This window comes from Eurosta solidaginis, chromosome 3, assembly GCF_040869045.1.
Source record: "Eurosta solidaginis isolate ZX-2024a chromosome 3, ASM4086904v1, whole genome shotgun sequence".
Lineage (NCBI taxonomy): Eukaryota > Metazoa > Arthropoda > Insecta > Diptera > Tephritidae > Eurosta > Eurosta solidaginis.
In genome coordinates, this window is record NC_090321.1 from 271,804,639 (window position 1) to 272,092,996 (window position 288,358).

The window sequence follows — 288,358 nt, forward strand, 5'->3', positions numbered from 1 at the left end:
ACAACTCGTAGGGAGTTCGAAATTTGCAGAACCTTCTATACCAGCGCTTGTTTGAAATATCAGGAAATTTTGTGAGTATGTAGCTTTGTATGTACAAATATTTAAATTCGCATTAATTTTTGGCAATTTTTTTCCAAAGAGTGATTTTCTTTCATATAAAAAAACACCATTCGCAAAAAAGCTGCGAATTTAAGAAACTTCAAATGTATACTTTGTTGAGCTAAAATTAGTTGGAATTAAAACTCGCTTTCCAAATTGGTTGATATAGACTTAGTTACAATTCATTACCATTTTTTTTTTAATTAACGATTTTTTTTAACTTGCAGGTGTGCTTACACACTAAACCAAAATGAGTTGCAACTCTAAACAACTTTTCATATGTTTCGGCATAAACCGATTCATAAAAACATCACGAGTTTGTTTTCATCAAAGATATCAGTGTTCAACTTAAGAACTGTCGTTGAGAGACTGCGCTCAGGTTCCTGGTCATAAAAGGATAGAAGGTAAAAAAGGACGACGAGTTGGCAACGGAGGGAGCAGCGCTCGCATCGTCGGTAGACGTCCCAATCCGTTTGGAAGAAATCAAAAGGAGACAGGAGTTGCTGCTAAATTTCTTAGATCATGTGCAAATCCTACGATATTAGACTCACAAAGTGGCTCAAATCTCTAAAGAGAAAAGACTTAAGGCTCACTTTGAGCATACTAACAGGACACTGGTCTGGTGTCATATAAGGTAGGCCTCTTGAGTAACAGCAGATGTAGGAAGTACGAGCTGCAAGAAGAAACGGTGGAGCACGTTCTGTGTTTGTATCCTGCCGTTGCCAGTTCAAGGCTTTAGCTATTAGGGCGGCAAAGTTTTCCAGATCTAGAGGCAGTGTTTAATAAGCTAGGCCTTAGAAATTTTCTAGTATTTGCCAAGAGGCCGGAGTTTATCTATAATATAAGTCCTGTGGTGGTATACTGTAACTTTTTTAACGACATTCGATATAGCTTATTAAAGAATCGATGAATATAACTATTTCAATTTTCAATTACAACTTTTTATCGATATTCGTTAGTTTATGATCAGCTGTTGTCGCTAAATAATATAAGCATATTTCAATTTATTTAACGGCGTTAGCTTTTAGCCTTAAGTTTAAGCTAGCCCAACCCATCTACACAATCAAAAAACGAAAACGTATTTAATTACAGCATATTAAATGCTAATTTAATACGGGGTAATTAAATTTATTACACTTGTATTTTAAAAAATATCGAGGGTTGTACTAGCTTAAACTTAAGCTAACTTAAACTTGAGCTAGCATTAAATATGCTGTAACTAAATACGGTTTCGTTTTTTGATTGTGCCAATGGGTTGGGCTAGCTTAAGAGACCTACATTCAGTCTATGTGAGATCTTTATTGACCGCCCAGTTTAAATTAACCATCGAAGTCATCAAGCTCGTTTTTGTAGAAATTTAAATATTTTTATGATGTCCAGAAGTATTAAAGTCTAATTTTTAGTTGTCAATCTTTTTGGTTTAGGGTGCGATATGTTATTTAATTTCGCTTTTCTTTTTCTTTCAACAATTTTAACAATTTGCTTTCGCCAACACTTTTTTCCCTAAGTAAAATACATATTTATTTTCGACTTATTCCAACTTTTATATTCTTACAAACTAGCATATTTTACCAGCATCCCAGCTGGCATCGCATGCTACCCCCATCTCATCCAGTGCCATACATACTCGTACTGTGTTTTATGTATCTCACTCATCCGTTTTAGAGTGTACAATATTCGGTTAAAATCGGTATTGACTTAAGCAATTCATTTATGTTATTTTCCTCTAAATGCTTCACTAATTTAGGAGAGATCCGTAAAAGATTATTAAAATTTTGTAAATTTTCCACAATTTCCTTGGTCATTGTATCCGATGATTTACGTATTAATTCAGCCAATTTTTTACCAACTTCATATTTAATATATATCTCTTCAAGATTAACATTATCCTCTTTAGCCGCTTTTCTATTCGTTAAATAGACCACAGATAATATACATAAGGCAATTAGGGCTTCATTTTGCATGACTAAATGTTGTGATGTCAACATATTTATCATTGCCTCAACTGTAGCCTCATTAGCTATAAACGCCTTTAAACTGCTGCGATCATAATCTTCTGGTGGTAATTTGTCGGCGAATTGTTCAACAGGTGCATCACCTTTACGTGGTAGCGCATACGCAATGCGACCCAAGTAAGCGTGTTTGATGAGCCAAGCCATTAGTCGTAGCGATTCGCCTGTGACTCCAGCATAATCTGAGGATTTACTCCAATGCACAAGTTGCTCCATGAGATTCGTGTTGCGTAGTAATTCTAAGGCTAGTTTTTCTACAAGAAAAAATAAAAATAATTTTCGTATTAAACTTAAAGTACATACACTAAAATATAGTTAGGAAGATAGCGGGTTTTTCTTATAGCGTTTTCTTTTCTGGCTAAAGTGTTACGCTTTTTGTACGCCGCGCAAGGGTTGTTGTTCTATTCTAAAAAAAACAGGCAACGCCTTTACGGGGTATTTCGTTCTTTAGTGAAAATTGTTGCCTGCTCGCAACGCAAAAGCGTTACCCTGTATAAAATGGCGGTGTGGCAGTGCAGCTTTGTGCAACTCTCAATTCGCTCTTAAGTTCCACATATACTCTGTTAATATGAGGGAATATGGTGAGTTGAAATGTTTTTGTATGCACTATAAATGTTGAAAATTTTCTGGGGTAGGAGTAACTCTATTAAGGCTTTACCATTTACTTAGGCAACAATTTATTTCAGAAAAGAAAACGCTATTAGTATCTGCCACACAACCGACACAGGTTACCCAGATGCGACCAGTGGCAAAATTTTACAACAGCGTTGTTGCGTTGGACGCGTTAAATATCTATTGATAGTCATAAGTAAACCTCACTGAAGTTGGCAAGATAACTTTTACGTGGAAAAAAATTACCTATTGGGAAAATTGCCGTGAATTTGCCGTAATTTATCCGTGAAACAAAAAAATTTGGCGCGGCCATATTTTAGAAAATATAGTGTGGCACGCCAACTACTCGTGAAGTTAGCGTGCCACCCTCAGAAAACCACCTTAGAGACCAGCTAGGAAAATAATTCTTGCACGCGAATTATAGTCACCCCTGGTCCACCTTTATGGCGATATCTCGAAAACGCGTCCAACTATAGAACTAAGGCCCACTCCGTTTTAAAATACTCATTAACACCTTTCATTTGATACCCATATCGTACAAACAAATTCTAGAGTCACCCCTGGTCCACCTTTATGGCGATATCTCGAAAAGGCGTCCACCTATAGAACTAAGGCCCACTCCCCTTTAAAATACGCATTAACACCTTTCATTTGATACCCATATCGTACAAACAAATTTTAGTCTCACCCCTGGTCCACCATTATTGTGATATCTCGAAAAGGCGTCCACCCATAGAGCGAAGGCCCACTCCCTTTTAAAATTCTCATCAACACCTTTCGTTTGATACCCATATTGTACAAACAAATTCTACAGTCAGCCCTGATACACCTTTATGGCGATATCCTTAAATGGCGTCCACCTATAGAACTATGGCCCACTCCCCCTTAAAATACTCTTTAATACCTTCCATTTGATACACATGTCATACAAACACATTCCAGGGTTACCCTAGTTTCATTTTCCTACATGGTGATTTTCCCTTATTTTGTCTCCATAGCTCTCAACTGAGTATGTAATGTTCGGTTACACACGAACTTAGCCTTCCTTACTTGTTACTTATCCATATATCCATATATAGGACTGCTAGTCGCTCTAATTCGAACAAGCTAACAGAAGTGTGTACTACGCAGAAGGACATCACCGTGGTGGTAGCCACGGTTATAACACACACGGACTTGGCATGGCGTAGCCCAGGGTTATTTTTTATAAGCGCGCCGAAGGCCGCCTATGCAGAAAGTTGGTATGGATTATTAGCCTTTTTTGGCCGCGGCGATTTTAAACCAAATTTGTATTTATTTGACACATAAAATGGGGATTTTGATTTTGGGGATTTTGTTTTGGGGATAACGTGGTAGACCCGCAAATTTGCCGTAGATTAGTGGCATATTTTATAATTTCGAAAAAAAATATTTAACTTTTTTATGGTGCACCATCAACTTCACGTGAAGTTAGCGTGCCACCTTTTCGAAAACCACCTTAGACACCAGTTAGGAAAATAATTCTTGCACGTGAATTTGCCGGCGCCAATTGGTCACACCAAGGGAGTTTAAATCGATTTCCACCTGTTCCTTCAACGGAGTGGGGGGCGCCCTCTACCTCTGCTTCCATAGGCGGGTTGGGATAGAAAGACTTTCTTGGCCGGAGCATCATCTTTCATTCGCATAACATGGCCTAGCCAGCGCAGCCGCTGCAATTTAATTCGCTGGACTATGTTGATGTCTGCGTATAGCTCGTACAGCTCATCATTAAATCTTCTTCGGTACTCGCCATCGCCAACGCGTAGAGGTCCATAAATCTTTCGAAGAACTTTTCTCTCGAACACTCCCAAAGCCGCTTCATCTGCTGTTGTCATGGTCCATGCTTCTGCCCCATATAGCAGGACGGGTACGATAAGTGACTTGTAGAGTGTGATTTTCGTTCGCCGAGTGAGGACTTTACTTTTTTGTTGTTGTTGATAAGTTCTCTATAGGCGTAGGCGTAAGTTGGCACTTGCGACAATTGTATAATTATGTATGTATGTACCAATGTCTCTATAAATGTTTTTCGTTTTTTTTTTTTCAGTCCTGAAGATGACTTCAGATTGAAGTCGAAATATTGGCAAGACAAACCATTCGACAAATAAATATACATTGTTTAAACACATTTGCTGTATTTTAATAAACATATGTATATATTGGCCTAGAGCTCAAACACACTTTGAATATATTAACTAAAAGGCCGGAATACAAGAAATTAATTTCGAAATTATGGCTGCCAACAGTAGCGTGGTTACCAAGGCGCATATGCGCTGACTCTTTGCTCGATGACAGCAGGTACTTCGTTTTGTCCTCATTCACCATCAAACCCATCTTTACCGCTTCTTTTTCCAGTTTGGAGTAAGCAGAAATAACAGCGCGGGTGTTTAGGCCGATGATATCAATGTCATCAGCATATGCCAGTAATTGCACACCTTTATAGTATATTGTTCCAGTGCGGTTAAGTTCTGCAGCTAGTATAATTTTCTCCAGCATCAAATTAAAGAAATCGCACGATAGGGGGTCACCCTGTCTGAAACCTCGTTTAGTTTCGAACGGCTCGGAGAGGTCCTTCCCAATTCTGACTGAGCTGATGGTGTTGCTCAACGTCATTTTGTATAGCCGTATAAGTTTTGCGGGGAAACCAAATTCAGACTGTCGTGCTGTCGAAGGCGGTTTTAAAGTCGACGAAGAGGTGATGTGTGTCGATTCTCTTTTCACGGTTTTTTTTCCAAGATTAGGCCCATTGTGAAAATCTGACCGATTGGTCCAATCTGGTCCAATTAGCCGGTTCACGGTGGGCTTCAATCTATCGCACAACACACTTGAAAGGACCTTATATGCGATATTAAGAAGGTTGATTCCACGATAGTTGGTGCATTTTGCAGTATCCCCCTTCTTGTGGACTGGGCAAAGAACACTTAGATTCCAACTGCCGGGCATGCACTCGTCCGCCCATATTTTGCTAAGATGCTGCTGCATGCGCCTTACCAACTCCTCGCCGCCGTACTTGAATAGCTCCTCAGGCAATCCATCAGCGTCCACGGCCTTGTTGTTTTTCAATCTGGTTATTGCTATTCTAACTTCGTCATAATCGGGCGGGGGGACAAATATTCCATCATCATCGATTGCGGGATCGGGTTCTTCATCTCTGCGCGGTGAATTGCTGCCTCCATTTAGGAGAGACATCAGTTACAAGGTCGCCGTTTTCGTTCCTACAGGAGTTTGCCCCGGTCTTAAAATCTTCCATCTGTCGCCGTATTTTTTGGTAAAATTTTCGGGCGTTATTCCTGGTGGCTAGCAGCTCAAGCTCTTCGCACTCACGCCTTTTATGCTTCTGCTTTATTCTTCCTGAAAAGGCGTCTCGCTTCCCTTGTCAACTCACGATAGCGATCACACACTCCTCTTGTCGCGCTCGCTTTTAACGTAGCCCTGTATGCAGCGTCTTTTCTTTCGGTTGCAACGCTGCATTTTTCATCGTACCAGTTGTTTTTTCGTGGCCGCCGGTAACCAATTTTATCCTCGGCGGCAGTACGAAGTGCTTTGGAGATATGCTCCCACTGCTCCTGTATCCCTTAGGATGAGTTGTGCTCTCAGAGAGCAGGTGTGAGAGTCGAGTTGCGAAATCATTGGCAGTCTGTTGTGATTGAAGTTTTTCGAAGGCTAGCTTTCCTTGTGTTTTTTTTTCCTTGGTTTTAGCCGCGTTGAGGCGGGTGCGTATTTTGGCTGCAACGAGATAATGGTCCGAGTCGATGTTAGGTCCTCGGATCGTGCGCACATCTAAAACACTGGAGACATGCCGTCCGTCTATCACAACGTGATCGATCTGATTGCGAGTATTTTTATCAGGAGACAACCATGTAGCTTGATGTATCTTTTTATGCATGAACCTCGTGCTGGATATGACCATGTTTCGAGCACCGGCAAGTCAATCAGCCTCAGTTCGTTAGGAGAAGTTTCATTGTGTAGGCTGAACTTTCCGACTGTAGGGCCAAAAACACCTTCTTTGCCCACCCTGGCGTTAAAGTCGCCAAGCACGACTTTTATATCATGACGTGGCAGCGCTCGTATGTGCGTTATAATTGTTCATAAAAAGTGTCTTTCACCTCAACGTCTTTCTCCTCTGTCGGCGCATGGGCGCAGATGAATGATATACTAAACAATTTTGCTTTTATTCGGATAGCGGCGAGGCGCTCGTCCACATGTCTCTCTCCCACCACGAATCCGACGCCAAAACTGCGCTTATTCGAATGACCACTCCAATAGATGTCACAATTTTTGATCTTCTTTCTTCCTTGCTTCGTCCAACGCATTTCTTGGATGGCGGTGATGTCAGATTTTGCTTTGACGAGGACATCAACCAGCCGGGCATCTGCACCAATACCATTCAGGGAGCGGACGTTCCAGGTGCATGCCCTCAATTCATTGTCCTTCAAACGTTTGCCATGGTCGTCATCAATAGAGAGTGTATTTATCCGAGGCTTGTTGTTATATTTCATTGGAGTATGGTTTTACGTGGCGGATCCCAAGCCCAGTGCACAACCCGCTCAGCGGGGGTGAAAATATTACTTGCACGTTTATATAGCGAGCCGCTTGCTCCAAGACAGACGCCCGCTTGAAAAACGTTGCAGTAAACTCACAGCCTGTAGGATCTACTTATTTCTGGGTCGACACAGTAAACAGTAGACCCAACATCTTCCATTAATTCGGAACCATCCGTATACACGTGTATAGCATGTCCTGCCATTTCTGCACTCCGGCACCAACCCTCCGGTCAATTGTGGCCCCAATATTTCTTTCTAAGCTTAGGCACGGGACCATATATTCCGTTTGGCCGATATTAGATGGCGCTATACTGCTGTGGCCATAAGACCTGCACTCAAGCTGCCCCGAGGCCTTAAGCCTTGTTGCCGTTGCTAATCCACATTAGGTTGGATTGTTTTTTTAGCTCACAATAGATTTTGAACTGTCAAATTGTTTGCAGAAAATATAAAAAATGGATCCAATTTTATTGTTTTGCTTGAGCGCGTGTGAAGGCGAGGAAAATATAGTCCGAAGGCGGTTAGGGGATCAGAATATACCCGCGGTAGGTATGCCTGTCGTAAGAAGCGGCATACATTGAATTTTGTGAATAAATAGTTCACTGCTCCCAACTATGGTTTTGTGGCCGTACACAACAGAACACATCAAACAGTTTGGAAACAAATAAAACGAATTAGGTGTATCTTGTTTTTTTTTGTATTTACTCATCAAAAGTAAAGTTGTAGGTACACGTTTGAAATTAATATCACAATTCAACTCTACGAGTACATTCATAAACAAGCAATTGCTAGGAAATTGTAATGGTCGCTATCAAAATTAATGCTAAACACTTTCATCGCATACATTTCGCGACAAACAAATGTTCGCATGCGATAAAATTAATTTCTATTTCTACTAATGGATGGCGCTGCTGTTAGTAGTTGATCTAACTTTGCGTTATATCGCCCTGAATGTACAATAAACTACAACTAACTTCTATATAGGTTTCCAAAAAAATTAGTGAGAGTCAATTTCAGAAACTATATAAAGGCCGAAAACAAATCAGTAACCCTTTTAGAGAACCACAAAGTCATCGATAAAGCTTGCGAAATAGAAGATTCTGTTGCCGCCAATTATGGACTTTAAATGTCCGACTTACTAATTTCCCAGGTGTGTAGAAATGGAAATTACCCAGAAAAGGCCAGTTTGTTGCATTTACTTATGCACATAATTTTGTTACAGTGCATTATAGAAATTTCATCGGAAAGAAAGAACCACACCCGACACCAAAATCGTACATCCAAGACAGGAGTGGGTGTGGATGCGGATGCATTTTTTTTCGAGATCGTAAGTATCCAGAAGATTAGGAAGCATCCAAGGCGGCAGCAACAGCATTTTGATTCTTTTCCACCTAAAACCACATAGAACCTGCATGACCTAAGAAATCCTAAACAGTATATGCACAATCGGCATATACATATGTACATCCACAAACGCACATATGTGTTGTACTTTTGCCCATCCATGCCTTTGCCATCCCGAAACGAGCAAAGACAAACCCCATCTCAGTAATTAGTTGAAAGCAGACGGGATAAGCGGTACCATCAAAAAATCCAGCCAAACAAGTGTAGTGATGATAAATTCCAAAAGACAAGCAAAAATAAATTTAGTGAAGATCAAGAATAAGTTGGAAAAAGTTAGGAAAATATTTGAAAATTGAACTCAAGTGAAAAGCGATATAGTTCAGAAAGTTAGAAAGAAGTATATATAGCCAAAGAGATTTTGGAAACAAAAAGAGTTAAAACAACAACAACAACCAGACATCGAGAAACATAAATCAGTTAAAAAAACAAGTACACTGAAAGAAGAAGACTGCTAAAATCAACCGAAATACGGGTCAATTCAACTGAAATTTCTGTCAATTTTTATCCATTGCAACAAGATGTTGAATCAACTGCGCACAAATCGTTGATTCGTAATTGACCGTTTTAGTAGTCAAATGAACAAAAAAAGTTGTTGCGACAGCTTGTAGGAAAGTACCTATGTTGCGGCATTTGCAAGGCAGATGAGTTTTCACTGAGATCTTTTTATGGCAGAAATACACTCGGAGCGCTTGCCGAACAGTACCGAGGGGCGACCGCTAATTGAAAAACCGTATTTCTAAAATTTTTATGTTACTTTGCCCGGGGTGTGAACCCAGGGTCTTCGGTGTGGTAGGCGGAGCACGCTACCATCACACCACGGCGGCCGCCATACATACATACGTAAATGTGTGCATACATATAGTGCAAAGCATACATAAGTACAAAGCAGAGAGCGCAGTGAGGGTAAAACTCTCTTTGAAATTTGCTCATGTATTGACTGTTGATCGCTGTTGAAATGACCAGTGAGATCAGTTGTGTTAACAAAAAAATCAGTTAGATTGATTAGGAATCTGTCAATTTTACAGAATTTTGTTAACTTAAGAGCGACAATTTCTCTTCTGTTGAAATGACTAAACTAATTTGTCCGCTTGAAAAAGAACTCGGTCGAATTAACCATAATTCGATCAATGTCACCGATTCTCCGTTAAGTCAAGAACAACAGAACCGATTTGTTGATTTTACTAGCTTCATTTGTTTCAGCGTAATAAATCGATAAATTAATTAAGGTAAAATAGTGAACTAAATGTGAATTAGATTGTTAAAATGTATACTCATTCAAGGTTCGAATCGAGCTCAAGGCCAGAACAATAATTTAATAATTGGCAGGTTGTCTGAAAAATTTTATACTTACTATTCCAAAAACAAAATACAATTTTTCAAATTTAGAAAAATTAAAAAATAACAATAATTATCATTAGAAAAAAATTATTGTTCTGGCCTTGAGCTCGATTCGAACCTTGAATGATTTATCAATAGGCCGATAAAAACAAAAACAATTGTTAATAAACCATGAGCACTTGGGAATGTCAAACAAAGTAATTGCAATAAACAAAAATCCAGCATTATCAGTGATTTGCACCAGATGGCGCAACACTGAATAAATATAGTTGGTAAAAGGGAATATAAGTAGCAAATTTGCCAGTCAAACAAACCACCGCTGTATAGCTAAATGGTTAGCGCAGCATGCCTAAAGCGTACTGATGATGAAGACTTAGCACCCTTCGAAATGGATCTATCTGCGCAGCTATGGCAGGTTGTCTGAAAAATTTTCTACTTACTATTCCAAAAACAAAATACAATTTTTCAAATTTAGAAAAATTAAAAAATAACAATAATTATCATTAGAAAAAAATTATTGTTCTGGCCTTGAGCTCGATTCGAACGTTGAATGATTTATCAATAGGCCGATAAAAACAAAAACAATTGTTAATAAACCATGAGCACTTGGGAATGTCAAACAAAGTAATTGACAATAAACAAAAATCCAGCATTATCAGTGATTTGCACCAGATGGCGCAACACTGAATAAATATAGTTGGTAAAAAGGAATAGAAGTAGCAATTTTCCAGTCAAACAAACCACCGCTATAGCTAAATGGTTAGCGCAGCATGCCTAAAGCGTACTGATGATGAAGACTTAGCACCCTTCGAAATGGATCTATCTGCGCAGCTATGGCAGGTTGTCTGAAAAATTTTCTACTTACTATTCCAAAAACAAAACACAATTTTTCAAATTTAGAAAAATTAAAAAATAACAATAATTATCATTAGAAAAAAATTATTGTTCTGGCCTTGAGCTCGATTCGAACGTTGAATGATTTATCAATAGGCCGATAAAAACAAAAACAATTGTTAATAAACCATGAGCACTTGGGAATGTCAAACAAAGTAATTGACAATAAACAAAAATCCAGCATTATCAGTGATTTGCACCAGATGGCGCAACACTGAATAAATATAGTTGGTAAAAAGGAATAGAAGTAGCAATTTTCCAGTCAAACAAACCACCGCTATAGCTAAATGGTTAGCGCAGCATGCCTAAAGCGTACTGATGATGAAGACTTAGCACCCTTCGAAATGGATCTATCTGCGCAGCTATGGCAGGTTGTCTGAAAAATTTTCTACTTACTATTCCAAAAACAAAATACAATTTTTCAAATTTAGAAAAATTAAAAAATAACAACAATTATCATTAGAAAAAAAAAAATATTGTTCTGGCCTTGAGCTCGATTCGAACCTTGAATGATTTATCAATAGGCCGATAAAAACAAAAACAATTGTAAAATGTATAATTTTAAAAGTTAAAATCATCAAAAGATGTTTAATTGCATTATTAATTCCTAACGTAAAAGTCATTTCCAGCCACATTTTTTTTTCATTGTTGTGCAAACACAAAACCAATCGCTTAAAAATGCAAAAGCAAACCTATATATTAAAAGGAACAAGTAAGGAAGGTTAAGTTCGGGTGTAACCGAACATTACATACTCAGTTGAGAGCTATGGTGACAACACAAGGGAAAATAACCATGTAGGAAAATGAACCGAGGGAAACCCTGGAATGTGTTTATATGACATGTGTATCAAATGAAAGGCATTAAAGAGTATTTTATGAGGGAGTGGGCCATAGTTCTATAGGTGGACGCCATTTAGGGATATAGCCATAAAGGTGGATCAGGGTTGACTCTAGAATGCGTTTGTACGATATGGGTATCAAATAAAAGGTGTTAATGAGTATTTTAAAAGGGAGTAATCCTTAGTTCCATAGGTGGACGCCGTTTCGAGATATTGCCACAAAGGTGGACCAGGGGTGACCCTAGAATTTGTTTGTACAATATGGGCATCAAACGAATGGTGTTAATGAGTATTTTAAAAGGGAGTGGGCCTTAGTTCTATAGGTGGATGCCGTTTCGAAATATCGCCATAAAGGTGGACCAGGGGTGACTCTAGAATGTGTTTGTACGATATGGGTATCAAATTAAAGGTATTAATGAGGGTTTTAAAAGGGAGTGGTGGTTGTTGTATAGGTGGTCGGCTTTTCGAGATATCACCATAAAGGTGGACCAGGGGTGACTCTAGAATGCGTTTGTACGATATGGGTATCAAAAGAAAGGTGTTAATGAGTATTTTAAAAGGGAGTAATCCTTAGTTCCATAGGTGGATGCCGTTTCAAGATATCGCCATAAAGGTGGGCCAGGGGTGACTCTAGAATTCGTTTGTGCAATATGGGTATCAAACGAAAGGAGTTAATGAGTATTTTAAAAGGGAGTGGGCCTTAGTTCTATAGGTGGACGCCTTTTCGAGGTATCGCAATAAAGGTGGACCAGGGGTAACTCTAGACTTTGTCTGTATGATATGGGTATCAAATGAAAGGTGCTAATGAGTATTTTTAAAAGGGAGTGGGCCTTCTTTCTATAGGTGTTCGCCTTTTCGAGATATCGGCATAAAGGTGGACCAGGGGTGACTTTAGAATATGTTTGTACGATATGGGTATCAAATGAAAGGTGTTAATGAGTATTTTAAAAGGGAGTGGGCCTTAGTTCTATAGGTGGATGCCGTTTCGAAATATCGCCATAAAGGTGGACCAGGGGTGACTCTAGAATGTGTTTGTACGATATGGGTATCAAATTAAAGGTATTAATGAGGGTTTTAAAAGGGAGTGGTGGTTGTTGTATAGGTGGTCGGCTTTTCGAGATATCGACCAAAATGTGGACCAGGGTAACCCAGAACATCATCTGTTGGATACTGCTAATTTATTTATATATGTAATATCTGCCAAGATTTTAAGGGTTTTTTATTTCGCCCTGCAGAACTTTTTCATTTTCTTCTACTTAATATGGTAGGTGCTACCATATTCTAAAGTTCTAATTCTAAAGTTATATTTCGCGTCAATAAAACAATCCAATTACCTTACCATATTTCATCCCTTTTTTCGTATTTGGTATAGAATTATGGCATTTTTTTCATTTTTCGTAATTTTCGATATCGAAAAAGTGGGCGTGGTCATAGTCGGATTTCGTTCATTTTTCATACCAAGATAAAGTGAGTTCAAGTAAGCACGTGAACTAAGTTCATTAAAGATATGTCGATTTTTGCTCAAGTTATCGTGTTAACGGCCATGCGGAAGGACAGACGAACGACTGTGTATAAAAACTGGGCGTGGCATCAACCAATTTCGCCCATTTTCACAGGAAACAGTTAACGTCATAAAATCTATGCCCCCACCAAATTTCAAAAGGATTGGTTAATTTTTGTTCGACTTATGGCCTTAAAAGTATCCTAGACAAATTAAATGAAAAAGGGCGGAGAAACGCCCATTTTGAAATTTTCTTTTATTTTTGTATTTTGTTGCACCATATCATTACTGGAGTTGAATGTTGACATAATTTACTTATATACTGTAAAGATATTAAATTTTTTGTTAAAATTTTACTTTAAAAAAAATTTTTTTTAAAAGTGGGCGTGGTCCTTCTCCGATTTTGCTAATTTTTATAAAGCGTACATATAGTAATAGGAGTAACGTTCCTGCCAAATTTCATCATGATATCTTCAACGACTGCCAAATTACAGATTGCAAAAGTTTTAAACTACCTTCTTTTAAAAGTGGGCGGTGCCACGCCCATTGTCCAAACTTTTACTAATTTTCTATTCTGTGTCATAAGTTCAACCCATCTACCAAGTTTCGTCGCTTTATCTGTCTTTTGTAATGAATTATCGCACTTTTTATGTTTTTCGAAATTTTCGATATCGAAAAAGTGGGCGCGGTTATAGTCCGATATCGTTCATTTTAAATAGCGATCTGAGATGAGTGCTCAGGAACCTACATCCCAAATTTCATCAAGATACCTCAAAATTTACTCAAGTTATCGTGCTAACGGACGGACGGACGGACGGACATGGCTCAATCAAATTTTTTTTCGATCCTGATTATTTTGATATATGGAAGTCTATATCTATTTCGATTCCTTTATATATGTACAACCAACCGTTATCCAATCAAACTTAATATACTCTGTGAGCTCTGCTCAACTGAGTATAAAAAGGCCAATAAATTTTCGTATAATTAGATGTGGATAATCGAAGAAGATATACATATATGTATATGTATATAAAAAAATATTTTTTCTTAAAGAAATGTTAAGTTAGGATTTTCCGTAACGAAAGAAAAAGAAATTTGCTGATTTTCTATCTAATTCTTTCGTTATAATCCTTTATTCAGCCGATCCATATCGCCATAAATATGTACGTATGACGGCAGATATTTTCCTTGCCAAAAGTTAATTTTCCATAATTTTGAAATTCTAAATTTTCATTAATGGGCGATTCTCCGCGAGCTCTCAGTTTTACTAACCCAAAATTTTGGAAAAAAAATATTCGGTTTTCAAATATTTTCAATCATTTTTCTATGATTTTTTTTAGCTAAAAAACATTCCCAAAGTGGACGAGCTACAGCTATTAATTTCTGTTCTTGATACTGAAACCTGCCACGGTTGTGACATTTTCGACATTAATTGCTCATTAAAAAAAGCTAGTATGACTCGCAAGGTTTTCCGTAAAATTTTAAGGTTATGTCAGCAAACTTTAAAGAAAAATGGTACAATAGACGGTAATTAACTTAAAACTAAAAAGATACAAGTGCCACGGTTGTGACACGATTTTACGTACGTTTTTCCAGTTCTTCAGTCTTTAAAAATGGATACTAGTTATTTTAAGAATGCAAACATTAACATGGAAATATGCGGGGACACTTGCTGATCAAAATTCACACTCACATGTCACAAACCAGGGTGCAATAAAGCAGTACCAACCTAACGATTTGGATAACATTTTTTACTCAAAAACCTATGGACACTTTTCAAAATCAAATTACAAAGCGAAAACCGAAATTTTATCATTAAAACAACATTTAATATTGCAGATTACGTCAAGTATTTAATATTATGACAGTTCATTACTCGTGTAATTAAAGATTAAACAAGTAAGGAAGGCTAATTTCGGGTGTAACCGAACATTACATACTCAGTTGAGAGCTATGGAGACAAAATAAGGGAAAATCACCTCGTAGTAAAATGAACCTAGGGTAACCCTGGAATGTGTTTGTATGACATGTGTATCAAATGGAAGGTATTAAAGAGTATTTTAACAGGGAGTGGGCCATAGTTCTATAGTTGGACGCCATTTAGGGATATCGCCATAACGGTGGACCAGGGCTGACTCTAGAATTTGTTTGTACGACATGGGTATCAAATGAAAGTTTTAATGAGTATTTTAAAAGGGAGTGGGCCTAAGTTCTATAGGAGGACGCCTTTTCGAGATATCGCCATAAGGGTGGACCAGGGGCGACTCTAGAATTTGTTTGTACGATATGGGTATCAAATGAAAGGTGTTAATGAGTATTTTAAAAGGGAGTGGGCCTTAGTTCTATGGGTGGACGCCTTTTCGAGATATCGCCATAAACGTGGACCAGGGCTGACTCTAGAATGCGTTTGTACAATATGGGTATCAAATGAAAGGTGTTAATGAGTATTTTAAAAGGGAGTGGGTCTTAGTTCTATATGTGGACGCCTTTTCGAGATATCGCTATAAATGTGGACCTGGGGTGACTCTAGAATTTGTTTGTACGATATGGGTATCAAATGAAAGGTGTTAATGAGTATTTTAAAAGGGAGTGGGTCTTAGTTCTATATGTGAACGCCTTTTCGAGATATCGCCAAAAAGGTGGACCAGGGGTGACTCTAGAATTTGTTTGTACGATATGGGTATCAAATGAAAGGTGTTAATGAGTATTTTAAAAGGGAGTGGGTCTTAGTTCTATATGTGGACGCCTTTTCGAGATATCGCCATAAAGGTGGACCAGGGGTGACTCTAGAATTTGTTTGTACGATATGGGTATCAAATGAAAGGTGTTAATGAGTATTTTAAAAGGGACTGGGCCTTTGGTCTATAGGTGGACGCCTTTTCGGAATATCGTTATAAAGGTGGACCAGTAGTGGAATTCACTAACTTATAACGATGCGATTTGTCGAGATTTTAATTAACGATTTTGTCGTCTGCCTTATCGATTGTACTATTCACTAACTTAGTTTTAACGACTCGAAATAAATGGCATTTAAATTTCGTTTTAATAGTAGAAAGGTGGCAGCACAGCTTAACGAAACCTAAAAAGAACGAAAAGAACAAAAGGGATGCCAAAAATAAATAAATTCCGTATACTAACTGCTTTCAAAAGCCATTATTGTTTTTACATATTTTAACAAAAGATAAGTTAATGCGGTATTAATTTCTTTTTTTCTCTGTGGATATCGCAAATTATTCTTGTACCCCTTCATCAAGTAGAGAAATAATATCATGAGCCAATTCTGGAGTTTGTCGGTACAGCTTTCGAAACTCCGTTGGATTCAAGTGGAATAGGCTATCTACTTCTATAAGAAGGTGTCTGTCCACTGGAGATGGACTTAGTGGTTCTTCATATTGTGATAACACGTACGCCAAGTACACAAATTCCATTTGATTTAAAAAAATAAAGCAACTTTTCGTGTTTGAAAGAATTTAATTAAAGCTCCGATTTTCTTTTTTAATTAAAGTTTCCAGAAATGTTAATTTCGTGATTTTTAACGCAGCCCATTTACTTGCCGTTTATTTAACAACACAGCTGATCGTCGATAAACGAATATCGATAAAAATAGTTACTGAATAAAGAAATCGTTATAGTTATCGATTCGCAAATAAAGCGATGGCAAATGTCGTTAAAAAAGTTAGTGAATTCCACTACAGGGTTGACTCTAGAATGCTTTTGTACAATATGGGTATCAAACGAAAAGTGTTAATAAGTATTTTAAAAGGGAATGGGCCTTAGTTCTATGGGTGGACGCCTTTTCGGGATATCGCCATAAACGTGGACCAGGGGTGACTCTAGAATGCTTTTGTACAATATGGGTATCAAATGAAAGGTGTTAATCAATATTTTAAAAGGTCGTGGGCCTTAGTTCTATAGGTGGACGCCTTTTCGAGATATCGCCATAAAGGTTCACCAGGGGTGACTCTAGAATGCTTTTGTACAATATGGGTATCAAACGAAAGGTGTTAATAAGTATTTTAAAAGGGAATGGGCCTTAGTTCTATTCGTGGACGCCTTTTCGGGATATCAACATAAACGTGGACCAGGGGTGACTCTAGAATGCGTTTGTACAATATGGATATCAAATGAAAAGTGTTAATGAGTATTTTAAAAGGGAATGGGCCTTAGTTCTATAGGTGGACGCCTTTTCGAGATATCCCATAAAGGTGGACCAGGGCTGACTCTAGAATTTTTTTCTACGATATGGGTATCAAATGAAAGGTGTTAATAAGTATTTTAAAAGGGAATGGGCCTTAAATCTATAAGTGGACGCCTTTTCGAGATATCGCCATAAACATGGACCAGGGGTGACTCTAGAATGCGTTTGTACAATATGGGCATCAAACGAAAGGTGTTGATGAGTATTTTAAAACGGAGTGGGCCTTAGTTCTATGAGTGGACGCCTTTTCGAGATATCGCCATAAAGGTGGACCAGGGCTGACTTTATAATGTGTTTGTACGATATGGGTATCAAATGAAAGGTGTTAATGAGTATTTTAAAAGGGAGTGGGTCTTAGTTCTAGAGGTGGACGCCTTTTCGAGATATCGGCATAAAGGTGGACCAGGGGTGACTCTAGAATTTGTTTGTACGATATGGGTATCATATGAAAGGTGTTAATGAGTATTTTAAAAGGGCGTGGGCCTTAGGTCTATGGGTGGACGCCTTTTCGGGATATCGCCATAAACGTGGACCGGGGGTGACTCTAGAATGCGTTTGTACAATATGGGTGTCAAACGAAAGGTGTTAATAAGTATTTTAAAAGGGAATGGTCCTTAGTTCTATTCGTGGACGCCTTTTCGGGATATCGCCATAAACGTGGACCAGGGGTGACTCTAGAATGCGTTTGTACAATATGGGTATCAAATGAAAGGTGTTAATGAATATTTTAAAAGGGCGGGGGCTTAGTTCTATAGGTGGACGCCTTTTCGAGATATTGCCATAAAGGTGCACCAGGGGTGACTCTAGAATGTAATATGGGTATCAAACGAAAGGTGTTAATAAGTATTTTAAAAGGGAATGGGCCTTAGTTCTATTCGTGGACGCCCTTTCGGGATATCAACATAAACGTGGACCAGGGGTGACTCTAGAATGCGTTTGTACAATATGGATATCAAATGAAAAGTGTTAATGAGTATTTTAAAAGGGAGTGGGCCTTAGTTCTATAGGTGGACGCCTTTTCGAGATATCGCCATAAAGGTGAACCAGGGGTGACTCTAGAATTTGTTTGTACGATATGGGTATCAAACGAAAGGTGATAATGAGTATTTTAAAAGGGAGTGGGCCTTAGTTCTATAGGTGGACGCCTTTTCGAGATATCGCCATAAAGGTGCACCAGTGGTGACTCTAGAATGCAAATGGGTATCAAACGAAAGGTGTTAATAAGTATTTTAAAAGGGAATGGGCCTTAGTTCTATTCGTGGACGCATTTTCGGGATATCAACATAAACCTGGACCAGGGGTGACTCTAGAATGCGTTTGTACAATATGGATATCAAATGAAAAGTGTTAATGAGTATTTTAAAAGGGAGTGGGCCCTAGTTATATAGGTGAAAGGCTTTTCGAGATATCGCCATGAAGGTGGACCAGGGGTGACTCTATAATGTGTTTGTACGATATGGGTATCAAATAAAGGTATTAATGAGGTTTTAAAAGGGAGTGGTGGTAGTTGTATATGTGAAGGCGTTTTCGAGATATCGACCAAAATATGGACCAGGGTGACCCAGAACATCATCTGTCGGGTACCGCTAATTTATTTATATATGTAATACCACGAACAGTTATCCTTCCAAGATTCCAAGGGCTTTTGATTTCGCCCTGCAAAACTTTTTCATTTTCTTCTACTTAATATGGTAGGTGTCACACCCATTTTACAAAGTTTTTTTCTAAAGTTATATTTTGCGTCAATAGACCAATCCAATTACAATGTTTCATCCCTTTTTCGTATTTGGTATATTATTATGGCATTTTTTCATTTTTAGTAATTTTCGATATCGAAAAAGTGGGCGTGGTCATAGTCGGATTTTGGCCATTTTTTACACCAATATAAAGTGAGTTCAGATAAGTACGTGAACTGACTTTAGTAAAGATATATCGATTTTTGCTCAAGTTATCGTGTTAACGGCCGAGCGTAAGGACAGACGGTCGACTGTGTATAAAAACTGGGCGTGGCTTCAACCGATTTCGCTCTTTTTCACAGAAAACAGTTATCGTCCTAGAATCTAAGCCTCTACCAAATTTCACAAGGATTGATAATGGTTTGTTCGACATATGGCATTAAAAGTATCCGAGCCACGCCCATTTTGAAAATTTCTTTTACTTTTGTATTTTGTTGCACCATATAATTACTGGAGTTGAATGTTGACATAATTTACTTATATACTGTAAATATTTAACTTTTCTTTTAAAATTTGACTTTAAAACAATTTTTTTTTTTAAAGTGGGCGTGGTCGTTCTCCGATTTTGCTAATTTTTATTAAGCATACACATAGTAATAAGAGTAACGTTCCTGCCAAATTTCATCATGATATCTTCAACGACTGCCAAATTGCAGCTTGCAAAACTTTTAAATTACCTTCTTTTAAAAGTGGGCGGTACCACGCCCATTGTCCAAAATTTTACTAGTTTTCTATTCTGCGTCATAAGTTCAAATCACCTACCAAGTTTCATCGCTTTATCCGTATTTGGTAATGAATTATCGCACTTTTTCGATTTTTCGAAATTTTCGATATCGAAAAAGTGGGCGTGGTTATAGTCCGATCTGAGATGAGTGCCCAGGAACCTACATACCAAATTTCATCAAGATACCTCAAAATTTACTCAAGTTATCGTATTAACGGACGGACGGACATGGCTCAATCGAATTTTTTTTTGACACTGATGATTTTGATATATGGAAGTCTATATCTATCACGATTCCTTTATACCTGTACAACCAACCGTTATCCAATCAAAGTTAATATACTCTGTGAGCTCTGCTCAACTGATTATAAAAAGTTACCACCTAAAATGTTATGAAGAATGTGGTTGTGGACATGCCATGGTTGTGACATTTGTAGGGTATTATGAACTATAACTTCACAAAGCTGATGATCAGTCAATAAAATTCAACATGAAACTTGAAAATAAACATAATTTTAACCCAATTACATAATTTAATTCATAGAAAATGCTTTAATATATTTCAAATTTCGTAAAGACACAAAACTGGTGTTCCCGAATCATGGTTTAGTATGCTCAAACCTTAGCTCTGGCCTGCTGGTGTGGCTGTTTGCCCTTTTCGGTTTCGCCAAAAACCAGTTCTTCGGAAATCGTAACTATTGAATCTAACTTAGTTATCCTTACACCTATTCAGTTAAAATCTAAATATACGCTTTACTATCACAATGTAAGTGGAATGCGTACGAAATCATCGCAATTATATAGTAATGCCATTTCACATGAATATGATATAATTGCTTTGACGGAGACGTGGTTGACCGAAAATGTTTCATCTAATGAGTTTTACGATAATTATTATTATCTATATCGTAATGATCGTTGCTCTAACGCAGCCGGGCTTGAAAGGGGGTGGTGTCCTAATTGCCGTTAGATCTGATCTATGTAGTAGACAAATCGATATTTATTATAATAATAGTGACGTGGGACAAATCTGTATATGCGTTACGTTTACTAATAATAAAAAAAAAAATTTTCCTTTGTTCTACATTCCACCAAGTAGTGACATTGCTATGTATCAGAAGCATATAGATAATTTAAGTCGAGTTGTCAATGATGCTAATCCGTCTGATGAAATTATATATTTAGGCGATTTCAATTTATATAATATATCTTGGTCTAATGATTGTAATACCTTCAAATATTAAATCCGACATCGATATGCTAGTTGTTAGCACCTTATTTTCATACGGTCTGAAACAATATAACTCTCACCCAAATAAGAATGGTAGGTTCTTAGATCTAGTTTTTTGGATTAGCTGATTTAAAAATATCATGCCTTGAGTGTCCATTTCCAATTTAGGAAAATAGTTTTCACCATAGTGCTTTGGCTATAAATTTTGATTTTTATGATTTTTATAAAAAACCCGCCAAATCTACATTGGAATATAATTATTTCAAGGCCGATGGTATGGCGATAAACGCGTTCTTCTTAGCTACTGATTGGACATTTCTTAACTTCTCCGGAAACCCGGATGCCTCCTATGAAATTTTTAGGAGGAAGCTTTTACTAGCCCTTTCGAGTTTCGTACCTCTAAAAAGTAAGGTCTTATTGAATAGGCCACCCTGGTTTAATCTAAAACTAAATAATCTTAAAAATAGAAAAATTAAGGCTTTTAAAAAACACAGGAAGAGCTGTAAAGAAATTGATCGACTTAGCTATATAAGACTTAAAAAGCAATTCGATTGCCTTAATAAGTGTCTTTTTAAGCAATATATGCTTAAACTCGAATCAAAACTAAAGTCAAAGCCGTCCAGTTTCTGGTCGGTTATTAACTCCAAAAGAAAAACCAATGACTTTCCAACGACCATGGAGTATGAAGGCGAAGAGTCCAGTAATCCACAGGATGCCTGCACCTTATTTGCTAAATCATTCCAAAAAGTTTATTCAAAGTTTACCTCTTCACCTAATCCTATATTTCACTATGGGTACCAAAGCCAAATTTCTAATTTCGATGTTACCACAGATGATGTTCTTCTGTTAATATCTAAATTGACAAGTAGTGCAAAATCAGATACTGAGGGGTTTTCTCCGATATTTTTCAAAATATGCCCAAACCCCATTGCAGAACCCTTAGCTCATCTGTTTCAAAATTGCTTGAACAGCGCAATTTTTTTGGACTCGTGGAAATTATGCTCCATAAATCCCATATTTAAGTCTAGTAACCGCAATGACATTTGCAACTACAGACCGATTGTTAAACAGAGTACTCTGCCAAAAATATTCCACCATATAGTTCAACGTAAATTGTTCGATTACGTAGGCAAGGCTATAGTCGAGTGCCAGCATGGATTTTTCCCAGGTAGGTCTACTTCCACAAATTTAGGTTTAGTTACTAATCAGATTGCGGGTGCTTTAGAGAACTCTAAGCAACTTGACGTCATATACACTGACTTCTCGAAAGCATTCGTCAAGGTTGATCAAACTATTCTAGTACGCAAGTTAGCCAAGTATGGAAGCAATGGAAACTTGTTGAAATTCTTCACGAATTTTCTATCGAACAGACAATTGGAGCCGACAAGTCATCCCTACATATAAACGCCTGGTCAGGTATTCCGCAGGGTACCTATTGTGGCCCTCTATTATTCTAAACTTTCATAAATGATTTGCCCCAGCAATTCAAATTCGCAAAATGTTTGATGTTTGCGGACGATGTCAAACTATTTCTGACGATCTGTAATAGCTTGCAATCTGATCTGGACTCTTTTGCCGGTTGGTGCGCAGACAATAATTTATTTTTAAATACAAACAAATGCTGTGTTGTGTCTTATTCCAAAAAGACAACTGCGACATATTTTAACTACAAACTAAATGCTAGATCTCTTAATCGTTGACAAGAGATTAAAGATTTGGATGTCATTTTTGACTCCAAACTCTCTTTTTCCAGTCATCAATGAAGTCATCACTGTTGCAAAGTCCTTTGCAATGGTTGGGTTCATTAGCCCTAACACCAGTGACTTTAAGGACCCTATGACGTTGAAGGCATTTTATATCTCCTTCGTCAGAAGTCGCCTTGAATATTGTTCAATAATATGGAATCCTTTTTATGAATCTAACTCCTGTAAAATTGAGAGAGTTCAAAAAGTTTTTACGAAAATTGCTTTACGGATGCTCCCATCGTATACGAGCAGGCGCAAATTGCTTGGTCTTCAGGCTTTGCACGACAGAAGAACTTGTATCTCACTCATGATTACCTATAATGTAATATACTTGAGCATAAATTGCTCTGATTTATCTAATTTGTTCATTCCATATATTCCACTGCGTGATCTTTGGCATAACAGATTATTTATCGAAATAACTCATAAAACGAAATATGCTATGAATGAACCTATAACTAGGACTACACATCTAGCAAATCGATTCAGTAATGTTCTTAATTTTGATAACAGCTTATATAAGTTTAAGCTTGAATTGTTTTCTATTTTTTAATTGTCTCTAAGAAAGCATGTACTTTTAGACTGAATGAATTAAATAAATAAATAAAATAAATGAATTAAAGTTTGTGTAATTGAGGTTGAGGATCGGCAAAAACCCACCCCACGCCGAAAGAGCTTAGGCACGAGAGAGCTCCATCCGCCGAGACCCCTTCAACCTTTTATAGTTGAGAATGCTAGGAGTTTAGTTCCGTCTTTTGACACTAGATTGCATTCACCTACATTAAACTAAATGCTCCTGTGATATCACATTGTCACATCACATTGTGCTACGTCCCATCGGTACATAGCCACGTCACCTTACCTACATTTTTGGCTTCCCATTAAGGGGCCAGCGAGAACAAACATCACATTGCCTTCACAATTCCATTACAAAATTTCCTTTTGCAAAAGTAAAGCAAAATATTTGTTCAAGGCTGAGCTCATTTCATTTCCCTGGTATATACATAAATGCTCCCAACTATGATTCTGTGGCAGTACACAATAGAACATATTAAGCAATTTGGAAACAAATATCACTAATTAAGCTTACTTTGTTTTTTTTTTGTATTTACTCATTCAAAATAAAGTTGTAGGCAGGCCTGACCAGAGGGAGGGAGATCCTCCCCGGGCCCGGAGTTTCTGAGGGGGCCACGATTTAGAGGTACTAAGACACTTTCTTTAATTCAGGAGTCTTTAGTTGTTCCATGTGCAATTTTTAAGCCGAATATCTGCATTTCGTTTTAATATTATAGTGAAGTGTGAAAAATAATTAGAAAAGTCCTTTTCCTTAAAATTTAAGAATAAACATTTGTTTTGGCAGCTGGCTCAAAACCATTCAGGTTCCGCATCCGATTCGACTATTGATAATGATTTTTTGCCTGGGCCTTCAAATAGTGAGGAGACAATAAAAACATCAAACAAAAATGTATGTTTACATGAATCCGAATTCGTAAAGTTCCGTGGTGACACTGATGAAGGTTCATCTTCAAAAAGTCTTCCAACAATACCACCTACTCTGTATCAAAGTCCAGATTATTTAAACGACTTCGACGTCGGTACCGTGAATAATGAGTTTTTGCGATCTGAAAAAGTCAACGAAATAATTCGTCGAGGTAATCAAAAGTGTCCTGTTATTTTTCCACGTGATCGTCATGCGAGGCATTTCCTACATCGTTGTTAAACAGAATCTTGCCAAATAGAGAGAAAGTGAAGTGTGACTGGTTGGTGTGGAATGCCAATAGCAATGCTTTTTATTGCCTACCATGTTGTCTGTTAAGCACCAATACTTTAAATCGACCTAAACTTTGTTGTGCGGATATTCGAAATTCCAGATATGGAAGAAGCTATACGATAAACTGCTATCACATAAAAATACTCAAGATCACATTAAATGTTATATTCAAGGCGATCTTTACAAAATCTAATTCAAAAGGAGGTTACAATTGATATCGCGGTGTGATGGCAGCGTGCTCCGCCTACCATACCGTATGCCCTGGGTTCCCACACCGGGCAAAGCAATATCAAAATTTTAGAAAGAAGGTTTTTCAATTAGAAGACAATTTTTCTAAGCGGGGTCGACCCTCGGCAGTGTTTGGCAACCGCTCCTTGTGTATTTCTGCCATGAAAAGCTCTCAGTGAAAACTCATCTGCCTTGCAGATGCCGTTCGGAGTCGGCATAAAACAGGTCCCGTCCGGCCAATTTGTAGGGAAAATCAAGAGGAGCACGACGCAAGTTGGAAGAGAAGCTCGGCCTTAGATCTCTTCGGAGGTTATCGCGCCTCAAATTTATTATTTTATTTACAATTGATACACTTATCAATGAACAGCCAATCACTGAAACTCAAAAGTGGAAAGAAATTTATAGAATTTTGGACACTTATTTTATTTTTGGGTGAAAGAGGCCCAGCTTTCAGAGGCGAAAGTATATACACATCTTGGTGAACGAAACAATGGAAATCTTTTGGGCATCTTAGACGTAAAAAGCCGTTATAAACCGATACTTAGAGATCATTTGGGGAAAGTTATGATTTCACAACAGCAGCACAAACTTTTACAAGTTCACTATCTTTCCCCAGACATTCAGAGCGAGTTTATAGAAAAGCAAAACACCTGATCAACGCAAGAAAGTCAAGTATTTTGCTATTATCGATGATGCTACGCCTGATGCTAGTCACGTTGAACAGACTTCGTTCATTTTGCGCTACCTCCACAGCAACAAATTTTACAATTCAACAACGGTTTTTGGCTTTCGTGGATTTAATCCCATTAAAAGGTCACTCACCTTGTGCAACCCACAGTCTGAATTTATGTGGTGTTGATGCTGCAGAATGTTGTACGGCTGCAATCACTCTTTTCGGAGTTGTACAAAAATGTTTAACTATTTTCAGCAGCAGTCCACAACAATGCGACATCCTCAAAAAAAACATGTAACGAGCTTTCCTTGCAGTCTTTCAGACACTAGGTGGTCGGCTAGAATTGAGGCAATCAGACCATTCGCAAACCATGTTCAAGGATTAACACAAGCACTAAACGCATTACTTAAGCTAAATTTGACTGCACAAGCATACGGAGATATTACCGGCATTCTCAAGTACATCAACAAGTTCTAACGTATCTTGGTGCCGCAATTTGGTTCAAAATATTGACTACCATTAATGAAAGAATCGTAGTACTCCAAGCTAGAGACGCCACCATAGATGTCCGACATCTGGTTCCCCCATAAATTCAGAAAACAAAAATTCGGAAACACATTTTTTTCAGAAAACATTAGTCAGAACCCTTTTTTCAGAAAGTCAAAATTCAGAAACAAAAATTCAGAAATCAATATTCAGAAGTCAAATTTCAGAAGTCACAATTCAGAAAGTAATCAGACAGCAAACAAACAATAAATGAGATATGCCGATATGGGTATCAAACGAAAGGTATTTCACTCCGCATTACAATAGGGACATTTTTGAGAAGGGTTGCCATTTAGGGTTGCGACCTATTCGAAATAAAAACAAGTAAGGAAGGTTAAGTTCGGGTGTAACCGAACACTACATACTCAGTTGAGAGCTATGGTGACAACATAAGGGAAAATAACCATGTAGGAAAATGAACCGAGAGAAACCCTGGAATGTGTTTGTATGACATGCGTATCGAATAAAAGGCATTAACGAGTATTTTATGAGGGAGTGGGCCATAGTTCTATAGGTGGACGCCATTTAGGGATATAGCCATAAAGGTGGATCAGGGTTGACTCTAGAATGCGTTTGTACGATATGGGTATCAAATTAAAGGTATTAATGAGGGTTTTAAAAGGGAGTGGTGGTTGTTGTATAGGTGGTCGCATTTTCGAGATATCGCCATAAAGGTGGACTAGGGGTGACTCTAGAATGCGTTTGTACGATATGGGTATCAAATGAAAAGTGTTAATGAGTATTTTAAAAGGGAGTAATCCTTAGTTCCATAGGTGGACGCCGTTTCGAGATATCGCCATAAAGGTGGACCAGGGGTGACCCTAGAATTTGTTTGTACAATATGGGTATCGAAAGAAAGGTGTTAATGAGTATTTTAAAAGGGAGTAATCCTTAGTTCCATAGGTGGACGCCGTTTCGAGATATCGCCATAAAGGTGGAGCAGGGGTGACCCTAGAATTTGTTTGTACAATATGGGTATCAAAATAAAGGTGTTAATGAGTTTTTTAAAAGGGAGCAATCCTTAGTTCCATAGGTGGACGCCGTTTCGAGATATCGCCATAAAGGTGGAGCAGGGGTGACCCTAGAATTTGTTTGTACAATATGGGTATCAAAATAAAGGTGTTAATGAGTTTTTTAAAAGGGAGTAATCCTTAGTTCCATAGGTGGACGCCGTTTCAAGATATCGCCATAAAGGTGGGCCAGGGGTGACTATAGAATTCGTTTGTGCAATATGGGTATCAAACGAAAGGAGTTAATGAGTATATTAAAAGGGAGTGGGCCTTAGTTCTATAGGTGGACGCCATTTAAGGATATCGCCATAAAGGTGTATCAGGGCTGACTGTAGAATTTGTTTGTACAATATGGGCATCAAACGAAAGGTGTTAATGAGTATTTTAAACGGGAGTGGGCCTTAGTTCTATAGGTGGACGCCGTTTCGAAATATCGCCACAAAGGTGGACCAGGGGTGACTCTAGAATGTGTTTGTACGATATGGGTATCAAATTAAAGGTATTAATGAGGGTTTTAAAAGGGAGTGGTGGTTGTTGTATAGGTGGTCGCATTTTCGAGATATCGCCATAAAGGTGGACCAGGGGTGACCCTAGAATTTATTTGTACAATATGGGTATCAAAAGAAAGGTGTTAATGAGTATTTTAAAAGGGAGTAATCCTTAGTTCCATAGGTGGACGCCGTTTCGAGATATCGCCATAAAGGTGGAGCAGGGGTGATCCTAGAATTTGTTTGTACAATATGGGTATCAAAATAAAGGTGTTAATGAGTTTTTTAAAAGGGAGTAATCCTTAGTTCCATAGGTGGACGCCGTTTCAAGATATCGCCATAAAGGTGGGCCAGGGGTGACTCTAGAATTCGTTTGTGCAATATGGGTATCAAACGAAAGGAGTTAATGAGTATATTAAAAGGGAGTGGGCCTTAGTTCTATAGATGGACGCCTTTTCGAGGTATCGCAATAAAGGTGGACCAGGGGTGACTCTAGACTTTGTTTGTGCGATATGGGTATCAAATGAAAGGTGTTAATGAGTATTTTAAAAGGGCGTGGGGCTTAGTTCTATAGGTGGACGCCTTTTCGAGATATCGCCATAAAGGTGGACTAGGGGTGACTCTAGAATGAGTTTGTACGATATGGGTATCAAATTAAAGGCATTAATGAGAGTTTTAAAAGGGAGTGGTGGTAGTGGTATATGTGAAGGCGTTTGCCAGATATCGACCAAAATGTGGACCAGGGTGACCCAGAACATTATCTGTTGGATACCGCTAATTTATTTATATACATATGTAATACCTGCCAAGATTTTAAGGGTTTTTTATTTCGCCCTGCAGGACTTTTTCATTTTCTTCTACATAATATGGTAGGTGTCACAACCATTTTATAAAGTTTTTTCTAAAGTTATATTTCGCGTCAATAAAACAATCCAATTACCTTACCATGTTTCATACCTTTTTTTGTATTTGGTATAGAATTATGGCATTTTTTTCATTTTTCGTAATTTTCGATATCGAAAAAGTGGGCGTGGTCATAGTCGGATTTCGTTCATTTTTCATACCAAGATAAAGTGAGTTCAAGTAAGCACGAGAACTAAGTTCATTAAAGATAGGTCGATTTTTGCTCAAGTTATCGTGTTAAGGGCCATGCGGAAGGACAGACGGACGACTGTGTATAAAAACTGGGCGTGGCATCAACCGATTTCGCCCTTTTTCACAGAAAACAGTTATCGTCCTAGAATCTAAGCCTGTACCAAATTTCACAAGGATTGGTAATGTTTTGTTCGACATATGGCATTAAAAGTATCCTAGACAAATTAAATGAAAAAGGGCGGAGCCACGCCCATTTTGAAATTTTCTTTTACTTTTGTATTTTGTTGCACCATATAATTACTGGAGTTCAATGTTGACATAATTTACTTATATACTGTAAATATTTAACTTTTCTTTTAAAATTTGACTTAAAAAAAAATTTTTTTTTAAAGTGGGCGTGGTCCTTCTCCGATTTTGCTAATTTTTATTAAGCGTACATATAGTAATAGGAGTAACGTTCCTGCCAAATTTCATCATGATATCTTCAACGATTGCCAAATTACAGCTTGCAAAATTTTTAAATTACCTTCTTTTAAAAGTGGGCGGTGCCACGCCCATTGTCCAAAATTTTTCTAATTTTCTATTCTGCGTCATAAGTTCAACTCATCTACCAAGTTTCGTCGCTTTATCTGTCTTTTGTAATGAATTATCGCACTTTTTCGGTTTTTCGAAATTTTCGATATCGAAAAAGTGGGCGTGGTTATAGTCCGATATCGTTCATTTTCAATAGCGATCTGAGATGAGTGCTCAGGAACCTACGTACCAAATTTCATCAAGATACCTCAAAATTTACTCAAGTTATCGTGTTAACGGACGGACGGACGGACGGACGGACATGGCTCAATCAAATTTTTTCTCGATCCTGATTATTTTGATATATGGAAGTCTATATCTATCTCGATTCCTTTATATATGTACAACCAACCGTTATCCAATCAAACTTAATATACTCTGTGAGCTCTGCTCAACTGAGTATAAAAAAATTGCATGAGATATACCGGCATGGGTATCAAACGAAAGGTATTTCACTCCGCATTACAATAGGGAGATTTTTGAGTAGGGTTGCCATTTAGGATTGCCACCTATTCGAAATAAAAAAAACGAAAGGTATTTCACTCCGCTTTACAATAGGGACATTTTTGAGTAGGGTTGCCATTTAGGGTTGTCACCAATTCGAAATTAAAAAAAAAATTGCATGAGATATGCCGATATGGGTATCAAACGAAAGGTATTTCACTCCGAATTTCAATAGGAACATTTCTGAGTAGGGATGTCATTTAGGGTTGCCGTCTTTACGAAATTAAAAAAAAATTGCATGAGATATGCCGACATGGGTATCAAACGAAAAGAAGGTATTTCACTCCGCATTACAATAGGGACATTTTTGAGTAGGGTTGCCATTTAGGGTTGCGACCTATTCGAAATTAAAAAAAAAAATGCATGAGATATGTCGACATGAGTATCAAACGAAAGGCATTTCACTCCGCATTACAATAGGGACATTTCTGAGTAGGGTTGCCATTTAGGGTTCCCACCTATTCGAAATAAAAAAAAATTGCATCAGATATGCTGATATGGATATCAAACGAAAGGGTGAAATACCTTCGCATTATAATAGGGACATTTTTGCGTAGGGTTGCCATTTAGGGTTGGGGTAGTTAGACGAAATAGTGCTCTACTTACCCATATTCTATTAAAGCTTTAAAGGAAAACATTAAAGTTAACAATCTTCGTAAAAAAATCTTACACATGATTCGACTTAATTTTCTTAATTTCACACACGCTAATAAAATTGAAATGCATATTTTTGGCAAAAATTTTAATTAATAATTGCAATTTCTCACAGATTACTATTAGAAAGTTTTCTCACCATAGCAAATAGTTATTTCACCATGGTAATTTGCTACCGTCGAACACTAGAGGCATATGTTGAATTTGAAAACGACATCTAACCATTTAATTACCTACCAACAGATGGCGCTTAGGGAAGTAAGTTGACATTTAATTAAACTAACTGATGGTTGCCATAACTGATAGTTGTCATTCGTGAAACTAACAACTTTTTGGAATGTAATAAAATTGTGAGATTTTCATAGCGTATAACTATATAACTAAATAACTTAGTTCTCTATTTCACTAATTGTCACAACAATCCCTTATACTATAGGCTGGAATTACCCATTTCAAATTTTTCATTCCAGTTCATTTTGCGGTTAGTGTTTGATATGTTTTTGAAATCTATTTTTAAGGAAATCAAATATTGGTAAGTAAAAATATATAATATGTATATGTACATTTAAAAAAAGTAGAGTTTGATTAATGATGACATGTAGAACAAAGTTTGTTATGCGGCATACTCGAAGATTGCCGAGCAAAGCTCGGTCGCCCAGGTACTATGTATAACATCACCAAATTGGGTGAAGTCCGTACAAATAATTCTATCGAAAGGTGGCGTCATTCGAAGTGCGTTTGGGACACACGCTATGTAACATATTTAATTTCATAAATAAAATAAGAAACGAACATGCAATAACAGAAACAAAACTGCAGCAATTTTCAGCTGGAGGCGAGCCATATCGGAAACGTAGATTAAAATATAAAGACTTCGTTTTTTTAATATTTTAAATTCATTTGAAAAAGATAAACGCGAAAAGATTTAATTAGTTACATGCTTGCTATTGCACACAATTTAAAATTTTAGATTTTACTACTTTTTCTTTATACATAATTCCTTCCAAATAAATGAACGTTTCTGAATTTTGAGAAAAAATTAATGTTTTTTCTGTGGTCTGATTACTTTCTGAATTTTGACTTCTACATTTTGACTTCCGAGTTTTGACCTCTAAATTGTGTCTTTCTGAAAAAGAGGGTTCTGACTAATGTTTTCTGAAAAAATGTGTTTCTGAATTTATGGGGGGCACCCCGACATCTAGATGCCTTATTAGCCGATTTGAAATTGATCAGGAACCAATGGGAAACAATTTTAAACGAATGCACAACAGTTGCTATTCAATTGAACATGTCGCCAAAGTTTCCGGACATTCGAAAGAGAAAACCCAAACGACGTTTTGAAGATAATGTAAATGAGATGATTACGGATGATCCAGAGTCTGATTTTAAATACAATACATTCTTGGGGATCGTCGATTTGGTAATCACAGGCATTACTGAGCGATTTGCAGCTATGAGAAATTTGAACGAGACGTTTTCTTTTTGTGGCAATTTGAAGACATGGATGAAACTACGGTTCGGGCGAGTGCAGCCAAATTTGTCGAAAAATACATACGGATACGGACATTTCTCAAAGCTTAGAATGCGAAATAATTCACTTGAAACACATTTACGAAGCAAATTATGATAAAGGTCTGTCACCATTGGAATTACTAAATGCCGTCTATGTTCAAAATCTGTATACAATTTTCCCCAACATTTGTGTTCTTTATGTATCTTATGCACTATACCTGTCACTGTAGCTAGTGCAGAACGTTCTTTCAGCATCCTTGCAAGAATCAAAAACTTTCATAGATCGTGTTCATCTCAAGAGAGAGTTTCAGGACTTGCCACGCTTTGTGTTGAATTTGTATTTTTTTGGCAAGATAGGTAAATTTTGATATTATTATAAAAAATTTTGCAGCGAAAAAAGCAAGAAAAGCCGCTCTTTGATATCCGAACCTTCTATATTGAATAATTAAAATTTATAATCATCATTATATTTATCAGAAATGTACTAAAATGTTACCAAATAACTAGAAAAGATTATTTGAAACAATATGTGGCTGTTAAAACAGAATTTTATTTCTACGTTACGATAAATGTAAATAGTAAATATTCTGTGTTAATTTTATTGTCAGCTTTTAGTCTAAAAATCATTTAGTTGATGTAGCAAATATTTTTTTTGATGTAATGCATCAATAATGATTCATGAATGAGACGTCATTAATTCAAGTTAAATGTTGTTGTTGTTGTAGCAATGCTCGCCCCACCTAATAGCCGCGACCGATCAGAAATTGTCATCAATATACTCTAACGGGAGTCCAAGGAAACTTGCCGTTTCAACAGGGGTGGACCATAAGGAAAGGGGTGTTAGAGGCGTTGGTTCCACATTACAATTAAAGAGATGGTTGGTGTCATGTGGGGACACATTGCAAGCGGGGCATACATTTTGTATGTCGGGGTTGATTCTGGATAGGTAAGACTTTAACCTGTTACAGTATCCAGAACGAAGTTGAGCAAGAGTGACACGCGTTTCTCTGGGGAGTATGCGTTCCTCTTCCGCGAGTTTGGATAATTTTCTTTAAGTACCGGATTCACCGGGCAATTCCCGGCATAAAGGTCCGACGCCTGTTTATGGAGTTCACCAAGGACCTGCTTGTGTTTTTCACTTCATACGGCTGGGTTCTCAGGTGCCGTATTTCCTCAAATTGCTTACGGAGATTACTCCATAAGCCCCTAGGCGGTGCTGGTTCATCAATCAGATGTCTGTTGGGATGCCCAGGTTTCTGGGTATTCAACAGGAACTGTTTGGTCAGCATCTCATTTCTCTCCCTGATGGGGAGTATTCTCGCCTCATTATGCAGATGGTGTTCTGGGGACATAAGAAGACAGCCCGTGGCGATTCTGAGAGCAATATTTTGGCAGGCCTGTAGTTTCTTCCAATGGGTAGTTTTTAGGCTTGGCGATCATAAGGGTGACGCGTAGCACGTAATCGGCTGGCTAATTGCTTTGTATGTAGTCATGAGCGTTTCTTTATCTTTTCCCCAGGCACTGCCAGCGAGGGATTTGAGGATTTTTTTACGGCTCTGAATTCTCGGAACAATTGCGGCTGCGTGCTCACCAAAATGTAGATCCTGATCAAACGTCACACCCAAGATTTTGGGGTGTAGGGCAGTCGGTAGCGTAGTGCCATCGACGTGGATGTTCAAAATTGTCGACATTTGGGACGTCCATGTTGTAAATAAGGTCGCGGAAGATTTAGTCGGTGATAATGCCAGGTTTCGCGAGGCGAAAAAACTGGAGAGATCAGGGAGGTAGCCGTTTATTTTATTGCATAGCGCATCGATCTTTGGGCCTGGGCCTGTGGCCATTATTGTGCAGTCATCGGCGTAGGAAACGATTGTGACTCCTTCCGGTGGTGAAGGTAACTTAGATATGTAGAAATTAAACAAAAGTGGGGATAGGACACCACCCTGTGGCACCCCTTGTTTAATTCTCCTTGGTTTTGGTGTTTCGTTTCTAAATTGCACCGATGCCTGCCGACCACCCAGATAATTTGCGGTCCACCTTTTAAGACATGGGGAAGGGTAGACCCTTCCAGGTCTTGCAGTAACGAGCCATGGTTGACCGTATCAAAAGCTTTTGATAGGTCTAGCGCTACGAGTACTGTTCTATGGTGGGAGTATTGCTTTAAACCGCAATTAATCTGGGTGCTAATGGCATTTAGCGCGGTGGTAGTGCTATGGAGTTTTCTGAAGCCATGCTGATGAGGGGCTAGCTGCAAATTTGCTTGGAAATAAGGGAGCAAAATGGCTTCAAGCGTCTTTGCCACTGGCAATAGGAGAGATATCGGACGATACGACTCACCTATGTTAGCTGGTTTCCCAGGCTTTAGTAGCGGGACCACCTTGGCCATTTTCCATTTCTCGGGTATGAAAAAGGTGGAGACAGGTTGAAGACATGCGCTAAATATTTGAAACCCTCTTTCCCTAGGCTTTTAAGCATCGGCATGGCTATGCCGTCTGGACCCACTGCTTTGGATGGCTTAGTACGACCAATGGCGTCCTCAACCTCTTTAGCGGTGATGGTGATTGGTGACGCGCTGAATTTGTGTTTATGTGCGTGTCTATTGGCTCTCCGTCTATATTTGTCGACCGTAGGATGCATTATATATTGTCGGCAGAAAGCGCTCGCGCATTTTTTCGCATCCGACAGCACTTTGTCGCCAAAGGCGATGGAAACTGTCTTTGTGCTTAGTCGGATTCGATAGGGACTTTACGGTGGACCAAAGTTTACCCACACCGGTAGAGAGGTACCAACCTCTTAGGTGCTCCTCCCATTTCGCCCGCTTGTGTTCATCCACAAGCAATCTGATCCGTTGGTTTATATCCCTTATTTGGGGGTCGGCTGGATCAAGCTGTCTTATAAGGTCGCGTTCTCTCGCTAAGTTTGCGGCCTCCGCCGGGAAGTGGGGCCGGATTTCGGGAATTCTCCCGGTGGGAATGAAACGTGCCGAGGCGGATTCAATGACCTTACGGAAGGCACGCTCCCCTTGGCGGGCATCAGTCGGGATAGGGAGGGCAGCAAAGCGGTTGTCTGTAAAGGATTTATATTCTTCCCACTTTATTTTTTTGAAATTTATGAAAGTGCGTTTTTCAGTGACGATGAAGTCGGCGGTACGCTCGAGCAAAATAAGTATGGAGGTGGTCGGATGCCAATGTTACCATCGGCTGCCAGTTGACGGAGTTTACGAGTTCTGCGCTCACGATTGAGATATCTGGCGAGCTGTGACAGCTTCCTACCATACGTGTGGGGGCGTCTCCGTTTATTGTGCAGAACGTCGTTTCTTCTATTTGATCCGCCAACATCTCACCCCTACTGTCCGCCCGCAAGTTTGAATGCCATAGATCATGATGGGCATTGAAATCGCCTAAGATAATGCGATTGTTGCCAGTGAGTAAGGCCCTGATATTAGGGCGGTATCCACTGGGGCAACAGGTGGCAGGAGGGATGTAGATGTTGATGATTTCTAGGTTTGCATCGCCTGACCGGACAGATAGGCCTTGACGTTCTAAGACATTGTCCCTGCGGTCGATGCCAGGATCAAATATATAATATTGCACAGAGTGGTGTATGATAAACGCGAGGCCGCCTCCATTTCCGCTCTCGCGGTCTTTCCTGTGGACATTATACCCAGAGCAGGTCTGCAATGCAGATCTTGCTGTGAGTTTAGTCTCTTGAATCGTAGCAATGCGGATGTTGTGCCGCTTCATGAAATCGACTATCTCCGTAATCTTCCCAGTTAGTCCATTACAGTTTAACTGCAGAATTCTGAAGTGCATAAGGGGAGACGCCGCCACTCTGGGGGTAACTGACGGGTGACTACACCTGGGTTGTGGAAGGCTAGGACGCAATTGCTGTTGTGGCCCTGGGACTGGGCGTCCTTGGGCAAGCATTGGGGTACCCAGATGATTTGGGTTTGCGACCTGGCAACATGGCGCGATGAAACCCGTCGGGGGGTTGCCGTCGCGGAGACCAGAACATCTAGGAAAGTGGCACCACCCAAGGCAGGAGCTGCATTAGGCGGATGTCGCAAACCTATATATTCTGTGCTGACAGACTTAGGCGTATACTACGGGACGCCCTTGGGCGTGAACAGCAAGGAGCTACAAAAGATTTATAAAAGTTACGTGGGCGTCGGGTTTTGGGATCAAGCCCAGAACAACCTGTCCGATGCACCATCCCTTGCACGAGACACACTGAACAGAGTATGACCGTCCTAAAAAGATTCTTTTCCGGCAGATGCAGCAAAACCATTTCTCAGGACCGGGGTCAGAAGACGGACCCGGATTGGATTCGATGCCTTCCCGGACTAAGAGAGTATGGAGCAGTCCTGCTGCAAGGAGCTGCTGGGAGGATGACAATTTGTGGGAGGGACGAAACAAATTAAATGGGGTCACTCTGAAATGGCAGTCCTTGGCCGGGAAAAATCCCGAGTCGCTCCGGTACATAGAACCGACTGCCTTGGGAAGCGAATTCAAGTTAATCAAATGTATTAGTGGATTTTTTATAGGCGACCCGTAATTTGTTTAGTCCCGGGCCCCGATTTTCTCTCTACCTATCTGGTTGTGGGTAAACGTTTCAAATTAATAACAAAATTCAACGCTGCGAGTCATATATAAACAAACAATTATTAGGAAATGTTCTTTGGCAAAAGTAAAGCAAAATATTTGGTTAAGGCTGTTCTCATTTCATTTCGCGGGAATATGCATGTATAAAAAGAGCAAAATCTGTTTGTTCAACTAATTAAAAAAAATATGTTCTTTGTATAGCTTTAACTTAAATTGTTTTCGTTATGTCGAATTCCTGGAATTTAGAAGAAAAAGTTTTTGCTTATTTTTTTATTCACACGACTCAATTTAGTATAAATAGCGCCCACAAAATTTATCATACTTTATATTCAAAAAGTAGTGCAAAAGGTCTTAAAGTGAAATGGATTTAGGCATTTTTTTCGTGATCCTGGCTCTCATTCTTAGTTGCCATTGTACCCATACGAATGCGCAACTTCGCCTTTTAGATGGCGAAGACATAGCAATAGAGATGGCCGCACACACGGTAGCAATTGTTTATAATAACGAGTATAAATGCGTTGGCGCCTTAGTCAGTATGGATTTAGTGGTAACATCGGCGCAATGCGTAAAATATCGAAAGCAGAAGGACTTAAGCGTTCTAGCTGGTGTAGACAATTTAATTGCAATAAAGACAGGAGGAGGAGAAACACGCAAAGTGAAGAAAATACGCTGTCATAAGAAATTTGATTATGTAAAAGCATATATGGATATAGCGGTGGTTACAGTGGATTCACCCTTTCCATCGACTGATGCAATACAATCAATATCTATTTGTCCGAAGGGTGCCTTAGTTGATGGCCGTCCTCTGAAAGTTAGTGGATGGGGTTCGATAGAACTAGATAGTAAGATGCATAGTAATCACCTCAAAACATCTGAACTGCTTATAATGAACACAGTGGAATGCAGGAATATTTGGAAACAACAAGGGAGATATTTCGCAACTACAATCATGTGTGCTGGACGGCCTGGCCGGAATCCGTATTATAGAGACCATGGAGCAGGCGGCCTTGTGGGAGGACAACTTTGTGCGCTGGTATCCCGTGGTTGTGAAGGCGGCACTATGGCGTCTATATTTACAGATTTAACAAATGAAGAGATTCGCCGGTATTTAGTATCCGAGGGTGTTGTTATAGAAAAATTAAAGAAAAAAAAATTTTTTTAAAATAAGCTTTAATTATTGATTAATAAAATTAACTAAAAAGTAAATAAATAGATGATAAAAAAATGTTAAGGACTACCTTTATATAAATGAACCAAAAAATAGAAGGCAATTTTTCCTTTAATACAGACATAATCTTGTTGAATTTTGACTGAAAAACTTTAACAATAGCTCTTGCCAAGTTTCAAGTCTCTAGGTCACCGGGAAGTTAGTTAAAAATGGATTGAAAGATTCCCAAACTAAAATTTTTTTTTCTTACTATCTCGGTCCGCGTGCCACCTAGCGAATTTTTCTGATCAAATGTTCCCTTGTCAGCGGGTTCTGACCTACAGCCCACGTTTCAAGTCTCTAGCTCACCGGCAAGTTACTCAAAAATCGAACGCAAGATTCCCCTCGCTTTTCAGGAATTTGTAGTTATCTCAATTAGCACGCCACCTAGCGGAACTTTGTTTGCTATAAATGGTATTGTCACCGGGTCTCGAACTATGTGCTAAGTTACAAGTCTCTAGGTAAGCGAGAAGTTAGTTAAAAATAGATTGAAAGATTCCCAAATTAAAATTAATTTTCCTTATATCTCGATCAATGCGCCACCTAGCGGAGTTTTTTTGATAAAATATTGCATTGTCACCGGGTTCTGACTTACGGCTCAAGTTTCATATCTCCAGCTCACCGTGAAGTTACTCAAAAATCGATCGCAAGATTCCCCTTGTTTTTCAGGAATTTGTAGTTATCTCAAATAGCACGCCACCTAGCGGAACTTTGTTTGCTATAAACGGTATTGTCACCGGGTCTCGAACTATGTGCTAAGTTACAAGTCTCTAGGTAAGCGGGAAGTTAGTTAAAAATGGATTGAAAGATTCCCAAACTAAAATTTGTTTTCTTACTATCTCGATCCGCGTGCCACCTAGCGAATTTTTTTGATCAAATGTTCCCTTGTCAGCGGGTTCTGACCCACAGCCCACGTTTCAAGTCTCTAGCTCACCGGCAAGTTACTCAAAAATCGATCGCAAGATTCCCCTCGTTTTTCAGGAATTTGCAGTTATCTCAATTAGCACGCCACCTAGCGGAACTTTGTTTGCTATAAATGGTATTGTCACCGGGTCTCGAACTATGTGCTAAGTTACATGTCTCTAGATAAGCGGGAAGTTAGTTAAAAATGGATTGAAAGATTCCCAAATTAAAATTAATTTTCCTAATATCTCGATCCATGCGCCACCTAGCGAAGTTTTTTTGATCAAATATTGCATTGTTAGCGGGTTCTGACTTACGGGTCAAGTTTCATATATCCAGCTCACCGGGAAGTTGCTCAAAAATCGATCGCAAGATTCCCCTCGTTTTTCAGGGATTTGTAGTTATCTCAATTAGCACACCACCTAGCGGAACTTTGTTTTCTATTAATTGTATTGTTACCGGGTCTCGAACTATGTGCTAAGTTACAAGTCTCTAGGAAGCGGGAAGTTAGTTAAAAATGGATTGAAAGATTCCCAAATTAAAATGAATTGTCCTAATATCTCGATCCATGCGCCACCTAGCGAAATTTTTTTGATCAAATATTGCATTGTCACCGGGTTCTGACTGACGGCCCAAGTTTCAAGTCTCCAGCTCACCGGGAAGTTACTTAAAAATCGTTCGCAAGATTCCCTGCGTTTTTTCAGAGATTTACAGGGATTTTCGTTTATCTCGATTCGTCTGCCACTTGGCGGCATTTTGCTTTCCACGAATTGTAATGCCATCGACTCGCAAACTATGTGCTAAGTTTCAAGTCTCTGGATCACCGAGCAGTTAGTTAAAAGTCTATCGCAAAATTTCCATTTTAAAACTAATTTTCTGTATATATACATCCGTGCGCCACATAGCGGATTTTTTTTCACTTCCATTGTTATGTCTCCCAGATCTGAACTATGTTCTAAGTATCAAGTATATAGCTCAACGGGAAGTTACCGAAAAAGACTTTTCCGTGGGTCAAAAATTCGTATGGAAATGAGGCGACAAACATGAAAGGGACTTAATATAAAGGTATAAAAAATAAATTGACTGTAAAGAAATATAACACTTTATAAGTCATTGTAACCTTTAACGATAATTAGGCTTTTTAGTCTGCGACAAAAAAAATCCATATTGTACATAAGTATATATTTTTAAAATTAAAACTTTACACCTAAATTATTAAATCTTACAGTTTATATCACAGTCCTAATTGTTCTAATAAAAAGCGTGTTAAATGATGGTATAATTAAGAACATTTAGGACCTCCTTTTCTTGCTATCACAATGTAAAGTAAAAAGAATGCGAAATATACAAAAATGCAATATAAGTGTATCGTTGCCAACTTATATAAATATGCATGTGGAAAAAGGTATTAATAGATGTGCCAGTGGTATAGAAATTTTCTAAATTTGCCAACTTTAACAACAAATACATTTTAAACTATAAGTTTGCGCACTTTAAGTTATACATACTTTTGATCAGGAAAGTTCCCTTTTTCACCCTAAAAAAATTTTTTTTTGAAGGGGGTGCTATACACCTCTCTGAAGTTGGCAAGACAACTTTTACGTGGAAAAAAATTACCTATTGGGAAAATTGCCGTGAATTTGCCGTAATTTATCCGTGAAACAAAAAAATTTTCCGCGGCCATATTTTAGAAAATATAGGGTGGCAACTTCACGTGAAGTTGGCGGTGCACCATAAAAAAAAAATGATTTTTTTTTTCGAATTTATTAAATATGCCACTTATCTACGGCAAGTTTACGGCAAATTCACGTGCAAGAATTATTTTTCTAACTGGTCTGTAAGGTGGTTTTCGAAAAGGTGGCACGCTAACTTCACGTGAAGTTGGCGGTGCACCACAAAAAAATTTGAAATGCCTTTTTTTGAATTTGTTAAATATGCCACTTATCTACGGCAAATTTACGGCAAATTCGTGTGCAAGAATTATTTTCCTAGCTGGTTTCTAAGGTGGATTTCTGAGGGTGGCGCGCCAACTTCACGTGAAATGGCCGCAGCAAATTTTTTTGTTTCATGGATAAATTACGGCAAATTCACGGCAATTTTCCCAATAGGTAATTTTTTTCCACGTAAAAGTTGTCTTGCCGACTTCATAGAGGTCATAAGTATGACCAACTGAACCTTAATCAGGTTATGTATGCTACGCCTCACATTTTTAGAAATTTCAAGCGCCCAACGCTTTTATTTAATTGTCTGATTCACCCTCTAACTAATTCTATGTATTCTATAAGTGTCCACAATTCATCGATACTGATTCAGCAATATGTTATACCCTATGGTCATCAGAGGGTTGTGTCTCCGCTTTTCGGTACACCCTGTGCTATTATGTTAGTTATTTAACCACTGCCGCTAGATGGGGCTCCTAAGCATTATCTAAGCGAGGATAGGCGTGTAAAAAAAACAAGGCTATTATTACTTAATGTAAGTATTGTTTTCAATAAATCCGTTTAACTTAAACAATTTTTTAAATTATTTTATATTCAAGCTTTTAGTCTTTATTTAATTGCCTATTATTTCTCATTCTATTTAGTTCATTTAGTGACTCATTATTACAAGGACTCTTTCTTTACAATTTGTTACAATCTAAGTCCTCAATACATAATCCTTCCAAAGACTTTACTCAACTCGACGCAACGTATGCTTGTCCCTCCTCGAACTCCAAAGTATTTTGATGTCACTTCTACCGGACTGTATGTAATATTTGCTCCAAATATGAATCAAATCGGACCAAAAATACAAGTATTTTTAATATCTCGATCATTGCCCCACCTATTGGAGTTTTTTTGTCTTATCGGGCATATCGGAAAGTTACTTGAATTTTAATTACAAAATTCGTTCACAACGGCCGGCCGGCCGCTCACTAAACAGAGTCAAACTAAATAAAACCGTTTAAAAAATGGCGGTGATGCTCAGGGGCGTTCTTCAACAGGTGAAATTATCGTTTGTATATAGAGCAGAATCTGACATTTGTTTTAGGTGCCCCGATTATGGACCCGGACAGAAGTTTCGTCTGCTGGAAGTGTGAGAAAAACGCCTACAGCCCCTTCGCTTTCACCGAAAACCCCAAAATGCTACCTGTGTAGCTTACCGAAGCTCTGTAAAGTTTATAGGGCCGAAGCATGTAGAGTTTTCAGAGTGGGACTCGCTGCTGCAAAGGCCAAACTGTCATTCCATTCATAATTAGCTTTATTTAAGGTCATCTAAATCGTAGCGGGATTACTTATGAGCTACTAAATCAATACCCCGGCCAGAGCTAACTGTGTATTCATAAACCCGGACACTGCCACGAACTGGATTACGAACGATAAGGGCGATGTTCTAAGCCGTGTTGCTCCTGATCGTAGACTTTAACCCAACAACCGTCAAATGGGGAATGCCGCAGACTAACAGCGGGGGAAGTTCAGTCCGTGAGCTTATCGGTTTGATGGTACGACGTAATTGAACCTTCTAGGGCGTCTCACCCCCATCAACGAAAGTTGGCTTTGAGGAGCTGGAAAGCGCTTTGCGGGTAAGTCGATCGCGACATGATTTCCCCCATAAATATCTCCACAGAATAGGAAAAACACACGCCAAAACTTCTTCGGATAAGAACACTGCACTCAACAGCGGATGAGGATAAAACATACACTTAGCTACTCATACAAAGGCAATGAAATCAATAACATGACATTTAAATGGATGGTGTTTAGCGCTAGAGTAGCCATAGAGCCGACGTAGCGCGCTCACGTAATGCTAAACGAGGTCCCAGATGTGAAAAATAGGTTGTTGTTGTTGATGTACTGATTAAGACACTCCCCGAAAGTGTTATCGATGTTGATGGTACTTTGCTGGATACAGATCCGGCAAGTTTCGGTAACAAACACCATTAAAGTACAAGCCTGACCATCTCGGGAATGATTTAAAATGGTCACATTAAACTCTCTAGGCCATTCTCTCAGAGGTACATTTGAATGAGATGAGTAACTAGGGTTCGGGAAGGCGATGCACGAAACGTCTAGACAGTTAATGATGTGGCGCATCTCACAGGAAGAACATTTTTTTACAGAGTCTTGAGTTTATTTGGAATTTCGGTGAAACGAACCGATAGCAAATAGTCAGGAAACCAAAAAGATCGTCTCAATACTAATAGATCGGTTTAGTTTCTAAATTCTCCTGATGATTGTTCATAAAACAAACAGTTTGCAGACCACCTTTTCTGCCTCGAGAAAGCTGTGTTCTTATGAAATCCTAAAGAGGCGCGACATGACCCCTGTGTTGAAAAATCTTGAGTTGTGGCAGCTGTGTGGAGCTGGAAAGCGCTTTGCGGGTAAGTCGATCGCGACATGATTTCCCCCATAAATATCTCCACAGAATAGGAAAAACACACGCCAAAACTTCTTCGGATAAGAACACTGCACTCAACAGCGGATGAGGATAAAACATACACTTAGCTACTCATACAAAGGCAATGAAATCAATAACATGACATTTAAATGGATGGTGTTTAGCGCGAGAGTAGCCATAGAGCCGACGTAGCGCGCTCACGTAATGCTAAACGAGGTCCCAGATGTGAAAAATAGGTTGTTGTTGTTGATGTACTGATTAAGACACTCCCCGAAAGTGTTATCGATGTTGATGGTACTTTGCTGGATACAGATCCGGCAAGTTTCGGTAACAAACACCATTAAAGTACAAGCCTGACCATCTCGGGAATGATTTAAAATGGTCACATTAAACTCTCTAGGCCATTCTCTCAGAGGTACATTTGAATGAGATGAGTAACTAGGGTTCGGGAAGGCGATGCACGAAACGTCTAGACAGTTAATGATGTGGCGCATCTCACAGGAAGAACATTTTTTTACAGAGTCTTGAGTTTATTTGGAATTTCGGTGAAACGAACCGATAGCAAATAGTCAGGAAACCAAAAAGATCGTCTCAATACTAATAGATCGGTTTAGTTTCTAAATTCTCCTGATGATTGTTCATAAAACAAACAGTTTGCAGACCACCTTTTCTGCCTCGAGAAAGCTGTGTTCTTATGAAATCCTAAAGAGGCGCGACATGACCCCTGTGTTGAAAAATCTTGAGTTGTGGCAGACATGACCCCTGTGTTGAAAAATCTTGAGTTGTGGCATGTGCCACGAAGACTAACATAAAGTTATATCGCCCCACAAACGCACTAAAAATGTTGAACTTTATAATAAATTTACAACAAAGAAAAATTCTGGAACTTACGTATTCCGTCCTCTTACCTTGTCCATCCACTGTCATACGCAATGTGCCCAGCAGCTTAAAAACAACTGGCGGCTGATGTATCTCCAACATAGGCAGTATGGTTTCGACAAGTCCAGCTTGTATGACGGCATTTTTATTTGGTTTAGGTATAACAAGATTACGTAGAGCACTCAGCAATGCATGTTGTAGACGGACATCATCTTTGACGCCATTGTTTTTAGCCAAAACATCGAGCAGTTTATTCATTATCTTATTCTCTACCATATAAATGCAATGACTATCTGTACGCGCAAAATTTCCCAGTGCAAGCACGCCGGTGGTAAGTAGATCGGTATCCTGTGAGTCGAGCCAATCCTCCATACTTTTTAGTAGCGGTGTAGAATAAAGGTAATGCATCGATTCGTCTGTATATAAAAATAAATATTTTATTTCATAGAAGATTTTAAATTGAAGTAATAACAGTTATCGATAAATTTGTACGATTCAAAAATTTACTAGCATTCTTTCTCCTCTTTCCCTCACTAGGTTAGGCCCCGACGGCTTAGCCGAACACCATAGCGCCCGACTGTGTGGCTGAGCGGTTAAGGGGCTTGCATCTACGCCGTTTAACCTCATAGGGGTTGGTAACTACAATGGTGTGAAGATGATAGCGTGTGATAGCATCGCGAGCTTGTGATGGCTGAAGGAAGTTGTTCCAAATCTCCAAAGGCAAATCACAAACGCGCGGAGAGAGATGGTGGATAGAGCGCAGATCCCCACGGTAACAAAAGTTAAAGTATGTATACCTCAGACATTTACCCTGAATCCGGATATATGGCCTATACTGCGGAGGCACCATCCCAAGAGGCTAGTAGAAAAGGTAGAACGCAAAGGGCCGTTGGTCATAGCCACGGATGCAAATGCGCACCACAATGCGTGGAGAGAAAGCGATACATATGATGGAGGCGAGTCACTATTTTGCCACATCCTGCAAAGCGATTTGCAGATAGCCAACATGGATAGTGTCCCTACATATGTTGGTTCAACATCCAGCAATTTTCTTAATATAAATTGAGCTCTGAAAGTCGGATATCAAGGTATGATCGGAGAGTTCTTGATAGGATGCAGCATCCTCCTACATAGAGTAAGGAAGGGAGGAACCATAAGAAACTGGAGCAAATTCCAGGGGTATTTAGAAATAAAAAGTTCCACTAAAGAAGAACTGGAGGAATCCAATAACTATCAAAGACGTTTATGACTACGCACAACAGAGCTGTTCCCCTAAGAAGATTCAGAGAAAAAGCAAATCCATGGTGGAGCAAGAAGCTGAGTCGTGTTAGAGGACAGGTAAAATGTACAGGTAATACTCAAGCTGGCAAAGTTCGCGGGAAGCGAAGCCTGCATCGAGCGTTTAGTGAAACAGAGCGGAGAGAGCCTCATAGAAAAATTTTCGTGTGCACATCGAGTGCTAGGCTAGGGGAAATGTAGTCCAGGGACTATTAAAGAAAGGGAACGGGGAATAGCCACGTTGCAGTGAGTACTACCTTGAAGCGTTTCTCGACGCACATTTCCCCGTCAGGAGATGATGCAGAAGACTCAGTGGACAACACTTATATGGCACAGCGGGTGATGATACCTACTCGAATGGGCGGTGAAAACGTTTTCTTAGTTTAAATCGCCAAACCCAGATGGTATATTCCCTGACATGCTACAAATATCGAGTAGAGCGATCGTGGAATTACTTTAAGCAATATTCGACGTCTGCATAAGACTCATGTACCCAACGCTTGACGGAAAAGATCAGTGGTATGTTTCCCAAAGATTACAGACCCATTAGCTTAACACTATTTCTTCTAAAAAAATTTGAGAGGCGATAGATGTGTATATGTACAAAGTCCAACATGGATGAAAAACTGTTCTGCAAAACACATCAAAGGCAAGTCACTAGACACCGCACTGCATAGGGTGGTTATAAACAGAGAGAAAGCCTTGGAATACAAGGACTACACCTTAGTAGTCTAGCTTAACAGGGTGCATCGCTCAAAGCGTAGACGTTCCAAGTTATTTTAACAAAATTACTCGTATCATTGAAAAGAGGGGACTGTATATTCATGATGGGTATTCTGACTGGTCACTGTCAGTGATGTAATATGTAGGAAGCGTGGAAACAATGCAGCACGCTTTGTGCTCGTGCCATGTACTCCAGCTATTAGGAGTGGCACAGCTATTAGATCTAGAAGCAGCAAGTAGCATAGGTCCTAGAAAGCTTCTAGTATTTGCCAATAGGGCGACGTTATTTACAAAACAGGTTCTGGTTTCTGATAGTGGTTTTCAGTTGGGTCGTTGAGCAAACTTCTAGTAACACTATGGACTCATTCGGTCTATGTGAGGAACTCACGAACGAGCCAATTCAACGTTACCCTCTCTAACATTTCGGTTACTCATTTTCCTCTTCTAAACTACAACCAACATACCTTAATCTAACCAGCAACCGGTTCGTCGATATCTTCGAGTCGTGGTGGAATATCGAATTAAAAATAATACTTAACCTTTACCCATAGAACGCCCAGTCAATTTTTAATGGCGAACATTAGCAAGTGTCGCATTCACTTGTTCCCACCTTTAATCAATGAATGCTACCACAATCGCAGCGACTGCGTTAGCACAGCCCAGTAGAAAAAGGAGAAGCCTTCTGCCTATGTTGCTGTTGTTGTAGCGATAAGGACACTCCCCGAAGGTTTTGGGGAGTGTTATTGATGTTGATGGCCCTTTGGCGGATATAGATCCGGTACTTTCCGGTAACAAGCGCCATTGAGGTACTAGCTCGACCATCTTGGGAAAGCTTAATATGAGCACATTGAACCTTCTGGTTCATCACGCCCCCACTCTTTAGTTCCATGACGAACTTGAGCCCCAGCGGGTTAGGGGGTCAGAATATACCCACGGTAGGTATGCCTGTCGTAAGAGGCGACTAAAATACGACATTCAAGGGGCTGTGTAGCGCAACCCTTCAGGTTGCCAGCGCAATATATAGCTTCTCCAAACCCAATTGTCAACCTCACCTATCCGCGGCGAATCCTGTTTCACTAACAGACGAGGCTCTGGCGAGGGGGGGAGGGATGGCCTGAAGGTTTAATGTGGCCATATAAATCGTTCCCCAGATGCTCGGGCTAGCACATTAATGGTGCTGTGTTACCGGAGCGTACCGGAAATGTATCCGACAAAGGACCATCACATCGATGACACTGCCCAAAGCCTTCGGGGAGTAACCTTATCTCTACAACAACAACAACAACATGAGGAACTTAGGTCGTCAAAGCTTCGCCTGCTAAATATGTATATGACACATGCATATTTGCAACAGGACTCGCCTCACGTAGGTAAAGTTGGCAATTGGGTTGCGGAAGCTTTGAATTCCGCTTATCAATTACCAATCTGGTTACGGTCGCGCCAACATGGGGGTATCGGGGAGGAGGAAAAAAACGTGAGGCAGAACGGAGTGAGTATGAGGATCTTCAGCAGCATAATGTTGTGATCTTAAACTTCGCTTGCTATGCGTTCTAAAGAGGAGAAATTGCTTGGCAGCTCTGAAAGCAATATACTCAAGGGTGAGTTATTATGTCCGCTGATTGCGACTCTATCATTCAACGGATACAAAACAGTTAACAACCTATCTTTGGCCTTTACTCAAGTACAGTCGGCTAGTGACCTAATGATATTATTTTGGTTCCATAATTTGGTCGAATCCCTGTCTTGAGCGCTCAGAATAAAAGAAGACTACATATATATGGTAACTCCGAGCATTTTTTGGTTGTAATGCGTCGCTAGCGAAGTGCCATAGATGTGGATAACTGCTATAAAATGACCTCCTTCGCCAATGACGGTGTAAAGGAACTTAGTTCCCACAGTGAAGAAGCGATTCCACAACACTGTTTAACTTTATTATAGAGTTGACCAACTTAGATCTTCTTTAGGTCTGTGGTAAAAGGTACGGCTTACAAGCTAACGAAGGCGGTATTGTACATGTTTTATCCAACTTACCTCCAGTTAGAATTAACACAATCAATTCACAAGCCAGCTTCATAAGAGCACGCGCCTCGCAAGTACTAGCCAAAGTCTTATATTTCTCAAGCAGATTGTAAATCGTCTCGCATAGTCCATCCTTTGCTAGCAACAACTTCACATCATCATTTTCCGCCTGATAATGCAACAATTCAAGGCACATTTCTGCTAAATCGGGATTTGTCGAGGCAGCCAATATATGTGACAATTGTATATTAAGATTAACATCGAAATTCAAATCGGGTACATTTTCCGTAAGTATACTTAACAATGGCAAAGTATTCAAAAGTAAATCTTCATTTTCCTCAACATTTGTCAAACCAATTGTAATGATTTTTTCCAGCTTTGGCATAATTTCTAAGTCCATAGCACGCTTAGCCAAGCCTTCCCCACCGAGTAAATAATTTGAAAGCAAACCGCCTCGAACTTTTATGAATTGTTGTGCATTCTCCTTATCACCAATTTCTGTTATGTCAAGCAATCTCACCAATATCGTATCACCTCGTAATTCTAAAATAATATCGCGTGCCACATCATTCAAATAACAAATATTACCTAGTACACGACAAATTTGTATGGGCAATTCCATATTCACATCGACTGCTATATCACGCAAACAATTTAGAAATTCTTCGATAATTTCACGTTTTGTAAATTTTGTACGTTGTACTTCAGATTTTGTGATTTCTGCAATGCATTTTGCAGCTTCTTTGCGTATATTCAATTCATTTGAGTGTGTCAAATTCATAAAGAGATCTGCTAATTCATGTTTATCAAATAGTTTGGGATCTTTTGTGGCTGATATTTTGATAAGAATGTTGTTGGTGTTACCAGCACTCGCAGATACAGCTGGTGTTACGGAAGTCGATTTAAGTTTTTCTATTAGATCATCGATTTCACCTGGATTCAAAAGAAGAAAATTATTATTACTAGTTGTATGTAGTCTAATTGGACAGTAGATAACGATTTTTCGGAAATATAAAACATTTCAGGGTATCTAAATATAGTAGAGCATTGATGTATATTGGAACGATTTTCCGAAAGAAAAATGACACTGACGATGGCACAACGCCGAAACCGGTTTGTTTCTAGACCAAATTTTGACAAAGGATGACGGAAAATCGTTCCAATATACATCAATAGTCCAACTTGTCGAAAAATTAACAAAACAAAACGAATCATATTAGAGCATAAATGATGCCTTCTAAAAATAAATAGGTACTACATTTATGTAATTCTTATTCATCAATTTTGTTCGATGGCATTATGAACGCACGCACCTGAAGAACCAATAAAACCCAAAAAATTTTTGACTGAAATTCGGTAACACCATGTGACACCATATGAATACAAATCACATCACATCATAATCATGAGTTTATACCGCATGACATAGTATTAAATCATGCACCCACATGATGGTGAAGTTACGATGTGATGTTAACATTATTGTGTCTCCAAACATAAAAATCTGCCAAAATCTGACTGACTGATACCATGTCGCAAAATCTCAATTGAATCATATCACTGCCATTCTCTAAACATCATATCAAATCAATGACTTCGTGCTAATCAAGAGTTCGTGACATCATATCAAATCGCTCACTCATTCGATGCTGTAGCTTTGACGTGATAATAACATTATTGTGTGTCCAATAATAACAGTTTCTAAAATCGCAAAATCTTAATTGCATCATATCATTTCTACCCTATAAACATCATATCAAATCAAAGACTTCGTCTTAATCTAGAGTTCATGACATCATATCAAATCGCTCACTCACTTGATATTGTCGCTTCGACGTGATAATAACATTATTGTGTGTCCTATTATAACATTTCTAAAAAATCTTAATTGCTCACTTCTACCCTATAAACATCATATCAAATCAATGACTTCGTGCTAATCAAGAGTTCATGACATTATATCAAATCGCTCACTCACTTCATGTTGTAGCTTTGACGTGATAATAACATTATTGTGTGTCCAATCATAACAGTTTCTAAAATCACCAAATCTGAATTGCATCATATCACTTCTACCCTATAAACATCATATCAAATCAATTACTTCGTTCTAAATTTGTTGATCATGTCAAATCAGGTATAGCGCAACAGCGATAAACTCAAAAAATAATTTTCAGGAAAGGCAAAAAACTGATTGACACGAATGATGGCTAAGAAAACTAGGTTTGGTGCTTATTTGATTTTACAATTTTTTTCATTGTTTTTTTTTTTTTCAATACCAGTTTTTTTCCAAATTTGAGCTCACGTGTAATTTTCGTTGACTATTTTACACGCTCATGTAAATAAATAAGCAGCAAATTTTTATATACATAAATATCCTTGCATGTCTTAACGAAATTGCAAAATTTGTTGATTATTCCAAATAACTGAACTGACCTACTTTAGTTTTGCTGCAACATTAAAAGCGAAAGAATTCCATTTCTACAAAATTATAGTCGTTTTGAAGAGAAAGATGATGAAAGTGCGGAGTATTAAGGTTGGTATAGCAACTCAGTAAGCAACAGAGGTAAACTTCTCACATTTGATTTGAAACATTCATTCTTATTCGGATTAGTGACTTATTTCAGCCAGGGACGATGCGCAGACATTAGATCCATAATTTGTTGTAATTCTTATAAATAGTTTGGCCAAAGAGCATACATAACAAGAGACGTCAGTTCGTATGTTTGATATCAAACACTCGCTACAAAAGATTGGGGTTACTGACAGTTGCTTCCCACTTTTCATTTTAATTTTCGCCGCATGTCAAAACACTAAAGCAGTGTTGCCAGAACTTCTTTGCAGGAAAAAGGCTATATAGACAAAAATTAAAGGCTAAAAGAAGCGAAATAAAAATGTTTAAAGCTAAGAATAAATATAAATAAATGTAAGGCGCGATAACCTGTGAAGAGATTTTAGGCCGAGCTACTCTTCCAATTTACGGCGTGCTCCTTTTTAATTTTTCTTACAAATTGGCGGGACGCGACCTACTTGTTTTGTGTCGACTCCGAACGGCATCTGCAAGGCATATGAGTTTTCACTGAGAGCTTTTCATGGCAGAAATACACGCAGAGTGCCTGCCAAACACTGCCGAGGGGCGACCCTGCTTAGAAAAATGTTCTTCTAATTGAAAAACATTATTTCTAAAATTTGGTGTTGCTTTGTCCGGGGCGTGAACCCAGGATGTTCGGTGTGATAGGCGGAGCACGCTACCATCACACCACGGTGGCCGCCACTAAGAATAAAAACTAAAAGTTAAAGGCAACTTGACCATATACATAAATAAGTCTCATAATATTTCAATATCACAGTGCTATTCATCATCTGATGTATGAGAATTAATGAGATCATTTCTTATAACAAAGTCGTGGCAGCCAGGTTACATAGTTCAAGTCGATTCGCCTGAATGCACTAAATATAAAATTTTGTTTTCAATAAATTTTTTCGCTGGCCATCTTATTGGCTCCATCAATGCAAGCTTTATAAAATTACCCAGAAGCAAACGTGATTTTGAAATAAATTTTTAATTCAGTGTTGTATCACTTTTATTAGGCTCAACTTGTGACTAAAACCTATAACGAAATTTGTTTGTTAATCGATCGAAACATCTAACCACCAAAACTAGACCTCTCGTTCTGATAAGTCCGTTGTTTCATCAGCTACATATGTACATATATACAAAATTAGTTTTTTGGAAAATCCGACATTACTCCTTTATGTGCCGGAATAGCCTTTGTTCTGCTACAATTAAATGATTGAACGATTTTTGAATCTGTGCAGTAGTGAAAAAGACAAAAATATCAAAATCGTGGCTACTTCCTTAAAAAGCACCAAAATTGACAAAAAGGTACCAGCGCACCAAACAGGTTCCGAAGTGGCAACTGTGGTTTTTGCCGTGTTTTTGCGGACAGCCTTAAAATGAAATGTCAGTAACCCCAATCTTAATCAGCGAGCAGTTTGGGTTCCAAGCAAACATGTTAAGTGATGTCTCTTGTTGATTTATCCTCTTTGGTTCGACGCTTTCGTATTTATCGCTTGAGTGAAAATAGTTTTAGATTTGTGATCACATAACACGATATGGGTCCTGAACTTTAGCCCTGGGGATGTTGCTTTCCTCAACTGCATGTTTGAGGTATTCGTCTTTAAGGACGGGGTTCACCAGGCAATCCCTGAAATAGTGGTCCGACGCCTTTTTATGGATGTTTCTGAGGGATTTGCCATGCTTTCTTTTTAAATGACTGAATTCTTAAGAGACGAATTTCTTCATAAAATGCCGGCTTCTTAAGTTCATGGGAGGCGGGCCTCTTTAATCAGATGTCTGTTGGGATGCCCAGGATTCTGGGTGTTCTGTGGAAACTATTTGTTCAGCATTTCATTTCTCTCCTTCATGGGGAGTATTCTCGCCTCACTGTGTGGAGCCTGAAGTTTCCTCCAGTGTGTTTCTTTTAGGCTCGGCTAGTATTTTTAGATGTAAAACAGTCGGTAGCGTAATGCCATCGACGAGGATGTCCAATATGGTCGACATTTGTTTTGTGTATGTTTTAAATAAGGTCGCCGTGGATTTGGTCGGTGACAAACAACTGGGTAAAACATCGATGGATGGGATGGGACCTGTTGCCACTGTCTTGCTGTGATCGGCGTAGGACACAATGGTAGCGCCTTTTGGTGGGAAGTTAGCTTCGATATGTAAAAGTTAAACAAAAGTGGGGACATGACACCACCCTGAGGCACGCCATGTTTAATTCTTCTGGGCTTAGATGTTACGTTCCTGAGCTGCACCGATGCCTGCCGACCACACAGATAATTTGCAGTCCACCTTTAGAGACTGGGAGGAAGAGTGAACTCTTCCAACTCTTGCAGTTAAGTGCCGTGGTTGACTGTATCAAAGGCTTTTGATAAGTCTAGCGCCACGAGTACTGTTCTATTACTGAGTTCTTGATACACTCCACAATTACTGTTTGTTGATAGCGTTTAGCGCAGTGCTATGATGTTATGTAATTTTTGGTAGCCATACGGGCCTACTGTTTTGGATGGTTTAGCATGTTCGATGGCCTCCTCAACCTCTTTGACGATGATGATATTAGGGGACGCGCTGTGTTTATGCGTGTGTCGTCGTCTAGATTTGTCAACCGTGGAAAGCCTCTTATTTGGAATCAAAATCTATAAATAAAGTTTTGGTTGTAAAGATGGAGATTTGGGTTATTAGCGAGCTTTGGGCAATTTTGTTCGTAGTGCTTTTGTTTAGCTATATTTTATTAAAATAATTTGTTAAAAATAACGATTGTGAGCACACAAAGAAATCTATTTGTACTGTGGCACTATTGTGAATATTTGCACTGCATTAACGGTAGTTGCTACCATACGCTAGATGCAGCGCAAGCTGTAAGTTTTAATTGATTGATAGAATAGCTGATTTTTGTTGATGTTTGATAAGAGACTTTTATATTGGTTGCGCAAGATGCGCACGGGTCCGGCTCGTTAATATATAATCTAATTAAAGTTATTTATATGCATCTATTGACTGCCCAAATGGAGTGAGAGATACATAGGTAGCAGACGAATGACACCAATGCAAGGATTGTAACAGTTGTATCTGACGCTGTTAACGTAATTAAAGTGCGAAGGCAACATCTGAACGGCGGTGCACTTATTTGATTGAGTGATGCGTTACAGCATGAGCTTCGGCTACTTTTTGTATACGTGTGAAAGCTTCCAGCGTAGAGTACCCGGGATGTATTCTAATGAGACATAAACTTAAATGCTCATTGGCTTAGTATTAAACAATTAATCTGTTATTACTCTTTGAAGTTTATACATTACATAACACAGGGAACGTTACAAATTATCTGAGTGATAGGATACAGTACAATCATGAGATCCATAACTATGGAACTAGGAATAGCAGAAATTTAAGATGGCCCAAAGTAAGAACCGAGTTCGCAAAAAAGAGCTTAGAATACGTAGGCTATAAAATGTATAATGAACTACCAGCAGAAATAAAAGAGTGTGAAAATGTTGTTAAGTTTAACGAACAACTATTTCTATATTGTAAAAATTTAAATATGAATTTACTCATTTCTTTTTAATGAAATAGTTTTAAGAAACAATTATGAATTTTGTAAATTGTACCATACAATGAATTAGGCTTTTTGGCAGTAATAAATAAAATAATAATAATAATAATAATAATAACCGTATTTTTTTAGTAGATATGATATACATTAGGGTGGGTCGATTTGTATGGACGAAAGTTAACCGATATCGCGCCATCGATTTTTCGATAGGATTTGGGCTCAGGAAAAAAACTTCCGCAACGCATACCCACAAAACTAATTTTCGAGCCTGCGAAATTTCATTTTTTTTTTTTACTTTTTTTCGACTTTGATTTTTAAGGTTTTTTTCATGACCTACTAAAAAAATTTCATATGTATACCCCGTCCAACCCAAAATGTCCGCTAAAAACGTTGGTGATAACAGTTTTTTCAAAAAAATAATTTTAATTTTACAATCAACTGAAAATTTTTTAGTAGGTCATGAAAAAAACCTTAAAAATCAGGCTCGAAAATTGTTTTTTGGGTATGCGTGGCGGAACTTTTTTCCTGAGCCCAAATCCTATCGAAAAATCGATGGCGCGATATCGGTTAATAAATCGACCCAGTATAATATACATATATTCCTAAATTAACATAATAAACCAAGTGAAATGCTCTGCTGGGTTCATCAACGTTCATAAAACTTTCTATTTAGTACATGCTGCGGCTATGCCGTGTAGACTTACATCCAGAAGAGCAGACAAAAAGAAATGCAAAAAGATAAAATGATATACAAAGAGTGGCACACATACATATCAACATAAGCAAAAACAAAAATGAGCTAAAAGTAGAAAGTCAATTGCTGCACTTTTATTTGCACAACGTATCCTTAAAATGGTTTTCCCAGTGATTTTCAAGTGGATTCCTGTCTCTCAACATTTTTATATGCATACATTCAAATACATATTTAGACATGTATGCAAATAAATTCTAGAGTGAATAAATATATGCATATATTTTTTAATTTTTTTACAAAGTACCTTACCTTTAATACCTTTTATGAATAAGGAACGATGATAAAACGGTGACCTGTTCCGGGCTTTTTAGCTACGAGAATAAAAGCGAGTGTCAAAAGATGATAACAGACTCTGGACAGTTTTAGAACCTGGGTTCTTGACCCAAACTATAGTAAGTCATATTTTCTTAAAGCTCTCAAATACTTCTAAAATATATGTCATAGTTCTGACGGTGCAGAATGTGTCATCATAACTTGTCACTTGGCACACCCGTCTATGTTTTACAGGAAAGCCCAATTCACTACTTTTGACAGTTTAAATATTGTAACGATTTTAGGGAAATTCCGCTTATTTGAAACCTTCTGCTAACGTTCGAATCGCTAAACTGTTGAATAAATCACTCCAATATTATGTATTGAAAATTGGTCTTTATTAGACTACTAGTACAATTATACTTAAAAATTTCACTTCGCAACTGATAGCGTGTTAAATCAAATGGTCTTTATTAGACTACTAGTACAATTATACTTAAAAATTTCACTTCGCAACTGATAGCGTGTTAAATTAAACTGATTACTGATTACTCAGCTTGTGCTGCTTTTATACTCTCCGTTGCTTCATTCGCATATTTCTAATAAAGTCTAGATGTTTCGCCTTCTAGAACTGCGGTATCTCCTGCTTGGTAATTGAGCTACATATATGCGTTTGTATGTGTGAGTAACAACTTCGGCTGTTGACTACATATGTGTGTGTGAGGTATCTATTCGTTGCTTTTTACATAAGAGTGGCTGCTTCATGTTTTTGTTGTTGCGTGATTATTAACTAGCCTAGTGATGTCAGCATTCGCCACAATAAATTGCATGCTTCCGAAGTATTCCAAGCACTTTTCTCCAGCATGGCAACTTTGCTTTGCCTTTGGATCTCTTTAGAGCACAGGATTTATTGTACACATTTACAAACGTCTTCGTTAGGATGTTGTTGGATTCCTCCAACTCTTCTACTGTAATAACTTACTTAGATTGTCCAAAATTACTATCTAAGAATTTCTGAGGTTCGGCTTAGTCCGTTTCTCTAGAGTTTCTAAAGGCTTTGCCATTCACGGTGGTGCTGGAGCAGTTTTAGCCTTGACAAGCTTACCCCTCCGGTGTGCATCTTCTCGATATAGCAAAAAAACTTTCCAACAAAAGTTTTTTTTTGGTAAAACTTTTAAATTTTCATCTTCTTCTTCCTTACAAAATTCCTTTTTTAGTCATAGAGTCAACCAACATATTAGGTACAGGCACCTTATCTTTCTTTGGTAATGAAATAACGCATTTTTTCCATTTTTCGATATTGAAAATTTTCATACAGTGTATGTGGGGTATTCCATCCCATTTCCACCGATTTTGAACCCGACCCCTTTGGAATTGGCTGAAAGTTTTTCTTCTTTTTCTAGCTTACGAAAGACGTTTTTCAGAATTTTTTAAAATTTTTTCATCCAACTCAAAAAAAGTTATAAATTTTAAAAAAAACGGTGCTTTTTTTCAAAATGCTATAACTTTTTCAAAAATTTACCATTTGGGATCTTTTTTTTTTGTAAATTTGTTTTTAAATGTACTTTTCGGAAAAAATACAAAAAAATGTTTAGTTTTTTTTTTCAATTAAATAGAAAAAAAAAATTTCAGCCCACTCCGGGATTAGTGGGGATGATTGCAGAATTGATTGAAGTTTTTTATGAAAAAAAAAAAATGACGAATTTCGAAAAATCTCGAAAAAATGAAAAATTACAAAAAAAAAACTTTAAAAATTTTTTGGTATTTTTTCCGAAAAGTACATTTAAAAACAAATTTTTTAAAAAAAAAGATCCCAAACGGGCAATTTTTGAAAAAGTTATAGGATTTTGAAAACAAAAACGGTGTTTTTTTTAAATTCATAACTTTTTTTGAGTTGGATGAAAAAGTTTTAAAAAATTCTGAAAAACGTCTTTCGTAAGCTAGAAAAAGAAGAAAAACTTTCAGCCAATTCCAAAGGGGTCGGGTTCAAAATTGGTCGAAATGGGATGGAATACCCCATGTATAATGGCAGGGACAACCTCCAATTTCAACTCGATATCTTAAGATTTACGGCTGGGATATTTCGTCGTCTAAATGTGGGCGGTGCCACGCCCATATTACAAAATTTTTAAAAATTGTTATTTCTTGTCTTGAACACAATTCACAAACCAAGTTTCATCACTTTATCCGTCTTTGGTAATGAATTATAGCATTTTTTCCATTCTTCGAAACTTTCGATATCGAAAAAATGGCATGCTTATCGTTCGTTATCACCCATTTTAACACGATTATATTAGATTCACTTGTATGTTTGTAACTCTCTAGGGTAATCGCGTAAAGAGACCCATCTAGCGGAAATTATTGAAGACTCGCGGCAGTGGTTAAATAACTCGCTACAATACGAGTTGTGCCTAATAGCGGAGATACGAACCTCTGTGCTACGGTGCAATCAACATCAAATATCTAAGGGAATTGTAGATACTAAAACGTCACCATATTTCGTGTTTTTTAGTTTTTTTAAACTATATTTATTTATTTCACAATAATACTAGTATTTTTCGTTCATTATTGTTCAAAACTTATTTTGAAAATTATTTTTAACTTTTTAGTTCGATATTATTTAAAAGTGTGTTTTTTGAACTATATTTGTTCAATAGCAATCTATAAGTCAGTATAACGAACTTCGTAAAGATATCTAAATTTTTACTCAAGTGATTCCATTAACGGACAGACGGACGCGGCTTAATCGAAATATTTTTCGATACTGATAATTCTGATGTAAGGAAGTTTATAGCTATCTCCTTTATGCCATCAAGTACTACCGTTATCCAACTAAAGTTATAATACCCTTGTGTACCAGTACACGTTGGGTATAAACTCTTTTTTTTTTTATAACCAACACTTTAAAATGTCAAAGAAGTGCCAGACAGCCGAAAAAACAGGAATTTGATGTAAAATGTAAACCGTTGAGTAAGACAAAAATTAAATAGTTATCATTCAACGATCAATCAACAGTTTTGTTTACTGGAGGCACCCAATGACGGCCTATCAGGGACGATCCAGTCATACATTGAAACATCGTGCTCGAAATATTACTATACGCTTCTGTTGCTATTGTAGCGATAAAGACACTTCCCGAAGGTTTTGGGAAGTATTATCAATATCGATGGTCTAAAGAAACAGGATTCGCCACGAGTAGGTGAAGTTGACAATTGGGTTGGAGAAGCACGCCAACTTCACGTGAAAAACTATCTTAGACACCGGTTAGGAAAATAATTCTTGCAAATGAATTTCCGTGGATAAGTGGCATATTTTAAAAATTCGAAAAAAAAGTTTAGTTAATATGATTCAATGTTCAAGTTGTCTTACCAACTTCAGAGAAGTTCCTTATAGGGTGGTAGAGAATAAATTCCACCGCCTGCTATAGGGAATGAAATTCTTAATCTAATTCTTCGGTATATAGCATTGAGCTTACAATAACTTATATAATACTTATATATTCGTAAAAGTTTTGGACGTCATACCTGTTACAGCACTTGCGACTTTCGTCTCTTCTTCCATACTTTCATAATTACGTGTTATTCTTCAACGTGCTACACCTTTTTCAGAAAGCTGCAGCTCATATTTAGAAAATTCCAGTTAATATTCAGAACTTCCAGAAAACTACAATTCTTATTAATAAAGTTGAAATTGATATTCAAAAAGTTACAATAAAGATTCTGAAAATTACAATTCATATTCGGAAACTTTTTGAAGTGCCTTTTTATATCTTACACTCAATGGACTGTTAGACATTGAGTACTTAGAAATGGGGCATGGCAGACCACCGTGGGAAAAAGTGTGATTTATGTCTTCCAATTGCGCCGTTCTAGCATGGAGAGTGAGAGTAGGAGGGTGAGGGAGAAAAAGAGGAAATGGAGATAGAGAGAGACTCAGAAGGATAATGGACTTTATTTTAGACGATATTGCCTTTACTGGGCTCGACATTGGGGAATATGGTACCAGACGCAGTACACTTGCTACATATTCCATTAGAATACTGGTTAACCGCAACTTGCTTGTTTTATTTAAATTTTTTACAATGAATGTGGACCATATAAAAAATATAAAGCCCTCGGTGTGGTAGGCGGAGCATCCTACCACCACTCCACGGCGACCACCTTACTTCTATGTATGCAACATAAAATTTACAAGCGTACAGTGAAAATTTCTGATTATGAATTGTAATTTTCTGAATATAAATTGTAATTTTCTGAATATAAATTGAAAATTTCTGAATATAAATTGCAACTTTCTGAATATCAAATGAAACTTTCTGAATATTAAATGGAAATTCTGAATATGAATTGAAAACTTTCCGAATATTAATTGTAAATCTCTGAATATAAATTGTTACATTCTAAATATAAACTGAAAAAGGTTTAGTTTTTTTTCGGACTGTGTATAATCCTTACATTTTCTATGCAGGTATAAAAATGAGTAGATCTAAGATGGGTGGTGAAACGTTAACAGGGTAGCAGTTTAAATCTGAATGCTTGCCATAGTATAGTGGTCCGTTTCTTTAAACGTCGGAATCCCGTACAGTGTGTGTGTCCATACAAGAAGTAAGATTTGATTTATCTTTGCTTTGCTTATCAACCAATCATATTATAGTTTTCTCATACTTATGTATGGTATAAGGCATAGACAAATGCAATCCTGTCCTCAATAATTTTGTTTTCATGTAGTCTCCTTTAATTCACTTGACGTATAGTTTTCTAGTTCATGCCAGTGGAAACATGCAGTTGCTTTGCGTTTTTGTTAACTTTGACTATGTTTTTTTTTTTAATTTAATCTAAATTAAATTGCAAGTCCCATTTTTGTTTCCTTTACAAGCCATTTGCCTCAATTTTAGACCTGAATGTACATTTTCTATTTAAGTGCATTTCTCATGTTTTATTTAATTATTTATTTTATTTATTAGAAGACACATGCACCACAAGCTATGGATAAACTGATGACCCTTTTCGATTCTACTTAGTTGGTTATCAATCTCATTATGGGAAAGCATTTAAAAAGGGTTATTCCAATTACTTTGCCAACGAAAGGCTGTATTGGAAGCAAGGCGAATTCAATACCAGGTGTTATTATCCCAACAGCTGATTTATTTTTCTTGATAATTTTTCACACAACGCCTTGTACAACAATATGTCATTTAATCGAAATCAATGAAAAGTTTCTTTTGACTTGACATTCTTCTGCACGGCGAATCGCCTCCCTGCATTTGCAGTTGGTTTTCTGCTGCAATGAAAATCAAGGCGAATCCATACAAAAGATTCGGAGATGGCAAACCGAATTCAACCAATTCTCCGTGTACAAGAATGTCAAGCCAAAAGAACATTTTCATTGATTTCGATTAACTGAAATATTTTTGTAGCAAGGCGTTGTATAGAAAATATGAAGGATAAGCAATCAGCTGATGAGGCAACGACACCTGGTACTGAATTCGCCTCCCCCAGTGGGTTAGGGGGTCAGAATGTAGGTATGCCTGTCGTAAGAGACGACTAACATACCAGATTCAAGGGGTTGTGTAACGCAACCCTTTCAGGTTGGTTGCCAGCGCAACATACAGCTTCTCCAAACGCAACTATCAACCTCACCTATCCGTGGCAAACCCTGTTTCATTAACAGCCGATGCTCTGGCGACCCCGAACTCCTCATGGATCCAGGGGGTGGGAAGGCGGGATGGCGAAGAAGGTCGCATGTGGTCATAACAAATCGTTGCCCAAGATGGTCGGGCTTGGTACCGGAACGTACTGGATCTGCATCCGGCAAAGGACCATCAACATCGATAACACTCCCCAATGACTTCGGGGAGTGTCCTTATCGCTACAACAACAACACTGAATTCCCCCCCCCCCCCCCCCCACGATGGATTCGAAATTTGGTAGGCCAGGTATTATGAGCTATTTATGTGCTAATTTATTTATTTATTTATTTATTTATTTAGTCTAGTAACAAATGTTTAGTACAGACACTTATGACTAAATTACAGAGACCAGCTTATATTAAGCAATGGAGAACATTAACAAGAAGAATTTATATTATTACAGATTAAGTAATTTTTTAGTTTAAGTTGAAAAGCGTATTTTGAGTCGGAGAAATCAATATCCAAAACACTAGAGAAGCAATTAATTTCTGATAGGGCTCTGTTAATAGGCGCTTTTGAGTTATAAACAGTTCTACTCAGCCCTATGAAAAAGATTTCAAAGTGGCGGAGGTTTCTACAGGGAGTATTTAAGCATAGTCTTTCAAGAAGCAGCGCGCAGTCAATTTTGCCCGTGAAAAGATCGAAAATGAACAACGAGGCCAAAAGAATTCTGCGATTGTTAAGGGATAATAAGGATATTAGTTGGCATCGAGACTCATAAGACGGGATCGGTTCATCGGTTTGTTCCCAAAATAAAAAATTTGTGCTCAAAATTTAAGTACTTTTTGTTTAACCTCAAAATGGGGGGTCCAGCTGGACGTTCAGCTAGACCCCCGCCCCCCCCCCCCCCTCATAAGCACTAGGTCAAATAAAAAAATTTAAATGTGGGAATTATGTGCTATTTATGTGCTCCAACATAAGCTACGGTCTGTCCAGAAGAACAGAGGGGTGACAAGGGGGAGCGGGGGCATATAACCCCAGGCGGAAAAATCGAAACGGGATAGGTGCAGAATTTTGTGCTTTTTATGGGCTCGCTAATTCCAAAAACGATTCGTTTTTTGACAACTTTTAATGTTTTTTAAAACATCAAAAGTGGTGGGTCCACCTGGACGTCCAGCTAGAGCCCCCCCCCCCCCCCCCTCGTAAGCACTAGGCCAAACAAAACAATTTAAATGTGGGAATTATGTGCTATTTACGTGCTCAATAGTGCATAAAAAAATTCGGTTTTTTGAAAACTTTTAATGATTTTTTTAAAACTTCAAAAGTAGGGGGTCCAGCTGGACGTCCAGCTAGACCCTCCCCCCGCCTTCTCATAAGCACTAGGTCAAACAAAAAAATTTAATTGTGGGAATTATGTGCTATTTATGTGCCCAATTGTGCATAAAAGAATTCGGTTTTTTGAAAACTTTTAATGATTTTTTTAAAACTTCAAAAGTGGGGGGTCCAGCTAGACCCCCCCCCCCCTCATAAGCACTAGGTCAAACAAAAAAATTTAAATGTGGGAATTATGTGCTATTTACGTGCTCAATAGTGCCAAAAAGAATTCGGTTTTTTAACAACTTTTAATGATTTTTTGAAAACTTCAAAAGTGTGGGGTCCAGCTAGACCCCCCCCCCCCCCTCATAAGCACTAGGTCAAACAAAAAAATTTAAATGTGGGAATTATGTGCTCAATAGTGCATAACAGAATTCGGTTTTTTGACAACTTTTAATGATTTTTTTAAAACTTCAAAAGTTGGGGGTCCAGCTAGACCGCCCCCCCCCCCCCTCATAAGCACTAGGTCAAACAAAAAAATTTAAAAGTGGAAAATATGTGCTATTTATGTGCTCCAACATAAGCTACGGTCTGTCCAGAAAAACAAAGGGGTGACAAGGGGGGAGCGGGGGTATATAACCCCAGACAGAAAAATCGAAACGGGATAGGTGCAGAATTTTGTGCTATTTATGGGCTCGATAGTTCCAAAAACGATTCATTTTTTTTGACAACTTTTAATGTTTTTTAAAACATCAAAAGTGGTGGGTCCAGCTGGACGTCCAGCTAGACCCCCCCCCCCCCCCCCTCGTAAGCACTAGGCCAAACAAAAAAATGTAAATGTGGGAATTGTGTGCTATTTACGTGCTCAATAGTGCCAAAAAGAATTCGGTTTTTTGACAACTTTTAATGATTTTTTTAAAACTTCAGAAGTGGTGCGTCTAGCTGGACGTCCCCCTCATAAGCACTAGGTCAAATAAAAAAATTTAAATGTGGGAATTATGTGCTATTTACGTGCTCAATAGTGCCAAAAAGAATTCGGTTTTTTGAGAACTTTTAATGATTTTTTTAAAACCTCAAAAGTGGGGCGTCCAGCTAGACCCCCCTCATAAGCACTAGGTCAAACAAAAAAATTTAAATGTGGGAAGTATGTGCTATTTACGTGCTCAATAGTCCCAAAAAGAATTCGGTTTTTTGACAACTTTTAATGATTTTTTTAAAACTTCAAAAGTGGGGCGTCCAGCTTGACGGACCTCCAAAAACAAGCCACCAGATTGAAAAATGTTACGAATTTTTTCTAATTTTGATACGATGAAATTACTTTCACAGCTATTTTAAATAAAAAAGAAAAAACAATGAGGGCATACCTTGGAAATATTTCAATACGTAATATCAGCCTAGAAAAGGTTTTTAATAAATTTTAGGAGCTCCCGAAAATTGCTTTGGTGGAAGAAACGTGGTTTGAAGTATACAAAGCAAGGGAATATAGCCTTCTTAAGTGTCGGTACGTTTGCTCAGAACATGGTGACAAAACATACACCTTTGTCAATTGATTGTCCAAAGGAGGTCCTTATAAACCGACATCGCAATTTCTAAAGAGTTCAGCATACTTAATCGCAATTTTTATGAAATTCAACGGTGACAAGTCCACATTTTTTATTTATTGTATAATTCAAGCGTAGCTCTTGAGGAGGGAATTGTTCAACCATTTTTTTTTGGTAGAATATTGCCCTATAGCTCTGCAGGTTAGCCACTAGTTATGAGAGTTCTTTTGCCCGTTGTACCAAGGGCAACCTTGGGGCAAGCGCCACCTATACATATTCTGTACCCTTTAGCATTGAGATGGATGTGGCGTCCCACAAACGTAACAAATTAAACACCTAGCACTCGTTGCAGACTTTGGAGTTACACTTTTTCTCAGCATGCCTTGAGAAATATCCACTGTAGAGGCATGATAATAGGGCCATGCTAGAACAACAGGATTTTTCGTGTATATTTTTTCTGTCTAGAGCCCAAGCTGCCATAAAAATATGCGTCATTAACCAATGTATGAGTCATTATCCACAATTTTTTAATAAAATTGCATGTTTTACTGTATTCTCAATCGATATGTATGCACACAAATCGAGCTAAAGCATATTATTATTGTCTCAGATGACCATTGCATTTTCATGCTGATGGAAATTTCCATCCCGAAAAACCACAATTTCGCTTTAAACAGTAGCGGTATGGCAACGCTCCTAGCAAAACAACAAAGATTATGAAACTTCAAAAATCCCCAAATACGTCAAAAATTTTTAAGTAGAACTACCTTCTTTTATATACCATGGGTATGACAATGGAGAAATATAAAATTATTGACTTGTATGAATTCATAACCAACAGCAACAACACAAAAAGTCTAGTGCACAGAGTACCACATCGAATCAGAATGATTCAGCTCTACTGCATCAAGCAAATAAAATGAAAAAAGAAATAACAGAAACAGCAAGCCGAAAAAACTGGGGTAAAGCCGCATACCATGGTGGAATAACCAGGTGAAGTAAGCCGTCAATTGTCTCGCTCTAAATTCTTCTTTGTTCTGTCATTCGGCTATCTGAAAATTTTTCACCAATGTTGTCCCCCAAACAGTGTTGTTTTTTTGCATTTTTCAGGAGTAAAATATGGTAGTTTTAATCCTTTTTTTCATTTAAACCAGTAGGTGAATATCGATGGACCTTTACCGGATTTAATTACAGAGATTCATATTTGGGTATCTTTGGTGTGGGCTTCCATAAGTAAGGTCGTGCTTAACTATTGCGTTCATATAATTGATGTTTCCATCATATAAGTATGTTTAATTTGTTCCAAAAAAAATTTGAAACAGTTCTTTGTTAAAACAACCTATTTGAATTCGCGTCATATCCAACAAGGATTTTCGCCTGTGCAGCGCTACTGAAGACTTTCGAAAAATGTGCAAGAACACCAAAACTGTCGTATTAAACCTTATTTATGTAAACACTTCGCTAAAACAATGAATTTCTAAATACAATTACGAAAAATTGTTACTCACTATTGTTGTCTTGGCCTAAAAATTGGACCAATAAGATAACAAGAATGTTACTGTTATGGATTGTAATTTAGAATATATGAATCCGGCTCGCTCGGATTAGCACCTTCTGGTTCTAGGCCGACTCGTATTATATCCCCTGACATATTTTAGTAAATAATAACTTGGGAACATTAGTAATACATCATGAATTAACTGTCAAGAACATATGGGAGATCTTCTGATCAAGTTTGTATGATATATTAGAAGGTCATATGTTTTACTTCCGACGCTCAATGTCAAATTAACAGAGCAGATGGAAAGAACAATGGATTTTTAGAGATCGAAACACATTTAAAAGTATTACGATCACTTCCAAGTGTGACTGTAAAACTTTTCATCAAACCCGAAACCCATTTAAGTGCTCAAAGTTCCTACAGTTCAACTATATAATGGATAACACCTCTCCCACTTATGTCCGGGTTTTCGATAAAAGCTTCAACTGCAGTTGAAGTTGAGGTCAGTTTATTTTAGACACATTATTGAATTTTACTACTCATCGCAGTTTAAGTTTTTAACTTTATTCGATGCCTAAAGTAATATAGGTTCGCACTGGTCTTGTGTATCCCTTTTGTATTGGCATTAGGTTGCACTGATATGCTGAAAAAAAACAGTCTGTAATGGCTTTCGTAGCAAGACATTTGTTTTTCTACTCCTACTTTTCCAAAGCGGGTAAACATTTTACCCTCTTCTGACCGTTGAAAATACATCCCTACCGTTTCAGATAGCGTACATCTTCTATCTATTTTTATTTACTTCACCTGGTGATTCCACCATGGCCGCAAGGCGAATTCATTACAGGTGGTGGTATCCCATCAGCTGATTGCTTCTTCTTGATAATTTTCCATACAAAGCCTTGTACAACAAAATGTCAGTTAATCGAAATCTATGAAAATTTTCTTTTGACTTGACATTCATCTGCACAGCGAATTGATTGAACTCGCTTTGCCACCACCTGGTATAGATTCGCCTTGCATGGCCGCATACATACAGACGCAGTGATAGGCTAATGGTTGGCCTGCGGTGTTAGAAATTTGACGACTCGAGTTCAAATCTCACTCGTGGAGAATATCATTTCTAAGTTAACAAATACAAAGTTATCTGAAGAGAATTTTGGAAGGGTCGAAATAGCTATAATATCAGCCAGTATGTTTAATTCATAATAAAAATATAATAAGAAAAATTATTGTAAATATGATTCAAACTCATTAAATTTACGAATGTAGAGAAATTAAAAAATGTTTAGAGCTTGCAACATAAAAGCGCATTTCCATTCAGATGCTTTCGATTACATCCAATGGGATGGAAGTGCATCTTCGCCTCGGTCTGAAACCACACTGATGGTCTGTAAGAAATCTGTTGTCATGCATAATACACATATTTCCTATATGAATCTGATTCAATATCGAGTATTTTTATTTATTTAAATTGTATATTTATTTATTATTTGATACGCATACATAATTAAATAAATATCGTATGTATTACAGGCATAAAGTACAGATATTTGTATCATATACATACATAAATTGTTCTATCTTCATTGACACGCAGCTCTTATTCTATTGAAATAGTTAAGTATAATTCCTATGGGCCAATGCACAAATTCAATTCAAAGTTTATTTCCAAAATGCCACATTTTTACATGCGCCTGAAAGCACACTTCCCTTTAATATAACGAGTAACGTGTTATACCAATTTTCGATAGCTTTTCACATGATGGCATTTTTAATGCTTGAGCCTGTGCAAACTTCATACTGCTGCCAAAACTACGTGCACGTGCCATCATTCCTTCACCTGGGTCCGCAAAGCATAATTATAATCAACATTATTATCATCATATGCCATCATATCATGCATGCAGCACACACAGTCGTCATCATATGGCGGCGCAAAAAACAAAAGCACGGTAATTACAAACATTTGAAGTAGGAAATTTGTCGACAGCAGGCAGAAAAGATGGTTTGGCATTTTGAGGGTTACAATGCAGCAGTGGTGGCATACAACCGAAAAAATATAAATACACGTTTAGATTGTTATTGTTTTGGTCATAAATATTTATGATTTGTAGAAACTTACGATAGCTGCGTTCGCGATAACAATTCTGTTTCATTGTATAGATAAAATCCTCCTCAACGGAATTCTCTAAACGTCCGAGTGAGCCCTGGTAATCAGTGTTGAAGCTTGGCTTTACATAGTAGGGAACAGAAAGATGTTGCGTTGCACGTTCTAGGGGGTATTTGCTGTTGGAATGCACACAAAGAGATTAAGTACACAAACATATGAAAAGGTGGTTGTTTTGTTTTATATTTTTAGCATTGAAAGAAAAAAAGATGTGGTTAGTATGATTTTACTAAAATATTTACATATATACATATGAACGAGGGTCGCTACTTAAGTTATACCAATTTCACATAAAAACTTAATGGAATCGAAATTTTGTTTAATAGAATAATTAATTTTTCTTCTTCCACAGGACCTTTGCTTTTTAAAGAACATCCGCCAGCACCCTCAAAATAATATTGTGACGAATATTAGCATCACAAAGCTGCTACTAAATAAATGCACAACAACAATAAAGCATCCACTCCTACGTAGAAGGGGACCAAAAGATACATATCTCACACACACAAATATGTAGTCATCAGCCGATGAAGTTACTCAAACATACACACGCATAAACTACAAATATACATGTATATAGATGGTAATCAAGCAGGAGATACAAAAGTTCTAGAAGATGAAACGTCTAGACCTTAGGAGAAATATGCGAACGAAGCAACGGAGAGTATAAAAGCAGCGCAAGCTAAGTAATCAGTATACATTTAAACAAGCCATTAGTTGCGAAGTGAAGTATAATTGTACTACTCCCAAAGTAGACTAATAAAGACCATTTTGCAATACAGAATATTAGAGTTATTTATTCGAGGAAAGCAACCTCCCCTGGGAGACAGTTGAGCGATCGAACGTTAGCAGAAGGTTTGAAATAAGCGAAATTTCCCAAAATTCGTTACAATATTACGCTTATTACAAAGAAATAGTAAAATAGATAGCACCTGTTTCATCCTGCAATTTAAAGACAATCAACCGCTAACTGTCATCAATGTCCTCCAACGGGAGTCCGAGGGAAGTTGCAGTTTCCACAGGGTTGAACTAGAGAGATAAAGGTGTTAGAGGCGTTCCAAATTGCAATTGAAATGTGCGGACACATTACAAGCGGGGCATACATTTTATATGTCGGGGTTGATTGTGGATAGGTAACAATTTAACCCATTACAGTATCCAGATTTATGTTGAGCTAGAGTGACGCGCGTCTCCCAGGGGAGGTTGCTTTCCTCAACTGGCTGATTGTTTGTCCGACGCCTTTTTATGGATGTTTCTGAGGGCCATATCATACTCCTTTTCTTTGTAGGGCTGAATTCTTAGGTGCCCGATTTCTTCACAATGCTTGCGAAGATGACTTCTTAAGTTCCTGGAAGGCGGGACCTCTTCAATCACAAAATAATTGATTTTTGATTGTCATTTGTAACACTGACAATAAAATACAAAACATCACGTAAAACCAAAAGACTACCTAGTTCCCTACCTGCGCTTCCATGGGTCACTTACAGCCACAATGAGATGGAAGGCTAGCACAAGTGCACTCAAGCGGCAGACGAGGTGATACACGTGTAAACCGATGGTTCCAAAGTAATGGAAGGAGAGATGGAAGGTCTACGCTATACTGCGCTGATGCGGAAATAAAACAGATCCTTTAGTGTTTTTCAGGCGGAATTAGTAGTCGTGACCAAAGCAGTAGAAACTCAGTTAAGGTAACAATCTCTGATAGCGCAACATATAAAAGTATGTTTGAGTGCAAGCAATCCCTGGAATCGGGATAGGGAGAAGTGTACATTTATATTGAGTATTTCGGCATATGGGAATGGATGGAAATGAAGAAGCGGATGAGCTAGACAGGGCGCATCCAACACCAAACTTTACTTTGTTTTTTCTTCTGAAATTCGAGACATTTCAATTTCTTGAAATTTGTCAAAGGTTGGAGAATAGTTGGAAAATGATTGACTTAATGGAAACTACTTGGAAAACAATGTTGGATAAATTTCTCAAAGACCAAAGGATAATTGGAGAATGTTACTAGATTTTAACTTGGGAATATAAGTTTATCAAAGTTTGGAGAATAATTGAAAAATTAAGTTGGAGATCACTTCTAAAACTATAAATTGCTCAACGATTGGAGAAGGATCTTGGATCAAATTGATCTCCAACTTGAGAGCTATAAACTTCTCGATGGTTGGAGAATAATGAAAGTGGAACACAGCTCGATTAGCTGACCCGACTATATGAAAAATACTTCAAAGCGCAAAAGGACATTAGAAACAAATACAAAGCTTCTCAGTAATCGGATGTGGAAGAACCCAGTTGCCAGAACACAGCACGTACGGCACATTTTAGAAAGATTAGAACAATGCTAACAGAGTGGGACTTAAAGATCAAGTTGAGGGGTTGGTGTTGCTGGTAGACGCACGGATAACTTCTTATATTTTTGAATGTTGGTGACAGTGGATATACAAATGTAGTCTTATAACATTGTTCAGGTTTTCTATGTGATATCTGTGGTTAATAAGGTTTGGGCAGTGTACGGTGTATCTTATTTAAGTCTGTCTGGTTTTGCTGTTCGGTTCTAATAATCTCTCCCAAACTTTCACGAAGCTCGCAAGCAGTTCTTCTAACTCAGCGGGGGATTGGACTAATAACGGTGCTAAATACACCCGGTGTGATGAAATCGAGGCATTCCATTTTGCTGTAACGGTGTGACTTGCTCTTTACATATTACAGCAATAATGACGAAGAAAATAAATTAGTACAGAGAGCAATTTACCTCCTAGGAAATTTAAGCCGATCTTTTCTTCTAATTTGCGTGAGAGGGACGCAACAAATTAATTTAATTACACTGAAATGACAGCACTTGGTCGGGAAAAATCCTGAGCCGCTCCGGTACATAGAACCGTGTTTCTTTTTAATGTTTCTTTCCTAGAAATTGACAGATCCTATTTCTGTCTGAATGCCGATGAAGTTTTGCTGTGAAGCTTTTTATGGCAGAATTATACTTGGCGCCAGGAACTCTGTCAGAAAACTTGACACCAATGACCCTAGATGTTTCACCATCGGCGGTGGGCTATCCACGGCACCAACTTGTCTTTCGGATCGCTAGTGTCGACGTTACACAGCTAAAGTCCTGACATGAGCACTGAAAACTAGTGAAGCAATAAATGGACCTCCATTATCGAAACTTAAATTTGATCGTAACGATCGCAGTCTTTGAAAAACAAAAAAAATTCGACTACGCTCAGCATTACATATAATCACATTACCTGTGACAGTGTCGAATTGATAGGCATATTGAAATTAGCATTGGTCATCGAGACTTAGGTAGCAACCCTTTTAAATGTATTTAAATACCTATGAACGAAATAAAAGGGATGTTATAGTTACTTACTTACATATAACAAATACAAAAAATATATATTTACTACCAACTAATTTCCCCCGGTTAAATAGAACAATAACATGGTATATTCAAACCAACGGAAGTGGGCTGACATACAAAGTACTGGTGGCTAATTGCACAACTTTTTCTGCGTTGACACATAGCAATAGAGTTATATATTGATCAACCCAACTGAGTTTGAGGGAGAAGCAAAGGCCGCTGTTAAATGGTGCCCATAAACCATTAGTCAAATCTCACAGGAAGGCTCTTTACTATAAGATGTCGGCGATGTTCTAACCGGTAGTTGGGCAATGCGTTATTAATTTTGCTTGTTAGCTTTCCCGACTGGTAATCAGCGCTTTATCGTAACGCAAGGCAGCGTTATCCAAACTTAAGCCAAAAGTTAGGCGACAGGTGTGCGCTGGCCAATGCTTTAGCAAAGGCATTTGTTACATTTTTTATTTTTTGTATCTTCTTTGTGTCTGCTCTTTGTGTTGACCCTCAATTAAACTTATTATACAACTTGCGCAAAACACAAATCAATTTTATAGACGAGCGTTATTTCCACAATGAAAGGCTTTTTTATAGCACAAATGAATTTGAATACAGGGTGTGAGAATAAGTGCTTGAACACTTTGGAAAAAGAACACCACTTTATGGCAAAACCACACTTTATGACAAAATCACTTTCTTTACAGGTATTGGACCAAACCAGAATATTTTGTCGAGATTTATTCATAGACAGAAAAGAAATCGGACCCAAACTAGCGGGCATGCATATCTTCCTGGTACATACTAAAACTACTCTTTACGACACGTTTTTAGATGAGGAGGCACTGGAAGTGTTAGAGAGAAAAGTTTTTCGAAAGATTTCCGACCTCTGCGGGTTTGCTACGGCGGGTTCTGAGGATGATGAGCTGTACAAGCTTTATGCAGACATCAACCTCCAGCGAATTAAAACTCAGCAGCTACGCTGGCTAGGCCATATTATGTGAAAGGAAGATGATGCTCCGGCTAAGAAAGTATTTGTATCGGAACCCGCCAACGGAAGCAAAGGAAGAGGGCGACTCCCATTCCGCTGGAAGGACCAGGTGGAAAACGACTTAAATTCCCTTTGGCGATAGTTAGCGCAGCGAAGAAGCGGCGGGCGCGCCTTGTAGGAAGAACATAACCGTTTAAACGGTTAAGCGCCAATTGATTAAGTAATATAAACAACAGTCGTTTATAAAATCAGCCATAATAAACGTGAAGCATGGATGAGAGCATTGAAACATTTGAGGGGAAATTTATTCGGAGATTTGCGCGAATCGAGGGAGATTCAAGAATTGGCTGTACGATCTTAAAAAATATATATATAAAAGTATAACGGATCCGCTGGCTAGTCATAAGACGCGAATGAGAAAAATGCACCGGCCTAAAAAATTTTTCAGCGCTTACCCGTCAATGACAAGGGAAATGGAAGGCGGCACTGATTGGAAAAATCAGCTTGAGAAGAGTTACCATCCGACTTTCTTGAAGTTGGTCAGAGACTTGGATGTTGTTAAGCACCAGCAAAAGAGAAAAAAAGGAAATGTAATCACAAGGCATTAAAATTCAATCTGTAGCGTTTAAATAGTTTCGGATGTTATATTCTATTCAATTGAGGGCTACAAGTAATATAAAGAGCAACTGAACTAATTAAGTGAAAGTATTATTGATAATTTGAACATAACTAAAATAATACCACATAGAAAAACAACAACAACAAAAAACTCACCTAGATTGCACCAAGCTGTACACTGGATCTGAAGTGAAGAACGAAGACATCATCGAAATCAAAATCAACACCAAAATCAAACCAAACACCAAACTAGGTTGTTGGTTACGTTCTTGAGGTTGGCGTTGATTTGCCGGCCGATAGGGACGCCTGTGAGCTCCATGATGCCCTTGTTGTTGAAAATTGCCAAAAAATATATTGAATAATTCCTCAGCAGTCATATCTTCACCAAAGGCCGCTTCAAAGGTGTGACCATCGTTGTTATGCTGAAAGAAGGTGCCATTGAAATGTTGTTGATGATGGTGACCATGCAAACTTGAATTGCTGCCATTTGCTGTTAGCGTATTTGCACCAGCGGCGTCATAATCTTTGCGACGATGTTCATCGGTTAGCACAGCTACTGCATTAGCCAACAATTTGAATGCTTCCGCAGCACCTGGTGCCTGATTTTTGTCAGGATGTAATTGTAAAGCCAAACGTTTATAGGCGCGTTTAATATCTGAATCTGTGGCATCACGTCTGACATTTAAGACTTGATAAAAGTTTTTGCATTTATTAATACGTTTTACCAAATCGATTTGGTCTTTGGTGTAATCGCGACTGTAGGAGTTAGTATTATTGCCGTTATTATTATGACTATTTGGACGGCGTTGTCGCAGGCGTGTAGAAGATTCATTAGCATAGTGCCTAGATGAATCGCATCCTGTTGATGTACTTGGTGGTTCTCCTGAAGTTGGCGTTGATTGTTGTTGGTGTGCTGTAGCATTCAATTTGGCTATTAATTCTTGCAATTCATCAGATTGTGAGTCGGGACATAATTCTTTGGCTTTTTTGAGTAGCTTAATGGCATTATCAGAATTTCCTATATTGATTTCACGCAATGCAACATTGATATAACGTTGCGCCTCCTCTTGTGGCGCATCCATTTGTGAGTTGTTGGCGTTTTTTGTTGCCTGTGGTGTATAAATTCCGTCAGCAGCTTGTGTGAAGAATAACACAAATTGCTTGCGCTTTATTGCTTTGCGTATTTATTAACGTTTCTTTTTTAGGTATTGTTTGTGAATGTTAATTTGATAAGCGAAAATGTCTGAATGAGAGTATGGACGGCTCAAAAGAAAAAAATGAAACTGGTGCTGATCTTTAATTCAAGAATACCAAGAGAATCTCCTTCGAGAGAGAAATAGGACGAGGAATTAGACAGTAAAAGCGGGATGGATAGGAGAAAGGTTTAAACAGTGATAACGAAGTCACAATCCACCGGCTCAAAAATCAAAATGGACTAGACTTTACTTGGAGAATCTGCCAAATGTCAGACAATCTAAGCAAATTCATGACTGATTCGAGTTTAGAATGGGAGAACTTAAACGGTGACAGTGATATTTCAATCCACACGAACAACTTAAAAATTGATAGGGCAACAGATACAAATAAAATAATTTAAAAAAATTTTAAGTTAAACGGTTTTATTGAAAACAATACTTACATTAAGTAGTAATAAACTAAAAGATAGAAAATAATTAGGTAAGTCCTAGGTACTAGTCATCACACTCCTCATCAATCTAGGGCGTTGATCAGACAATTAAATAAAAGCGTTGGACGCGTCAAATTTCTATTGATAGTCATAAGTAAGACCAACTGACCCTTAATCAGGTTATGCTACGCCTCACATTTTTAGAAATTTCACGCGCCCTAGATTGATGAGGAGTTTCTATCTTTTAGTATTATTACTACTTAATGTAAGTATTGCTTTCAATAAAACCGTTTAACTTAAAATTTTTTTTTTTATTTATTTTATTTGACTATCTCAATTTTTGCGACACCTAGCATGAATTTTTTTTACTAAAGCGGTTTTTATTTCTGTATGTCAAATATGATTTCCAAATATGAGCCAAATCGGACCACAAATACGATTTTTGTGAATATCTCGATCCTTGCGCCACCTAGCGGCGATTTTTTTTCATAGGTCGCTTTCTATTCATGTATGTATTATGTGTCCCAAAAATGAGCCAAATCGGACCACAAATACGATTTTTGTGAATATCTCGATCCTAGCGCCACCTAGCGGTGATTTTTTTCATTAGTCGCTTTCTATTCATGTATGTATTATGTGTTCCAAATATGAGCGAAATCGGACCACAAATACGATTTTTGTGAATATATCGATCATTGTGCCTCCTAGCGGCGATTTTTTTCTTATTATTGCATTGTTACTTAAATTTTAATTACAAAATTCGCGCTGGCCGTGCAGCCTGTCAAGTTAACCCAAATAAAACCGTTTACACAAACAACAACATCAACATTGAAATCCAGCGAAGAATAACTCCTGCCAACAAATGCTACTTTGCACTAGTAGGCAATTGAAAAGTAAAGTCCTCTCTCGGCTAACGAAAATCATGCTATACAAGTCACTTATCGTACCCGTCTTACTATATGGTGCAGAAGCATGGAACATGGGAACATCAGATGAGGCGGCTTAAGTAGTGTTCGAGAGTAAAGTTCTTCGAAAGATTTATGGACCTCTACGCATTGGCGACGGCGAGTACCGAAGAAGAATTAATGATGGGCTAAAGAACTTGGCGACCGCCGTGGTGTAGTGGTAGCGTGCTCCGCCTACCACACCGAAGGTCCTGGGTTCACGCACCGGTCAAAGCAATATCAAAATTTTAGAAACAACTTTTTTCCCATTAGAAGAAAGTTTTTCTAAGGGGGATCGCCTCTCGGCAGTGATTAGGCAAACACTCCAAGTGTATTTCTGCCATGACAAGCTTTTCAGGGAAAACTCATCTTCCTTCTAGATGCCGTTCGGAGTCGGAAAAATAAAATGGAACATGGCGCATTGTAAGAGAAGCGCGGCCTAAAATCTATTCGGAGGTTATCGTGGCTTACATTTTTACGCAGACATCAACATAGTTCAGCGAATTAAACACAGCGGATGGTCATGTTATGCGAATGAAAGATGATGCTCCGGCTAAGAAAGTTTTTTTTATCGGAACCAGTCTACGGAAGCAGAGGAAAAGGGCAGCCCCGGTGGAAGGACCAGGTGGAAAGCGATTTGAGCACCCGTGGTGTGACCAATTGGCTCCAGTTAACCCAACGAAAAAGCGACTGACGCGCCTTGTTGGACGGCCATAACCTTTTAATAAGTAAATAATATTCTACAAGGAATTTAATAGAGAACCACATCGAGGAGGAGTACTTGGAGGGCTTAGACGGTAATAGCGAAATCACAAACTTCACGGACGGTTCAAAAATGGAAAACTAACACTCCTCAAGGAAGAAGTTGGAGGAAGACTAAGGCAATGATTGGAGAATAACAATCTGCACGGACGGCTGAAAAATAGTAAAAGGAGCCGTTGCTGGGTTCGCTCGGAGAATCTATAAATCATGCAATCCAACCGGCTTTCTGACTCATTCGAGGGAGGAATGGGAGCAGGGTTTATACAGTGATGTTAACATTAAATTCTACACCTACGGTTCAAAAATGGAAAACGTAACGGGCGCTGAGTTTTACTCGGAGAATCTTACCGGCTTCCTGACTCGTTCGAGGGATGAATAGACGGAGGACTTATATAGTAAGAAATAAATTAAATTATACACCGACGTCTGCAATGGGAAAGGGAACTATTGCTGGGCTTTATGCAAAGAATCTACAGATCATTCCTGCAGTGCCTTCTAAGCCCAGGTCTATGGCACGGAAAGAGTAACTAAATTGTTCAAGAATATTACGACTTTTGCAACCAATTTTACAATCTCTGTTAACAGCCAGGGTACATGCAAGGCACCAGAATCCAGTTAGTCAAATCGGAAATGGACGTTGTTTTCAATAGTTCTCGCTATTCAATTAAAGCATATGAGATGTTCATTAACGAGGCGGATGTCCAGGACCACGCACAAAACGACAGATTTTTTAGATTCTCTTTGACTCTTATAGGGAGAGAAGACAAATGCGATTAGAGTGCATGAGTGCTGCTACATTCCGAAATCAGTTTGCATCACACATCCAGTTCTACGTAACGTACTGTTGAAAAACTTAAGCACAGTTTACGAGCTGATTGGATATTTAAGAGGAGCTTCAATCTCGGTAAGTATACAATTGGTCACATTTTCATAAATTGGAGTTCTTGGGCAGATCTATGAAAATCGAAACACAACAGGATTTGGTCACTTTAAAATAGCTGCCGATAGCACGACACGGAACTAGCCAATATGTTTCAATTTAGTTTCCCTGTAAAACATATGGGAATGTCGACTTTCTGACATGCAATGTTGTAAATCGATGCAAGGGAAGTTGGTTTAAGTGAAAGACGAAGTCGCCCAGGATCATAAATTACAATATCATTCAAACTGCCGTATGACGATTATATTGATATTTTTGACCTTAAAAGTCGCCGCATAAGTAAGTGCTTTCAACTGATGTTAGTCACAACAAGCAAGGAAGGCTAAGTTCGGATGTAACCGAACATTGCATACTCAGCTGAGAGCTTTGGAGACAAAATAAGAGAAAATTACCATGTAGGAAAATGAACCTGGAGTAACCCTGGAATGTGTTTGTATGACATTGGTAACAAATGGAAGGTAATAAAGAGTATTTTAAAAGGGAGTGGGCCATAGTTCTATAGGTGGACGCCTTTTCGAGAAATCGCCATAAAGGTGGACCAGGGGTTACTCTAGAATGTGTTTTTACGATATGGGTATCAAACGAAAGGTGTTAATGAGTATTTTAAAAGGGAGTGGGCCATAGTTCTATAGGTGGACGCCTTTTCGAGAAATCGCCATAAAGGTGGACCAGGGGTGACTCTAGAATGTGGTTGTACATGTGGATATCAAATTAAAGGTATTAATGAGGATTTTAAAAGGGAGTGAACCTTAGTTGTATATGTGAAGGCGTTTTCGAGATATCGGACCAGGGTGACCCAGAACATCATCTGTCGAAATTTTCGATATCGAAAAAGTGGGCGCGGTCATAGTCGGATTCCTCCCATCTTTAATACAAAGATAAAGTGAGTGCAGATAAGTACGTGAACTAAGTTTAGTAAAGATATATCGATTTTTGGTCAAGTTATCGTGTTAACAGCCGAGCGGAAGGACAGACGGTCGACTGTGTATAAAAACTGGGTGTGGCTTCAACCGATTTCGCCCATTTTCACAGAAAACAGTTATCGTCATAGAAGCTATGCCATTCCAAATTTCACAAGGATTTTGCTAATTTTTATTTAGCTCACATATAGTAATAGGAGTAATGTTCCTGCCAAATTTCATCATGATATCTTCAACGACTGCCAAATTACAGCTTGCAAAACTTTTAAATTACGTTCTTTTAAAAGTGGACGGTGGCACGCCCATTGTCCAAATTTTACTAATTTTATATTCTGCGTCATAAGGTCAACCCACCTACCAAGTTTCATCGCATTATCCGTCCTTGGTAATGAATTATCGCAGTTTTTCAGTTTTTCGAAATTTTCGATATCGAATAAGTGGGCGTGGTTATAGTCCGATTTCGTTCATTTTAAATAGCGAGATGAATGCCCAGGGACGTACATACCAAATGTCATTAAGATACCTCAAAATTTACTCAAGTAATCGTGTTTACGGACGGACGGACGGATGGACATGGCTAAATGAATTTCTTTTTTCGCCTAGATCATTTTGATATATAGAAGTCAATATCTATCTCCATTAGTTTATGCCGTTACAGGGTACCGTTATGCAAACAAAATTAATATACTCTGTGAGCTCTGCTCAGCTGAGTATAAAAATAGATGGCTCACTTTTCTGGCAACGGCCAAATTGCTTAGACTGCTTAAGAATAATGAGATGAACGAATTAAGGATAATTGAATTCTTAAGGTAATCGTAAGGGCTCAGCTTTGGCAAATAGGTCTTAAATATGCTAAGTAATAATTTATTTACTGCTCGTCCAACTCCAACAGTCTGAGACTATTGTGTGATCTTAATGAAAACAGTCGCATCAATCTGGATAGCCGGAAGGCATCATGGGCGATGATTATGATATGTTGTCAAGAAGATGAATGTGCATTAACTTATTTGCATACACACATACATAAATATCAAAGGATAGCAAACTTTTTTTTTTAATTACTCAATACGGCCCTTTATAAGGACTTGACCTTAATGTAAATCTAAAAATAATCTACAATTTTTAATTCTCAACCAAAATACCATAACTTATAATTAATTTTACTCATGAACTTTCCAGTACGTTTACGTAATTTTATTCCCAAAACATTCCACTCTTTAAAAATATGCAGCAACAACCAAATTGGACTCACTAGGCTATTTTCTCGTTTTTCTGGTTTTCGTCCCGTTAGAAATTTAATCGATTTCTTCATTTATAACACAGTCACTACTTGGTTTTATCTAATGGCACAACCAACGAAACAAAGATTGTTGCAATTAACCAAACATACTCGTAAAGGACGATGATAATGATGACATTAGCTTAAGTCAAGAGAATGTGATTTGTATATCAAAATATTTTTCGAACTAAAAATTTGAGTAATATTTGAAAAGAATCGTTTTGACAATGAGTATGAAAGAAAACATTTGACTTTATTCATTTTCACAAAACCAATAAAAATAAACTATGGCAATATACTAGGGTGGGCCTTTCTTATCTATTAAGCTGCATTCATCGTTCGTGTCCGAACAACTATTTTGAAATAATACTATGCGCATCTTATCTAGAATCGTGTATTACTTTTTAAAACATTACACTGTGGGGCATGTTATCAAACTAGCTTGTCAAAAATAAATTAGTTTTCTCTATTAATTTTTATGCCCAAAACGTAAGTGCGGAAAATCAAAAAGGTTCTTAAATTTTCAATTCAACTACAATTATAATTTTCTTAACTTCATTTGTAATTTTATGGGCTTAAATTGAAAATTCTGAATTATTGTAACTTTTATAATTAATTTTAATTTATTTTGATTTAATTTCATTTTATTACTACTACTTTTCTTGGTTAATTTTTTTAAATTTTATTTTATTATATTTTTTTTCTTTTTTTGTACAAATCTAACCAAATAATATACGAAGATATTACTACCAACAAAACCCTAATGAGAAACAAATTTCCACTTAAACCTGAATGCCTAGCCAGGTGCTTTGTTTTTGTAAACACGCATTTGTATTTCATTTTCATTTGTAACTTTTATAATTAATTTTAATTTATTTTGATTTAATCTCATTTTATTACTACTACTTTTCTTGGTTAATTTTTTTAAATTTTATTTTATTATATTTTTTTTTGTACAAATATTACTACCAACAAAACCCTAATGAGAAACAAATTTCCACTTAAACCTGAATGCCTAGCCAGGTGCTTTGTTTTTGTAAACACGCATTTGTATTTCGGACAAAACAGCAGTGTATACATCTCTTCGTGAACTTGTTAGCATAAAAATTGTGTGTGACGTGTTTGTCTTGGGTTGCTGTGGGATTTTGCTCATTCTAACTCTACCACGTACCTTGTTCCCACATTACGCTCTCATTCTTTATTACTCCATACAGCATACCAATAACACACACTACGCCTATGCATACACATTCTCTAGTATTCCATGCAGTACACCTACAAATTTTACACATTACGCCTGCCTTTACACATCAAAAAAGTTGTCCGGACATAACATCAAAATCAGTTAGATTCTAACAAAGAGTGTTCAATATATCTTTGGGGTGCTCGCACTGAGGCGAAGAGGAAAAACAACTGTAAAAAATATAAACAAAAATGAATCGGGACACAAACGATGAATGCGGCTTAAGTTTTTGATCCTCAATAAACATTAAGGATTGAGTCACATCTTACAAGCTTACGTTGAGAACTAACATACTTCTCAAATCTCAAGGTATTGTTAATGAAAAATAGAGAACGTACTAAATTGCACAATATTTAATGCAAGTTTCAGTGGTCATAAGCAATAAACGCCACAGATTGAAAAGGGCTCATTAAATTTATTACATTTATTTTAAAAAAATAGCTTCAAGTTAAACTCGTTTAATGAACCCGGTTTAAAGAAACATTAAATATTGCACAATCTAGTACGTTCTCGTTCTTTGATTGAGGTAGCTTCTCAACAGTCCCTAAAGTTTAGAATCATAGTTCAAAAAGGGCATTTTTTTTCATGGCAAAGAATTCATGCTTTTCATAATTGGTTTCCAACTTCAGCTCAAATGTGATTCTCAAACTGGGATCAAATGTATGATGATAAACATAAAATATATGATGACGTTGTAGGTCAACTCGTAATTATAAATATCTCAGTGTTGTAGAATACCCAACAAGCAGTGTAAACATTATGTAAGTGTTTAAAAATCTTTTCCAAAAAAGCATAACGCTTGCGAAACGTTGATTTTTTGTTTACAAATCGTTTGTAAATAAGCTCAACATAATTGAAATGTAAACTAATAAAAAAAAATTTGGAATACAACTTTTTATAAAAAATTTTTTAATGTTTTTTCAAATATTTTATATTTTATTATTTCAATAATAATACGTACATATAATATGTTAACGTAAATAATCATGTTAATTCCTATTTTCATACCCACATAAAATGGAGAATAGCTGCAGCTTTAGTTAGTTCTTAGTGACTTGTAGATGGATCCGTTTTCCATCATTTATAAAATGTAATGAAAATGATTTCATATTTTTCAATTTGAAAAAGAACTGACAACTAGTTTTTCTCTCAACGCTTATAAAAGGTATGCTTAGGTTAGGTTGAACATAGACTGAATGAGTCTGCAGTGTTACCAGCAGGGCTACAAACCGGTTCGAACCGAACCAGTTTATGATCCGAACCACCCGCTATTTTGGGGCTTTGAACCGAACCACGAACCGAACCGTTTTTTTTTTTCTTAACTCCAAAACCCGAACCGAAAACCACCCAAAAAAAATGGTTCGATTCGGTTCAAAATAAAGTTTCAACAAAAATCACTTAACTTTGTTAATTCACCACTTCCCTTGAAAATACAACTCTAAGATAAAATTGAATACATTTTTTCTCGATGGCAACGCCGTGAGTTGTCATTTTTGATAGCAATAGCGTCTACTGTGGTCAAAAGCTTGCGAAAAAATAAACAAATTTACATAATGAGTTCAAACCCCGTGCATAACAACTTTGTATATGAAAGAGCTTTTTAATTTTTCATTTATAACATAGTCCGAACTATAACAAAAACCACATACATATGTATAATTATAAAAATTTTAAAGTTAAATTAATCAAATTCTTATCAATTTTCGAAACTTCTTATTAACAGTTTTTAGAAAATTTCTGAATGTGCAGTCTTGAAGCTCATTCAATTGTAGTGCTATAGTTTGCCAGTTTCAAGTAGATGAGAATTACCGCTAATTTTTCCCCCCGAGGATGTTGCCCATATCTTCCATATAAAAACAAATTTTGTTCATGCGGTGTATGAAAAAAAAGCCAACACCCTCTTGAAACTTGCACATTATTACACTACAGTTATATGAGCTACAAAACTGCACACCCAGAAATTTTTTGAAAGTTTTTAATAAGTCTGGAAAACTGATGAAAATTTGATTAATTGTTGCGAGCTTTGTGTAAGGTTTGAAATGTATATATATCCATCCCATTTCGACCAATTTTGAACCCGACCCCTTTAGAATTGGCTGAAAGTTGGGGTCGGGTTCAAAATTGGTCGAAATGGGATGAAATACCCTATATATAGTTTGTGTTAGATATTTTAAATTGGAGTTATTAAAAACTAATAAATAAACATAATTTGGGAACAATACCGATTTAAATGGAGACCATATTATTTTTCACATACATTCACACACATTTATAAGCTTAATGCCTAAGAAAAGCAAAGAAGACATTTACATTTTCATGGATATCTTTTAGTTTGTGTAGTAATCTCGCATCTAAAATTTAGTAGGTATGTTTTATGTGTATACTGAAAGCAGCAAGTTGAATAGTTTTTCTTCTCTTAAAAATACGACTACTTTCTTATGTGCAGAATATATGCGTTGTAAATACTCCCTAAAGTCATGCATTCTACCATTTTCGTTCCTTACATTTTATAATAATCAACAAACCGTTTTGATATGTTTTATAAATCTAATATCTAATATATATTATAAATGGGAAAGTTTGGATGTTAAGATGTTTGGATGTTTGGATGTTTGGATGTTTAGATGTTTGGATGTTTGGATGTTTGGATGTTTGGATGTTTGGATGTTTGGATGTTTGTCCAGACGTTTGTCTTTGTGACTCAATAACGCAAGAACGGCTAGACCGATTTGGATGAAATTTTGCACACATATAGCCAATAGTCTAGAAGGATTTACTAGCTATATATTTTTCAAAAGGGGCGTGGTCCCCGCCCCCTAAGAACAGTTATAATTTAATTATTATATTTTTTCGTCTTTGCGACTGAATCACGCCAGAATGGCTACACGGATTTTGATGAAATTTGGGACACAGACAGTAGTCTACTAGCGAAATTTTTTTCGAACATGGAAAGAGGGGTGTGTGTCCTACGACCCTTCGAGAAATTATTTTTCATAATTTTTACACATTATAACTTTACGTATACTGGCCTTCACCAATATCACAGACTGAAGGGGTCAAATAAGTCGAGGGCTTACAAAGTAAGCAGTGACACCCTCCGCCCGCCCACCCCCTTTATCTCCCCCTCTGGTGTAAAATCTATAAATTGTTATAACTCAATATAAATTTTCTCCTAAATCAATAGTTTTTGGTATCTGGTACATACAGAACGAGATCTAGACAATTTTGGAGGAACGACCAGTGGTCCTCTCCTCTACTCCCGCCATCCGCCCTCCATCAATTGTTTTTATTAGCACGCTTTTATTATCTTTACCTGTATGTTTCTATGTAACTTTTTATTCGCTCCAATGCGCCTGCTGCCTTATTAACATGGTTTTATAATTAGCTTCACCTTATTTGTAATCCCGTAAGGGTCATATCGAGACCCTCCGGGATCATTTCTGGATGGTTTTCGGGATCGGTCCGGGATCACGCCCGGGTAATTTCGGGACTTTTTCGGGACTATTTCGGGATCATTTTGGGACCCTTCCGGGATCATTTCTGTATAGTTTTCGGGATCCGTCCGGGATCCCGTCGGGGTTATTTTGGGACATTTTCGGGACTATTCCGGAATAATTTCGGGACTATTTCGCGATCATTTGGGGACCCTTCCGGCATCATTTCTGGATGGTTTTCGGGATCCGTCCGGGATCCCGTCGGGGTACTTTCGGGATCATTTGCGTACCTTCGAGAGATAAATTCTTGATGGTTTCCGGGATCATTACGGGACTTTTTCGGGGTCAGTTTGGGTCCTTTCCGTAATCATTCCTGGATGGTTTTAGGGATCCGTCCGGGATCCCGTCGGCGTCATTTTGGGACTTTTGCGGGATCATTTGGGGTCTCTTCCGGCATCATTTCTGGATGGTTTACGGGATCCGTCCGGGATCCCGTCGGCGTCATTTTGGGACTTTTGCGGGATCATTTGGGGTCTCTTCCGGCATCTTTTCTGGATGGTTTACGGGATCCGTCCGGGATCCTGTCGGGGTCATTTTGGGATTTTTGCGGGATCATTTGGGGTCTCTTCCGGCATCATTTCTGGATGGTTTACGGGATCCGTCCGGGATCCTGTCGGGGTCATTTTGGGACTTTTGCGGGATCATTTGGGGTCTCTTCCGGCATCATTTCTGGATGGTTTACGGGATCCGTCCGGGATCCCGTCGGCGTCATTTTGGGACTTTTGCGGGATCATTTGGGGTCTCTTCCGGCATCATTTCTGGATGGTTTACGGGATCCGTCCGGGACCCTGTCGGGGTCATTTTGGGACTTTAGCGGGATTATTTGGGGTCTCCTCCGGCATCATTTCTGGATGGTTTACGGGATCCGTCCGGGATCCTGTCGGGGTCATTTTGGGACTTTTGCGGTATCATTTGGGGTCTCTTCCAGCATCATTTCTGGATGGTTTTCGGGATCCGTCCGGGATCCTGTTGGGGTAATTTTGAGACTTTTGCGGGATCATTTTGGGTCTCCTCCGGCATCATTTCTGGATGGTTTACGGGATCCGTCCGGGATCCTGTCGGGGTCATTTTGGGACTTTTGCGGGATCATTTGGGGTCTCTTCCGGCATCATTTCTGGATGGTTTACGGGATCCGTCCGGGATCCTGTCGCGGTCATTTTGGGACTTTTGCGGGATCATTTGGGGTCTCTTCCGGCATCATTTATGGAAGGTTTACGGGATCCGTCCGGGATCCTGTCGGGGTCATTTTGGGACTTTAGCGGGATCATTTGGGGTCTCCTCCGGCATCATTTCTGGATGGTTTACGGGATCCGTCCGGGACCCTGTCGGGGTCATTTTGGGACTTTAGCGGGATCATTTGGGGTCTTCTCCGGCATCATTTCTGGATGGTTTACGGGATCCGTCCGGGATCCTGTCGGGGTCATTTTGGGACTTTTGCGGGATCATTTGGGGTCTCTTCCGGCATCATTTCTGGATGCTTTACGGGATCCGTCCGGGATCCTGTCGCGGTCATTTTGGGACTTTTGCGGGATCATTTGGGGTCTCTTCCGGCATCATTTCTGGATGGTTTACGGGATCCGTCCGGGATCCTGTCGGGGTCATTTTGGGACTTTTGCGGGATCATTTGGGGTCTCTTCCAGCATCATTTCTGGATGGTTTTCGGGATCCGTCCGGGATCCTGTCGGGGTCATTTTGAGACTTTTGCGGGATCATTTGGGGTCTCCTCCGGCATCATTTCAGGATGGTTTACGGGATCCGTCCGGGATCCCGTCGGCGTCATTTTGGGACTTTTGCGGGATCATTTGGGGTCTCTTCCGGCATCATTTCTGGGTGGTTTACGGGATCCGTCCGGGATCCTGTCGGGGTCATTTTGGGACTTTTGCGGGATCATTTGGGGTCTCTTCCGGCATCATTTCTGGATGCTTTACGGGATCCGTCCGGGATCCTGTCGCGGTCATTTTGGGACTTTTGTGGGATCATTTGGGGTCTCTTCCGGCATCATTTCTGGATGGTTTACGGGATCCGTCCGGGATCCTGTCGGGGTCATTTTGGGACTTTTGCGGGATCATTTGGGGTCTCTTCCAGCATCATTTCTGGATGGTTTTCGGGATCCGTCCGGGATCCTGTCGGGGTCATTTTGAGACTTTTGCGGGATCTTTTGGGTCTCCTCCGGCATCATTTCTGGATGGTTTACGGGATCCGTCCGGGATCCTGTCGGCGTCATTTTGGGACTTTTGCGGGATCATTTGGGGTCTCTTTCGGCATCATTTCTGGATGGTTTACGGGATCCGTCCGGGATCCTGTCGGGGTCATTTTGGGACTTTTGCGGGATCATTTGGGGTCTCTTCCAGCATCATTTCTGGATGGTTTTTGGGATCCGTCCGGGATCCTGTCGGGGTCATTTTGAGACTTTTGCGGGATCATTTGGGGTCTCCTCCGGCATCATTTCTGGATAGTTTACGGGATCCGTCCGGGATCCTGTCGGGGTCATTTTGGGACTTTTGCGGGATCATTTGGGGTCTCTTCCGGCATCATTTCTGGATGGTTTACGGGATCCGTCCGGGATCTTGTCGCGGTCATTTTGGGACTTTTGCGGGATCATTTGGGGTCTCCTCCGGCATCATTTCTGGATGGTTTACGGGATCCGTCCGGGATCCTGTCGGGGTCATTTTGGGACTTTTGCGGGATCATTTGGGGTCTCTTCCGGCATCATTTCTGGATGGTTTTCGGGATCTGTCCGGGATCCTGTCGGGGTCATTTTGGGACTTTTGCGCGATCATTTGGGGTCTCTTCCGGCATCATTTCTGGATGGTTTACAGGATCCGTCCGGGATCCTGTCGGGGTCATTTTGAGACTTTTGCTGGATCATTTGGGGTCTCTTCCGGCATCATTTCTGTATGGTTTTCGGGATCCGTCCGGGATCCTGTCGGGGTCATTTTGGGACTTTTGCGGGATCATTTGGGGTCTCTTCCGGCATCATTTCTGGATGGTTTACGGGATCCGTCCGGGATCCTGTCGGGGTCATTTTGGGCCTTTTGCGGGATCATTTGTGTTCTCTTCCGGCATCATTTCTGGATGGTTTACGGGATCCGTCCGGGATCCTGTCGGGGTCATTTTGGGCCTTTTGCGGGATCATTTGTGTTCTCTTCCGGCATCATTTCTGGATGGTTTACGGGATCCGTCCGGGATCCTGTCGGGGTCATTTTGGGACTTTTGCGGGATCATTTGGGGTCTCTTCCGGCATCATTTCTGGATGGTTTACGGGATCCGTCCGGGATCCTGTCGGGGTCATTTTGGGCCTTTTGCGGGATCATTTGTGTTCTCTTCCGGCATCATTTCTGGATGGTTTACGGGATCCGTCCGGGATCCTGTCGGGGTCATTTTGGGACTTTTGCGGGATCATTTGGGGTCTCTTCCGGCATCATTTCTGGATGGTTTACGGGATCCGTCCGGGATCCTGTCGGGGTCATTTTGGGACTTTTGCGGGATCATTTGGGGTCTCTTCCGGCATCATTTCTGGATGGTTTACGGGATCCGTCCGGGACCCTGTCGGGGTCATTTTGGGACTTTAGCGGGATCATTTGGGGTCTTCTCCGGCATCATTTCTGGATGGTTTACGGGATCCGTCCGGGATCTTGTCGCGGTCATTTTGGGACTTTTGCGGGATCATTTGGGGTCTCCTCCGGCATCATTTCTGGATGGTTTACGGGATCCGTCCGGGATCCTGTCGGGGTCATTTTGGGACTTTTGCGGGATCATTTGGGGTCTCTTCCGGCATCATTTCTGGATGGTTTACGGGATCCGTCCGGGATCCTGTCGGGGTCATTTTGGGACTTTTGCGGGATCATTTGTGTTCTCTTCCGGCATCATTTCTGGATGGTTTACGGGATCCGTCCGGGATCCTGTCGGGGTCATTTTGGGACTTTTGCGGGATCATTTGGGTTCTCTCCCGGCATCATTTCTGGATGGTTTTCGGGATCCGCCCGGGATCCTGTCGGGGTCATTAGGGGACTTTTGCGGGATCATTTGGGGTCTCTTCCGGCATCATTTCTGGATGGTTTCCGGATCCGTCCGGGATTCCGTCGGCGTAATTTCGGGACTATTAGGGGGTTATTTGGGGACCTTTCCGGCATCATTTCTGGATAGTTTTAGGGGTCCGTGCGGGATCCCGACGTGGTCATATCGGGACCATTTGGGGTACCTACCGGCATCATTTCTGGTTGGTTTTCGGGATCCGTCCGGGATCCCGCCGGGATCATTTCGGGACTATTTCGGGATCATTTGGGTACCTACCTTCATCATTTCTGGATGATTTTCGGGATCCGTACGGGATCCCGTCGGGATCATTTCAGGACTTTTTCGGGATCCGCCCGTGATCCCGGTGGGGTCATTTTGGGACTATTTCGGGAACATTTGGGGTACCTAGATGGATAGTTTTCGGGATTCGTCCGGGATCCCGTCTGGATCATTTCAGGACTTTTTTGGGATCATTTGGGGTATCTTCCGGCCTCTTTTCTAGATTGTTTTCGGTATCCGTACGGGATCCCGTCGGGATCATTTCAGGACTTTTTCGGGATCCGCCCGTGATCCCGGTGGGGTCATTTCGGGACTATTTCGGGAACATTTGGGGTACCTAGATGGATAGTTTTCGGGATTCGTCCGGGATCCCGTCTGGATCATTTCAGGACTTTTTTGGGATCATTTGGGGTATCTTCCGGCCTCTTTTCTAGATTGTTTTCGGTATCCGTCCGGGATCCCGACGGGGTCATTTCTGGCCTATTTCGGGATCATTTTGGGGTACCAACCGGCATCATTTCTGGATGGTCCGGGATCCGTCCGGGATCCCATCGGGGGAATTTCGGGAATTTTTCGGGATCATTTGGGGTCCCTTCCGGCATCATTTCTGGATCGTTTTCGGGATCCGTCCGAGATCCCGTCGGGTTTATTTTTTTACTTTTCGGGAAAATGTCAGGGAATTTCGAGACTGTTCTTGGATCATTTGGGGATCCTTCAGGGATAATTTCTGGATGGTTTTCGGGATCCCGTCGGGGTAATTTCGGGACTTTTTCACGACTATTTCGGTGTCAGTTGCCCTTAAAGATCATTTCTGGGTGGTTTTCGGGATCCGTCCGGGATTCCGTCAGGTTTATTTCGCGCATTTTCGGGACTATTTCGGGATCATTTTGGGACCCTTCCGGGATAATTTCTCTATGATTTTCGGGATCCCTTCGTAGTTTTTTCGCGACTTTATCTGGGATAAATTGCGGACCCATTAGAGATCAATTCTGGATGGTTTTCGGTATCGGTCTGGGATCCCCTCAAGGTCATTTCGGGACTTTTTCGGGACTATATCGGAATCATTTTGGGACCCCTCCGGCATAATTTCTGGGTGACTTTCGGGATCTGTCCGGGATCCCGTCGGAGTTATTTCGGGGTAATTTTGGGACCCTTCCAGGATAATTTCTTCATGATTTTCGGGATGGGTTTGAGTTTTTCTTGACTTTCGGGACTATTTCGGGATCATTTGCGGAACCTTCAGAGATCAATTCTGGATGGTTTGTGGACTTTTCCGGGATTATTTGGGGATCCCTCCAGAGTCATTTCTGGATGGTTTTCGGGATCCCGTCAGGGTCATTTCGGGCCTTTTTCGTGACTCCTATTTCGGAATCATTTTGGGACTCTTCCGGGATAATTTCTGGGTGATTTTCGGGATTTGTCCGGGATCCCGTCAGAGTTTTTTCGGACTATATCGGGATCATTTGCGGACCGTTCAGGAATCAAATCTGGATGGTTTTCGGGATCCGTCCGGGATCCCGTCAGGTCATTTCGCGACTTTTCGTGACTACTTCGGGATTATTTTGGGACCCTTCCGGCATCATTTCTGGATAGTTTTCGAGATTTGTCCAGGATCCCGTCGGCATCATTTCGTGACTATTTGGTGTCATTTAGGGACACTTCCGGGATCATTTTAGGTCTCTTCGAAACCGGTAATTCAGCACACATGGCCGTGGATTTACGGCAAATTATTCGTAATTAAAATTCGGTATGTTTTATCTTTAATATATCACAGCTTTTTCATTCTATTTTTTAATGAATCCTGTAACGAACTATTACAACTATAATTAAAATGTTTGTAATATTTTAACCAACTAAATACCCGAAGAAGCAACACTGCTTTCATTTAAAAACTTCTTTTTGGTTTTAGCTAATTGTAGTTTCACTCCTTTGTTCTATGAGTAGTAATTCTTTCACCCCTGTCATATCAATTAATTTAACTTAGAAACAAAATCTTTTTTTTTTAATTCGAAAAAACTGTATTGTACTATTCATGTAAGCGTGCCCATCAGCTCAGTTAGTTCTTTTTTTTTACTGTATTAAAAAATAAAATACATTGACAGAAAAAATTTTTAAACAGACAACTTGATAAGCAGGCTAACGTGAATAGCACATATATTTTATTTTCTCCTTGCGGACGGGGCCGCGGGTAAAGGCTAGTAAATACATACATGGATTTGATCTCAATAACTGTATGTTATTTGTATGCTTAGTAGGTATATAGCGATGGTTGTTGGCACACCGATCCCAAGTCACGAATTTCAAATTTTGTATACTATCAAAACTTAGTATTATACGTTTGAACCACTTGAACCGAACCGGTTCGGCGATTCAGAGGTAACCGCGAACCGATTCACGAACCGGTTCAAGTTTTGCCTGAGTGGCTCGAACCACTGAACCGAGCCGCTTCGATTATTTGTCCTCTTGGCAAATACTAGAAGCTTCCTAGGACTTAAGCCACTTGCTGCTTCTAGATCTGACAGCTGTATCACTCCTAATAGCTGGAGTCTTAGCCTGACAAGCGCAGGGCACGAGCACAGAACGTGGTCGATGGTTTCTGACCAAGCCTAATTTTAAGGCATGTGACGCCAGAAGGCCCGTCATGAGTCTACAGTCCTCTTTTTTAATGATATAAGCAACTTTGTTAGTCTAAGGTTGTAAGACCTACACATAATCTTCAACACTTTACATCCCCGCGCTTGAACCCACGCCTTTTCCGCTAGGTCGATCATGTGCACCTCTCCTTCGCTTAATCTCGTCTAATTGGGACGTCTACGGAGCAAGCTTCAAGGGATGCGCCCTTTTTAGCTAGTTCATCTGCCTTTATATTCCCACCTATTCCCATATGCCCTGGACCCAATATAGATGTATGCTTCTCCCTGTCCCGATTCTCTCCAGAGACTGCTTACACTCTAACACGCATTTAGATGCTGTGCTATGCGAGATTATTGCCTTAATTGCTGCTTGACTGTCAATATAAAAGTTAACACGGTTGCAGCTTAAGCTATTCTCTTCCAGTGTTTCTACTGCTTTGGATACGGCTAATATTTCCGCTTGGAAAACGCTACAGTAATCCGGCAGCCTGTAGGATCTGCTTATTTCCGGATCAGCACAGTATACCGCAAACCCTACTCCTTTCACTACTTTGGAACCATCTGTGTACACATGTATCGCCTCGTTCGCCAGTTGAACACCCTTGCACCAACCGTCCACCTCTATTGTGGTTAAGATCGCCCTCAAAGCGCAGATAGGGAATCAGGTAGTCGTTCGTTTTGTAATTGATGACGCTATACTACTATGGCTGTATGGTCCGCGCTCAAGCTGCTTTGAGACAGTTGATAACGCTATGCTCTTTGCTACCAGGTCTATAGGTGGAATGTGCAGAATGGCATACAGTGCAGCCGTCGGGGTTATGTTCAGGGCTCCTGTAAAGGTATGCTTAAAAAGCTTAAAATTTATTTGAAATTGAATACGCTTATACATCGTTTTTCGAAGCAAGTTTGCTTTAAGTTATTTTTTAAAACGCTTACAGAAATGCTTGTTGGGTAATAATGTTGGATATTAATATGAGTATTATAAATTTTTCAAAATATCTCAAAAGTTGGAGAATATTTGAAAATGATATACTACTGATTGATATTGAAAACATGGCGGAACTATACAAGGTGGCAGCACGGTGACGGATGATTTGTATTTTTTAATATGATTTGGTACATGAACTTCCGGCGCAGTACGATTTTGACAAAACAAAGTACATAGAAGTTTTATTTATGTATGTAGGTATGTGCCCGTGTTGCCACCTTGTATGGTTCCGCCATGATTGAAAACTATACAATTTCTTAAAGGTTGATTACAGTAAGTGGTATTCTTATTTAGCTTCTGCGATTGAGTACTGCTTTTGGTGTTCTCTGGGCGGCATTGTACAAACAAATTTACGGTCGAATCTTGATGGTTTCTTCAACCACTGTGGATGTGTTGGCAAGACGTGAGTCTGTTTGCATGCCTGCCTGCTGGCTCCCCAATTGGACCAGCCGCCGGAGGATGCAGTATGCAAAGGCAATAAAGGTGACCCTAGCGATGTGCTTTGAGGGCTTAATCAAATATGGTTAACGCTAATTTAAAAGTTCAAAGAGAGCTCAGTATTTCCTGTAAGTGGTCATCTTTAGCTCTTCGCACTCACGTATTCTCGTGTCTATCACTGCTCATTAAGTTCGTACGCAAGATAGCCACATGGCAGTTGTGCTTCCAAGACCTTTGGTGAAAGCACGGTGGGATTGCAGTAGCAATCTTTGTTTCATACTTCAGTGAGGTCCTTTTCTCCGGCAAGATGGCCATCCTAGTCGATTTTGGGTCCGGACTTACTCTAATGTATTATGTGTTATTATTATTATTATTATTACTAGGCCAGCGCTGCGACCTTTGTGCAGACCTATTGTGCATGACTTTTCAGCCTAATTTTGTATGTGGAGACTTTTAATGTAGCTAAGTACCTCTTCAGGCTCTACTCTACTCTAATGTAAAAACATCTTCTTTGTCCACAAGGTACAGTGACGTTCAAAGATCCCACAACAGGAAGCGTTGGTCTGTCCATCATTGAGGCGTAGGCGGAACAACATATATTTGCTGCGCATCATATATAGCGGCCTTAGCCCCAAGGACAGCAATATATATGTATGTATATTAGGGTGGGTCGATTTGTATGGACGAAAGTTAACCGATATCGCGCCATCGGTTTTTCGATAGGATTTGGGCTCAGGAAAAAGTTCCACTACGCATACCCAAAAAAATAATTTTCGAGCCTGCGGAATTTCATTTTTTTTTTTTTTACTTTTTTTTCGACTTTGATTTTTAAGGTTTTTTTCATGACCTACTAAAAAAATTTTCATATGTATACCCTGCCCGAAAACTGTTATCGCCAACGTTTTTAGCGGACATTTTTGGGTCGGACAGGGTATACATGAAAATTTTACAACCAAATGCAAATTTTTTAGTAGGTCATGAAAAAAACCTTAAAAATCAAAGTCGAAAAAAGTCAAAAAAATTAAATTTCGCGGGCTCGAAAATTATTTTTTTTGGTATGCGTATTTTTTTCCTGAGCCCAAATCCTATCGAAAAATCGATGGCGCGATATCGGTTAAGAAATCGACCCAGTCTAATGTATATGGTATTTTTGGAGAACCAGTCCTTTTTCTAAGCAATTTAAGGGCAAATTGTGTTTTGTTTTTTTGCTTAGAAGATTGAAGGAAATTTTATATTTAAATTCAAGCGTAAAATGCAAGAGCATGAAATTATTTAATTGGTCCATACAATACCAGCAAAATAGCAACTGAAAATGGAATAACATTGTAAAGCAGAAAAGCTAGAAAACAGGATACTAAGTAGTATATGGTTCAAAGTTGTCCATGTACTGTGTATAGACTTAAGTCTAATGGATGCGCCCCAATAAGCTGTGTACATACAGTTTTTTATGGAGCACGAAATTGAGTGGAAAGTAAGAAAATGCCAATAACAACTAAGTAGTAAATGCCAGTGAACGCGCTTTATACGAAAAGTTAGCTAGTGTTGGATAATGGCGCAATTTTTCGTATGCTGATTCTATTTATGAAGTAAGCACAATGACCACTGCGAGTTCACAACAGTAATTTCCACTTTTTGCGCCGTTCTACCTAAATTTTTTGAATATCCTTAGACCTAGTTTACAATACCGGATTAACCCTCAACGGGCCCTAGGCAACCATCAATTTGAGGGCCCTTGTTTCACGTCCGTTCCCTTCTTTTTTCGCTTAATACAAACTTATATCTTTCATAAAAATTTTATTGTCACAATGTAAGATGTAATATCAATAAAATTACTATCTGCATTTTAAACATGTCGTTTTCTACATTTGTTTTCGGCAAATTCATCAATTATATCACCAATATCGATTTTATTCAATAAATCTGACTCAATGCAAAGTATACCTAATATCTCGAGTCGCTCTTGTCGGATTGTAGCTCTTTCAGCAGCTTTCATTATTTTTAATTGCGAGAAGGATCGCTCGGCAGAACAATTTGTAATCATTAATGTTAAAAAAATCCGATGAGCTATTTCTGTGTTAGGAAATACATCGGCTAATTGAATTTTATACAAATGACTATGAGTTTCTTGTGCATCAGTGTATCTGGAGTTCACTTTAAGAATTGTTTTATTTCAATAAAAAATTCTTCCAAATCTCAAGAATAAAAAATAACTGTGTTCTTTATAGCTGGAGGTTTCGATCACTTAGAGAAAAGTTAAAGAGAAATGCAAATCTCTCTGAAACTTCCATATACTTTCACTGTGAAGATTGTCGATGATTTCGAGGAAACCTTTTGTCCTAAAACCATCGCGAGGCGAAAATTCTACTTCTGGAGAACTTCCGCCATTAGGTTGTTTTTTTTTCTACGACGAGTGCGTTTTACGATTTCTGTATAACCTACACCAGATAATAGTTTTGTTTTTTTTTTCCTCGAAATCATTGAACTTTTCACGGAATGAAACTACACTCTCTTCTAACGATCCGTACAAAAAAGTACACATTTTCAAATCTGCTTTTTCACTTTGCAATGACTTACTCACTGAACGCATAGCAGTCAAAATAGAGTTGAAGGCTTCTACACCAACTGTTGTAAAAATAACCGAAATTTTCCAAAATAAAAACAACCAGCGTACATTTTGAGATAATTCTTTTTTATTATTCAATACACCCTCCTTTCACTTCGATACACTTCTTTGCACGCTAATACAATTTGTCAAATGAGTCGGAAATGTCCTTTTTAGGAACCTTGTCTAGTTCGTCGGTCGTCGCCTTTTGAATGCGGTCAATTGAGTTTTATTTACTGGAGTAAAAATTATTTTCAGTTCTGATTATATTTTTCTTACACTCTCTAAATCGGGGGCCCAGGCAACTCCCTATTCTGCCTACTTGTTAATCCGGCCCTGCCAGTCTACATATACATACATATGTACATAACGAGGTTATCTTAATTTTCGTCCTTAACTCCTAATCGTTAAATAAATAACTAGATTTTCCATACAAATTTTTTCCTTCGATAATCGAAAATTAAAAAAAAAATGTAAGGCGCGATAACCTCCGAAGAGATCTAAGGCCGAGCTTCTCTTCCAATTTGCGTCGTGCTCCTCTTGATTTTCTCTACAAATTGGCCGGACGGGACCTACATGTTTTATGCCGACTCCGAACGGCATCTGCAAGGCAGATGAGTTTTCACTGAGAGATTTTCATGGCAGAAATACACCCGGAGCGCTTGCCAAACACTGCCGAGGGTAACCCCGCTTAGAAAAATTTTCTTCTAATTGAAAAACTTTATTTCTAAAATGTTGATGTTGCTTTGCCCGGGGTGCGAACCCAGGGCATACGGTGTGATAGGCGGAGCACACTACCATCACACCACGGTGGCCGCCGAAAACTATAAACACATTTTAGAGATGTCGGTTTTTTTCATTGAAGAAACGCCACATCTAGAGTGTTATCTCTAATTGGAAGCACGAAATAAAAGAGAAACGTAAAAATTTTACAGATAATCTAGTTCTTAGGGATGTAACATATAGATACGCGTAGATTATCTATTATATAGATTAGTGCATGTGTAATCGTGGTCTTAAACAGAAATTTTAGAATCAAAATATAGGTAATGCAATAAGAATCATTATTTACTTAGTAGAGATCTTGATTATCGACTATTCGAATACTCAATTATTCCATTAGCAAGTAATTTAGTAAAATAATCGTTTATCACTAATCGAATAATTGCTTGCATTCGATTAGGACAGATTCGGCAATTCGAGTATTTTTTTCTGTTGAAATTTTGAAGGAGTTCTGCGATTCGTAAAACCCGTTGTGGAGTTATTGGAGGCCATCTGGGGGGGAGATTCAGTAACTGTGAGGTTTATAATGCACACTTTTCTTCATAGAGTTTGTATGAAAGAAAAATTTACATTTTCAAACTCCCGATCTCGTCCATTTTTTCTAGATATATTTCTTGTTATAAGGAAAGTATGTGTACACAGTCTGATCACGATCAGGTAATTTTTGTACGAGTTATGGCTGCCGAAACATAGAAAATTGCTTACGGGTGTCAAGACATTACAAACCTCTTCTTTTGCAGTACAGAACTAATTTCGAATTAAATGAACCTTTTCGGTATTTGTGTCATGCTTTTAACACTCATTCTAATTCATTTGATATAACGGATTCACTTTTTACCATTACTCTTAACAAAAAAAATCAAATAAACTAAAAATTGTCACTTATTTAACAATGTAGTATGTATATGTATAATTTCTAACTGTTATGTATAGTACTCAGCTGATGATTTTTATTCTGTAACTGAGCAGTTTTAGATCTCGACGCTTAACAAACCTCCGCCTATCAACAACTCGGCAAAAACAAATCCGTGCGTCATTTTCAAAAATTTGAATTTTTACCTATTTCTTGTTATAATTCCACTTCGGAAAAGAAATGTCTTTTTGCAAAACTATAGCTTATTTTATGCGTCGACGTCCTCTTTAAAAATCTTTTATATAAAAGTGGGCGTCGTCCTTAGCCGAGTTAGTTAATATTTCTTTGAAGCACTCCTTATAGTAAAGGCAAGCTCTCTGCTGAATTTTGTTATGATAGGTTCAACGGTTTTTGATTAATATTAATATTTGTAAAGTGGATTTTATCACATGTGGGCGGCGCCACGCCCATTTTCAAAATTTTTGTTCAAATTATTATCAAGAGTCTCAATATCAGTCCACACGTCAAATTTCAACACTCTAGATGTATTATTTACTAAATAATCAGGTTTTTTGTGTAATCCAAAACGTTATATATATAAAAAGTGGGCGTGGTTATCATCGGATTTCACTCACTTTCAATACCAATGTATTCTGGGTCAGATAAGTCCGTATACCGAATTTGGTGAGGATATCTGAATATTTGCTCAAGTTATCGTGTTAACTGACGGACATGACGATACTGATGATTTTGATTTAACTATGGGAGTATATATCTATCTCGATTCCTTTATACCTGTACAACCAAACGTGATGTTACCAAGGTTAATATGCTATGCGTGCAAAACACGCTGAGTATAAAAAGTAGAGACACATTTAAGTTGCAACTGAGTATAATGCAGTAAGTGTAGATAATATTATGCACTTGGCAGTTCGTATAAAATTTAAGTGCATATATATATAAATATATGAGCACTAGTGCAATGGCGCAACGCCGCGCACAATTACACAGCACAGTAGCTCAAGTTCGAGGGTTCGATAGAAAATAGGGTGAGATTGTAGGAAAATGAAAAAATCTCATTAACAATAAAAAGCAACTTGCAGCAATTTATAGTCAAACAAATTTTAAGCGTCAACGGCGCAGCAACGATAAATGTCGGCACCAGCCAAAGATACACAAGGGAAGGTTGTAATTGTTAAGAAGACAGTTATGGACAAAAAAATATAGTCAGCCACTTGCATAGGTTAAGTTAATAAGTTCTAAATGAGAATAGTCAATTGTAAATGCGAAAGCGTCATATGGAAATGAGAATAATCAATTGTTAATGCGAAAGCGTCGCATGGAAATGAGAATAAATGTAAATGCGAAAGCGTGTTTTGGAAATGAGAATAACCGTTTTCCCCTTTTCCAACCGACTATTCTCAAATATAAATCAAGCTTTCATATTTTCATTTGACGCTCTCCCATTTAAAAATGACTCTTCTCATACCGAAGTAACGCTTTCGCATTTACAATTTACTATTATCATTTTCATATGACGTTTTCTCATTTACATTGGACACGTTCTAAGTTACAATTGACCAATCTAATTTAATCTATTCTCATTTTCATATAACGGTTTCTCATTTACAATGGACTACTCTTATTTCCAAGTGACGCTTTCTCATTTACAAGTGAAAATGGATTAGATACACCAATGTACCGATACCGTTGTTGTCCAGTTCATATGATACTGCAGCCCAATATACAACTGATTGGGCTTTGTGAAGTCCGGCGCATTTCGATGTCTCACTACATTCATTATGTTTGAAAAATTTCTTAAACTGATGAATGGCTTAAAGTTTAGGCTCAACCTTTTTACCGTGCAGGACAGCTTTAAAAATTCCCTCGACTGCTTCCTCAACATAACCAGATCTTTATCCCGTTATTATCCCCTCATGAAATGAATTAATTAAAGGAGAAGAGATAAACCCACCACTAAGAATACCGAAAAGTTCAGGATGACGATCTGCGTTGATTTGGGCATGTCCGTCTATCAGTTTGACCGCAAACTAGTTCCTCAATTTTAGACATATCTTGATGGAAATTGGTCAGCGGGTATATTTTGGTCTCCAATTAAACATTTGGCGGGGCCGGCCGGATCGGACCACTATAGCATATATCCCCCATACAACCGATTTTTCAGAAAATATGTTTTTTGTTTGTCATATATTCCTCAATTTATCAGAAAGATGCTTGAAATTTCATCAAATGCTTTCTTATATGGCCAGTATTGTGGTCTGAAAAAGTTGTATAGATCGGTCGTATATATAGTGTAACGAATTTACTTGCAAATCCTCTTATTTGCTTTTTCTCTGCTAAGTTCGAATCACTAAACTGTTGAATAAATAACTCCAATTTGTAGTAATGCAAAATGGCCTTTATTAAAGTACTTCACAATAACACTCCAACTGTACAACGAATAGCTTAATAACCAAACTGATAGCTTAAAGGAAACTGACTTTCAAAATAATAGTGCTATTGCTCGCTAGATATCGTCTTACTCGTAACTGCTTGACAATTCAAATCAAACTGAATTACTTCTTACTCGCCTGCACTGCTTTTATAGTTTACGCTGCATACTTCTAGGCTCTTCGATTTCCAGAAGTTACTAGTTGTTTCGGCTACAAAATCGCCAGCCACAACTACGTGCACAAATTATTGCTCTCTCTTGTGACAACTCAGATAAGATATATGCATGTATTTGTGCATTGCCGCTCAGATGTTCGTATACGTACATATGTGTAGACGCAATTATTTATTCGTTTATGTAGATACATAATGATGAATTATTGATGTGCATTCACGTCACTGGTTAGCATCGGCTTAGAGACGATAGCATCGCTCAGTGCTGCTAACATTCGTTACAATAGCATATATCCTATACAATCGAGAGGTTTACGCCGATCACTTCATCGGCGGCGGCGGCGGCGGCGGCGTATATCTCTAGTACATGATCATAGCTATCTCATAAAGACAACAGGAAACGTGAAACTTTGTAAGAGGATTACCGATTTATTTTTTGTTAGATATTTATCGAAAATGTCGCTTATGTACATCTATGCTATATATATAACACATCTTATATAGCATATTATTCGAATAAGATAAGATTATTGCTCAAATCCATTCATGAAACATATGGAGTCTTCGGCACAGCCGATACTTCTCGGTTTAGTAACCACACAGACTGAGGTGTGACTAATAGAGTGGTTAGGACATTCATTCATTCATTTATTTAAATAAAAAATTAGTACTATGAGACTTAACTTAAAAGATGTACAACAAGTACAACAAAAAGCAAAATTATAATGAACTACATCAAGTAAACAATAGATAGAGGTGTAACTATATTAATAAATATATATAAATAATATTAACACTAATATTAAAAATAATAACAATAATAATAATAATATTAGTAATTACAATAGTAATAATACTTATAAGGCCCCATTAATCACCTATAGATGGTCGGTCAGAATTTAAGTCCGAATTTGCAAAATAAGAAAAAAAGATTTGCTTGAAATTACTTTTGTTTAGCTTACCCCTAACGGAGGCAGGTATGGAATTCCAGGTTCTTATAGTGTTGACAAAGAACAACCTCGCAGATGCTATGAAATTAAAGGTAGGGACAATTAAATCACTGGTACGCTCAGACCTCGCGAAAACAAGTTTGTCAAACAGGTAAGAGGGAGACTTACAAAACATAAGACGAAACAGAAAAATACAGCTTCTGGCTTTACCGTACTGGAAAAATGACATCGATGGAAAGAGGACATCGATGGGTTTTCCCAAGTTCTCTATGCCTTATAATGGTTTCAGGCTTCTAAAACTTCGATTGTAAATACATCGAGAAACAAGTATACTTGTCGCTTAAGTAGTCTTAGAGTTTCGGCTTTCAGACTGACTACTATGTATGTACTGAAACTGACATAGGCCTGCTCCATGGAGGAGGGTAGGTTTAGGATCTTCCAAAGATTCCGCACGGAGCCGGTATAATAAAAATAGGTACCACACTATTTCGTAAGCATATGGCAGAATATCCACTCTATAGTTTTGTCAATAGCTGTATTTGCACAACAGCTCTCGGTACTTAAGACTTTCAGTTAAGCTATTGAAGAGAATATGGAAGTCAGCTAAAGAACAAACGGAATCTCACCTTCTAGAACCAACCCAAAATTAAAATGGCAACAAAAGCGAACAGCAGCAAATGTGGCACAATTACATTACGGCGTGGCTACATAAATTTCAAAAGTGAATTTGAGTTAATCTAAGTAATCTGCGTAAAATGAATAAAACCACAAACACAATCAGATAAACAAAAATCCGTACTTTTTTTAAGATATGCTTGCTGGCACACACAGGATGTAAGGATGAAGGCACTTGAGTATGTATAAACTTGGTCCTTTCAGTGTTTGCATAGTTTCTTTTTAGTTTGCTTTTTGTTATCTTATCACCGTAAACACATACAAAAAAAGGCAACTCGATGCTGGCGATGAAAGGATAACTGAGCATAGCTAGTGAACTGGCTGAAAATCGTTGCAGAATACATAAGTGTATTAATATACTACAAAGTACATGCATACCCAATGGGATATTCAGTAACTAGTTACCGAAATCTTTTTTTTAAACTAGAGCTGTAGTGGCAGAGAAACTAATTCAATAGTATCTAGATCTAGCTCAGTTCAAAAACCTACAAAAACCGCAAAGGTCTTCTGTCTGATACTCAGAGCAATAAGAAGAATGGTCGAGTCTGAAATTTACGAAATAGAGATAAACGACAAAGATGACAACTGCGGAATTTTAAATTAGTTCAAAGAAAAATTCTTTTTTCTAGTTCAAACCAAGGCGAATCGACACAAGGTGCCGCATTGAAAATAACAAGAAGAAGCAATCAACTGATGGGATAGCAAAATCGAGTATTGGATTCGTCTTGGTTCAAGCTATTTATCAACCATTATTAGCTGTGGTTTTGTTTACATCTATATACGTTTACGCTTAAAACTGTATATGGACTGCTTAGCGACAAACTTTAAATACACCTCTGAAATTGCTGCGCATAAAATTAGTACTACTAAATTTCAATACGCATTATACTGAGATGTAACTGAAATATGTTTCTATGTTTCACCCTCTACACTAATTCTATGTATTCTATGCGTATCCACAATGGAACTGATTCAGCTATATGTTATACACAGACATACAACAGAGAGTTGTGTCTCCGCTTTTCGGTACACCCTGTGCTGTAGCTAGTTGTTTAACCATTGCCGCTAGATGGGTCTCCTAAGCATTATCTAAGCGAAGATAGGCGTTTTTTTACGCGCAAACGTAAACGTATAAAAAACATAATAGGGGGACTCATGTAACCGTATAAATGCCTTATAAAGTGTGTAAACGTATAAATTTATCTAGTTTACGCACGAGCTGTCAAATTTTGTATGAAAAATCATTTACACAATTTGTATAAATTTACGCGCACATTTCATTGTATAAACGCGGTAAACTCAAAGGAATGCAACCTTGCAGACATTACAGACGGCACTTTCATCAAAAATCTCCAACATCAGCAAGTAAAGGCGTTTTAGTTTTGATTTTTCACTTAGTCTTGGCATTTTTTAATTTGTGTAACAATCAAAAAATATTGTTCGGCAATAATACAGCTGATAAACAATCAAGTTTATCAAGAGTATTACTAGGTGCGTTCATATAACAGCGTGTGTAAATGGATATAATTTTACACCTTATAAGTTTATATGCTATCATGAGTCCCCCTAATAATAAATGTAAGGCTCGTTAACCTCCGAAGAGATCTAAGGCCGAGCTTCTCTTCCAATTTGCGTCGTGCTCCTCTTGATTTTCCCTACAAATTGGCCGGACGGGACATACATGTTTTATGCCGACTCCGAACGGCATCTGCAAGGCAGATGAGTTTTCACTGAGAGCTTTTCATGGCAGAAATACACCCGGAGCGCTTGCCAAACACTGCCGAGGGGCGGCCCCGCTTAGAAAAATTTTATTCTAATTGAAAAAACTTATTTCTAAAATTTTGATGTTGCTTGCCCGGGGTGTGAACCCAGGGGATTCGGTAAGGAAATAATAACAAATAAATTAAATTAAGATTATAATAACTACAAAAGTTAAGAATATAGATAATCTATTTGACAAAGCAAAATTGCAGGGCTATTTTATATCTGAGTGTTAAAACTAGAATTGTCAGGAAGTAGCCGATTGACACCTCTCTGCAGTTGGCAAGACAACTTTTACGTAAAAAACTTAACTGTTGGGTAATTTTCCGTAATTTAGCCATGAAACAAAAAAATGTGCCGCTACGATATTTTATAAAATATCGAGTGTCATGCCAACTTCATGGGAAGCTAGCGAGTAGTCCTGTAAAAAATTACATTAGTGGCATGTTTTATAAATTCGAAAAAATATAAACATCAATTTTTTTATGTTGTCCCACTTTTCTGTCCAAAGGTTTGGGTTTAGGGGAATGTTTCCAATGAGCATTGTCCTTTGCTACCACCTCCAGCGGGTAATATGAAATATAATATTTCCGTGGTAGGCTTTCCTGCCGTAAGAGGCGACTAAAATTCACAGATCCGAAGGCTTCCGAGATCAAATACGGCAGTCGTGCTAGTAGCAAAAAGTGCTAGTACCGACGTGTTCCCGTTTCATAACCGGCAAGGGACTGGGCATCATCTGGTGCCAAAGGTTGTCTCATAGGCCCTGATTCCATACATCAGCACAGGATAATCAGAGATTAATAGAGTAAGAACAACGTTAATTGGTGGAAACAACATTATAGTAACGAAGTTACCAAGGAGCAAGAATATCGACTCTATCGTTGATGACAGCAAGTATATCATTAGTCCTCATTTACTCCTTTTATGTTTTTAGGTCAGAGAAGACGAAACTTACACAAACTCTCAGTGTAAAAAAGCATAACGAACCCGCCTCATAAGCGAAGAAGGAAGCAGCTGTATGATATAATACATAAAACACTCATTTGATCCGACAGTGTAAGCGACGAGGTTAGGGTTAGGTGGAGCGCAATTGGCTCCATATCGTGATAGATTAAAATGTTATTTTTGTATTCCGACTAAAGTCTAACATAGCGCATACATATTTGAAGAAAAGTTTCTAGAGTACAATCACCTCCTACCTCTCCCTGGTGCTATTTCAGAGTGTAAGAGAGTTTTGACTTTTTAAGGTCCTCATTCAAAAAGGGTGAAATGGTTGCCCTCCAAAATATTCTAATTAACTGTAGCTGCTTAATAGTTGATCTCGATTTTTAAATCTAATCTAGAGCAGCTCCTCAGCACAACTCACATCCCAAAGGACCAATTATGAGGTGGAAACAAGGAGAAGGCAAGAAGCTAGCCGTTTTAAATTGAACCAAAATCGACTAGTGAAATTATTTGCGTATTTTGAGACCAGCTGCCATTGTTACTAAAGTCGGCATGCAATGAGAGAAAGTGGTGGGCATTGTAGTTCATTGATTGGTGTGAGCGTGTGTTTCAAGCTTTCACAGATTGAAGTAGTGTAAATGGGCAACATATCACCACCATGAAAATGGCAAGAAAGTAATAAAACGGAAAAATACTCCTCACTATCAACTAAATCAACAATGCCATTGGCGATTATCCTGACGGTTGTTGCTCGGTGTTACTTACTCCCTTTCTCATACATATACATATGAGAATATATAAGAATTTCAATAGGCATGAATTGCAGGAATGTGAAAAACGTTGGGATGTGCGTGCAGTTAAAGTCTTAAAAGCTAAAACATAAGCTTCACATTGAATGTGATGACAGAAATTTGACTGCGTATTGGAGGGTTGCAGCGCGTCAGCTTGAAGTTATTCATGAAATATGTGTAGGTATGTATGTGAGTATTATGTAAGATTTGTTGTGAATGGCAATAACGATACACATATGTATGTCGAGCATTCCATCAAAAATCGTAAATTTTTTTTTCGAGTTGCTCTCATTATCAATATTCAATGCCAATATATTTTACATATGTATATCACACATTAACGCACCAAGGAAGAAAAATTTAAAATTACTATCAGCTTAAGAAAAAAAAAATTGGTATGGGAAAAGAAGAAAACAAACTATTTTTTTACTACTATTTTACCATTGAATAACACACTAAATTTGGCTTCGAATTAAAGTATTTTAAGCCATTCAGTAGCCCGTTTCTGTAACCTTTCGTTATAATAACGAATGATTTGCTATCGCAAGGCTCGTATCGCTTTCGATATGAAGTGTTTCTGTAACACACTTAATTCACCTTCAGACATAATAGTGGTGAGTTTGGAGGTTTATCATATCGATGGAACATTCGAAATGGAACATAGGATCTGTCATCAATAGCGAAAAAGGTATAATAACAAAAATTAAGTTATACAAATTGATTACGTGTGGTTCGGGACGATGGGGATTCGCTCGCACGTAACACCAAAAAGAACACGTAACACCGGTCAGGCGATGCAAATCTAGAAATCATCAACATCTACATCCCTCCTGTCACCTGTTGTCCCAGTGGATACCGCCCTAATATCGAGGCCTTACTCACTGGCAACAATCGCATTATCTTAGGCGATTTCAATGCCCATCACGACCTATGGCATTCAAACTTGCGGGCGGACAGTAGGGGTGAGATGTTGGCGGATCAAATAGACGAAACGACGTTCTGCACAATTAACGGAGACGCCCCCACACGTATGGTAGGAAGCTGTCATAGCTCGCCAGATATCTCAATCGTGAGCGCAGAACTCGTAAACTGCGTCAACTGGCAGCCGATGGTAACATTGGCATCCGACCACCTGCCCATACTTATTTCGTTCGAGCGTACCGCCGACTTCATCGTCACCGAAAAACGCACTTTCATAAACTTCAAAAAAGGAAAGTGGGAAGAATATAAATCTGCAACAGACAGCAGCTTTGCTGCCCTCCCTATCCCAACTGATGCCCGCCAAGGGGAGTGTGCCTTCCGTAAGGTCATTGAATCCGCCTCGGCACATTTAATTCCCGCCGGGAGAATTCCCGAAATCCGGCCCCACTTCCCGGCGGAGGCCGCGAGCTTAGCGAGGGAATGCGACCTTATAAGACAGCTTGATCCAGGCGACCCCCAAATAAGGGATATAAACCAACGCATCAGATTGCTTGTGGACGAACACAAGCGGGCGAAATGGGAAGAGCACCTAAGAGGTTGTAACCTCTCTACCGGTGTAGGTAAACTTTGGTCCACCGTAAAGTCCCTATCGAATCCGACTAAGCACAAAGACAAAGTTTCCATCGCCTTTGGCGATAAGGTGCTGTCGGATGCGAAAAAATGCGCGAGCGCTTTCTGCCAACAATATATAATGCATCCTACGGTCGACAAAGGTAGACGGAGAGCCAATAGACGTGCACATAAACACAAACTCAGCGCGTCACCAATTACCATCACCGCTAGAGAGGTTGAGGACGTGGATGGTCGCGCTAAACCATCCAAAGCAGTGGGCCCAGACGGCATAGCCATGCCGATGCTTAAAAACCTAGGGAAAGAGGGTTTCAAATATTTAGCGCATGTCTTCAACCTGTCTCTTTCCACCTTTGTCATACCCGAGAAATGGAAAATGGCCAAGGTGGTCCCGCTACTAAAGCCTGGGAAACCAGCTAACGTAGGTGAGTCATATCGTCCGATATCTCTCCTATCGCCAGTGGCAAAGACGCTTGAATCCATTTTGCTCCCTCATTTCCAAGCACATTTGCAGCTAGCCCCTCATCAGCATGGCTTCAGAAAACTCCATAGCACTACCTCCGCGCTAAATGTCATTAGCACCCAGATAAATTGCGGTTTGAATCAATATCCCCACCATAGAACAGTACTCGTAGCGTTAGACCTATCAAAAGCTTTTGATACGGTCAACCATGGCTCGTTACTGGAAGACCTGGAAGGGTCTACCCTTCCCCCATATCTTAAAAGGTGGACCGCAAATTATCTGGGTGGTCGGCAGGCATCGGTGCAATTCAGAAACGAAACATCAAAACAAAGGAGAATTAAACAAGGGGTGCCACAGGGTGGTGTCCTATCCCCGCTTTTGTTTAATTTCTACATATCTAAGCTACCTTCACCACCGGAAGGAGTCACAATCGTTTCCTACGCCGATGACTGCACAATAATGGCCACAGGCCCAGGCCCAAAGATCGATGAGCTATGCAATAAAATAAACGGCTATCTCCCTGATCTCTCCAGTTTTTTCGCCTCGCGAAACCTGTCATTGTCACCGACTAAATCTTCCGCGACCTTATTTACAACATGGACGCCCCAAATGTCGACCATATTGAACATCCACGTCGATGGCACTACGCTACCGACTGTCCTACACCCCAAAATCTTGGGTGTGACGTTTGATCAGGATCTACATTTTGGTGCGCACGCAACCGCAATTGTTCCAAGAATTCAGAGCCGTAATAAAATCCTCAAATCCCTTGCTGGCAGTACCTGGGGAAAAGATAAAGAAACGCTCTTGACCACATACAAAGCAATTAGCCAGCCGATTACGTGCTACGCGTCACCCATATGGTCGCCAAGCCTAAAAACCACCCACTGGAAGAAACTACAGGTCTGCCAAAATACTGCTCTCAGAATCGCCACGGGCTGTCTTCTTATGTCCCCAGAACACCATCTGCATAATGAGGCGAGAATACTCCCCATCAGGGAGAGAAATGAGATGCTGACCAAACAGTTTCTGTTGAATACCCAGAAACCTGGGCATCCCAACAGACATCTGATTGACGAACCAGCACCGCCTAGGGGCCTAAGGAGTCATCTCCGTAAGCATTTTGAGGAAATACGGCACCTGAGAACCCAGCCGTATGAAGCGGAAAAACACAAGCAGGTCCTTGGTGAACTCCATAGACAGGCGTCGGACCTTTATGTCGGGAATTGCCCGGTGAATCCAGTACTTGAAGAAAAATATCCAGAACTCGCAGAAGAGGAACGCATACTCCCCAGGGAAACGCGTGTCACTCTTGCTCAACTTCGTTCTGGATACTGTAACAGGTTAAACTCTTACCTATCCAGAATCAACCCCGACATACAAAATGTATGCCCTGCTTGCAATGTGTCCCCACATGACACCAACCATCTCTTTAATTGTAATGTGGAACCAACGCCTCTAACACCCCTTTCCTTATGGTCCACCCCTGTTGAAACGGCAAGTTTCCTTGGACTCCCGTTAGAGGATATTGATGACAATTTGTGATCGGTCGCGGCTATTAGGTGGGGCGAGCATTGCTACAACAACAACAACAACAACAACCAAAAAGAAAAAGAAAAAAGGAACTAGTTAGTGTCTTAGGGAAAAACAACACTTTCACTAATCTAATTAATAACAAAACTTTCTTTATTCAAGAATTCAATTCAATTAAGTGGAGAATTTAAAATTGAAAGTATTTAATAAATCACACTTTATCTTAATTTTATCGAATGTACATTTGGAAAAAAAGGAATGCTTACCTTCGGTTTGGTTGCTGGAGCTCACTTGCGGACGTTCAGAAAAGAAGTGAAGTGAAAAGAAAAAGTCCATGGCACCCGCCGATTACTAACTTTCGTCGAGTTTTCCCTAGTCAATTAGTTCTCGGCGGTGCATGGACAGTTACCGGTAATAGTCAAAGTAAGGGGCGCATTAGGGTGACCCGAAAGTTATTTTAAAAATATTTAGGCTAGTGACCTAAACACAAATTGTTATTTTGTGATCGTGCTACTTTAAGTTTTTATTCTAACATTCGAAGACTCAGTACATTTTCAGCACTATTGGGACCGCTAAAAGTCCCCATTGCCACTTTTTCATCGGCCTTCATAATTTCCACCAGTTTCACCTTATGCTTTTTTGAAAATTTTCTACTTCTGGTTTTTTTGTATAAAATAAAACATTTATTAGAAAACGAAAAATCCAAATCAGTTACAAACAAACGAACTTCACTCATTTTCTCTTTTAACGTATTTATACTATCACGACCTTCGGAACTAGTGATATGAATATCGCAAGAAATATCGCAAATACATACCACTCATACAGAAACACTACCTTGCGATAACCATGAATCAGGGTTGCATGTTGCGATATATGTAATTCATATCGCAAGTAGTTATGGCCGATACAGCGATTTTGAAGTATCAGTGAGAATAGTGATGGATATTTTTGATTCGCCGCTATTTTTCATAGCTATAGCGATGGCTTCAGTTTATTTTTAATAAGCCAATGTGCAATTTGTATACTTGGATATAAAAAAGGAATGTTTAAGTTTGTTTACCGGAGTAGATAGAATGTTATACATTAATTTAGTTTAGTATACAGAATATATGAACCGAAATTGGAATAAAAAAAAAAAAAATATGTACCTTTTATTGTAAACTGATGTAATGTGGAATTCTAATTTTCTGAGATATTATGATACAATATTATTAACTGGCTGACGACATTGTGTTCAGTCTCGTATCAATGAAAATAGCGGAAAAAGATGTTTATGCATCTTTGTTTTATAAATTTTGCTAATTGAAAATGCTTTGATTTTTAAATGTAAGATGAATCAACCCGAAATAAATCTGTATATGTAACACCATAAAAACATGATTTATTACTATTATTTTTATTCTACACCGATGTATTCAGAAATACTCCGTATGAATTTATTCTGAAAGTTGTATTTCGCTGCATAATGTCCTTATAGTAAAGTGAGTTAATTTTAAATGAAAAATGCAGAGCAAAAATATAGCAAACTATTCAAACTATTATTAAGTACCCTAGAAATTAGCCGGAGAATTGAATCATATAATATGACAAAACTTGAATTGCATTCTACCAAAAAACTTACATTTTGAGTTACATCTGTTTACAATAAGACGAACACAAATTTTATAAAATTGCTAACGGATACTGCCTAGAACTACTAACTTAGGAATTACACAGGCAACCAAGTCTAAAGACCCAGGTCTATTTGGCGTCATTTGTAATTAAAAACAAAAAAATTCAGTCATTTAATCTCTTTTATACACTTCATGAAATATTTATATGAACGGGGACTTTTACAATTATCAACGGGATTTGCATGCGTTTCATTTATGGGCTCATAAAATTGCCACATTTCGCTTCTTTTTTTACTATAATTTGCTCTCATCTTTCACTCGATATTAAAACGAATTTTTAATAAATTAATACAAGCAAATTTTCGCAGCCAACCAGATCAAAACGTCGTTTATAAAAATATCAATTCAAAACAACGTCGCCTGAAAGACCGAACTAGCTAAAAGTAAACAAAACCGAGTGAAGAAATATCGCCAATCACTTATATATTTGGGTATTTGGATATCTATCACTATAGATATTTTTCATTCGCGCCGATGCAATCACCGATAGTGAAATATCGTTCCATCACTAATCGCAAGGATACAGAAACGGGCTACAGGAATGGAAGTGTATGATAGCAGCCAAAAAATCCCAGTTTTTAAAAGAGTTCAGACGGAATGCACACTCAATTGATTACATATTTTTACAGCTCTGCCTTGAAACAAGGACTACCAAATGTAGTTTTTAGTTTGTTTCAAATACTATTAATCAATGTAACCAATAAACGGCGATATTTTGCTGTCCCGTACAAACGCAATTGTCTTGTACCAACCGTGGAATGCTCCATGTATATATAAATGTTATAATAACACGTTGGCCAAATGCGTGCCTTTGCATTTAGATACTTCATGTGACTCTTATCAGCCTAGGGCTATCCCACCCCTGGTTTATATGTAGATACATATGTATTTATGTTTATATGCCACTTTTAAAGGGCTTTTGACTCTTGTGTTGGATTCTTGTTGTTATTGTTGCTTTTGTCGTTGCCTTCATTGATACTTAAGGCGACAAGTAAAATAATGTGCAAGTATGTGTTGTTGATATAAAACATAAGTTGTTGATGCAGTAGGGAGTCGAGATTTCATTCAAATTTTTTTTTTCAGTCTGCTTCAAGTGGCATGAATACACTTTGGAATGTGTACATGTATATATATATATGTATTTGAATGGGTCGTTCGTTTTATTGTAAACAAATATAATGGAAAACTTAAATATTTTGGGAAAACAAGAACAAAGTATAGATTAGAGTGCTATTATAAAATCGAGATTCAAGGATATCTAAGTATGCACACTATTTTGGTCGCTTTGAGTATTCTGTAAATGTCAGCACAATCTCATCAGTTGATTATCTTGGTGTGTTAAAAAATCTAAAAAAAAAATAAATTTTGAGTTGAATCTGTTTGCATTACAACGTGCGTGGTGCTTATATATCTATTTAACTTGCCGCAGCTGTATTCGTTTGGTGTGTTTTGTTGTTGCCAGTCTTATCCTTGTTGCAATTTTTTCATTTTACATTTTGTTGCATTTGGTTTCATCAAAAATCAAATACCTCTTCCTGCGTTTTTATTGGCAGACATATATCGTTAGCTTAATGTGAAAATGTTATAAGTCACTTTATACGAATTTTACAGGCGACGGAAAAACTGAATAATTTTTGAAATAACTTTTTTTCCAAAACTGTGAATGGTGATACCTTAGTTGCAATACTTTTGAGTGTAGAAGCTTTGAAAAAGATAAATAAAAATCATGTATGCTAACCCAGCAGCTATTTTATGACTTAGCATAATTTCCTCACTCAAAACAAATTTTTTCTCCTGACTTAGCACTTTTTACTCAATATGTTTCCCCATCACTCCTCCCCTTTAATGACTGAAATATAACACTAAAACTATACATTTCACAAAAAATACTATTTATTTGTCAAACTATTTCTAACTATTGGTGGCCACCGGGTGTGATGGTAGCCTGCTCGGCCTACCACACCGAATGCCCTGGGTTCACACCCCGGGAAAAGCAACATCAAAATTTTAGAAATAAGGTTTTTCAATTAGAAGAAAATTTTTATAAGCGGGGTCGCCCCTCGGCAGTGTTTGGAAAACACTCCGAGTGTATTTCTGCCATGAAAAGCTCTCAGTGAAAACTCATCTGCCTCGCAGATTCCGTTCGGAATCAGCATAAATCAAGTAGGTCCCGTCCCACCAATTTGTAGAAAAAATAAAAAAGGGACCACGACGTAAATTGGAAGAGAAGCTCGGCCTAAAATCTCTTCGGCGGTTATCGCGCCTTACTTTATTTATTTATTTTATTTCTAACGGTTCTGATCTGGACTCTTTTGCCGGATGGTGCGCAGACAATAACTTATTTTTAAATTCAAACAAATTCTGTGTTGTGTCTTATTCCATAAAGACAACTGCCACATACTTTATCTACAAACTAAATGCTAAATTTCTTAATCGTATAGCACGAATTGCTCTGATTTATCTAATTTGTTCATTCCATATATTCCACTGCGTGATCTTCGGCATAATAGATTATTTATCGAAATAACTCATAAAACGAATTATGCTATGAATGAACCTATAACTAGGACTACACAGCTAGCAAATCGATTCAGTAGTGTTATTAATTTTAATAACAACTTATATACGTTTAAGCGTGAATTGTTTTCTACTTTTAACTAGTTTGTAAGAAAGCATGTAGTTATCGACATGTAAGAACTGAAGTGGATTGTAGTCAGCGCAAAGCATTTATCATACACCAAAAACATGTCTCAATTGGGTTAATCCAATTTCAAGGGGTTGTGTTCGCAACCCTCTCAGGGGGTTGCCAGCACAATATATAGCTTCCTCAACCCAATTGTCAACTCACCTAACCGTGGCGAATACTGTTTCATTGACAGCCGAGGCTCTGGCGACCCCAAGTTCCTCATGGAACTAGGGGGTGGGGAGGGCGGGATGGCCTAGAAGGTTTAATGTGGTCATATAAATCGTTCCCGAGATGGTCGAGCTAGTAGTACCTTAATAGTGCTTTGTTACCGGAACGTACCGGATCTATATCCGGCAAAGGGCCATCAACCTCGGTAACACTCAAAGCCTTCGGGGAGTGTCTTTATCGTTAATACAACAACAACATAGCATGTACTTTTAGACTGAATGAATTAAATAAATAAATAAAATGCGCGCACAAAGAAATGACTAGTAATTCAGATTGATATTATTGACAGGTTGACTTAGCACATTTACACATCATTCATTGCCCACAGCACGTAAAAATCAAAAATTAAATTTTTTTGTGATCGATGTATTTTGAATTCAGTTTTAAAACTGCATTAAAATACAATTTTTCAAAAAAAAGTGACTTGCACATTTTCACATTAAGCCAACGATATGTAAATCATACCCATGGTGGAATAATCAGGTGAAGTAAGCCGTCAATTGTCTCGCTCTAAATTCTTCTTTGTTCTGTCATTCGGTTATCTGAAAAATATAGCTTCCTCAGCCCAATTGTCAACTCACCTAACCGTGGCGAATACTGTTTCATTGACAGCCGAGGCTCTGGCGACCCCAAGTTCCTCATGGAACTAGGGGGTGGGGAGGGCGGGATGGCCTAGAAGGTTTAATGTGGTCATATAAATCGTTCCCGAGATGGTCGAGCTAGTAGTACCTTAATAGTGCTTTGTTACCGGAACGTACCGGATCTATATCCGGCAAAGGGCCATCAACCTCGGTAACACTCAAAGCCTTCGGGGAGTGTCTTTATCGTTAATACAACAACAACATAGCATGTACTTTTAGACTGAATGAATTAAATAAATAAATAAAATGCGCGCACAAAGAAATGACTAGTAATTCAGATTGATATTATTGACAGGTTGACTTAGCACATTTACACATCATTCATTGCCCACAGCACGTAAAAATCAAAAATTAAATTTTTTTGTGATCGATGTATTTTGAATTCAGTTTTAAAACTGCATTAAAATACAATTTTTCAAAAAAAAGTGACTTGCACATTTTCACATTAAGCCAACGATATGTAAATCATACCCATGGTGGAATAATCAGGTGAAGTAAGCCGTCAATTGTCTCGCTCTAAATTCTTCTTTGTTCTGTCATTCGGTTATCTGAAAAATTTTCACCAATGTTGTCCCCGAAAAAGTGTTGTTTTTTTGCATTTTTCAGGGGTAAAATATGGTAGTTTTAGTACTTTTTTCACATTAACCGTAGGATAATGTCGATGGACCTTTACTAGATAGACAGAGATTCATCACTTGGGCATCTTTGGTGTTGGCTTCCATAAGTAAGGCCGTGATAAACTATTACGTCCATATATGTACGAGTATGTATGTTTAATTTGTTACAAAAAAAAAAAAATTTAAACAGGTTTTTGTTAAAACAAACTATTTGTATTCACATCATATCCAACTAAGGATTTCGGCCTGTGCAGCGCTAATGAAGGCATGCGAGGAATGTTTTTGTCATTCCTACAACAAGAACACCAAAACTGTCGTATTACACCTTATTTATGTAAACATTTAATTAAAACAATGGAATTCTAAATATAGTTAAAAAAATTTGTAGCTCACTTTTGTTTATTTGCCCTAAAAATCAGACCACTAAGATAATAGGAATGTTACAGTTAGGGATTGTAATTTAGAATATATGAATCCGGCTCTATCGGATCAGCATCTTCTGGTTCTAGGCCGACTCCCGGACATATTTTAGTAAAAAATAACTTGGTAGCATTAGTAATACATCATGAATTCAACTATCAGGAGTTTTTAGGAGATCTTATGATCAAGATTGTAATATATTAGATATATGTTTTACTTCCGACACTCAACTACAAATCATGGATGGAAACACATTTAAAAATACTACGGTCACTTCCAAGTCTGTAAAACTTTTCATCAAACCCGAAGCCCATTCAAGTGCGCAAAGTTCCTACAGTTCAACTAAATAATGGATAACACCTCTCCCTTTTATGTCCGGGTTTTCAATGAAAGCTTCAACTGCAGTTGAATTTGAGGTCAGTTTACTTTAGACGCATTATTGAGATTTACTGCTCATCACAGTTTTAGCTTTTTATTTTTATTCGATGCCAAAAGTAATATTATCGCACACTGGTCCTGTGTATACCCTTTTGCTTTGGCGTTAGGTGGCATTCATATGCTGAAAAATCAGTTTCTGTAATGGCTTTCGTAGTAAGGTATCTATTTTTCTACTCCTGTTTTTTCGAAGCGTGTATAAATTTTACCCTCTTCTGACCTTTGAAAATACATCCCTACCATTTCAGATAGCGTACATCTTCTGTCTTTTTTTTATTTACTTCACCTGGTCATTCCACCATGAATCATACCTTACATACACATACGTATGCACACATACGTATGCACACATACGTATATACATTAGGGTGGGTCGATTTGTATGGACGAAAGTTAACCGATATCGCGCCATCGATTTTTCGATATGAATTGGGCTCAGAAAAAAAGTTTCACTACGCATACCCAAAAAAATAATTTTCGAGCCTGTGAAATTTCATTTTTTTTGACTTTTTTTCGACTTTGATTTTTAAGGTTTTTTTCATGACCTACTAAAAATATTTTCATATGAATACTCTGCCCGACCCAACGTTTTTAGCGGACATTTTTGGGTCGGACACGGTATACATGAAAATTTTACAATCAAATGAAAATTTTTTTAGTAGGTCATGAAAAAACCTTAAAAATCAAAGTCGAAAAAAAGTAAAAAAAAAAATGAAATTTCGCAAGCTCAAAAATAATTTTTTTGGATATGCGTAGTGGAAATTTTTTTTTCTGATCCCAAATCCCATCGACAAATCGATAGCGCGATATCGGTTAATAAATCGACCCAGTCTAATATACATACCTAACTAGGCTCTTGAAGTGGAAAAATTACCAGCCTGAAAAATGCGATTAGTTCGAAATATGTCCAGGACTAATACCAAAGATTTATGGGACTTCAGCCACTTTTGATAAATAAGATTTTCATGTTTTAAACATTTGAGGTGATACAACATTTTCGTTGTTTTACTTTTTATAAAATTTTCGTAATATATAATATATTTCATATACATATAACCATTCCAATGTATGTACATATGTATATGTTGACAAAATCCATTTTCCACAATTTTCGCCAAAAATGGCGAAATAAATTGGGGATAGATAGTACTCTCTTGCATATAACATTAAGGCAATTGTGAAATTTCCATATGTCCCACTTCCTATGTAAAAATGGGGAAATATGAAATCTCAGCGAAATCGGGAGGCATTAACATAGCTTATATGGAGAGGCGCACTGTAGGTTAGGTTAAACTGGCCTGTGCATAAAGACCTCATATAGACTAAATATGTCCATAGTGTTACCAGAATTTGTTTGACGACCACCCCAATCAGATACCAGAGCTTATGTTATAGAATAACTTCGTCCTCTTGTCAAATGCTAGAAGTTTTCTACGACCTAGCTTAATTGCTGCCTCGACACGAACACAGAACGTGCTCAACCGCTTCTTCCTGCAGGTTGCACTTCCTACACCTGCTGTTGCTGACGAGACCTAACTAATAAGCATGTGATGCCAGAATACAGTGTCTACTTAGTATGCCCATCGTGAGCCTTAAGTTTTCTCTCTTCAGAGATATGAGCCACTTTGTGAGTCTAATATAGTAGGCTTTGCAGCCCGGCGCTTTTGTCCACGCCTTGATGTATCATATGCAGCTCCTGTTTTCTTTTAATTTCTCCCAAACAGATTGGGTCATCTATTATCGTTTCAGCGAGTGTTGCACCCTCCTTTGCCAAACCATCGGCCTTTTCGTTACCTTCTATCCCTTTATGACCGTGAACCCAGTAAAGATGTATGGTCCCGCCTGAGCGAAGTCTTTCCAATTCTTCTTTGCATTCCAGAACACTTCTTGATGAAGTACAGGGTGAAATTACTGCCTTCATCGCAGCCTATCAATATATATATTGACGCGACTGCAGCTTAAGCACGCTTCCTCCAGACTTTCACGGCAATAATTTCTGCTTGAAAGACACTGCAGATATTTGGGAGCCTGTAGGATCTACTTATTTCTGGATGGACGCAGTAAACAGCAGACCGCACTGTATAGGAGTGTAAGTTAATTTTTTTCTATGCAATGTCACTAAGTCTGTTTCAGAGATATAAAAAAATATTTGGTGTGGTCATAAAAATTGACCTATTCTTCTTTTGAGCTGTTTTACGCAAAAAGGAATCTTCCACATCTCCGTGCTGATTGGAGACACTTGCGATCCGACAGCATTAGTAAATAAATAATAAATGTAAGGCGCGATAACCTCCAAAGAGATCTAAGGCCGAGCTTCTCTTCCAATTTGCGTCGTGCTCCTTTTTAATTTTCCCTACAAATTGGCCCGAAGGGACCTACATGTTTTATGCCGACTCCGAACGGCATCTGCAAGGCAGATGAGTTTTCATTGAGAGCTTTTCATGGCAGAAATACACTCGGAGCGCTTGCCAAACACTGCCGAGGGGCTACGCCGCTTAGAAAAATTTTCTTCTAATTGAAAAACCTTATTTCTAAAATTTTGATGTTGCTTTGCCCGGGGTGTGAACCCAGGGCATACGGTGTGGTAGGCGGAGCACGCTACCATCACACCACGGTGGCCATCAGCATTAGTATAATCATCATATTATTAGAGTGAATATGAGGCCAACAAAAAAGTTGGAACCTGGGCAGGTTTGGAAACACGTTTTGTCTTCATGCGTTCCGACAGCATTATTACTAAAACTAATTGGCTACCCAGGAGTTGAAACAGGGGGGGATTGGTAAGACGTTGTTTCCAAATATATATTTATCTTTGTTGATCGGGATCTCATAAATTTCGACAGCGTAAATATTACAGCTAATTGGAAATATAAGAAGTTACAAATTATTTATCTTAAGTTGGGAGCAAGTGGGGATTGGAAAAGCGTCCTTTCCAACCTTCCAAAGAAGAGTGGCTCCCGGACATGTTCGTCTATTATGCTAGTATATATGCTAGTATATATGCTGATCGGAATCAATCGGCATTTGTTTATTTATTGCAGTGAGAAATTACAAAAAAGAAGAAAAGTCGCCAATAGATAATCTGTGCGTTTAAATATGTTCCATCCCTAGGAAGTAGATTATTTTCTGTGAAGTTTTCACGTTTCAATTTTATTTTGTGCTTCCAATTAGAGATTACACTCTAGAGGTGGAACTTTTACAATGAAAAAAACTACGCATCTCTAAAATTTTATCATAATTGACGATTATCGATGGAAATAATTTACGAAAATGGAGATAATCTCGTTATATGTAAACAAGCCTTAGGTAGGAAAAAAAAACGAGTTTGAAAGAATTTAAGATAGAATTGTAGTCGATCATTGCTCTAAACAAAGATGCGTTAGAGGCATAGAGGGTCCGGGCACAATCCGTATAAAATATATCTCTGTTAAGCAGAGGCCTATAAGGAATATGGAAACGGATGCACTCAAGGAGATAAGGTGCGTCAATAGCACCATTAACAATGTTGTGGACAAAAGACGACGAAAGAAGTTCTTCTAAATTGAAGTAACTGTAGACGTGTTCACCTAGCATTATATGACGGAATCGGTTCACAAAAGTCCCATGAGCGCAACGCGTGGCGAGCAAACGTTGTTTGTACCCATTCAAGCCTCATAATATGGCACTCATGATACGGTGTCCAAATAAAGCAAGAATATTCAAGCTTAGAAGGTACGATCGCCGTGAGAAACAGCTTAAGGCCATAGGGTTCACTACAATCTAAGCTTAACCGTCGGATAAAATCCGGAACAAAATAGGGTATTGCATTGGTAGAGGTTAAATGATTTGAGAAAAATATTTCCTTTGTTAATGTGAAAATGTATTGAATTTGAGTTAAGATTGGGCATTTTTGAAACAGAATCAACCGAATTTTGAAATAGGTCGTTATTCAAACGTTTTCTGTGGTTGCGCATTTTCGAAACATCAACCGAGATAGGTTGATATTCCACTCAGCAGTCAACATCTTCTAATATATATACATTTGTAATAAATATTAATTTTATTGAAAATCTTCTTTAAGTGACAACAAGTGGATATAATCCTTAAACTACTCGTATAACTTTGTTCTAGTATATTTATTATCTCGGTAATAGTCTAGTTGAGGGGTCGACTGCTAATACGCTACCAAAAATATCGAGAGAGGTGTCAAAAGATGCGTATTAATCTCGAGAAGGATAATCCGATGGCGGAAAAGAAAAATTTGATCTATGTCCGGAGATATTTGCAGTTGAAGTTGGCGATTTACATGTGGTTGTTGTTGTGTTTGTACCCCCAAAAAAATTTGTGCATCACCGTGGCGGTAGCCACGGTTATACCACGCACCCGGACTTGGCATGGCGTAGTCCAGGGTTATTTTTTATAAGCGCGGCCGAAGGCCTCCAACTCAGAAAGGTGTTCTGCGCAAAAATACTATGGATACCACCCCCGGTTTCGGAGGTACCCGCGGGTCTTTTTTCGGTTTTTCGTTAATATCTTTTGAACGAGTTAATATTTTTATTTTCCGCCATCGGGTTATTAATACTGATGTTAAGACGCGTCGTTTGACACCTCTCTCGATATATTTGGTAGCGTATTAGCAGTCGACCCCTCAACTAGACTATTACCATTATCTCTACTTCTCTAGCGCTACATTCAAATAAGAACGCAGTAAGTCAATGACTTATTGCATTGTTTTAATTTAAAATTGGAAAAAAGGAAAATTGATATAAACATTAACTTTAAACGAACAAAATGATTAAAAACATTCATCACTATCGAGACTTCGTCCTTATTGCAGAGCAAGGAGAACTTTTCCTTGTGATGTTGCTTTAGGTGGGTAAAGAAATTGTTTATATAGTACATGAGTTGGATGATGAGCAAGTGACCGTGTCTACTTTTTTGTTTCAGCCATCTGCATTTATAAAAATTAATAATATTAAAAATATCATCGCCAATAAATCGTACAAAAAATAATGATATAAAAATTGTGTCAATAAATATGAGCAAATATTGAGAAAATATCGTAGCTCCTCTGGTTTCATTGTGTTTAATACCTTTTCCATGAATGTATACACATATTTAGCAGGCGAGGCTCTGGCGAGGCATTTGACTATATGATGTTCCTTCTCTAGGCATTCATTTGAATGACACAAAAATCGACCGGAAAATGGACAACAACAACCCGCGTATAAGATGCTTAACAGAAAGGGCATCGTCTGGCAAGCTCATACTTTGTCTATAATTTGTTGTTTTCTGAAATTTACATTTTGCCAGAAAAAGAAGTAAACATTTCGAATAACAGACTTATAAATAAATATTTTTGTGTTTTCGTAGCATTTTAGCAGTTTTTAATTCTCTCCCTATCCAACATGGAAGTGGAGCAATCTGACTTAGTTTTTATACTGGGCCAACAAGTTACTGACGATTCCTATTGTGATATAATTGTGCTCAAGGAAAAGGGTGACTTCGTCACAGTTTTAATAATTTAACAATATTTTTTGCAAAAAAAAAACGATGAGAATACGCAAACTTTGAAGACAAGCAATGAAAACTTTACACTGGCAGAGTAAATTTCGGATTGGTTGAGTCAAAAACTAAGAGCAGCTTATAATTAAAGCAAAGAAATGAAATGATACGGATTAAAATTTTTCTTTAACGCTGAGCAGCAGTGAAATAAAAAATAATAATGGTCCTGGTATATCTTGATTATTCTAACGTTAAAACTACAATGTAACATGCGGATGGAAAATGAGCAGTTCTGTTTATGTCTAAGGTGATAGTGAAAGTAAGATAGAAACCTGGGAACTTACTTTCTCACACGAGCCCGAGGGTCTTGGAACTAATTCTGTGGAATAAGGTTAAATTTGTGTTCAAACGGCATGGAAAATAGAATTCGGTCATCTTTTAATGATCTAGGTAGATTGTAAGTCAAATAGTGATTTCTTGTTGTTTTTGTAGCGATAGAAACGCTCGGCGAAGGTTTTGGGGAGTGTTGTCGATGTTGATGGTCATTTGCCGGATATAGATCCGGTACGCTGTGGTAACAAACACCATAACGGTACAAGCCCGACCATCTCGATAACGACATAATATGACCACATTGAGCCTTCTAACCATACTAAATCTTGTGAAGCCTCATTTAAGAATTACTACAACGAAAACACATCTTTTGTGTTTTGTTTTGAGGCCGTCCAAAATATAAAGGATAAAATCGACGATTTTTTAATTCTTTTGAATCTAGCGACAGAATTATATGAAGTCTTAAACTGCCAATCGCGCCCAACATACACATTACATGTTGAACTTTTCTGGTTGACATTACATGAGGGGTAGGTTGTTGTTGTTGTAGCAGTGCTTCGCCACATAGGGGTGGACCATAATGAGAGGGGTATTAGAGGCGTTGCACATAGGATAGATTTTAGACATTTAGGCGGCCATAATTGAATTTCTGAGTTGCCACAATTACAAAAAAAAGCACTCCCACAGCTTAAGAATAGACAGGGGAACAATAATTCTACCCCTTCCCATCCATCGCATACCTGGCGTTAGCTATCAAGTAATCGGAATTTAGCTATTTCTGAAGCGCGTGTTATAGTTTATTTTAACCTATGTTAAATCGCATGTTTTAACGTGAATATTTTAAGTTTTAAGACAATTGAATTGAGTAATATTTCAGGTAAATACTAACATTATTAATGGAGTTTGTGATTTTTAAAAGTTACAAATTGATAAAGAACCTATTTTTTTTTGATTTTTGGTGTTATGTTTCCAAGTCCGTTCAAGTGAAAATTAGCTTTGAACATGGTACTTGGCACAATTAGCTTGCCAACTGCATTAAATTTAGCTGCAGATACTTGCAGATAGAGGGTTAGATAGAGGGTTTGATACACCCTTGTTGCTGTACAACTTGAAAAATTGCCTCACTGCGCAGATCTTTTTTAGTGTTACACAGTGTAATATCTATTCTAAAATAACCGATTAGTTACACAAATTATTATAATTTTTCATTAAATCAATTAAAAATTTACCCTAGATAAAGACAGAACTAAATTTTTACACTTCTTGCTGTACAACAAGAAAAATAGCCTCAGTGCGCAAACATTTTTTAGTGTTACACAGTGTAATATCTATTTTTTAATATAACCGATTAATTACACAAATTATTATAATTTTTCATTTATTAAACAGTTTTAAGGAGATATAGGCAATAAAATATTTTTGGCCGCCTAAAACTTGAAAATCTACCTATGTGCGTTGATTCCACATTACAATTAAAGAGATGGTTGGTGTGATGTGACACATTGCAAGCTGGGCATACATTTTGTATGTCGGGGTTGATTCTGGATAGGTAAGAGTTTAACCTGTTACAGTCTCCAGATCGAAGTTGAGCTAGAGTGACTCGCGTTCCCCTGGGGAGAATGCGTTCCTCTTCCCCTAGTTTTGGGTACTGTTCTTTGAGTACTGGATTCACCGGGCAATTCCTGGCATAAAGGTCCGACGCCTGTTTGTGGAGTTCGCTAAGGACCTGTTGTGTTTTTTTGGCTTCATACGGCTGAGTTCTCAGGTGCAGTATTTCCACATAATGCTTACGGAGATGACTCCTTAAGCCTACCCCAGCGGGTTAGGGGATCAGAATATACCCGCGGTAGGTATGCCTGTCGTAAGAAGCGACTAAAATACCAGATTCAAGGGGCTGTGTAGCGCAACCTTTCAGGTTGCCAGCGCAATATATATCTTCTCCAAACCCAATTGTCAACCTCACCTATCCATGGCGAATCCTGTTTCACTAACAGACGAGGCTCTGGCGACCCCAAGCTCCTCATGGAAGGGAGGGAGGGAATGGCCCGAAGGTTTAACGTGGCCACATAAATCGTTCCCGAGATGGTCGGGCTAGCACCTTAATGGTGCTATGGTACCGGAGCGTACCGGATTTGTATCCGGCAAAGGACCATCACATCGATAACACTCCCCAAAGCCTTCGGGGAGCAACCTTATCGCTACAACAACAACAACAACTCCTTAAGCCTCTGGGCGATGTTGGCTCATCAATCAGATGTCTGTTGGGATGCCCAGGTTTCTGGGTATTCAACAGGAACTGTTTGGTTACCATCTCATTTCTCTCCCTGATGGGGAGTATTCTCGCTTCATGTTGTAGGTGGTGTTCTGGGGACATAAGAAGACAACCCGTAGCGGTTCTGAGAGCAGTATTTTGGCAGGCCTGTAGCTTCTTCCAGTGAATAGTTTTTAGGCTTGGCGACCATATAGGGGACGCGTAGCATGCAATCGGCTGGCCAAATGTAGGTCTTTTCTCTAACGTAAATAAGACACACCTAGCTCATTATGCAGCTGTGTAAAAGTTTTAAATTTTAAATTTATGAATGCTATCGGGTTTCTCAATTCAATACCTCCCTGTCCTAATACTCTAGTTAATATTATTCCACTATCCAAGAGGTCTTGGAAAAAAAAAAATTTGATTTGCTTATACGGAAGAGTCAAAAAATGTTTTGCCTTTGCTGAACATTGTGATTTTTTGGGTTGATTTCTGTTTTTGTCTAGGTGCGCGACATTTACCGGCAGATAGCAAATTGCTTTGTCAATTCTCGTCCAACGTCTACCAAAACTCAACTATACCTCGTGTGTTGACTACAATTTTCACGGCATCGGATTTACTCTGATTTCAATGGATCAAAAGTGACCGTTGTAGTTGCATGACTACTCGGATAACTGTCGTCAATATTCTTTAACAAAAATCCTAGAAAATTAGTAGTTTCAACCGGCACAGGTCATGGAGATGATGTATGCAGCGTTCCACAAAAAATGTATATGTTAGGTTTTGTCAAAGGTCGAGTTGACACTCAGTCAAAAATAGTTTAAGTAAAGGTCTCACAGTGTCGGAGATTACTATCGTGAGATGATCGGTGGTAGGCGGCAGTTGGGAAAAGGATCGCAGGAGTAGCCGCACAACTGAAGCGGATCCTCCCCACCCAGCGGGTTAGGGGGTTAGAATATACCCGCGGTAGGTATGCCTGACGTAAGGGGCGACTAAAATACCAAATAGATTCAAGGGATTGTGTAGCGCAGCCTTTTCAGGTTGCCACCGCAATATATAGCTTCTCCAAACCCAATTGTCAACCTCACCTATCCGTGGCGAATCCTGTTTCATTAACAGCCGAGGCTCCTGATGGATTTAGGGAGTGGGAGGGCGGGATAGCCTAGAAGGGTATGTGGTCATAACAAATCGTTCCCGAGATTGGTACCGGAACGTTCAGGATCTGCATCAGGCAAAGGACCATCAACATCGATAACACTCCAAGGCTTTTGGGGAGTGTCCTTATCGCTGCAACAACAACAACAGGCGGATCCTCACATTAAAAATTCCAATCTCTATGACGCGGCACCGGAACTTCGAAGGCTTTCCATTAGCAGTTTGTCGACAACTGGTGCTATGATGCTAGGTTGTTCTTGACTGTTCAATGCCGGTTATAAACCTTTACGCTCCGCTACTAACACCTGTTGGGAATAAACTGTCTGTCGGGAAGTCGAATGTGTGATATATTGCGGGATCCAACCATAGTGTTTTTGCAGGTATCCCTTTATTTGCATGAGAGAGCCCAGGTCAAGTAGTTGTAGCAAATATCTGCCTTGTCAATTGCATTTTCCATCATGCTAAAATTTTTCAGAGCTACTGTACAATACTTCGTTCTTAGTTGATACATCCAATAATGGAAATAGAAGATTAACGGTTAAACAATGAAATGCTACAATAACATCCCTGTGTTGGATGTGATGGTATCGACGTGAATATTGAATTATTGAGAATAGAGAAGCTAGATTGTTTTTTCGCAGATTTATAGAGGTTAGAATACTTTACGAAAGTTTCCGTGGATGTGTTGTCGATGTCGATGGTCTTTTGACGGATATTGATCCGACACGTTCCGAAGAAGGTACTAGTCTTATAATCTAAGGAGTGATTGGATATAACCACTTTGAACTTTCTAGGTCATGCCACCTCATTCATCATTTTTATACCAAACTGGAGACATGGTTATTATAGTTGACTCATTTTGGTTTGTTGATTTTCCGACAAGGTGGATAATCAGTTATTATTGTTGTTTTGATTTAAAATTTAAGTATATAAAAATGATACCCCGTAAACACTGTAACAAAAGGAACCAATAACTTAAGGCATATTGTAGTCGCAACTCCGTGAAAAATTAGTGATGTAGGAGTTTCCTTATAAAGATTGTGGGTATCTACATATGTTTTCGAAAATTAGATGTTTAAAGAGACTAAGTCGTTTTGAAAATGCGAATTTATTGGTGAAAAAGTATATATATATTATATTCACACTTTTGCAATATTTACAAATATTTTTCACAAATCCTAAAAATGTGGGTATCTGTAAAATGACAGAAGTGTCTACACTTTTTATAGAAAATTAAGTCAAATTACAACATGTTTTCCTAATCAAAAACTCCAAATGTAGGCAGATACGGCTTATTTAAAAGTGTTCTCAGCTCTTTTACGACCACTTACCTTTTAAAGAAAGACCATACCACAAAAATGCATACATAAAACTGTAGATACTGATCTTGAATAGGTTTGGTAACAAATTGAGCTCTAAGTGAGAGCAGTATTTCCAGTTTCGCGTATAAGAATCAAAGATTTACTTCCGTTTTTATAACTATAATTTTTAATTGAGAAAACGGCAAATGTTGGAAATTACTGATGCAAACACGTTATTTTATCTCAGTTTCAGTTGAAATGTAGAACCCACATTATTACTGTCTTCAGAGAGAAGAAAAAGCCCGTCATGATTTCCCGGGCTTAAAAAATCTTGATAAACATATCATATATCAGCATCCAATCTACCATAAAACTTTCCACAAATATAAATCGATTCACGCTTATCGCTCCACTTTGCGCAAAGAAGATACATTTGTAAAATAAAAAGAGCTTATGAATCTGTAAGTACTATTCTCAATGCGACTATGACAATCATTTATGTGTTTCCGGAAGCTAAAACAACATATCAAAATACTAAAAATATACATAGATTCAGGGAACACGGATATAAAGCATGCGAATTAAAGAATATAAGACTAGCAAGAGTAGGTAGTAGATGAAAAGCGTTGTAATATTGATTTTTCACACCAGTACCACATACGCAACTGGAGAGCTTCCGCTTTGTTTACATTTATCGCCTAGTAACATAGCTTTTGGTAACCTGGTTATGATTCTACTTATGTATATAATATGTACGTGTTTCCAAAGTTGGTATCACCTATGATCCCAGAAGATAAATACGTACATGAGATGTTATTATATTACAAATATGTAAGAACACAGTGACATATAACTGCGTGGAACTAATTTTATAAATAGCTATGGTAAAATGCAATACTGACTGGATACAAGCTATGTAGGTACATAAAGATACTCCGAATATGTAATATGTACTTGGTTCCTTACAAATATAAACATATTTCAACTAGGAAGGTAGCAAAAAATATACCTTAACCAATGGTAGTGCAGCTGTATGTGTATTTGATAGCAAAGATAAAGTATGCCTCCCCTGTGTGTTCAAAAGCAGGAACATGCACTTTTCCCCATTGAAATTCGTTTTTGTTTATTTTGCGTGTAGAATAAACATATTTCAAGCAACAGAGTACATGGCTTTAGCTGGTCCAGTCAACTATACATAATATAATCACGCTATTATTTGGTTTTTAAAAGCAATGAAGTTATCTCTAGGTCTATATGGCCTAAGTAAGAGCTGCAGGAGTTGGTATAAAATTTAGCGATGACTATAAATGCAGCCTAGTTTTTCTCAAGTGGATATATGTATGAACATATATACATATGTAGCTAATAATGATATACATTTTATTGAAAATTTTATTAATATATACTGTATTTGTACTTACTCGCCATGATTGCTGTTATTTATTCCCTGGGTAATGTTTGGTGTTTATAGTCGGTGTCGTTCCTGCTGCTTGCTGCTGGTTCTAGACACAAGCACACGCTACAGTACCAAACTAAGATATTGCTTTTGCTGATATTGTTTTGAATTATATTTGTTTGTGAAAAATGTACACTTTTAATTTTTATACAGACCTAAAACACTTTTTCTTCTATTTATTTGGAAATTCCACTTGCAACTTTTTCAATGCGGCCAATTCGCTGGCATTCGTCGTTAACAAATATGAGAAGCGGTATTATATTCACAGCAATTTCGTTTTACTTTTAACGCATATTCCCCTTTTAATTATATCACATTCCACTTTTACTTAAAATTGTATACCGATTTTATAATAAACTTATTCACTTTGCATTAAGTTATACATAAAGGGGCACGCACATTAAATAAAAGCACTTCTTTTCTTCAACACAAACAACAAGGCATTGATTTGTCTATCTCTTTTTGTCTGGCAAAAAATTACTTCCTGACAGTGCTGCCGATTAAATAATCTAGATTTTTGGGGAACAAGTGCAGTTGTTTGCCCTATGATTATTTGATAATTATGTTTTATATATATACTTTCAAACAGCGGTGTTCTCTAGTCAAGGTTTTGATAATTCTTTAAGTTTCTTTGTAATTTCAAGTGATAAATTTGTATTTGTATTTATTTGGTGCTTAAATAACGAAACCAAATGTGAAAAAAAAGAATTTCATGGACCTCAAAAGAGGCAACATTGTTTTCATCATAAGTTGCCACCATTTTCAATTTATGAGCCATAAATAGAATCATCCTTGCCACACCTCTTTTTTGCATAATAAAGATTCAATAAAGACCAAATTAAATTTGTAGCAATTTTGTCTGCAACACCAAGGAGGATACACATAATAAAAGCCGTCACCAAAGACGATAGATACAATAAGAGCCGTCACTCGTTATTTTGTGGCCAGTAACTCGCTGGAAATAAAAAAATTGATGCCGAATGTGTTCTATGAGGGACATTCTTGAATTGCCCTCCCATTTATCCATGCGGTGTAGGCACTTTATGCAAACGTGATTTTTCGAAAGAGAATTAAGTAATTAATTAAACACAGTCGGAAAGATAAAAACAAATACCCCATGAAAATGTATAGAAGACATTTATAAATATCTCGCTCAAAAAAACCAACCTCTTAGAAAACATCGAGTAAATGCCTAAAAAATAACGAGTGACGGCTCTTATTATATCTATCCTCTTTGCCGATGTTTATAAATGTCTTCTATACATTTTCATGGGGTATTTGTGTTTACTTTTCCGACTGTATTTAATTCTCTTTCCAAAAATCCCGTTTGCATAAAGTGCCTACACCGCATGGATAAATGGGAGGCAATTCAAGAATGTCCCTCATAGAGCACATTCGGCATCAATTTTTTTGTTTTCCAGCGAGTTACTCGCCACAAAATAACGAGTAACGTATCTTATTATATCTATCCTCTTTGGTTTTGCTTAATTGCTATGTATATTTCATTTAGTTAGTATTTTGATGAAACCCAAACAAGCAGCTTTTTGTTACCCAACACTGATTTTATGCAACAAATTTTATACGCAGGTTATCCAATGTCACATGGGCTTTACGTAGTGTAGGCCAGTATATTTAAAATCTTGCTGCGCAGCAATTCTGCACTTTGAACATAAGTGTGCATTTTAAAATGTACATTTTTCTTTCCTACAATTTATGTGAAAGTAAAGTGTTCAATTCAAAACACACACTTACTGAATTCCCCCAGTAGCGCGTTTCATTACCTTTTTTTGAACAACACTCGACGACTGTAACTTAATTGCGAAAAACGTTCAAGAAAAGTTGAAGTTGTTTTATTTGAAGGTATATATTTTCCCTTATCAATATTCACATTCTTTACACAGTCTTAGGAATATCTTCAAATGTCCAAAAAATGTTCAACGATCTTAAGCGGCCGATCTAATTTGGGTTTAACTCTAGTTAACCTATTTTGCTTCCCTCGGTTAAATGGTTAAAATTGTAATATCGAACATTATACGAAAAAATTCTAAATATTTTTGAAATTTTTATATATTTGTTCGTTGTAATATAGTTTTTCTATTATTAATATTGATGGTGTTCTTGTCCAAGTATTGCAGGGAAGGTTAGGCGTAACACGAATAAACGTTTTCAACTGACTCATCTGGAAGTTAGCATTTGAGGCCAGTGTAATATCACAATCCACCGCATGAAAACGCACTGACATATTGATTGAAAAAAAAAATACGATAAAATAAAAAAAGTTCACAAATGTAGTTTCTGATAGAACTGTGAGTTTGGCTTTAAAAAACAAAGCTAAACTGTTATATGTCTGGCACAGCACTAAATAGTCAATTAATGGTGACTTATAACCATATAACCATAACCAGATAAAACAGCTGATCGAACCTACCTTATGCAAATCAATGTAATCGATAAATGGTGCCATACCATAGCGCTAACGCCATAACCATACCATAGCCAACCAATTAATTTTTGGTTTCTCGCCATATCCATAACCTTAAAATATTTAAGTTGGTGAATTCAATAACTTTTTGTACATTTTATTCATTGTTTTGGATACGTTATGACGTAAAGACTTATTTTTTTGTGGAATACGTTTTCTTCATTTTTATGAAATTTTAAGGATTTTTAGGTTAAGGCACCATTGATCGGTCACATTGGAGATGGTTACGGATATGGGTATGGTTGCGACTATGGTGTTAGGGTTAAGGAAGTTTAATTAGCCCTTAATCTTATGGTACGTCTTATAACCATTGTGTTCCTGTCGGGTTTCATTTAGTACAAAGTGAAAATGCGCGTGTGGATCGTTTATGTGGATTGTATTTGCAGACTAAATGCGAGGGAGTGTCAACAAATGAGTAATTTCAGAAATACGATATGCAAGATGAATCATTTGGTGCACTGAAAATGTGACATAAATATTATACTAGATACACTTTCACTAACGACTGACAGACAAATCCCACATCTGTATCATTACGTATCCGTAAATGCAGTGTGGAATCATACAAGGGGCAGCAGGCCGACATACATACATATATAAATAAAAATTCCATGTACTTTGGATGATTTAATGTCAAAATCGTACTAAGTCTACCAATCAGCAGATTTCCGACCGTCATGGTTCCACGTATTAATTTCAGCGCCAGGCTAGAAATTTTATATCGATCTGGCTAGGTTTGTGCACATTTCCAATAGCACTCAGCTGGCACCCACCCTTTAAGCCGGAGTCATTGGTGCCGTATGTCGTATCGCTGTATCCGTATCCCTAACGTAATCAGCTGTTTATCGTTACGACGGTAAACCAAAACCCAATTGGTTGGCTACGATACGGTTACGACCTTAGCAGCACCAATAATCGATTGCATTGATTCTCATAAAGTTGGTCGAATCAGCTGTTAAAAGGTTACCGATACGGTTACCGATAAAGCACCAATAGGGCCGTTCCATTGGTTTATCGAGCTCTGGCTCTGGCTCAAATCTCATTGGAACGGTCTGGATCAACTTTATGAGAACTGGCAGCACAAATATAAAACATCTGTTTTGTTGAAAATAAGAAGAAACGTACACAAAATTTTAAGATACTGATAGAATTATTAACATTTAAATAGTTTCGCACGTAAGTAAACTATTTATTTTCCTTACATCATCTTCAAGTTGTTTACTCTTTCAGTGTTTTTGCTTTTAAATATGGCGAATTCTTTTATGTATACACAAATGTACACATATTTAGTTCAGTGCTACAATGGCTCAACTATATGGTTGGCTCATCTCACCAGCTGTTTTTTTTTTTTTGTTTTTTCATTTCACTGTAGTAGGGATTGTCAGAAGGAGATGGCAAACTTAAAATGAAACCAACGAATTTACAACATTTTCTTACTACATACAAATGCTGCTAAGTTTTATGTTTTCATTCCATTCCATTCGTCTAACAGCAACACTCTGATTTTGGCAATGTGAACAAATGTATGTTGTTGCTGTTGTTGAGATGAACCAACCATATAGTTGAGCCATGAGTGCACCAACTCAAAAGTGGTTAGCTGTCAAAAAATCTACTACAGAAAACGAAACGAACAGAACTGCTATACGGATCAGAAATTGAACCAGATAAATATCAGGATCACAACGTTGTTGTTGCATTTGCATGTTAAATGTCTATCCGTATCTCGCTCAAGTCTCAATGGAACGTAACTAATGTCTCCAGCTTTAACAGCTGTTTTTCTTCACGTAAAAAGCAGAACGTGTTGTTTCTGATTAAATTTATTGGTTTATCTTTAAAAATAGGTTTATTTGGAAAGTATAATCGTAGAAAGCTGGAAAAGATGACAGAAAAGAAATTTAACTCTAAAATACCACCTGCTTCGGTCGCTGCGGTTAATAATAACAGCAACAATAACAACGCAGCTGCAGCAAAGGCTGAACGGGAAGAACGTCTTCGTTCCGCGTTGAAAGCATTTGTTCTGAAGGAGCGTCAGCGTAAAAAAGAAGGTAAGAAAGTTATATAGATTCGATTATGTGAATTAATGTGAATTAATTTCTTTCTAAAAGAGTATGATGCAAAAGAAGAAGAAGAGCGCTTGAGAAAAGAACGCGAGGACCTTGACCATCAAAATGATGTCTCACTAGAAGATACACGCGGAAAAATTGCCAAATTAGATCAACAAATTAAAGATCTACACAATCGAAAGCAGCAACTATTTTTACAATTAAAAAAGGTTTTGAATGAGGATGAAAATCGTAAGAAGCAACAAAAAGACAATGAAATGTTCGCAATGCAAGCACTACAAGCACAACAAGCTAGTGTGGCACCTCCGCCTCCACAAGTGTTCATACCCCCAGTGCGTATTCAACATCATCAAATGCCTATAACTACTAAGGTATTGTTTAATAAGACGAAAATATAAATTCTGATGTTTTTGTTAAAAATATTTTGCGTCTGCTTTATAGCCGGTAGCAAATCAACCAGTTAAACGCACTCGAAGTCCATCGCCACCAACACACCAGAGTTATTATAAGAACACAACCTACACACAGCCGAGTAAGAGACAAGTTAAATATAATCGCTACTTTTTAGATTTTATCTTTGAATTCTTTTTTTATCAGAACATGAGGACGTACGACGTGCCTCAGAGTATCCCAGAGTGGCTTGGAATAGTAAGATACCACAATTAGACTATACCATATACTACTTTTAACTCACTAATACATTTCTCTCATTAGAACCGCCTGCACAGTATCAAGGACCTGGAGCGCTCTTCTATCCTGCTGCTGGAAATGCGCCACAACCTCAACCGGACGGTCGTGGTCCAGCTATAATTTATCCCTACGGACTACCTTTACGTCAGGGTTTTCACTTAGATCTGCAGCCAAACTCGTCAGCGCCAGTTTCAAAATCTGATCAGACATCATCCAAGCCAACACAAGTGTATCATATAAGTCTGGATGCACCTCCTATTTCACAAGCCGGTTCAGTTTCATCTGTGCAACCAGGTGTACAATCTCAGAAACCACAAATAACTATGGAGAAAATTAATGACCGTTATCATCCTGATGTGAAACATGATGGCAACACGGGTCACGGACCACCACATCAATTGCCGGAAGGTGTTGTATATACGCCTATGATGCCAGGAATGTCGTTGCATCCGAATATCATGCAAATAAACAGCAATCCTGGACAGGTTTGTAAAATTTTATTAGTAAATGAAACAATTTTTAAAATGCAAATAACCCAAATAAACAAATCCTTAAAGAATCCTAAGACAGCACAAAGCATAACACAGGGTTACGCTGGCAGTCGCAGCGCTGTTGCAGCACATGATCATCTAGCACGCCAACCACAGATAATGCAACCAGGACAACCTGGTCAACCAAATCAACAGCAAATGAATTATCCCAGACGAATGTACTAAACTTCATAATGTAGTATATTTAATTATATCTTGCAGTAAGTTTTAAATTTATATGCTATTTGAAATAATTTTTATATTATCATGTGGAACTATTATATCGTAAATATTTCATATTATTTCATATTTCTTTATTTCAGTCTATGGCATTTAAAGCCCTTACAGACTAGATAACAATGTTAAATTAAAATTAGATAATTATTTAATAGTATAGTACATAAGTTGAGTATAGACACAATAAAACTTACATGCTATGAAGAGATTGACCAGCAAATTTATCTGTTTGAAAAGATATCAGTAAGTATTGTTTTAAAAGTAAACTTAGAAAGAGCAAAATCAATAGCTGAAGAGTCAGAGATGCGATTAAAGTCGGCCATAGCTCTAAGCAAAGGTGCGTTTGAGGCATAGAGGGTTCGGACACAATCCGTATAGAAAATAGGTATATTACGAAGAGGCCTTATAGGGATATGTATTTGGAGACTTCTGAGGAGACAAGGTGCATCAACTACTCCATTAATGATGTCATAAACAAGCGTGAACGATAGGACAGTTCTTCTGCATTCCAGGGACTCTAATTTGATAAGTGAGCACCTGGATTTATAAGATGGAATCGGTTCAGAAAAGTTCATCGAGCGCAGCGCGAACCGAACAAACGCTTGCTGCACACGTTCAAGCCTAACAATATGGCATTCATGACACGGCCTCCAAATAAAACAGGCATATTCCAGCTTCGAGCGAACTAGTGCAGTGAACAATAACTTGAGGGTGTAGGGATCCGTGAAGTTCGTGCAAGAACGCCTAATAAAAGGTAGAAGTGAATACGCCTTAGCAATAGTAGAGTTTATATGAGTCGTGAAAGAAAATTTCGAATCGAAGACAACACCCAAGTCCTTTATCTCGTTAAGAGTTGAGAGGTGGGTACCATCGAGAGAGTAGGAAGTGGGAATGAGGCCACGTGATTTAGAAAAGCTTACAAGAAAGCTTTTGCTAACATTTAGTGGCAAGTTATTGGCACGACACCAAACAGCAACGTTATCTAAATCAGATAGCATTTTAATCACGTCGTCTGAGTTTGCGATGGTATTAAAAATCTTCAGGTCATCAGCGTATAATAGAAAATTAGAGTGCTGGAAGCAGGTGGAAATATCGTTTATAAAAATTACAAAAAGTAATGGGCCAAGTATGCTACGTTGAGGCACCCCGGAGGTGGCTGTGAATGTATTTGTATTTATTAGGCAATTCATCCCAGCACAACAATTTGGCAAAAGTTATTTTACAGTGCTAGTCGGTAAAAGGCATAAAATAAGAACAATTTAAACTTGAAACTTAAAGCTAATGACTATGGCTAAGAAAAGGTTACAATAAATAATATATTTAATAAATAGTAAATAAATAAAATAAACGAATGATAGAGTACATTTGCTTAGAAGAAATCAGTATTTTAATTGTCTAGGTTATTATAGAAACTTGTTAATTCTTTATTGAAGAGCAGAGCATTGCTTATAAGCCTAAGTCTAGAAGGGAGCGAGTTTCAAAGACGTATGGAAGTAATGAAGAACTGGAGATCAGATATTAGCATACGATGTCTGAAGTGGGTAAGGAGAACAGATCTAGACGACTGGAGAAAATTTAGCCTCCGATACAAATAGTCAGGTTCCTTCACATATATTAATTTATGTAGCGTAGTGAGCGTTTTAAGTTTAATAAGGTTATCGAAAGAAATGTTTAGCAACCTGTAAGCATGATGAGAGACGTGGTCAAGTCTTTTCAACCCATAGACGTATCTAGCAATGTTGTTATAAACAACATTAAGTTTCCTATTACATACATAGTCGCAATTAGAGTAAACCTCACAACTATAAAGCAGCGTAGGTATTAAGTACGCTTTTGCTATTAGTAGACGAATATGTAACGGAGTAAAATATTGTGTAAGCCTGAGTGTACGAAGCATCCCATACACTTTTCCCAATGTGCGGAAGATGTGATCTTTCCATGTCAAGGTTTTGTTAAAAACTACACCTAGATTTTTTGCCGTGTCAACGTATTCTATAATAGTGTTGTCTAAAATTAAGTTTTCCATTCCACTTTTATCTAGTGACCTTCTATGAATGACTATACATTTCGACTTCTTAGGGTTAAGACATAAGCCGTTCATAGAAGCCCACGTACCAATTTGACATAAATCGTAATTTAAGTTATTAATACATGAACTGGTACGATCACTAGGACAGCACATATACAATTGTACGTCGTCAGCATAAATGTGAATATTACAATACTTGAGAACACCAGGCAAATCGTTTATATACAAAACAAATAACAGAGGACCAAGGATTGAGCCTTGTGGGACTCCTCTTAAAACACTGACGAAGTCAGACTTTCTGCTACCAACACTTACTGCCTGAGTTCGGTCGACCAAATACGATCTGATTAGGGCTGTTGCACAGTTGGAGCAATTAAATAGGGTGTCCAGCTTCTTGCAGAGAACGGTGCGGTCGACCGAGTCAAACGCTTTTGAATGGTCGAGAAGAGTCATGAAAGCAGTAAAATTTTTGTCAAGTTGTTCTCGAATATCCTCTATCACCGATAGAAGCGCCGTTTTACAGCTACGATTTGACTTGAATCCAGACTGGGAATCTGTGAGAAGGTTATTATCCTGCACATAAGTATTTATCTGGCAGTGTAAAATTCGTTCGACGACCTTGGAAAGGAAAGGCAGAATAGCTATAGGTCTATACTCCTTGTTTTGCTGGGGATTGGGATTACCTTAGCAACTTTCCAACATTTGGGAAATACACAGGACGTCAGCACAGAGTTAACCAAGTAGGTTAAGTGAGGAAGGATTTTAGGAAGAATTATTTTTAAAAATTTCGGACATATACCATCGAACCCCATAGCATTAGACTTTAATGAAAGAATGGCTTGAACGACATCACAATCATCGACACTAGCAAACTCAAGAGGACCAAAATCAACATTAGCGCGAATACAATAATTGTCAGCACATATATTGTCAGTTGAGATTGGCAGATTTACAAAATTTATATTTATCTCGTTAATGTCTACATCAGGGAGGACAGAAATATCGCATTTGGATTTTCCGATACCAATATGTTTAATCGACTTCCAGGTTTCCTTCGAACTCAAAGCAGCACTAAACTTGTTATTATAAAATTTCTGCTTTGCTGACCTAATGGCTTTGTTTGCAGCGATCCTAGCTGCTTTGAAGCAGTTGTGAGCTTCCAGGGTTTTGTATCTTTTCCATCGTGAGTAAGCAAGGTTACGCTGGTGAATTAAGTGTTTTAGATTGGCACTAAACCAAGGGGTATTATTGTGTGTAGCAGCCTTGAGTTTCACTGGCACATGGTTGTCGAAAAGCCTAATAATATGGTTCTGTAGGAATGATGCCTGATCATCGACCGGTGTTAGCGTACGAATCAAGCTCCATTCGACCGACTCCACCGCTGCATTAAGGGAACTGTAATCTATGCTTCTAAAATCACGATACGTAAAGGAACATGCATTTGAAGAGTTATTGTCTATAACCACAACACAGCTACGCTGGTGGAGGTATGATTTAATCCATGATAAAAACATCGAGTGGAAGCCCACGCGAGTCAATTTAGAAATCAGGACAGAATGACTTTATCAAATGCTTTTGAGAAGTCGGTGTACACAGTATCAACTTGACAACGGTCATTAAAAGAAGATATGCAAAAATCAGAGAAGATAGATAGGTTAGTTACAGTGGATCTACCGGCCATAAAAACATGCTGATTTTCAGTGATTAGAGGTTTAACAGCAAAGTACATTTTTTGTTTTATACTCGAATAATTTTGAAACCGATGATAATTTTGCAATGGGCCTATAATTCGCGACATTGTTCTTGCTACCACACTTGAAAATAGGGCTGATGAAGGTTATCTTTCACGCATCAATAAATTCGCCGCACTCTAAAGATTTGTTGAAAATTAAAAGGAGGGGAAATGCCAGAGCCAAACAATTTTTCAAAAGATAAGACGATAAGCCGTCAATATCAGTATGGGTAGATGATTTAATATTCTGGATTCCATCGACCATATCTTCAATTGATAGAGTCAGCGCACCAAAGTTAATGGGACTGTCAACCACAGTAGGCAACTCCTGCGGGTCTTCCGGTGGCGTAACGATATTGGAGCAGAAGAAGGCTGCAAAAAGATTGGCCGCTTCAGCTGTTGATGAAGCATGCTCAGAATTATAGATGACTGAGGCAGGGATACTTGAGCACCGTTTTTTGGAATTTACAAAAGTCCAGAATGCCCTAGGGTTTTCCTTAATGTATGTATATAATATGTATGTATATAAGCAAACATAGAATGTGCATTTACTGGAGATATTTCTACACTGTAATACCCAACAGTCAGGTAAAAAACTGATCGATCAAGTGTACTTTAAAAACTTCAAGGCTCGCTTTCTCGAAAACAGCTGTGACTTTTTCGGTTACGCCGGGAAACCACAGATTTGTGTTGTGAAATTTGTTGAAGAAAAATTTATCAACCTAGCTTACTTGAATTACCATAGAAAAGTACGAGTGAGTGGAAACTGAGGTGGTCTTGCATCTCACAACACCTCTTTTACTGTGCAATATAACCCATACCACCCTAACACACACAGCGAGGCGAGAGTACTCCCCATAAAGGAGAGAGCACGCAAAGTGCTGAACAAAAAGTTTCAGCTGAATACCCAGAAACGTGATGATCCCAACAAACAACTGACTGAAGAAGCCCCGCCTCCCAGGAACTTAAGAAGTAATCTCCGTAAGCATAATGAGGAAATCCAGGATTGTCCGGTGAATCCTGTTTTTAAAGACAAATACCTCAAACTCGCAGTTGAGAAAAGCGACCTCCGATCTGGATACAGTCAAGAGTTAAAATTTTGCGTATCCAGAATCAACCCCGACATACCTCATGTTGCAGCCGGTTCTATGTACCGGAGCGACTCGGGATTTTTCCCGACCAAAGACTGTGGTTTCAGTGTAACCCTATTTAATTTGTTGCGTCTTTGGTCGCACCTATTGGATGGGGCGAAGCACTGCTACAACAACAACATACCTCATGTATTACCGCTTGAAATGTGTCCCCCACATGACACCAACCTAAGTGGAATTAACGCCTCTAACAGCCCTATTAAAACTGCAAGTTTCCTTGAACTCCCGTTAGAGGACATTGATGACAATTATTGAGTGGTCCCACCTATTGGATGGGCCGAAGCACTTCTACAACAACAACATCTACCTAGCTTTAGAAGTTTTTTCTACTCGCTTAACTTAACACTATCACCGACCAAAGGCAGTCGGTTCTATGTGCCGGAGCGACTCGGAATTTTTCCCGACCATGGACTGTCATTTCAGTGTGACCCCATTTAATTTGTTTCGTCCCTCCCACAAATTGTCATCCTCCCAGCAGCTCCTTGCAGCAGGACTGCTCCATACACTCTTACTCCGGGAAGGCATCGAATCCAATCCGGGTCCGTCTCCTGACCGCGGTCCTGAGAAATAGTTTTGCTGCATCTGCCGGAAAAGAATCTTTTTAGGACGTTCATACGGTGCAGGTCAGGGAAACAGACTCTTAGTCCCTACCTCCGTTTGCACCGTCTGCCAGCACAGAATATATAGGTTTGCGACGTCCGCCCAATGCAGCTCCTGCCTTGGGTGGTGCCACTTTCCTAGTTTCCACGTTCTGGTCTCCGCGACGGCAACCCCCCGACGGGTTTCATCGCGCCATGTTGCCAGGTCGCAAACCCAAATCATCCGGGTACCCCAATGCTTGCCCAAGGACGCCCAGTCCCAGGGCCACAACAGCAATTGCGTCCTGGCTTTCCACAACCCAGGCGTAGTCACCCGTCACTTACCCCCAGAGTGGCGGCGTCTCCCCTTATGCACTTCAGAATTCTGCAGTTAAACTGTAATGGACTAACTGGGAAGATTACGGAGATAGTCGATTTCATGAAGCGGCACAACATCCGCATTGCTGCGATTCAAGAGACTAAACTCACAGCAAGATCTGCATTGCAGACCTGCTCTGGGTACAATGTTCACAGGAAAGACCGCGAGAGCGGAAATGGAGGCGGCCTCGCGTTTATCATACACCACTCTGTGCAATATTATATATTTGATCCTGGCATCGACCGCAGGGACAATGTCTTAGAAGTCAAGGCCTATCTGTCAGGTCAGGCGATGCAAACCTAGAAATCATCAACATCTACATTCCTCCTGCCACCTGTTGCCCCAGTGGATACAGCCCTAACATCAGGGCCTTACTCACTGGCAACAATCGCATTATCTTAGGCGATTTCAATGCCCATCATGATCTATGACATTCAAACTTCCGGGCGGACAGTAGGGGTGAGATGTTGGCGGATCAAATAGAAGAAACGACGTTCTGCACAATAAACGGAGACGCCCTCACACGTATGGTAGGAAGCTGTCACAGCTCGCCAGATATCTCAATCGTGAGCGCAGAACTCGTAAACTGCGTCAACTGGCAGCCGATGGTAACATTGGCATCCGACCACCTGCCCATACTTATTTCGCTCGAGCGTACCGCCGACTTCATCGTCACTGAAAAACGCACTTTCATAAGCTTCAAAAAAGGAAAGTGGGAAGAATATAAATCCTTTACAGACAACCGCTTTGCTGCCCTCCCTATCCCGAATGATGCCCGCCAAGGGGAGCGTGCCTTCCGTAAGGTCATTGAATCCGCATCGGCACGTTTCATTCCCGCCGGGAGAATTCCCGAAATCCGGCCCCACTTCCCGGTGGAGGCCGCAAACTTAGCGAGAGAACGTGACCTTATAAGACAGCTTGATCCAGGCGATCCCCAAATAAGGGATATAAACCAACGCATCAGATTGCTTGTAAATGAACACAAGCGGGCGAAATGGGAGGAGCACCTAAGAGGTTGTAACCTCTCTACCGGTGTAGGTAAACTTTGGTCCACCGTAAAGTCCCTATCGAATCCGACTAAGCACAAAGATAAAGTTTCCATCGCCTTTGGCGACAAAGTGCTGTCGGATGCGAAAAAATGCGCGAGCGCTTTCTGCCGACAATATATAATGCATCCTACGGTCGACAAAAATAGACGGAGAGCCAATAGACACGCACATAAACACAAATTCAGCGCTTCACCAATCACCATCACCGCTAAAGAGGTTGAGGACGCCATCGTGCTAAACCATCCAAAGCAGTGGGCCCAGACGGCATAGCCATGCCGATGCTTAAAAGCCTAGGGAAAGAGGGTTTCAAATATTTAGCGCATGTCTTCAATCTGTCTCTTTCCACCTTTGTCATACCCGAGAAATGGAAAATGGCCATGGTGGTCCCGCTACTAAAGCCTGGGAAACCAGCTAACATAGATGAGTCGTATCGTCCGATATCTCTCCTATCGCCAGTGGCAAAGACGCTTGAAGCCATTTTGCTCCCTTATTTCCAAGCAAATTTGCAGCTAGCCCCTCATCAGCATGGCTTCAGAAAACTCCATAGCACTATGTCACGTACACGTACATTTGTGGGTCCGCCCCTTTGCGCAATCAAGGTGGAATTGCCCCAGCTAGCTCAGTACATGGAGTCGCGGTTCTGAACCCTTTTTCCACCTTGATGCGGGGCGGATGTCACAATCACATTAATCATTTCCTCTCCCACCTCACCCCACAAGAAGCCCACCCTTCCTTGGACCGCTCGCTTCGCATCGCTCTGCAGGTCCCCTTATCTTACCTTTGCTCCATTCCGTTCCAAACCTCCTACCCTTTGTTCATCTTCCCCCTCCCCACCTTATTAATTTAGAACGCCATCTTAAATTTCTTTTTCACTTCAATATAACATTTTTTAATTAGATAAAATATAGCTAAATACATACATCTACTGCTTACTCAAAATTGCAATAAAAATTGGCTTACGACAGGCGATTTGAACAATAAAAAAAAATTTTACTTTATGATGGACTCAACCACACATGATTATTTCAAACAAAATTTTCTTACATACATATATCAGTAAAATATGGAATTTCTGGGAAATTTTTACTTTGCCTTATTCGGCTTACACGAAATCATTTTTTTAAATTTATTAATTATTATTAATTTCGCAAATTACTTCGGGACTTCCCGCCAACGCTACCAAAAACCAAACATTAGAACCGCTCAATATGAGCACAAAATTTTATATTCCCTACCAGGGTCCTATCCTACCTAAAAGAGCTCTCTTTGGTGGTCAAGGGACTCCTAGGGGCTGGGCTTTCTCGCCGCTATTTACACCAAAAAAACGGTATATTTGAATAAACGTTTGGGTTGACGCGTGGACGTCCGCCACGAATTAATATTCAAAAAGTTAATATTTTGACACTATAATCAAATACAAATCTTATAACTAAAAGAAATATACATAAAACATATAAATGTCCATATAATCAAATGAGGTTCCAAATGTAGTTTGTTCCTGGGTTTCCGGCACGCAATAGTTTTATGGCAATGTTTCTTGAACGAATTATGGGTGAAAATTATAGCATGGTTTGGTGAATACTAGTGTGTCGGCTTGAAGAATTTCCCTGTGCTCGCCAGAGCTTTCGTTATGGGAGAAGGTATCCCAGCTAGCGGAACAAAAAGGTACAATTTACCATAAGGTACAATGGTGTGCCTGAGCGCCAAGTTGGCATTCACGCCTCATAGATTAGGTAGATTACATTGCTATAAAAGCAGATATATGTATGAATGCGACATGGAAATTTAAACCGAGAAATAATAAAACAAAAAAAAAGGAAAACATTTTATAAAAAAAACAGGAAGAGAATCGAAATTTACTTTGCATAGAAATCTGCACCTGTACACGCAATGCGCTGGGTCAGAATTTTTAGCAAAATTTGTTGACAGAAATTTGAAAATTGGGTTGGCGTGAATCACCAAAAAGGCGCGAAGCCAAAAACAAAAAGTTGCAAAGGGCCTAAACAATGGGTTTTGGATCTTGATCGACTTACCACTTTCGCTCCGATGACTTATCACCATTTAACTTTAGATTTTGGTCTCCCCTCGATTTGCTCGTTGTCCTGAGCTTAAATTTGCCAATGGTATTAATGATTTTAATTTCGACTTGTACGACCGATTATTGTAGATTTATGGGCATCCTGCCACACAGCACATACAGATTTTGAACACTACGGACTTGGTCCTTACTGGACTTTGCGCGCACAGGGAAAACAGTTTTATTTGCCGTTCACGGACTATCACCACAAAAAAAATTCACCGCGCACTCACTACGTGCATATGCCCACAGTTAAAATCTTTCTTTTCTTCTGCCACAGTTATGCCCTATATATACCAGCAGAAACAAACCGCAACGCCGGTTCTACATACCGTTTCCTATTGTCCTCATTTCCAATCTTAATAGCACTTTCTTTACTCTATATCCATCCTTTTCCTGGATTGATCCTATTTTCCTTCATCATCCCTTTCGCTGCGGTCCGGCAACCCTCCTGAAAAGCTTTTACAAATTTCTCCATATTGGGAATTTTGCTATTATCTTTAATTTGACGTTTCTCGTTTGTTTACCTTTTTGTATCGTGAGTGTATGTTAAATTCCGCGACCAAAAAAAATAAATTTCGCGTTTAAATTAAATAATTTCAGTGCGCGAGTGTTATTTTTATGAAAGAAGACCAACGTGGCTCTTCTTTGCCAAATAAATAGTTTAGGTTGCGGTGCCTGAAGTGGCTGAGGAAAAAACAATTACTCCTTATGGTCCCCAGGCGGCCGGGCTTGGAATATAAAAAAAACTACAAGTTTGGAGCATTGGTGGACTGCTAATAGAGTCCAACAGTTACCGGAAGCCTCAGGAATGATGATAAGAGGTAATAAATGTGAAAATTTTAATTAAGAATGTTTATAGTGAAGGTGGGCAATTTGCATTTGGTTGTTGTACTTTTGCGTGTTTGATTACCCAACAGAAAAAATGTGCACTTATATAAGTGATTTCGCTATTTATGCCCAAACTAATTTAAATTAATTTCTTGTTCTTTTAGCTTTTTTTCAGTGCGGAAACTAGGAGACTTAGGAGGCGAGGTGTTGGGACCCTGGAATGTTGAGTTTACGGGAAGTATACATACATAAATTACACGCTGCTTATAAGAACTTCTTACTTTAGGGTACTTTTCTTTTGTCTTTTTCAGGTGAATTTCGGTGACACTCTTGAGAGCGGCCTCCGGCTTTATGCCCTTTTATACCATCTAATATCCCTCGAGCGGGACAAGGTACGCCCAACGCGGGGAACACCCACCCCTGACAACTACCACCGCGCTAAATGCCATTAGCACCCAGATAAATTGCGGTTTAAATCAATACCCCCACCATAGAACAGTACTCGTAGCGTGGACCTATCAAAAGCTTTTGATACGGTCAACCATGGCTCGTTACTGCAAGACCTGGAAGGGTTTACCCTTCCCCCATGTCTTAAAAGGTGGACCGCAAATTATCTGGGTGGTCGGCAGGCATCGGTGCAATTTAGAAACGAAACATCAAAACCAAGGAGAATTAAACGAGGGGTGCCACAGGGTGCTGTCCTATACCCACTTTTGTTTAATTTCTACATATCTAAGCTACCTTCACCACCGGAAGGAGTCACAATCGTTTCCTACGCCGATGACTGCACAATAATGGCCACAGGCCCATGCCCAAAGATCGATGCGCTATGCAATAAAATAAACGGCTATCTCCCTGATCTCTCCAGTTTTTTCGCCTCGCGAAACCTAGCATTATCACCGACTAAATCTTCCGCGACCTTATTTACAACATGGACGTCCCAAATGTCGACCATTTTGAACATCCACGTCGATGGCACTACGCTACCGACTGTCCTACACCCCAAAATCTTGGGTGTGACGTTTGATCAGGATCTACATTTTGGTGAGCACGCAGCCGCAATTGTTCCGAGAATTCAGAGCCGGAACAAAATCCTCAAATCCCTAGCTGGCAGTACCTGGGGAAAAGATAAAGAAACGCTCATGACTACATACAAAGCAATTAGCCAGCCGATTACGTGCTACGCGTCACCCATATGGTCGCCAAGCCTAAAAATTACCCATTGGAAGAAACTACAGGCCTGCCAAATAACTGCTCTCACAATCGCCACGGGCTGTCTTCTTATGTCCCCTGAACATCATCTGCATAATGAGGCGAGAATACTCCCCATCAGGGAGAGAAATGAGATGCTGACCAAACAGTTCCTGTTGAATACCCAGAAACCTGGGCATCCCAACAGACATCTGATTGATGAACCAGCACCGCCTAGGGGCTTAAGGAGTCATCTCCGTAAGCATTTTGAGGAAATACGGCACCTGAAACCCCAGCCGTTTGAAGTGAAAAAACACAAGCAGGTCCTTGGTGAACTCCATAAACAGGCGTCGGACCTTTATGCCGAAGAGGAACGCATACTCCCCAGGGAAACGCGTGTCACTCTTGCTCAACTTCGTTCTGGATACTGTAACAGGTTAAACTCTTACCTATCCAGAATCAACCCCGACATACAAAATGTATGCCCCGCTTGCAATATGTCCCCACATGACACCAACCATCTCTTTAATTGTAATGTGGAACCAACGTCTCTAACACCGCTTTCCTTATGGTCCACCCCTGTTGAAACGGCAAGTTTCCTTGGACTCCCGTTAGAGGATATTGATGACAATTTGTGATCGGTCGCGGCTATTAGGTGGAGCGAGCATTGCTACAACAACAACAACAACCGACCAAATACTCGCCGACCCTATTAACACCTTGTACGGGGCAATTGGCGGAAATGTTGGAAATCCACGTCGAGCCACTACGCTACCGACTGTCCCGCACCCAAAAAAATTGCATTGAAGTTCAATAATAAACTACGTTTTGGTGTGCGTGTAGCACCAAGACTTGAGAGTCGTAACATAATCGTCAAGTTCATCGGTGGCAGCGGTTGGGGCAAGACACATAAATGCTCATATCCACTTATAAAGCAATTGATCACGCGATTTTGAGCTTCGCGGCTTCGATATGGTCGCTGAACTTAAAATAAACAGACTGGAGAAAACTGCAGGCTTGTCGAAACACCACGTTCAGAACTGCCACGGAATGTCTTCTTATGTCACCAGAACATCATCTACACAGTGATGCGAGAATGCTCCCCATAAAGGAGGTACTAAGAATGCTGAACAGTTTCTGTTGAATACCTTTAAGTCTGGGCATCACGAGAGACATCTTATTGAAGAGCCCCTTCCTCCTAGGATCTTAAGGACTCGTCGCCGTAAGCTCTATGAAGAAATTCGGCTCTCAAGAAATCAACCGTTTGAACAATAAAATAATTAAAAAAAAATGTTTAAGTTAAACGGTTTTGAAAGCAATACTTACTTACTTACTTAATTAATTGGAGCTTAACCGTTTAAACGGTTATGGCCGTCCAACAAGGCGCGCCAGTCGCTCCTTCGCTCCGCCAACCGGCGCCAATTCGTCACACCAAGGGAGTTTAAATCGTTTTCCACCTGGTCCTTACAGCGGAGTGGGGGCCGCCCTCTACTTCTGCTTCCATAGGCGGGTTCCGATAGAAACACTTTCTTGGCCGGAGCATCATCTTTCATTCGCATAACATGGCCTAGCCAGCGCAGCCGCTGCGTTTTAATTCGCTGGACTATGTTGATGTCTGCGTATAGCTCGTACAGCTCATCATTAAATCTTCTTCGGTACTCGCCAACGCGTAGAGGTCCATAAATCTTTCGAAGAACTTTTCTCTCGAACACTCCCAAAGCCGCTTCATCTGCTGTTGTCATGGTCCATGCTTCTGCCCCATATAGCAGGACGGGTACGATAAGTGACTTGTAGAGTATGATTTTCGTTCGCCGAGAGAGGACTTTACTTTTCAATTGCCTACCTAGTCCAAAGTAGCATTTATTGGCAAGATTGATTCTTCACTGGATTTCAGTGCTGATGTTGTTGCTAGTGTTGATGCTGGTTCCGAAATAAACGAAGTCTTTTACTATTTCGAAATTATGACTGCCAACAGTAGCGTGGTTGCCAAGGCGCATATGCGCTGACTCTTTGCTCGATGACAGCAGGTACTTCCTTTTGTCCTCATTCACCATCAAACCCATCTTTACCGCTTCTTTTTCCAGTTTGGAGTAAGCAGAGCTAACAGCGCGGGTGTTTAGGCCGATGATATCAATGTCATCAGCATATGCCAGTAATTGCACGCTTTTGTAGTATATTGTTCCAGTGCGGTTAAGTTCTGCAGCTAGTATAATTTTCTCCAGCATCAAATTAAAGAAATCGCACGATAGGGGGTCACCCTGTCTGAAACCTCGTTTAGTTTCGAACGGCTCGGAGAGGTCCTTCCCAATTCTGACAAAGCTGATGGTGTTGCTCAACGTCATTTTGCACAGCCGTATAAGTTTTGCGGGGAAACCAAATTCAGACATAGCGGCATATAGGCAGCTCCTTTTCGTGCTGTCGAAAGCGGCTTTAAAGTCGACGAAGAGGTGATGTGTGTCGATTCTTTTTTCACGGGTTTTTTCCAAGATTTGGCGCATTGTGAAAATCTGGTCGATGGTAGATTTACAAGGTCTGAAGCCGCACTGATAAGGTCCAATCAGCCGGTTCATGGTGGGCTTCAATCTTTCGCACAATACACTTGAAAGGACCTTATATGCGATATTGAGAAGGCTGTTTCCACGATAGTTGGTGCATTTTGCAGTATCCCTCTTCTTGTAGACTGGGCAAAGACCACTTAGATTCCCACTGTCGGGCATGCACTCGTCCGCCCATATTTTGCTAAGAAGCTGCTGCATTAGCCTTACCAACTCCTCGCCGCCGTACTTGAATAGCTCCGCAGGCAATCCATCAGCGTCCACGGCCTTGTTGTTTTTCAATCTGGTTATTGCTATTCTAACTTCGCCATAATCGGGCGGGGGGACAAATATTCCATCATCATCGATTGCGGGATCGGGTTCTTCATCTCTGCGCGGTGAATTGCTGCCTCCATTTAGGAGATCAGAGAAGTGTTCCCTCCATAATCTAAGCACTCTCTGGACATCAGTTACAAGGCCGCCATTTTCGTTCCTACAGGAGTTTGCCCCGGTCTTAAAACCTTCCGTCTGTCGCCGTATTTTTTGGTAAAATTTTCGGGCGTTATTCCTGGTGGCTAGCAGCTCAAGCTCCTCGAACTCACGCCTTTCTGCTTCCGCTTTTTTCTTCCTGAAAAGACGTCTCGCTTCCCTTTTCAACTCACGATAGCGTTCACACACTCCTCTTGTCGCGCTCGCTTTTAACGTAGCCCTGTAGGTAGCGTCTTTTCTTTCGGTTGCAACGCGGCATTTTTCATCGTACCAGTTGTTTTTTCGTTGCCGCCGGTAACCAATTTTATCCTCGGCGGCAGTACGAAGTACAAGGCGTATGGAAAATAATCAAGAGAAGCAATCAGCTGTTGGGATAACAACACCTGGTACCAAGGCGAATTCAGTAGACCCCCTAACCCACTGGCGTATTACTTCTTCTTGATAATTTTCCATACAAAGCCTTGTACAACAATATGTCAGTTAATCGAAATCAATGAAAATTTTCTTTTGACTTGACATTCTTCTGCACGGCGAATTGGTTGAATTCGCTTTGCCACCTGGTATGGATTCGCCTTGACCTGGTACTGAATTCGCTTTTGAAATGTTAAAAACCATAAAAAAAGTGGCAGACCGTCAAATTTGACAGCTATTAATATAGCTTCCAGGGATGGGAACTGTGTGTAAATTGACTTTTGTTACTTATACGACATTAGTAAATGTGTCAAGGTAGTTTTAAGCGCCATTAATAACGATTATGATTAATAACTCTGAAATTTTGAATGTAGCCTTTTCTTTCATCCAAATTATATAAAAGAAATTGTTAAATGTACCAGCTCAACGAATATAATGCCAACATTCATTCATAAATGTTATATGCTGATGAATATATTTACATAAACAGAATTTATAACAAAAAAGTAGTAAAGAATATAGAAAACAAAAACAATCGTGTCCCTCGCCTCAATCGCCTCACATCGTAGAGATCAGTACATTGACAATATAGCTTTTTGAACTTTACAGAATCGTTATGTTCAAGGTAATTCGCATATGTATATATGTACATAAGTACCACCATTGTATATTTTTATTTCTATGACAGTGTAGCCCTACATACACATATGTAGGTACATTAGAACGTTTGGCAAGTTCCAATATAACCATTCCCTCGTATACTTCATATTGTGGAGAGTTTAGTTATTTTAAATTATCTAATGAATTAAACTATGTATATGGTTGTATTTCAGTTGGCCTCTGTACGTTATTTCATATACCCAGTTGTATAAAATGCACTGATCCCAACATACTAAACATTTAATCCAATCCGAACTCGATCCTGACCGACAGTAGTATGAAGAATTGAAGATCCGGCTCTTGCCATAGAGTTTGACGAGAAATTAAGACCACGTCCACAGATCCCTTAATCTACAATAAATCTTCAATAGATAATCTACGCGTTTACATATGTTCCATCCCTGTGAACTAGATCATTTTCTGTCAAATTTTCACGTTTCTCTTTTATTTTGTGTTTCCAATTAAAGTAAGGCGAATTCAGTACTGTATGTACAGTATGGATTCGCCTTGAATTAAAGATTACACTCTAGAGGTGGAACCAAGGCGAATTCAGTAGAGGTGGTGTTAACCCAACAGCTGATTGCTTCTTCTTGATAATTTTCCATACATATCCTTGTACAACAATATGTCAGTTAATCGAAATCAATGAAAATTTTCTTTTGACTTGACATTCTTCTGCACGGCGAATTGGTTGAATTCGCTTTGCCATCACCTGGTATGGATTCGCCTTGGGTGGAACTTTACCTTTGAAAAAAAAAACTCTGAACACTAGAAGCAAGGCGAATCTATACTAGGTGGTGGCAAAGCGAATTCAATCAATTCGCCGTGCGGAGGAATGTCAAGTCAAATGAAAATTTTCATTGATTTCGATTAACTGGCATGTTGTAGTACAAGGCGCTGTATGGAAAATTATCAGGAAGAAGCAATCAGCTGATGGAATAACACCATCTGTAATGAATTCGCCTTGACTAGAAGTGTGATTATAAGCTGTCAAATCTGTCGGCTGAGAATTTTGTTTACGCTGTTGACGTTTTTTATTTTAATTTATGTTCTCATATAGAGATGAAACCATGTCTAGGTGGAAAATAGTATCGGCATATCTACCATTTGTTCATAACTAGCGATTATCAAAGGAAAATATTTATATGGCATATCTAGTTATTTACTTACCGATTAGAAGTCAAGATAGTCCAAAAATAGTTATATTTGTGGTATTTCTAGCTAGCGCAATAAAATTATTTTTTGATACCTATTTTACTTCTAACGGGATTATCTTTATTTTCGTACTTAAGTCCTAGTCATTAATTCGATAACTGGATTTCCCATATAAATTTCTGCCTCAGATAATCGGTTATTATGAACAAATTTTATGGATTCCGATCTTTTTTCATAGAAAAAATACCACCTCTAGAGTGTAATCTCTAATTAGAACAACGAAATAAAACGGAAATGTGAAAATTTTACAGATAATAATCTAGCTCCTATGCGTAGATTATCTATTTATTGTAGACTAGCAGAGTACCCGACGTCGTTCGGGTATAAATGAAAGCAGTACTATGTAGACTAATATATTAGACTAATCCCAACCCCCATTTGTATGGGAGATGCCACGCCCCTTTTTCGCTGTCTCCAATTTTTCCGAGGGGGTCGGGATTAGTCTTATATACCTCCTCACCTAATTTCAGTCGTCTAGCTTTAATACTTTCAGATATATTGACAACGAAAAATTCCAGTTGTATGGGAGGTGCCACGCCCCCTTTTTCGTTATACCCAGTTTTTCTGGAGGGGGTAGGGATTGGTCTCATATAACCACTCACCTAATTTCAGTCGTCTAGCCTTAATACTTTCAAATATATTGGCTACGAAAAATTCCAGTTGTATGGGAGGTGCCACGCCCCCTTGTCGAAAACTTTTTTTATATAGCCTACCATAGATTGACGCACTCAGGGTATGTCATGGCAAAATTTCGTTCGATTCCATTCTGCGGTTTAGGCTGCAAGTCCAAACATACATACAGACATACCTACTTTCATAAATATATAGTAGAATTATTGCATATATAAACGTGGTCTTGATTGCTGTGCCAGGGAAAATTTGTGTAGGAGTTTTTATTTTTATTCAAACTTTATTTTAAATGAAGTTTTTTTCCTTCTTTGGTGTCGCTTCATCCTTTGAAATAATTTTAAAATAAATCGGTCCATAGCAATACATTTTTCTCAAGCAACTAAAATTTGTTATAAAATTGCGCAATTTCAACGCCCAATAAGCTATCAAATATGTCCGTCGGCCATATTTTTAATGCTTTTTTGACGTATCAATTTTATTTTGTGCTTCTTTCTAGGGATGACTCCCTAGAGATGGTTCTAGATCTGGAAGAATCAAAAGCTGTAAAATTTTTGATTAATACCGATAATCGAAAGAAAAACTTGTATGGATAATCAAGGTATTTAATTATCGATTAGGAGCTATGTATGGAAACGAAGATAATCGCGTTGAATGTAAACTTTATGTAGGAATATTCATTACATTATTAATTGTCGATGGCTTGCTGATCATACCTAATTTTTAGAATAATAGAATCCCTCATGCCTACCACTTTTATTGCCGATCTAAACTGCCCACTCTGTGATAGGGTGTTTTAATAACGCACGGCTGGGTATGAAATGTCTAACTCCACTGAAACTTGTGATTACCGCACGTTTTATTTAATTTTATTGAGGTTTTAAATATGAAGGCATATAAACAAATACGTATATAAATATACTAATTAATTAATTCATTTATGATATTTTCCGCCTTCGTAGTATGTTTTTATGAAAAATTTTTATTATGCAGACTTTTGTGAAAGGTGTTTGATGAGCATATTCTTCTCAGCTTCATTATTATTATTTTTATTTGGAAAGCCTGGCGCATGGTTCAACTATATACAGGTTGGCTCATCTGTAAAGCAACAAAATATGTCTGTTCCAATTGTCAAAATCTGTGTATTGGTGTTGGTGCGAATGGTATGGAATGGAAACATAAAACTTAGCAGTTTTTGTATGTGTAAGTAAAATGTTGCCAATGTGTTGGTTTCATTTTGAGTTTGCCATCTCCTTTTGACAATCCCTTCAACCATGCAATGACATAAATAAAATCAGCTGATGAGATGAGCCAACCTGTACATAATTGAACCATGGCCTGGCGTATGCAACCTTCGACTTGCATGTACTCACACGTGAAACTATAGTTATTAGGGTGGGTCGATTTGTATGGACGAAATGAGTTGATTTGAAGATGAGTTTTCACAGAGAGCTTTTCATGGCAGAAATACATTTGGAGTGCTTGCTAAATACTGCGGAGGGGCTACCACGATTAGAAAAGCTTTCTGCTAATTGAAAACCCTTATTTCTAAAATATTTTATGTTCATTTGCTGGGGCGTGAACCCAGGATCATCGGTGTAGTAGGCGGAGCACGCTACCATCACACCACGGCGGCTGACCATTACCATTATTAAACAAGTAAGGAAGGTTAAGTTCGGGTGTAACCGAACATTACATACTCAGTTGAGAGCTATGGTGACAACATAAGGGAAAATAACCATGTAGGAAAATGAACCGAGGGAAACCCTGGAATGTGTTTGTATGACATGTGTATCAAATGAAAGGCATTAAAGAGTATTTTATGAGGGAGTGGGCCATAGTTCTATAGGTGGACGCCATATAGCCATAAAGGTGGATCAGGGTTGACTCTAGAATGCGTTTGTACAATATGGGTATCAAATGAAAGGTGTTAATGAGTATTTTAAAAGGGAGTAATCCTTAGTTCCATAGGTGGACGCCGTTTCGAGATATCGCCATAAAGGTGGACCAGGGGTGACCCTAGAATTTGTTTGTACAATATGGGTATCAAAAGAAAGGAGTTAATGAGTATTTTAAAAGGGAGTGATGCTTAATTCCACAGGTGGACGCCGTTTCGAGATATCGCCATAAAGGTGGACCAGGTGTGACCCTAGAATTTGTTTGTACGATATGGGCATCAAATTAAAGGTATTAATGAGGGTTTTAAAAGGGAGTAGTGGTAGTTGTATAGGTGGTCGCCTTTTCGAGATATCGCCATAAAGGTGGGCCAGGGGTGACTCTAGAATGCGTTAGTACGATATGGGTATCAAATGAAAGGTGTTATTGAGTATTTTAAAAGGGAGTAATCCTTAGTTCCATAGGTGGACGCCGTTTCTAGATATCGCCATAAAGGTGGACCAGGGGTGAACCTAGAATTTGTTTGTACAATATGGGTATCAAAAGAAAGGTGTTAATGAGTATTTTAAATGGGAGTAATCCTTAGTTCCATAGGTGGACGCCGTTTCGAGATATCGCCATAAAGGTGGACCAGGGGTGACCCTAGAATTTGTTTGTACAATATGGGCATCAAACGAAAGGTGTTAATGAGGATTTTAAAAGGGAGTGGGCCTTAGTTCTATAGGTGGACGCCGTTTCGAAATATCGCCATAAAGGTGGACCAGGGGTGACTCTAGAATGTGTTTGTATGATATGGGTATCAAATTAAAGGTATTAATTAGGGTTTTAAAAGGGAATGGTGGTTGTTGTATAGGTGGTCGCATTTTCGAGATATCGCCATAAAGGTGGACCAGGGGTGACCCTAGAATTTGCTTGTACAATATGGGTATCAAAAGAAAGGTGTTAATGAGTATTTTAAAAGGGAGTAATCCTTAGTTCCATAGGTGGACGCCGTTTCGAGATATCGCCATAAAGGTGGAGCAGGGGTGACCCTAGAATTTGTTTGTACAATATGGGTATCAAAAGAAAGCTGTTAATGAGTATGTTAAAAGGGAGTAATCCTTAGTTCCATAGGTGGACGCCGTTTCGAGATACCACCATAAAGGTGGACCAGGGGTGACTCTAGAATGTGTTTGTACGATATGGGTATCAAATTAAAGGTATTAATGAGAGTTTTAAAAGGGAGTGGTGGTAGTTGTATATGTGAAGGCGTTTTCCAGATATCGACCAAAATGTGGACCAGAGTGACCCAGAACATCATCTGTTGGATACCGCTATTTTATTTATATATGTAATACCTGCCAAGATTTTAAGGGTTTTTTATTTCGCCCTGCAGAACTTTTTCATTTTCTTCTACTTAATATGGTAGGTGTCACAACCATTTTATAAAGTTTTTTCTAAAGTTATATTTCGCGTCAATAAACCAATCCAATTACCTCACCATGTTTCATCCCTTTTTTCGTATTTGGTATAGAATTATGGCATTTTTTTCATTTTTCGTAATTTTCGATATCGAAAAAGTGGGCGTGGTCATTGTCGGATTTCGTTCATTTTTCATACCAAGATAAAGTGAGTTCAAGTAAGTACGTGAACTAAGTTCATTAAAGATATGTCGATTTTTGCTCAAGTTATCGTGTTAACGGCCATGCGGAAGGACAGACGGACGACTATGTATAAAAACTGGGCGTGGCATCAACCGATTTTGCCCGTTTTGACAGAAAACAGTTAACGTCATAAAATCTATGCCCCTACCACATTTCAAAAGGATTGGTTAATTTTTGTTCGACTTATGGCGTTAAAAGTATCCTAGACAAATTAAATAAAGAAGGACGGAGCCATGCCCATTTTGAAATTTTCTTTTATTTTTGTATTTTGTTGCACCATATAATTACTGGAGTTGAATGTTGACATAATTTACTTATATACTGTAAAGATATTAAATTTTTTGTAAAAATTTTACTTTAAAATTTTTTTTTTTTTTAAAGTGGCCGTGGTCCTTCTCCGATTTTGCTAATTTTTATTAAGCGTACATATAGTAATAGGAGTAACGTTCCTGCCAAATTGCATCATGATATCTTCAACGACTGACAAATTACAGCTTGCAAAAGTTTTAAATTACCTTCTTTTAAAAGTGGGCGGTGTCACGCCCATTGTCCAAAATTTTACTAATCATCTACCAAGTTTCGTCGCTTTGTCTGTCTTTGGTAATGAATTATCGCACATTTTCGGTTTTTCGAAATTTTCGATATCGAAAAAGTGGGCGTGGTTATAGTCCGATATCGTTCATTTTAAATAGCGATCTGAGATGAGTGCTCAGGAACCTACATACCAAATTTCATCAAGATACCTCAAAATTTAATTAAGTTATCGTGTTAACGGACGGACGGACGGACGGACGGACATGGCTCAATCAAATTTTTTTTCGATCCTGATTATTTTGATATATGGAAGTCTATATCTATCTCGATTCCTTTATATATGTACAACAAAAAATGAAAATTTTTTTTTAGGTCGTGCAAAAAATTACTAAAAATCAAAGTAGAAAAAAAGGCAAAAAAATTATCGCAGGCTCGATAATAATTTTTTTGGGTATGCATAGTGGAACTTTTTTCCTGAGCCCAATTCCTATCGGAAAATCGATGGCGCGATATCAGTTAATAAATCGACCCAGTCTAATAGTTAGATATATATATATATATATATATATATAGCTCCAACTAAATTAAAAACCTATTTTATTTTGACTATGACTATGCGCCATTGAATATATGTGGCTTTCTGAGTCAAATAACTTTTTTTAATAATGGTAATGGTCAGCCGCCGTGGTGTGATGGTAGCGTGCTCCGCCTACTACACCGATGATCCTGGGTTCACGCCTCGGCAAATGAACATCAAATATTTTAGAAACAAGGTTTTTCAATTAGCAGAAAGCTTTTCTAAGCGTGGTTGCCCCTCCGCAGTATTTAGCAAGCACTCCAAATGTATTTCTGCCATGAAAAGCTCTCAGTGAAAACTCATCTGCCTTGCAGATGCCGTCCGGAGTGGGCATAAAACAGGTAGGTCCCGTCGCACCAATTTGTACGAAAAATTAAAAGGAGTACGACGCAAATTGGAAGAGAAGCTCGGCCTAAAATCTCTTCGGAGGTTATCGCGCCTTACATTTATTTATTTTTTAATGGTCAGAACTGGGCTACGTTAAGAAAACGTCATGTAAAAATAATTATACACGTATGTACGGGGCGTTCCACGCCAATTTATCATGAACTTTGCATAACGGATTTCGCTGAAACTTTGACAACATTTTTAATGCTTCGAAGGTTTCCATGATGATCTATTCTTATTTCGTGTGATGCTTTTATATCCTGGTAAAGGCTTAAAAGCTTACCAACTAGTAAGTTTTTAGCTTGGTTTTGCCTGGAAATCATTTAAATACGACTTTGGGCCAAACCATCATCGTTAATTGGCCTTTCAAAAGCCAAAAGCGTGGTATCCACATAATAAGAAAATGCGCTAAAAATTTTTTTTTCACTGCGTAAAAGCGTCAATAATGCCAGAAAAGGTTATAACCTTGAAAGTGTTTTTATCATACTAGAACTAGCTCTAGAGTGTATTCTCTAAGTGGAAGCACGAAATAAAAGAGAAACGTGAAACCTTGACATCTTATAACATGGCGGAACCCATGGTTCAACTAAATGGCTGGCTCATCTCTACAGGAACAACGTACCTTTCTTCAGATGGTTATAATCTGCGTATTGGTGTTAGGCGAATGGAATGGAATGAAAACAAAAAACTGCAATTCTTGTATGTTGTAAGAAAGTAATTTTCTAAATTAGTTGCACCTTAAAACGATGTGATTTTATTTTTTAATAAAAAATTTACCACCACGGTCATTGTAAATCTTAGCAAACAATGCTTCTAATGAGTTAGTAAACAATGACCACGGCAGTAAGTTATGTAAACGTGTTGGTAACATTTTTCGTTTGCCATCTCTTTTTGACAATCCCTGATGTTGTTGTTGTTGTAGCAATGCTCGCCCCACCTAATAGCCGCGACCGATCACAAATTGTCATCAATATCAAAAAGGATAAATACAATAAGAGCCGTCACCGTTTTTTTGGCATTTACTCGATGTATACCGAGAGGTAGTCGCTACTTTTTTTTTTGGGCGAGATGTTTATAAATGTCTTCTATACATTTTCGTGGGGTATTTGTGTTTATTTTTCGACTGTATTTAATTAATTTATTTAATTCTCTTTCCAAAAATCACAGTTGCACAAGGGGCCTACAAAGCATGGATAAATGCGAGACAATTAAAAATGTCCCTCTCAGAAAACATTCGGCATCAATTTTTTCAATTTCCAGCGAGATATTCGCCACAAAATAACGAGTGACGGCTCTTATTGTATTTATCCTCTTTGTCAATATCCTCTAACGGGAGTCCAAGGAAACTTGGCGTTGGTTCCACATTACAATTGAAGAGATGGTTGGTGTGATGTGGGGACACATTGCAAGCGGGGCATACATTTTGTATGTCGGGGTTGATTCTGGATAGGTAAGAGTTTAACCTGTTACAGTATCCAGAACGAAGTTGAGCAAGAGTGACACGCGTTTCCCTCTTCCGCAAGTTTTGGATAATTTTCGTTAAGTACCCTACTTCAGTGGAATGAAACAAAATCAGTTGATGAGATGAAGCAACCGTATAATTCAGCCAACCAACCGTATAAATGATGATAAGCGTTTTATAATGTAAAAAAAACATGGCTAATATGAAAAAAGTACCAATCAGCTGTTTTACGGCAGTCACCTGTGCTTGGTGCCGCCATGGCTAATAATCTAATATCAGGGATAAAACCATTGTGAATAAGACAAATGTGATAACTTCTGCATAGACGTCAAAATTACAAATAGACCCGACCACCTGATTTTTAATTGACTTCGTGGTCACATTCTGTATCTTTTTCTATCACCCGATGAAGATAGCCGGCCCTATGCGCCACCATATTGAACGTCGTGTCAAAACGCTGCCAAAACCAAGGCGAATTCAGTAGAGGTGGTGTTATCCCAACAGCTGATTACTTCTTCTTGATAATTTTCCATACAAAGCCTTGTACAACAATATGTCAGTTAATCGAAATCAATGAAAATTTTCTTTTGACTTGACATTCTTCTGCACGGCGAATTGGTTGAATCGCTTTCCCACCACCTGGTATGGATTCGCCTTGGCCAAAACACTAAAAAGTAGCCATCTTGAACATCCTGTCAGGCAATTGACGGTAAAGATATCACACTTGTCTTCATTGTGAATGATGACAAAGTGTGATCTCTTTTCTGTCAACTGCCCGACAGGCTGTTCAATATGGCTAGTTTTCAGCGTTTTGACAAGCTGTTCAATATGGCGGCGACTCTCTTTAGCGGGTGATAGAAAGAGATACAGAATTAGTCAAATAAGAATCAGGTGATCCAATCACTTTGGAATTTTGACGTTTATGCAGAAGAGATCACACTTTGTCATCATTCACAATGCTTGTCTTATCCACAATGATGGATAGAAGATATGTAAACGCGTAGATTAAGCCGGAGTCATTGGTGCCGTATGTCGTATCGCTGTATCCGTATCCCTAACGTAATCAGCTGTTTATCGTTACGACGGTAAACCAAAACCCAATTGGTTGGCTACGATACGGTTACGACCTTAGTGGCACCAATAATCGATTGCATTGATTTTCATAAGTTTGGTCGAATCAGCTGTTAAAAGGTTACCGATACGGTTACCGATAAAGCACCAATGTCTCCAGCTTTATCTATTGACGATTTATTGTAGATTAAGGCATGGTAAACGTGGTCTTACTATGTTTTGACAAATAATAGGGGGACTCATGTAACCGTATAAATGCCTTATAAAGTGTGTAAATGTGTAAATTTATCTAGTTTACGCACGAGCTGTCAAATTTTGTATGAAAAATCATTTACACAATTTGTATAAATTTACGCGCACATTTCATTGTTTAAACGCGGTAAACTCAAAGGAATGCAACCTTGCAGACATTACAGACGGCATTTTCATCAAAAATCTCCAACATCAGCAAGTAAAGGCGTTTTAGTTTTGATTTTTCACTTAATCTTGGTATTTTTTAATTTGTATAACAACCAAAAAAATTTTTTTGGAAATAATACAGCTGAAAAACAATCAAGTTTATCAAGAGTATTACTAGGTGCGTTCATATAACCGCGTGTGTAAATGGATATAATTTTACACCTTATAAGTTTATATGCTATCATGAGTCCCCCTAATGATTGCATAATTTTATCAGAAGACTCATAAAAAAGAATAAATAAAAATATTGGACAAGTTGGGCAACTTTTCACAACGTTACCTACAAAAAGTACTCGAAAAGTTCAAAAATTCATATCTCCCAGCGAAACCTCCATAAGATGAGTTGACATGGAAAGCTCCCTATGTACCTATATATACATATGTATATACATGTATGTAGTTTCCAAATAATTTCGTACAACAATAACTATAACAAAACACACTTACTAACACTAACAAAAATTTAATTATTAACAAATAATTTGTTTTATTTTATTCCATTCGTTAACATCAACATAAGAGAGAACTCATTTCTATCAAGTGTTGCACCAGCATCTACAAAAGCTCGAAAATTTAAATAATAATATTAACACTCTGAGCTAATACCAAAAGCAATCGCCAATAACAATATTAACAGGCGGTTGTTTTGGCACCAATCTGCTGCTTTTGGTGCTCTACTCATTTTGTCTGGTTGCCTGTTCTATTGACGCTATTGTACGGTTACCTCTGTTAGCTTGCTGGCTGTTTTGGTTGACTCATTAACTGGCTGCTCACATATTGGAGCATTGTGGGAGCATCGATGACAAGCACCAACTTGCAGTGATCTCAGTCTAAATTAGCAACGGAGCTGGTCAACAAGTGACGCGGATTAAAATAACAATTAAATACTAAAAATAAATATTACTGTACCTAACGGAAATTTCAGAATTCTCCTTTGTACGTAATTATTGAAATTCGCTTAAAAGGTACTTCGGGCGATATTCGTTATTATCTTTGTGATTTTTTTCTTTTTATTTCCTTTTACTTTTGTTACATCCGCCAAATTGCGCGCTTTTTTTTCTTTCAAATGAATACGTGTGGTTGTGAAGCAATGCAAAAGCAATTATTGTACTTTTGTTTCTGTTAATTTGAGCAAAAAAAAAATTAGAATTGTTAAATGAATATATCATGTGGAATAGAAATGTTACGGTAAAAAGTACAAGTGAGAGGAGAATCAATTTTTCACCTTGTTTACGAGCAGTGTATATTTTACATACATTTCAAATAGTAAACAATGTTTACGGGTGTGGTGTGTTTAGGGCGAATTAAAGCTGGAGTCATTGGTGCCGTATGTCGTATCGCTGTATCCGTATCCCTAACGTAATCAGCTGTTGATCGTTACGACGGTAAACCAAAACCCAATTGGTTGGCTACGATACGGTTACGACTTTAGCAGCACCAATAATCGATTGCATTGATTCTCATAAGATTGGTCGAATCAGCTGTTATAAGGTTACCGATACGGTTACCGATAAAGCACCAATGCGTCCAGCTTAATGGTGACTTATAACCATAAACCCATAACCAGATAAAACAGCTGATCACACCTACTTTATGGAAATCAATGTAATCGAGTTAGCGTTATGGTATGGCACCATTAATCGATTACATTGATTTCCATAAGGTAGGTTCGATGAGCTGTTTTATCTGGTTATGGCTTTATGGTTATAAGTCAGCATTAATTCGCCCTTTAGTCTCTTTTGTATTGCGTTGATTTTGCTGTTTTGACTGTTTGGTTCCACGCTCAAAATGTGTTGACGTCATAATAAACATTATTGGTTGTGTACAGGCAGCATATGACATGTAAAGGGTATGGCAAAGTTGACATAGTCATAACCATATTTTTACTTATCCATATCAATTGGCATAAGTTATTGGTGCCTTAACCTAAAAATCGTGAAACTTTCATAAAAAAGAAGAAAACACAAAAAATTACAAAGATATACCACAAAAAATAAGTCTTAGTCAAAACGTATCCAAAACAATAAAATCTACAAAAAGTTAATAAATTCTACAACTCCAATACTTTTTAAGTTATGGATGTGGTGAAAAACCAATTGGTTGGCTATGGTATGGTTATGGCTAGGGCGTTATGATATGGCACCATTAACCAATTACATTGATTTCCATAAGATTGGTTGGATCAGCTGTTTTATATGGATATGGATACGTCAAGTTTAAATAGCCCTTAAGGGCCAATTAATGGTGTCTTATAACCATAACCAGATAAAACAGCTGATCGAACCTACCTCGATTAATGGTGCCATACCATAACGCTAACGCTATAACCATACCATAGCCAACCAATTGGTTTTTGGTTTCTCGCCATATCCATAACCTAAAAATATTTGAGTTGGTGAATTTAATAACTTTTTTTAGATTTTATTCATTGTTTTGGATACGTTATGACTAAGAGACTTATTTTTTGTGGAATATGTTTGTAATTTTTTGCGTTTTCTTCATTTTTATGAAATTTTCACGATTTTTAGGTTAAGGCACCATTAATCGATCACATTGGAGATGGTTATGGATATGGGTGTGGTTACGATGATGTCGTTAGGGTTAAGGAAGTTTAATTAGCCCTTTAAAGAACCCGTCCATGGTTAAGTAACCAGGTGAAGTAAGCCGTCAATTGTCTTGCTCTAAATGCCTCTTTGGTCTGTCATTCGCATATCTGAAAAATTTTTAACGACGTTGCACCGAAAAAGCATTGTTTTTTTTTTGCATTTTTCAGAAGTAAAGTATGCCACTTTTAGTAGTTTTTCACATGAACGTGTTAGCTGAATATCGATGAATTCTTACTGGAATTAATTACAGAGATTCATCTTTTGGGTATTTTCGGCGTTAGGACCTGCCAAACTGTTACGTCCCTATTGTTTATGCTTCAATTAATTATGTTAAATTTGCTCAAAACAATTTAAACAAGCGTTTGTTAAAAAAATTGCTTATACTCACGTCAGCTCCAACCAAGGAGTTTCCCTTGGGCACCGATACCCAAGACTTGCGAGGAATGTTAATGTCATTCCAAGAACAAAACCACCAAAATTTGCGTAATATACTTAATTTATGAAAAACGTTCTTTAACAATGGCATTCTAAATATATTATTCATTGTCACTGTTGCTGATGAGATACTTTGTCAAATGTACTTATACTTTGAAATATTTTATAGATCATAAGAACTTAGCATATAATTTCCTTTATTTGAATTTCGTGTCAATGTACTGTCATAATTTTTCTACTGCTGATAGTTTGTACGAATTTAATTTGGAATTAATCGTTGGTCGTCAGCCTGACAAACTACAGCAGAATAAAACGTTCGTAGCTATTCCGTTTTAAACCGATTTTGCCTTTTTATTATTAATTCGGACTTTTAAACGCGTTAAATTTGCTAAACCCGTCCAGCGATTACAGTAACCGTTGTCTCTGTTGTTGTTTTACATAAAAATCAACCCCTAAACATTTAAAGGAATTCTACAGTTATAAACTAGCATTTGCTATTTATGAATCCGGCTCGCTTCTGTACTTTTGGCATTAGCCCGACTGACGGTGCTACCGTCTATCTCCTGACATATCTTGGGAAATAATCATTCGGCAACATTAGTAGTAATACACTGTCAATAGATTTTGGGGGAACTTCTGATCAAATTTTTATTACATATATTTGCAAGGACATCATTTTTACCTCCGGCTTCTTAACGACAAATCAGCTATAAATTTGAGTTGTTTACATTTGAGAGTATAAGATCACTCTCAAGTGGGGCTGTAAAACTATTTCTCGCTTAAGTGCCACGAAAGCAGTAAAGTTCACTGAATAACTGACGTACATACGTACTATAAATATAGATGACAATTCTACCTCTGTCCAGTTTTTCAGTGAAAGTTTCAACTGCAGTTAGAGCTCCATCCCGCTTACATGCATTGAATTTTACTGCTCATCACAGTTTAAGTTGCCAAAATTTAGTTTTTATTCTAAGCTAACAGTAATTTATACTCGAACTGGCCCTTAATATCCCATTTTGTATCGGCGTTAGGTAGTACTGTTAAGCTGCAAATATGGTTTATTTATGCCCGAATTTCATGTGAAGTAGTTTTGCCAAAAAGGATAAATATAATAAGAGCCACCAGTCTGCTACGAGTAGCGAGTAACATTTTCAATCGTCTCGCATTTATCCATGTGGTGTAGGTACCTTATGCACCTTATGCAAATGTGATTTTTGGAAAGAGAATTAATTAATTAATTAAATACAGTCGGAAAAATAAACAAAAATACCCCACGAAAAGGTATAAAGACATTTATGTACATCTCGCCCAAAAAAATCCTGGAGTACCCTAACGAATAAAATTACGCAAAGTAACGAGTGACGTCTCTTATTATATTTATCCTCTTTTGGTTTTGCTTGCAGCGCTGCTAGAGTTGCTGCTGCTTGATTGCTTTGTAGACACACGTGCAGTTGTATTTGGAGCCCTATTCGGTAACTGTGAGTTTTAAAGTGTACACAAGAAATTGTGTAAACTTTGAAATTCTGATTCAGCAAAACTGTGAACAAAAAAACTCACAGATAAAAACTTCGTGAGTTTTTTTGGCAGCCAGTGTACACTATGAATGACTTTTCTGGTAGTTCTTTACAGCGAATTGTGTCAAACTTTATAAAGAACTAGCAGACCCGGCAGACGTTGTTCTGCCCTAAATTTGTATATCTACATACATTTTAATAAGCTTTTTCCGTCTAACTCTCCATCGCCCCTCTACACTTTTTCCTAATCTTTGTATTCACTCCTCCCTCCGTATTTTTCGCTTCATCTATCTCCATCTTCGTCTCATTCTATCTCTTTCTCAGTCTCCTTCTCTCTTTTCTCTTCTCTCAAGTTTTTCTCATTCTTCTTCATATCTTATTGCCAGTCCCAGAGGGTGGTATGTATTTTGTTCCAGTCCCATTCCGAGTCTCAGTCCCAGTCCCACTCCGAGTATCAGTCTCAGTCCCAGTCCTAATCCCACTCCCAGTCCGTCTCTGGTCTACTTCCCGGAAAAAAGCATCGGAAATACTAATATAGGCAAATTTATATACCAAATTCAGGCAAATCGAATAGGACGTATGTAAATAGGTATTATTAATTCATGCCTTCATTTCGGCTTTGCATGCATATTTATCAGTTTTCCCAGGTTGATGCGACTAAATCGAATATCACAATGAAAATTACTTAAAAGCTCTCAGCAACAGCTTTCATTTGATATCCAAAATACACACACATTCTAGGGGTGCCCGGGTCCACGTTTTGGCCTATATCTCGAGACCCTAGTCACCGATAGGTATGAAAACTACCCTGTACTAAAGCACTCATCAACAGCTTTCATTTGATATCCATATTGTATAAGCACATTCTAGAGGTGCCCGGGTCCACGTTCTGGCCTATATCTCGAGACCCTAGTCACCGATAGGTATGAACACTACCCTGTACTAAAGCACTCATCAACAGATTTCATTTGATATCCATATTGTATAAACACATCCTAGGGGTGCCCGGGTTCACGTTTTGGCCTATATATCGGGACCCTAGTCACCAATATGTATGAAAACTACCCTGTACTAAAGCACTCATCAGCAGCTTTCGTTTGATATCCATATTGTATAAACACATTCTAGGGGCGCCCGGGTCCACTTCTTGTCCTATTTCTCGAGACCCTAGTCACCAATATGTATCCTGGTCCACTTCCCGGAAGAAAAATTATCCAACATTTAATTCTAGATATAACGCTACCTACATACCAAATTTAAGGCAAATCGAGGCATATATACGACAGTTTAGAATAAATCGGTCTCTGGTCCACTTCCCGAAAAAAAAAACTTTTCACAAACACTCTCCGGGTTCCTATTAAGTTATCCTAAAAATTTCATGGCAATCTTTCTATCCGCTCCTGAGTTATGGAGTGACAATCAAAGTGTACACTTCTTTTTTATATATATAGAAGTATATAAAATTTTTCAAAAATTTCACATTTCTCTTTTATTTTGTGCTTCCAGTTAGAGATTACACTAAAAGGTGGAACTTTTTTATTTAAAAAAAAATACGCATATCTAAAATTTGATCTTAATCTAGTTTTATAATTAACGATTAGGAGTTAAGTACGAAAATGAGGATAATCTCGGTACATGTAAACTAAGTCTAAGACCTAGGGATGGAAATTACATATGTTAACATGTAGATTATCTATTGATGATATATTAAAGGGCATGTGTAAACGTGGTCTTAGACTTTGTTGAAGGGTTTATTTAATTTGTTGTCTTCCAAACTAGAAATCACTTTTTTCAATAATTCGCGGTGAATTACAAACTTAGTTTCAAACATTTTAATGCCACAGTCAATAAAGCGAGAGGAGTTTTAGCATTTGTCAAAAGATAGTCAAAACAGTTTAGCGATCCTTACGTTACAAAACCCCTTTTTATAGCATTGGTGAGGCCGATATAAGAATATGGATCGATAATTTGGTATCCGAGTTATCAAATTCATGTGGATAAGCAAGAATCAATTCAAAAACAGTTTTCCTTTTCGGCTTGAGAAATCTTCAATGGGACTCTTCGTATAATTTTCCTTTTCTGTGTTTGTGTGAAGATTGTAACTCTCACTCGAGAATAATTGACGTTTCGGACTCGCTCTTTGCCATAAAAAAAACAGTTATATCTTCTCTTAATAATCATTTGTATACTTAATCTATTAAATTTGTTCTATGAATGGCGAGTGGAGATAACAGGGAAATGAAAGAATATAAAATTTAAATGAAAAGGGCTCCTAAAATTCTTTTTCACTATAATATAAAGAGGAAAAATTGTATTCATAACATTTCAAAATGTCAAAGAACTGTCAGACAGTTGAGCGAATGTAGCGATAAAAAGTACCTAAGCTCTGTAATTTGACATAAAATCACAATCGTTGAGTGAATCAGCAGAAAACATTGTGAATACATTCATTCACAGTGGCTGAAAGCGATCACTGTATAACATAAATTAAAGAAAAGCACACATATTTCAGACTTTCGTATAGATATTTATGGCGGCACCATGCAAATATTAGTGAGGAGGCTTTTTGCAGTATGTAAAAAAGAGAGCGTATTTATCTGTTTGCTAATGATGTCATCGACAATTTCAAAAATAAAAGTTGCACAATATGAAAACCAAAACTGCTTAGTAGTTAGTCGTGCTATTAATTTAAGGCTAAAATCAAAGGGAAAAACATTAAGCAGAATTTAATAAATTATTTTGAATTTTAGGCACTTGGTAACATAAAAGATAAAAGTGTATAACGAAACTATACGGTAAAATACCGCAATAGGTACAAGACGAAGTAACAGCAAGGAAAGGTTTTACAAACAACAGCACAATCACACAAACGAAGAAACGAAACACAGCAGAAGTACGATTCAAAGCAAAAACAAGTTATCTCATTAAACACAGCGACCAAACTTCCAGCTGTTAGTTGTATTTTTTATTCGTCCTCCAAATCAACAAAGAAATTCCAGTAGTTCTACAAAACAAATTTCAAAAATATGGCTGCCAACACCATTAATACATATTTAGTTGAAAAGTACGATGCCTTATGTAATTACATGGAACGTGACACAATTGGCACACAAGTTGCTATCTACGGTACCTCCAGCCTTATGCTACTCATTGCTTATATAAAACGTAAGCCGGCATATTTGGTGCGTCCATTCAAAAAACCTTCACACATACCCGAAAAACTAATAAATGAACGTGTTATGCATACAGGCCTCATACGTGATGTACAAATCAAAGGTCCAGATACTTTGCTGCTCATCAACCATCGCCCGCTCATCCCAATATTTGCTAGTAAAGATCGGGTGTTGCCCGTCAAATTGCCGGGGGTACAAGTCAGTGGTAATGGTATATCGTGGTTACAAACATGCATTATTGGACGTCGTGCCACATTCATACCATTAGCTAAAAGTAAACGTAATGACTTCGTTGTAAGTCAATTGTGTTTAGTGCATCCGCCGAAAGTTGGCCGTCTCATTGATATATCAGAGACTTTATTAAAATTGTGCTTTGCACGTTTTGCACCAGATGAGGCAGCGGCTACGAAACGTAACAACAAATACTATGAACATCTGAAAAAAGTGGAAAAAAAAGCAATAAACAGCCAAAATTGGTTCTTTTGGTTAGCTAGACATCCGATCATTTGGAGTATGTTGCGCGATGCCAAGGCAAAGGTGTTCTCCAAAGAAAAATTGTTGCCAGAATTGTTGCGCTGATTGTTTGAGCGGGTGTGGTGTAATATGCCTCGCCGCTTGGTATAAGTTTGCTATATGCAATTTTAGTTTTATTGTAAGGCCCTGCAGCTTTTGAAGCGTGGGAGGCGCGGGAAGGAATGTCAAACGAATTTTTGAAAAGTTGTAATTTGTTGCATTTGTATGCATGCTGCCTAGACAGCCAGCATAGTTAGAAGTTAAGACAATAATTGCGTTCATTTTTTTTCTAAAAGTTTACTTTTAAGAATTCTTTATACTAGTTTTATTATTTTACTGAATTTTTCTGTTTATTAAGTACCTATATTTTTAAAACTGTACTTATATTTTGCTTCTTTCACAACCACGCGCCATACAAATATACTTATATTAATTTTAATAAAATCCGCTCATTGAACGGTTGTATATTAGATATCTTTGTTTTGTGTTTTTTGATTCATTTTTGTGTTATTTTCTTTTTGCAGCTTATCTAAAACGCTAAACTCATCAAAATGAGTTGTGGTCTCTCTATGGTTAAATATCTTTTATTCTTATTTAATTTGCTATGTTCGGTGAGTAAAAGTATAGAAATTAAGACCTAGTACTTAAGATAAAATCAAATGTAAACCAACGAAGTAGTTGGAAATAATTAAAACGAATCGGATTTACATGATCACGAAGCATTGCCATCAGAGTCCTCCAACGAAACTAGACGTTTACACAGACTGTGAACCGTGAAGACTGTCTAACCGCATGAGTAGTGGAGTGCATTTCGATAGTTGATCTTTGGATATAACTCATCACACTCAATATTTGGCTTTCCTTTACAGTCGTGGTCACTGTTAACTCCAAAGATCTTTTGGAGCTAAGTAAGGTTGGGCGACCCTAAGATAAAATTCATATTTATAGAAAACTATGTGCCTTGCTTGGCAGACACTTTTTTGTCTAAATTTTTGTTTGCCTGCATAATTTTTAAATTAGTTCAAGAAGCAATAGCTTACTCTCCCACTAATCTCTCCCACTTCAATTTCCTCTTCCACCCTTCTTTTCCCTACACTTCTTCCTTTTTCACCTGTCGTTATTCTTATTCACATCACCAATCTTTTAACACCCTTACATGTTCCCTCTCCGCTCCGTACAAGAAATTCCATTGTTTTAACAGATCGGTCCATCTCACGGAAAATTACACATTGTCATATTACATATCTTTGAATAAAAGATCTCAACTACATACATATATACTTACATATATCTATACCCGAAGGTCAAGTTTTCAGGCCACTCAAAGAACGGGGCAAATTATTGGTTCTAATTTCAAGGAAAAATTATCTAAATAATTAAAAACAAGTACGGTTCCCAAGACAGGCAAAGCGTGCCACACTAAACCAAAAGACGTCAGACCCATCAGTCTATTTTTGTTTCAACTAAAGGTGTTGCAGAGGCTGATGGAAAAAAATATCAGGGAGGAAGTGAATGACCAACTCTCTGAAGCACAACACGCCTATATGAAGGAAAAATGAACGGAAACGGCATTACACTAAATTACATCGTGCATAGAGATATAATTCTCCTTCAAGGAATACTGCCTGGCAGCCTTCCTAGACATAGAAGGAGCGTTCAACAACATCACCCCCGACTCGATCACTAAGTTACTGACTGATCTGGGTATTGAATCTCAACGGGTGGAGCTTGTGCACCAACTGCTGCTATGCAGAGTAATACAGGCATACCTTGCAGGGGTATCGGTGAGCAGGTTCGTCAGTAGGGCAACCCACAAAGGTGGAGTCCTATCCCCTCTGCTGTGGGTCTTGGCGGTGAATCAACTGCTAATGGACATAGAAGAGGAGAGGGGCTCTAAAGTTATATCATATGCTGACGACTTTGCCTTGGTGTAAAGTGGGAAGTTTCCACAAACTCTCTGCGATATGATGCAGGTGGAATTAAGAAGGGTCAAAGCATGGGCCGCTGATAATGGTCTGGGCGTGAACCCAAATAAAACGGAATTGGTGCTCTTTACGAGGAAGTATAAGATACCACCTCTCTCAACTCCGGCGCTGGCAAACACAGTGCTTAAGTTAAGTGAGTCCGCCAACTATCTAGGGCTCACACTTGATAAGAAATTGAACTGGACACAAAACACCACGGAACATATCCGTAAGGCCACAGTTGCCCTCTACACCTGTAAACGGGCGATTGGACGGAAATAGGGTATGTCCCCTATGGTAGTGCATTGGATATACACGGCTATAGTCAGGCAAATATTGCTACACGGGGTAGCGGTATGGTGGCCCGCCCTGAATAAATCCACGACGGTTCTTGCAAAGATCTGCACTACTATGCGTAAGCGGAGCCATCCGCACAACGACAACGGAGGCTATGAATGTAATACTCAACCTACTACCCTTAGATATAGTAGGCATAAAATATGCAGCATGTGCAGCTATTAGACTGAGGAAGCTGATCACATGGTCTCACTGCAACCATACTGAAATTCTAGACAGGTTCTGCATACCAGAATGGACAGATTTCTGCAAACCACATACCAAATTTATCAAGGGATACGAGATATTAATCCCTGAGAGGGAACAGTGGGTGAATAACACAAATTGGCCCACTGACAGCATTCAGATCTACACAGATGGATCTAAACTGAATAACAGGGTCGGATGGGGTGTCTATTTGGAACGATTGGACATACAAAGATCGTTTCGCCTTCTGGATCACTGCAGCGTATTTCAGGCCGAGCTTGCGGCCATACAAGATGCTGTGGACTGCCTTAGGCAGAGGGCAGTCTCTCAGAATCACATTTATATTTTCTCAGACAGTCAAGCAGCACTGAAAGCCCTTGATTCTGTCACAACTAATTCTGAAACTGTAGTAGGCTATCGCAGATCACTTAACGTGATGGCTGAATAGTTTACTTTGCATCTGGTATGGGTTCCGGGACATAAGGACATACCAGGTAATGAGATGGCGGATGAGCTTACAAGAAAGGGTACCTCCCTTCCACTTTCGCCATCCTTGAAGAGCTCGAGCATGCCGCTCTCCACCTGCAAGCTCAAGATAAAGGAGGCTCTACTGATGGAAGCCGGAGCCAGGCGGAAGCATCATGACAGATGCCTCACGGCAAAACTCACATGACCGGAACGGAATTAGAAGAGATCGCGAGAGCTTCTCACCCTTCGTAAGAGGGATTTTCCCTTAGTTGTAGGTCTTCTCACTGGTCATGTATGTATTGGGCCGCATGCGGAAAGGATTGGCGCTCCATTTATTGACTATTGTAGAAGCTGCGGCAAAGAAGAGAACCTGAAACTGTTAGGCATCTACTCTGCGAATGTCCAGCGCTCGATAGAAGAAGGCAACGTTTTATGGGCAAGATGTTTCTCGCAGATTTGACCGATATAGCTGAGGTCAATACACGACGGTTAGTTAGCTTCACAAACTCAACGAAGTGGTTTGATTAGGAGAGTGTAGGAAAAAATCCGTGTGGTTTCACAATGGGCCTATAAAGGCTAGGTGTGCCGCTCCGTTGCGGACGACAGCCACTTAAACCTAACCTAACCTAAAACAAGTAAGGAAGGCTAAGTTCGGGTGTAACCAAACATTACATACTCAGCTGAGAGCTTTGGAGACAAAATAAGGGAAAATTACCATGTAGGAAAATGAGCCAGGGTAACACTGGAATATGTTTATATGACATGGGTATAAAATAAAAGGTGGTAATGAGTATATTAAAAGATTCTTCCTTAGTTCTATAGGGAGTGATCCTTAGTTCTATTAGCGGTACCCTTTTCGAGATATCGCCATAAAGGTGGAATAGGGGTCACTCTAGAATGTGTTTGTACGATATGGGTATCAAATTAAAGGTATTAATGAGGGTTTTAAAAGGGAGTGGCCCTCAGTTGTATATGTGAAGGCGTTTTCGAGATATCGACCAAAATGTGGACCAGAGTGACCCAGAACGTCATCTGTCGGGTACCGCTAATTTATTTATATATGTAATACCATGATTCCTGCCATGATTCCAAGGGCTTTTGATTTCGCCCTGCAGAACTTTTTCATTTTCTTCTACTTAATGTGGTAGCTGTAACACCCATTTTACAAAGTTTTTCCTAAAGTTATATTTTGCGTAAAAAATCCAATCCAATCACCACTTTCATCCCTTTTTTCGTATTTGGTATAGTATAGTATAGAATTATGGAATTTTTTTCATTTATCGAAATTTTCGAATCGATAGGCGGATTTCACCCATTTTTAATACCAAGATAAAGTGAGTTCAGATAAGTACGTGAACTAACTTTAGTAAAGATATGTCAATTTTTGCTCAAGTTATCGTGTTAACGGCCAAGAGGACGGACAGACGGTCGACTGTGTATAAAAACTGGGCGTGGCTTCAACCGATTTTGCCCATTTCCACAGAAAACTGGGCGGAACCACGCCCATTTTGGGATTTTCTTTTATATTTGTATTTTGTTGAACCATATCATTACTGGAGTTGGATGTTGACATAATTTACTTACATATATACAGTAAAGATATTAAATTTTTTGTTAAAATTTGACTTAAATTTTTAGTTTTAAAAAAGTGGGCGTGTTCGTCATCCGATTTTGCTCCTTTTTATTTAGCAGACATATAGTAATAGGTGTAACGCTCCTGCCAAATTTCATCATGATATCTTCAACGACTGCCAAATTACAGCTTGCAAAACTTATAATTACCTTCTTTTAAAAGTGGGCGGCCCCACGCCCATTCAAAATTTTACTAATTTTCTATTCTGCGTCATAAGGTCAACTCACCTACCACGTTTCATCGCTTTACCCATCTTTGGTAATGAAATATCGCACTTTTTCGGGTTTTCGAAATTTCCCATATTGAAAAAGTAGTCCCATTTCGTTCATTTTAAATAGCGATCTGAGATAAGTGCCGAGGAACTTACATACCAAATTTCATTAAGATACCTCAAAATTTACTCAAGTTATCGTGTTTACGGACGGACGGACGGGCATGGCTAAATTAAGTTCTTTTTTTCGCCCAGATCATTTTGATATATAGAAATCTATATCTATCTCGATTGATGAAAACATAGTGATTGGATTGGTTTTTTGATTCAAAATATAACTTTGGAAAAAACTTTGTAAAATGGGAGTGACACCTACCATATTAAGTAGAAGAAAATGAAAAAGTTCTGCAGGGCGAAATCAAAAGCCCTTGGAATCATGGCAGGAATACTGTTCGTGGTATTACATTAATAAATAAATTAGCGGTACCCGACAGATGATGTTCTGGGTCACCCTGGTCCACATTTTGGTTGATATCTCGGAAACGCCTTCATATATACAACTAAGCGCCACTCCCTTTTAAAACCCCATTTATACCTTTAATTTGATACCCATATCGTACATTCCAGGGTTACCCTAGCTTCATTTTCCTACATGGTGATTTTCCTTATATTGTCTCCAAAGCTCTCAGCTGAGTATGTAATATTCGGTTACACCCGAACTTAGCTTTCCTTACTTGCTTTTATATACAATAAAACTGATGCATTCAGTAATCTCGAATTTAACATTTATTTTCGTGACTAAGGTCGATTATATGTTTTTATGTATGTACATACATATATAAGCCACACCTTGGTCCATAATTAAACGAGAGAATAAAAAATTTATTGGAATGAAATCAAAAGCTGCAACAAATGCAACCATACAAACAGATTTATGTTTTCGCTGGCTCATACATATAAACTCAATTCATTCAAATTGATATGCGTCTGTATGGAGTTATGGTAGAATTCTTTTTTTTAACTTTGTACTAAGCTTGTTTTGTTTAGTTATAACATGGACTTGCTGTTATTGGAAACCTATTTTTATGCATATTAGGGTGGATCATATTGTCTCTACCAGGTTTTTCTCCAAATCACATGGTATATATTTCCCCGGTGATCCCCGGTTTAAGGGACTGGTACTTCACGGTCTGTCGAAAATATTTAAGTACTTTAAATTGTCACACTTTTGTCTGTATGTTTTGTACAAATTGTAGTTTCACCGAAGGAGATGTTCTAGTCTAACTCCTAATACTCGTTGTCCATACGATTTCTTTAAATTATTTGTGGCCCCTTGCTGGTCACGCATAAAGGCGACTTACGGTTGCTATTAATGGCCTTTTAATACTCATGGTACTCGTGGCACAGTTTTAACGATGAGCACCAACGCTGGCCTACTGTTGATCTCGGCAAAGGAAGTCTGTAATTTCTGCGGCTGTTTTAAGAGCCCGATGTGCGAACAGTAGTAATCCTGTCCACCACTAGTCACAATAACGCCTTCTGGCACTCACACCACATGCCAGCACAAAAGCTAGAGGACTGCGATTTCGAACTCATACCTTCGTCGACGTCACTTTCCTAGAAGCTCTAGGTGTAACTCCGAAGACTAACTGATTTTTTTGTCGCGCTATGCTGCCGAGGTGGTGTGATGGTCGGCCGATTTTAAGTTGAAAGATGTTTATGTTAGGCTCAGTCCAAACTTTTGTTTTCCTGCCTTTTGATACTTAAAGCAACAATTGCTTAGTGGAATGGCAAATTTGGCATTCAGACTTTTTGCCAACCTATTGGAAATTTATTGTCGTTTAGCAAATGACGTGCCATCAATTTATTATGCCACATCATGTGAAATCTCGGGAAATAATAAAACTGGCTGTGAAATATATGGACCAAAAATGTGAGGTTAGGTGTTTTATCTCACTTTAAAATTTGAATTAAATAATCTAAAGTTTTGTTTTGAAACTGAGTCGAGAACTGTGCGTGTGAATGTGCGAATTTTCAACGATCAGCTGTTAGTTGCGCTACTTGGTAAAATTTACAATGTTCGAGTCAGTTATGTGACATAGTGGAAACCCTTTGACACTAAATGACCAGTTGAGTCAGTTTCTGATGTCACTGATTTTAACGTAGTGCAAATCAAGCGTTATATAATATCAACTTATATAGCAGATTTGCCCTACCCTAATTTACTTATACAGATACCAACATTTATGGGTCCGCGTCAATGATCATGAAAAGGGTATGTCTAAATGTGCACGCATTTACATTTGTTTATATACATACATACATACCTACCTACTGCGTAATTAATTTTATTAGATATACATACCCATATGCTATTTATGTTATTTTGTTTGTAAACAAAAATTTGTGTCAGATACGGCGCTAAAAACTGGTTTTCAAAAATAGCAAAAACACTTTGTTCAAGCTCAAAAACAAAACTTGTGAGTTCTAAGCTAACGTTATTCGGTAGTTTGTTTAGCGGCAAAATGTGTACGAGTCAGATCTTGAGAAATAACACTGCTCTACAAAATTAAACTTTTAGCATTACCCTGGATCGCCACTATCATTTTTTTTTATTTGCTATAGTCCCCTAATTATAAAAATGGTCGAAATTTAAAATTCTATGTGGACGTTTTTGGTTTTTTTTTTTTGTTTTCTAAAATTTGCCTTTTTTGAAAAGGGAGATCCATTGATTTTATAATATCTCTGGAACGGGTTGTCCGATTTTGTTGGAGAAAACAGCATATAATAGCAAATGAAAATACCTTAAAATTGTTTAAATACCATTTTTTAAATACTTATTGGTTTCAGAGTTATTTGCATTGCATTATAAAAAAATAGATTTTTATACTCAGTTGAGCAGAGCTCACAGAGTATATTAACTTTGATTGGATAACGGTTGGTTGTACAGGTATAAAGGAATCGAGATAGATATAGACTTCCATATATCAAAATCATCAGGATCGAAAAAAAATTTGATTGAGCCATGTCCGTCCGTCCGTCCGTTAACACGATAACTTGAGTAAATTTTGAGGTATCTTGATGCAATTTGGTATGTAAGTTCCTGAGCACTTATCTCAGATCGCTATTTAAAATGAACGATTTCGGACTATAACCACGCCCACTTTTTCGATATCGAAAATTTCGAAAAACCGAAAAAGTGCGATAATTCATTACCAAAGACATATAAAGCGATGAAACTTGGTAGGTGAGTTGAGCTTATGACGCAGAATAGAAAACTAGTAAAATTTTGGACAATGGGTGTTGCACCGCCCACTTTTAAAGGAAGGTAATATACAATTTTGCAAGCTGTAATTTGGCAGTCGTTGAAGATATCATGATGAAATTTGGCAGAAACGTTACTGCTATTACTATGTGTACGCTTAATAAAAAATGAGCAAAATCGGAGAAGGACCACGCCCACTTAAAAAAAATGTTTTTTAAAGTAAAATTTTAACAAATATCTTTACAGTATATAAGTAAATTATGTCAACATTCAACCCCAGTAATGATATGGTGTAACAAAATACAAAAATAAAAGAAAATTTCAAAATGGGCGTGGCTCCGCCCATTTTCATTTAATTTGTTTAGGATACTTTTAATGCCATAAGTCGAACAAAAATTTACTACTCCTTTTGAAATTTGGTAGGGGCATAGATTTTATAACGTTAACTGTTTTCTGTGAAAATGGGCGAAATCGGTTGAAGCCACGCCCAGTTTTTATACACAGTCGGCCGTCTGTCCTTCCGCATGGCCGTTAACACGATAACTTGAGCAAAAATCGATATATCTGTACTGAACTCAGTTCACGTACTTATCTGAACTCACTTTATCTTGGTATAAAAAATGAACGAAATCCGACTATGACCACGCCCACTTTTTCGATATCGAAAATTACGAAAAATGAAAAAATGCCATAATTTTATACCAAATACGAAAAAAGGGATGAAACATGGTAATTGGATTGGTTTATTGACGCGAAATATAACTTTAGAAAAAAACTTTGTAAAATGGTTGTGACACCTACCATATTAAGTAGAAGAAAATGAAGAAGTTCTGCAGGGCGAAATAAAAAACCCTTGAAATCTTGGTAGGTATTACATATATAAATAAATAAGCGGTATCCAACAGATGATGTTCTGGGTCACCCTGGTCCACATTTTGGTCGATATCTGGAAAACGCCTTCACATATATAACTAATTTCACTCCCTTTTAAAACTCTCATTAATACTTTTAATTTGATACCAATATCGTACAAACACATTCTAGAGTCACCCCTGGTCCACCTTTATGGCGATATCGCTAAAGGCGTCCACCTATAGAACTAAGCCCCACTCCCTTTTGAAATACTCATTAACACCTTTCATCTGATACCCATATTGTACAAACATATTCTAGAGTCACCCCTGGCCCACCTTTATGGCGATATCTCGAAAAAGCGGCCACCTATAGAACGAAGGCCCACTCCCTTTTAAAGATACTCATTAACACCTTTCATTTGATACCCATATCGTACAAACAAAGTCTAGAGTCACCCCTGGTCCACCTTTATGGCGATATCTCGAAAAGGCGTCACCCTTCGTTTGATACCCATATTGTACAAACGCATTCTAGAGTCACCCCTGGTCCACCTTTATGGCGATATCTCGAAAAGGCGACCACCTATACAACTACCACCACTCCCTTTTAAACCCCTCATTAATACCTTTAATTTGATACCCATATCGTACAAACAAATTCTAGGGTCACCTCTAGTCCACCTTTATGGCGATATTTCGTAACGGCGTCCACCTATGGAACTAAGGATCACTCCCTTTTAAACCCCTCATTAATACCTTTAATTTGATACCCATATCGTGCAAACAAATTCTAGAGTCAACCCTGATCCACCTTTATGGCGATGTCCCTAAATGGCGTCCACCTATAGAACTATGGCCCACTCCCTCATAAAATACTCTTTAATGCCTTTCATTTGATACACATGTCATACAAACACATTCCAGGGTTTCCCTCGGTTCATTTTCCTACATGGTTATTTTCTCTTGTGTTGTCACCATGGCCCTCAACTGAGTATGTAATGTTCGGTTACACCCGAACTTAACCTTCCTTACTTGTTTTTATTAAGAATTTCCATTTGTTTTTCTTCTTTAATTCGTAAAAATTTGAAAGAGACAAAAACTTACAACTTTTATTAGATGATCGTAAAACTGTGAATATTCCAAACAAGGCAAGCTTTATTTTATGAAAATCCATGGATAAACGGTAATATTATCGTATAAGAAACCAATTATAATCCTCCATCATATTTTCGTGCCAGAATCCTTGATAACGCTCCTCCATTGACTTAAGTTGTTAGTGAAATCGTTCTCCATGCTCGTCACTGACATCACCTAGATTTGAAAGGAAAAAATTCAAATGGGAGTGTAAGAAGTTCATTTTTAGAGACATGCTTGCACCTGAAATTATATGTATATGTAATTTAGAGGTTACAATTATGATGAATATACAAAAATCATATCATATTCCTACTTACCGATTTTCGCATAGTTGGTTAGTAAATCAGAAATGATTTCCTTGTAATTTGGACCCCGATTATTTCCTAAAAAGTTTGAAACAATCAGCCTAAATGAGCTCCAACAGCCTTTTCATCGGGTGATAGTAACGTCTCGAATGTTGAGCTCTGTAGTAGTTTTCGGATTTGTGGACCATCAAAAACACCTTCAGAAATTTTTGAAGCGGATAATTTTGGAAATATTGTTTGAATATAATCGAATGCTTTTTAATTTTTGTTCAGCGCCTTAACAAAATTCTTGACTAATCCAAGCTTGATGTGTAATGGCGGAAAAATCACATTCTCCTTTTTTATTAGAGCAGCATAATATTATGAATTTTAAACGGCTATGTATAGATCTTATTCGAGGCTAAAATACTTTTTATTACTTTTTACTTTTTATTACTTAATATATATATATATATCATACACGTCTGTGAATTGAAAATGAATTTGTGATATTTAAAATTTATTGTGAAATCAAAAAATATGTAAACATATTAATAATAAATATCAATCTATCTATCTATCTATCTATCTATCTATCTAGCATATTTTATATTGTGTGTGCCTACTTCGTGATTGGTTCTTGCTAGCCAGTCCTTCCTTACATAATGTGCGCTTCGATCTCGGCTATCCCAAAGGCAAAGAAAACAACAATGTTTTGTGTAACCACCTTGTAGTCCAGTTAGTAAAGCTACCACTTTCAAGTAGCAACATATTTTCAAATCGTGTTTTTTATAATGAATATATTTTAAAAATTTGGACATGGTTTCATAAGTCTCCTTCATATTTACGGCGTGTGCGATGGGTATTGATGGCTTCTGATTGCCATTGTGTAATAAAACTGCTTTAAGGCTTTCTTTGTTACTATCAATAAATAATCTCCATTCACTTGAGTCATATGTTTGGCCAGGCTTTCCAAAAAGTCCAGTTATATCATAGCAAAAACATATATTGTCTTTATTTTTATAAAAACAAGCATATGGCTTATGTCGCTCACGATAGGTAGTTATCGTAACGTGTTTTTCTAATAAATTTCTTTCTTTTAGGCGGAATGCAAGTAACCCTTACTTATCTTTTGGAAGCTCTAGGTCTCTTATAAGATCGTTTAACAAGGACTGTGTCAGAGGCTTTGGGCACAATTCATCTGATACGCTGGAGATTTTTGACGACGAAGAAATAGGCGATGGGGGAATTTCAGTGTACGTATTATGTTGATTTTCAGGACATGGAACTCCATCTGAATCTAGCACGGGAAGAGTAAAACCAACAGCTTAAATCGTGGGATAAGACCAAATGATATATTTTCCAAATCGTTTTTTTTATTTAAACAAAAGTAACAGTTAGCACCATGATCACATGTAGTATTTTGTAGTGAAATTTCTCCGCCCTTTTGCTGTAGTGTAAAGATCACATACATAACAAAATATATTCGGGTCATTTTTGCAGACAAATTGTCTACTGTTATTATTCATTTTTTTTAAAACTCTCTAACCAATTAATAGTTTTTTGCTGTTGTTGACAACTTGATTTTTCGCGATCAGGAATGCTATTTAAATAAAATTGAATGAACTAAATGAATTACTTTAAATAGTCGCAGGCCACTTCGATTTTCGAAAGAATGTATCTTTTTTTTCGTTAAGTTTGTCACAATCGGCGACAATATACCATACAGGGCAGGCATCTAATGAGTCTGTAAATTTTTTAAGCACTACCTGCGAAAGGGTTTGAGAAAAGGGGATTTCAAAAAAACGTCATATGCTATGGGAAATGGCCTGTGCAGGCTGGGATGTTCAGTAGGTAGGTATAACAGTTTCTATGACGGAGTGATAATTTGATTTTTTTGTTTTTATGATTTAAGCATTCAAAGAACATCGCAAGAAATGCCTCAAGGAAACATTTGTATATATTTGATAACAAATATATATGACCATACTTCTTTCTTACGAAAACTCGCGTTGGCAACTTAAATTTTCCATACAGTATGAGGCATTTTTTCTTATGATCTGCGTTTTGCCTTAAAAAAATTTGCCGGGGAAAAATTTCTTGAGTGTCATTATGGAGTTTTCTCATTTCTAGTGATGCCCGTAGTAAGCTTTAAAAATACAAAGTTGCGCAAAATGTCATACCTAAATAATTTGTTTGTCAAAAACAATAATAGGCTTGAAATGCAAAATTTTGGGTACTTTCACTTTATTGTCAATAAAACCAACATTTATTCATGCATTTTCACGAAATAAGGTTTCAATTATTTATAATTTTTACAGTTTTAAGACCGTAGAATAAAAGTGGTAAGTTTTTAAAACCTTCGATTTTTTATGAATTTTTTAAAAATAAAAAAATTTCCGATTTTGCAAAAAAAAAATATGTTTTTACATTTTTATGTGAATAACTCCACAACCGTCGATCATATAAACAATTTTCTTATCAAGACTTGAAGAAAATTTTCCGGTGAATCCACTGGTGTTTTTCTCAACGAATTTAGATAAGTAATTTCCAAGATATGATAAAATAAATGGAAAGACCTCTGTGAAAATTCGTGATTTTAGAAAAAAAAAAAAAAAAATCGTACCCATAGAATTTTAAATTTTGGGTGTTTTTGTACTTAGGGGGCCATAATACATCGAAATTAAATCGTTAGAATTCAAAGTAATTTCTCTTGTTGACTAGTGTAATTGAAAGACAGGAAAATATTAAACAAGTTTGCATTGAAAAAAACGGAAAACGTCAACTTACATGGCACAATACATACCTACATAAATGGGTTAAAAAATTTTAGAAATATTTACACTCATATGTATTTAATAGATTTTTAAATAAAGAACTTATGCTTGGTTTTCACTAGGTCTAAGTTACTGGCATCAGAAACTGCCAAATGCTGACCAGCTGGCCAGTTCATGGGAAATAAAATTAAAAAAAATTCATATTTAAATTAAATTTAAGAAAAAATCTTTTCTAAGAACAAGCTTCAATTACTTGATAATAAAACGAACTAAAAAGAAAAAAAATAAAATTAAAGAACATGTTTAAAAATAAGCTTTTATTATTCGTTAATAAGATTAACTAAAAAAGAAAAAATAAATTGACTGTAAAGAAATATAACACTTTATAAGTTCATTGTAACCTTTACTGATAATTTTGATAGCAAGAAAAGGAGGTCCTAAATGTTCTTAATTATACCATCAAAATTTAACACGCTTTTTATTAGAACAATTAGGACTGTGATATAAACTGTAAGTTTTAATATTTTAGGTGTAAAGTTTTAATGTTAAAAATATATAATTATGTACAATATGGAATTTTTTTGTCACAGACGAAGAAGCCTAATTATCGTTAAAGAATACAATGAACTTATAAAGTGTGATATTTCTTTACAGTCAATTTATTTTATACTTTTTAGTTAATTTTATTAACCAATAATAAAAGCTTATTTTTAAAAAAGTTTTTTTTTTTTTGTTAATTTTATTCCATTTAATTGTTACTTTGTTGTCAAAACGGACGCCAAATACATTTGACGTTGTATGAAATGCCGTTTTCATTGATTTAGACAAGCTTGTGGTCCATGATGCAATTACAAGGTGACTGACGTTGGCAGCTTCTCTTTCTAATCCGCCATCTTGAACTCCCACTCTGAACTCAATTTGCCTCTTTCCAAAACTACTTTTTTATTCAGAGAAAAATTTAGTAAAAACCATGCAAAGCAGTTTTCCACCAAAGGCATCACTTTTTTTCCAATTCTATTTTGTGTTGACTTTTCTATCATTCAAATTCGTGATAAAATTATTTTGTTTACTAAACAAACTTTTAGAAATTTGGATATTTTCGTTAAAACATGAAGGTAAAATGTTTAAAATAATTATGATAGTTCACTTTCTAAACATTTTTTTACAAGTTGGTCTTCTCATTTTCTCACATAAACGGCCATTATAAGGTTTTCTCGGTGAGTGAACTTCTATTTATGAGCCCAACCTCCTAGGATCTCTGGGTCGACAGAATATCACCCCTCCACTGGTTCGCTACTTAGTAGTTATTATAGGATGGAATTATAAGACTAGCGACTTATAATCTATCCGCCGATTTGATGCTGATAAACCGACACGGCAAAAAGTATTGTAGGCTTATGAGTAATTATAGCAGCCCTGCAAAATCTCCACTGACGGACACTTTCAGTTCGCCCAGGCCAAGAGATCAGCCTAACGTGGACGACGCTGCGATGATCGGGTATTCCAATTTTCGGCTAACACCGAGCTAATGGCAGAATACTCCACCCCCAAACCTGCCGTCCAGTCTGGACCCATCCGTGATCAGGTTCACCAGCCTCTCGACCATATTAATCCCCAACTTCATTCATCCCTTAATGAAATATGAGTCGTGACTGTAGACGGATATTGATCCGGCATGCTCCGGAAACTAGCTACATTAAGGTAATAAACCGATCCTCTCAAGAACGATTTGATATGACCGCGTTGAACCCTAGGTTTGGTGATTTTAATCGTTCCGTACGACAGGTATGCCTACCGCGTGAGTATCCTAAGCCCCTAAATCCGTTTGTAACATTTTTCTGAAGCTATAGGCTGCACCTTTTTACTTCAATTTTAAGGTCTTTCGAATTGAAAAAGAGCTCTCGTCGCTCCTAACATCCGAGATATCGATAGTGATTTTGTCAAAGTTGCTGCTTCTTTTACGACCAGCTAGCTATACTAAGTCGAATAGCAGGCAGTATAAGGAGAGGAGTATGGTCTTTCTTAAGTTAACTCATACCGTGCGCTGACTTAATCTTCTTGTAATTAATTTTTCCATTCGGAACACAAACTAAGCAAAATATTTCAAGTTTGCCATATACACTCGAGTTCAAAAACATTAGGTCCAAGAAGCCTATGAAGAAAGAATGGTGATATATCTCTTGGGCTGCTGACTAGAAGTTTACTCGGAGAGCCTGCCATTAACATATATTAGGTTAGGTTAGGTTAGGTTGCAAGGGCTGAACTGGACACTATGGTAACAGCTCACTACTTAGGCCACCAATGGGCCCATTGTAATACCCTATACGGTCTCAAAGAGGACCCCTGCCCTGCCTAAAGCGAATCTAACCACTTCGTGGAAATTATAAATTTTGCTAGAGCCTTTACTTCATAGCTAGAGACCTCAGCGAAGTCATGTAGGAAAGGTTTACCAAGGATGGCCAACCTACGCCTACTGAGCGCTGGACAATGACAGAGAAGGTGCTGGACACTCTCTTCCTCTTCTGTACAACTGCAGCTGCGACAGTAGTCGAAGGTCGTTACCCCCATTCTAGCACCATGCGTGCCTATTAAGCAATGCCCTGTTAGAACCCTTATCAGGGACGATAGAACTGATTTGTTTAAACTCTGAAGCGCTTCTGTGCGCCCCTTGTCACGATGATATGGCTGACCATAGTCCATTTGCAATTCTTATAGTGCTTGTGTTCACACGAAGCCTGAAAGTGGTCATGGGTATACCTACCGAATCATTTCCCGGAAGGATATGGTCGGTGGTGCCTCTTCTGGCCAGATCGTCTGCTCTGCAATTGCCTTCAATATCCCTGTGCCCAGGTACCCATACAAAGCTGATACGGAAGTGCTGAGCCATCTCGTTAAGATCTGCGGCATTCAGTGACCGACTTTGCGTTGTCGACGAATGAGTCCAGGGCCTTTAATGCGACCTGGCTGTCTGAGAAAATAAACACCCGTTTACCATCCTTAGGCATAGACCCGAGATGGTTCACAGACCTGTGTATTGCCAGCATTTCCGCTTGGTAAACACTTCAGTGATCTGGTAGGCGAAAAGAGACCTCAAGACCCAGATCCGGCGAAAAGAGGCCTGCTCCCACTTTCCCGCCAAGCTTAGAACCATCCGTGAATATGTTGATGGCACCCGGTACCGTATGTTGTCTGGTATTCCAGTCCTGTTGCGATGGTATATATATACTACAGTCTTTTACGAAGACGTTCTTTGGCGTGCAGTAGTCAGTGCGCACCGGTATTGGGACTGGGGCGTTCGTGCCCAGGATTGTTGCGTGTCCACTAGATCCATTTGACCAGAAACCTGTTTCTCTTATGCGTAGAGCGGCGATGACCGCTATTTCCTTCGCCACCAGGTCAAGAGGTGGAAGGTATAGAATTATGTTGAGTGCTTCAGATGGAGTGGAACCGAGAGCCCCGCTGATGCAGAGCTCCGAACTCCGTTGCACATTTTGAAGCGTTTTAAGATAGGTAGTTTTAGCTAGTGCAGGCCACCAGACCAAGGCAGACAACAACAACAACAACAACCAGACCAAGGCACCATAAAGAAGAATCGGGCGAACAATGGCTATATAAATCCAGTAATTCACCTTAGGGGAGAATCCCCGGGAGGTGCCAATTGCCCTCTTGCAGGTGAACAGCGCTGCTGCTGCCTTCTTGTATCGCTCCACTATATGGTCACTCCATTATAGCTTCCTATCCAGAATTACTCCCAAATACTTGACTTGATCGCTAAACGCTAAAAACGTACCCCCAATTCTTGGCGGTGTTAGATTTGGTACTTTGTACCTCCTCGTGGAGAGGACAAGCTCGGTTTTATCCGGGTTGACTTCCAAACCTGTGGTTGTGGCCCAGTGCGAAATTTTGGATAGTGTCCATTCCATTAGGTTGCAAAGAGTGCGGAAATTTCCCCCGCATGGTGACGCAGATGTCATCTGCATACGCGATCACTTGGCGGCCTTCTGATTCCATGAGGCGTAGTAGTTGGTTGACGGTACCCACCCAAATAGCGGAGAGCGAACATCTCCATGCGGAGTGCCTCTGCCGACCGGTCTGCGGATCACGCATCCACCTAGCTCAGTTTTAATATGCCTACGCGTAAGCAGATTGTATATAAACTCCACCAGGCATGCGTCCACCCCTAGGTCGGTAAGCGCAGAGGTGATGGCCTCCGGGAGAACGTTGTTTAAGGCACCCGCTATATCTAGAAATGCCACCAATGTGTATTCCTTGAGGTCTAGTGACCTTTCGATAACGGATACCAGTGAGTGCAAGGCCGTGTCAGTTGACCTTCCTTAGTATAGGCATGCTGACCTTGCGAAAGAAGCGACGGCTCAATCCTCCTCCTGATGTAGTCCTCTAGGAGTCTTTCGAGTGCTTTAAGCAGAAAAGAAGATAAGCTTATAGGCCCATAATCATTTGGTTTAGAGTGGGAGGGTTTCCCTGTCTTGGGGATAAAGACCACGTTGACTTCCCTCCACGATACTGGTACGTAATTGAGCCTAAGACAACCTATAAACATCCATTTAATCCAGGGCCTTATAAGTTCATCAGTATACTGTAGCTGAGCCGGAAAAATTCCATCCGGCCCGGTGATTTATAGGGCTTGAAGGTCTGTAAAGCCCAATCTATCCTTTTATTATCTGTGATTTCATTATCAGTTGATCATTAGGTGACCCTCCGCTGACAATACTTGAAGACACGCCCGGACTTGCTGGGAAGTACGTATCCATTAGCAAGTTTATGGTTTCAGCGCTGGAGTCCGCCCAGTGCCCATCCGGCTTTTGGACGTAATTTAGCTGAGTTGGAGATTTCGATAGCACCTTCCTTAACCGGGAGGCCGCGGATGTGGATTCAATCCTGCCACAGAAATCACTCCAGGAGGATCGCTTTCCATCTTGGATTGCTTTTTTATATATATTTATTTTCGCTTTATAAGCAGCCCATGAGGATTCATGTCCATCATGCTTTGCTTTATTAAAGGCCGCCCTTCATGACTTCCTAAGCTTATCAAGATCGGACGACCACCATGGTGGTTTGTGAGTTTCCAAAACCTTTTTAGTCGGGTAAGCCCTATCTAAAGCATTCCTACATTTTTGACTGAAATTATTTACAAACACGTCTAGGTCCTCCTCGCTTTCTGGGGCTCGCACCTCTTCAGATAGCTTTTTACCTATTATCTTCTTATAGTAGCCCCAGTTCGTTCTTCTAAATTTTGTATGTACTTAGGACTTGTGTGCGCCTGTGATATAGAAAAGCTTATATATCTATGGTCAGAAAAGGAGTGCTCCTTTAGAACTCTCCATGAAACAATCAGGTCACTGAAAGAGTCTGTGACCAGGGTTATGTCAAGGACCTCTTCGCGGTTCCTCGTGATGAAACTGGGATCCTTTCCCCTATTACATATACTTAGATTAGTGCCTAAAAGATAGTTAAATAAAGACTCACCTCGGTCATTTGTATCACTGCTGCCCCACTGGGCGTGATGAGCATTGGCGTCGCCTCCGAGTAGGATGAAATCGTTTCGTGGATTTGCCGCTCTCACGAAATCCCTGAAATTATCCGGTTGTAATAAGCCTTGGTGATGGTGCGCTAGGTAGAAGGAAGCAAGTTTAAAGCTCCTCCCTAGCACCTCGACGCTAACCGCTGTCAGACCCCATCGCTAAAATTGGGTAGAAGAAAAACATTACGAGTAGACTTAGCCAATATACATGTGCGAGGCTTACCCTTTTCCTGAGCGCTATAAAGCTTATACGTTGGTGTCCGCAGGCAACAGATCCTACTGCCAGCAATCCCCGGCTCCTGGACTAGTACGATATCTACCGCACCTGAAGACAGGTGCAGTAGGAGTGCAGCTGATGCTGCTTTGTAGTGATGCAGGTTTATTTGGAGGACCCGCATCACTGTTTGTTTGCGCTCTCCTCCGTGAGCGTCGCGTCAGAATCGCCATCCTCCAGAAGCTGACCCTCTTAGTACAACTCTCTGAGAGCCAAGCTTCCGCTCGAGCCTGACGAAGCGTAGCCGCCAGCTTCTTCGCCCTCGTCTACCTCCATCTCGTCTTCACTGGGGGGTGGGGGGAGTTCAACCACCTCCGTACGAGACGCAAGGTCTACCAAGGCTTCAACGTCAGCCTTATAAACCTTAAGGTTTATATTATTGAAGCCGTAGCTTACCCCTAAATCCTGCCTTTTCAACGCTTTTACGCTTGCGCTGTCGAGCAGCAGGACTATCTGCATCGTGGCCCGTTCAGTCTTCTCCACGTTAACCACTTTCCAGTTTTGGGTCGGTAGACCCGGGTTGTACTTCTGGAGCAGCTCCAGGATATCAGCGGGGTCCGTTGGCGTCACTGGAACCCAGGCTCTCGCTCTTGGTCGTGAGAGGATATCACACGCCTCCACTACCTTGAGGCGCGCGCCCGGATACAGACCGCTGGCGCTTCGAGGCTTCATCGCTCTCGACCCAGTCCAGCCTGAATTCCGGCAACATCTGTTTCGCCCAAGCAAGGTCACGATGCGCCTTCGCCAAGTCCTCTGCGGAAACTTCCCCTTCCCTTATTGGCGAGGCGGCATTCCTACGAAGGATCCGGGCAGCCCAGCGCTTGTCCTGGTGACTGGGCTTTTTAACTCCCTTGACCCTAGAGCCGTCCACCCCCACACCCCTGGAGCCCCCAGCAGCCAAACCGACAGACGCTTGACGCCGAGTGGCAGCCGTGCTGGTGGCTACGAGATGGGCGGCAGCCGCCCCAAAGGCCTCCCGGCCGTTGGCCCCTCCCCGAGAGGTACCGGCCTTTGGAATACCCGTGCTGGATTTTCCCTCAGCCCTTTCCTGCCTAGATTGGCCGTTGGCCCTATAGCCGACACCCCCCCCCCCCTCTCCCGGAGACCCCCTGCAGGCGACCCACCAGACGCTTGTCGCTGGGTGGAGGGCCTGCTGGTGGGGGGCAAGGGAGGGGCGGCCCGGTCAGTACCCCCTCCATGAGAGGTATTGGCGCTCGGACTACTCGAACCGGATAATCTCTCGGCCCTTTTCTGTCTGTCTGCCGCTGCAGCAGCGAACCTCTGAGGGGTTCTCTCAGCTAACATGAGGCCCGGCTGATCCGTAGCCTTTGCGGAGCAAGCTCCTGTCGGCTTCTTATTTGGAGAGCCCCTCTCCTTATTATTTTTAAATATTTCCTCCATACTAAAATTTCATCCCACAAGTAGCGGAGAAGGGGAAAGGTCCACCCGGACAGAGATCCGCGATGTCCTGGTAAGGCTTAATAGCATCGACGGTCGCCTGGTATTCAATGCACTCCGTTAGCGACTGGGCTGTTTATGGGCCCCAGCCAGGCTGATCCTCGGCACGGATCGTATACCACCTTGATCCAGCCCATTAAGGAGGAAGGGTGAGAAAAGGGAAGAGAAAAAAGAAAGGAAGATAGGGTTAAGAGGGGTGGGAACAAAGGTCGCCGCTCGAATTAGCCGCCGAAGCGTTATCAGGTGCCACCACGAGGAGGCTCCGCCCCTACATGAGGGAGGGAGGGTGTAAAAACATTTACGAGTCGACGATTTGGGGTGACGCCGGTGAGTGCAAGGCGAAACACCCCCGCAACATATATTAATATAAGAAAATTTTCATGCAACATGTAAAAAATGTACTTATTTCTTTGATACAAAATAGTGCTAAATTTAATACGACTTCATAAAAGGGCCTCTTCTTTTCTTCCACTTTCTCTCTTCCTTCATTTTGTATGGGAGTTTTCAATATGAACTGTCACTACATATGTAGACCACCCCTGCAAAAATTGTTGGATTACGTGTTCCATTTTCTTCATGTTGGAGTACTCTAACAATACTCCTTTGCAATGCGTTTGCGGACCACCATCAGCCGATCATTGCTCGTTTTTTAAAGACCGTGATCACAACACGATGACGATCGAACAGAGTTGCCAAAAGTAAAATATTGCATACAAATAACTGATAATAAAATTTTACTATGGCAACTCTGATAAAATGCAACCGCGCACTGGTTTTGTGTATACATACTATAGTATAGAGAAATATTAGTTTCTTTATTCACGCAAATGCTAAATAACATAAGAATATTCGTAGTAAAAAATATAAAAGTTGTATTGCCCCTTCATTTACTTTCATTTTGAATTAAATTCACTCCGATAATTCTTTCCGACACAATTCCTCTTTAGTACTTTGGCATATGATCCTCTGTGGGTCATTGTACAGGTTTACAAGTATGATATGTATGAGAGGGAAACAATTTCTTTCCTTTTCTAACACACGGCAGTTTGACACTTCGGTCAGTGTCAAACTAGCGTGGAACCCAGTGGAACCTGCGTGGAACATGAGTTTTGACACTGAACGAAGTGTCAAAATTACCGGGGTTGCTTCGTCGAAAGCGACACAGGGAAGCAAAAAAGGTATCGGAATATCAGATATGGGTTGCTGTGATGGTAAATTTCTTTTAACGAATTTAGTATGAAATTTTAATTGCACCCATGTGGGTCCTTCAGAAAATTATAAAAAAGTCTTCAATTGGGGTATCTGAGGACGCGTAGTTATTTCAGTATTAAGAATACAAACACGGGAGTTAAGTTTTTCTACCCGTTCAAAAGTTCTCCGCGAAAAACAGTTTGAAACCGAGGTCGACTGCAATAACCCGTCCAAAAAAGCGGAAAGAAAAATGAATAGACGCGTTTTGTCCTGTTGTCAATAGTCCGAAGAGAAAAAGTATTCGAATTATTGGAAGCGAGGCAAAAACGCGTCTATTAATACCTCCCCCGACGGTTTTGGTCGTGTTTTAGCAATCGTCCCCGTAAAAAAGTATCACAATTTGTTAATTAAAATTGTCCAAAATATATGGTTATTAAAGAGAGATGTAATTAAGTGCTCGTTTGAAAGTAAATAAGTATATTTCTTTGTAATATAAGAAAAAAAAATTTTAAGCAGTTTTCGATAGCAGCTACTAAACTTTGTTTGGTCCTAAGAAGTACAACAGTGCCAAATAGCATCCACAAAAAAAACGAACAAGAACAAGCATTTTATCAGGTAAGCGTGGCTGTGTATGTGCGTGCTGCTACATATCCTACTTGTAGACCTGTACAATGCTGTGGGTGCTCCATAGAGTACTACAGTGAAAGTACTTTGGAAAGTCACGTATGTACTCTATGGAATACTCACAAACAAATCGAGAGTGGGATCACCTACTCCTCTCCTAGGACATCCCAATGTTAATTGGAGCACATATTTTGTATGAATACAGATTAGTTTTGGAACACTCCTATACTCCCAAAGGAGTATTCCTTATATTATTTATGGATTACTCGCGTTTTTTGAAGGTACCTTGTCGTTATTACATCATGCTTGAGGTCAAATTTGACCTAGCGAAAACTAAGCATAAAAATAAATGTATAAGTTTTGTCAAAGAAATTTTATTTGTTGTTTTGCCTCATTATGGGCATTGTCATGATAAAAACACCTACAAGGTATGACCGTTTCTGAATTTATTGCCGTTTTTACGCAGTGAAAAAAATTTTAAATCAAAAACAAAACAAAAACAAATTTAGTATACTTTGTTTATTTTTTGGTTTCAATATATAAAATTCTTATGTCACGGTTTAGAGGCTTAACTCCTCCGAAACGGCTGAACCGATTCTCATGAAATTTTGTGAGCATATTGGGTAGGTCTGAGAATCGGCCAACGTCTACCTTTTTTCGCTACGTGCCTAGGGTCTTGAGATCAAACCGTGGACCCGGGTACCCCTAGAATGTGTTTATACAATATGGATAACAAATGAAAGCTGTTGATGAGTGATTTAGTAGAGGATAATTTTCATACCCCTGGGTGACTAGGGTCTGGAGATATAGGCCAAACGTGGGCCCGTGAACGCCTAGACAATGTTTTTACATTGTGGGTATCAAATTGAAGCTGTTGATGAGTGCTTTAGTACAGGGTAGTTTTCATACCTATTGGTGACTAGGGTCTCGAGATATAGGCCAAAACGTGGATCAGGGTAACACTAGGATGTGTTTTTACATTATGGGTATCAAATTGAAGCTGTTGATGTGTGCTTTAGTACAGAGTAAGTTTTATGCCGCTGGGTGACTAGGGTCTCGAGATGTAGGCCAAAACGTAGACCCGGATGCACCTAGAATGTGTTTTCACATTATGGGTATCAAATTGAAGCTGTTGATGTATGCTTTAGTACAGAGTAAGTTTTAGACCACTGGGTAACTACGGTCTCGAGATATAACCAAAACATGGACCCGGATACACTTAGAATGTGTTTTTATATTATGGGTATCAAATTGAAGCTGTTGATGTGTGCTATAATACAGAGTAAGTTTTACACCGCTGAGTGACTAGGGTCTCGAGATATAGGCCAAAACATGAACCTGGATACCCCTAGAATGTGTGTGTATTATGGATGTCAAATGAAAGCTGTTGCTGAGAGCTCTAAAGTCCATTGTGACACTCGATTTAGTCGCATCAACCTGGCAAAACTGATAAATATGCATGCGAAGCCGAAATAAAGACAAGAATTAATAATACCCACATACCTATTTACATACGTCCTATTCGATTTGCCTGAAATTTCGTATATAAATTTGCCTATATTAGTATTTACGATGCTTTTTTCCGGGAAGTATACCAGAGACGGACTGGGACTGGGGTTAGGACTAGGATTGGGACTGAGACTCGGAATGGGACTGGAACAAAATACATACCACCCTCTGGGACTGGCAATAAGAGATGAAGAAAAAGGAGAAAAACTTGTGAGAAGAGAAAAGAGAGAAGTTGACTGAGAAAGAGATAGAATGAGACGAAGATGGAGATGAAATGAAAAAGACGGAGGGAGGAGTGAATAAAAAGATTAGGAAAAACTGTAGAGAGGTAGGGCAGAGTTAGAAGGAAAAAGCTTATTAAAATGTATGCAGATAGGCCAAATTTAGGGCAGAACAACGTCTGCCGGGTCTGCTAGTATTCTTATAGAACGATTATTTCACTGAGTGGTTATTTAATTCCATAAATCCGACATCTTGGCGGCCGCCTTTTTTCATACCTCACGCCTTTATTAGCTACCGAGTTTCCAGTCACTACCTTGTGCAGTTGCTTGACAGGATAAGAAGCATTGTAAACTTTACCAAGTAGCGCAACTAACAGCTGATCGCTCAAAATTTGCACACACACACAAACATCACTAATGGCCATATTACGGAAATCTTAGGGATATTGAAGTTAAATTTTTAAACAGACATAAAATGTTATAATTTTGGAATATATAGCATCTAGGACACCTTAATTGCAGTAATTGAAAGAAAATGTTTGCTTATACTCAAGTATTTAATTATTTTTTCTAAATTTATCTTTAATATTGATGCAATGATTGATCCAATGCAACTCTGGTCTTCCTACTGTTCTTCATTCCACCCCATTCGAGTGCCTATTTTAACGGCCTGCGAGTGCCTTCCACTCTATTCGCAACATAACCTCGAATTAAGCTGCCAAACTATATAGTAAACAATGATGTTTTCGCTATTCCATGGGTTTGCAACGATCTTGATGAATTTCTCCATATTGACAATTTGTTGAGATGAAAATGACAGCTGATGAGCTCTTTGTAAATTCAAAGAATATATGTGACATTGTTTACTATATAGTTTGGCAGCTTAAGTAGAGGTTATGTTGCGAATGGAGTGGAAGGCAGTGGACTAGGCAGTCGAATGTCATATAATGAAGGAATGGTGTTCGGAGATTTTTCAAAGTTAAAAAAAAAAATGATAAAAGCTTTAATATAAATAAAACTATTGTTTTAATAACAACAAAAACGCCATATATATTCTGTATACATAAATTTGTTAGGATTATCTCACTTTAAAATTTGAATTAAATAATCTAAAGTTTTGTTTTGAAACTGAGTCGAGAACTGTGCGTGTGAATGTGCGAATTTTCACCGATCAGCTGTTAGTTGCGCTACTTGGTAAAATTTACAATGATATGTGACCTGGAATCATGAAACGACGCTATTTTTGCGAAAACAAGTTTTGGAGAAAGACGCGTTTAAAGTTTTTGTTTAGCTTGACTCTGTGTAGCGGCCGGCCGTTTTGAACGAATTTTGTAATTAAAATTTAAGTAGCTTCCCGATAAGCTATTAGCTTGAAACTTTGAATATAGTTCAGAACCCGATGACAATGCAATAAAAAAAAAAAAAACTCCGATAGGTGGCGCATGGCTCGAAATATTTAAAAAAATCGTATTTGTGGTCCAATTTGGTTTTAAATGCGATTTGTGAAAAAACTAAGAAAGTTAGCAAACTGCGGGCTATTCCATTGGGAAGAGCGTTAAATTTCCTATAAGTATCACTCAAAAAGTGAAGAACGGTATTTTCGCACAATAGGGTCGTTTCATGATTCCAGGTCACATATGTGGAGGGCACACGGCTTAGGATCGTTCTATGAGCGGAGCTAGTGCTGACAATTGCCTCCTGGATTGCGGCTATTGGGATACTCTGCCAACTTATTGAAGAGATTATTATTATTTCTTCCTATTCCAATTCTGTTTTGACTATCCCGATTAAGCTTCCAATTTTTATACCTTTCATGAAAATGAAATGGTATATTAATTTCGTCACGAAACCGAAAATTGTAAGTCCTTAAAGGAAAATAGATAGACCCACCATTAAGTATACCGAAATAATCAGGTTGAAGAGCTGAGTTGATTTAGCCATGTCCGTCTGTCCGTCTGTCCGTCTGTCTGTTTGTATGCAAACTAGTCCCTCAATTTTTGAGATATCTTGATAAAATTTGGTGAGCGGGTGTATTTGGGTGTCCGATTAGACATTTGTCGGAACCGACCGGATCGGACCACTATAGCATATATCCTCCATACAACCGATTTTTCAGAAAAAGAGGATTTTAGTAATATCTTACCCAATTTAACAGACTGAAGCTTCAAACTTCACCATATACTTTCGTATATTGCACATATTGTTGCCTGAAAAAATTGATGAGATCGGTCGTATATATAGTATATATCACCCACAACCGATTGTTCAGATAAGGAACTTTTCGTAATTACTGCCCCATTTTAAGAGCTAGAGGCTTCAAATTTCAACGAATGCTTAGGTATATAGCATATATTGTTGTCTGAAAAAATCATAAAGATCGGTGGTATATATAGTATATATATGGTGGTATATATAGTATATATATATAGTATATATATATATATATTTTCGCAAATTTTGGCCCCATTTTAACAGCTAGAAGCTTCAAATTTCACCGAATACTTACGCATATAGCATATATTGTTGTCTGAAAAAATCATAGAGATCGGTTGTATATATAGTATATATCTCATACAACCGATTGTTCAGATAAGAAACTTTTCGCAATTTCTACCCCATTTTAACAGCTATAAGCTTCAAATTTCACCGATTGCTTACGTATATAGCATATATTGTTGTCTGAAAAAATCATAGAGATCGGTTGTATATATAGTATATATATCATACAACCGATTGTTCAGATAAGAAACTTTGCGCAATTTCTACCCCATTTTAACAGCTATAAGCTTCAAATTTCACCGATTGCTTACGTATATAGCATATATTGTTGTCTGAAAAAATCATAGAGATCGGTTGTATATATAGTATATATCTCATACAACCGATTGTTCAGATAAGAAACTTTTCGCAATTTCTACCCCATTTTAACAGCTATAAGCTTCAAATTTCACCGATTGCTTACGTATATAGCATATATTGTTGTCTGAAAAAATCATAGAGATCGGTTGTATATATAGTATATATCTCATACAACCGATTGTTCAGATAAGAAACTTTTCGCAATTTCTGCCCCGTTTTAACAGCTATAAGCTTCAACTTTCACCAAATGCTTAAGTATATAGCATATATTGTTGTCTGAAAAAATCATAGAGATCGGTTGTATATATAGTATATATCTCATACAACCGATTGTTCAGATAAGAAACTTTGCGCAATTTCTGCCCCTTTTTAACAGCTAGATGCTTCAAATTTCACCATATGCTTACGTATATAGCATATATTGTTGTCTGAAAAAAATCATAGAGATCGGTGGTATATATATTATATACTTCATATAAACTGTCATTTTTGCCCCTTTTTTACGGCTAGAAGCTTCAAAATTCATCAAATTTCATCAAATAGTTACGTTTACGTCATATATTTTTGAAATACGTGATTCGTAGTCATAGTTTTTACATGCAGACCACAAAAAACGTGAAGCTTTGCATCCTCACACAGATTACCTACCTATTTTTATACCTTTCATGAAAATGAAATGGTATATTAATTTCGTCACGAAACCGAAAATTGTAAGTCCTTAAAGGAAAATAGATAGACCCACCATTAAGTATACCGAAATAATCAGGTTGAAGAGCTGAGTTGATTTAGCCATGTCCGTCTGTCCGTCTGTCCGTCTGTCCGTCTGTCTGTTTGTATGCAAACTAGTCCCTCAATTTTTGAGATATCTTGATAAAATTTGGTGAGCGGGTGTATTTGGGTGTCCGATTAGACATTTGTCGGAACCGACCGGATCGGACCACTATAGCATATATCCTCCATACAACCGATTTTTCAGAAAAAGAGGATTTTTGTAATATCTTACCCAATTTAACAGACTGAAGCTTCAAACTTCACCATATACTTTCGTATATTGCACATATTGTTGCCTGACAAAATTGATGAGATCGGTCGTATATATAGTATATATCACCCACAACCGATTGTTCAGATAAGGAACTTTTCGTAATTACTGCCCCATTTTAAGAGCTAGAGGCTTCAAATTTCAACGAATGCTTAGGTATATAGCATATATTGTTGTCTGAAAAAATCATAAAGATCGGTGGTATATATAGTATATATATGGTGGTATATATAGTATATATATATAGTATATATATATATATATATATTTTCGCAAATTTTGGCCCCATTTTAACAGCTAGAAGCTTCAAATTTCACCGAATACTTACGCATATAGCATATATTGTTGTCTGAAAAAATCATAGAGATCGGTTGTATATATAGTATATATCTCATACAACCGATTGTTCAGATAAGAAACTTTTCGCAATTTATACCCCATTTTAACAGCTATAAGCTTCAAATTTCACCGATTGCTTACGTATATAGCATATATTGTTGTCTGAAAAAATCATAGAGATCGGTTGTATATATAGTATATATATCATACAACCGATTGTTCAGATAAGAAACTTTTCGCAATTTCTACCCCATTTTAACAGCTATAAGCTTCAAATTTCACCGATTGCTTACGTATATAGCATATATTGTTGTCTGAAAAAATCATAGAGATCGGTTGTATATATAGTATATATCTCATACAACCGATTGTTCAGATAAGAAACTTTTCGCAATTTCTACCCCATTTTAACAGCTAGAAGCTTCAACTTTCACCAAATGCTTAAGTATATAGCATATATTGTTGTCTGAAAAAATCATAGAGATCGGTTGTATATATAGTATATATCTCATACAACCGATTGTTCAGGTAAGAAACTTTGCGCAATTTCTGCCCCGTTTTAACAGCTAGAATCTTCAAATTTCACAAAATGCTTACGTATATAGCATATATTGTTGTCTGAAAAAATCATAGAGATCGGTGGTATATATATTATATACTTCATATAAACTCTCATTTTTGCCCCTTTTTTACGGCTAGAAGCTTCAAAATTCATCAAATTTCATCAAATAGTTACGTTTACGTCATATATTTTTGAAATACGTGATTCGTAGTCATAGTTTTTACATGCAGACCACAAAAAACGTGAAGCTTTGCATCCTCACACAGATTACCTACCTATTTTTTATTTTATATTTATCTTAAAAATCGTTTAGATATGTTCAAATTTCACTAAATGCTTACGTGTATAGCATATATTGTTGTCTGAGAAAATCATAGATACCGGTGGTATATATAGTATATATCCCATACAACCGATTGTTCAGATAAGAAACTTTGCGCAATTTCTTCCCCATTTTAACAGCTAGAAGCTTCAACTTTCACCAAATGCTTACGTGTATAGCATATATTGTTGTCTGAAAAAATCATAGAGATCGGTTGTATATATAGTATATATCTCATACAACCGATTGTTCAGATAAGAAACTTTGCGCAATTTCTGCCCCTTTTTAACAGCTAGATGCTTCAAATTTCACCATATGCTTACGTATATAGCATATATTGTTGTCTGAAAAAATCATAGAGATCGGTGGTATATATATTATATACTTCATATAAACTGTCCTTTTTGCCCCTTTTTTACGGCTAGAAGCTTCAAAATTCATCAAATTTCATCAAATAGTTACGTTTACGTCATATATTTTTGAAATACGTGATTCGTAGTCATAGTTTTTACATGCAGACCACAAAAAACGTGAAGCTTTGCATCCTCACACAGATTACCTACCTATTTTTTATTTTATATTTATCTTAAAAATCGTTTAGATATGTTCAAATTTCACTAAATGCTTACGTGTATAGCATATATTGTTGTCTGAGAAAATCATAGAGATCGGTGGTATATATAGTATATATCCCATACAACCGATTGTTCAGATAAGAAACTTTGCGCAATTTCTTCCCCATTTTAACAGCTAGAATCTTCAAATTTCACCGAATGCTTACGTGTATAGCATATATTGTTGTCTGAAAAAATCATAGAGATCGGTGGTATATATATTATATACCCCATATAAACTCAATTTTTGCCCCCCTTTTTACAGCTAGAAGCTTCAAAATTCATCAAATTTCATCAAATAGTTACGTTTACGTCAAATATTGTTGAAATACGTGATTCGTAGTCATAGGTTTTACACCCAGACCACAAAAAACCAGAAACTTTGCATCCTCACACAAAGTACCTACCTGTTTTTATTTTATATTTATCTTAAAAATCGTTAAGGTATGCAGATCTGTTCACTATATATTTCTTATCTTATACATCCAATTATTCGGAGATTACGAACGGGATAAGATTATTGTTCAGCCCCATTCATGAAAGGTATGAAGTCTTCGGCACAGCCGAAGACAGTCCCGTTCTTACTTGTTAAAATTAACATACGTTTGACTGTATGTATGTACATATGTCTGTATGTCTGTACTGATTCATTCATACTTAATTCACGTTCAACCGTTTACGGATATGCTCATACGTAGAACTTGAACTCTTAATTGAATTAATGGCAAATTATGCGATTTTTCAATTTTTACAAAGCATTTACATCGTTGGAGTCCCAAGCAGTTTTTGTAAAATTTCATCAATTAATTCAACCAACAGTCTAAAGATTTGACACTTTTTCCTTCCATTATTTGCACTCACATAAACAAACAAGCGTACATACTTTGCACTTCGAATTTAAATTCAATTATTAACAGTCACACTTGGGTCAATATGAAAGTCAAGCAAATAATTTAATATAATATTTAGTATTCATACGTACAAATATCTATATATATATATATCTACACAAACAATTATAGTAAGTCTTGAAGTACACACATCCTTATGTGCAAAGTAGAGATGCCAATCTCGGGATGATGGAATTCTGACCAGTTTCTGAAAGCTATGAGTAGTTATTAGAGTAAAAAGTCCAAGGTAGGGTAGTTAGTGGCATCCAGAGATATTAACACAACTAGAGTTCGCACAGTGGTTGAAATTCAACCAATATAGACGGCACTTTACCTTTGCTTTTTTCCAGTCTTTTGCTTTCCTTTAGTTTCTTCTCCTTTTCCTTCCTACCCTTACCTCTCATTTCCACTTCTTCCACCACCTATTAAAGTCCATTATCGTAGTATTTCGAATAACCCTAGTGTGTAACAAAAACCCCAGGCTTGACCCAATGACAGTTTCGAAGTAGTCAGAAATAATTCTGGCATGTGTGAGGCCCAACCTTATATTGGATTAAAGCAAATTTAGTTATCCTCATGGAATCTCTTCCGTAAAGGCAGTTGAAAGAAGACAAGGATGTCTTTAACGGATCTCTCTGTGCTATATCACCATTCGTCATTTTCATACAGCAGGTGGACTTTAGGGCCTAGTCGGAAGACAAAAAGTGACGGTAGGTGCAACATTGACCCTAGGGCAACAACAGAAGTGATAGAAAAGCTTCAGTGCAACACGTTTTCCTTCCAATTTGGTAAGCTGATTTGGATTATATTGCCTGGAATTCGGTTTTATTGATTTCCCCACATTTATTGTGTAAAGGCCCAGATCTGCACAATCGTTCTTGGAGGCATAATAATAATATTGTAACGAACTTAGGGCAATTCCGCTTATTTGCAACCTTCTACTAACGTTCGAAGCACTAAACTGTTGAATAAATAACTCCACTATTCAATAATGCAAAATGGCCTTTGTTAAAGTACTTCACAATAACACTTATACTTCGCAACTGATAGCTTGCTTAAATCAAACTGATTTTCGTGCCTCAACTGTTGCTGCTTTTATACTGTTTTGTTTCCTCGTTGACATATTTCTAGGCGCTTCTATTTCTAGAATTTACTAGTTAGTTACCAGCTATAACTGCGTTTATTACCTCATATGCGCGTGTATATGTGAGTGATACTTGCACAAATTATTGCCTACTTCTGGGAGTATCTCCGATATATGCATGTGTTTGTGCGTTGCTCTCCGCTGCTTGTATGGACATACGTATAGACATAATGATTGCCATGTTGATGTGCATACAAGTCATTGCTTAGTATTGGCTTAGAGAAGATAGTATCCCTTAGCGTTGCTAAAAATCGGTCTAATATACATCAATTTTCCACCCTGTCGGAAAACCACCAAAACAGAACGAATCAGTTTTGATATTTTTCCCGGGTCTCGAATCCAGAAACGTACACCAAAGGCAAGCCGGTGGAAACGGCATGGAATGAGATTAAAAGCATAGGGAAAAACGTGTAATACAAGGTATATGCATAAGGGTTTGTTATGGATGGTCCTATTTGCCTCGAAATACATTTCGCTACAAGGCGTACGCAAATAAAGCCTTTGTCCTTATAAATGAAAAATGCCTGACGCAATAAGGTCCCTCTGATGAATCGGGCGCTTTCAGATGTGCATGTCTCTGGTTGATCACCAAAGCGAAGAAGATAGAACCGTGTTTGTTTACTCAAAAGGTATAAGGTCCCGAAATAGACTACGCCTAAGCTAGGATGGGTAAAACTGTAGGAGAAACCTTGAAAAAAATATGTAGGAATCAATGAATAAGTCCTAGGCAGCAGTTCATGCACGTGAGGCCCGTCGTCCTCCCTCTCGAACTACAGCGATTGCTAAGCCTATTCTGTTCTATGGAGTCCTTGTCTTGTGAACATCCGCAAAAAAATAAGAAACTGCCTAAGGAAATTAGAGGGCATATGCAGCGTATTAGTGCTTAGCAAAGCGGGAGCTCTGAAAACAACGCCGCTGGCTGCAGTGAATGTCATTCTGCACATTCCACCTATAAGGCTGGTGGCAAAGAATATAGCGTTAACTAATGCAAAGATACTAAATGAGGACAGACTTCCTGATCCCGCGTCTGCGTTTCGATTGAGATCTAAGAGCTACAATAGAGGTGGAAGGTTGGCACAAGGGAGCGAAAATGGCGGAACAGGCAAAACATGTGAACAAAGATGGTTCCAAACTAATGGAAGCTTTCTTCCTCTGCGGTATATTGTTCTGATAGGGAAAAACTAGATCCTATGAGGTGCCAGATCACCGTAATGTCTTTCAGGCAAAAGTATAAGCCGTACCCAAAGTAATATAAATACTGGAGGAATACTGCTTAAATGACAACCGCGCCAATAAACTCATGTAGCGCAATCCTATACGATGTTTTTCGCGGGTTCGGATTATAAAATGAAAATGTAATGAAATGCACATCTCTAGCATAACCTATGAATGGAACGTATTATTCATACATTTCTAATATAATAAAATAATTCCCAAACATGGAACTTACATATACATATACATTTTATTTAAGCTTAGCTTAGATATTTGTGAAGCATAGTTTAAAAAAAACAAGTAAGGAAGGTTAAGTTCGGGTGTAACCGAACATTACATACTCAGTTGAGAGCTATGGTGACAACATAAGGGAAAATAACCATGTAGGAAAATGAACCGAGGGAAACCCTGGAATGTGTTTGTATGACATGCGTATCAAATGAAAGGCATTAAAAAGTATTTTATGAGGGAGTGGGCCATAGTTCTATACGTGGACGCCATTTAGGGATATAGCCATAAAGGTGGATCAGGGTTGACTCTAGAATGCGTTTGTACGATATGAAAGGTGTTAATGAGTATTTTAAAAGGGAGTAATCCTTAGTTCCATAGGTGGACGCCGTTTGGAGATATCGCCATAAAGGTGGACCAGGGGTGACCCTAGAATTTGTTTGTACAATATGGGTATCAAAAGAAAGGTGTTAATGAGTATATTAAAAGGGCGTGGGGCTTAGTTCTATAGGTGGACGCCTTTTCGAGATATAGCCATAAAGGTGGACCAGGGGTGACTCTAGAATGAGTTTGTACGATATGGGTATCAAATTAAAGGTATTAATGAGAGTTTTAAAAGGGAGTGGTGGTAGTTGTATATGTGAAGGCGTTTTCCAGATATCGACCAAAATGTGGACCAGAGTGACCCAGAACATCATCTGTTGGATACCGCTAATTTATTTATATATGTAATACCTGCCAAGATTTTAAGGGTTTTTTATTTCGCCCTGCAGAACTTTTGCATTTTCTTCTACTTAATATGGTAGGTGTCAAACGGAAGGACAGACGGACGACTGTGTATAAAAACTGGGCGTGGCATCAACCGATTCCGCCCATTTTCACAGAAAACAGCGTCATAAAATCTATGCCCCTACCAAATTTCAAAAGGATTGGTTAATTTTTGTTCGACTTATGGCGTTAAAAGTATCCTAGACAAATTAAATGAAAAAGGGCGGAGCCACGCCCATTTTGAAATTTTCTTTTATTTTTGTATTTTGTTGCACCACATCATTACTGGAGTTGAATGTTGACATAATTTACTTATATACTGTAAAGATATTAAATTTTTTGTTAAAATTTTACTTTAAAAATTTTTTTTTTTTTAAAGTGGGCGTGGTCCTTCTCCGATTTTGCTAATTTTTATTAAGCGTACATATAGTAATAGGAGTAATGTTCCTGCCAAATTTCATCATGATATCTTCAACGATTGCCAAATTACAGCTTGCAAAATTTTTAAATTACCTTCTTTTAAAAGTGGGCGGTGCCACGCCCATTGTCCAAAATTTTACTAATTTTCTATTCTGCGTCATAAGTTCAACTCATCTACCAAGTTTCGTCGCTTTATCTGGCTTTTGTAATGAATTATCACACTTTTTCGGTTTTTCGAAATTTTCGATATCGAAAAAGTGGGCGTGGTTATAGTCCGATATCGTTCATTTTAAATAGCGATCTGAGATGAGTGCTCAGGAACCTACATACCAAATTTCATCAAGATACCTCAAAATTTACTGCTCAACTGAGTATAATTAAAAGAGAAAATGATTATGATACGTCTGTTTATAGTTTAAGGTCGCTGTAGAGGTCTTTGTGAATTCTCTTTGTGAAGTCTTGTTTTTGGAGTTACAAACAAACATATGAACAAATGTATATGGAGGAGGATGTAATTGATTGTTGGGCAAGGTTGTGCAAGATGTATAAGAATCTTCAACTTAATTTTTCCAAATACATATATACATATAAAAGTATATGTCATAATATATATTATACACATATGTATGTATATTGTTATGTAGTTTTTTATACCCAGCTGTACTTGTACACAGGGTATTATAACTTTGATTGGATAACGGTTGGTTGTACAGGTATAAAGGAATCGAGATAGATATAGACTTCCATATATCAAAATCATCAGTATCGAAAAAAAAATTTGATTAAGCCATGTCCGTCCGTCTGTCTGTCCATCCGTCCGCCTGTCCGTTAACACGATAACTTGAGTAAATATTGAGATATCTTCACCAAATTTGGTACACGAGTTATCTGGACCCAGAATAGATTGGTATTGAAAATGAGCGAAATCGGATGATAACCACGCCCACTTTTTATATATTTATAACATTTTGGAAAACACAAAAAACCTGATTATTTAGTAAATAATACAGCTAGAATGTTGAAATTTGACGTGTGGACTGATATTGAGACTCTTGATAAAAATTAGAAAAAAAAATTTTAAATGGGCGTGGCACCGCTCACTTGTGATAAAATCAATTATACAATTATTATTAATCATAAATAAAAAATCGTTAAACCTATCGTAACAAAATTCCTTCAGAGAGGTTGCCTTTACTATACCGAATGGTTTGAAGAAAAATTAACGAAATCGGTTAAGGACCACGCCCGCTTTTATATAAAAGATTTTTAAATGTCGTGGACGAATAAAATAATCTTTATCTTACCGAAAGAGAGCTTTGTATCAATATAATTTTACTTTCTAAATTGAATTATAACATTAAATTGGAAAGCACTAAAATTTTTGAAAATGGGTGTGGCACCGCCCCTTTTTTGTCAATGTTTCGGGAGCCATAACTGGAAGAAAAATTTACATATCGTAACAAAATTGGGTACATATATTTTTCTTATTGCAGGAAATATTTCTAGTAAAAATGGATAAGATTGGTTAAGGATCACGCCCACTTTTATATAAAAAGGGGCGTAGGCAAAAATAATAAGTTAAATCTTAGCTAAAAATAGTTTTGTACCAATCGTATTTTTTGTGCCATTGTAACAAAAATGGGAAGAAATTCAAATCTAGAAAAATGGGCGTGGCACTGCCCCTTTCTTAAATGCATTTCCAAACATTTCTGGAGCCATAACTCCACGAAAAATTTGGTGTACATGTATGCATTTCAACAGGAAATATTTTCAGTAAAATGGACTAAATCGGTTAAATCGCCTTCTTTTATATAAAAGATTTTGTAAAAGTGCGTAGATGCAGGTATTAAGCTATTTCTTTTTTTTGTAATACCGCTTTTTAGTACAATGGCACTTCTGTGTTTATGTTTATTGTTCTGTTATATCTTTATTTTAAAGTAAACAGTAGGGAAATCCCCATATCAGAAGGAAAACTGCATTATTACCCGCTGAAGGTCATTGGTGTCAGCCTCTGTATCCTTTTTGTTTCTTTTAAACGAAAATTAATTCAAAATAGAACCATATGTATATATATTATTGCGCAGCCTTGTAACACTATTAAGCACACAAAACAAACAACAACAGCATTTCAAGTGTACAGCTGGGTATGTAATGTTCGTTTTCACCCGAACTTAGACTTCCTTACTTGTTTTTTACATAGCCGTCTAGAAGTACAATAATTTGTTTATAACAAATTTAGCCGTTAGTCACGTTGTTTTCATATTCGTTATTAGATTTCATTGTTTTTTATGTCAGCCACGCTTCCTAATACGAGCGCGAGTGAAATGAATGGGTGTGCTTATACTACTTAAGTACCCAAGAATTGACTTACAAACATACTGAAAGCTCTCTTTCAAATTGTTTTCACATTGAAAATTTACAAGTTGGGGAAAGTGAAATATTTTTCTGAATTTCATTTCAAAAGATAAGAAAAATACGACTTAAATAATAAAGATGTTCGAATATGTATGTATGTTTGTCATAGTTTGCATTAATTTCAGCTTTATAAAGAGGCTGAGTCACTGCTGGCAATCTTCACCATAACAGGTCCAACTTTCAGGCTCTTCAACTTATAGCGCAGTATCCAGATCAAGACTTTGTATGATGTGTAAACATCTTTGCTCACGATATGGGGAATTCTAAATGTAAGCGTAGGATGTAAATGTAAGGGTAGGCTTAGTCTTTGTACGAGGTACGCTATATGTGGTATACTTGTAGAATGTAAATGCAGTAATGGAATGGTAAATGAACTATATGGAGTACTAGGGAATATGTAGGCGTAGGCGTAGTATGTGGTATTTCTATGCTGTATGAAGTAATAAAGAATGAGAGCTTTAGTGTACTCACTACACTGTACCGTTATGTGAGAACACTGTACATGGTAGAGTTGAAATGAGCGAAATCACACAAAAAAAAAAAAACAAGGCAAACATGTCACCTACATATACACAAAGTAATGTTTCTAAGCATATACGCAATATTTATTCATGCAACAGCCCGAACAGATGTATACACTGCTGTTTTGTTTTTGCAAATAAAGAGTCAGAGCAAACATGAGCAAATGCATGATTTTTATTTTTGATACAAAAACAATAAAAATAAGTATATGGTGCGATATCTCCGAAGAGATTTTAGGCAAAGCTTCTCTTCCCGTTTATGTCGTGTTGTTGAGTTTTCACTGAGAAGCTTTTCATGGCAGAAAAACAGTCAGAGTGCTTGCGAAATCACTGCCGAGGGGCGACCCCGTTTAGCAAACTTTGTTTCTAATTGAAGAAACTTGTTACTAAAATTTTAATGTTACTTTGCCCGGGGCGTCAACCCAGGATCTTCTGTGTGGTCGGCGGAGCACGCTACCACAACATCACGGCGACCGACAATACAATACTGTTGCAAAAATTGTTTACAAAAACAAAGCACGTGGTTAGGTATTCAGGTTTAAGTTTAAATTAAACAAACAGAAAAAATGTAATAAAATAAAGTAAAATAAAATAAAAAATTAAACAAAGTTAAACTAAAAACAAGTAAGAACGGGACTGTCTTCGGCTGTGCCGAAGACTTCATACCTTTCATGAATGGGGCTGAACAATAATCTTATCCCGTTCTTAATCTCCGAATAATCGGATGTGTAAGATAAGAAATATATAGTGAACAGATCTACATACCTTAACGATTTTTAAGATAAATATAAAATAAAAAACAGGTAGGTACTTTGTGTGAGGATGCAAAGTTTCAGGTTTTTTGTGGTCTGCGTGTAAAACCTATGACTACGAATCACGTATTTCAACAATATATGACGTAAACGTAACTATTTGATGAAATTTGATGAATTTTGAAGCTTCTAGCCGTAAAAAGGGGGTCAAAATGACAGTTTATATGAAGTATATAATATATATACCACCGATCTCAATGATTTTCTCAGACATCAATATATGCTATACACGTAAGAATTTGGTGAAATTTGAAGCTTCTAGCTGTTAAAATGGGGCCGAAATCGTAAAAAAAATATATATATACTATATATATATACTATATATACCATCATATATATATTATATATATCACCGATCGCTATGATTTTTTGACACAACAATGCATACTATATACGTAAGCAATCGGTGAAATTTGAAGCTTATAGCTGTTAAAATGGGGTAGAAATTGCGAAAAGTTTCTTATCTGAACAATCGGTTGTATGAGATATATACTATATATACAACCGATCTCTATGATTTTTTCGGACAACAATATAGGCTATATACGTAAGCAATCGGTGAAATTTGAAGCTTATAGCTGTTAAAATGGGGTAGAAATTGCGAAAAGTTTCTTATCTGAACAATCGGTTGTATGAGATATATACTATATATACAACCGATCTCTATGATTTTTTCAGACAACAATATATGCTATATACGTAAGCAATCGGTGAAATTTGAAGCTTATAGCTGTTAAAATGGGGTAGAAATTGCGAAAAGTTTCTTATCTGAACAATCGGTTGTATGAGATATATACTATATATACAACCGATCTCTATGATTTTTTCGGACAACAATATAGGCTATATACGTAAGCAATCGGTGAAATTTGAAGCTTATAGCTGTTAAAATGGGGTAGAAATTGCGAAAAGTTTCTTATCTGAACAATCGGTTGTATGAGATATATACTATATATACAACCGATCTCTATGATTTTTTCAGACAACAATATATGCTATATACGTAAGCATTCGTTGAAATTTGAAGCCTCTAGCTCTTAAAATAGGGCAGTAATTACAAAAAGTTCCTTATCTGAACAATCGGTTGTGGGGGATATATACTATATATACGACCCATCTCATAAATTTTTTCAGGCAACAATATGTGCAATATACGAAAGTATATGGTGAAGTTTGAAACTTCAATCTGTTAAATTGGGTAAGATATTACAAAAATTCTCTTTTTCTGAAAAATCGGTTGTATGGAGGATATATGCTATAGTGGTCCGATCCGGTCGGTTCCGACAAATGTCTAATCGGACACCCAAATACACCCGCTCACCAAATTTTATCAAGATATCTCAAAAATTGAGGGACTAGTTTGCATACAAACAGACAGACGGACAGACGGACATGGCTAAATCAACTCAGCTCTTCAACCTGATTATTTCGGTATACTTAATGGTGGGTCTATCTATTTTCCTTTAAGGACTTACAATTTTCGGTTTCGTGACGAAATTAATATACCATTTCATTTTCATGAAAGGTATAATAAATGTAATAAAATAAAATAAGATACAATAAAATAAAACGAAATCAAATAAAATAAAAGATACTAATAACAATTATTTTGAAAAAAATTAGTAAATTAAAACTAAATTAAATGAAATCAAACTGAGTTTCAATCAATCGCTTGTTATCGAAAAATTTTGGATTTATAATCGTAAAATTGTCGATATGCTATCGATTTGTTATCGGAGTGTTTTCTTATCAAAGTGTGAAAGTGAAATTTTTTCAGGTGTATCAAAATTTTTCGAAGGTCGACATTTATGTTTTTGTGGTTGACATAAATAAAAAAATTATAACATTATTGAAAATTTTTTGAAATTCGAAGTTATAGCACTCTTGGTTTTACTGAACGGGTCGAAATTTTTTTCATATCTATATATATAAAAAGAAGTGTACATTTTGATTGTCACTCCATAACTCGAGAACGGATAGAAAGATTGCCATGAAATTTTTAGGAAAGATACAGGAAGGAGAGATGATGGGTTAGTTGATTTTGAAATCGGTTTAGCCATTCTTGAGTTATGATTTTTTTTTAGAAAAAATTCAAAATTTGAAAATTTGGTATATAAATTTGCCTATATTAGTATTTACGATCCTTTTTTCCGGGAAGTTAACCAGAGACGGACTGGGACGGGGATTAGAACTGGGACCGGGACTGAGACTCGGAGTGGGACAGGGTCTGGGACTGGAACAAAATACATACCACCCTCTGGGACAGGCAATAAGGGATGAAGAAGAATGAGAAGAAGGTGAGAGAAGAGAAAAGAGAGAAGTAGAAGGATACTGAGAAAGAAATAGAATGAGACGAATATGGAGATAGATGAATCGAAAAAGAAGGAAGGAGGAGCGAATAAAAGGATCAGGAAAAAGTGAAGAGGGGTGAGGGAGGGCAGAGTTAGACGGAAAAAGCTTATTAAAAAATGCAGATAGGCCAAATTTAGGGCAGAACAACGTCTGCCAGGTCTGCTAGTATGTATATAAGTAAGTTCAGTTATGAGGGATAGCCTTGCACTGCCGTGTACCACGATGGTGTGCAGAAGATCGAAAGTGGTCATAATAAAAGTGGCTGAAAAGGATTACTTCAGTACAAAGTCCTTAACGCCGAAAAGCCTGACATCCTATGGTCTGAAAGCAATGGATAAGATTGCATTGAAGGTACAAAGGAATGGCAAAATAAGGTAGACCTAAGCATGAATCCTGACAATACGGTTACTATACCCTTTACCAGGAGAAGAACACTGGAATGGGTAAGGCAAATCGTAATGGATGGAGTACGGCTGGGGCATGTGACTGAAGCTAAGTACCTGGGGGTCATAATCGACTTTAAGCAACTGGGGAGAAAGAACGTCGACAACATCACATCAAAAGCTACAAGAGCAATAATTGTGCGCAGACACATTGCAGGAAAATTCTTGATAGTGAGACCCATGAAAGTGTGTGGATCAGTAGCGTGGGCATCAAGAGCAACTATGGCGAACGTACAGAAATCACTCCGCATAACGGGAGCCATGCGAACATACACGACGGCGGCAATGGAGGTACTGCTGAGCTAACGCATCTGCACATAATAATAAAGCGTACAGTCAGGAGTACTGTGGTGAACATTGCTAAACAGGGATTTGGAAGAGGTAAAGTGATAAAGTCGTAGAATATGCAGTCACTGAAAGGCGGATTCCACTCAACCAAGAGATGACAAAAGGCAGCTAATCAAGGTTGAGAAGCGTTTCAAAATAGAGTTGCAGAGCACAAGTACGTAGGACACTTCTAAAATAGAAGGGCTCCACCAGTATCACACCTGAAGCCTGAGGGTATCGGAGGGAGGATCGTCGCCCTCAGAACCAAAATTTCCATAGTACTCGGAAAATATCCGAGTATTTTCAAGCCGCCATAAGCCGGAAGCGTAGATAAATCTGCAGTGGGATTACACAGAGAGAATTGTTATACTCAGCGACCTCAGACACTACTCCTTCCATCACTTTAGAACCATCGCCCTTGAGTTCCATAAGGAACTTGGGTCGCCAGAGCCTCGCCTGATAAATATGTGTATATACATTCATATTTGTAACAGGATTCCCCTTGCGTAGGTGAGGTTGACAATTGGGTTGCGGCAGCTATAAAGCTTTGTATTGGGTTTATCAACCTCTTGAATCCTCTTCCATCTCTATCGTGGCTCTAAGAGACACATCGGTAGTCTGACCGCTCAATATTTGATGAGGCTTTATTTCTATGAGTGTATGATCTGCGCTCAAGCTGTCCGAGGCATTCTGTCTCGTTGAAGTTGTTAACGCTATGTTCTTCACTACCAGGCCTAGAGGTGGAATGTGCAGTCGTTGGGATTGTTTTCAAGGCTCCTGTTACGCTAAGCATTGATAGCCTACATACTCCCGAAAATTTATTGAAGTACGTTCTTTTTTGAATGGCCGTACAATAAACAAGGATTCCTTAGTATAAAATGGGTTTTAAGATTGTTGTTAATATCCAATGACAGAAAGAGGGCGTACACCCCAGCACTCTTCACTCTTCCACGACAATTTACTGTCTAGAATGATTCCTACACATTTGGTACTATGCTTCTTCTGCAGGGTCACACCTCCTAGCTTAGGCTTAGGCGTGGGCCGATTAGGTACCTTAAATTTCTTAGTACCCAAGACCATATCTGTCATCTCTGCATTGGCGCTGAACCCGAAATTAGATACCCAGGTGTGTATCTCGCGAAGCGTCCGATCCATGAACGAGATAATTGTTGGAAGGCGCTTTCCACTTGTGACAGTTGAAAAGTCATCTGCGTAAGTCGCAAGTTTGACGGCCACCTGAGCAGTTTGTTGATGACGAGCCACTACAGCAGAGGTGACAATATCCCACCCCGCGTTGTGCAACATGTGTGGCCTCATACAGTCTCAACTGCGAACTAATTTTCCTGCAGTTAAGCTTTCAGCTGATGCATCTGACTAGGGCTATATGTACTCCAATGTACTTCAGACCCTTCATGACTGCCTGTTCAGAGACATTGTTGAAAGCTTCTGCAATGTCTAAGGCGACTCCTAGGGTGTCCTTCTTATATTTCAAGGCTTTCTCTAAGTTTATAACCACCCTCTGCAGTGCCGTGTCTACCTTTGGTGTACGCATGTTGTGTTTTTGGAGAACAGTTTTCATCCATGTTGGGCTTTATATGCACATCTAACCCCATCTTATAAAAGTTTCGTTATCTTTTTATTTAATGATAAACTAAATCAGAAAAGTAATACTATAATTTTACTTAGATTTTAAAAGTATTCTAAATTTTCCAAACATGCCTTTTTATAAAGTAATAATTTCCGCGTCTTTTTTGGTGTACTTAGATATGCGGTATATTACTTATCGTTTTTGGCATCCTGCTCTTCAGCAACATACACAATATCGATGACATCGCCGAGGCAGTACAAACACAACAAGTTCCCATTACAATGATCGTTTTGGGTTCGGTGATATTGTTGATCTCGTTCTTTGGCTGTTGTGGCGCGATACGCGAGTCATATTGCATGTCGATTACGGTAAGTGAATCAATATATAATTTTTTCCTCGACTTAAGTAATAACCTCTTTCTATCGCAGTACTCTGTGCTACTCTTCGTTCTGTGTGTTGGACAACTCGCTTTGGTCATTTACATGTGGGTACAAAAGGATAGATATTTGGTGATAATGGGCGATGTGGTCGAAAAGGCATGGGCGCGTCGTACACGCAAAGCCGATTATATGGATGCAATTCAAATTAGTGTAAGTTCTACCAATTTTTTCTTTATAAAATCTTTGGTTCCGGCGAAAGATCTCTCGACTACAAACAATTTATCATACCTATCCCGCGAACCATAGGGGGTGCCTTCAATACTAAATATAGAAGGCAGCGCAATTGCCAACTCCTTCCCAATGGCTAGACTAGAAATTTGCGAATGGATACAATCAATGCAGTGGACTGTCACTTACGTTTAATAGCTATAGGCAGAGCCCTTAGACTCAGATAGTCTAGATGCTGGAAAGACAAGCAGTGAATGCGACACAGACTATCTTTGATCCACATTGAACTTTGACAGGAACTTTAGAGTGATCAGACAGGTGAAATAGCCTACGGTGTTTGTGTAGGGGCGTTCTCCGAACTGCTTACCGTTTCACTGCAAACCCATACCAAACAAACTGAGATCTTCCGAACAGAGTTTCTAGAAATAGACAGAGAGTGTTGCTTCTTGTTAAAGAATCTTGAAAAGGAACCGCCAGGTATGCATGTACTCAGATATTCGAACAGTGGCCATGGAGTTAGATTCATCACTTATATATGTACAATCTCTAATGCTGTCTATTACTACAAAAAAAACAACAATAACAGCAACTTGAATAGAACAGGGAGTTTTCTAATTAGGCTAAGGAAATTTTAATCACAGTCCCAGTTACGGGACACTAGACCGGCGTTAGGCTTATATGGGGAGCCCCCTTATGACGACCAAAGGAGCTTGTGGTTATGTATGCATGTTGTAAGAGGAGACTAAAATTCCCAGACCACTTTCCGGCAGCACTCCCAATTCGCGTTGCGCCTATACAACAACAACAACTTCGGACTATCAAGAAAATCTGTCATATAATCCAAATAGGCAATACATTCTCCGTTCGTCAGAAAAATTGACCAGGACAACTGGCATGTGTATTTTCCCTGGATGGGAAGATTGCTCCATCACTTCCTTATGGGGCTATAGGCCATGATTAGGGGATTAAAATATACCCGCGGCAGGTATGCCTGTCGTAAGAGGCGACTAAAATACCAGATTCAAGGGGTTGTGTAGCGCAACCTTTTCAGGTTGCCAGCGCAATACATAGCTTCTCCAAACCCAATTGTCAACCTCACCTTCGAGCGGCGAATCCCGTTTCACTAACAGACGAGGCTCTGGCGACCCCAAGCTCCGCCTGGAACTTCGGGGTGGGGAGGGAGGGATGGCCTGAAGGTTTAATGTGGTCTTATAAATCGTTCCCGAGATGGGCGAGCTAGCACCTTAAAGGTGCTGTGTTACCGGAGCGTACCGGATCGTATCCGGCAAAGGACCATCACATCGATAACACTCCCCAAAGCTTTCTTGGAGTAACCTTATCGCTACAACAACAACATATATACGGGTTTTTTGCATGCGAATGCTTTGCGTGATAGCGATGGGAGTGGATAAAGCACTTTGCCACTTATCCTCGTTAAGAGATTTTTGTAAGATAATGTGATGAGGTGACTGATGGGATACAGTTATCAAATGCGTGAGGAAAATATTCTTTAGAAAACGTAAATACCTATAGTAAAAAATGTGAGCTGTCACGGAACGTCTGATAAAATAAAAAATTTTTTTGAAGTGATCACCAATGACCCCGGCGGAATGCCGGGGGAGTCCCCAAAATCATCGCGAAACTACCCCCAAATGGACCCAATAGGACCCCCGTCATTACTTACTAATGACCTGAAGTGATGCCCAAATGAACCTGAAGGATCCCGAGAGAGTCTCCAAGATCATACCGAAATTACTCCAGGAGGACCCGATGGAGTCCCCGAAGTCATTCGAAATGACACCCAAAATGACGTACGAAGATCACGAAGAGTACAAAAATCATCGAGAAACTACCCCAAATGGCCCTGGGAGAACCCCGAGTGAGTCTCCTAAATCATGCCGAAATGGCCTCGTAGGACCCCAAAATCATCCCTAAAGTTTGCCCAAATTACCCTTGGAGGACCCCAAGGGAGTCCCCGAAATTATCTCCAAATGACATTAGGATGACCACCAGGGAGTCCAAAAATCATATCGAAATGACATCAAAATGACTCCGGGAAAATTCTGATGTTCCCAAAATTATTCCGAAATAGTGCCCAAATTGCCCTGTGAGGACTCCTGGGGGTAATTACTGAATACAGCCCCTGGAGAGTCCATAAAATCACGCGGAATTGATTCCCAAATGACCCCAGCTAACGCAGAATCGAGTTGGAAGAGAATCGCACAGTACATTGCGCATGGCGACCCGTCGCCACACCGTACACACTACTGCCACGCCAGAAATCGATTTTACGTGCGCCTCTAGATGTTTTAATCTGTTCGGCTTTTAGACTCATCCCTCATACGTTTTATGCACTGTTTTCGAAAGAAGCCTCACTCATATCCTGAGTAAAAGATCGAGTGTGGAGAAAGTTTCTAGATCATTGATCGGTATCAATGTTAGACAGTAATTCCTATTACCATTGTACCCGATTTGATATTGTAACGAATTTACTGCAAATTCTTTTATTTGCAATCTTCTGCTAACGTTCGAATCGCTAAACTGTTGAATAGATAACTCCAATATTGAATAATGCAAAAATGGTCTTTATTGAAGTACTTCACAATAACACTTATACTTTGCAACCAATAGCTTGCTTAAACCAAACTGATTATACTGCTATTGCTCGCTAGATAGCGTCTTAAATCCAACTGATTGTAGCGCCACTACTGTTGCTGCCTTTTATACTCTTTGATTTCCTCGTTGCATCTTCTAGGCGCTTCCGGAATTTACTTAGTTACTGCTATAAAATTATAACTACAGATGCACGTGTATGGCTTCTCATATGCGCGTGTATTTGTGAGCGACACTTCCACAATTATAATTGCATTCTTTTGCGAGCATCTCAGATAAGATATCTGCATGGCTTTGTGCGTGGCTTTTCCGCTGCGTATACGTACATATGTGTAGACATAATGATTGAATTATTGATGTGCATCAAGTCACTGCTTAGCATCGGCTTAGAGATGATAGTATCCGTTAGTGCTGCTAATATTCGTTACAATATAAAATTGTTAATCGCATTTCATTTTATTGAAATTAAATTTACATTACAGATGGAATGCTGTGGTAAAAATTCCTATGTGGATTATTCATTCCAAGGCTATTATCCACCATCGTGCTGCAAGGACAGCAATTGTCGTATAGAAAATGTTTATCGTCGTGGCTGCAAGCAGACATTTGTTGACTTCTGGGATAAGAACAGCGATATTATCAAATACGTTGGACTTATAATTGCGGCTATTGAGGTAAATTTTTGAAATAAAAAATATTTATAAAATTAAAAATAAAAATCCATTTCTCTTTTCAGTTTGTTGGCTTCATATTTGCTTGCTGCTTAGCAAATAATATTCGCAACTACAAACGTCGCTCTTCCTATTAAGGATCAATATAAATGTTGATTTTGTAATTTGCATCATCCACAGAATCTCAACAAAATATTTCCCCAATGTATATTAATGTACATACAAATGTACATATATAACACAAAAGCCAATAATAGTTGTAAAATTTAATACAATTTAAGACACTCAAACCATCGAATTCTACAAACAAATGTACAATACTTAAAGCTCGAAAATTTGAAGTTAACCTGCAGTTTGTACATATATATGTATGTACATATGCTTTAAAGTTTAAATAATTTAAGAAATCGATTAATGTACAATAATTCACAAAAATTATATAATAAAAAAGTATTTGATAGTGAGATACACAATAAATAAAACATTGTGTATATCCGCATTAATTTGTTAATAAGTGGATAAGCTCTCCATATTTATTTCACACTAACCTATAACCGTGACCCAGTACTCACGAAGAAATAAAACATTCAAATATTGCGACATACTTCGATAAGATCCTGAAAACATTTCCTGGACTATCTAGAAAATAATCATGAAACAGTCCCAAAAAGATCCCAACATAACGACGCACACAATCGCAAATAGTCCGCTGAAAATCTTTAAGAAATGATCCCTAAATAATCTTGAAATAGTTCCGTAGCAGTCTCCCCGATATGACTCTCGAACAGCCTCGAAAAGATTTGTAAAACATTCCCGAAATGGTCCGAAAGAGTTCTGAAACACTCTCAAAAACAATCTCGAAACTATATGGGGATAGTCACGAAAAGGTTTCGGTGATATTTTTATGGAAACATCAAGAAACATTCCCGAAATGGTTTAAAAAAAAACCTTGAAAAAGCCCTAAAACAAAAGGTTCCTAAAATAACCACGGAACGGCAAAAAAAGTAACTTTTCCAAACTTGCTTTGACGTCTATCTGTATGACCCATATGTGAACTGGAATCATGAAACGAGGCTATTTTGCGAAAACAAGTTTTCGAGAAAAAACGCGTTTCAAGTTTTTGTTTAGCTTGACTCTGTGTAGCGGCTGGCTGTTGTGAACGAATTTTGTAATTAAAATTTAAGTAGCTTCTCGATAAACTACAAGCTTGAAACTTGGAATATAGTTCAGAACCCGATGATAATGCAATAATAAGAAAAAAACTCCGATAGGTGGCGCATGGATCGAAATATTTCAAAAAGTCGTATAAGTGGTCCGATTTGGCTTTAAATGTGATTTGTGAAAAAACTAAGAAAGATAGAAAACTGAGGTTTGTTCCATTGGAAATAGCGTTAAATTTCCTATAAGAATCACCCAAAAAGTGAAGAACGGTATTTTCGCACAATAGGGTCGTTTCATGATTCCAGGTCACATATACTGAATACAATTGGTCCGAGGTAAACAAAGCCAGAGATGTGACGCATTGGTATCGGTGATATTGTTACGAAAACAGCCATGAAACTGAGTAGTTCCGAGATGATTTTGAAAAGAAATCTATAATCGGTGCCGAAGTAGTCCTTAAAAAATGTTGAAATATCCCCTTAATGGGTTCAGAGCATAGTCCGTAATTGTTCCTCAATAGTCCCTGAAGTAGAAATAGTTCCGAAACAATTCCGATCACATTCCCGAAACTGTCCTAGAACAATCCTGAAGTAAAATAGAAATTATTCCGAGCACAGTCTCGAACTGGCCCAAATAGTTTCGAATTTATTTCGAAAATGGCGAAATGGCCCCGATATGATTCCAAAAACAATCCGAAATGATCTAAAAATGATCGCAAATGTCTGAATTACCCAACGAAATGACGACTTAGAAGAGCGGTTCCAGGGAAAGACGTGATGTAAGTGTTCACGCCTTCATAATTGCTTGAGCTTGATCTATGTGGCCCATATACAAAAAAAACAATGCTTTGAGTCAAATAGGTACAGAGTTGACAATTAAAAAAGCAGTTAAGCGATATCCCCCACCACTGCCCTTTCCCGTACGAATATTGAATTTAGGTTTATAAAACCCATAAATTAAATATCGTTGAAAAAGGTGAAATCCACCTAGAGGAATGAAGTTTATAAAAAACAGGAGACGACGTCACTGCTTTACTTTTCCAAAATTGCTTAGAATTCCTATCTATATACGAGCATCAACTATAGTATTCGGCAGCCTTTTTTCTGCCCGAGTTGGCTTACATTTTAAAAGTGGACCTCGCTTCTCCCCCTTCACTCTCTATCCAATTATTTTCTGCTTTATCTTCCATACCTATATATATATTATATATATGTAGGCGCAATAACGTCCGACGAGATTTTAAGCCGAGCTTGTCGTCCAATTTGCGTCGTTATACTTTTAATTTTTCTTACAAATTGACGGGACCGGGGACCTACTTGGTTTTATGCCGAGTCCGAACGACTTCTGTAAGGTAGATGAGTTTTCACTGAGAGCTTTTTCATGGCAGAAATACACTCATAGTGCTGGCCCAACACTGCCGAAGGGCGACCACGCTTAGAAAAATTTTCTTCTAATTAAAAAAAACTTGTTTCTAAAAATTTGATGTTGCTTTGCCTGAGGCATGAATCCAGGATCTTCAGTGTGGTAGCGGTACGCTACCAACACTTCACGGCGGCCGCCAATGGGATATTAAGTTTTGTCACGAACCTCAAAATTGTAAGTCTTTAAAGGATATATCGAATTAATCAGGATGACGATCTGAGTTGATTTATCCATGCCCGCCTGTTTGTCTGTTTGAGCGCAAACTAGTCCCTTAATTTTGGATATATCTTGATAAAACTTGGTGAGCGGGTATATTTGGGTGCCCGATTAGACATTTGTCGGAACCGGACGGATCGGGGCACATAGCATATATCCCCCATATAACCGATTTTTCAGAAAACAGGATTTTTGTCATATCTTCCTCAATTTATCAGATTGAAGCTTCAAAATTCCCAAAATGCTTTCGTGTATAGCACATATTGTTGCCTGAAAAATCATGGAAATCGGTCGTATATATAATATATACCCCATATAAACCGCAATTTCTGCCCCCTCCCCCCCTTTTGGCTAAAAACTTTAACTTTTCAGAAAACCAAAAGTGTTATAACTTTGAAAACATTCGAATTTCGAAAATCTACCAATACAGTATTACTTTTTGTTTATTTATGTTAACGAGAAAAAGGTTAAAAAAATAACTCCACCATCGAAAAATTCTCGGTAACCTCAGAAAATTTAACTTTTTGAAATGTTACGTATACGCCTAGTGGTGTCAAATATTTTTTCACTAGCGGCTGTGGAAATGGATTCTTAACGCTGTTTAATACCCATATTGTAATTGGCATCCAGATCCAGATAATCTATCTTCCCCTCCATGCTAGTACAGCTCGACGAGTAATCCGTAATTTTGTGTTTTAATTTTTAATTTTGGTGATATTGTTATTCTGTATTGATACGTAGATTCCAACAATTGCAGTATCACATTCATAATATAATTCGGATTGAAGTAAGCAAATGTCATATGACTAACGTAGAAGGAAAATAATAATACGAGATTCCGTTATCATTGACATAGACCTCTCAATTGGCGTGTGGGTGAGTCATAAAGTGATCAAGTTTATGAATGGAAATAACCAGTGACTCTTTTCTATATCAAATCTCTTAAGTCGGTCTATGCCCACTCTCTACAATTGCCAATACTTTTTCGAAGATCCAATCATAGAGTGCTGCCCGCATTTATGATCGATTTGGCATATGTATCTTTATCGCTAATGTGATTTTGAAGCAAAAATCAAATGGAATTTTTTCAGTGCTTTCAGCCTAAGTTTAGATAAGATAGGAAAATTTAAATTTAAATGTCTCCAATTATAATGACCGATTAATTAAATAAAAAATAATATGTTTAAACAATAAACTAGTTTCGCATAATTCAATAGACAGCATTATATTAGCTGTGTTTTTTTTACATCTATAGACGTTTACGCTTAAACTTTATATGGACGGCTAAGGGCCAAACTTTAAATACATCTCTGAAATTGCTGCGCATAAAATTTGTCCTACTAAATTTAAATACGCATTATACTCAAATGTAACTGAAATATGTGTCTATGTTTTACCTGAACACTAATTCTATGTTTCACCTCTAAAAATGGTGTGTATCCACTATTCATCGCAACCTATTCAGCTATATGTTATACATTATGGCCACCAGAGGTTTGAGTCTCCGATTTTAGGTACATCCTGTTCTGTAGCTAGTTATTTAACCACTGCCGCTAGGTGGGTCTCATAAGCATTATCTAAGCGAGGATAAGCGTTGTAAAAAATCAAAAATCACTGGAACGATCTGGGTCACTACCAAGAGTGTTGGCAGCACTACTATTATATTAATAGTAGCGTTCCGCAGCACTCCACGAATGTGTACACATAATAGCATGCCTGTTTTTTCGCGAATCGCCGCATAAAACAAATTGTCAAACTAATAAGTAGCATTTTTAGTTCTCTAAACCATCCCACAAATGCGTTATATTTTTCATATAAAATTTTGTGGGATTTTGAACTCAAAAAAAAGCTAGAGTAAGTACTTATACTTAACAAAATGGTCAGGAGCTAAAAAACATCCAAAAATGCCAAGAGAGGTATCAAAATAGGCATTTTGAACCTAACAACAATCGTCTGAAATTATATCATTCTGTAAGTAGCCTTATGCAAAAAACCATCTCACATTTTATTGTGGTTTTTGCATTTTTCGAAGATTTAGCTGTCAAAAATCTTCCATATAAAAAAGATCAACAGAGCCACCCTGTGGATCTGAATTTGATCCATATAGATATTAGGATCACTTCGTTCTTGTTGCTTTTGCATGTTAAGTTTTTAACGGGATTCTGGATCAGTGTTCATTGGAAATCAGCTATTGACATTTAAGCCAATGGTGACAGAAGGATAACATATGGAGCAACCAATGATCACAACAGGATAACATATGCAGCAATTATGTTATCCTTCTGTCACCATTGTATGTATATAGCTGAGCTCCAATGATCCAGACCCCGATAAAAATAATAACAAAACATGTGCAGAAACTTAGAATATACCCGCGGCAGGTATACATGTCGTAAGTGGCGACTAAAATACCTAAATGATCCATGTAGTTTCCAGCGCAGTTTATAGCTTCTCCAACCAGATTGTCAACCTCACCTACCCTTGGCGAGTCCTGTTTCTTTAGCAGCCAAGGCTCTGGCGACCACAAGTTTCTCATGGAATTAGGGGGTGGGGGCCGGTATGGCCTAGAGGATTCAATGTGGTCATATTTCTGAGATAGTCGGGCTTGTACCTCAATGGTGCTTGTTGCCGGAACTTACCGGATCCATATCTGCCAAAGGACCATCAACATCGAAAACACTTCTCAAAGCCTGCGGGTAGTGTCTTTACCGCTACAACAACAATATATGGAGCAACTTTTACGGAAAATAATATAAACATTATATGATCACTGCATGGTTTAGCGGAACTTGTCTGATCCTTCAAAACTTTAAGATATCACACACTAAGAAGTTAACTTGTTCGATTACTGTTCCAAGGTCACAAAGGTATGTGCATAGAGTGGAACTCATAAAGAGCGCTAATCAAGACTTATGCATATCGTCGATCGCGAATAGTTAATTTGGTGTAGTGTTGTTTAATCAGGAGACATGCATCTAGGTTGATATGTATTTTTATGCTTTTTTACAACCTATAGGTTGAATTTTCCACCCAGACTTTATTTTGAAGTCATTTTGGAAAATGTTTTTTTAGTATAACGTAAACATGATTCTTCTTAGAGAAATTCCGCTTATTTGCAATCTTCTGCTTACGTTCGTATCGCTAAACTGTTGAATAAAACACTCCAATATTCTGTATTGCAAAATGGTCTTTATAAGACTACTTTGAAAGAAATTCGCAATTAAACTTCACTTCGCAACTGATAGCGTGCTTAAATCAAACTGATTACTGAACTACTCAGCTTTCGCTGCTTTTATACTCTCTGTTGTCTCGTCCACCCATTACTCCCAAGGTAGTAACTTCTCGAAATTCATGCTTGGGTACCATCCATATATGTACACGTATATTTGCATTTTGTATCCATATGCGTGTGTGCATATGTGAGTACTACTTCTGCTGATGATGACATGCGTTTGTGAGTATCTCTCTGCTGCCTTGCATGTATGTGAGTAAATGATGATTGATTTGACTTACTTAGTATCAGATTAGTGATGCGAATCAATTAGTGATGCTAATATTCGTCACACTGCCCTCCACCTAAGTCGGATCGTCCCGACCAGACAAATCTCTCGATCTAACCGCTGCTAGCCTCTCCAACTGAACCACCCTTCTATTTCGTGGTTTCCCAATTGTTTGTATGTGGTAGATGACATCACTGATCCTCTTCACGACTCTGTACGGGCCTTCCCAACTGCACCAACGTTTGGATGGGTCACCTTTCCGCCGGTGAGGGTTGTATAGCAGTACCAAATCTCCCTTCAGGAAACCTTCCGAATTATTGTTCTTGTCGTACCTGTGTTTCATCCTACTACTCATTATTCTGAACCGTTCCCTCACACTCTGTTGTTTGGCCAATGAACTACTTCGTAGAGCTTGCGCTTGACGGATTGGCTTCGCATAATCAGTATCGTTCCGACTTTTACAACAGTAATGCGCCCTGGCTTGAAACCACCCTTGCATTCTTTCTGGGAAATTCTTTCGTTCGTTTTACTGCATCCATTAGGGTTTGTCAATACCAGTATTTTTCTCGCGGGTACCTTGGGTTTCGATTTGTTTGGCCTATTCATTCCATCAACCTTTGCCCGTTTTACTTTCTTTGACTCTTGTGGTCTCTGTTGAATCTCCTCCACCAGCACTCGCTTACTGCTGAACCCTTTCTCCAAACTGAAGTTAAGTGGTATATCCTGGTTCTTATAGCACATAATCTTTCTCTGCATATCGATCCTGATGTCATGGTCAACTAAAAAGTCCACTCCCAATATGATTTCATCAACAATCTCTGCCACGACGAATTTTTGTAGAATCGTGACCTTTCCAATTCAGACCACATTTCCTCTGACGGTAAGACTGCTCGAGTTTCTTCCATTTTGCGAGATAGATATCACAGGACATTCAATAGCTGGGGCAAGTTTTCGATCTTTACATCTGACTCGGTCTTGCTTACCTCCTCCAGCTTTACGTTTACGACCAGCCAAGTTGGAACTACCAGGACCGGTGCTGCAATGACGTGCAATGTGACCTGGTTTACCGCACTTGAAACACTTCATAACTCCAGCATTTTTCTGTTGTGATCCCTTCAGTGCTTCCACAATTGTGTCTACCCAATCTGGCCTTTCTACTTCCACACGGCGTGCTTTGAAAGCTGGCTTACACAGAAGCGATGCTGTTTCCTGAATCAGAGCATGTAATACCGCTTCTGTGAATGTAGGTTTTGGGTTTGCGTATGTCGCTTGCTTTGTTTCAATATCCCGTATTCCATTAATAAAGCTCTGGATTTTTACCCTCTCGGTATATTCCACGGGTGCGTCCGCATTTGCTAGATGTGCTAGCCTTTCAACATCCGACGCAAACTCTTGCAATGTCTCACCAGGCTTCTGGAAGCGGTTCAGTAACTCTATTTGGTATATCTGTCTCCTGTGCTCGATTCCGTATCGCCGCTCTACAGCAGCCATCAACGTTTCATAGTTGTTCCGCTCTCCTTCGGGAATCGTCTGTAGGATTTCGGCTGCTGGTCCCTTCAGTGCTACGAATAGAGCTGCAACTTTACCTTTAGCATTCCAGTTGTTCACTGCTGCGGTCTTCTCAAACTGAATCTTAAACACCTGGAAAGGAACAGAACCGTCAAAGGATGGTGTTTTTACCTTTCGATTACTCGCTGGAACAGGTGGGCGATTCAGTTGTAACTGCTCCATACGACCCTTCAAATCATCGAATTCTGCCTGAAATGGAGCGATTTTTGCATCCTGCGCTTCCAGTTTTGATGATACCCTTGCTTACTGTTCTGACAGTTGCGAGGATATGCGGGCCTCTTGTGCTTTCAACTGCTCAGCCAACTGAGATGTCATATATGTCTTCTGTTCTTCCAGTTGAGATGACATTTGCGACGACATTTCTGAAATGCGTGCCCTCTGTGCTTCCATCTTGGATGTTATACGTGTCTCCTTGATTCCAGTTGGGATGCTATACTTGTCTTCTGGTTTTCCAGTTGAGATGACATTTGATATTTGTGACGACATTTGCTTCAACACTGCTAGTATCGCGTTAGTGTCAACACTTGCCAATGGATTCGGAGTCTCTATCTTCTCCTCCATTTTAGTCGCTGACTCTTCCACATCAGGATAAAAGACATACTCGTCCACATTAATTCCTATCAACTCCATTACCTTTCGTAGCCGTGCTTGAAGTTCGATCCTATTGCCGTTTGTATTCAATCCACGGTTCTCTAATTCCTTTTTCAGTTGCTGGATCCTTAATTCACTTAACTTTGCCATGACCAAGTTGTATTCGAAATCTTCAGAATTTATTCAACAATTCCTCTTCTGACACCAATTGTAACGAATTTAGGGAAATTCCGCTTATTTGCAACCTTCTGTTTACGTTCGTATCGCTAAACTGTTGAATAAAACACTCCAATATTCTGTATTTCAAAATGGTCTTTATTAGACTACTTTGAATGTACTTCGCAATTAAACTTCACTTCGCAACTGATAGCGTGCTGAAGTCAAACTGATTACTGAACTACTCAGCTTTCGCTGCTTTTATACTCTCTGTTGTCTCGTCCACCCGTTTCTCCTAAGATCTAGTAACTTCTCGAAATTCATGCTTGGGTACTATCCATATATGTACACGTATATTTGTAGTTTGTATCCATATGCGTGTGTATATGTGAGTACTATTTCTGCTGATGATGACATGCGTTTGTGAGTATCTCTCTGCTGCCTTGCATGTATGTGAGTAAATGATGGTTGATTTGATGTACACAATAGTTTAAGCTTACTTTATTGTTGTTGTGCCTTTATTTACTTAGTATCAGATAAGTGATGTGAATCAATTAGTGATGCTAATATTCGTCACAATATGTTGGTTCGTAGAACCTTTCTTTTACAGCTTGCGATTTCTGAGTGGTGATGATGTCAGCTTTTGCCTTACGAAGATGTCAGCCCGCCGGGAATCGGTACCTTCTCTACAAAGTGTTCGGCTATTCCCCTCAAGGCATAATCATTAAAACAGATGACTTCTCATCACAGACTTTGTTGCTAAATTTTTTAATAGAAATTATTTTAACGTGGAGGATACCAAGCCTAGTGCACACTCCAGTTACGGGTAGATAGTTATACAATTATTCAGCGAGCCGATTGGTTCAAGGCAAAAGTGATCGAGGCTCCTTTATTTTATACCACAACCCTAGGTTTAATACGGGTTGATTCACCAAGATTACTCACGTTGCCCGTATAATGTAACAGTCAGGATTATGTATAGGATTGCTTGGCTAGCGGTAAAGCAACAACTCATAACACCACAAAAGGCCAAATAATTATAGTATGCCCTACTTATCAAACAAAAAACGTTTTTTTCCTATCCCGGCTAAAGGTGTTACTCACACTTGTAGGATTTAGTTTAACTTGAAACCTAACCGCTTAAAAATGTAAGTTAAACATGCAACTCACGCTATGCCATTGTAAATTTTACCAAGTAGCGCAACTAACAGCTGATCGGTGAAAATTCGCACATTCACACGCACAGTTCTCGACTCAGTTTCAAAAAAAAACTTTAGATTATTTAATTCAAATTTTAAAGTGAGATAATCCTTACAAATTTATGTATACAGAATATATATGGCGTTTTTGTTGTTATTAAAATAATAGTTTTATTTATATTAAAGCTTTTATCATTTTTTTTTTAACTTTGAAAAATCTCCGAACACCATTCCTTCATTATATGACATTCGACTGCCTAGTCCACTGCCTTCCACTCTATTCGCAACATAACCTCTACTTAAGCTGCCAAACTATATAGTAAACAATGCGCTATGCTACAATCGCATTTGTGAGAGATCTGAATAACTTTTTAATTAATGCTTAAAAAGGGAATTTTTCCAATGTCATCAAGGGTGCCTTCACGTACGAGCTTTTGTTGTGCTACTATTTTGTTTTTTTCCCTACTTGCTCAACAACAATATTTATCTGGTATCTATGCTTAGTAACGCGGGACGTTACGCAATGACTCACTCGGTGCAAGTGCTGAAATTTCAATAAAATATGAATGATTCATATTTGTAATCGTACCTTGATAGCAAATTTTAGCACACCTGTCACACTTGATTGTATTCTTTGTAATCAGTAAATAGGTATAAACCGAGAAATAGTGTTATTAGGCATTTATCACATAATGACGTTATTGACACAGTAGTACATGTGTCTTATTACGTATTGTAAATGCCAGGCCTCTGTTAAAATAAAGCAAGCGCGACTTAGTATTACGTGCTTTCATATCTATGAATAAACATTAAGATAACCGAAAAGCTGATAAATGAAATTGCAATAAAAAAGTGCTTGAACAAGTAAATGTGCCTAACTTCGAGTGAGAGCTTCTATTTGTATAGTTCATTTAGTTTCAGTTCTCCGCACACGGTATGGGGGAATTCTGAATACTAGTGTAAGGCAAGCGTGAGCGTGGCCTTTGTAAGTGGTATGCTATATGGCGATTTAAATCCCCTTGGTGGTACCAATTGGAGTCAGTTGGCACAGCGTAGAAGCAACGGCGCACCTTGTTGGATGGCTATAACCGTTTAAACGATTAAGCACCAATTAAGGAAGGATAATTTTGAAATATGGAAGTCGTTTTTTATCTCTGTTAGTTAATGCTGTTACCGTTATGCCGAAAAAGTAAATTTTATGAGCTTTGTTCAGCTGAGTATAAAAATCACGGAGACTGATCTGTCAGAAACTTAATCACAGTGATTCAAAACTAGAATTTACTGTTCATAATCCACCACAGCCTTCATTTAAACACTAACCATCTCCTCGATCAACTGTTTTTAAACGGTTTTAATTAGCTTCACTTGACAAGCCGGCTGCACGGCCGTTGTGAACGAGTTTTGTAATTTAAATTTAAGTAACTTCCCGATAAGCAGGACCGTAGAGAGAAAATCCGGGCCCGGGACTAAACAATTTACGGGCCCCCTATAAAAAATCCACTAATACTTTTGATTAACTTGAATTAATGACGTCTAAGAGCTGACAATAAAATTAACACAGAATATTTGCTATTTATACTGTTTTATTGTAACGTAGAAATAAAATTATGTTTTAACAGCCACATATTGTTTCAAATAATCTTTTCTAGTTATTTGGTAACATCTTAAAACATTTCTGATAAATTTAATGATGATTATAAATTTTAGTTATTCAATATAGAAAATTTCGATATCAGAGAGTGGCTTTACTTGCTTTTTTCGCTGCAAAATTTTTATAGTAATATCAAAATTTAACCTTCTTGCCAAAACGGATTCAACACAAAGCGTGGCAGGTACTGAAACTCGCTCTTGAGATGAACACGATCTATGAAAGTTTTTGATTATTGAAAGGGCGCTGAAGGAACGTTCTGCACTAGCTACAGTGACAGGTATAGTGCAGAAATACGTAAAGCAACACAAATCGTATACAGATTTTGAACATATGTAGATGGCATTTAGCAATTCCAATGGTGACAGACCTTTATTAAAATTTGTTTCGTAAATGTGTTTCAAGTGAATTATTTCGTATTCTAAGCTTTGCGGAATGTCCGACTTGTATCTTTCGACAAATTTTGCTGCGCTCGCCCGAACCGTAGTTTCATCCATGTCTTCAAATTGCCACAAAAAATAAAACGTCTCGCTCAAAATGCTCATAGTTGCAAATCGTTCAGTAATGCCAGTGATTACCGAATCAACGATCACCAGGAATGTATTGTTTTTAAAATCAGGATCTGAATAATCTGTAATCATATCTTTTAAATTATCTTCAGAACGTCTTTTGGGTTTTCTCTTTCGAATGTCCGGAAACTTTGGCGAGATGTTCAATTGAATAGCAACTGTTTTGCATTCGTTTAAAATTGTTTCCCATTGGTTCCTGATCAACTTCAAATCAGCTAATAAGGCATCTAAATGTCGGACCTCAACATCTCTGGTGGTAGCTTGGAGGACCACGTTTCTTTCATTAATGGTAGTCAGTATTTTGAACCAAATTGAGGACAGTAAGATACATTCGAACTTGTTGATGTACTTGAGAATGCCGGCAACATCGCCGTATGCTTGCGCAGTCAAATTTGGCTTTTGGCTGAAAGACTATGAAGAGAGCTCTGTACATTTTTTTTGAGGATGTCCTATCGTTGTGGAGTGCTGCTGAAAATAGTAAAACATTTTTGTACAACTCCGAAGAAAGTAATTGCAGCCGTACAATATTCTGCAGCATCAACACCACATAAATTGAGACTGTGGGTTGAACAAGGCGAGTAATCAGCATTCGAGTTTTTGTCGAGAATGTGACGTAGTGCTCCGTTGTAAGTTCCTTTCATATTGGCGCCGTTATCATACCCTTGTGCACGACAATCTTTTAATAGGATTTCATATCTACCTAGAGTATGGCAAATTAGATTAGCGATTTTCTGATCAGGTTTTTGGTTACAATTCACGAAAGCCAAAAACCGTTCTTGAATTGTAAAATTTGTTGCTTTCGAATGGAAATAGAGTTACCGCAAAATGAACGTAGTCAACGTGACTAGCATCAGGCATAAATAGCATCAACGATAATAGCAAAATACTTGGCTTTCTTGCCTTGATCTAATATAGTTTTCTATAAACTCGTTCTGAATGTCTGGGGAAAGATAGTGAAACTTGTAAAAGTTTGTGCTGCTGTTGTGAAATCCTAACTTTCTCCAAATGATCTCTAAGTATCGGATCATATTGGCTTATGAGATCTTAGATGCCCAAAAAATTTCCATCGTTTCAAGATATATGCTTTCGCCTTTAAAAGCTAGGCCTCTTTCACCAAAAAATAAAATAGTGTGCAAAATTCTATATAAAACTCTTTCCACTTTTGAGTTTCAGTGATTAGCTCTTCATGGATAAGTCTATCAATTGTAGCCTCTTTTTGAATTAGATTGTAAAGATCGCCATTGAATATAACATTTAATGTGATCTTGAGTATTTTCGTGTGTTGGCAGTTTATCGTATAGCTTCTTCCATACCTGGAATTTCGAATATCCGCACAACAGAGTTTAGGTCGATTTAAAGTATTGGTGCTTAACAGACGACATGGTAGGCAATAAAAAGCATTGCTACTGGCACTCCACACTAACCAGTTACGCTCCACTTTCTCTCCATTTGGCAATATTCTGTTTAACAACGAGGTAGGAAATGCCTCGTCATGACGATCACGTGGAAAAATAACAGGACACTTTTGATGACCTCGACAAATTATTTCGTTGACTTCTTCAGATCGCAAAACTCATTATTCACGGTACCGATATCGGAGTCGTTTAAATAATTTGGACTTTGATACAGAGTTGGTGGTATTGTTGGACGACTTTTTGAAGATGAACCTTCATCAGTGTCACCACGAAAACTTTACGATTTCGGATTCATGTAAACATACATTTTTGTTTGATGTTTTTATTGATGTTTTTATTGGCCCAGGCAAAAAATCATTATAAATATTCGTTGCTTTTGAAATGCGGCTTAAAATTTGCACATGGAACAACTAAAGACTCTCCTGAATTTAAAAAATGTCTTAGTACCTCTAAATCGCTGGCCCCTTGTGAAACCCCGGGCACGGGGGGAATCCCCCCATTTGTGGGCCGATTTGGTTCATATTTGGAACACATAATACATACACAAATAGCAAGGGACCTATGAAAAAGAAATCGCCGCTAGGTGGCGCAAGGATCGATATATTCAAAAAAATCGTATTTGTGGTCCGATGTGGACCATATTTGGAACACATAATACATATATGAATAGCAAGCGACCAATGATAAAAATAGCCGCCAGGTGGCGCAGGGATCGAGATATTCAAAAAAATCGTATTTGTGGTCCGATTTGGCTCATATTTGGAACAAATATTACATACAGTCCGGTAGAAGTGACATCAAAATATTTTGGAGTTCGAGGAGGGACAAGCATACGTGGCGCAGAGTCGAGTAAACTCTTTGGAAGGATTACGTATGCAGGACTTAGATTGTAACAAATTGTCAGAAAAGAGTATTTGTTATAATGAGTCACTAAATGAATTAATTAGAATGAGAAATAATAGGCAATTAAATAAATGCTAAAAACTTGAAAATAAAATAATTAAAAAAAAAATTCAAGTTAAACGGTTTTATTGAAATCAATACTTACATGAAGTAATAATAATATTAAAAGCTAGAAAATAATTAGGTAGGTCCTAGGTACTAGTCATTACACTCCTCATCAATCTAGGGCGTTGATCAGACAATTAAATCAAAGCGTTGGAGGCGTCAAATTTCTATTGATAGTCATAAGTAAGACCAACTGAACCCTAATAAGGTTATGCTACGCCTCACATTTTTAGAAATTTCACACGCCCAACGCTTTTATTTAATAGTCTGATCAACGCCCTAGATTGATGAGGAGTGTGCTGACTAGTACCTAGAACCTACCTAAATATTTTCTAGCTTTTAGTATTATTATTACCTAATGTAAGTATTGATTTCAATAAAACCGTTTAACTTAAAAATGTTTTTAATTATTTTATTAGCGGCGGCCACCGTGGTGTGATGGTAGCGTGCTCCGCCTATCACACCGTATGCCCTGGGTTCAACTCCCGGGCAAAGCAACATCAAAATTTTAGAAATAAGGTTTTTCAATTAGAAGAAAATTTTTCTAAGCGGGGTCGCCCTCGGCAGTGTCTGGCAAGCGCTCCGAGTGTATTTCTGCCATGAAAAGCTCTCAGTGAAAACTCATCTGCCTTGCAGATGCCGTTCGGAGTCGGCATAAAACATGTAGGTCCCGTCCGGCCAATTTGTAGGGAAAAATCAAGAGGAGCACGATGCAAATTGGAAGAGAAGCTCGGCCTTAGATCTCTTCGGAGGTTATCGCGCCTTACATTTATTTATTTTAATTTTATATGGTACATACAAACTTTTTCTTACGGTTATGGGAATCCTGTGATTTAAGCGTAACTCAATACGAGTAACGAATCACGCGTAATTACATGGTTGAGTTAATATGAACGTTAGATGAAAATGGAAGAGAAGAGAATCGTATATGTATAATAGAATATGATATGAAGGACAGTAGTTATTATGATGACAATGGTAAGGTTATGCTGATGATAGTGAAGAAAGATGAAGAGAAGACTGAGAAAAATTCGTGAACGAATACGCAGACGAAAACCAAGTCGAAAGTGGAGAAGCATACCAGCTACAGGAACCGTCATCTACGTTTTATCATACCTACAGTCTAAACTTAGCTTAAAGTTGCGGTTGTGATTTTTACGATTAAGGCCCGATTTTTCAATAGTTCGTTAAGCTAAGCTTAAATCAAGTTTGCTTAAACTCTAGTAAAATTTAAACTCAGTTAAACTACTGAGTAGTTTTTCAGTCATAGTTTAAGGCCGCCTTTGGGGTAGGTATTGTGACGAATATTAGCATAACTAAGCTGTTAGTAAATGATCACGCAACAACAAAGACATGAAGCAGCCACTCTTATGTACTTAAATAAATAAAATAAATGTAAGGCGCGATAACCTCCGAAGAGATCTAAGGCCGAGGTCTCTTCCAATTTGCGTCGTGCTCCTCTTGATTTTCCCTACAAATTGGCCGGACGGGACCTACATGTTTTATGCCGACTCCGAACGGCATCTGCGAGGCAGATGAGTTTTCACTGAGAGCTTTTCATGGCAGAAATACGCCCGGGAGCGCTTGCCAAACACTGCCGAGGGGCGACCCCGCTTAGAAAAATGTTCTTCTAATTGAAAAACCTTATTTCTAAAATTTTGATGTTGCCTTGCCCGGGGTGCGAACCCAGGGCATACGGTGTGATAGGCGGAGCACGCTACCATCACACCACGGTGGCCGCTCTTATGTACTTACTTACTTACTTAATTGGCGCTTAACCGTCTAAACTCTTATGTACGTGTACACATTAAAGCTAGCAGCACTTATGTAGAAGGCGACGAACACACACAGATGTAGTCATCAGCCGAAGTAGTTGCTCACACATACACACGCATATGACTATGAGAAACGCATAAACTACAAATATACAAGCAGAAGAATCTAGAAGGTGAAACGTTTAGACCTTTGGAGAAATATACGAATAAGTCAACAGAGTGTATAAAAGCAGCGCAAGCTGATGAATGACTGATCAGTTTGATTTAAATACACTATCAGTTGCGAAGTGAAGTACAGTTGTGAAGTATAGTTGTACTACTCCCAAAGTAGTCTAATAAAGACCACTTTGCAATACACAATTATGAAGTGATTTATCCAGTTCATATCTTACATTGGATATCGAATTGAGGTTAAGTTGAAAAAAAATCTCCAAGGTGGTACCACCAAAGCCAACAGCTATTTATTGTGAGAAATAAGCACTTCATTGATAGCAGTAATAAAGCGTAATTTATCAAAAATAAATTATATATACTGTATTTTATTTTCGTGAAAATACTGTAGTATCCAGTAGAGTCCAGTCAAAGAACCACAAGTTGGGAACGATTATTTTTCAACTTAAGTAATAGCATTTTTCACTTTATAAAATATTCCATATTTTGCTGAGTACACTATGATTCTCAAGTTTAGCTGTTCGTAACAACTATTGAGATTTTAGAGTATGCTAGTTATCAGCATGAGCTCTAATGGTACTGAAATCCAAATGCTTGTTGGGTATATTCGACGCCATTTTGAACGAACGCAAATCACCGATAGGTTAACTAGATCGGCCGCTTAAACTCAGATTAAACTTCAGTTAAAGCAGGCATGCTTAACGAACGAAACGATATCATTTCGTTACGATAATCAACGTTAATAAACGAAACGAAGTCATTTCGTTTCGTTTATTAACGTTAAGAACGCCAAATTAACGTTACTTCGTTTCGTTTATTAACGTTGATTATCGTAACGAAATGATATCGTTTCGTTCGTTAAGCATGCCTGAGTTAAAGTAAGTAGACTGAAAAACTGCAGAATAAGTTTAAGCGTAGTTTAACTGACAAACTGAGTTGAACTTGTACTGAAAAACCGGGCCTAAGTCTGCGGTTATGGTTACAGTTACTGTCCATGGATAGCGTTACTGTTACGATGAAGGCTTCACTACGATATGGTTACGGTAGTTATTATAATTACTACTGGGGTGTTATGGTCACGGCAACTGGTTGGCCAAAATAATATAACTTGTTTATACAATTCTAATGGCGACCTGGTAAACAACTTACCAAGAGCTTCACATTGCTAAATAGCGATGTAGACTTTTGAGTATTCGAGAGAAAAGTTCTTCCGTGGATTTATGGACTTTCCCATTACGACAACGTCGTGTATCGAGGAGGAGAAAGTTTTATTTCTATTGGGGTTCGCAATTGGCGTCAGGTATCGTGAAGTTCGAATAACCATCCCGAGTATTGGGAGTCCACGCCAATTTTTTAGTACAAGGGGTTTTGAAAAACCATTTTTTAAATGAAGCCCCTCTCGCTATTTTACAGAAAGCTGAACTAACACGAACTAACACAACCTAGAAAACGAAAAAAAATACAAATTTTCAGCACCTTCAAAAATATTGCTTCTAACGAAGTTACGAACAAAATTTAGAACTCTTGGTTCTCATAACTTTTGGATCGGCTACAAGGAAATACCGCTTGAACGGATGAGCACCACCTACCTAAGAAGTTAAGTGTATGGAAAAAATGCGGCGCACCTTAATACTCGGTTCATGTTTAAGTATTTTTGTACCTAATATCTTATCAGCTAAAATGCTTCCCAAAAGAACCTATTGAGATTAGTAGACAACATTTTTTATCTTGAAATAATAAGATTAGTCGGTACATTACTTACAAAAAAGTTGGATGGAGACGCCTGAAGGAGCGAGTGACGCCAAATGAAGCTTAAAGCGAAACTGGTGGGTGGCCAGAAATATTCTTTTGAACCGGTAAGCAGTCGATACCAGCCCTTTCAAGGATAGTAGTGAGTAACCCTGCTGCATTAAGTTGCACAAGAAATAATTATTAGATAGTGGGATATGAAGAAGTAACCTGGATTATACTTAAATGACATCTCTTGCATTAGGACTGAGCCTTTCCGGTGCTTGGAACTGGAAATTTTGCAAATGTCACTTTCAGAATCTCATCATACTATATATGTCAAAAAGGAGAAACATGGTTTTTCAACATTAGAAGAAAATATACCGATCTTTAGCTGACGCAGAAATGGAATGCGCTAGTGGTATCAGTTGCCCTAGATCATCATCATTAATCATTAATTGGCGCTTAACCACCTAAGCGATTTGGGCCGTTTCACCAATTTAGAGGACCAGGGGATGTCCTTCCTCCACCTAACTCTCACAAATCAGTGTAGATCGCCCTTTTCCTCTGCTTCTAAACTGCGGTGTTGACTGAAATACTGTTCTGTTTGTCAACAGTGACGTGGCTGTCAAGTCGCCAATGCGCCGATTCTTTCTTGGAGGACAGCAAGTACTTTAGTTATGCTGCTGGAATTATCTTCTCCAGCATTATATTAAATAAATCGTATATTTAAGCTATACAGACATATCATAAGATCACACGACTCAAATGCTTATTAGGGTTTTATTTCAGAACCGTTCTACGACGTAATCCAACTGTTGAAAGAAAACTTGATTAAATTAAAATTGTGTCGCATTTAATTATTTTGTCTCGCAGAGTATTTTGCAAATTTGCACGAGTTAGTTAGATTAGCTCGCCTGTCCCATGAGAGGCACTCACATTGGCTGAGTATATATCCATTTTGATAATAAAATACTAGAGATATACACTATCGAATAAATGTATTATGAATACACAGGGTAATTCAATTGAACTTATTTATGTTCATGCATGATTCAAGATTCGATTCTAGGTCAAGGCCAGAACAATAATTTTTATGATAATAATTGTTTTTATAATTTTACTAAATTAAAAAATTTTATTTTTATTTTTGGAATAATCATAAACATAATTATCATAAAAGTTATTCTTCTGGCCTTGAGCTAGAATCGAATCTTGAATCCTTTATCAATAGGTCGATAAATACGAATGTTCATACCACAATCACTCAAAATGAAAGACGCCGTCATCGGCTGGTGTGCTGTAAAATATATCACTTTGACTTTAATTATAACTAAAAAAAATGACAGGGCGCTACATCGAAGCTGCTATCACCCGTATGTACGATCTTTCCATAGACCTAACTCCCGAACCACTAAGGGCACTTTAGAATGTCGTTTCGTTTATAAAGGGATTGATAAAAATTACATTTTATATCATCATAATCTAGGCTTATCATCGCACTACTTATAGATATTTTGAACTTTTGGTGTAATAGGATCAGTCCTACCTAGGGGTTATACTGGACAGAACCCTCACGTGGAATTCTCATCTAGATGATACCTTAAGCAAATCAACAAGAGCTTTCGTAGCCGGCTCTGGACTCTGTGGCAAAACATGGGGCTATCTCCCAAAATGATATACTGGACCTTTAATACTGTTGTAAAGTATATAGTCCCATATCCTTCTTTAGTTTGGTTGCCGAGGAGCGTGCAAAGAACAGCAATAGCAAAATTAAGCAAATTTCATTGACTCGTTTGTATTGGCATAACGGGTGCGATGAGAACGTCTCCTGCTGATGTACCTAGTACCTTAGCGGGAATACCTCCTTCACCTTTTATAATAGCGAAAGAGGCAACACTTGCCGCACTAAGACTTCAAAATATATCTTAGCTGAAGAGCGGAAACATAGCAAGGAATATGAAAGAAATGAGAAAATTCATAGGAAAACCCGTAATGCAACTAAGTGATGCAGCGGCCCCTACTCTCAGAAGTTCCGACGACACTGGAGGCCCAATAATAACGATCATATACATTATTTATAATTGCTGTTTTTATGTACGGGCCCCTTTTTCGCTCTTATTTGGAATCCAAATCTATAAATAAAGTTTTGGTTGTAAAAATGGAGATTCGTGCTATTAGCGAGCTTTGGGCAATTTTGGTCGTAGTGATTTTGTTTAGCTATATTTTATTAAAATAATCTGTTAAAAATAAACGATTGTGAGCACAAAAAGAAATCTATTTGTACTATGGCACTATTGTGAATATTTGCACTGCATTACCAGCAGTTGCTACCATACGCTAGATGGGAGCGCAAACTGTAAGTTTTAATTGATTGATAGAACAGCTGATTTCTGTTGATATTTGATAAGATCTTTTATATTGGTTGCGCAAGATGCGCAGGGGTCCGGCTCGTAATAATTAATATCAGTCAAATAATTTTGCTGTGAGTCCTGGCCTCAGATCCCAATTTTTGCATAGAATTATTTTGCTGTAATAATGAGGTGCGCTGGACACTTTAAATCTATGCTCTGCATATATTGTCCAAGTCAGATAAATTGTCAAAAGCATTTCTAGATATTAAGCATGATTTTGGCTGCCGTTTATATTTAGCGGTATAGAGCAGATTCTTTACAAGCCATAAAATGCTAATTTTTCGCAACATTTAATTCAAAATTAAGCTCTTTTCGGAGCCCTATCAAAAACCGTTTAACGCAAGCCAATTTTAGAACCTATTTTTGAATCATGCTTGAACGTATTTCTGATAATTTTCTGAAATTATTCAGGTCATTTCCCAATCTTCCCAGACTACATTTAAATCGTTTTTGAAGCCACATTGGAAGCTTTTTCTGATCCTTTCCCGAAACTTTGTTGGTTGTTAAAAATAATTATCTTGTGTTAAGAACTTTTTCTTCTGCTTTTTTCAAAATTCCTAACTTAGGGGGTTGAGATAGTACTTAAACCAAATTCTTCGTACAGTACACCGAGTCCACTTGATGGTTTTTAGGTACTTAGTTGATATCCTCGAATAGAGGTTTAGGTCGAAACAAGCTTAAAATAAGATCAGCAGGGTACTGAGTGCTTTATTTGATTGTTTTGGGAAATAAAGTATGAACCATAATAAAATACTTGAAGGGCTAAGTGATTCCATATTGTAGTACCAGATTGGGAAAACTTTCGAAAGCTCAAAAACCTAAAGAGGAGGCAAGTTCGTTGGTCTAAGTCAGTTCCAATATAGCCCTATGCAGGCATATTGACAACACGAAGTCATCTAGACCATGTAGGGTGCTACTAAAAGAACGAACTGTCTTATTGTTGTAATTGTGAGGGGTTCTCTTATGCGCTCCTGAAAGTTCATGCCCTGTAGCAGATCATGATATGAACGGTGACTGCACGAAGAAGTTGTAGCCTGTAGTTTACTTATAGCCACCATAATGAAGGTCCTGGGTTCAATTCTCGGCCAAAGCAACACCGAAAATTTATCCCTTCATTCGCTAGTCGAATAAATTTAGGAATGTAGAAACTTTGTGGATCCTTTTAGTTCCAGCTAAATGGCTCAAGTGTAATGTATACTCAACAAGAGCGGCTGTTGGTTGGCCCATGGGTTACAGAGGATACATTAAGGTTGAACTTGCCGGTCAATAAAGACCTCACATAGACTAAATGTGTCCACTATGTTACGAAACGCCACTCATGTCTTCTTTTGATTTCTCTCAAACGGATTGGGACGTCTACCATCCAATCATCGAGTGCTGCATCCTTTTTTGCCAACTATCCACGTGAATAGTATTTTTTAGCTATTTCCGCAATCTTAGGCCAACCCTCCGTCACAATATAGACCACAAGGTCTCTTTCGAAGCTCAAAAAGTCCAAAGCAATGTCCAAGCAACAAAGATAGCTAATCTGCGGATATATTGCCTCTTAGTTCTCACGATCAATTATAAATTAGTAAGGCGAATCGAGCCAAAGTCGAGGGAACACAAAAATGGCTTTCATAGCAGTCGGGTTAGTATGAAAAGGTCGTAGTACCGGATTATGCCGGTTTTATATCCGGCAAAAGACTGGCTTCATTGGTGGTGAAATGTTTTTTGGCTTTTATACCACAAAAATTAAACTGTTGGACTTACAGAACGGGGTGGAAAGGTTCCTTATACGAGTATATTTAGTAAAGTACTTTTCGCACACTGCTCCATTTGCATCGAAACATTTATAGCCAAAGTATTAGTCATATTCTAAGATTGGATCCATTTTTAAACCAAATTTATTAACTCATTTTATATTTAGTATTCACATATACGTACGTATCTACCTGCACAAATCAGGACTAGTGTTGTTCCGGTACGAGTAACTACGATTAAATGTTCGAGTACTTTGCTCGAGTACCGAGTATTTTTCTTGTACGTGGGCACAGTATGCAGGTATCGATTACGCATGTCAAATATTGCAAATGTTTAAGATTTCTACCATTTGGCAATTTTACGTTCTCTTATAAAAGTCCCGCTCACAAACTGGCCTGGTAACATTTTAAATTATTAAAATTTCCGAGCTCAAGGCCACGCATAAATAAAAAACCAAATATTTTATTTGTTTCAATAAATATATTTGTTAATTGTTGATCGATATTTCGGTCTCAATCTGAGGTCATCTTCAGGACTAAAAAGATATTAAAAAAATCGTAAAAACGTAAATTTTACTTCAGAATAGTCATGTACTTCAGAAATTGTAAAACTGATTTCAGAATTATATTTCAGAAGCTTTAAAATGTACTTCAGAGTAGTCAATTGTACTTTGGAAGCCGTAAAATTTATTTCAGATTAATTAAAGTTTACTTCAGAAAATATAATATGAACTTAAGAATAGTCACTGCAGAAACGGGAAATTTTACTTCATAACTAAACCGTAAATTGTACTGCAGATATCTTAATATATGTTTCAAATTGAACGTTGAGCTGAAAAAAAAAAAAATGGTTTGCCGACCACTGAATAGCATTTTCTGATTCTGAAGTATAATATAAGACTTTTGAAATGCAACTGAAGCACAATAAAAGGTTTCTCAAGTACAATTTACGGCTTGTGAAGTTTAATTTAATATTAGCCAAGCAAGCCTTTGTTCGTCACAGGAAAACAACAACTGTTCAGCCCTATCATTCTTGATTTTCAATGTGTAAATTACGAAAAACAAGAGATATATGTGTCATGTTTTTCTCTCAATACATTTGGTATCGAATACTTTCCTCGATTCTTTTAAATGAGTACAGGTATCGAGTACAAGGCGGTGTCGGAACAACAAGTACATATATGGCATGTTGGACCATAAAATACTGATAAAAATGTTAGTTGTGAAGAGTATTGAGATAATATTTGGATTGCATTTACTTAAGTATTTCAGATAATGAGGAGAAACAAAAAATTATCAGTTACCTCATTTCACGCCTCTTCATTGCCCCACCCTTTGCACACACCATTGTAAAAAATAATTGCAGATTGTTGTTAAGTGACATTAAAAAGCTTTTGTCAGAAACATTGCGTGATTAATTCCACAGGAGAACTTCACGCGTTTGAACGTTACAGCGAAACACGAACGGTAGAACGCGCGATAAAATTTGTGAAACGTTACGAAATTTGTTAGAAAACTTTTGTTCGAAAAGTTTAACTTGAAAAGTTTCAAATAAAAAAACGAAGAATAAATAAAATATATCGAAATGAATTGCTTCGCATCTTTGGTTAAATATGCGATTTACATTATTAATGTTGTATTTGTGGTGAGTTTAATTTTCGGTGTAGTAAAAAAAGTAGTTTGAAAAACAAGATTATCGTATTAAAAAAACACAATAATTAAAATATGAAAACAACCAAAATTATGTATAATTAAAAGCGATCATATTGCGTGCAATTTATTTTGAATGGAAAGAGATGGTATTTGTGACATTGTGGAGATATATTTAAAAAACATTTTTGGGAAAACTTTTGTTATTTTTATAGTGACTAACCAATACCAGTGTTCAATAGTTGTTTTGCAACGGAATAACTGTGAAATGTTGCTTTAGATAGCATTGGAAACAAAAAATTGAAGATCCTTCGTACCTACTTTCACCACTTTTCAAGTGGTAAAGAAGTTTCATGTAGCTACTAGCGTTTTCGATTTTTCAACATTTTTCCGGAACCAATTTTCTAATTATTAAAAACCGATTTTGATGGAATTGACATGTTTCGAGTAATTCGAAAAACGTTTTCGGAAAATTTTGAAAAATCGATTTTGCAATATTTTTCCGAACCGGGTTTCGAAATATGTTTTGGAAAAAATTAACATTAATTAATGAAAACATGGCAAAAGTTAAAAGGAAAGCTAAGTTTAAATGTGATTTAATCCAATAAATTTATTATAAATATAACAACTACTAAGAGTATTAAAAAAAAAAAAGTTTGACAAAAAAATATTAAAATATGAAATAAATTGAATTAAACAAGTTTAAACAAAAATAAAAAAATATTAAAAATAGAAAAAAAATCCGGCAAAGTGCGATTTAGAATTTGCTTAATCTCGATGCGAGTTCCATACCTCGACCTCAATGCCACAACTACTTTTGAAATTCATGGATGAAATCTCTATAATTTCTTAAGAAAACAAAAATAAAAACGAGTTTCAATAATCCGGAACGATTTTAAGAACACGGATTTTTATTTCGTTCAGATCTAGTAATTTACAAACGAGACTGGTATTTTTTTAAATTTCAAAAACGTATCGAAAAATGTTCAAACATGTCATATTCGTCTGACCACAAAATTTTAGTTCAACAAATTGCAACTCTTTAATGGTTTAAAAGTTACTTTAGAATATTTATGGACAAGATTTCCAGATAAGATATACGGAACATTAGTTTTAGCATTCTGCCCGCAGAAAGTAAATTCTTAAGTTCAAGGCCACTTTTAAACTAAGTACTTTACAAATATTACAACTTAAATGGCCATAAAATTGTGATTTCGGATTTTTATTTCCAATATTTTATTATATTTCGATATTTCCGTAAATTTGTATCCATCGCACTGTTGAATAAACTTCCCACAATTTGTTGATTCTGATTTGAGTGTTTTAACAATTTCGTTAAATGAACACACAGGGCGTTTTGATATATTAGCGAACATCTGTCAGCAGCCCAAAAAAATATCGTATACCTTAAATAATCTTAAAGTACTCCTTAAATCGACCTTAAGGAGTATATCAGTACTCCACAACTTATCCCTATTCATGTAAACGTAACAAATTTTTCAACTAAAAAATTTAAAAAAATTATGAAATTATTTCGTTTTGCTATGACAGATATTTGTATACCTTTCATGAACATGAAATGGTATATTAACTTTGGTCCGATGTTTGCAACGTTGAGAAATATAGGACTCACCATTAAGTATAGCGAATTGATCAGGGCGACGAACTGAGTTGATATAGCCATGTCCGTCTGTCCGCCCGTCCGCCTGTCTGTTTGAACGCAAACTAGTCCCTCAAATTTTGAGATATCTGCATGAAATTTGGCACAAGGATGTATTTTTGTATTATATTAGACATTTGTCGGATCCGGTAGGATCGGACCACTATAACCTATATGTCCCATACAACCGTTCGTTCAGATAAGACGCTTTTGGTCATTCCTGCCGCAATTTAGAAAGTATAAACGTGAAACTCGGTGATATATATTCTAATATATCATAGAAGATATCCTGAGAAAATCACTTTGATCGGAGCTATGTATAGTATATATCCCATACAAACGATTGTTCAGATAGAAAGATTCCCTTAATTTTCAATATAAAAACGTTAAACTTGGTGATATTTATTCTAATATATCATAGAAGATTTCATGAAAAAATCATTTCGATCGGAGATATATATAATATATATCCCATACAACCGATCGTTCAGATAGAAAGATTTTTGGCCATTTCTCCCTTAGTTTCCAAAATAAAAACTTGAAACTTGGTGATATATATTCTAATATATCATAGAAGATTTCCTGTAAAAATCATTCTGATCGGAGCTATATATAATATATATACCATACAACCGATCGTTCAGATAAGGGGGTTTTTTGCCATTTTTTATTTTATATTTATCTTAAAAATCGTTTAGGTATGTACATCTGTTCACTATATATTTCTTATCTTATACATCCGATTATTTGGAGATTACGAACGGGATAAGATTATTGTTCAGCCCCATTAATGAAAGGTATGAAGTCTTCGGCACAGCCGCAGATAGTCCCGTCCTTACTTAATTGTATTGTTCCAGAATGGCCAAATTCTCCGTTTCTTATTTTATTGCATAGGTTTCTGAAAGCGAAATTACAAACCATCCATATCTAAAACAAAAGTTAAGGCAATTATTGCGTTTTTGTTTGGAGTAATTAAAACATGATATATTCCAAAGCTTTTGATTTATGGCTTATACAAGTTTTAAATTTTCTTCTTTTAAATGTGAGCCACTCCTATTTAAAAAAAAAGATTTTCGAAAAAGATGACACGGTTGTCAGTGCATTTGGAAATGTTTACATAATCAACATCTATATTAATTAATACCTTTATATTACTACGAACCCATTTAAGTACAGTTGGGTAAATTTGTTATTTCCACTCTTTTTGGGATGGGGAGGGAAAGTTTCAATTGGCGTCGCCAAATACGTGAAAAAAGTCTCAGTAAATTTTTTAAAGCTATAAACCATTGGTGGATTTGCAGTTTTATATACATACTAGCAGAGCCGGCAGGAATAGTTTATCCCAACTTTGGCTCTAATTTTTTTCAAAATTTTCCACACTACTTTCCTCTCTCCCTCTGGAAAGATTATTTTCTCACTACCACCTTTTTCGATTTGGTTAATATTTGCAATGTAAAGGAGAGCCTTAAAAGATATACAGACGCACGCATGTATTCCCATGTACATTTAAACTAATGCATGAGTCATTCAGAAAAGACCGACATAAAAGTGGTTTTAATTTAATAACTAAATTTGAGAGCTTTAATACTACATGAATCCGTGTTTGCACTTGGAAGGGTGGAAAGTTGGCACGATGGTGCTGTGATGGTGGAAGGTGCGATATAAGGGAATGCCGACGTTTCGAACATAATGAAAGGGATAGGGTCTGTAGAATACTGTGCTGATCCCATAATAAGCAGATCGTACAAGTGGTGCTATGGTTGGTTGCTGAGCTGCCCGGACGGACCCAAATAGCGCTCTAGGTGCCATTTTGATGCACTTTCTCCTGGAACCAATTATTTGTCATGTATATTACCCAATTATCAAAATTAATTAAAGGGGTTGGGTCTGCTGTTTACTGTGTCAATCCAGAAATAAGTAGATCCTACAGGCAATTACAGCAGTGAAGAAAGCAGCAGAAATTCTGAAGGAAGCGTGTTTAAGTTGCAGTCGCGTCAATATATATATTGATAGTCAGGCTGCGATTAAAGCAATCATCTCACACAGTACTTCAACAAGAAGTGTTCTGAAATGCAAAGAAGCATTCGAAAAACTTCGCTCAGGCCGGACCATACATCTTTACTGGGTTCCCAGTCATAAAGGGTTAGAGGGTAACGAAAAGGCTGATGAGTTGGCAAAGGAGGGCGCAACACTCGCTGAGTCGACGATAGATGTCCAAACCCGTTAGGGAGAAATCTAAAGGAGACAGGAGTTGTATATTATCCATCAAGGAGGAAAGGTGTGGACAAAAGCGCGGGGCTGAAAAACTTCTAGGATCATGTGCAAAGCCTACGATATTAGACTCAAAAAGTGGCTAATATCTCTGAAGAGAGAAGACTTAAGGCTCATGATGGGCATACTGACTGCACACTGCCTTCTGGCGTCCCATTCTTATAAGTTACGCCTCGTCAGTAACAGCAAGTGTAGGAAGTGTGAGCTGCAGGAAGAAACGGTTGAGCACGTTTTGTGTTCATGTCTTGCGAGTTGCCAGATCTCGAGGCAGCAATTAAGCTGGGCCCTAGAAAACTGCTAGTCTTTGCCAAGAGGACAGAGTTGTTCTATAACATATGTCCTGGCACCTAGTTGGGGCACTTCAGTTTGGTCGTCAAATAATTATGATAACACTATGGACACATTCAGTCTATGTGAGGTCTTTATTGACCGGCCAGTTCAACCTAACCCAACCAATTATTCAGTGAGTTTATTTGTACTCGAACAATTTAGTTAGTTCAGTAAACCTGTTGATAGCATTTATGGAGCATTTTGATACATCAGCAGAGGTGATTGTGGCTGTCACCCTAAATATATCTTTCCTAAACAAATTAAGTGAATCCTCAGATTTTTATGTTTGTAGTCCGACCAAGTTCTTTTAGTGATCCTACATGAGTCTTTAGAGTACCAATTTTGAATAGCGGATTTTCTGAAATAGGTGAGATTATCACTTTTTATGGATGTTAGCGGTCAATGTACCGCGACTGCTTCAATGATGTCTAGCGAAGCACCGGCCCTCACTTTTTATTCGCTTTTTCATTTTGTATCATATATATATATATGTATCCCTGTGACCAGGTACACTGAAGACCAGGAACACTGAACATAGCATCAACAGCTGCATTTCATATCAGTTTTACTTCCGATCTGGCTGGAACTTATTGGCTTCCTCATGTGTTAATTGATCAACGTGATTGGTTTAGTTCCTGGTGTTCGATCGGTCGAAAACCAAGTAGATTGACGATTATTTGTAAGACAAAAGCTGATACCAAAGTTGCTCATACCTAGCGGCGAGCGTGTTGTGGTGGTAGCGTGCTCCTCCTACAACACAGATGGTCCTGGGTTAAACTTCCGCGCAAAGCAACATCAAATCTTAGAGACAAGTTTTTTCAATTAGAAAAAAAATTTCTAGTTGGGGTCGCCCCTCGGAAGTGATTTGGCAAATAATCCGAGTGTATTATTGCCATGAAAAGCTTATCAGTGAAATATCATCTGTCTTGCAGATGCCGTTCGGAGTCGGCATACAACATGTCGGTCCAGTCCCGCCAATTTGTAGGGAAAATGCAAATTGGAAGAGAAGCTCGGCGTAAATCTCCTAGGAGGCAAATCGCGCCAAGTGTTTATTTTGTTATTCTTAAATTTGCACATACTTCGAACATGTGGAATACTAATCTATTAATAACACGGTGAAAGTTCTGATAATTCTTTTCGGAATGCATGGATTATACATAAAATATCCTTGTTATCTGTGCGAATGGGACAGTCGAGGAAAAGATAATTTCAAAATCAGTGAATGGCCGTGTAGGAAAACACTCGAAATAGGAAGAAATAAAATTAAAGAAAAAAAAAAACTTTTTTAAAAATAAGCTTTTATTATTGGTTAATAAAATTAACTAAAGAGTAAAAAATAAATTGACTGTAAAGAAATATAACACTTTATAAAATAAATTGACTGTAAAGAAATATAACACTTTATAAGTTCATTGTAACCGATAATTAGGCTTCTTCGTCTGCGACAAAAAAATTCCATGTTGTACATAATTATATATTTTTAACATTAAAACTTTACACCTAAATTATTAAATCCTACAGTATCACAGTCCTAATTGTTCTAATAAAATCGGACACTGGGAAGTGTATCAAATTTAACTTGCAAAATTTGAGTACAGACAACAGTCAAGTAAAAGTAAATAAAAGCTTATAAATTATAAAAAACGTCGTTAACATTCCACTCGTTCAGAACGATAAAGTTATTTTTCCACCGCTACACCTCAAGTTGGGCTACATGAAGCAGTTTGTCAAACGACTTGACAAAAACATCGAGGCACTAACAGAGTACAGACCACTGATAGAATATTTTTTATTAATTTTCTTGTTTACAATAAGCGCCGTAACTTAAACATTTATCAACTGATTTTGATCAACCATGACTTTTCTTTCTCTGGATAAATAGTTCTTTCAGAATGAATGTAAAAAAATAATTTCTTTTATGATACGTTACATAAAAAAGACGTGAATCTGTGAAAGACGGGGAAAGAAATGGTAAATCTTAGATAACTTTTGGAAAATGTCCCAATTTTTTCGTATGAAGTATAAACATATATATATTGCCTTAAAGTTTGAATGTTCTTCTTTCCGAAACCGTAAAGCGATCGAAAATTGGTTAAAACATGAAGACGTTATGCTTGTTAGAGTGCGCGCAGTAGACGAAAAATGGTTTTTAGACAATAACTTCAAAATTTGGGGGTGTTAGACAATCTTGAAACACATTATCATGATGTACTCGTCAAGGCATACAACGGAAACTAGGTCACTTTAAAAGTGCAAAATCACTGTAGCACTGTGTATTTTTTTTTTATTTTGTTTGCCAATCATTGTAATATTTTTAAGTTCATTTATTTATATTTTCTATATTCTTACAGCTGATTGGCATACTCATAATTGTCTTGGGATCGGTGATGATTGGCAGTCTTGATGATTATTCATCAGTACATGATGTTGTTGACGTCAAGCTATTACCAATTTTGATTATTGTATTGGGCTGTATAGTATTTTTAATATCCTTCTTAGGCTGCTGTGGAGCGATACGTGAGAGTTCTTTTTGCATGACAGCGGTAAGTATCAATATATATTATGAGCACTTTTGGCGACTTTTTTTCTTAACACTTAAAATAATAACAATAAAATTATATTTTTAACATACCAAACTTATAATATTTTAAATTTCTCAAAAATTTTCTTTAGTATGCCATTTGTATGTTCGTTTTGGTTTGCCTTCAAGTTTCTCTTGTTGTTTGGGCATTTGTTCAACGCTCAGATCTATTAAAGACAATGGAAGAATTTGTCAAAGCTGTTTATAATCAAAATGATGCAGCCAACGGTTATCCAATGGATGTACTACAAGTCAGCGTAAGTATAATGGGATTGGGTGACAGCACAATTGTTTATGCGCTGACACATTGAACCACTAACCTATCAATGCATTAACAATTGCGCTATTACCCAACTCTTCTAAACTATATATAGCACAGAGAAATTAAAACATCTTCGCATTTTTACATCAATTATTAAAACAGTTCCAATGTTGTGGCAAAAACAGTTATAAGGATTATGATAATGATAGCGTGGTTATTCCTGTATCCTGTTGCGGTTCTGTTGATATCCAAACATGTCCCGCAAGTATTTATGAAACGAAACCAGGCTGCATTAAGGAGTTCGTTGGCTTTTGGTCGACAAATATGGATATTATTCGTTATGCTGGTCTCGTTGTTGCAGCGATTGAATTGGGGATATTCATAGTGGCTTGTTGTTTGGCGAGTAGCATGCGAAAATCACATCACCTAAACCACTGAGCTCTGAATACCAAAGCGTGCATAATTTTTAATTCAGAGAAATTTAAAATTAATTTTAATTAAATAATTTCTGATTTATTTCAAATCAACGTTGAGTTAATTCTAATTTTTGTGCTAATTAATTCTAATGATTGTTTCCGTATAAGTTAAGTAAAGTAAAATAAGTTGTTTTTTACTATTAAGTATTCTTTTGAGAATAACTTTATTTATTTCAAATATAAAACGTGTTGCAAGCAAGTCACTTTTTTCAGTGTTCTGAAGTTATTAGGCAATGGAGGGATAGTTTGAAATTTTAGTGACAAATTTCCGTTATATAAGGGTTTAGATTCAGATTTCGGGCGCCTTAATTGGCGCGGTGAGTGAAATCATGCAAATAACACTGGAAAGTTGCCTTAGGCCGATTCGGAACAGAATCCTTTTTCGAAGAACGCAAATCACACTTTTAAGGCCTCTCATCATACCTGCCCCGTTGCCAACTATGTATGTGAACCTAAGAAAGCTTATTGATGAGCTGTAGGGGTCTTAAGCAAATGAGGAAATATCGACAACGGCTCTGGGAGTGTACGAGATACAAGTTTTTCGAAAGATTTATGGACCTCTACGCGTCGGCGATGGCGAGTACCGAAGAGGATTTAACAATGAGATGTACGAGCTGTACGCAGATATCAACATAGTCCAGTGAATTAAAATACAGCGGCTGCGCTGGCTAGGCCATGTTATGCGAATGAACAAAATTTTCGGGTATTATTTTTATTGAGATGATGTTCCGGCCAAAAAGTGTTTCTATCGGAAAACGACTATGGAAGCAGAGGTAGAGGGCGGCCCCACTCCGCTGGAAGGACCAGGTGGAAAACGATTACTCCTTGGTGTGACCAATTGTCGCCGGTCATAACCGTTTAAACAATTAAGTGCCAATTAAGTAAGTAAGAAAGTAAATTGATGCGTAAACAGATTTGGCCAACCATTCTGGTCTTCGTTTTTTCATTGCATACAGAGTGTCGAAGTAATTGCATAACATGACCCAGGTGGTGAAACCTATTTTCGTAAAGCCTTACGTCACATGTTTAAAATACTTTCGATACACCCTGTTGGCATCACGGGAATGACCGTAAGTAGTCAGGAGAGCATTTCTCTCATTATCCAAAAGGTATGTATCGGTACCGGTATTTGGCAGCAGAGAAAGCGGTCTCACCCTTCTATGAGTTAAGATGGTCATCTGTAGGAAACCGTATTTGGAAGCGGGGGAAGGAAGAGATCTCCTCTCCATCTAATTTCTTAGCTCTGCGGGCTTTGCCGGGATATTTAAATCCAGACCAAACGACATACAGTCAACTCTTCTCCATGTCGTCAAAATCTTACTTGAAATCAACAAAAAGATGGTGCTTGTCGATTCTTTTATTGTGCGTCTTCGGCAGGAATTGGAGTATAGTAAAAATCTAGGCGATTTTAGATTAAACCGGTCTGGGGCCAGAATGATATTTTACAGCTATGCACTGGGGCGACTATATTTTGCCTAAGAGTTGATCCATGCTTTTTACCAACTCTTCGGTATATTACCATTCTGCCTCTGTCATAGTCGGGTGGCGGAATGCATATTTTGTCGTCAGGAATCTCGAGAAATTTTCTGTCCATAACTTTAACACTAAGTCGCCATTATTATTGGGAATTTTTCCCGCTCTTAAGTCCAAGCTTCATTCAACGCATTTCTGGAAGAATTTTCGGGTGTTATTTTTATCAGTCAGCTAGTGAAGCTCATCGCACTCACACCGTTCGTTCTCACTTTTATTTCTCTTAACTTGCATCTGTGTCTCTTCTTTTCGCGCCACGGTAACTCTCACATACACTGTGCTTGACACTGCAGGCAGCGCTGTTTTTTCTGAGGCGATCCCAAATTCTCATCATATCAGTAGATTTTCTGGGTTCACTGGAGCCCTATTATGTATGCAGTGGCGGTATGTAATGAGTGAGAAATGCTCCCCCGATGATCAGAGACATTGGCAGATGGCAACTAACTGGGGTAGTAATCTCAGCTGTATCTTTCTTAAGCAGCTCCGCGATGACATTGCATCCACTTTGTTCGCTGTCAGAGACGAGCGCATCTAGTCTGTTACAAAGTAACAAAGTCCGAATCTTTAATTTAACCTCGTGTGCACGCATCCAGGTCACTGGGATAACAACTTCAACCTATACAAGTCTATGTATTATCAATCTATATCTACGCTTACTAAGTAAATGGGCTCAATAGATCAATTATCTATTTTCGGCAAATATCGCTAAAAGTAGGAATTTGTTATCTTCTAATGACAAAAGTTGATCCCACAATTTCGCTGTGTTAAAAACCTGCTAATATTGGTGTACATATTAGGGATGTTACGATGTTCAAAGTTCCAATTGTTCTGAACCCCCGTCTCCGATTTCAATGCCAAATACTTTAAATCGGAATTGAAAATTTTTGAGCATGCTAACTGCAGTTAAATTTTGCTGTTAATTTTTTTAAATCTCATTTCCAGCATGGCTTCGTCGCTGACAGATCAACAGTTTCTTACCTTGTCGTCGTTAGCGAATATTGTATTGCGAGAAAGCTGTTGCCAAACCTCTAGATCCCGATAGGAATAGACGAACGAGGCAACTGAGAGTATAAAAGCGGTGTAGTTCAAGTGATGTGGATAGTTTGATTTTAACACGCTATAAGTGAAGTACCCGAAAACTTTTAAGCTGTGAAAATATACTACCATAGTGGTGCTGTTAATGAAGAGCATTTATATGCAGAACATTTGAGTTAATTATTCCACAGTTCAGGGACTCGAACAGAGGTCGCAGGATTATCGAGAATTTCTTGACATTAGTTGACCCTAACATACAACTTGATGGGTTTAACTTGTATTATGCTGCTTATGCTGAAGCTTTAAAATTTGATTCCGACTTTTGTTCTGAAAAATTTACTTCCCCAACATCCCTAGTTAAAACATATATACATATATGCTCATTATTATAAAGGTGGACAATATATTTATGTATATTTTTTTATCTAGTCGATTAATATACTATGTATGCCTAGCAAAGATATTAAAGCTATGATTTATTGATATCATTTTGTGTGAAGTTTTGAGCAATAAAAGTTTTTTTGGTTACATTGAATTCAGTTATTTGAATAAGAGCTAAGCGGCCGTTACGAAAATCGAAATTAATAATAATGTCTTAGTTTGAACACAAAAGCGCACAAAATATCATAAATAAATCAAACAAAAATTTTATTTATTAATTAAAATAAATTTAAAAATAAATAAAATATGGATTGCTGCGAGTTTTTCGTAAAATATTTACTATATTTTTTTAATTTGTTAACAGTGGTAAGCTAAGCATATGCATTGATCTAGTACCTATACATTAAGCCTTTCGGAACACAATAAATTATGGTCTAAAAATAAGCTGTGTGAGATTTCAAGCGATTTCGACAAGTCTTAGCTCTGGTTTTTCAGTGCGAGTTTAAACTCCAGATTAAGTTGACCCTGCCACGTCGCCCGCTTAAGCTGAGATCAGCAGCAACATTTTATGTTATCGAACAAAGTGGCAAAGTTAAGTTCTGGTCACATTTTACTGGGGTTTAAACTCGTACTAAAAACTTCGACTTAGAACTGCCACGTTGCAGTTGAAAATTTTTAAAACCATATGCATTCAGGTGTGCAGAAGTTTATTTGTTAATAGTTTACTACGTGAAAAAACTCACAGATTCAGATTATGAAGATAAAAATAAGACAAATTGTATTGCGTTTGAGATTTCAACAAATTATCGACATAAAAAAAATAAAAAACGCCTATTTCGCATTCAAAAAATCTACAGCTTTTGAAAATGAACTGTGAAAACGATTTCCACCTCATTAAATATCTTCTTTTACTCCAACATCACGCCATATAACAGTTTTCAATCAGTCCAACAGCTATATTTAGCTATATTTAGACTTATGCAAGACATAGAGAATAATTCAGAATGACATGTTGCTGTCGTTGTAGCGATAAAGACACTCCCGGAATGTTTTGGGGAGTGTTATCGATGATAAGGGTCCTTTGCCATCCTAGGCCGCCCCACCCCCTAGTTCCATGGGTTGCCACGGGTAGGTGAAGTTGGCAGTTTGGTTGGAGAAGCTAAAAAAGCTGGCAAAAATTTCAAAGAGTTGCGCTCCACAACCCCTTGAATCATTCGTTTTGGTATTTTAGTCGTCTCTTACGACAGGAATACCTGCCGCGAGTATATTGTAACGAATTTACTTCAATTCCGCTTATTTCAAATCTTCTACTAAGGTTCGAATCACTAAACTGTTGAATAAATAACTCCACTTTTCAATAATGCAAAATGGCCTTTATTAAAGTACAATAACACTACTATTGCCCGACAGATAGCATACTTAATTCAAACTGATTCCCGCGCCTCTACTGTTGTCGCCTTTTATACTGTCTGGTTTCCTCGTTGCATACTTCTAGGCTTTTCCATTCCAGAACTTACTAGTTAGTTATCAGCTACAAAATCATCAGCCACAACTACGTTTATAGCTTCTCATATGCGCGTGAGTAATACTTGCACAAATTATTGCCCTCTCTTGTTAGCACCTCAGATAAGATAATAAAAAAAAAAAAAAAAAAAAAAAGCAATATGGGCAATCCCCGATTATTAAAAATCATACAAACAGACAAAATTGGTTAATTCGTTGTAGTTCTATAAATAGAACGAAAACAGCAACAAAAACCAAAGTTTCTTTGAAAACCGCCGTACCAAGCATAGCTTTAACACATAATTGCATACGAAGTATGCAATGTGTAAAAGATTAAAATATGCAAAAAGAAGGCAATTGGGAAAGACTTCACAACAGGCATGACGTAGCTGAATGCGTTTACAACCATTTCAACTATCGTAGGGGTGCGAGTTCGACTCCCACTCCCGGGAGAAAAGGCTTTGAAGAGATTTACAAGGTATAATCGAAACAGCTGTCGCCTTGTCCGTCCTGATGTCACGTTGTTTAAATTTTTCCCAAATTATTAAATAAATTATAAAATTAAAAAATTGCTTCAAATAAATGTTTTCATACATTTAAAAAAAAAAAAAAAAAAAAAAAAAGCAATATGGGCAATCCCCGATTATTAAAAATCATACAAACAGACAAAATTGGTTAATTCGTTGTAGTTCTATAAATAGAACGAAAACAGCAACAAAAACCAAAGTTTCTTTGAAAACCGCCGTACCAAGCATAGCTTTAACACATAATTGCATACGAAGTATGCAATGTGTAAAAGATTAAAATATGCAAAAAGAAGGCAATTGGGAAAGACTTCACAACAGGCATGACGTAGCTGAATGCGTTTACAACCATTTCAACTATCGTAGGGGTGCGAGTTCGACTCCCACTCCCGGGAGAAAAGGCTTTGAAGAGATTTACAAGGTATAATCGAAACAGCTGTCGCCTTGTCCGTCCTGATGTCACGTTGTTTAAATTTTTCCCAAATTATTAGATATATGCATGTGTTTGTGCATTGCTTCTCCGCTGCGTGTACGTACATATGTGTAGACATAATGATTGAATTATTGATGTGTATCAAGTCACTGCTTAGCATCGGCTTAAAGATAGTATCCCTTAATGCTGCTAATATTCGTTACAATATTCTAAGTGGTAGAGTGGTCACTAGATATCTCCGCTACGGCCTAAATGATCGAAGTGGTGCACCGATTTGCGATGATAAAAATAAGTGGAGCCCAGCGCACAACAAGGGAAGGTACTCAATTCTGCTAGGATATCGGTGTCGGCAGGAGCTGCAGCGTCTTTCAGGCAAAGGTAGCCGCTACCAAAGTTGCGCTTGATGGGGTGCTATCTGCCGCGGAAATTTAACATTTATTCATCAGGCGGTTGTCATAGAGCTGGGTTCAACACTGTGATAGAAATACTTTTTAATACAAATTATTTAGGTGTCAGGTGATTAGTTGCTGACTGTAAGCGCATAATGTACCATATCCACAACAGGTCCACCCTTGTTGAAATTGCAAGTTTCCTTGGACTCTCGCTAGAGGATAATGATGAAAATTTTTGAGTGTTCGCACCTATTGGATGAGGCGAAGCACTGCTACAACAACAACAGCTGCAACAACTAACAGGTCTTTATCGCTACAACAACAGCAATTACCAATCATCCAGTCACATTATACCCAGATGTGTTTTGCCTTTGCTCAGACGAGCCGAAAATATTTCAGTCAGTACGTATTTGACTCTTCTGAGGAAATGGCCAAGATGTTTACCTTATTTGTAATCAGTAAAATAGTATGTATCACCATTAAGGAATGTGGTAACGAGACGAACTAAACAAAGCGTCTGAGCTGTCCTTTTATTGGGTAGTGACCACCCAGCCTGAACTAACCCAACTCCTCATTAAGGAGAGAAACGAAATGCTGATCAAATATATTCGTGTAGATACCCAGAAATCTATGTATCTGAGAGGAAAATTATTGATGTAGCCCATGAAGATGTACGGCATACATAAACTCAGCCGTTTATAATACATGTTACTTATGCTCGGTAAACGCCAATATCGAAGTTATTTACCCAATATGCGCACTCCACTCTCACACAATTTCGATCTGGATAAGTTGAGAATAATACGTAACACATATATTCTTCTGGACTTCCGGTCCATGATGACAATTTGTTAGTGATAGCCTCTAGTTATTGGATGGACCGAAGTACTGCTTTAAGAAGAAGAAGCTGCTACAACCCTAGCTAGTACTGAGATTCAGAACAAGCTTGTGAGCTTTGGAAGACGAAAATCATTTTTCTTAGTCGTTTGTGATAGTTGGCTAAGGGCTAATAGAGCAAATATTTGGATGTTCAACCTAAATAAATAAATGCAAGGCGTGATAACCTCCGACAAGCTTTAGACCGAACTTCTCTTCCAATTTGCGTCGGTGTCCTTTTTAATATTTCCTACAAATTGTCGAGGCGGGACTTAGCTATGTATGTTTTATGCCAACTCTAAACGACATCTGCAAGGCAGATGAGTTTTCACTGAGAAGCTTTTCATGGCAGAAATGCAATCGAAGTGCTTGCCAAATCACTGCCGAGGGACGATCCGCTTAGAAAAACTTTCTTCTAGTTGAAAAAACCTGTTTATAAAATTTTGATATAGTTTTGTCCGGGCGTAGGCCCAGGATCATCGGTGTGGTAGGCGGAGCACGCTACCACCACACCACGGCTGTTGCATGTTCAAGAACTTAATTCTTTTAGAGGCACCCTTATTTGATAATTCAAAGCAATTGCAAACGCACCTAAATGCCGAAACATGCTTCATAGATAAAAAATGTATTAGATATAATTCAAAAGGGTACATATTTACAGACAAAGTATGTATGGACTGTTTTTCTATCCCAGTCGGGAATTTGGCTAACCACAAATAGATTTAAAGTTGACTACCTCGCACCCAGTACTGTTTGAAAAGTTGACTACTTTATATGAAACTATCTGACTATTTTTACATGGCGATGGCCTAGAAGGTAGCCAGCTGTGCTTTCTTCTGCATGACTTCCAGCTGACTACAAGACAACTTTTTAAGGTCAATTAAAAGTCAACTATTTTGGGAAAATTTTTCGTTCGCTTGTTTGACTTGCTTTTAAGCCAATTATGTTACTATAAATTTTAGTTAGCTTTTTAAAATAGATTTCTAGTCAGACAGCTTTGATATGGCTTTTAGCTGACTACTTCGGCATAGCTTAAAGTCTACTAGTTTTAATTAACTTATGGTGAAACCTCTTTTTATAGCTTTTGGCAGATTTTATTGCTACCCAACCTTAAAAAAAGTACTATAAGCTTTTTAATAACAATTTCTACATTTATTTTTTATAAATTTAAAATATTGTGGAAACATTCATAACGAAAGTAATAAATATTAACAAACAATAAAATTAGTACAGTTTAACAATAAAAAAAAAAATAATAAAACGCTCAATTAACGGTTATATTCTACAATTACATTTATGTTTCATTTTTATTATTAATATGAATGGCATGGAAATGGCGTTTTTTAATAACTTTCATAGCAGTCCGTAAAGAAGTTTCGGGATTTTCTGTAGATACTGAACGAATTGCGTCTGGTGAAAAATAAATTTTACTTAATGAGCTCAAGAACATAAAAACTAATAATCATTAATACCTCAAGTAATTTATTAATTGCCTTTAAGTGTTTCAAATAAGTGCTTAAAATCTTTTAGGCGTTTTTACCGTGCACTCCGTGTATATTAATTAAAATATGACGTCTTTGGATATTACTTCCACCAACGTTTTTGAAAGCCGGCCCTTAATAAGGGATTTCATAACTAAAATGTCACGGTAAAAAAAAATATGCTTACATAAATAGCTCGGTTTCCCTCCACTATGGCACTATTAAGACGGTCCATCTCATCCACGTTTTTAATTGGGAAAGCTTTTCTGACATCGTCATTGCCGTTTTCCTGTCGCAAAAGCCTTTCTGACAACACTTTCTGAGTTGCCAAAGCTTCCATAGTAACTACGTTTTGCGAGACTTCAGTATCTAAAACGATACACAAACAACACATAATTATTTTAACAACAGCAATTTTTACCTTTCAGTTCCTTTAGTATTTCTGTCAAATGCTGAAATTTCTCTTCAAAAACCGTCCTCAGATTAGAGCAATTTCGGCAAGGATTGGTCTCGATGTAGTCTAAAAAATAACATTTTAAATAACATTTTATTATGTTATACCTACATAAGTATGTACATATAATTATAACTATAATTATACTCACATGGGGTAGGTAAGCTTTGGTTTGCATTAAAGTGTTGCATTTTATATATCCTTCAGACAATATTTGTTAGTGATGTTATTTAATGTTTATTTTCAAGTATTTGTTTTTTTTTCTTGAGTAGCTATTTATGTAACTACATATGTATATTAATATAAATTTGTAACGATTTTATTTAGTATAGATTCATTTTTGTTATTTAAAAAATTTCATTTGGTTATTTTAATTTTTTATTTTATATACGATTACTAGCTTTACCAGGCGCATGTTGTAACGCCCGAGATCGAATGGATGTTGCGTTATTTTTTCTGTTTTGTTTGTTGATAATTTAATTTATTGTTCTGTAAATTGAATTGAATTTTGTACGCATATTTGGTGAAATTTTCTGTTAAAACATTTTATTCTTGTATCTTATTGTATCTTATTTTATATTATCGTATTGCTTTTACCGCTGATGATTGTTGCTTTGATTACATTCCGAAGAAGCATGACTGGTGAGCCAATTTTCAAAGTTGATATATGCACAGGCATTCCTTTTGGTTCTAAGGAGTATAGGAATTCATTTGGATAATTCACAATTTTATCTTCATCTGTAACTGTGTCGATCGATTTATATTTCGTCACTTCACCAGGAAATTGATTTTGAAAGCGATCATTGATTTTGTTAACATGATCATTTTTGGGAGCTAAGATAGTTCTTTCGCATAGCCAAAAAACAAAAACATTTAAATTTAAAATTCTTAATTTTGAAATATGAAAAACTTTCGTCTTGATCGAAGGAACCTCGAGCCAAAATTTGGTGATGATCGAAGTATAGCAAACACGTTTTCATAGGGAACACACACCCAGAATTTGATTTTTATAGAAGATGTAGATAGACTGAAGCTAAACAATTTTTTTTAAAAGCGCCAGATTACTAAACGTCCAAAAGGCATAACAGCTAAACTCAACAATGCAGTCAAACTTTAGGTTTAAAATAACTTAAGTTTGTACGCCAGCCATAGTTTTTCCCCATTCCACATTTTACTGGAGGTTTTAGGGCTTAACGTCACATAGCTCTTTATCAATTTTAATTATCCTACCATTACGACATCCAGATATATGCAGTATAATATATTCCATTTGTATGGAAGGTGCCACGTCCCCTTTTTCCCAATTCCATATTTTCTTGGTGGTGTTAAGGATTGACCTCAAATAACTCCTTACTGAATTTCAAAGTTCTGGCATGTATACCTTCAAAGTTATGCAGTACCAAAGATTCCATTTGAATGGGAGGTTCCACGCCCCCTTTTTCCCAATTCCGCATTTTCTTGGTGGTGTTAGGGATTGACCTCATATAACTCCTTACTGAATTTCAATGTTCTGGCATGTATACCTTCAAAGGTATGCAATACCAAAGATTCCATTTGTATGGGAGGTGCCACGCCCCTTTTATATATCGAAATTATTTTTAGCTAAAACCTTCCCGTTGATAGAAGGAACCCATAACCAAAATTTGGTGTTGATTTATGTGTGGGAAATACGTTTCCATAGCGAACACACAAACACAGAATTTGATTTATATATATATATGGCTAAACCGATTTGGGATTTCAAAATCAACTAACCATCATCTCTCCTTCCTGTATCTTTCCTAATAATTTAATGGCAATCTGTCGAGCCGTTCTTGAGTTATGGAGTGACAATCAAAATGTACACTTCTTTTTATATATATAGATTTTAGTTACATCCATGTAATAAGGACAGCAGGAGAACTTCTTCGTTATAAAGCAGTCCGATAAGTTTACATTCTAATTGGAAGTTTAGTTATCTAATTGGAAGTTTTCTTCATCCCCAACATTAGTAGGGGTGTCGATTAAGCAGGTACCCGTCATTTCTAAGGAGTTAAATGGTTCCGTGAAAAAGGGGTGAATATATTTTAACTTTTGACCTACAACGACTCCCGTTCCGCTGGCATCGAAACCCGTAATTACTATAGGAATGAAAGGCCGAATCGCGCAGAAGTTGTTGGGACTCACAGCAGTGAAAAAAAAAATGCTTAGTTGTGAGACTAAAAATAGTTCCGCATTTTTCCTTAAACTTAATTTGTATTTCGGCTGTAACAAAGTTTTCGTGTTGAACTCTTTCAAAAAATTGCTCAAGAATTTTGGACGGTTTTTTAACATAGCTTTGCAAAACTTGTAAATAGTTCTCAAATGGATAACCAGAGAAACTAGTTAATGGTCCAAATACCTTAACGCAATTACTTAAGTATAGTAAACCGTGGACATTATAAAAAATACTGTCTTGTCCGAAAATTACTAAAAAGTTTGATCATAACTTGAGCGTTATCGGCATTCTTTTGATAAGTCCTAGGGCAGCAAAGAAAAACAGAAACAGTGAAGTAATAAAAACTCATGGTAAAAATCTACATGTACATAGTTTTTTAAAATCAAAACTCCTGTATATAAAAGGAATTGGCGATATTCAGTTATTTTCCAAATCGCCAACTCCTCAAATCCCCTGGGTAAACGAATAAATTCTTTGGGAATATATTTTCGCAAGGACTTTAGATGATTAGATATTTTTTCTTTTTCCCCATTTGTGATATTATAATTTGTTTTGTTGTTTATTAAACGCATCAACATCTTCCTCATAACGCCTAAATCTAAAAGATGCATTGGGTCAAGTGGTACTTGAGAAACCATCGCCAAGTTGATTAAATGGAGAGGAGTTTTATTTTTATCGAGTTGTTTTTGATGATGACTCAAGTATTTTCGACAATTAAAGTCATTGTCAAAAATAAGGTCCCCAGACTCTGTGGCATAAGTCAGAACCGTGCTAATTTTTTCCCCAACCTGGTTGCATTTTATGCAACCATGACTAGACACATGGCTAACTATGCCACATATTAACGCCTTTGCGGGAGCATCGCAAATAATTGCTCTTACACTGAAAGGAACAACCTTATCTCGGACAACTACTCCAGTTTCAAATAAACTCTTTAGTTATTGTATAAGTTCCGATAAAAATTCATTTACATCTAATGGTTTCTTTGTACCAATATAAACACCAACTGGAAACACTGACTTCGGACACATTAGCAATTTTAACCAGAATTGGCCACAACTGAGTTCTGGAATTTTTAAACAGTGGTAGACCGTCAATATTAATGTCTGCTAGAAGTTGTTCTATATTGTTTGCGATAGCCAAGACTACGCAATTTGTTTAATAGCCCGAAATGGAAATATACTCCATAAGATATTTTACGCAACTGAAGTTTTTCTCGACTTATACTAAACGATTTTGCACTCAAGGGTACGTTTAAATTCTCCCCCACTAAAATCGCTAGAAGGTCTTCAAGGTATTCTCTAGCAGGCCTATGTAAAAAATACCAATCTGTTATCTTATCCCTTAATAATTTTTTTGGTTCACTCAAATTTCAAATTTTCATAACCGTCACCGTTTTGTTTTTGCACATGTGCACTATTTGACTTCTGTAATTTTTGAACATATACTTCTCTTTCTTGCTTAAACAGCCTTCGTAGGTTTCTCCTGCTGCACCCCCTCATGATTCACAATATTAACAATTTATTATTTATACGATTATATCTTTATTAACTTTTATTTAATTTTATATTGCAATTATTGAATATTTTCATTCACCAAATTTTTTATTTTTATTTTTTTTTTTGAAGTTCTTGAGAGTTAACGCATTGAGAACTAATTCTCAAAGCTAACAAAAGCAGAGTCATGATACAAAAAAGAAGGTAGTTCCACTCAAAATTTTTTGATTTATTTGGGGATTTTTGCAGAAGCGTTGCGATACCGTTACTGTTTAAAGCGAAATTGTGGTTTTTTGTGATGGAAATTTCCTTTAGGATGAAAACGCAATGGTCATCTCAGACAATAATAATATGCTTTAGCACGATTTATGTGTTTATATATCGATTGAGAATAAAGGAAAACATGCAATTTTATTGAAAAATAGTGGATAATGACTCATACATTGGTTGATGACTCATATCTTTATGGCAGCTTGACCCGTAGACAGAAACAAAAAATACACAAAAAATCCTGTTGTTCTAGCATTTCCCTATTATCATGCCTCTACAGTGGATATTTCTCAAGGCATGTTGGAAAAAAGTGTACCTCCAAAGTCTGCACATCTATGTCAATACTAAAAGGGCACAGAATGTGTATAGGCGGGGCTGCCCCAAGGTGACCCCTGGTACAACAGGCATAAACACTCTCAAAACTAGTGGCTAACCTGCAGAGCTACAGGGTAATGTTCTTCCTAAAAAATGGTTTGACAATTCCCTCCTAAAGCGCAACGCTTGAATTATGCAATAAATAAAAAATAAAAAATGTGGACTTGTAGCCAATTTATCAAGAAATTTCGGTGTCGGTTTATAAGGACCTCCTTTGAGCAACCTACTCACAAACGTGTATGTTTGTCAAAATGTTTTGAGCAAACGTACTGACACTTAAGAAAGCTATATTCCCTTGCTTTGCATACTTCGATCCATGTTTCTTCCACCAAAACAATTTTCAGGAGGTCGAAAAACTTATTAAAAACCTTCTTTTCTAGGCTGATATTTTGTATTAAAATATTTCCAAGACTCATTTTTTTCTTTTCTATTTAAAATAACTATGAAAGTAATTTAGTCGTCTTCGTTAAAATGAAATCCATCAAAATTAGAAATATTCGTAAAATTTTTCAATCTGGTAGCTTGTTTTTGGTGATATTGTCATTGTCCCCGCAAGTCAAGTGGCTAATGTCACACTAAATGGAACTACATCCATTTTTTGTGTCATGAGCAGAGTAGTTCTTTTATAAACTGTTTTTTTCTGCATTATTTTATGGTTAGCTAAAAGTCTGCCTGTATAGAATTGCAAAACGAGAAGAATTTTATTCTCCTATTATTTACTTCTGAATGACTATGTAGTTAACTAAAAATCAACATAGAAAAATTTATAAGAGGTGATAAATTTTATTTTCGATTGGCGTACTTCTGCATGACTTTTGGCTAACTAAAAGTCAGCCTAAAAAACTAACCAGCTAGAGTTGCCTAGAAGTCAGCTTGGAAAAATCAAAGGAAATTATTTCTACCTGTTTGATTTCTGCATTACTTTAGGGTTAGCTATAAACCAAGCTAGCTAAATTGCCTTAAAGTTATTTTTCTGTTAGGCTGGCCAAAAAAGTCCCGATAATATCCCAGAGCTATATATTCAAAATAATAATAGTATTCATACAGTGGCTACAAATACATGTGAGCTAGAGATGTAACGAATTCGAATTCGGGTATTAGGAAAGAAAATATTCAAATCGAACTTTTAAAATAACATTAAAAACAAAAAAACTATTCTGCAGCGAATCGCACTAGTTCTGAACTAGCGCAAAACTAAGTCATTAAGACACAGTTCTAGTTTCAACTCTGATCCCTTTAAGTGCTTTTAACTGACACTTTTAACAATGCGATGTTCTACGAAATGGCAATTGTCCCCCTTTGCAGACGTTTTAAACGTGTTCTTAACTGGTCCAGTCGTAGGTTTTTCTGAAAGTGCCGCTGCTTTTCAGTAATTATTTTAAATTCGTATAGCTCAGACTTGCTATAAGTGTGGGCACCAACTGTCCCGCTCTGCATCCGATTAGCACTAGTACGGTGGTAGGTCATTAAGAACGAAACTGGTGCTTTTTCGTGACTTTTTTCCATTTCCGCTCCAGGGTATATAATGATACAAGTTTTTTTCATTATTATACTCAGTTGAGCAGAGCTCACAGAGTATACTCAGTTGAGCAGAGCTCACAGAGTATATTAAGTTTGATTGGATAACGGTTGGTTGTACCTATATAAAGGAATCGAGATAGATATAGACTTCCATATATCAAAATAATCAGGATCGAAAAAAAATTTTATTGAGCCATGCCCGTCCGTCCGTCCGTTAACACGATAACTTGAGTAAATTTTGAGGTATCTTGATGAAATTTGGCATGTAGGTTCCTGAGCACTCATCTCAGATCGCTATTTAAAATGAACGATATCGGACTATAACCATGCCCACTTTTTCGATATCGAAAATTTCGAAAAACCGAAAAAGTGCGATTATTCATTACAAAAGACAGCTAAAGCGACGAAACTTGGTAGGTGGGTTGAACTTTTGTCGCAGAATAGAAAATTAGTAAAAATCTGGACAATGGGCGTTGCACCGCCCACTTTTAAAAGAAGGTAATTTAAAACTTTTGAAAGCTGTAATTTGGCAGTCGTTGAAGATATCATGATGAAATTTGGCAGAAACGTTACTCCTATTACTATATGTACGCTTAATAAAAATTAGCAAAATCGGAGAAGGACCACGCCCTCTTTTAAAAAAAAAATTTTTTTAAAGTAAAATTTTAACAAAAAATTTAATATCTTTACAGTATATAAGTAAATTATGTCAACATTCAACTCCAGTAATGATATGGTGCAACAAAATACAAAAATAAGAGAAAATTTCAAAATGGGCGTGGCTCCGCCCTTTTTCATTTAATTTGTCTAGGATACTTTTAACGCCATAAGTCGAACAAAAATTAACCAATCCTTTTGAAATTTGGTAGGGGCATAGATTTTATGACGTTAACTGTTTCCTGTGAAAATGGGCGAAATCGGTTGATGCCACGCCCGGCTTTTATACACAGTCGTCCGTCTGTCTTTCCGCATGGCCTTTAACACGATAACTTACTTACTTGAACTCACTTTATCTTGGTATGAAAAATGAACGAAATCCGACTATGACCACGCCCACTTTTTCGATATCGAAAATTACGAAAAATGAAAAAATGCCATAATTCTATACCAAATACGAAAAAAGGGATGAAACATGGTAAGGTAATTGGATTGTTTTATTGACGCGAAATATAACTTTAGAAAAAACTTTATAAAATGGTTGTGACACCTACCATATTAAGTAGAAGAAAATGAAAAAGTTCTGCAGGGCGAAATAAAAAACCCTTAAAATCTTGGCAGGTATTACATATATAAATAAATTAGCGGTATCCAACAGATGTTCTGGGTCACCCTGACCCACATTTTCGTCGATATCTGGAAAACGCCTTCACACCACTCCCGTTTAAAACTCTCATTAATACCTTTAATTTGATACCCATATCGTACAAACTCATTCTAGAGTCACCCCTGGTCCACCTTTATGGCGATATCTCGAAAAGGCGACCACCTATAGAACGAAGGCCCACTCCCTTTTAAAAATACTCATTAACACCTTTCATTTGATACCCATATCGTACAAAAAAAGTCTAGAGTCACCCCTGGTCCACCTTTATGGCGATATCTCGAAAAGGCGTCCACCTATAGAACTAAGCCCCACGCCCTTATAAAATACTCATTAACACCTTTCATTTGATACCCATATCGTACAAACATATTCTAAAGTCACCCCTGGTCCACCTTTATGGCGATATCTCGAAAAGGCGAACACCTATAGAACGAAGGCCCACTCCCTTTTAAAAATACTCATTAACACCTTTCATTTGATACCCATATCGTACAAACAAAGTCTAGAGTAACCCCTGGTCCACCTTTATTGCGATACCTCGAAACGGCGTCTACCTATGGAAATAAGGATTACTCCCTTTTAAAATACTCATTAACACCTTTCTTTTGATACCCATATTGTACAAACAAATTCTAGGGTCACCCCTGCTCCACCTTTATGGCGATATCTCGAAACGGCGTCCACCTATGGAACTAAGGATTACTCCCTTTTAAAATATTCATTAACACCTTTCTTTTGATACTATATTGTACAAACAAATTCTAGGGTCACCCCTGGTCCACCTTTATGGCGATATCTCGAAACGGCGTCCACCTATGGAACTAAGGATTACTCCCTTTTAAATACTTATTAGCACCTTTCTTTTGATACCCATATCGTACAAACACATTCTAGAGTCACCCCTGGTCCACCTTTATGGCGATATTTCGAAACGGCATCCACCTATAGAACTAAGGCCCACTCCTTTTTAAAATACTCATTAACACCATTCGTTTGATGCCCATATTGTACAAACATATTCTAGGGTCACCCCTGGTCCACCTTTGTGGCGATATCTAGAAACGGCGTCCACCTATGGAACAAAGGATTACTCCCTTTTAAAATACTCATTAACACCTTTCATTTGATACCCATATCGTACAAACGCATTCTAGAGTCAACCCTGATCCACCTTTATGGCTATATCCCTAAATGGCGTCCACCTATAGAACTATGGCCCACTCCCTCATAAAATACTATTTAATGCCTTTCATTTGATACACATTCCAGGGTTTCTCTCGGTTCATTTTCCTACATGGTTATTTTCCCTTATGTTGTCACCATAGCTCTCAACTGAGTATGTAATGTTCGGTTACACCCGAACTTAACCTTCCTTACTTGTTTTTCTATAATCAATAGCACAAACGTGGCAGCGAAATTTAGTAAACGAATTTAGCGAATCATTCTCTAATGCACACGTAAGTATTCGCAAATTCAAGCGAGCATAACTCAATTTTCTTGTACGAGTACATACAAATTTTTGTTTTTAAATAAATTGCAGTTATCAGTTATCAAAGTGGTAAATAGATAAGAATTTGGTATACTTTACACAGAACAAGTTGACTCATCGTTTGTTAATTTATAATAGAAATCTGTTTTGTATACTGAGCAGTGATTCATTAAATATGTACTAAAAGAAATGAATGGCCACTTCATAACGAACACGGTACACACGACTCCTTAATCAAAATAATGCCAATCCTTAAAGGCAAGATAGGCCCATAGTTTGTATCGAGGAATGTTATAAGACTTGCAAAGTTGACCTAAAAGCTTTGGAACTATATTGCTACGGACTGAATTGCGTATGGAGTGTGCTTTTCCACACATTCAGCGTGCGTCCTTTAATTAGTTGTAACGAACAGATGCCAAATGCACGCTGAACTAGTTCCGCGCCCATAGTCTCTCGAGAGCGGAGCAGTTGGTATACCTCTGTGCCTCGTCAAAAGGATATATGTATCTAAACTTTATCTAAATTTGGCTAATAACATGTGAAAACGGTTACAGTCCCGACGAGCTATACAATTCTTAGCTTTCATAGAACGGAACACAATTTTCAGCAAATTTTAAGATTAATAGCAATGATTATTAGAAGGGACTACTTGAGGTATTCACTCTGCACTGGACCGTTCAAAGCGGATAATACTGGATTATATTACCACGCCATATGCAATCTTCCGATGGTGGGGAATAGATCACCTACCAACATCAAAATACTTAAGAAACAACTTAATCCCTCGTTAATAGTAATCGTTTGGCAAATTCTCTGTGTGTATTTCAGCCATGAAAATGTTCTCAGCAAAAATTCACGTTCTTTGCAGATGCTGTTCGGAGTCAGAGTACAAGATGTACGCCACTTCAGCCTGTAATAATCTAAAAGTGAGATTTTTTGTGTGAATTGCTCGCAATTTCCGAATCCTGTCCTTCCATCTAGCTAAGGTTTAGAAACCAAGCATGTTCCTTGCTTGCAGTATTTGACCAACTTTGTTTGCTGAATATTTGAGTTTTGATAGGAGCATATATAGATGCACAGAGACAGGCCGAAAGCTGAACCCAGAAGTAGCTAGAAATTACATGTTAGAGAATCATACCGTAAATTGTTTTGAAATACACGCCCGTAAAGGGAAGAGATATAAGGTGATGGCCAGGGTATTACTCGTCGTTATCTTGATCTATCTTAATAAGTTTTTCCCTGGAGCTTTTGCCACTATCATATAATTTTATTTGGAAATGGGGCTAGTCGATTAACAGAGACCTCGCCTGGACTGAATGTGTGCTGTTGGCAAATACCACACGTTTTCCAGGAACCATTAGACCATTACTATTACTGACGGCAACTAATTTCAGCATATATGTATGTAAGTAAGTGATAAGGGTTATCATGCGCCCTTATCATACTTGTAGATATTTTGCAGAATTGCGCTTAAGTCTAGGTTGTCCGCGGTTAATTCACTTCTGACTAATTTTATATCTCCCAAACTGATTAGACAGACAACCATATATGCACCAAATGCTACGTCCTCTTTCGCCAGCTCATAGTTCTTTTATTTCTTATGACCGGGAACCCAGTATATGTGTGTACCTGCTCGCCCCTGCTGGAGTTCACTCTAATGCTTACTCGCACTAGGACACTTTTTAATGAAGTGCTATGTGAGGACATCGTGGTGTGGTGTAAGCGTTCTCCGCCTACCACACCAAAGGTCCTGGTTTCAAGACCCGGACAAAGCAATATAAAAAATTTATAAAAAAGTTTTTCTAAGCAGGTTCGGCCCTCGGCAGTGCTTTGGCTAACACTCCGAGTGTGTTTCTTCCACGAAAAGCTTCTCAGTGAAACATGTAAGTCCTCCCAATTTGTAGAATAATTTAAAAAGGAGCACGACGCAAACAGGAAGAGAAGCTCGCAAAGTATTTATTATGTGAGATTATCGCCTTGATGGCCGTCTGGCTCTCAATATATATACTGACGCAATTGAAGCTTAAGCACGCTTCTTCCAGTATTTGTGCTGCATTCGTCACGGCTCAATTTTCTGCTTTCTCTTCCTATAATTTGAAACCAGCAGTATACGCGTCTATAATATCATCTGCCAATTTCGGACCCTTTCACCAACTCCATCTTTATTGTGGCTCCAAGATATATTTCGAAGCTTAATGTTAATGGGGTTATGTTCGGCCTGTGTTAAATGATGCCATACTACTGTACCCCTACGATCTGCTCTCAAGCGACTACTGTCTGGTATGATCCATATTTCGTGCTTATTCTGTACGGTAACCATTCCTAGCTTAGCCCTGGTCCAATTCAACATTTCTAAAATTAAGTGCAAATCCTACGATAGTAGACTTACAAAGTTAGTCATAAGTGGACACTGCGTTCTAGCGTCACATGCTTTTAAGTTAGGGCTTTTCAGGTACATAAGCTGTAGGAGGAAAGAGCTGCAGGAAGAAACGGTTGACCACGTTACGTGTTGCCACGGTCAAGGCTCCAGCTACTAGGGGCGGCAGAGTCTCCTGATCTCGAGGCAGCTATTAAACTATGTCCTAGAAATTTCTAGACTTTCCTAGACGACGGTGCTATTTTCAATCTATATGAGGTCTTCAGACAAGGTGACTCTGTTTCGTGCGATTTCTTTAATAAAATAATACTGGAGAAGAAAACTCTAGAGCGTACAATTACTGGCATATGCTGATGATATTGACAGCATTGATGCACCGTGAGTTCTGCATTCTCTGGATTAGATAGATGGAAAAAATGGATCTTACTGTAAATGAAGAAAAGATGAAGTACTTGCTGTTATTCAACAAAGAATCGGTCCATTCGCGCTTTGGCAGCAATAACACTTTTGGGGGATTTAAATTCTAAACTGTGAGGTATTTCGTCTATCTGGAAATCAGCATTAAAAGTCAGCTTAGAAATCAAATGGAGAAAAACTCTTGCAAACAAGTGCTACTTTGGACTGAGAAGGCAATTGAAATGTTAAGTCTTTGGGTCGAAGACGCTCCGCCCAAGAAAGTATTTCAGTCAACACCGCAGTTTGGAAGGCTAGGAAAGAGGAAACCTCCAATGAGTTGGGAGAGGTATGTAAGAGAAAACTTGACCTCCCTTCGTGCTCCCAATTTGTGTCCGTTATCGCGAAACAGGGATAGCTGGCGTGTCTTGTTAGGAAACGGCCAAAATGTATTAGGAGGTTAAGCGCCAATTAATGATGATGATGAGGTCTTTATTGACCGGCCAGTTCAACCAAGCCTAACCTAGTCCAATTCGATACCATTTATTTCCTACTAAACAGGGATACATCTGTCTTATCTCCGCTGACAGGAATGTCGGCGTAAGATGCCCTGACATGTACGTACCGAAGCGCCACTTATGATTACTGAAACAACGTCTCCGTGCGCTTTTACTGGTCGCGTATCGAGTAGTCCACAGAAGTTATGATGATACCCCGCCATTAGGCGTACAGCTGTTTACTGTTTTCACATAATCACCATTGCAAAGTAATCTTCGAGCAGTTTAGCATGTAGCCATTCTAATTTTTTAAGGCTGAATTTATTTAATCGAATAGAGACTGTCCATGATTGCCCCTCCGGAAACATTGTTACAAGCCTCCTCAATGTCCATCAAAATACATAGAGCATCTTTTCCTAAATTGTCTTAAATTCTCTCAGTCCGTAGTTCGATACGATAGCATGACACTTTTAATACACCCCCAAAAATATCGGGAAGGCTATCAAAAGACGCGTTTTGGTCTCAGAATCGTGAATCCGGAAATGGAAATTTAACATTTTGCGCCTGTGAAGAGATATTTTCAAAAGAAATTGCAAATTTTCATGTGGCTATTGTAATGCTGTTAGGTTAGGTTGAACTGGCCGGTTTATGAGGACCTCACATAGACTGAATGAGTCCATGGTGTTACCAGAAGTCTATATTAACGACCAAATTGAAAAACCTTATCAAAAACCAGGACCTATTTTATAAAATAACTCCGCCCTCTTGGCAAATACTAGAAGCTTTCTAGGACTTAAGCCACTTGCTACTTCTAGATCTGACAGCTGTATCATTTCAAATAGCTGGAGTCTTAGCATGGAAAGCGCAGGTTACGAGCACAAAACCAAGCCTAATTTAAAGGCATGTGACGCCAGAATGCAGTGTCCATTCAGAATACCCGTCATGAGTATACAGTCCTCTCTTTTTAATTACAGAAGCTCTTTTGTTAGTCTAGGGTTGTAAGACCTACACATAATCTTCGACACTTTAGAGCCTCGCGCTTGAACCCACGCCTTTCCCGCTTCGTCTTTCATGTGCACTTCTAGCCTTGTCTTAATCTCGCCCAATCTAATTGGTACGTATACGGAGCATGCTTCAAGGGATGCGCCCTTTTTAGCTAGTTGATCTGCTTTTCATTCCCATCTATTCCCATGTGCGCTGGGACCCAATATAGATGTCTGCTTCTCGTTGTCCCGATTCTTTCCAGAGACTGCTTACACTCTAACACACTTTTAGATACTGTTATATGCGAGATTATTGCCTTAATTTCTGCATATAAAAGTCAACACGGCTACAGTTTAAGCTATTATCTTCCAGTGTTTCTACTGCTTTGCTTACGGCTAATACTTCCGCTTGGAAAACGCTACAGTGATCTGGCAGCTTGTAGGATCTGTTTATTTCTGGATCAGCACAGTATACCGCAGACCCTACTCCTTCCACTACTTTCGAACCATCTGTGTACACGTGTATCGCCTCGTCCGTCATTTTAGCACCCTTGCGCCAACCATCCACCTCTAATGTGGCTTTAAGATCTCCCTCGAAGCGCAGATAGGGAATAATGTGGCGAAAAATTTTGTGTACAGGGGATTTCGCATGGATTTAATTTTGATCCCACCCCATTGGTGGACCAGCAAGGGTAATTTTTTATAAGCGCGGCCGAAGAACAATGGTCGACTGCTAATACGAGTCCAATCGGCAGAGGTGCCAAACGACGCGTGTTGACATCAGTATAAATAAGCCGAAGACGGAAAATAAAAAAATTAACTCGTTCAAAATATATTACCGAAAGGTCCACCAATGTGATGGGATAAAAATGAAATTCATGCAAAATCCCTTTGTACACAAAATTTGTTTCAGTGCACAACAACACTACAAAAACCACGAGAAAATTGCCAACTTCAACTGCAAATATCTTCGGACAGAGATACAAAATTTTTCTTTTCTGCCTTCGGATATTTGTTGTCGAGTCAATACGCGTCTTTTGCCACCTCTCCCGACGCGTATTAGCAATGGACCCCTGTTCCAGACTTTTACCATATTTTTTTATCATTTCAATTTTAACTAATTTCAGATAGTTGGCATCTTACTCATCGTTCTTGGTAGCGTTATTTTGGCTGGGATGGGCGATTTGAAATCCGTCAATAATGCTGTCAATGTCGACATAATACCGATAATTATTATAGTTTTGGGTGCTATAATATTTATTGTATCGTTCTTTGGTTGCTTTGGTGCCATCAAGGAGATCAATTGGTGTGTATTGATGGTGAGTGAATAATTGTTTTATTTAAATCTATAAAAATAACGTGAAATAACATAAATATTACTTTTTTCATTATATTCAGTACACAATATTCGTATTCATTCTAATGTGTCTGCAAATTGCGCTTGTCGTTTGGGTGTTCGTGCGCAAGAATGAGTTCTTAAACTCGATGACTTCGATTGTTAAAAATGCATATAATAATAAAAATGATCAAGCAGATAGCCCAATGAATATTATTCAAATAACTGTAAGTGCCTTCAAATATTTTCTTAACTTGAATTTTTATTTGTTTTTTTTTTTAATGAATATTTTGTTCAAGTGTTTTATTTAAATTTTTTTTTTATTTTTAGTTTAAATGTTGCGGCTACAATAATTATACGGATTACAGTAGCACTGGTGTGCCCGCATCTTGCTGTGGTTACACTGGTCAGAGTACCTCATGCCCTTCGTCAATCTATACGACGAGGAAAGGTTGTGAAACGGCATTTTATAACTTTTGGAATGACAATTTACGTTATGTTCGATATGGTGGTATTATTGTTATCGTTATCGAATTTTTCGCATTCATAGCAGCATGCGGATTATCTGGTTGTATACGAAGTAATAGATTTAAAGAATTGATTAAGTGAAAAATGTTTGAATAAAGACGAGAAAAAATATAAACTAAAATTCCAAAAAATATTTTAAACTTCTGAGGGACGACGGAACTTGACGATGAATGGAAACATTTTATATGAATTAAGCGGGGACTGCCCTCATTGCATGATTCAATCACAAGATATTTGCTCGGCTGACAAATTTTTTGACAATTGCAGCCATTTTGACCCAAAACGAGTTGACATTCGTTAATTGTGTTGTTTCTTTGCGATTTTTCGAAAAATATTAGTAGTAGAAATAGGAAGCAATCAGTTTACAAATATCCGTTAAGTACTGAACTGCTATTTTCTTAAAACAATTTTTTTTAATTTTATGATGAATTTATAACTATGCCATGATATGGCCGAACATAGGTAAGTTTATGAAAATACGGACACTAAGGAATCGTACACTTTCGTAAACCTATGAACATACGAAACCTAAACGAATTCGAAATTCATCGTTCAACGATAAAAACTACTAAAGGTACTTTTCTACTACAATTTTCGCTGAAGGGGATATAATTATTCCCTGTTTTCCTTACTACGTAAAAGCAACCCATCCAGATTTTTAAATTTGGGAGTGTCAAAGCTCTGTCATCATTGGAGAACAAACCGCTAGTAATTGAATCATGTATTATAATGTATAAATGTATGAAAACATTTATTTGAAGCAATTTTTTAATTTATAATTATTTAATAATTTGGGAAAAACTTAAACAACCTGACATCAGTACCAACAAGGCGACGGTTTCGATTATTCCTTGTAAATCTCTTTAAAGCCTTTTCTCACGGAAACATTTTTTTCCCAAATTATTAAAAAAAGGAAACAATTTTTTGATTGCAACGGTTCGCTGTAGTCTTAGCAAAGCTGTTCGACTTGTGTTCGGAAATAGTATCGGGCTAGTCAGGAGCACTATAGTGATTGGGGTTTGATAGAGATTTCGCCGCCTATTACAGTTCGCTCACAGGCAAAGTATTCCAACATATCTGAAAATACCCCGCAGAGTAGGTGACCGACGTGGATAACTCATTTTGTGACAAACTAGAAAATACCTGTGATCACTATGCACGACATGACAATCATGCCAAGTGGTGAAAGAAAGAATCATTGCCTTATGGTATTTAGAATCCAATATGTAACATCTCTTTTAGGGTCGAACGAATTTGCCGCAGCTCTAAACAAGGTTATCTATGGTACCAGGTTCCAGAATAATAAGATACACCAAGCTAATTGGTTGTCTTTTGATCAAAGAACAGAAAACTAAATTGATCGCATCGTGATCAGTGGCAGGCATATCACCAGTGTCCTGGCTGTACGCACTCTACAAGGTTCGTATGTCTATTAGGGGCATCAACTTGCGACATCCAAGATACGCATTCGCCTCTGTGCAGCAAAGAAAGTGATACAAGGAAGGAGAGTCTGCCGTTTTTAGAGACAGGCAGCTTATTACTCTCCACACGGCTCTCACATCTGCCCACCGAAAGCAAATATGTAACCTAGTTGTGTAAGCTTGTTTGCCACCTACTTCATGCCACCGCTGCGAACATTATAGTATTCCAACGAGCGCGGGAAAATAGCTGGTACGAAAAGGAATGTGAAGCCACCTAAGGCAAGAAGGACGCTGTCTTCAAGACTACACTGCGTATGGCAGCACCAACGCGTGGTATTTAAGAGCGTCATTGTGATACAAAGAGGAAAGAGAGATCTAGTTACTGCAAGTAGCTTTAGAGGCTGGATGATACAAATAATGCATGTAAAGTCTATCAAAGAATGGGATGGATTGAGATTTCAAGACCGGGCCAAATTTTTGCAGCCACAATATAGCGACCTGGTAGCCGAAATACCGCGAATGCTTTAAATATGCATGAAACAATTCCTCTTATAACTAGATAGAGAGGGATGTAAAAACCCCAATATACGTTCCACTATTCGACAACGACGAAGTGGGACGGCAATAACCCGGCATAAAGATAACAAAGCGCCGTGAAATGATGGACAACTATGCGATCATGCATTAACTCTAGTGCAAACTATAAAAGGAATTTAAGTGAACCCTGCCCAATTCACAAGAAAAGCGATACCGAAATCGCGTTAATTTCCGCTGAGTCAGCCTGTTCAATATTTAACAGAAGGTTGTATTCTTCTTCTTGTAGCAGTGCTTCGTCATCGAAGCTCTCTAACAGAAGTCCAAAGGTCCTTAAAGTTTCAATAGAGCTAGAGGTGTGGGATTCACATTACAGTCGAAAAGACGACTGGGACACATTACATGCAGGATATTTATTGCGTATGTAAGGAATTGATTCCAGATATGTAAGAGTTTAACATAAATCAGTAACCCAATCGAAGTTGTGCCAGAGTGGCACGAATCTCTCTGCGAAGTTTGCTTTCCTCAACTGCGAGTTTCGGGTATTTGATATGGAGAACGTCGTTCGCCGAGTATTTATCGGCATAGTAATTTTTAGACTATTTGTGGATGACTTATAGGAAATTTTTATGGTCTTTTTATTCAAATGTGTGGGTTCCTTTATGCCGTATATCTTCGTATTGCTAGCGGAGACGACTCTTTATGTACCTAGGAGGCGGGGCCTCTTTAATCAGATGTCGGTTAGGAGGCTCAGATTTCTGAGTATTCAGCAGAAACTGGTTTTTCAGCATTTCGTTTTTCACTTTTGAGGAAAGTATTCTCGCCTCACTGTGTAGACGATTTTTCCGGTGACATCGGAAGATATCCCGTGGCACCTCGGTGCTTTTACATGCCTTTAGTTTCTCCAGTGTTTTTCTTCTAAGCTCGTCCACGCCCGGACAAATGCTTTACATGTAGTGCGGCCACCGAGTGCCTTGAGGATTTTGTTACAGCTCTGAACTTTAGGTACAATTTCGGCTATATGCTGGCCAAAATGCGGCCATCGAGGGCCTTGAGGATTTTGTTACGGCTCTGAATTTTAGGTACAATTGCGGCTATATGCTCGCCAAAATGCAGGTCATGACCGAATGTCACACCCAGTATTTTTGGGTGCCAGACAATCGGTAGCATAATGCAATCGACGTGGATGTCCTATGTGGCCGGAATTTGCCACGTTCACGTCGGAAATAAGGTCGCCGAAGGTGTGGCCGGTGAATGTGTCGAGGTGAAACAATTGGGAACTCTAGAGCGATAGTTGCTAATTCTAAAACAAAGGTCTTCAATGGAAGCGCCAAGAAGTGTTGCCATTAGCATTTAGTCATCGGCGTTGGAAGCAATGGCAAACCCTTCTGGCGGGGAAGGGACACCACCCCTTGTTCAATTTTTCTTGGTTTGGTTCCTGAACTGGACCAATTCCCACCACACAAAAAGTTTGCGGTCCCCATTTTGAGACTACAAGGAAGTAACGTGCTGTGATTGACTATGACAAAGGCTTTTGATAAGTTTAGCGCTACGAGCACTGTTCTATGGTTGGGTTCTTACTGCTTTAGATGGTTTAGCAAGTTTACTTGGTTCTTTAACCTCTTTGGCGGGGATGGAATAGGAGTGGCGCTGTGTTTGAATTAATGTGCGCATCGTTCGGCTTGCATGGAATGCATTACATATTGCCGGCAACACTAAATCGCCGAATGCGATGGATAATTTTTTCTTTTGTGTTTAGTCGGATTTGAGAGGGACTTTATGATTAACCGTATTTTACCAACACTGGAAAAGAGGTTACAGTTCTTTTGATGTTCCTACCACTTCTCAGGCTTATGTTTATCTACAAGTTGTCTGATGAGCAGGTTTATGTCTCTGATTTGGGTGTCGCCAGGGTGTAGGTGCTTGGATTCCAACGTTAGCATCGGCTGCCAATTATCGTGCAGAACGACGTGTCATCTATTTTGTCTGCCAACAACCTAGCCCTGCTGTCAGCTTGAAGATCGTAATGTCCCAAATGGAGGACATTTAAATCGCCTATAATAATGCGACTTTCGCCAGTGAGCAGAGCACTGATATCAGGGTGACATTCACTGGAACAGCAAGTAACAGGCGGGATATAGATGTTGATGATTTCTAAATTCAAATCGCTTGATCGGACAGATGTTTCTTGACGCTCCAGAACAATGTCGATATGAAATATAATATAATGGACAGAGTAATGGGTGATAAATTCGAGTCAGCCTCCATTTCCTCTCGCGCGATCTTTTTTATGGACGTTGTAGCCGGAGAAGCAGTAAGCTTAGTTTCTTGTATCGTAGCTACCCTGATGTTGTGCCGCTTCAAGAATTCTACTATCTTCATAATCTTTCCAGTTAACCCGTTATAGTTTACCTGCGCTAAGCCTCAAACTAAGGACGCCCTAGGGCAGGAACAGATGCCGGAAAAAGGTGCCACAAAAGTTTTAACATTCGGTTTGATGAACCAATCTTTGAACGTGACACACTGATAAGAGCGTGATCCTCCTAAATAAATTCGCAAAGACAATTATCTGGGCCGGCGTTAAGTTCAACGACTCCCTGGAGCAAGAGAGTATGGAGGAGTGCCTTCGCAACAATCTGCTCCGAGGATGGCAATCTGTGGGAGGGACGCAACAAATTAAATGGGATGTAAGAATGCAAGAGGAGAAAAGAAGGTAGCGAAGCCAAAAAGTAGGAGATACGGGTAAGGAATGGTATACAACAGAAGGAAAAGTAAAAGAGAAAAGACGGCTTTAAAATCGACGAAGAGGTGATGTGTGCCAATTCTTTTCTGGCGGGTTTTTTCCAAGACTTGGCGTATAGTGAAAATCTGGTCGATGATAGATTTCACGGGGAACTTCAATCTTTCGCACAATACACTTGACAGGACCTTATATGTGATATAAAGGAGACTGATTCCACGATAGTTGGCGTAGATTGCAGGATTCACTTTCTTGTGGACTGGGCAGAGAACACGGTCTTGTTGTTTTTTAAGGTTATTACTATACTGACTTTGTTATAATTGGGTGGGGCGGACATTAATTCCATCATCATCCATTGCAGCGTCGGGTTCGTCATCTCTGGGCGGTGCATCGCTGTTGTCTCCATTTAGGAGAGCAGAGAAGTGTTCCCTCCATAATCTGGTTGTTTAAATACACATTGAAAAAATGGGCCTTACTAATATTTATTGATCTACTCCTAAAAATATTCAATTTTTTTTACAAAATATTCGACTGGAAAATGTATGTGTGTTATAAAAATGTTAAGCTGTGTTAGTATGATAAGGTTACTTAGCATGGAAGATAACAACAAAATACTTCCATATAAAAATGTTGAACTATTCGCTGACAGTATTGGGTGTGAGGCCTTTTGAAAAACATTCATTGCAAAACTTAGCCGGTAAAATTTAGTTGAAAATATATTGTGCTATAAATTAAAATCTACTAAGAAAGAGTTTAGCAAAAGAGGCGAAACAATAGCCAAAGATGGATTGTGGTGGAGTTTTTGTGAAATATGTGCTTTTCATATTTAATATTTTATTTGTAGTAAGTAAATTTGAAACAATTAATCATACATTTAATCTAGGGATGTAACGGATGTCCAATTTTATAGCATTTATGATTGCGAATACAAATATCGTGAATTAGAAATTGTTACTGTTTTACACGTTCTTTATATAATCGACGTTCTTTGTCCAGGAATTTTTGCTTTGAGTTCGAATGAGTGCGAATTATACATAGATACGTTGCGAACATTCGTAGGCTCTCTAACATTCATAGGTATGATTTGTAGATAATTACCAGACAGATAAGAGGCAACTCAAAAAACAAAAATAGAAAACTGCGATAATTTCCATGCATTTGCGGTGTAGTGCTTCGAAATATCTTCTTACGTTTTTCGGAAATATATGATTCATAATATTATTATGATAATAGATACATAGGTACGTTATTCGCAGAATAATTCGGCTGTTTATTCAAAAATATCTTCAAAGCTTCAGGTATTAGTTTTAACAAGTAAGGAAGGCTAAGTTCGGGTGTAACCGAACATTACATACTCAGCTGAGAGCTTTGGAGATAAAATAAGTGAAAATCACCAAGTAGTAAAATGAACCTAGGGTAACCCTGGAATGTGTTTGTATGACATGTGTATCAAATGGAAGCTATTAAAAAGTATTTTAAAAGGGAGTGGGCCTTAGTTCTATAGGTGGACGCCTCGTCGAGATATCGGCATAAAGGTGAACCAGGGGTGACTCTAGAATGTGTATGTACGATATGGGTATCAAATTAAAGGTATTAATGAGGGTTTTAAAAGGGAGTAGCCATTGGTTGTATATGTGAAGGCGTTTTCGAGATAACGACCAAAATGTGGACCAGGGTGACCCAGAACATCATCTGTCGGGTACCGCTAATTTAATTATACATATATGTAATATCACGAACAGTATTCCTGCAATGATTCCAAAGGCTTTTGATTTGGCACTGCAGAACTTTTTCATTTTCTTCTACTTGATATGGTAGGTGTCACACCCATTTTACAAAGTTTTTTCTAAAGTTATATTTTGCGTCAAAAACCCAATCCAATCACCATGTTTCATCCCTTTTTTCGGATTTGGTATAGAATTATGGCATTTTTTCATTTTTCGAAATTTTCGATATCGAAAAAGTGGGCGTGTTCATAGTCGAATTTTGCCCATTTTTAATACCAAGGTAAAGTGAGTTCAGAAAAGTACGTGAACTAAGTTTGGTAAAGCTCCCGAAAAGCTAGCTGATGAAGAAGTGATATTCAGAAACATGTCCTAGTAACCATCGCCGTTTGTAATCTTTACTATTTTTCTCTAATATAAAAAAGTTTGGTAAAAATATATCGATGTTTGCTCAAGTTATCGTGTTAACGGCCGAGCGGAAGGACAGACGGACGACTGTGTATAAAAACTGGACTCAACCGATTTCGCCCATTTTCGCAGAAAACAGCCATCTTCATAGAAGCTATGCCCATACCGAATTTCACAAGGATTGGTAAATTTTTGTTCGACTTATGGAATTGGTTCGCGCTTCGGCAGAACATGTACTAAAATTGGAACGATACAGAGTAGATTAGCATGGCCCTGCGCAAGGATGACACGCAAAATCGTGAAGCGTTCCACATTTTTTAAAAGAGATCTTAAGGCCACAATAGAGGTGGACCGTTGGCGCAGGGGTGCGCAAATGGCGGACGAGGCGATACATGTTCCAAGCGGAAATATTAGCCGCAACCAAAGCTGTAGAAACCCTGGAAGAGAATAGCTGAAGCTGAAACCGTGTTAACTTTTATATTGACAGTCAAGCAGCAATTAAGGCAATAATCTCGCATAGTGCAGCATCTAAATGCGTGTTAGAGTATAAGCAGTCTCTGGAGAGAATCGGGACAGGGATAAGCATACATCTATATTGCGTCCCAGGGAATAGATGGGAATGAAAAAGCGGACGAACTAGCTAAAAAGGGCGCATCCCTTGAAGCTTGCTCCGTTGACGTCCCAATTAGATTCGGTGAGATTAAGCGAAGGCGAGAGGTGCATATGATCGACCAAGGGGGAAAGGCGTGGGTTCAAGCGCGGGGCTGTAAAGTGTCGAAGATTATGTGTAGGTCTTACAACCTTAGACTAACACAGTTGCTTCTGTCATTAAAAAGAGAGCACTGTAGACTAATGACGGGTATTCTGACTGGACACTGCCTTCTGCCGTCAGATGCCTTTAAATTAGGCTTGGTCAGTGATAGCAGATGTAGGAAGTGCGGGCTGGAGGAGGAAACGATCGAGCACGTTCTGTGCTGGTGCCCTGCACTTGCCAGGCAAGACTCCTGCTATTAGGAGTGATACAGCTGTCAGATCTAGAAGCAGCAAGTGGCTTAAGTCCTAGGAAGCTTCTAGTATTTGCCAAGAGGACGGAGGTATTTTATAACATAGGTCCTGGTTTTTGATAGGGTATTTCAGTTTGGTCGTTAAAACAAACTTCTGGTAACACTACGGACTCAATAAGTCTATGTGAAGTCCTCATGGACCGGCCAGTTCAACCTAACCTAACCTATGGAATTAAAAGTATTCTAGACAAATTAATTGAAAAAGGGCGGAGCCCTTATAGCACCATATCATTACTGGATATGAATGTTGACATAATTTTCTTATATACTGTAAAGATATTAAATTTTTTGTTAAAATTTGACTTTTAACTTTTTTTTTTTTTAAAGGGGGCGTCATCCGATTTTGCAAATTTTTATTTAGCACACATCATGATATCCTCAACGACTGCCAAATTACAGCTTGCAAAAGTTTTAAATTACCTTCTTATAAAAGTAGGCGGTGCCACTGCCCATTGTACAAAATTTTACTAATTTTCTATTCTGCGTCATATCACATCAACCCACCTACGAAGTTTTATCGCTTTATCCGTCTTTGGTAATAAATTATCGAACTTTTTCGGTTTTTCGAAATTTTCGATATCGAAAATGTGGGCGTGGTTATAGTCCGATTTCGTTCATTTTAAATAGCGATCTTAGATGAGTGCCCATGAACCTACATACCAAGTTTCATTAATATACCTAAAAATTTACACAAGTTATCGTGTTTACGGACAGACAGACGGACGGACGGATATGGCAAAATGAATTTCTTTTTTCGCCCGGATGATTTTGATATATATAAGTCTATATCAATATGGATTAGTTTATGCCGTTACGGGGTACCCTTATGCGAACAAAGTTAATAAACTCTGTGAGCTCTGTTCAGCTGAGTATAAAAACCAAAAATTGGTGAAATTCTAATCTTATCTTTTTAAAGTAAATTTATATTATTGATTGTAAAGTGCTAATTTCTTATCAAAAGGCAATCTACATACCTGCAAATACTCTATACTAATTGGACTTATTTTTGAATATATTTTTTGTTTGTGTAGAAAAGGTAAATGCAGAAGAGAAATAATATAACTCGTGAAAAACTTAATCTATATATATAAAAATGAAAAGATGTTCGTTCCTGTCCATGTTTTGGAGCCGATACGAGGCCAATTTTATTCGTTCTTTATTCATATTATAGGGATTTCTAGAGCCTTGAGATATAGGTCAAAACGTGGACCCGGATAACCCTACGATGTGTTTGCATAATATGGGTATCACATGGAAGCTTCTGATGAGGACTTTAATATGGGGTACTTTTTGTACCCCTAGCTGACTAGGGTCTCGTGATATAGGCCAAAGTGTGGATCCGAGTACCCCAAGAATGTGTTTGTACAATATGGATATGAAATGAAAGCTGTTGATGAGTGCTTTGGTATATGATACTTTTTCGTACCCCTGGGTGACTATGGTCTCGAGATATAGGCCAAAACGTGGACCCAGATACCCCTTGAATGTGTTTATACAATATGGATATCAAATGAAAGCTGTTGATGAGTTCTTTAGCAGAGGGTAATTTTCATACATCTGGGTGACTAGGGTCTCAAAATATTTCCCAAAACGTGGACCAGAATAACCTTAGGATATGTTTTTACATTATGGGTATCAATATTCTTACTTACTTACTTAATTGGCACTTAACCGTCTAAACGGTTATGGCCGTCCAACAAGGCGCGCCAGTCGCTTCTTCGCTCCGCCAACCGGCGCCAATTGGTCACACCAAGGGAGTTTAAATCGTTTTCCACCTGGTCCTTCCAACGGAGTGGGGGCCGCCCTCTACCTCTGCTTCCATAGGCGGGTTCCGATAGAAACACTTTCTTGGCCGGAGCATAATCTTTCATTCGCATAACATGGCCTAGCCAGCGCAGCCGCTGCGTTTTAATTCGCTGGATTATGTTGATGTCTGCGTATAGCTCGCACAGCTCATCATTAAATCTTCTTCGGTACTCGCCATCGCCAACGCGTAGAGGTCCATAAATCTTTCGAAGAACTTTGCTCTCGAACACTCCCAAAGCCGCTTCATCTGCTGTTGTCATGGTCCATGCTTCTGCCCCATATAGCAGGACGGGTACGATAAGTGACTTGTAGAGTATGATTTTCGTTCGCCGAGAGAGGACTTTACTTTTCAATTGCCTACCTAGTCCAAAGTAGCATTTATTAACAAGATTGATTCTTCACTGGATTTCAGTGCTGATGTTTTTGCTAGTGTTGATGCTGGTTCCCAAATAAACGAAGTCTTTTACTATTTCGAAATTATGGCTGCCAACAGTAGCGTGGTTGCCAAGGCGCATATGCGCTGACTCTTTGCTCGATGACAGCAGGTACTTCGTTTTGTCCTCATTCACCATCAAACCCATCTTTACCGCTTCTTTTTCCAGCTTGGAGTAAGCAGAACTAACAGCGCGGGTGTTTAGGCCGATGATATCAATGTCATCAGCATATGCCAGTAATTGCACGCTTTTATAGTATATTGTTCCAGTGCGGTTAAGTTCTGCAGCTAGTATAATTTTCTCCAGCATCAAATTAAAGAAATCGCACGATAGGGGGTCACCCTGTCTGAAACCTCGTTTAGTTTCGAACGGCTCGGAGAGGTCCTTCCCAATTCTGACTGAGCTGATGGTGTTGCTCAACGTCATTTTGCACAGCCGTATAAGTTTTGCGGGGAAACCAAATTCAGACATAGCGGCATATAGGCAGCTCCTTTTCGTGCTGTCGAAGGCGGCTTTAAAGTCGACGAAGAGGTGATGTGTGTCGATTCTCTTTTCACGGGTTTTTTCCAAGATTTGGCGCATTGTGAAAATCTGGTCGATGGTAGATTTACCAGGTCTGAAGCCGCACTGATAAGGTCCAATCAGCCGGTTCACGGTGGGCTTCAATCTTTCGCACAATACACTTGAAAGGACCTTATATGCGATATTAAGAAGGCTGATTCCACGATAGTTGGTGCATTTTGCAGTATCCCCCTTCTTGTGGGCTGGGCAAAGAACACTTAGATTAGAGGTATCAATATTCACATATGATAATAATAATCTCACAAATGTGATTTTTTTTATCCAGGCGCAGAAACGAATAAAAAGGTTAGCGCTATGAATTATTATTCATACCGATTAATGATTCGTGAAAATGAAGAATCCCATATCCATACCATCCTTCATATACATACCCATACCCACCCATACCTTACATCTTACTCTTACATCATATATCCGCCATATCCATACCATCCTCCATATACATACCCATACCCACCCATACCTTACATCTTACATCTTATATCTTACATCTTACATCTTACACTTACATCTTACTATCAAAATTCCCCCATACCGTGAACAAAGATGTTTACATATCAAAAATATTCACATATGATAATAATAATCTCACAAATGTGATTTTTTTGTTATCCAGGCGCGGAAACGAATAAAAAAGTTAGCGCTATGAATTATTATTCATATCGATTAATGATTCGTGAAAATGAAGAATCTCACATTCTGAAATGCAGAAGATTGTTCCACCAATTTGTCGTAGATATGAATACAGAAATTGAGACCGAGCGCTTTAACTATATCAAATTCAACCAGACTAAGTTACGGTCCGAGGAATACATTCACCTACGGGATGCAGTGAATAACGATGGAAATGTGAATGACATCGGTAGAATGATCATATTACCAGCAACATATACTGGTAGCCCGCGACACATGCATGAATATGCACAATATGCCATGGCGTATGTTCGCGCTTATGGACGGCCGGATCTGTTTATTACTTTTACATGCAATCCGCAATGGAGTGAAATTAAAGACCATTTGTTTCCTGGCCAATCCCCAATTGATCGACACGACATAACTGCACGTATTTTCAAACTAAAACTAAAATAACTTATGGACTTTATTGTCAAACATAGAGTGTTTGGAGAGGTGCGTTTTTATATGTATTCCGTTGAATGACAAAAGCGGGGATTACCGCACGCACACATTTTGATTTGGTTGGTTCACAAAATTACACGGGATCAAATTGATAGTGTGATATCAACTGAAATACCGGATCAAACGATTGATCCAGATTTGATCGAATTCGTCACAAAAATTAAGATACATGGACCTTGCGGTGCATTGAATGTGAACTCTCCGTGCATGATTGATGCTCGAAGCGATACCCACGAGCATTAATTTCGGATACGGTCACAGGTGACGATGGATATCCGGCATATCGTCGTCCATCCACTGATGACAATGGTAAATCAACGATAATTAAGATGGGAAATCAAAATATTGAAGTTGACAATCGTTGGATTGTTCCATATTGCCATTGTTGTCCGAAACATTCAAAGCGCATATTAACGTGGAATACTGTAATTCCGCTAAATCAATTAAATACATTTGCAAATATTTAAATAAAGGAAGCGATATGGCTGTATTCGGTGCAGTCCAAAATGACACCGACGAGATTAAAAAATATCAAATGGGGCGTTATATAAGCAGTAACGAAGCGATATGGCGAATTTTTTCATTCCCAATACACGAAAGACATCCAACAGTCGTTCATTTAGCGGTTCACCTTGAAATGGCCAATGCGTTTATTTTACTCCTGAAAATGCAGCGCTTAGAGCAACAAGTGCACCGTCTACAACTTTAACTGCCTTTTTTTTCATTTATGTCAATCGGACGATTTTGCAAGAACATTGCTATATGCAGTTCATCCAAATAATGCTGAGTGTTTTTACTTGCGATTGTTGTTAATTAATGTTCGTGGCCCAACATCATTCCAAGCTTTAAGAACAATTAATGGAGAATTGTGCGCTACATATCGTGAAGCATGTTAACAATTAAATTTGTTGGAGGATGATAAGCATTGGGAAGATGCGCTTGCCGTTTCAGCTCTAATAGCCAGTCCACATTAAATAAGAACATTATTTTCGATAATAATTGCAATGTGCTACCCATCTAATCCATTGGAATAATGGAATAATTTCAAAGATTATATGGCAGATGATATTTTAAACCATATCCGTCGAAATACTGCAAATTATGAGTTGGAATTCACATTGGAAATTTACAATGAAGCATTGCTAAGGATTGGACATTTGTTTGTCGATGTCAAACAAATCGTTAGAACAATTGGGCATGCCAGCAGCAATTCGTCCAATGCATGATATGTTCAATCGAGAACTGGAGGGTGAATACCGTTATGATTGTAATGAACTAAAACATTTGTAACATTAAATTTAACGAAATTGAATGACCAACAGCAACATGTTTATGATACAATTATGAATAATGTTAGCCATGGAACTGGTGGATTGTTTTTCTTGGGTGCTCCAGGGGGAACCGGCAAGACCTTTTTTATTTCATTGATATTAGCAACAATTCGATCAGACAATAACGTTGCATTTGCACTCGCTTCTTCCGGAATTGCGGCTACATTACTGGAAGGCGGTCGCACAGCACATTCTGCATTAAAGTTGCCTTTGAATATGCAGGTAAATGAAACACCAACATGTAGTATTTCGAAAACATCTGGAATGGCAAAAGTTCTTAAAGTATGTAAGCTCATCGTATGGAACGTGTGTACTATGGCACACAAGAAATCATTGAAAGCACTTGATAGAACTTTGAAAGATCTACGAGGAATCCAAACAGTCTTTGGAGGTGCCATAATTTTATTGGCTGGATATTTCAGGAAAACATTACCTGTGATCCCAAAATCGACGGCTGCAGATGTAATCAATGCATGTTTAAAATCATCGTATTTATGGAGACATGTAAACACGCTTACACTTACTACAAACGTACGTGTTCAGCTACAAAACGATTCGCCAGCAGCTGAATTTTCACAGCAATTACTGAAAATCGGAAATGGCCTGTCTGTGGATCCAAAAGGAATGATTACATTGCCTAACAATTTGTGCACTTTTTCACAGTCTAAAGAGGCATTGATACAGAGTGTATTTCAAAACATAGTTCAACATTACAAAAACTATGATTGGCCCAGCGAAAGAGCAATTTTATCTGGGAAAAATAAAGACGTCAATGATATAAATGCAGCTATTCTGGATCAAATACCTGGTGACATAGTTGTATATAAGCCAATGGACACTATTACTGATCAAGATGATGTCGTAAATTATCCAACTGAATTCTTAAACTCACTCGATTTGCCAGGCCTACCACCTCATAATTTACGATTATAAATTGGAGCACCGATTATTATGCTGCGCAACATTACTGTGTCAAAATTTTAAGTGGGGTTAACCCTCGGCAGTGTTTGGCAAGCGCTCCGGGTGTATTTCTGCCATGAAAAGCTGTCAGTGAAAACTCATCTGCCTTGCAGATGCCGTTCGGAGTCGACATAAAACATGTAGGTCCCGTCCGGCCAATTTGTAGGGAAAATCAAGAGGAGCACGACGCAAATTGGAAGATAAGCTCGGCCTTATATCTCTTCGGAGGGTATCGCGCCTTACATTTATTTATTTTTAACATTACTGTGCCACGGCTTTGCAATGGTACCAGACTCGCTGCGAAGAAGCTAATGAATGGGTAACGTTATCGAAGCAACAATTTTGAAAGGGAAGTACAAAGGAGAAGTCCTTTTGATACCCAGAATTCCACTGATTCCGACGGATTTACCATTCGATTTCAAACGTTTTATAATTTATTTAATAATTTGGGAACATTTTAAACAACATGACATCAGGACGGACAAGGCGACAGCTGTTTCGATTATAACTTGTAAATCTCTTTAAAGCCTTTTCTCCCGGGAGTGGGAGTCGAACCCGCACTCCTACGATAGTTGAAATGGTTACAAACGCATTCAGCTACGTCATGCCTTAGTTGTTGTAAAGTTTTTCCCATACCAACAAGCATAGCTTTGATACGAAGTATGCAATGTGTAAAAGATTAAAATATGCAAAAGAAGGCAATTGGGAAAAACTTTACAACAATTAAGGCATGACTTAGCTGAATGCGTTTGTAACCATTTCAACTATCATAGGAGTGCGGGTTCGACTCCCACTCCCGGGAGAAAAGGATTTGAAGAGATTTACAAGGTATAATCGAAACAGCTGTCGCCTTGTCCGTCCTTATGTAAACCATTGTTGTTGCATTTGTATGTTAAATCTCTATCCGTATCTGGTTCATGTACCATTAGAATACGAGGAATGATAACGCCATAGTCATAACCATATTTTTACTTATCCATATCAATTGACATCAGTTATTTGTGCCTTAACCTGAAAATCGTGCAATTTTCATAAAAATGAAGAAAACGCAAGAAATTACAAACATATATCACAAATAATAAGTCTCAAAAAGTAAATAAATTCATAAACTCGAATATTTTTAGGTTATGGCCGTATCGAAAAACCAAAAACCAATTGGTTGGCTATGGTGAGGTTATGGATATAGATTCGCCTTTCAATTAAAAGCCACGTCACATAGGCAGTTTTTCATATAGATGGCTTTAACTTAATCTTATGCATTACTACTCGTAATGTAGATTGCACGTATTTTTATGGAGAACGGTAGATTGAGCGACCCTGGCGCCATCTGACATGAAAAGTAGCCAACTACCAACTTTTGTGACAAGTAAAGCATAAGAAGAAGAATTGGACATTTGCTTTTGCTAAGGGTGCTTCCACAGTTTGCAACTGAAATTATTTTTCCCACTCGTTGGTACTTTTCCAACATTTTTCACAGTTAAAACTGCAATTCAACAAATGAATAGAACACAAAAAATTTTACCAAATATTTTTCTTGTATAGTGAGAATATTTATATAACAGTGCTTACCGAAATTTAGTATGTGAATAGGGAAGACGAAATAAACTTCAATCGCGAAGTCTGAAGTTCCTTTATATTTAAAAACGCAACATCTTAACTCTTAAGCCATAACTGACATATTGTTGTACCCAGGCGTGGTATGGAAAATAATCAAGAAAAAGCAATCAGCAATTGGGATAGCAACAAAGGGTGCTGAATTCGGAAATGGGTGTTTCCTCAGAAGTGTCAGCCAAGAGGAAAAAAGTAAACGGTCGGAAAATTTTATAGATGTCAATTGAAACCCGCATATGTTGTCCTCTGCGACGCAAAATATTCACCCAATTTTGTGGCTAATATAGAAGATATTAAAGGCTAATCAATCTTAACTTAGTATTACGAATTTTTTTGGATAGGCTTTAAGAAATCGTCCATAATATAGTTATGAACATAATATCTAGCCGTATAGAAAGCTCCATAGTCAGGCGGTCTTGAAATGAGTAAAATCTCACAGCACTTCATCAAAAAGTGCCCTTTACGCCGGGCCATATTGAGTTGTCGGTCGTAAGGGGAAAGCAGGTAACGAAAGGGCGAGTTGGCAAAGAAGAGTGGTGCAGGAGGGTAGATGTCTCAATCCGCTTGGGAGAAATCAAAAGGATTCGAATGAGGCTGCAAAACGAGACTTACAAAGTTGCTCATATCTCTTGAAAGAGAATACATAACATCAGATGTTGGAAGTGCGGAATGTAGGAGGAAATGGTTGAGCACGTGAGGTGTTCTCCTTGAGGGATTCAAGGCGTTGATAAGCGCAATAAATAGCTTTATAGCTGCAGAGCCTCCACAACCTAATTGTTAACCTCACCTACACGAGGGGAATCCTGTTACAAAAATTAATATATCATATACATATTTAGCAGGCGACTCCAAGTTCTTCATGGGACTAGGGATAGCGGGGCGATATGGCTTAGAAGGTTTAATGTGTACTTTAATGGTGCTTTGTTGCCGGAACATACCAGATCTTTATTCGGAAAAGGACCATCAACATCGATAACATTCTCCAAAAACTTCGGGGAGCGTCTTTATAGTTAATACAACAACAACAGGTGTTCATGTCTTACGCTCCCGAGGTCAAGGCAGCAAAGTTTCCAGATCTAGAGCGGGCTATTAAGCTAGGCTCTAGAATCCTTCTAGTATTTGTCAAGAGGACGGAGTTTTTTATAACGTAAGTCCTAGTACCTAATTGGGACTTTACCGTTTGCTTGTCAAACAAATTACGGTAGGACTATGGACACTTTCAGTCTACGTGAGTTTATAATTGACTGGCCAGCTCAACCTAACCTAAGTTAGCTTTTTATCTTAACTAAAATATAAAAATACGCTTGGCGTAGTTCAGCCTTATAAATTGTAGAACCACACGATTTTATCCGAGTTCGAGGCTGCAATTCCTTTACTAAAGAGTCCACTTTAATTTGTTTGTGTAACTAGTCGTGATGGTAGGGAGAGGATGACAAAGTCGCAAGTTCAAGATAAGGGGAAGGGAAACGAGGAAGTCTGCTGATGTCAGCTTGATGCTAAATCCATCCAGGGAAATGGTTAATCTGTCCACGGGTACCCTTAATGATCGGTGCGTACTTAAATGATGAAAGGTCGGCGCCTAAATGGTGAAATAAATGCCTGAAATAGTTGATTGGTGCCAACATTATTCGAGGAGATAAACCAGTTAGCCTATGTCCAAATCAACTAGTGGACCGGTGAAAAGTGAAATAATGTCCAATATAAGTAAAGGGTGAATTGATTAAACCAAAAAATATTCTGTGGAAGTGGTAATAGCACCAGTGGCTTGGAGATGAAGGAAATATTAACCCTAGGCTACATTCAATCTCAGTCCACCGAAACACTAAAAATATTTGGTTACCGAAGGCCGAATTATCTTCCAATGTGCGTCGTGCTACTTTGTCGTTTTTCCCAAAAATTGGCGGATCTACATAATTTGTGCCGATTTTAAACATGGCAGAAATACACTCGAGAATTGCCAAAACAGTGGCAAGTATTCTTAAGTAATTTCATATTGGAAGGTGCTCCGCCTTCTCAGCACTCGAAAGATTGCGACTGGCGACGTACAAGTGAACACCTAACATCGTCTAAATATATCCCTTTTTACCAACGTCTTGGTTAAGATGTTGTTGGATTTCTATCTTTTGTCTATCGTTTTCTTCTTCGAGTCTCAATGTGATATACTGCTAGCTACTTAAAAATTACCAAATAGCAGGATCCACCCAAGGATAAGGGCCTGCTCTTTCCTTTCCTTCTTCTTCTGTTTTTAGCGATAAAAAGACTCTCCGAAGGGGAGAGTTATTGATGTTGATGGTCCTTTGCCGGATATAGATCAAATAGGTCCCGATACAAGCATCATTAAGATAATAGTCAGAACATCTCGCGAACAATTTACATTGATCCTCCTATCTTTCGATTTCGGCTATTAGGTGCTGAAACCGCTCGGGCTGAGCACAGAAACTTTTCCATTCAAACGATCCTTATGGGAAGTCGCTTGGCGCCATTTTACTTCTTGTTTTTGAGACCCGCAGCAATATTCAGCTACGTCTAGGTCCTTCTGTCTCCAAGGTTCCTTTCTACCTGAACTGCTTCTAGCATGTAATGTCCTTGAGACCCATCCTGACGTGCAGATAAATTCTGCACGTGCATGCTCACAGTCCTCTAGAATGTTCTGTCCCTTAGGTTAGAAATAAAGTCTCAGTATCAAATATGAACATTTCCTCTCTGCGAATAAGAAGGAGTGATTGTTGTTGTGTTAACAGTGGTTCGCCCCATTCAATAGATGCGACCAATCACAAATTGTCATCAATGTCATCTAACGAGAGTGCAAGGAAACTAGGAGTTTCAACAGGGTTGGACTGTTAGGAAATTGCCGTTAGTTACGTATGTCGGGGCTGATTCTGGACAAGTAAGAGTTTAACCTGTTACAGTATCCAGGACGAAGTTGGGCCAGGGTGATTCGCGTCCCCCTTGGTAGTATGTTTTCTTCATCTGCAAGCGCTGGATAATGTATATTAAAATCGGGATTCTCCGGGCGTGACCTTGCAAAGGTGTTTGTCGATTCTGCTTATCTGTATCAAACGGCTGCGTAGGAGGGTGCTGGATCTCACCATAGAGCTTACGGAGGCGGGGCTAGATCAAGCAGTTGTTTGCTAGGGTGTCTTGGCTTGTGACAATTTAGCAAAAACTGTTTGTTTTTTAGCATTTTGTTATGCTATTAAATGTTGAGCTCTTTTGCTTCACTATGCAGATGATGTTCAGGGATCTTAAGAAGACAGGAGAGAGTGGTTGTTGTTGTTGTTGTTGTAGCAATGCTCGCCCCACCTAATAGCCGCGACCGATCACAAATTGTCATCAATATCCTCTAACGGGAGTCCAAGGAAACTTGCCGTTTCAACAGGGGTGGACCATAAGGAAAGGGGTGTTAGAGGCGTTGGTTCCACATTACAATTAAAGAGATGGTTGGTGTCATGTGGGGACACATTGCAAGCAGGGCATACATTTTGTATGTCGGGGTTGATTCTGGATAGGTAAGAGTTTAACCTGTTACAGTATCCAGAACGAAGTTGAGCAAGAGTGACACGCGTTTCCCTGGGGAGTATGCGTTCCTCTTCTGCGTGTTCTGGATATTTTTCTTCAAGTACAGGATTCACCGGGAAATTCCCGACATAAAGGTCCGACGCCTGTCTATGGAGTTCACCAAGGACCTGCTTGTGTTTTTCCGCTTTATACGGCTGGGCTCTCAGGTGCCGTATTTCCTCAAAATGCTTACGGAGATGACTCCTTAGGCCCCTAGGCGGTGCTGGTTCGTCAATCAGATGTCTGTTGGGATGCCCAGGTTTCTGGGTATTCAACAGAAACTGTTTGGTCAGCATCTCATTTCTCTCCCTGATGGGGAGTATTCTCGCCTCATTATGCAGATGGTGTTCTGGGGACATAAGAAGACAGCCCGTGGCGATTCTGAGAGCAGTATTTTGGCAGGCCTGTAGTTTCTTCCAGTGGGTGGTTTTTAGGCTTGGCGACCATATGGGTGACGCGTAGCACGTAATCGGCTGGCTAATTGCTTTGTATGTGGTCAAGAGCGTTTCTTTATCTTTTCCCCAGGTACTGCCAGCAAGGGATTTGAGGATTTTATTACGGCTCTGAATTCTTGGAACAATTGCGGTTGCGTGCGCACCAAAATGTAGATCCTGATCAAACGTCACACCCAAGATTTTGGGGTGTAGGACAGTCGGTAGCGTAGTGCCATCGACGTGGATGTTCAATATGGTCGACATTTGGGGCGTCCATGTTGTAAATAAGGTCGCGGAAGATTTAGTCGGTGACAATGCCAGGTTTCGTGAGGCGAAAAAACTGGAGAGATCAGGGAGATAGCCGTTTATTTTATTGCATAGCTCATCGATCTTTGGGCCTGGGCCTGTGGCCATTATTGTGCAGTCATCGGCGTAGGAAACGATTGTGACTCCTTCCGGTGGTGAAGGTAGCTTAGATATGTAGAAATTAAACAAAAGCGGGGATAGGACACCACCCTGTGGCACCCCTTGTTTAATTCTCCTTTGTTTTGATGTTTCGTTTCTGAATTGCACCGATGCCTGCCGACCACCCAGATAATTTGCGGTCCACCTTTTAAGACATGGGGGAAGGGTGGACCCTTCCAGGTCTTGCAGTAACGAGCCATGGTTGACCGTATCAAAAGCTTTTGATAGGTCTAACGCTACGAGTACTGTTCTATGGTGGGGATATTGAGGAGAGAGTGGTACTCCCACTGAGTGCATTTAAATAGCTACATAAATAATTTTTAGTATAATAACGTTTTACTCTTTTTCTGAACAGGTGTGTGGTATCCTTATAATCGTCTTTGGTTCAATATTAGTGTCTCGCATCTCGGATGTTGCAAGCGTAGCGCAAACCTTCGAATCGAATAGCATTCCCATAGTCATACTAGTTTTGGGATGTGTGATCTTCATTATATCCTTCTTGGGCTGTTGTGGCGCCATACGTGAGGATACCTGTTGTACAATGACGGTAATTAAAAAATACAAAAATTAATTTTGTGCCAATATAAGTAAATATTTCTTTGCAGTATTCAGTGTTTGTGCTAGTTCTTTTTCTAGCGCAATTTGCGTTGATTATACTTGTGTGGACAAAAGGTCCTCAATTCCTCAATTACATGGATAAAGTTGTAGCTAAAATATGGCAGGAACATAATAAGGATCCAGAAGTAATGAATAGTCTGCAATTGACGGTAAGCGTAAAGTGACTTTATTTTGTTTGTAATTCATTGACTTGAGTTCACTTGCAGTTCAATTGTTGTGGTCAAAATGGTTCCACTGATTACACATTCAATTTGGAACCGATTCCAAATTCGTGTTGCGGTGCACAGGCCACATCTTGTAATATGGTGGAAGCAATGAAGAAGCCTGGCTGCGCGCAAGCATTCAATTCATTTTGGAAAAATAGTATAAATATAATAATGTATGCCGGTTTCGCTGTTGCAGCAGTTGAGGTAGCATATAAATGATTATAGATATATGTACGAGTATACTTAGTCGACTGTTTTTTTCTTGTCTTAATTTTATTTAGTTGGTTGCCTTCATTTTCGCTTGCTGTTTGGCTAATCAAGTGCGCAACACAATAAGGAGATCTAACTATTAAGATAAAATCGACATTTTAAAAGTATATATTTATATGTACATACCACTTAAAAATCTTCCACTAGTGATGTTACAAACTTATATTTTATTTACGTAGATGCATTCGTATTTGATTTAAACACATGGAAACATGGAGTGAATTCATTTAATATGTAGTTAATAAATTTTCATAATACAAGTTCAA

At 38.1% G+C, this 288,358-nt stretch overlaps 7 protein-coding genes and 1 non-coding gene across 16 annotated transcripts; 7 read left to right on the forward strand and 1 right to left on the reverse strand.

Moving 5' to 3' along the window:
- Window positions 1-1,548: 1,548 nt before the first annotated feature.
- On the reverse strand, window positions 1,549-126,377 carry vimar (visceral mesodermal armadillo-repeats). Its single transcript, XM_067776487.1, has 4 exons — window positions 125,913-126,377; window positions 47,946-48,866; window positions 43,943-44,329; window positions 1,549-2,365 (listed from the first exon to the last, which is right to left on the reverse strand). Exons 1-4 carry the CDS (start codon window positions 125,917-125,919, stop codon window positions 1,761-1,763), a joined length of 1,920 nt encoding a protein of 639 aa, XP_067632588.1. The 5' UTR covers window positions 125,920-126,377; the 3' UTR covers window positions 1,549-1,760.
- Window positions 126,378-129,485: 3,108 nt separating this feature from the next.
- On the forward strand, window positions 129,486-132,157 carry LOC137247169 (G protein pathway suppressor 2). 5 transcript variants are annotated; one of them, XM_067778259.1, is made up of 7 exons: window positions 129,486-129,605; window positions 130,271-130,474; window positions 130,535-130,863; window positions 130,934-131,024; window positions 131,090-131,140; window positions 131,207-131,667; window positions 131,740-132,157. In XM_067778259.1, exons 2-7 carry the CDS (start codon window positions 130,309-130,311, stop codon window positions 131,896-131,898), a joined length of 1,257 nt encoding a protein of 418 aa, XP_067634360.1. In that variant the 5' UTR covers window positions 129,486-129,605; window positions 130,271-130,308; the 3' UTR covers window positions 131,899-132,157. The 5 variants fall into 5 exon arrangements, with proteins under 5 accessions (XP_067634360.1, XP_067634361.1, XP_067634359.1 ...); XM_067778260.1 differs by lacking the exon at window positions 129,486-129,605 and adding an exon at window positions 129,691-129,705; XM_067778258.1 differs by lacking the exon at window positions 129,486-129,605 and adding an exon at window positions 129,995-130,213.
- Window positions 132,158-157,730: 25,573 nt separating this feature from the next.
- On the forward strand, window positions 157,731-212,379 carry LOC137245589 (23 kDa integral membrane protein-like). 2 transcript variants are annotated; one of them, XM_067776493.1, is made up of 6 exons: window positions 157,731-157,867; window positions 165,697-165,783; window positions 208,165-208,356; window positions 208,417-208,578; window positions 211,692-211,883; window positions 211,946-212,379. In XM_067776493.1, the coding sequence occupies exons 2-6, from the start codon at window positions 165,724-165,726 to the stop codon at window positions 212,015-212,017; spliced, it is 678 nt and encodes a 225-aa protein (XP_067632594.1). In that variant the 5' UTR covers window positions 157,731-157,867; window positions 165,697-165,723; the 3' UTR covers window positions 212,018-212,379. The 2 variants fall into 2 exon arrangements, with proteins under 2 accessions (XP_067632594.1, XP_067632593.1); XM_067776492.1 differs by having other exon boundaries at window positions 157,757-157,896.
- Window positions 157,774-165,644, forward strand: LOC137245588 (uncharacterized). Of its 4 annotated transcripts, none has more exons than XM_067776488.1 (2): window positions 157,774-157,867; window positions 164,237-165,644. In XM_067776488.1, the coding sequence occupies exon 2, from the start codon at window positions 164,513-164,515 to the stop codon at window positions 165,236-165,238; it is 726 nt and encodes a 241-aa protein (XP_067632589.1). In that variant the 5' UTR covers window positions 157,774-157,867; window positions 164,237-164,512; the 3' UTR covers window positions 165,239-165,644. The 4 variants fall into 4 exon arrangements, with proteins under 4 accessions (XP_067632589.1, XP_067632592.1, XP_067632591.1 ...); XM_067776491.1 differs by lacking the exon at window positions 157,774-157,867 and adding an exon at window positions 157,997-158,132; XM_067776490.1 differs by lacking the exon at window positions 157,774-157,867 and adding an exon at window positions 158,685-158,780.
- A 23,185-nt stretch (window positions 212,380-235,564) lies between the features above and the next one.
- Window positions 235,565-243,597, forward strand: LOC137247170 (CD63 antigen-like). Its single transcript, XM_067778261.1, has 4 exons — window positions 235,565-235,809; window positions 242,427-242,618; window positions 242,749-242,913; window positions 243,081-243,597. Exons 1-4 carry the CDS (start codon window positions 235,750-235,752, stop codon window positions 243,354-243,356), a joined length of 693 nt encoding a protein of 230 aa, XP_067634362.1. The 5' UTR covers window positions 235,565-235,749; the 3' UTR covers window positions 243,357-243,597.
- Window positions 243,598-246,433: 2,836 nt separating this feature from the next.
- Window positions 246,434-266,915, forward strand: LOC137247171 (23 kDa integral membrane protein-like). The gene is made up of 4 exons (XM_067778263.1): window positions 246,434-246,706; window positions 266,053-266,244; window positions 266,324-266,488; window positions 266,592-266,915. Exons 1-4 carry the CDS (start codon window positions 246,647-246,649, stop codon window positions 266,868-266,870), a joined length of 696 nt encoding a protein of 231 aa, XP_067634364.1. The 5' UTR covers window positions 246,434-246,646; the 3' UTR covers window positions 266,871-266,915.
- A 5,211-nt stretch (window positions 266,916-272,126) lies between these two features.
- LOC137247172 (23 kDa integral membrane protein-like) lies at window positions 272,127-288,272 on the forward strand. Its single transcript, XM_067778264.1, has 5 exons — window positions 272,127-272,327; window positions 287,354-287,545; window positions 287,604-287,765; window positions 287,823-288,026; window positions 288,104-288,272. Exons 1-5 carry the CDS (start codon window positions 272,268-272,270, stop codon window positions 288,173-288,175), a joined length of 690 nt encoding a protein of 229 aa, XP_067634365.1. The 5' UTR covers window positions 272,127-272,267; the 3' UTR covers window positions 288,176-288,272.
- LOC137247335 (U6 spliceosomal RNA) lies at window positions 273,829-273,934 on the forward strand. The gene has a single exon (XR_010951808.1). It is a non-coding gene; the product is annotated as a U6 spliceosomal RNA (small nuclear RNA).
- Window positions 288,273-288,358: the final 86 nt, after the last annotated feature.

Coding starts and splice junctions, on each gene's coding strand:
- vimar (XM_067776487.1), bottom strand. Junction 44,330..47,945: donor TGTGTTAATTCTAACTGGAG/GTAAGTTGGATA, acceptor TTTTATATACAG/ACGAATCGATGCATTACCTT. Junction 2,366..43,942: donor TATGACAGTGGATGGACAAG/GTAAGAGGACGG, acceptor TTTTTCTTGTAG/AAAAACTAGCCTTAGAATTA.
- LOC137247169 (XM_067778257.1), top strand. CDS start 130,138: ATGTCTATCCGTATCTCGCTCAAGTCTCAATGGAACGTAACTAATGTC. Junction 130,864..130,933: donor AAATGCCTATAACTACTAAG/GTATTGTTTAAT, acceptor TCTGCTTTATAG/CCGGTAGCAAATCAACCAGT. Junction 131,668..131,739: donor TAAACAGCAATCCTGGACAG/GTTTGTAAAATT, acceptor AAATCCTTAAAG/AATCCTAAGACAGCACAAAG.
- LOC137245588 (XM_067776488.1), top strand. CDS start 164,513: ATGGCTGCCAACACCATTAATACATATTTAGTTGAAAAGTACGATGCC.
- LOC137245589 (XM_067776493.1), top strand. CDS start 165,724: ATGAGTTGTGGTCTCTCTATGGTTAAATATCTTTTATTCTTATTTAAT. Junction 208,357..208,416: donor CATATTGCATGTCGATTACG/GTAAGTGAATCA, acceptor TTTCTATCGCAG/TACTCTGTGCTACTCTTCGT. Junction 211,884..211,945: donor TTATAATTGCGGCTATTGAG/GTAAATTTTTGA, acceptor TTCTCTTTTCAG/TTTGTTGGCTTCATATTTGC.
- LOC137247170 (XM_067778261.1), top strand. CDS start 235,750: ATGAATTGCTTCGCATCTTTGGTTAAATATGCGATTTACATTATTAAT. Junction 235,810..242,426: donor TTATTAATGTTGTATTTGTG/GTGAGTTTAATT, acceptor ATATTCTTACAG/CTGATTGGCATACTCATAAT. Junction 242,914..243,080: donor TGGATGTACTACAAGTCAGC/GTAAGTATAATG, acceptor TTATTAAAACAG/TTCCAATGTTGTGGCAAAAA.
- LOC137247171 (XM_067778263.1), top strand. CDS start 246,647: ATGGATTGCTGCGAGTTTTTCGTAAAATATTTACTATATTTTTTTAAT. Junction 246,707..266,052: donor TTTTTAATTTGTTAACAGTG/GTAAGCTAAGCA, acceptor AACTAATTTCAG/ATAGTTGGCATCTTACTCAT. Junction 266,245..266,323: donor TCAATTGGTGTGTATTGATG/GTGAGTGAATAA, acceptor CATTATATTCAG/TACACAATATTCGTATTCAT.
- LOC137247172 (XM_067778264.1), top strand. CDS start 272,268: ATGGATTGTGGTGGAGTTTTTGTGAAATATGTGCTTTTCATATTTAAT. Junction 287,546..287,603: donor ATACCTGTTGTACAATGACG/GTAATTAAAAAA, acceptor ATTTCTTTGCAG/TATTCAGTGTTTGTGCTAGT. Junction 287,766..287,822: donor TGAATAGTCTGCAATTGACG/GTAAGCGTAAAG, acceptor GTTCACTTGCAG/TTCAATTGTTGTGGTCAAAA.